Source organism: Petromyzon marinus, chromosome 73, assembly GCF_048934315.1.
Source record: "Petromyzon marinus isolate PM22_M1 ecotype Great Lakes invasive population chromosome 73, UKy_Petmar_22M1.pri1.0, whole genome shotgun sequence".
NCBI lineage: Eukaryota > Metazoa > Chordata > Hyperoartia > Petromyzontiformes > Petromyzontidae > Petromyzon > Petromyzon marinus.
The window spans coordinates 8637647-8865388 of record NC_133739.1 but is presented as its reverse complement, the minus strand read 5'-3'; the positions used below and the strand labels follow the sequence as shown (position 1 = coordinate 8865388).

General features: G+C 46.5%; 8 protein-coding genes and 3 pseudogenes across 11 annotated transcripts; all 11 read left to right on the top strand.

Annotated features, from left to right (window-relative positions):
- Positions 1 to 847: 847 nt before the first annotated feature.
- On the top strand, positions 848 to 15751 carry LOC142907030 (uncharacterized; annotated as a pseudogene).
- A 5219-nt stretch (positions 15752 to 20970) lies between these two features.
- Positions 20971 to 204097, top strand: LOC142907024 (uncharacterized; annotated as a pseudogene).
- On the top strand, positions 49892 to 69834 carry LOC142907021 (uncharacterized). The gene is made up of 3 exons (XM_076055952.1): positions 49892 to 50602; positions 60041 to 60796; positions 68436 to 69834. Exons 1-3 carry the CDS (start codon positions 49941 to 49943, stop codon positions 69337 to 69339), a joined length of 2322 nt encoding a protein of 773 aa, XP_075912067.1. The 5' UTR covers positions 49892 to 49940; the 3' UTR covers positions 69340 to 69834.
- On the top strand, positions 79601 to 93038 carry LOC142907002 (uncharacterized). Its single transcript, XM_076055898.1, has 2 exons — positions 79601 to 82072; positions 90375 to 93038. Exons 1-2 carry the CDS (start codon positions 80615 to 80617, stop codon positions 91836 to 91838), a joined length of 2922 nt encoding a protein of 973 aa, XP_075912013.1. The 5' UTR covers positions 79601 to 80614; the 3' UTR covers positions 91839 to 93038.
- LOC116958166 (uncharacterized) lies at positions 95467 to 224464 on the top strand. Of its 2 annotated transcripts, none has more exons than XM_076055940.1 (3): positions 95467 to 95517; positions 218583 to 218650; positions 221637 to 224464. In XM_076055940.1, the coding sequence occupies exon 3, from the start codon at positions 221665 to 221667 to the stop codon at positions 222742 to 222744; it is 1080 nt and encodes a 359-aa protein (XP_075912055.1). In that variant the 5' UTR covers positions 95467 to 95517; positions 218583 to 218650; positions 221637 to 221664; the 3' UTR covers positions 222745 to 224464. The 2 variants fall into 2 exon arrangements, with proteins under 2 accessions (XP_075912055.1, XP_075912054.1); XM_076055939.1 differs by lacking the exon at positions 95467 to 95517 and adding an exon at positions 194881 to 195043.
- Positions 95855 to 101617, top strand: LOC142906986 (uncharacterized). Its single transcript, XM_076055882.1, has 2 exons — positions 95855 to 95935; positions 98714 to 101617. The coding sequence occupies exon 2, from the start codon at positions 98742 to 98744 to the stop codon at positions 100407 to 100409; it is 1668 nt and encodes a 555-aa protein (XP_075911997.1). The 5' UTR covers positions 95855 to 95935; positions 98714 to 98741; the 3' UTR covers positions 100410 to 101617.
- LOC142906987 (uncharacterized) lies at positions 111446 to 114157 on the top strand. Its single transcript, XM_076055883.1, has one exon. The coding sequence runs from the start codon at positions 111461 to 111463 to the stop codon at positions 112286 to 112288; it is 828 nt and encodes a 275-aa protein (XP_075911998.1). The 5' UTR covers positions 111446 to 111460; the 3' UTR covers positions 112289 to 114157.
- Positions 122194 to 136798, top strand: LOC142907009 (uncharacterized). 2 transcript variants are annotated; one of them, XM_076055924.1, is made up of 3 exons: positions 122194 to 123234; positions 126464 to 126469; positions 134161 to 136798. In XM_076055924.1, the coding sequence occupies exons 1-3, from the start codon at positions 122350 to 122352 to the stop codon at positions 135079 to 135081; spliced, it is 1812 nt and encodes a 603-aa protein (XP_075912039.1). In that variant the 5' UTR covers positions 122194 to 122349; the 3' UTR covers positions 135082 to 136798. The 2 variants fall into 2 exon arrangements, with proteins under 2 accessions (XP_075912039.1, XP_075912038.1); XM_076055923.1 differs by lacking the exons at positions 122194 to 123234; positions 126464 to 126469 and adding exons at positions 129330 to 129535; positions 130613 to 130680 and having other exon boundaries at positions 133572 to 136798.
- On the top strand, positions 140904 to 213214 carry LOC142907017 (uncharacterized). Of its 2 annotated transcripts, XM_076055948.1 has the most exons (4): positions 140904 to 141103; positions 195380 to 199362; positions 202479 to 202480; positions 210635 to 213214. In XM_076055948.1, the coding sequence occupies exons 2-4, from the start codon at positions 198571 to 198573 to the stop codon at positions 212010 to 212012; spliced, it is 2172 nt and encodes a 723-aa protein (XP_075912063.1). In that variant the 5' UTR covers positions 140904 to 141103; positions 195380 to 198570; the 3' UTR covers positions 212013 to 213214. The 2 variants fall into 2 exon arrangements, with proteins under 2 accessions (XP_075912063.1, XP_075912061.1); XM_076055946.1 differs by lacking the exons at positions 140904 to 141103; positions 202479 to 202480 and adding an exon at positions 165609 to 165675 and having other exon boundaries at positions 195380 to 195407; positions 210569 to 213214.
- Positions 143967 to 170334, top strand: LOC142907020 (uncharacterized). The gene is made up of 3 exons (XM_076055951.1): positions 143967 to 145943; positions 160877 to 161613; positions 167442 to 170334. The coding sequence occupies exons 1-3, from the start codon at positions 145157 to 145159 to the stop codon at positions 168456 to 168458; spliced, it is 2541 nt and encodes an 846-aa protein (XP_075912066.1). The 5' UTR covers positions 143967 to 145156; the 3' UTR covers positions 168459 to 170334.
- Positions 176205 to 191917, top strand: LOC142907026 (uncharacterized; annotated as a pseudogene).
- Positions 224465 to 227742: the final 3278 nt, after the last annotated feature.

The following is a 227742-nucleotide window of genomic DNA, read 5'->3' as shown; positions in this document are numbered from 1 at the left end:
CAAACAGACACACATTCACAAATTTCCCTTTAATAATTATAGATAAATCAGCATTGTGCGACCCACACTGCCACCGCGTGACATATTATTACGTGCCAGGGACTCTATGAGAGGACAACAGTCCGTGTTCATAATTGGCAATAAGTAACGGCAAAGCTGTTACAAGCGACTCACAGAATTGTGCGCAGTTGCGTATACAGTACACGACTTCCCTGAAGGCAAACACCTTCAGCGAGCGCGATGCCTTTCACACGCGTCGAATTAAAAGCATAGGACAACTCCTTACTTAGTAACAACTCCTGACTAACAACTCCTTACTTACTAACAACTCCTGACTAACAACTCCTTACTTACTAACAACTCCTGACTAACAACTCCTTACTTAGTAACAACTCCTTACTAACAACTCCTTACTTACTAACAACTCCTGACTAACAACTCCTTACTTCATAACAACTCCTTACTAATAACTCCTTACCAACAACTCCTTACTAATATCTCCTTACTAACAACTTCTTACTTACTAACAACTCCTATCAATTTCATTGCTGAAAGGGGCTACCCCCCCCCCCCCTACCTGAATATCCTGGCTCTACCTCTGAGTGTGTGAAAGGGTCAAGTTTGTATTTGCAGTCAAGTCTATTAACTCTATTGAGCACGGAGGTTATATCAAAACAGTAGTTTATTTTTGTTTTCCTCTGCAACTCTTTGTAAGAATGTAGTCAGGAAGTTATCACAGCACACGTGCAGCTGAAGTCGGAACTGTTCATCCCAGCATTCAAGGACATCTGTGCCTGGCTTTCACACCTCTACGTTGCGATTGAACATTACTTTATGCATTTCTGCATAACACAAATAGTATTATTTTCAACACCCTTTGCTACGCCAGCTGAATTTAGCTTTCATAAATATTCCTTTTGAAGCAAGACATTCAAAATCATGTGCTCGGAGTTTTGGGTTAACGTTTATTTTGAAGATACGAGGGCTTCCAGGCACGTTTATGACCATTTGCCCTCTCATTGTGTGCCATAACAGCCCGTGTGATGAATTTGGGACACGTTTTCACTATATCATGAATATATGAATAAGTATAGACGTGTAAGTCACGTGTGACTGTATAAATGGATTCCTCTGTGCATCGATACTGACGTGTAGATGGTGTGGATATTCTTTTTGTCTGTCTGCAGCTGTCGCTTCCTCTGCAGAATTGGTCTGATGGAGCAAAGGCACTCGGCGCAGCTCGGTGCAAAAAGGCATCAATGCGACCGGTGTGCATACAGCACGGATAGTACTGCACATTTCACGTGGCACCAGAGAACCCACACGGGAGAGAAACCCTTCAAGTGCAATGTGTGTGGGAAGGCGTTTGCACAGTCACCAAATCTTTATGTACACCAGAGAACACACACGGGAGAGAAACCCTTCAAGTGCAGTGTGTGTGGGAAGGCGTTTGCACTGTCACCACATCTTCATGTACACCAGAGAACACACACGGGAGAGAAACCCTTCAAGTGCAGTGTGTGTGGGAAGGCGTTTTCACAGTCACCAAGTCTTCATGTACACCAGAGAACACACACGGGAGAGAAACCCTTCAAGTGCAGTGTGTGTGGGAAGGCGTTTGCACGTTCACAAAATCTTCATGGACACCAGAGAACACACACGGGAGAGAAACCCTTCAAGTGCAGTGTGTGTGGGAAGGCGTTTTCACATTCATCACATCTTCATGTACACCAGAGAACACACACGGGAGAGAAACCCTTCAAGTGCAGTGTGTGTGGGAAGGCGTTTTCACAGTCACCAAGTCTTCATGCACACCAGAGAACACACACGGGAGAGAAACCCTTCAAGTGCAGTGTGTGTGGGAAGGCGTTTTCACAGTCACAAAATCTTCATCTACACCAGAGAGCACACACGGGTGAGAAACCCTTCAAGTGCAGTATGTGTGGGAAGGCGTTTTCACAGTCACCAAGTCTTCAAGTACACCTGAGAACACACACGGGAGAGAAACCCTTCAAGTGCAGTGTGTGTGGGAAGGCGTTTTCAAAGTCACCACATCTTCATGTACACCAGAGAACACACACGGGAGAGAAACCCTTCAAGTGCAGTGTGTGTGGGAAGGCGTTTTCACATTCACCACATCTTAATGTACACCAGAGAACACACACAGGAGAGAAACCCTTCAAGTGCAGTGTGTGTGGGAAGGCGTTTGCACAGTCATCACATCTTAATGTACACAAGAGAACACAGGAGCATCAGAAGATCCACAAGGAGTGGAGTCTGAAATCCGCTTGTGAAAGTCAAAGTGCCGCAATGAGCCCATCCCTCATGAAACAAGAACTGGAAGAAAATCCCAGCTTGGACACTTTTAAAGGTATCGAGGTGAAATTTGAAGAGGTGAAGGTGAAATGTGAAGAAGTTATGGTGAAGAGCGAAGAGGTGAGGGTAAAATGTGAAGATGAAGATTCAACTCCAAAATCGGACCTTCACATCGATGGAGGCAACGTGAAGCAGGAGGAGAATTCTGACTGCGAGGCAGAGCGAGGCAACTCCCAGCAGTTTGTGGAAGTGGAGGTGTGGGTGGACTTCCTCCGAGACAATACAAAGTCAAATGGAGACCCGGTAGATGTGTAAGCTTGAGACGATGTCGCTCCAATAGATGCACCTTTGTCACAGGCCTTTAATGACAAGAATGTGAAGTTGAACACTCAATTCCTAGGTTCAACCTGCAGGGTCAGAGCGGCCAGTCTTTGTGAACCTGTGGGTTGCGTAGATCTCTAACCATGAGCGAGAGCCAATAAGCTCCCAAGCAATCACAAGGTTCTAATAATTCCATTTATATGGTGCTTGCTTAATCGCCTCTGGCAATTCAGAGTTTTGTATCGTATCTCGTCTCAAACACTCGAAGAGCACCCCCAAGTAGCAGCTGCCCCTGTGTGGTACAAGGTGGTGGCCCTGCACCGGCCTGCATGTGGACAAGAGCCTGTCAGTAGGGGGCGATGGTTGATGTGGCATCTCAGTTGTGGAGTTTGTAGGTAATGTTTAGAACTTGATAAATTTTGACCCAGACGCCAGCATGCAATGGCCTACTCGTTTTTGAATGGCGCAATAGTATGTTGTACATACACTGTTAAGCGTATTTGTAAAAAAATAGCTTCTTGTTAGTACGATGTAACCTGATGCAGTATATTTCACTGCAGTAATTCAATTTTGTTAATATGCCTGTCAATAATTTAGAATGAATACTCGTCCGATTGTGTGCGTACATGTAACATTGTCTATAAGGGTCAAACATTGAATAAGTGATGTTAGGACAAAGTGTGTGTTTTGGAAGTAACCTGTACACATAACTCAGGAGAGACTCATTGTTCTTGTGATACAGGTCCAAGGATATTTTTGTGTTTTCAGGAAGCATCTCCATCTGGAGCAACTCATTGTCTTTGAAATAGGGAGCACACTCGGATCATTCATCAGTTACAAGGCATACCACTCAAAAGTTACACGTAGAGGAGATACATTCTCTACAACACGAATTATAATTTTGTATTACGTGTTGACGTAGATTTTGTCGAACTAGGAAGTGAAATGCTCCTCGCTGATTAACGTCTGGATGTTCACAACCAAGGGCTTGAAGCAAGCCTGACTGCCTGCGGTGCCCCTCGCAACCATTTATGGCGTTGGGCCAGGAAAGTCACGGACAAAATTGCACATGAACGACGTCTCCACGCAAGCTCCCGATGCTCCGTTTTGAAGTTTGAAAATGAAACAACTTTGAATTGTGTTATGTTTTGAAATAGATAATTGTATTTCTTCATTAAAAGCTTATTCATTGAAAACGATATTTTGTGTGAATTTTCTCTCGTCGTAAAGTAGATGGCCTTGCCGGGGGTTCGGTTCGATGCGGACTTTCACCTGGTTGGGATCGAGAGGAGGCGACACAGAGCTGCTGGCCGTGCGAGAAGACCGCCGTCTGCAGATCGATTCCAACGTGATCGAACGTCTGTCCCTGCGCCTCCGTCGTTCATGCAGGGGGCGCGTAGAGGTCTGCAGCGCCCCCTGCATGAAAACGACGGAACGTGCAGCGTGAGTCACGTGAAGTTGTGCGTAAGCGCCATAACAGGGCGCTGTCAGCTGACCTGCCGCTACGTTCACGGGTCAGCAGGGGGCAGCCGAGAGAGAGCGCGAGGTGCGTAGGGGTCGACCAAAGTAAACCCCTGCCCCCCCCCCCCCCCCCGTGACCGGAGACTCACACCCCTGACCCCCCACCCATCCCTAAGGCCCCTTAAGATAAGACCTTCCAGAAGGTTCTGGGAGGGGGGGGGAGGTCAGGAGTGGAGGGGTGACCCCGACCTGGGGATAAAAGGCCGGCCCTCTGGACGGGCCGAGGCAGTGTTCACCAACTCAAGCCTGAAGACATCCGAAGACCTGAAGACTGGACCAGCACCCGGGAACCCTCAACCGAGGCTCTTTTTAGAGGTGGGTTGTAGCGGACCAGAGGTGAGCTCCCGTACCCGGGCTGGGACGGGTTGTCCAGTCTTCCCTTAACGCCGGGCTAAAGGATCCCGTGGGTAGCAGAGCCCGGATTGTGCAGGCTGCAATAGAAGGGAGGCTGTCGCTCCCGGAGGCTATTGGATGGAAGGGGCCGTACCCCTGTCGTGTTACGGTAGTGTGTAGAGCCGGGGTCGAAAGAGTTGTTATAATAAACGCGTTGCCTCAACCAGACGTCTCCGTGTGATTAGTTAAGGACACAACACTTGTATAACAGAGAATAGCCAGTGGGTTTTCAAAGTACCTTCGTCTTACAGAAATCAATTTCGCGGGAGCCCACCGCATTAAAACGATGCTCAGCTGAACAGGGCGAGCCACGTTGGGGGGTAAGGGGGGGGGGTCACCTTATCTTTGTCACGTGCCGTAGCTCACGTGACTTCTGTCGCGACAATGTCTGGATGTTTTCGCCTGAGGACGACCGCTGGTGTTGCGATCGAAACGTCGCAATTTATTTTTTTCGTTTATTTCTACCTGCGTGAATTTACCGAAAGAACCAAAGGATATGAAAGACGTCTTGTCTGCTGAGCTTGTTCATATCCGTGTACATCGATGTCCCAAATTGCTTACACGGACACACCACACACAATGAAATAAATAGAAACTAGGACGACTTAATTTCGGGGATGGGCAAATATTGAGGAATCTCTTTCAATGGAGCGAGTTAAGTTTGTGCTCGATTCAACATCTCTCTGTACGTCTGTGTCTCTGTTCCCCTCTGTGTCTCTCTCTCGCTGACTGTGTCTCTATCGTCTATATCTTTGTTTCTGTCTTCCTCTTGTCTCTGTCCACCTCTCTCTCTTGTCAGTCTCTGTGTGTGTCTCTATCAGCGTCTTTCCAACCGTATTCAACTACCGCCACTAGCAACATGCGCCCGTTCAACTTTCACGGCCCACGACTGCACGCGACTCAAACTTGCTCCGAGTCTCTGTGTGTACGTTGAACTTCTTTCGTGCCGTACAAAGCCCACCATGCTAATCTGTGGGTCTCTCTGTGTGTGAGTCTCTGTGTGCATCTGGAACTTCTTTCGCACCGTACGTAGCCAACCATGCTAATCTGTGGGTCTCTCTGTGTGCGAGTCTCTGTGTGTATCTGGAACTTCTTTCGCACTGTACGTAGCCGACCATGCTAATCTGTGGGTCTCTCTGTGTGTGAGTCTCTGTGTGTGCGTTGAACTTCTTTCGCACCGTACGTAGCCAACCATGCTAATCTGAGGGTCTCTCTGTGTGTGAGTCTCTGTGTGTATCTGGAACTTATTTCGCACCGTACGTAGCCGAACCTGCACAGGAGGAGCGGCTGTTATCTGTGGAGCTGTTGGCTGGGTACGATCTGTCAGCGGGAGCGAGAGATGATGAAGCTCCCAAGCATTTCACTACGTTACCAACATCATATTTGCACGCATAAGTCGCTTGCCTATTTGTGTGTTTCGTATCGAATCTCATCTCAAACAATCAAAGGACGCCTCCCCCTAAGTGGCAGCTGCCCCTGTGTGGCACAAGGTGGCCCTGCACCGGCCTGCACGTGGACATGAGTCTGTCGGTAGGGGGCGATCATTGACGCGCCATCTCCGTTGTGTGGTTTCTGGATAATGTTTGGAATTGCCACAATTTTGACCGTGACACCGACATGCAATGACCTGTGCGTCGTGAATGACACAACGCTATGTTTTTACATCTGCCGTGAAGCAGACTGCGCATATTGTGGTGAATGTTGCTGGGGTAGCCAGGTGTGCCTGTCGGATTTGAACCTTGAACCTCTGCAATAAATAGAGAATGCACTACCATATTATTGGTTCTTTCGGTAAATTCACGTAGATAGAAAACAAAAATAAAGAAAACAACGCGTTTATTTTCATTATTTAAATTGTCATTTAATTTTTTTGTTTAATGTAACATGTTTTTTTAATTTACGCGACTTTACCGAAAGAACCCAAGAATATGAATTCCTGCCAGTCACGAAAGTTTCAAGGCAAAATAGAATGCACCACCAACTCGGCTCGCGTCAATCTGCGTGGAGGCGTGGGGGGGCCTGAGAGAGTTTCTCACCGGCGCAGAACTTCCATGCAGAGGGCTCCACGCAGCTTCGTGCGGAGCGACAGGCCAGGCAGCTCCCACACAGCGTGGCGCAGCTGATTAACATTTATATTGTTGGTTCTTTCGGTAAAGTCACGTAGATAGAAAATAACAAAAAAATTGGAAAATAATAAATTGATGAAAAGATGCCATTTGTCGACTGACTGAGATGACTGTGCCCACCACAGTGTACACACACACAGTGTACACACACACAGTGCACACACACAGTGTACACACACACAGTGTACACACACACAGTGTACACACACAGTGTACACACACACACACGGTGTACACACACACACAGTGTACACACACACAGTGTACACACACACACAGTGTACAAACACACAGTGTACACACAGTGTACAGACACACAGTGTACACACACACACAGGCAGTGTGCATACACAGTGTACACACACAGTGTACAAACAAACACACAGTGTACACACAGTGTACACACACACATAGTGTACAAAACACTGTACACACACACACAGTGTACACACAGTATGTGTACACACACACAGTGTACACAGACACACAGTGTGTACACACAAAGTGCACACACACAGTGTAAACACACACACAGTGTGTACACACACACAGTGTACACACAGTGTACACACACACAGTGTACAAACACACAGTGTACAAACACACACAGTGTACACACACAGTGTACAAACACACACAAAGTGTACAAACACACACGCAGTGTGCACACACAGTGTACACACACAGTGTACACAGTGTGTACACACACACATAGTGTACACAAACACACACAGTGTACAAACACACAGTGTACACACAGTGTACACACACACAGTGTACACAAACACACACAGTGTACACACACACACACTGTGTACACACACACAGTGTACACACACACTGTGTACACATACACAGTGTACACACACGTTGTGTACACACACAGTGTACACAAACACACACAGTGTACACACACACACAGTGTACACACAAACACACACAGTGTACACACACACAGTGTATACACAAAGTGTACACACACAGTGTACACACACACAGTGTACACACACACACAAGTGGTCTCTGTTCAAGGGAGGAAGCAATGGAAAATGAATCTAAATCAACTTAAACTTCAACCCCTCTCTGTGACGTCCACTCACCATAACCTCATCGGCGTGAAATGCCAGAGGGATATGTACCTCGCTAGTGACGTCATGTCACCAAGGTGTTCACCCCACCCCGTCCAAGGCGCCCTTGAACGTGACGTCACCTCTGCCAGGGTCGCTGCCGTTTTCTGATCAATTAGAATCATATTTGGGCAAGGCCACGCCCAGTGACTGGCGGCTCATTAACATAATCTATTCACGTACGGAGGCGCTCATTGTGGGAGGGGAGTATTATCGTTCTCCACAAGTGACGTCATGTCACCTCTTGCTGCCGCGTGACATCACGAGATAACAGGGAGCTGCTGCTCCGCCCGTGCACTGAAATCCGAGGTGAGAAATTCTCATCGCGGTTGTTGTGGTTGTTGTGGTGGTGGTGGTTGTTGTTGTGGTTGTTGTGGTGTTGGTTGTTGTTTACCGAGGTAGAGCCTCGCTCACTCTCTCGTAGGGATGTCAATTGAGTAGCAGCGAGCATGGAAGCGATGTCCAGGTTGCAACTTTACAGCGCGGGGCCTAGCCACGTGGGGCCTAGCCTCCTGCCCTCGCCTGATCGCGTTTGCTTCAATTATCTCGCTTAAGTTTAATTTGTCTTCAGGCGGCTCGCCACTTTGTCACTTTGTTTTACTTTTAAATATTCACGCGGTTTTTATTTATTTTTATTTTTTACACCAGGCCAAGCCCGCTTGAGCTGCTGTACCGCTTTTTGTTTTCAGAAGCGACCTGCCCACAACACAACACAAGGTGAGGCTCCTCAACAGCGTGGCGGTGTTCACTCTGGACACGTGGCGGTGTTCACTCTGGACGCGTGGCGGTGTTCACTCTGGACGCGTGGCGGTGTTCACTCTGGACGCGTGGCGGTGTTCACTCTACTTGGTGGAGTGAGGAAGCATGAATTCTGTGCAGGTGAAGGTGGCCAGGCCTTGGTCTGGACACACCACCACCTGTGAACCATGCCAGTGTGTGACAGTGGTGGAGCCAGTGGGGGTGGGGTAGGCACGTGCCCCCCAACGATCCGATCGAAATCCCTAATTTCGATAGGATCATTGGGGCTTATTAGTAACTAGCTTCACTACCCGGCTTCGCCCAGGACTTGGATTCTTGTCTTGGATAAATTTCATATCCCTTATATTTCACTGAAAAACCCTTAAAAATGTTGATGCTTGCGAGAAAGAAAAAAGGCGAAACAAATCAAGTTACCTAAATCGGATGTTTTCACTCAAGGAAATTTAACCTTAATCCACGCAAGGTCGATTTTGGCCACTCGGGAAGGGAATAATGACGTGGCGAGCTGAAAATAGTCGCGTTCACTTAGAAATTCCAAACGGCATAAGCTGTGAAAATTTCACGACGCCAGAGCTCAGTGTTGGGAGAGGTTTTTGCTGCTTCACACAAACAAACAGATGTAATGTTCTGCTTCATATTTAAGATAGCAGTTCTACCCGTTCTTCGCACGGAGGATATTTATTAAAACTCCGAGAAACCAATGGCTTCATCGGCCAGGAGCGAAGCGCCACCTAAAATCTCCCGGCACGCTGTTAACAGCCCTATCTGTGCTGCCAAATACATCTTTCCCTGGGTGTTCTTCCCTGTGTATGTATCTCTGCTGCCTTGTACCTCGTATCTGTTCACTCTGTCTATGCTGGTTTGTTCAACCCGGAGGATGAACACGAAATTTAGCAGTCTTCTGAAATTCGTGGTCTACCATGGAAGTGTCTAACTGTGTTGTTGTCCTACTGGTTTTGCATCACGTAATTTTTCTTAGGTTTTGTTGAGTTCTCGTCTCTCATCTTCTTGTTGTATTTGCCTCTTTGCAGTTTAACGCTCTCTATGTGTTGCGTTGATGTCACCCTATGTGCTCCCTCACTATTTGTTTTTTACACCTGATGATGATCGCTTGTGTTGCGTTCGAAACGTCGTGATTTATTTCAATATAATATTGTTATATTTCTACATTCGTGACTTTACCGAAAAAAACAATGAGTAATTTATGCAGTCACGAAAGCTTCAATTCTATATTCATTGCAGAGCGCTTAACTCAGGTGTGTTGCGGGTTGACGCCACAATCTTCATGGTCATACAAAATACAAAAGTCTATTTTTATACTTGTTTCATTGTGCACGGTATGGAACCTACCCACATGCCAAATTTCAAGTGTGTAGCATGTTGGGAAGTATGCTAAACATTTCTAACAGACACACACACACGTATCCACACATTTCCCTTTTATATATAGACTGGCTTTACTACCCGGCTTTGCCCGGGACTTTGATTCTTGTCTTGGATTAAAACACGGCCTTCGCGGAGTGTTGGTTGGGGGGTATGCGTGACGTCAGCAGGCACACTGCGTAACGATGCCGCATAGGGTGACATCTCAGATATGACGGCTATTGTAATACTTTGTGCATTATGTCCAGTCTGGAAGCTACTCACGTGCCAAATTTCCAGTTTGTGTTGCATGTTGGCAAGTATGCTGAACATTTCAAACAGACACACATTCACAAATTTCCCTTTTATAATTATAGATAAATCAGCATTGTGCGACCCCCACTGCCACCGCGTGGCATATTATTACGTGCCAGGGACTCTATGAGAGGACAACAGTCCGTGTTCATATTTGGCAATAAGTAATGTCAAAGCAGTTACAAGCGACTCTTAGAATTGTGCGCAGTTGCGTATACAGTACACGACTTCCCTGAAGGCAAACACCTTCAGCGAGCGTGATGGGTTGAATAAAAAGCATAGGACAAGTCCTTACTTACAAATCCTGACTAACAACTCCTTACTAACAACTCCTTACTAACAACTGCATACTTACTAACAACTCCTTACTAACAACTCCTTACTAACAAATCCTTACTCACAACTCCTTACTTACTAATATCTCCTTACTAACAACTCCTTACTTACTAACAACTCCTATCATTTTTCATTGCTGAAAGGGGTTGACCCCCTACCTGAACATCCTGGCTCCACCTCTGAGTGTGTGAAAGGGTCAAGTTTGTATTTGCAGTAAAGTCTATTAACTCTATTGAGCGCGGAGGTTATATCAAAACAGTAGTTTATTTTTGTTTTCCTCTGCAACTCTTTGTAAGAAATTAGTCAGGAAGTTATCACAGCACACGTGCAGCTGAAGACGGAACTGTTCATCCCAGCATTCAAGGACATCTGTGCCTGGCTTTCACACCTCTACGTTGCGATTGAACATTAATTTATGCATTTCTGCATAACACAAATAGTATTATTTTCAACACCCTTTGCTACGTCAGCTGAATTTAGCTTTCATAAATTGTCCTTTTGAAGCCAGACAGCCGAAATTGTATGCTCGGAGTTTTGGGTTAACATTCATTTTGAAGATACGAGGGCTTCCAGGCACGTTTATGACCATTTGCCCTCTCATTGTGTGCCATAACAGCCCGTGTGATGAATTTGGGACACGTTTTCACTATATCATGAATATATGAATAAGTATAGACGTGTAAGTCACGTGTGACTGTATAAATGTATTCCTCTGTGGGTGTGGATATTCTCTTTTTTCTGTCTGCAGCTGTCGCTTCCTCTGCAGAATTGTTCTGATGGAGCAAAGGCACTCGGGGCAGCTCGGTGCAAAAAGGCAACAATGCGACCGGTGTGCATACAGCACGGATCGTCCTGCACATTTGACACGGCACCAGAGAACCCACACGGGAGAGAAACCCTTCAAGTGCAGTGTGTGTGGGAAGGCGTTTGCACAGTCACCAAATCTTCATGTACACCAGAGAACACACACGGGAGAGAAACCCTTCAAGTGCAGTGTGTGTGGGAAGGCGTTTTAACATTCACCACATCTTCATGTACACCAGAGAACACACACGGGAGAGAAACCCTTCAAGTGCAGTGTGTGTGGGAAGGCGTTTTCACATTCACCACATCTTCATGTACACCAGAGAACATACACGGGAGAGAAACCCTTCAAGTGCAATGTGTGTGGGAAGGCGTTTGCACAGTCACCAAATCTTCATGTACACCAGAGAACACACACGGGAGAGAAACCCTTCAAGTGCAGTGTGTGTGGGAAGGCGTTTTCACATTCACCACATCTTCATGTACACCAGAGAACACACACGGGAGAGAAACCCTTCAAGTGCAGTGTGTGTGGGAAGGCGTTTGCACAGTCACCAAGTCTTAATGTACACCAGAGAACACACACAGGAGAGAAACCCTTCAAGTGCAGTGTATGTGGGAAGGCGTTTGCACATTCATCAAGTCTTCATGTACACCAGAGAACACACAAGCATCAGAAGGTCCACAAGGAGTGGAATCTGAAATCAGCTTGTGAAAGTCATAGTGCCGCAATGAGCCCATCCCTCATGAAACAAGAACCGGAAGAAAATCCCAGCTTGGACACTTTTAAAGGTATCGAGGTGAAATATGAAGAGGTGAAGGTGAAATGTGAAGAAGTGATGGTGAAGAGCGAAGAAGTGAGGGTAAAATGTGAAGATGAAGATTCAACTCCAAAATCAGACCTTCACATCGATGGAGGCAACGTGAAGCAGGAGGAGAATTCTGACTGAGGCAGAGCGAGGCAACTCCCAGCAGTTTGTGGAAGTGGAGGTGTGGGTGGACTTCCTCCGAGACATTACAAAGTCAAATGGGGACCCGGTAGATATGTAAGCTTGAGACGATGTCGCTCCAATAGATGCACCTTTGTCACAGGCCTTTAATGACAAGAATCAGAAGTTGAACACTCAATTCCTAGGTTCAACCTGCAGGGTCAGAGCGGCCAGTCTTTGTGAACCTGTGGGTTGCGTAGATCTCTAACCATGAGCGAGAGCCAATAAGCTTCCAAGCAATCACAAGGTTCTAATAATTCAATTTATATGGTGCTTGCTTAATCGCCTCTGGCAATTCGGAGTGTTGTGTTATATCTAGTCTCAAACACTCGAAGAGCATCCCCAAGTAGCAGCTGCCCCTGTGTGGTACAAAGTGGTGGCCCTGCACCGGCCTGCATGTGGACAAGAACCTGTCAGTAGGGGGCGATGGTTGATGTGGCATCTCAGTTGTGGAGTTTGTAGGTAACGTTTAGAATTTGATACATTTTGACCCAGACGCCAGCATGCAATGGCCTACTCGTTTTTGAATGGCGCAATAGTATGTTGTACATACACTGTTAAGCGTATTTGTAAAAAAATAGCTTGTTAGTACGATATAACCTGATGCAGTATATTTCACTGCAGCAATTCAATTTTGTTAATATGCCTGTCAATAATTGAGAATTGTTGTATATGAGCCTTTTCCAAAATTGATATTAACAATAATATTTGCCGTTATATATCATATTTTTTTTAAACAAACGAAAAAAATTAATCAATAAAACCCGTAAGCCAGGCACACGAAAAACCAGATGTCAATCATAAACAGGCCATTAATAAATAAAGAAATAATAAAACTCTCGAGGCGAGGATGTTAGTGCTATCTGCGAAGATCTCCAGATGAACAAGAGTTTGATGTGCCCTAAGGGAGGTCACGCAGAGGGAGCCCTCCGCAAGCCAGAAACGAGGACGCCCACGGGTTAAACCATTTATATTTTTTTCCTTTGTCATTAAAACAACGGTTAAAATTAAAAATGCAATAACAAGAATAAGCTAAAGTTAGCGGTCCTCGCGCTCACTCCAATTAATACCAGGCCACCAGATACATCAGTGAATTATTATCCAATGATTAATTCGCTATCAAATGATTTTCACCTTTAATACTTTTACTGTTAAAACAAAGCTTGGAGACAAAACACAGAGTCACATCAAAGGTTTTCGAGAAGGAATGAGACAACGGGCAAACTTGCGAAAGAGTTTAAACAATATCCCAAGCAACCCCGACCACCTTTGTCTCTCGCAGCGCGGAGAAGCAGGAACCACACGTTATCACAAGGGGCCATCTGGAGCTAGCCAGACGGGTTAATGATAAAACACACAACAGCCAGCGAACACGTTTTTCAGTTAAAGAAGTGGCTACACATCAGTCACACATATAATTAAGAATAACGTGTTCACCTTACACGACATTCCATTATAGAACCTTACAGAACCAAGGGATATGGCTTCCAACAATCAAGAAACGGACCTCTTAAACTCAGGAAGAAAATTATTTTTCTTTTTAATAATTCCATCGTAACAATGCGAACCTCGGTAAACCGAGAGGGGTGTCGGGAGGACGTAGTTACAAGCACGAGTCTTGGCGAACATGGGACCAAATGGTATTTGAGAAATATAAAGTCGAAAGTATAAAGAGATAGGTACTCCCGACCACCTTTGTCTCTCCCGCAGAGCGCGAGAGAGGAATTTCACGCCAGGGCAAACATCGTTATCGCAGGTGCCATCTGTACACACACACGAACTCACACACACACAGACCACGCCCCCCCCCCTTCACTGCAAAGAGAGAAGAATGTCTTTGAATATAACGGTCAGCGCATTTTCAAAAAGTTAAGTCAGTCAAGACAGATCAGCGATTCAAGACGTCCACAAGACGAGCAGTCGCATGGAGCGGCTGGCTCCGAGCCTCGCTGAGTACCGAGGATCGCTGAGTCGCGATGTATCAACGAGATTGAGTCATACAGCAGTGGAGAGAAACTGCTGTCAGCGAACCAGCGCGGGCGCGTTAGCGCACTTCAACAGAGAGAGCACGTGCGACTGAACTCACTCAACAGAAGAAAACTCCTGGCCAGCCGCCAACAAAGTATCAGCGAATCAGCGCTGAGAGCGCTCGAGCATCTCCACAGAGGAAGCGCGTGCAACGTGGCTCAACCAGCAGCGGAAAAGCTTGGGCAGCCGCCAACAACTTCAGCAAACCAGTGACCAAGCGCGTGCGACTTGAGTCATACAGCAGTGGAGGAAACCTGCTGTCAGAGAGCCGCCATCAACCTCAACAAAGAGAGCGCGTGCGACTCGGCTCACTCAGCAGAAGAAAAACTTGACCTGTCGCCCGCGAGCGCAGCGTCAGATACTACAGCAGCGGAAAGAGCGCGGCCAGCAAAGCCAAGCAAGAGCGTGCAGCAGCTCAGCCAGCAGTGGAGAGAAACTGCTGTCAGCGAACCAGCACGGGCGCGTTCGCGCATCTTCAAGGAGAGGGAGCGCGCGCCACCAGCGTGCCATCAGCACCAGCATCAGCACCAGCGCGTGCCAACAGCGTGCCACCAGCGTGCCACCAGCACCAGCGCGTGCCAACAGCATGCCATCAGCACCAGCATCGGCACCAGCGCGTGCCAACAGCGTGCCACCAGCGTGCCACCAGCGTGCTACAGCGCGCAACTTCGCGTCACCAGCGCTGAGAGGGCAGCGGCCCCGCACTCAACACCCATCGGCGCGACGACGGCGAGCGTCGTGCTGACTCATCCAGCCAGCGGTGGACAGAAACTGTGACGAGCCGTTCGTATTCAACCCCTCCCCCACACTCTCCCCCTCACTCCCCCACCGTGCCGCAACACACAGGAAACACATTTTGGACACCAGAGATGCTAACCTCGGCGTCTGCTTTACGCAAATAATTGAACCGGTGATAAAGAAGACACACGATACGCATATCGGGATAATCAAGAAGGGTCGCCACTCCAAGGTGGTGCATTAAAAATCAATTCACAACGAAAAATACTGCTGTCATTCGGTTGCATACTAACCAATCGTCCTACTGTTAACAGCGTGATAAGAATTGACATGAAGGTCTATGAATGGATGTGGTACTGTGTGGGCGATGTTTAAATACGAATTTACATTATAAGGTTAAGGTTTTGATAGAATAGTTTGCATGTATTAATCTCGTCCTCAACAACCGATCGATTGCGTTACGCGTCGGGAATTAACCACAGGTGCCGTTATCAAAGTGAAACGACGCAATCGTGATGGTATCATGTTAACGCTGTGTTGAAATTCCAAGATCGAGAGTTTTCATATTATTCAAAAATTAAAGTTAGCTAGAAAATAAAATTTATTAAAGCGTAAAGGTTGCGTGTGATTCTTCCTGAAATTCTGCGTAATATTGTTCTGCGTATGAGATCTGAATCCTGGGGACCTATCATAAGCACACTATCACCACACATAATCCATAACACACATAATTCATAATGTTCAATCGAGAGTAATCGTATCCTTATCGATAATACGGAATTAAATAGCAGAGTCGAATCGAATCTCTCTCATTCATGCTCACAAGACCTACAGAACTGCATACGATCAATTGCGTTATTCCAATTCATAACACAATCCTCGTCACCAAGGCTCGACCTGCACACCCACTCGCATAAATTAATACAATTATCTCTCGAATCGGCATAATTTATGCACATAATTACAACAATTAACATAATTTAGGATAAATTATGCAAATTTCATTTAATTTTTATTATTTTCGTCAATTTTCATAACACCTATATATACAACAGAATGAGTACTTGTCTGTGTGTGTACATGTAACATTTTGTCTATAAGGGTCAAACATTGAATAAGTGATGTTAGGACAAAGTGTGTGTTTTGGAAGTAACCTGTACAGATAACTCAGGAGAGACTCATTGTTCTTGTGATACAGGTCAAAGGGTATTTTTGTGTTTTCAGGAAGCATCTCTCTCTGGAGCAACTCATTGTCTTTGAAATAGGGAGCACACTCGGATCATTAATCAGTTACAAGGCATACCACTCAAAGTTTACACGTAAAGGAGATACATTCTCTACAACACGAATTATAATTTCGTATTACGTGTTGACGTTTATTTTGTCGAACTAGGACATGAAATGGTCCTTGCTGATTAACGTCTGGATGTTCACAACGAAAAAAAATACACACGAACGACGTCTCCACACAAGCACCCGATGCTCCGTTTTGAAGTTTGAAAATGAAACAACTTTGAATTGTGTTATGTTTTGAATTGGATAATTGCATTTCTTCATTAAAAGCTTCATTGAAAATAATATTTCGTCTTGGTTCTTTCGGTAAAGTCACGTAGAATGGAAACAAAGTAATAAAACAAGATAACATTCTCACGACGTTTTGGCCACAACACAAGTAGCCTTCATCAGGTGAAGAAACAGGTCTGTCCAGAGGACAGCGCTTGAGTGAACGCTGCCAAGCAAAGACCGCGTCTTTATTAAAGGTGTGTGGGCGGAGTTAATTAGCATGTTACCCAGCCCCCACCTCCTCAGGAGTGGAGGAGGGTGGCGGCTGGGCACAGGAAAACACCAAAGCAGAGCAACCAAGGTGCGTTGCTCTGTCCTGTTCTGCACCATAAGCATGTTATAAACTAGACTAATATACAATACAATATACCTTCCAAGCTAAGAAACATGGCATAATATATCCATAGACAAATTCCACCTTTGAATTATACAATTCGTTACTTTACACTATATTTCGTGTGAAGTTTCTCTAGTTAAGTGGATGGCCTTGCCGGGGGTTCGGTTCGATGCGGACTTTCACCTGGTTGGGATCGCGGGATCGAGACGAGGCGACACAGAGCTGCTGGCCGTGCGAGAAGACCGCCATCTGCAGATCGATTCCAACGCGATCCAACGTCTGTCCCTGTGCCTCTGTCGTTCATGCAGGGGGCGCGTAGAGGTCTGCAGCGCCCCCTGCATGAAAACGACGGAACGTGCAGCGTTAGTCACAAAGTTGTGCGTAAGCGCCATAACAAGGCGCTGTCAGCTGACCTGCCACCACGTTCACGGGTCAGCAGGGGGCAGCCGAGAGAGCGAGGTGCGTAGGGGTCGACCAAAGTAAACCCCTGGCCCTCCCCCGTGAGCGGAGACTAACACCCCTGACCCCCACCCGTCCTTAAGGCCCCTTAAGATAAGACTTTCCAGAAGGTTCTGGGAGGGGGGGGGGGTCAGGAGTGTAGGGGTGACCCCGACCTGGGGATAAAAGGCCGGCCCTCTGGACGGGCCGAGGCAGTGTTCACCAACTCAAGCCTGAAGACATCCGAAGACCTGAAGACTGGACCAGCACCCGGGAACCCTCAACCGAGGCTCTTTTTAGAGCCGGGTTGTAGCGGACCAGAGGTGGCTCGGACACCCTGGGACCCTCCCCGAGCTCTAGCCAGAGCTGGGTTGTAGCGGACCAGAGGTGAGCTCCCGTACCCGGGCTGGGACGGGTCATCCAGTCCTCCCTTAACGCCGGGCTAAGGGATCCCGTGGGTAACAGAGCCCGGATTGTGCAGGCTGCGGTAGAAGGGAGGCTGTCGCTCCCGGAGGCTATCGGGTGGAAGGGGCCGTACCCCTGTCGTGTTACGGTAGTGTGTAGAGCCGGGTTCGAAAGAGTTGTTATAATAAACGCGTTGCCTCAACCAGACGTCTCCGTGTGATTAGTTAAGGACACAACACTTGTATAAAAGAGAATAGCCAGTGGGTTTTCAAAGTACCTTCGTCTTACAGAAATCAATTTCGCGTGAGCCCACCGCATTAAAACGATGCTCAGCTGAGCAGGGCGAGCCACGTTGGGGGGTGGGGGGGGGTCACCTTATCTTTGTCACGTGCCGTAGCTCACGTGACTTCTGCCGCGACAATGTCTGGATGTTTTCGCCTGAGGACGACCGCTGGTGTTGCAATCGAAACGTCGCGATTTATATTTTCACTTCGTTTTTTTTCTACCTGCGTGAATTTACCGAAAGAACCAAAGGAAATGAAAGACGTCTTGTCTGCTGAGCTTGTTCATATCCGTGTACATCGATGTCCCACATTGCTTACACGGACACACCACACACAATGAAATAAATAGAAACTAGGACGACTTAATTTCGGGGATGGGCAAACATTGAGGAATCTCTTTCAATGGAGCGAGTTAAGTTTGTTCGATTCAACATCCCTCTGTCCGTCTGTGTCTCTGTTCCCCTCTGTGTCTCTCTCTCTCGCTGACTGTGTCTCTGTCGTCTCTGTATCTTTCATTCTGTCTTCTTCTTGTCTGTGTCTGTCCACCTCTCTCTCTCTCTCTTGTCAGTCTCTGTGTGTGTCTCTATCAGCGTCTTTCCAACTGTATTCAACTACCGACAGTAGCAACATGCGCCCGTTCAACTTTCACGGGCCCACGACTGCACGCGACTCAAACTTGCTCCGAGTCTCTGTGTGTATCTGGAACTTCTTTCGCACCGTACGTAGCCAACCATGCTAATATGTGGGTCTCTCTGTGTGTGAGTCTCTGTGTGTATCTGGAACTTCTTTCGCACCGTACGTAGGAAACCATGCTAATCTGCGGGTCTCTCTGTTTGTGAGTCTCTGTGTGTCTCTGGAACTTCTTTCGCACCGTACGTAGCCGAACCTGCACAGGAGGAGCTGCTGGTATCTGTGGAGCTGTGGGCTGGGTACCATCTGTCGGCGTCAGCGAGAGACGATGAAGCTCCCAAGCATTTCACTACGTTACCAACATCATATTTGCACGCATAAGTCGCTTGCCTAATTGTGTCTTTCTTATCGAATCTCATCTCAAACAATCGAAGGACGCCTCTCCCAAAGTGGCAGCTGCCCCTGTGTGGCACAAGGTGGCCCTGCACCGGCCTGCACGTGGACATGAGTCTGTCAGTAGGGGGCGATCATTGACGCGCCATCTCCGTTGTGTAGTTTCTGGATAATGTTTGGAATTGCCACAATTTTGACCGTGACACCGACATGCAATGACCTGTGCGTCGTGAATGACAACGCTATGTTTTTACATCTGCCGTGAAGACTGCGCATATTGTGGTGAATGTTGCTGGGGTAGCCAGGTGTGCCTGTCGGATTTGAACCTTGAACCTCTGCAATAAATAGAGAATGCGCTACCATATTCTTGGTCCTTTCGGTAAAGTCACGTAAATAGAAAACAAAAATGAAGATAGAAAAAGCGTTTATTTTTATTTAAATTGCCATTATTATTTTTTTCTTTAATATAACATTTTTTTTATTTACGTGCCTTTACCGAAAGAACCCAAGAATATGAATTCCTGCCAGTCACGAAAGTTTTAAGTCAAAATAGAATGCACCACCAACTCGGCTCGAGTCAATCTGCGTGGAGGCGTGGGGGGGCCTGAGAGAGTTTCTCACCGGCACAGAACTTCCATGCAGAGGGCTCCACGCAGCTTCGTGCGGAGCGACAGGCCAGGTAGCTCCCACACAGCGTGGCGCAGCTGATTAACATTTATATTGTTGGTTCTTTCGGTAAAGTCACGTAGATAGAAAACAAAAATTGGAAAATAATAAATTGATGAAAAGATGCCATTTGTCGACTGACTGAGATGACTGTGCCCACCTATGTGCACACGCACACACAGTGTACACACACACACAGTGTACACACACAGTGTACACACACACACACTGTGTACTAACACAGTGTACACACACACAGTGTACACACACACACACTGTGTACTAACACAGTGTACACACACACAGTGTACAAACACACACAGTGTACAAACACACACACAGTGTACAAACACACACACACACTGTACAAACACACACACAGTGTACACACACACAGTGTACACACACACAGTGTACACACACACTGTGTACACACACACAGTGTACACACACACACTGTGTATCCACACATTGTACAAACGCACAGTGTGTACACACACACACACTGTGTACACACACACACTGTGTACACACACACATTGTGTACACACACACAGTGTGTACACACACACAGTGTACACAAACACACACAGTGTACACACACACAGTGTGTACGTACACACACAGTGTGTACACACACACAGTGTGTACACACACCCAAGTGGTCTCTGTTCAAGGGAGGGAGCAATGGAAAATGAATCTAAATCAACTTAAACTTCAACCCCTATCTGTGACGTCACCACTCACCATAACCTCATCGGCAGGGGGATGTGTACCTCGCTAGTGACGTCATGTCACCAAGGTGTTCACCCCACCCCGTCCAAGGCGCCCTTGAACGTGACGTCACCTCTGCCTGGGTCGCTGCCGTTTTCTATTCAATTAGAATCCATATTTGGGCAAGGTCACGCCCAGTCACTGGCGGCTCATTAACATAATCTATTCACGTACGGAAGCGCTCATTGTGGGAGGGGAGTGTTATCGTTCCCCACAAGTGACGTCATGTCACCTCTTTCTGTCGCGTGACATCACGAGATAACAGGAAGCTGCTGCTCCGCCCGTGCACTGAAATCCGAGGTGAGAAATTCTCATCGCGGTTGTGGTGGTTTTTGTGGTTGTTATGGTAGTGGTTGTGGTGGTGGTGGTTGTTGTTTACCGAGGTAGAGCCTCGCTCTCTCTCTCATAGGGATGTCAATTGAGTAGCAGCGAGCATGGAAGCGATGGCCAGGTTGCAACTTTACAGCGCGGGGCCTAGCCTGATCGCGGGGCCTAGCCCGATCGCGAGGCCTGGCCTGATCGCGTTTAAGTTTAATTTGTCTTCATGCGGCTCGCCACTTTGTCACTTTGTTTTAGTTGTAAATATTCACGCGGTTTTTATTTCTTTTTTTTTTTTACACCAGGCCAACCCCGCTTGAGCTGCTGTGCCGCTTTTGTTTTCAGAAGCGACCTGCCCACAACACAACACAAGGTGAGGCTCCTCAACAGCGTGGCGGTGTTCACTCTGGACGCGTGGCGGTGTTCACTCTGGACGCGTGGCGGTGTTCACTCTACTTGACTTGGTGGAGTGAGGAAGCATGAATTCTGTGCAGGTGAAGGTGGCCAGGCGTTGGTCTTGACACACCACCACCTTTTGAACCGTGCCAGTGTGTGACAGTGGTGGAGCCAGTGGGGATGGGGTAGACACGTGCCCCCCAACGATCCGATCGAAATCCCTAATTTCGATAGGATCATTGGGGCTTATTAGTGACTAGCTTCACTACCCGGCTTCGCCCGGGACTTGGATTCTTGTCTTGGATACATTTCATATCCCTTATATTTCACTGAAAAACCCTTTAAAATGTTGATGCTTGCAAGAAAGAAAAAAGCCGAATCAAATCAAGTTACCTAAATCGGATGTTTTCACTCAAGGAAATTTAACCTTAATCCACTACTACGCAAGGTCGATTTTGGCCACTCGGGAAGGGAATGACGTGGCGAGCTGAAAATAGTCGCGTTCACTTAGAAATTCCAAACAGCATAAGCTGTGAAAATTTCACGACGCCAGAGCTCAGCGTTGTGGAGGTTTTGCTGCTTCACACAAACAAACAGATGTAATGTTCTGCTTCATATTTAAGATAGCAGTTCTACCCGTTCTTCGCACGGAGGATATGTATTGAAACTCCGAGAAACCAATGGCTTCATTTGACCAGGAGCGAAGCGCCACCTAAAATCTCCCGGCACGCTGTTAACAGCTCTAAGCATTGCAGAGCGCTTAACACAGGTGTGTTGCGGGTTGACGCCACAAATTTCATGGTCATACAAAATACAAAAGTCTATTTTTATATTTCGATTTAAAGCTTTCGTGACTGCAATGATTCATCTTCTTTGGTTCTTTCTTTCATCTTCTTTGGTTCTTTCGGTAAAGTCACGTGCACGGTATGGAACCTACCCACATGACAAATTTCAAGTGTGTAGCATGTTGGGAAGTATGCTAAACATTTCGACCAGACACACACAAGTATACACACATTTCCCTTTTATATATAGGCTAGCTTTACTACCCGGCTTTGCCCGCGACTTTGATTCTTGTCTTGGATTAAAACACGGTCTTCGCGGAGTGTTGGGTGGGGGGGTGTGCGTGACGTCAGCAGGCACACTGCGTAACGCTGCCGCATAGGGTGACATCTCAGATATGACGGCTATTTTAATACTTTGTGCATTGTGTCCAGTCTGGAAGCTACCCACGTGCCAAATTTCAAGTTTGTGTTGCATGTCGGGAAGTATGCTGAACATTTCAAACAGACACACATTCACAAATTTCCCTTTTATAAATATAGATGAATCAGCATTGTGCAACCCCCACTGCCATCGTGTGGCATATTATTACGTGCCAGGGACTCTATGAGAGGACAACAGTCCGTGTTCATAATTGGCAATAAGTAACGGCAAAGCTGTTACAAGCGACTCACAGAATTGTGCGCAGTTGCTGATGCAGTACACGACTTCCCTGAAGGCAAACATCTTCAGCGATCGCGATGCGTCGAATAAAAAGCATAGGACAAGTCCTAACTTACAACTCCTGACTAACAACTCCTTACTAACAACTCCTTACTTACTAACAACTATCATTTTTCATTGCTGAAAGGGGTTGCCTCCCCTACCTGAACATCCTGGCTCCACCTCTGAGTGTGTGAAAGGGTCAAGTTTGTATTTGCAGTAAAGTCTGAACTCTATTGAGCATGGAGGTTATATCAAAACAGTAGTTTGTTTTTGTTTTCCTCTGCAACTCTTTGTAAGAATGTAGTCAGGAAGTTATCACAGCACACGTGCAGCTGAAGTCGGAACTGTTCATCCCAGCATTCAAGGACATCTGTGCCTGGCTTTCACACCTCTACGTTGTGATTGAACATTAATTTATGCATTTCTGCATAACACAAATAGTATTATTTTCAACACCCTTTGCTACGTCAGCTGAATTTAGCTTTCATAAATATTCCTTTTGAAGCCAGACAGCTGAAATTGTGTGCTCGGAGTTTTGGGTTAACATTTATTTTGAAGATACGAGGGCTTCCAGGCACGTTTATGACCATTTGTGTGCCATAACAGCCCGTGTGATTAATTTGGGACACGTTTTCACTATATCATGAATATATGAATAAGTATAGAGAGTGTAAGTCACGTGTGACTGTATAATGCATTCCTCTGTGCATCGATACTGACGTGTAGATGGTGTGGATATTCTTTTTTTCTGTCTGCAGCTGTCGCTTCCTCTGCAGAATTGTTCTGATGGAGCAAAGGCACTCGGCGCAGCTCGGTGCAAAAAGGCAACAATGCGACCGGTGTGCATACAGCACGGATAGTACTGCACATTTGACACGGCACCAGAGAACCAACACCAGAGAGAAACCCTTCAAGTGCAGTGTGTGTGGGAAGGCGTTTTCAGATTCATATCCTCTTGTAGCACTCCAGAGAACACACACGGGAGAGAAACCCTTCAAGTGCAGTGTGTGTGGGAAGGCGTTTGCACATTCACCAAGTCTTCATGTACACCAGAGAACACACACGGGAGAGAAACCCTTCAAGTGCAGTGTGTGTGGGAAGGCGTTTACACGTTCACCAAATCTTCATGTACACCAGAGAACACACACGGGAGAGAAACCCTTCAAGTGCAGTGTGTGTGGGAAGGCGTTTTCACATTCACCACATCTTCATGTACACCAGAGAACACACACGGGAGAGAAGCCCTTCAAGTGCAGTGTGTGTGGGAAGGCGTTTGCACATTCACCAAATCTTCATGTACACCAGAGAACACACACGAGAGAGACACCCTTCAAGTGCAGTGTGTGTGGGAAGGCGTTTGCACAGTCACCAAATCTTCATGTACACCAGAGAACACACACGGGAGAGAAACCCTTCAAGTGCAGTGTGTGTGGGAAGGCGTTTTCACAGTCACCAAGTCTTCATGCACACCAGAGAACACACACGGGAGAGAAACCCTTCAAGTGTAGTGTGTGTGGGAAGGCGTTTGCACGTTCACAACATCTTCATGTACACCAGAGAACACACATGAGAGAGAAACCCTTCAAGTGCAGTGTGTGTGGGAAGGTGTTTTCACATTCACCTAGTCTTCATCTACACCAGAGAGCACACACGGGAGAGAAACCCTTCAAGTGCAGTGTGTGTGGGAAGGCGTTTTCACAGTCACCAAGTCTTCATGTACACCAGAGAACACACACGGGAGAGAAACCCTTCAAGTGCAGTGTGTGTGGGAAGGCATTTGCACGTTCACAAACTCTTCATGTACACCAGAGAACACACACGGGAGAGAAACCTTTCAAGTGCAGTGTGTGTGGGAAGGCGTTTGCACATTCACCACGTCTTCATGGACACCAGAGAACTCACACGGGAGATAAACCCTTCAAGTGCAGTGTGTGTGGGAAGGCGTTTGCACGTTCACAAACTCTTCATGTACACCAGAGAACACACACGGGAGAGAAACCCTTCCAGTGCAGTGTGTGTGGGAAGGCGTTTTCACAGTCAACAAATCTTCAAGTACACCAGAGAACACACAAGCATCAGAAGATCCACAAGGAGGGGAATCTGAAATCAGCTTGTGAAAGTCAAAGTGCCGCAATGAGCCCATCCCTCATGAATCAAGAACCGGTAGAAAATCCCAGCTTGGACACTTTTAAAGGTATCGAGGTGAAATATGAAGAGGTGAAGGTGAAATGTGAAGAAGTGATGGTGAAGAGCGAAGAAGTGAGGGTAAAATGTGAAGATGAAGATTCAACTCCAAAATCGGACCTTCACATCGATGGAGGCAACGTGAAGCAGGAGGAGAATTCTGACTGTGAGGCAGAGCGAGGCAACTCCCAGCAGTTTGTGGAAGTGGAGGTGTGGGTGGACTTCCTCCGAGACAATACAAAGTCAAATGGAGACGCAGTAGATATGTAAGCTTGAGACGATGTCACTCCAATAGATGCACCTTTGTCACAGGCCTTTAATGACAAGAATGTGAAGTTGAACACTCAATTCCTAGGTTCAACCTGCAGGGTTAGAGCGGCCAGTCTTTGTGGACCTGTGGGTTGCGTAGATCTCTAACCATGAGCGAGAGCCAATAAACTCCCAAGCTTTCACAAGGTTCAAATAATTCCATTTATATGATGTTTGCTTAATCACCTCTGGCAATTCGGAGTTTTGTGTGGTATTTCGGCTCAAACACTCGAAGAGCACCCCCAAGTAGCAGCTGCCCCTGTGTGGTACAAGGTGGTGGCCCTGCACCGGCCTGCATGTAGACGAGCCTGTCAGTAGGGGGCGATGGTTGATATGGCATCTCAGTTGTGGAGTTTGTAGGTAATATTTAGAATTTGATAAATTTTGACCCAGACGCCAGCATGCAATGGCCTACTCGTTTTTGAATGGCGCAATAGTATGTTGTACATTGTTAAGCGTTTTTTTAAAAATAGCTTCTTGTTAGTACGATGTAACCTGATGCAGTATATTTCACTGCAGTAATTCAATTTTGTTAATATGCCTGTCAATAATTTAGAATTAATGCTTGTCTGATTGTGTGCGTACATGTAACATTGTCTATAAGGGTCAAACATTGAATAAGTGATGTTAGGACAAAGTGTGCGTTTTGGAAGTAACCTGTACACACAACTCAGGAGAGACTCATTGTTCTTGTGATACAGGTCAAAGGATATTTTTTGTGTTTTCAGGAAGCATCTCCCTCTGGAGCAACTCATTGTCTTTGAAATAGGGAGCACACTCGGATCATTAATCAGTTACAAGGCATACCACTCAAAAGTTACACGTAGAGGAGATACATTCTCTACAACACGAATTATAATTTTGTATTACGTGTTGACGTAGATTTTGTCGAACTAGGACATGAAATGGTCCTTGCTGATTAACGTCTGGATGTTCACAACCAAGGGCTTGAAGCAAACCTGACTGCCTGCGGTGCCCCTCACAACCATTTAGGGCCTTGGGCCAGGAAAGTCACGGAAGAAATTGCACACGAAGGACGTCTCCACGCAAGCACCTGAAGCTCCGTTTTGAAGTTTGAAAATGAAACAACTTTGAATTGTGTTATGTTTTGAATTGGATAATTGCATTTCTTCATTAAAAGCTTCTTCATTGAAAACCATATTTCGTCTTCTTGGTTCTTTCGGTAAAGTCACGTAGGATGGAAACAAAGTAATAAAACAAAATAACATTCTCACGACGTTTCGGCCACAACACAAGTAGCCTTCATCAGGTGAAGAAACAGGTCTTTCCAGAGGACAGCGCTTGAGTGAACGCTGCCAAGCAAAGACCGCGTCTTTATTAAAGGTGTGTGGGCGGAGTTAATTAGCATGTTACCCAGCCGCCACCTTGGTTGCAGAGCAACCAAGGTGCGTTGCTCTGTCCTGTGCTGCACCATAACCATGTTATAAACTAGACTAATATACAATGCAATATTATACCTTCCAATTTTTAAGCTACATGGCATAATATCATATCAGAAAAAATCCACCTTTGAATTATGCAATGCGTTACTTTACGCTATATTTCACTATATTTCATGTGAAGTGTCTCTAGTCGTTAAGTGGATGGCCTTGCCGGGGGTTCGGTTCGATGCGGACTTTCACCTGGTTGGGATCGCGGGATCGAGACGAGGCGACACAGAGCTGCTGGCCGTGCGAGAAGACCGCCGTCTGCAGATCGATTCCAACGTGATCGAACGTCTGTCCCTGCGTCTCCGTCGTTCATGCAGGGGGCGCGTAGAGGTCTGCAGCGCCCCCTGCATGAAAACGACGGAACGTGCAGCGTGAGTCACGTAAAGTTGTGCGTAAGCGCCATAACAAGGCGCTGTCAGCTGACCTGCCACCACGTTCACGGGTCAGCAGGGGGCAGCCGAGAGAGAGCGAGGTGTGTAGGGGTCGACCAAAGTAAACCCCTGCCCCCCCCCCCCCCCGTGACCGGAGACTCACACCCCTGACCCCCCACCCGTCCCTAAGTCCCCTTAAGATAAGACCTTCCAGAAGCTTCTGGGAGGGGGGGGGGGGGGAGGTCAGGAGTGGAGGGGTGACCCCGACCTGGGGATAAAAGGCCGGCCCTCTGGACGGGCCGAGGCAGTGTTCACCAACTCAAGCCTGAAGACATCCAAAGACCTGAAGACTGGACCAGCACCCGGGAACCCTCAACCGAGGCTCTTGTTAGAGCCGGGTTGTAGCGGACCAAAGGTGGCTCGGACACGCTGGGACCCTCCCCGAGCTCTAGCCAGAGCCGGGTTGTAGCGGACCAGAGGTGAGCTCCCGTACCCGGGCTGGGACGGGTCGTCCAGTCTTCCCTTAACGCCGGGCTAAGGGATCCCGTGGGTAGCAGAGCCCAGAGTGTGCAGGCTGCAATAGAAGGGAGGCTGTCGCTCCCGGAGGCTATCGGGTGGAAGGGGCCATACCCCTGTCGTGTTACGGTATTGTGTAGAGCCGAGTTTGAAAGAGTTGTTATAATAAACGCGTTGCCTCAACCAGACGTCTCCGTGTGATTAGTTAAGGACACAACACTTGCATAAAAAAGAATAGCCAGTGGGTTTTCAAAGTACCTTCGTCTTACAAAAATCAATTTCGCGTGAGCCCACCGCATTAAAACGATGCTCAGCTGAGCAGGGCGAGCCACGTTGGGGGGGGAGTCACCTTATCTTTGTCACGTGCCGTAGCTCACGTGACTTCTGCCGCGACAATGTCTGGATGTTTTCGCCTGAGGACGACCTCTGGTGTTGCGATCGAAACGTCGCGATTGATTTTTTTCGTTTATTTCTACCTGCGTGAATTTACCGAAAGAACCAAAGGATATGAAAGACGTCTTGTCTGCTGAGCTTGTTCATATCCGTGTACATCGATGTCCCACATTGCTTACACGGACACACCACACACAATGAAATAAATAGAAACTAGAACGACTTAATTCCGGGGATGGGCAAAGATTGAGGAATCTCTTTCAATGGAGCGAGTTAAGTTTGTGCTCGATTCAACATCTCTCTGTCCGTCTGTGTCTCTGTTCCCCTCTGTGTCTCTCTCTCGCTGACTGTGTCTCTGTGGTCTCTGTATCTTTCATTCTGTCTTCCTCTTGTCTGTGTCTGTCCACCTCTCTCTCTTGTCAGTCTCTGTGTGTGTCTCTATCAGCGTCTTTCCAACTGTATTCAACTACCGACAGTAGCAACATGCGCCCATTCAACTTTCATGGGCCCACGACTGCACGCGACTCAAACTTGCTCCGAGTCTGTGTTTATCTGGAACTTCTTTCGCACCGTACGTAGCAGAACCTGCACAGGAGGAGCGGCTGGTATTTGTGGAGCTGTTGGCTGGGTACCATCTGTCGGCGGGAGCGAGAGACGATGAAGCTCCCAAGCATTTCACTACGTTACCAACATCATATTTGCACGCATAAGTCGCTTGCCTAATTGTGTCTTTCTTATCGAATCTCATCTCAAACAATCGAAGGACGCCTCTCCCTAAGTGGCAGCTGCCCCTGTGTGGCACAAGGTGGCCCTGCACCGGCCTGCACGTGGACATGAGTCTGTCGGTAGGGGGCGATCATTGACGCGCCATCTCCGTTGTGTAGTTTCTGGATAATGTTTGGAATTGCCACAATTTTGACCATGACACCGACATGCAATGACCTGTGCGTTGTGAATGACACAACGCTATGTTTTTACATCTGCCGTGAAGCAGACTGCGCACATTGTGGTGAATGTTACTGGGGTAGCCAGGTGTGCCTGTCGGATTTGAACCTTGAACCTCTGCAATAAATAGAGAATGCGCTACCATATTCTTGGTTCTTTCGGTAAAGTCACGTAGATAAGAAAACAAAAATAAAGAAAAAAAACGCGTTTATTTTTATTATTTAAATTATCATTATTTAATTTTTCTTTAATGAAACATGTTTTTTTAATTTTCGCGACTTTACCGAAAGAACCCAAGAATATGAATTCCTGCCAGTCACGAAAGTTTTAAGTCAAAATAGAATGCACCACCAACTCGGCTCGCGTCAATCTGCGTGGAGGCGTGGGGGGGCCTGAGAGAGTTTCTCACCGACGCAGAACTTCCATGCAGAGGGCTCCACGCAGCTTCGTGCGGAGCGACAGGCCAGGTAGCTCCCACACAGCGTGGCGCAGCTGATTAACATTTATATTGTTGGTTCTTTCGGTAATTTCACGTAGATAGAAAATAACAAAAACATTGGAAAATGATAAATTGATGAAAAGATGCCATTTGTCGACTGAGATGACTGTGCACACCTATGTGCACACGCACACACAGTGTACACACACACAGTGTGTACACACAAAGTGCACACACACAGTGTAAACACACACAGTGTTTACACACACACAGTGTACACACAGTGTACACACACAGTGTACACACACAGTGTACAAACACACAAAGTGTACAAACACACACACAGTGTACACACATAGTGTACAAACACACACAAAGTGTACAAACACACACGCAGTGTGCACACACACAGTGTACACACACACACAGTGTAAAAACACACAGTGTACACACACACACAGTGTACACACACACACTGTGTATACAAACACACACACACTGTACGCACACACACAGTGTACGCGCACACACAGTGCGCGCGCGCGCACACACACACATACACACAGTGTACACACACCAAAGGGGTCTCTGTTCAAGGGAGGGAGCAATGGAAAATGAATCTAAATCAACTCAAACTTCAACCCCTCTCTGTGACGTCACCACTCATCATAACCTCATCGGCGTGAAACGCCAGGGGGAGGTGTACCTCGCTAGTGACGTCATGTCACCAAGGTGTTCACCCCACCCCGTTCAAGGCGCCCTTGAACGTGACGTCACCTCTGCCTGGGTCGCTGCCGTTTTCTGTTCATGTAGAATCATATTTGGGCAAGGCCACGCCCAGTGACTGGCGGTTCATTAACATAATCTATTCACGTACGGAGCCGCTCATTGTGGGAGGGGAGTGTTATCGTTCCCCACAAGTGACGTCATGTCACCTCTTGCTGCCGCGTGACATCACGAGATAACAGGAAGCTGCTGCTCCGCCCGTGCACTGAAATCCGAGGTGAGAAATTCTCATCACGGTTGTTGTGGTGGTTGTTGTGGTGGTGGTTGTTGTTGTGGTGGTTGTGGTGGTGGTGGTGGTTGTGGTGGTTGTTGTTTACCGAGGTAGAGCCTCGCTCTCTCTCGTAGGGATGTCAATTGAGTAGCAGCGAGCATGGAAGCGATGTCCAGGTTGTAACTTTACAGCACGGGGTCTAGCCACGCGGGGCCTTGCCTCCTGCCATCGCCTGATCGCTGTTGCTTCAATTATCTCGCCTAAGTTTAATTTGTCTTCAGGCGGCTCGCCACTTTGTCACTTTGTTTTACTTTTAAATATTCACGCGGTTTTTATTTCATTTTTTACACCAGGCCAAGCCCACTTGAGCTGCTGTACCGCTTTTAGTTTTCAGAAGCGACCTGCCCACAACACAACACAAGGTGAGGCTCCTCAACAGCGTGGCGGTGTTCACTCTGGACGCGTGGCGGTGTTCACTCTGGACACGTGGCGGTGTTCACTCTGGACGCGTGGCGGTGTTCACTCTGGACGCGTGGCGGTGTTCACTCTGGACGCGTGGCGGTGTTCACTCTGGACGCGTGGCGGTGTTCACTCTGGACGCGTGGCGGTGTTCACTCTGGACGCGTGGCGGTGTTCACTCTACTTGGTGGAGTGAGGAAGCATGAATTCTGTGCAGGTGAAGGTGGCCAGGCGTGGGTCTGGACACACCACCACCTTTGAACCGTGCCAGTGTGTGACAGTGGTGGAGCCAGTGGGGGTGGGGTAGGCACGTGCCCCCCAACGATCCGATCGAAATCCCTAATTTCGATAGGATCATTGGGGTTTATTAGTGACTAGCTTCACGACCCGGCTTCGCCCGGTACTTAGATTCTTGTCCTGGATAAATTTCATATCCCTTATATTTCACTGAAAAACCCTTAAAAATGTTGATGCTTGCGAGAAAGAAAAAAGGCGAAACAAATCAAGTTACCTAAATAGGATGTTTTCACTCAAGGAAATTTTACCTTAATCCACTTCTACGCAAGGTCGATTTTGGCCACTCGGGAAGGGATTAATGACGTGGCGAGCTGAAAATAGTCGCGTTCACTTAGAAATTCCAAACGGCATAAGCTGTGAAAATTTCACGACGTCAGAGCTCAGTGTTGGAGAGGTTTTGCTGCTTCACACAAACAAACAGATGTAATGTTCTGCTTCATATTTAAGATAGCAGTTCTACCCGTTCTTCGCACGGAGGATATGTATTAAAACTCCGAGAAACCAATGGCTTCATCAGCCAGGAGCGAAGCGCCACCTAAAATCTCCCGGCACGCTGTTAACAGCTCTAAGCATTGCAGAGCGCTTAACTCAGGTGTGTTGCGGGTTGACGCCACAAACTTCATGGTCATACAAAATACAAAAGTCTATTTTTATACTTTTTTCATTGTGCACAGTATGGAACCACCCCACATGCCAAATTTCAAGTGTGTAGTATGTCGGGAAGTATGCTAAACATTTAGAACAGACACACACACACGTATCCACACATTTCCATTTTATATATAGACTGGCTTTACTACCCGGCTTTGCCCGGGACTTTGATTCTTGTCTTGGATTAAAACACGGCCTTCGCGGAGTGTTGGTGGGGGGGTATGCGTGACGTCAGCAGGCACACTGCGTAACGATGCCGCATAGGGTGACATCTCAGATATGATGGCTATTTTAATACTTTGTGCATTGTGTCCAGTCTGGAAGCTACCCACGTGCCAAATTTCCAGTTTGTGTTGCATGTCGGGAAGTATGCTGAACATTTCAAACAGACACACATTCACAAATTTCCCTTTAATAATTATAGATAAATCAGCATTGTGCAACCCCCACTGCCACCGCGTCGCATATTATTACGTGCCAGGGACTCTATGAGAGGACAACAGTCCGTGTTCATAATTGGCAATAAGTAACGGCAAAGCAGTTACAAGCGACTCTTAGAATTGTGCGCAGTTGCGTATACCGTACACGACTTCCCTGAAGGCAAACACCTTAAGCGAGCGCGATGCCTTTCACACGCGTCGAATTAAAAGCTTAGGACAAGTCCTTACTTAGTAACAACTCCTGACTAACAACTCCTTATTTACTAACAACTCCTGACGAACAACTCCTTACTTACTAACAACTCCTCACTAACTCCTTACTTACTAGCAACTCGTTACTTTCTAACAACTCCGTACTAACAACTCCTTAATTACTGACAACTCCTTACTTACTAACAACTCCTTACTAACAACTCCTTACTTACTAACAACTCCTGACTAACAACTCCTTACTTCCTAACAACTCCTTGCTAATAACTCCTTACCAACAACTCCTTACCAACAACTCCTTATCCTATCATTTTTCATTGCTGAAAGGGGCTACCCCCCCCCCTACCTGATTATCCTGGCTCTACCTCTGAGTGTGTGAAAGAGTCAAGTTTGTATTTGCAGTAAAGTCTATGAACTCTATTGGGCACGGAGGTTATATTAAAATAGTAGTTTATTTTTGTTTTCATCTGCAACTCTTTGTAAGAATGTAGTCAGGAAGTTATCACAGCACACGTGCAGCTGAAGTCGGAACTGTTCATCCCAGCATTTAAGGACATCTGTGCCTGGCTTTCACACCTCTAAGTTGCGATTGAACATTCATTTATGCATGTCTGCATAACACAAGTAGTATTATTTTCAACACCCTTTGCTATGTCAGCTGAATTTAGCTTTCATAAATATTCCTTTGGAAGCCAGACAGCCGAAATTGTGTGCTCGGGAGTTTTGGGTTAACATTCATTTTGAAGATACGAGGGCTTCCAGGCACGTTTATGACCATTTGCCCTCTAATTGTGTGCCATAACAGCCCGTGTGATGAATTTGGGACACGTTTTCACTATAACATGAATATATGAATAAGTATAGACGTGTGAGTCACGTGTGACTGTATGAATGCATTCCTCTGTGCATCGATACTGACGTGTAGATGGTGTGGATATTCTTTTTTTCTGTCTGCAGCTGTCGCTTCCTCTGCAGGATTGGTCTGATGGAGCAAAGGCACTCGGCGCGGCTCGGTGCATATGGCACGGATCGTCCTGCACATTTGAAATGGCACCAGAGAACCCACACGGGAGAGAAATCCTTCAAGTGCAGTGTGTGTGGGAAGGCGTTTGCACAGTCATCAAATCTTAATGTACACCAGAGAACCCACACGGGAGAGAAACCATTCAAGTGCAGTGTGTGTGGGAAGGCGTTTGCACAGTCACCAAATCTTCATGTACACCAGAGAACCCACACGGGAGAGAAACCCTTCAAGTGCAGTGTGTGTGGGAAGGCGTTTTCAGATTCATCTCCTCTTGTAGCACACCGGAGAACACACACAGGAGAGAAACCCTTCAAGTGCAGTGTGTGTGGGAAGGCGTTTGCACAGTCACCAAGTCTTCATGTTCACCAGAGAACACACACAGGAGAGAAACCCTTCAAGTGCAGTGTGTGTGGGAAGGCGTTTGCACATTCAGCAAGTCTTCATATACACCAGAGATCACACACGGGAGATAAACCCTTCAAGTGCAGTGTGTGTGGGAAGGCGTTTGCACAGTCACCAAGTCTTAATGTACACCAGAGAACACACACAGGAGAGAAACCCTTCAAGTGCAGTGTATGTGGGAAGGCGTTTGCACATTCATCAAGTCTTCATGTACACCAGAGAACACACACAGGAGATAAACCCTTCAAATGAGGTGTGTGTGGGAAGGCGTTTGCACAGTCACCACATCTTCATGTGCACCAGAGAACACACAAGCATCAGAAGGTCCACAAGGAGTGTAATCTGAAATCAGCTTGTGAAAGTCAAAGTTCCGCAATGAGCCCATCCCTCATGAAACAAGAACCGGAAGAAAATCCCAGCTTGGACACTTTTAAAGGTATCGAGGTGAAATATGAAGAGGTGAAGGTGAAATGTGAAGAAGTGATGGTGAAGAGCGAAGAAGTGAGGGTAAAATGTGAAGATGAAGATTCAACTCCAAAATCAGACCTTCACATCGATGGAGGCAACGTGAAGCAGGAGGAGAATTCTGACTGTGAGGCAGAGCGAGGCAACTCCCAGCAGTTTGTGGAAGTGGAGGTGTGGTTGGACTTCCTCCGAGACATTACAAAGTCAAATGGAGACCCGGTAGATATGTAAGCTTGAGACGATGTCGCTCCAATAGATGCACCTTTGTCACAGGCCTTTAATGACAAGAATGAGAAGTTGAACACTCAATTCCTAGGTTCAACCTGCAGGGTCAGAGCGGCCAGTCTTTGTGAACCTGTGGGTTGCGTAGATCTCTAACCATGAGCGAGAGCCAATAAGCTTCCATGCAAACACAAGGTTCTAATAATTCAATTTATATGGTGCTTGCTTAATCGCCTCTGGCAATTCGGAGTGTTGTGTTATATCTCGTCTCAAACACTCGAAGAGCACCCCCAAGTAGCAGCTGCCCCTGTGTGGTACAAAGTGGTGGCCCTGCACCGGCCTGCATGTGGACAAGAGCCTGTCAGTAGGGGGCGATGGTTGATGTGGCATCTCAGTTGTGGAGTTTGTAGGTAATGTTTAGAATTTGATACATTTTGACCCAGACGCCAGCATGCAATGGCCTCGTTTTTGAATGGCGCAATAGTATGTTGTACATACACTGTTAAGCGTATTTGTAAAAAAAAATAGCTTGTTAGTACGATATAACCTGATGCAGTATATTTCACTGCAGTAATTCAATTTTGTTAATATGCCTGTCAATAATTGAGAATTGTTGTATATGAGCCTTTTTCAAAATTGATATTAATAATATTTGCCGTTATATATATCATATATTTTTAAAACAAACGAAAAAAAATAATCAATAAAACCCGTAAGCCAGGCACACGAAAAACCAGATGTCGATCATAAACAGGCCATTAATAAATTAAGAAATAATAAAACTCTCGAGGCGAGGATGTTAGCAGCTATCTGCGAAGATCTCCAGATGAACAAGAGTTTGATGTGCCCTAAGGGAGGTCACGCAGAGGGAGCCCTCCGCAAGCCAGAAACGAGGACGCCCACGGGTTAAACCATATATTTTTTTTCCTTTGTCATTAAAACAACGGTTAAAATTTAAAATGCAATAACAAGAATACGCTAAAGTTAGCGGTCCTCGTGCTCACTCCAATTAAGACCAGATACATCAGTGAATTATTATCCAATGATTAATTCGCTATCAAATGATTTTCACCTTTAATACTTTTACTGTTAAAACAAAGCTTGGAGACAAAATACAGAGTCACATCAAAGGTTTTCGAGAAGGAATGAGACAACGGGCAAACTTGCGAAAGAGTTTAAACAATATCCCAAGCAACCCCGACCACCTTTGTCTCTCTCGCAGCACGGAGAAGCAGGAACCACACCTTATCACAAGGGGCCATCTGGAGCTAGCCAGACGGATTAATGAGAAAACACAACAGCCAGCGAACACGTTTTTAAGTTAAAGAAGTGGCTACACATCAGTCACACGTAAAATTAATAATAACGTGTTCACCTTACACGACATTCCATTATAGAACCTTAAAGAACCAAGAGATATAGATTCCAACAATCAAGAAACGGACCTCTTAAACTCAGGATGAAAATTATTTTTCTTTTTAATAATTCCATCGTAACAATGCGAACCTCAGTAAACCGAGAGGGGAGTCGGGAGGACGTAGTTACAAGCACGAGTCTTGGCGAACATGGGACCAAATGGTATTTGAGAAATAAAAAGTCGAAAGTATAAAGAGATAGGTACTCCCGACCACCTTTGTCTCCCGCAGAGCGCGAGAGAGGAATTTCACGCCAGGGCAAACAGATCGTTATCGCAGGAGCCATCTGTACACACACACGAACTCACAGACACACAGACCACGCCCCCCCCCCTTCACTGCAAAGAGAGAAGAATGTCTTTGAATATAACGGTCAGCGCATTTTCAAAAAGTTATGTTAAGTCAGTCAAGACAGATCAGCGATTCAAGACGTCCACAAGACGAGCAGTCGCATGGAGCGGCTGGCTCCGAGCCTCGCTGAGTACCGAGGATTGCCGAGTCGCGATGTATCAACGAGATTGAGTCATACAGCAGTGGAGAGAAACCTGCTGTCAGTGAACCAGCGCGGGCGCGTTAGCGCCCTTCAACAGAGAGAGCACGTGCGACTCAACTCACTCAACAGAAGAAAACGCTTGGCCAGCCGCCAACAAAGTATCAGCGAATCAGCGCTGAGAGCGCTCGAGCATCTCCACAGAGGAAGCACGTGCAACGTGGCTCAACCAGCAGCGGAAAAGCACGAGCAGCCGCCAACAACTTCAGCAAACCAGTGACCAAGCGCATGCGACTTGAGTCATACAGCAGTGGAGGAAACCTGCTGTCAGAGAGCCGCCAACAACCTCAACAAAGAGAGCGCGTGCGACTCGGCTCACTCAGCAGAAGAAAAACTTGACCTGTCGCCCGCGAGCGCAGCGTCGGATACTACAGCAGCGGGAAGAGCGCGGCCAGCAACGCCAAGCAAGAGCGTGCAGCAGCTCAGCCAGCAGTGGAGAGAAACTGCTGTCGGCGAACCAGCACGGGCGCGTTCGCGCATCTTCAAGGAGAGGGAGCGCGCGCCACCAGCGTGCCATCAGCATCAGCACCAGCGCGTGCCATCAGCATCAGCACCAGCGCGTGCCAACAGCGTGCCACCAGAGTGCCACCAGCACCAGCGCGTGCCAACAGCGTGCCAACAGCGTGCCACCAGCGTGCTACAGCGCGCAACTTCGCGTCACCAGCGCTGAGAGGGCAGCGGCCCCGCACTCAACACCCATCGGCGCGACGACGGCGAGCGTCGTGCTGACTCATCCAGCCAGCGGTGGACAGAAACTGTGACGAGCCGTTCGTATTCAACCCCTCCCCCACACTCTCCCCCTCACTCCCCCACCGCGCCGCAACACACAGGAAACACATTTTGGACACCAGAGATGCTAAACTCGGCGTCTGCTTTACGCAAAGAATTGAACCAGTGATAAAGAAGACGCACGATACGCATATCGAAGCGTTGCCACTCCAAGGTGGTGCATTAAAAATCAATTCACAACGAAAAATACTGCTGTCATTGAGTTGCATAATAACCAATCGTCCTACTGTTAACAGCGTGATAAGAATTGACTTGAAGGTCTATGAATGGATGTGGTACTGTGTGGGCGATGTTTAAATACGAATTTACATTATAAGGTTAAGGTTTTGATAGAATAGTTTGCATGTATTAAGCTCGTCCTCAACAACCGATCGATTGCGTTACGCGTCGGGAATTAACCACAGGTGCCGTTATCAAAGTGAAACGACGCAATCGTGATGGTATCATGTTAACGCTGTGTTGAAATTCCAAGATCGAGAGTTTTCATATTATTCAAAAATTAAAGTTAGCTAGAAAATAAAATGTATTAAAGCATAAAGGTTGTGTGTGATTCTTGTGAAATTCGGCATAATATTGTTCTGCGTATGAGATCTGAATCCTGGGGACCTATCATAAGCACACTATCACCACACAATCCATAACACGCATAGTTCATAATGTTCAATCGAGAGTAATCGTATCCTTATCGATAATACGGAATTAAATAGCAGAGTCGAATCGACTCTCTCTCATTCATGCTCACAAGACCTACAGAACTGCATACGATCAATTGCGTTATTCCAATTCATAATACATAAAGTAGATACACCCCTTCGTCCCATCGTCTCTACTATCAACTCCCCCACCTACAAACTAGCTCGTTTTTTGTCTGAAATCCTGCGTCCTTTCACTGGAAAAACCACCTCTGCGGTACAAAATTCTACTCACCTGGTATCGACAATCAAGGGTATTTCCCTGTCCCCAGACGACCTGCTTGTCAGTTTTGATGTAGTTTCCTTATTCACCAAGGTTCCTGTACCTGACACCATTGCAATCATTGAAGACTTGGTTCATCATGGACTAAACACTGAGGTACCCCCCCCTGGTGAGACACTGTTTAACCAATACATATTTCACTTGGAATGGAACTTTCTACAAACAAACTGAGGGCACCCCAATGGGCTCCCCCCTTTCTCCGGTTATAGCTAACATTTTCATGGAGAAATTTGAGACTGACGCCATCCAGACTGCCACTCTGTGCCCAACCTTATGGAAGAGGTACGTGGATGACACTTTTGTCATCTGGCCACATGGCCGGCCTGCTCTAGACCAATTCTTCGACCACATCAATTCCATACACCCAGCCATCAGATTTACCATGAAAGTCGAAATAGATGGCAAACTACCTTTTTTGGATGTCCTAATTAAAAAGAAACCTGATGGTTCAATGAGCCACTCTGTCTACAGGAAAGCTACCCATACGGATGCTTATCTGAAACCGGATTCCCACCACCACCCATCACAGAAGAATTCTCTCATCAAGACTGTATCATAGAGCCCAATGCATATCCGACCAGGAACACATAGGCAGTGAACTCAAGCACGTACACCAAGCTCTTAAGGCTAATGGTTACTCCGACTATACAATCCGCAAAGCTATCACTCAAACCATGAAGAAGGACCCTCTTGAGGAGCCTTTCAAAACCATCACTTTACCCTACATTGCGGGGATCACAAAAAAGATCTCCAAAATCTTGAACAAACACAAGATCCAGGTCCGTTTTAACACATTACATAAAATCCGTGATCTGGTTCCGTCTGTAAAATATGTGATTCCGGACATACAATACCCTGGTGTCTACAAACTAAGTTGCCTCTGTGGTAGTAGTTACATTGGAGAAACCAAACGCCATGTCTCGGGCCGCATTCGTGAACACAAAGCAGACCTTAAACACGGTAGGACCAACACCTCGGCCGTGGCAGATCATTGTTATAATTCAGTAGGCTCACATGCCATTGACTTTTCCAAGACAGAGGTTCTTTGTAAGCCATCTGGCTACCATGAGAGATTCGTTCATGAGGCTATCCACATATACAAGCACAGACAATTTCAACCGAGAAAATGGATTCTATCTTAGCAATCATTGGAAAGATTTGATAAACCATTTCAGGTCTTAATTGATTGTTCACGCTTATAGTGGCTTTCAGACAGCATACATTAATAAAATAAAAAAATTTCGTCTCCCCCCTCCTCTTGTCAGAATATAGATGGACTAGTCCTAAATAAACTGCCAAATCGCTGCGTGTGGCGCTAACGGTTTTTTATAAATAAATAAATGCACCGTTTAAAAATACATTTATGCAAACCAACACACCTGAAGATGACCGTTTGTGTTATGGTCGAAACGTCGTGAGAATTTTTATTGTTTTATATATATTATTATTTTGTTGTTTCCCTTCAACGTGACTTTACCGAAAGAACTAAGCATATGAATTACTGCAGTCACGAAAGCTTTAAATCAAAATTTAACCGCCTCTATGGGGAGGGTTTTCACATAACTTTAAGATCCTTCAACAAACTCCGGGATAAGAAAGCTCAGCTGATCGAGTATCTCACCTTCCTGAAGAGATGCCGCGACTCTGGGGTAATACCAATCGCATTTACACTGACCTCTGCTGCTGTAACTTCTTCTAATGCGAAACGAATTCTTTTCAAAACTAGCTTAGCTCTTATCTCAGAAAAAATCAGACTTATACGCACCGAACTAGATCAGTTAGACAAGACACTCTACAAATCACACTTATCATTGACGGCAACAATGTCCACATCGGATTGGGAACATGTAGACAATATGACTGCCTCTTCAGCTGCTACTATGTCGACCAAATGTAAGGAAAACCTGATTTCCAAATGTAACCTCCTCTTCAACAAAAGACCGGACCCACACACCAAAAGGTTAGACGTTAACAAAGTCGTAATTAATCGCAGTAACAGTTCTATTTCCGATGGTCTGAAATCCGTTTTAGCTAAAGGTCTAAACTTTGCAGTCACACCTAAACACATACCAGTTAATGATATAATTGCCCAAGTAGACGTTGCTCTCAGGGGCCTGGGTCACATTGCTGCAGACGTAGCAAGATCTGAAATCGCTGCAACCCTCAAAAACGCTAAGATGCCAGCTAGCAACCTCAGCAAAGATGAGCGTTTTGAATTATATAAATTAAAAAAAGAGGGATGATATTGTAGTCCTCTCAGCTGACAAAGGCAATGCTACTGTCATCATGGATAAAATAGAATACAACAACAAAATTAAAGAATTACTCGACGATGGTAGTTATACAAAAATAAAAAGAGATCCCACCAACAGCCTCGTCACACAAACCAACAAAATAATTTCTGATTCAACCGCATTAATTGATCAATCTAAACAGTTTTCGTTGAAACCTTCTGCTGCCAGGCCACCAAGATTATACGGCTTACCAAAAATACATAAAGTAGATACACCCCTTCGTCCCATCGTCTCTACTATCAACTCCCCCACCTACAAACTAGCTCGTTTTTTGTCTGAAATCCTGCGTCCTTTCACTGGAAAAAACCACCTCTGCGGTACAAAATTCTACTCACCTGGTATCGACAATCAAGGGTATTTCCCTGTCCCCAGACGACCTGCTTGTCAGTTTTGATGTAGTTTCCTTATTCACCAAGGTTCCTGTACCTGACACCATTGCAATCATTGAAGACTTGGTTCATCAAGGACTAAACACTGAGGTACCCCCCCTGGTGAGACACTGTTTAACCAATACATATTTCACTTGGAATGGAACTTTCTACAAACAAACTGAGGGCACCCCAATGGGCTCCCCCCTTTCTCCGGTTATAGCTAACATTTTCATGGAGAAATTTGAGACTGACGCCATCCAGACTGCCACTCTGCGCCCAACCTTATGGAAGAGGTACGTGGATGACACTTTTGTCATCTGGCCACATGGCCGGCCTGCTCTAGACCAATTCTTCGACCACATCAATTCCATACACCCAGCCATCAGATTTACCATGAAAGTCGAAATAGATGGCAAACTACCTTTTTTGGATGTCCTAATTAAAAAGAAACCTGATGGTTCAATGAGTCACTCTGTCTACAGGAAAGCTACCCATACGGATGCTTATCTGAAACCGGACTCCCACCACCATCCATCACAGAAAAATTATCTCATCAAGACTCTGTATCATAGAGCCCAATGCATATCAGACCAGGAACACATAGGCAGTGAACTCAAGCACGTACACCAAGCTCTTAAGGCTAATGGTTACTCCGACTATACAATCCGCAAAGCTATCATTCAAACCATGAAGAAGGACCCTCTTGAGGAGCCTTTCAAAACCATCACTTTGCCCTACATTGCGGGGATCACAAAAAAGATCTCCAAATCTTGAATAAACACAAGATCCAGGTCCGTTAATAACACATTACATAAAATCCGTGATCTGGTTCCATCTGTAAAAGATGTGATTCCGGACATACAATACCCTGGTGTCTACAAACTAAGTTGCCTCTGTGGTAGTAGTTACATTGGAGAAACCAAACGCCATGTCTCGGACCGCATTCGTGAACACAAAGCAGACCATAAACATGGTAGGACCAACACCTCGGCCGTGGCAGATCATTGTTATAATTCAGTAGGCTCACATGCCATTGACTTTTCCAAGACAAAGGTTCTTTATAAGCCATCTGGCTACCATGAGAGATTCGTTCATGAGGCTATCCACATATACAAGCACAGACAATTTCAACCGAGAAAATGGATTCTATCTTAGCAATCATTGGAAAGATTTGATAAACCATTTCAGGTCTTAATTGATTGTTCACGCTTATAGTGGCTTTCAGACAGCATACATTAATAAAATAAAATAAAAATTCGTCTCCCCCCTCCTCTTTTCAGAAAATAGATGGACTAGTCCTAAATAAACTGGCAAATCGCTGCGCGTGGCGCTAACGTTTTTTTATAAATAAATAAATGCACCGTTTAAAAATACATTTATGCAAATCAACACACCTGAAGACGACCGTTTGTGTTATGGTCGAAACGTCGTGAGAATTTTTATGTTTTATATATATTTTATTATTTTGTTGTTTCCCTTCAACGTGACTTTACCGAAAGAACTAAGAATACAATCCTCGTCACCAAGGCTCGACCCGCATTATCATAACCATGCCCAATCGCATAAATTAATACAATTATCTCTCGAATCAGCATAATTTATGCACATAATTACACCAATTAACATAATTTAGGATAAATTATGCGAATTTCATATTTCATTTAATTTGTATTATTTTCATCAATTTTCATAACACCTATATAAACAACAGAATGAATACTTGTCTGTGTGTGTACATGTAACATTTTGTCTATAAGGTTCAAACATTGAATAAGTGATGTTAGGACAAAGTGTGTGTTTTGGAAGTAACCTGTACAGATAACTCAGGTGAGACTCATTGCTCTTGTGATACAGGTCAAAGGGTATTTTTGTGTTTTCAGGAAGCATCTCCATCTGGAGCAACTCATTGTCTTTGAAATAGGGAGCACACTCGGATCATTAATCAGTTACAAGGCATACCACTCAAAGGTTACACGTAAAGGAGATACATTCTCTACAACACGAATTATAATTTTGTATTACGTGTTGATGTAGATTTTGTCGAACTTGGACATGAAATGCTCCTTGCTGATTAACGTCTGGATGTTCACAACCAAGGGCTTGAAGCAAGCCTGACTGCCTGCGGTGCCCCTCGCAACCATTTACGGCCTTGGGCCAGGAAAGTCACGAAAAAAATTGCACACGAACGACGTCTCCACGCAAGCTCCCGATGCTCCGTTTTGAAGTTTGAAAATGAAACAACTTTGAATTGTGTTATGTTTTAAATTAGATAATTGTATTTCTTCATTAAAAGCTTCTTAATTGAAACAGATATTTCGCGTGAATGTTCTCTCGTTAAGTAGATGGCCTTGCCGGGGGTTTGGTTCGATGCGGACTTTCACCTGGTTGGGATGGCGGGATCGAGACGAGGCTGAGCTTGTTCATATCCGTGTACATCGATGTCCCACATTGCTTACACGGACACACCACACACAATGAAATAAATAGAAACTAGAACGACTTAATTCCGGGGATGGCCAAAAATTGAAGAATCTCTTTCAATGGAGCGAGTTAATTTTGTGTTCGATTCAACATCTCTCTGACCGTCTGTGTCTCTGTTCCCCTCTGTGTCTGTCTCTCGCTGACTGTCTCTGTCTCTTTATCTTACTTTCTGTATTCCTTTTGTTTGTGTCTGTCCACCTCTCTCTCTTGTCAGTCTCTGTGTGTGTCTCTATCAGCGTCTTTCCAACCGTATTCAACTACCGCCACTAGCAACATGCGCCCATTCAACTTTCATGGGCCCACGACTGCACGCGACTCAAACTTGCTCTGAGTCTCTGTGTGTACATGGAACTTCTTTCGCACCGTACGTAGCCCACCATGCTAATCTGTGGGTCTCTCTGTGTGTGAGTCTCTCTGTGTGTATCTGGAACTTCTTTCGCACCGTACGTAGCCAACCATGCTAATCTGTGGGTCTCTCTGTGTGTGAGTCTCTGTGTGTATCTGGAACTTCTTTCGCACCGTACGTAGCCGAACCTGCACAGGAGGAGCTGCTGGTATCTGTGGAGCTGTGGGCTGGGTACCATCTGTCGGCGGGAGCGAGAGACGATGAAGCTCCCAAGCATTTCACTACGTTACCAACATCATATTTGCACTCATAAATCGCTTGCCTAATTGTATGTTTCGTATCGAATCTCATCTCAAACAATCGAAGGACGCCTCCCCCTAAGTGGCAGCTGCCCCTGTGTGGCACAAGGTGGCCCTGCACCGGCCTGCACGTGGACATGAGTCTGTCGGTAGGGGGCGATCATTGACGCGCCGTCTCCGTTGTGTAGTTTCTGGATAATGTTTGGAATTGCCACAATTTTGACCGTGACACCGACATGCAATGACCTGTGCGTTGTGAATGACACAACGCTATGTTTTACATCTGCCGTGAAGCAGACTGCGAATATTGTGGTGAATGTTACTGGGGTAGCCAGGTGTGCCTGTTCGATTTGATCCTTGAACCTCTGCAATAAATAATGCACTACCATATTCTTGGTTCTTTTGGTAAAGTCACGTAAATAGAAAATAACAAAAAAATGGAAAAATGTGTTTATTTTTTTATTTAAAATGTCATTTTATTTTTTTCTTTAACGTAACATGTTTTTTTAATTTTCGCGACTTTACCGAAAGAACCCAAGAATTTGAATTCCTGCCAGTCACGAAAGTTTTAAGTCAAAATAGAATGCACCACCAACTCGGCTCGCGTCAATCTGCGTGGAGGCGTGGGGGGGCCTGAGAGAGTTTCTCACCGGCGCAGAACTTCCATGCAGAGGGCTCCACGCAGCTTCGTGCGGAGCGACAGGCCAGGTAGCTCCCACACAGCGTGGCGCAGCTGATTAACATTTATATTCTTGGTTCTTTCGGTAATGTCACGTAGATAGAAAATTGAAAATATTAAATTGATGAAAAGTTACCATTTGTCGACTGAGATGACCGTGCCCACCACAGTGTACACACATACATAGTGTACACACACACATAGTGTACACACACACACAGTGTACACACACACACAGTGTACACACAGTGCACACAGTGCACACACAGTGTACACACAGTGTAAACACACACAGTGTACACACAGTGTACACAAACACACAGTGTACACACACACACAGTGTACACACACACACAGTGTACACACAGTGCACACAGTGCACACACAGTGTACACACAGTGTAAACACACACAGTGTACACACAGTGTACACAAACACACACAGTGTATACAAACAGTATACACACAGTGTACACAAACACACAGTGTACACACACATAGTGTGCACACTCACAGTGTACACAAACACACAGTGTGTACACATACACAGTGTACGCACACACATACACACAGTGTACATACACACCTAAGGGGTCTCTGTTCAAGGGAGGGAACAATAGAAAATGAATCTAAATCAACTTAAACTCCAACTCCTCTCTGTGACGTCACCACTCAGCATAACCTCATCGGCGTGAAACGCCAGGGGGAGGTCTACCTCGCTCGTGACGTCATGTCACCAAGGTGTTCACCCCACCCCGTCCAAGGCGCCCTTGAACGTGACGTCACCTCTGCCTGGGTCGCTGCCGTTTTCTGTTCAATTAGAATCCATATTTGGGCAAGGCCACGCCCAGTGACTGGCGGTTCATTAACATAATTATTTCGTGAAAGCCATCGCGACGGGTTGAGCACCCACGCCCCATCCCTCTTCATATGGGCCGGGCTCATTAACATAATCTATTCATAATCTTAGTTTTTTCGGTAAAGTCACGTTGAAGAGAAACAACAAAATAATAAAATATATATAAAACAATAAAAATTTATATATATTTTATTATTTTGTTGTTTCTCTTCAACGTGACTTTACCGAAAAAACTAAGAATATGAATTACTGCAGTCACGAAAGCTTTAAATCAAAATATAATCTATTCACGTACGGAGCCGCTCATTGTGGTAGGGGAGTGTTATCGTTCCCCACAAGTGATGTCATGTCACCTCCTGCTGCTGCGTGACGTCACGAGATTATAGGAAGCTGCTGCTCCGCCCTTACACTGAAATCCGAGGTGAGAAATTCTCATCGCGGTTGTTGTTGTGGTTGTTGTTGTGGTTGTTGTGGTGGTGGTTGTTGTTTACCGAGGTAGAGCCTCGCATGGAAGCAATGTCCAGGTTGGAACTTTACAGCGCGGGGCCTAGCCTGATCGCGGGGCCTAGTCTGATCGCGGGACCTAGCCTGATCGCGGGGCCTAGCCTGATCGCGGGGCCTAGACTGATCGCGGGGCCTAGCTTGATCGCGGGGCCTAGCCTGATCGCGGGGCCTAGCCTGATCGCGGGACCTAGCCTGATCGCGGGGCCTAGCCTGATCGCGGGGCCTAGACTGATCGCGGGGCCTAGCTTGATCGCGGGGCCTAGCCTGATCGCGGGGCCTAGCCTGATCGCGGGACCTAGCCTGATCGCGGGGCCTAGCCTGATAGCGGGGCCTAGCTTGATCGCGGGGCCTAGCTTGATCGCGGGTCCTAGTCTGATCGCCGGGCCTAGACTGATCGCGGGGCCTAGCTTGATCGCGGGGCCTAGCCTGATAGCGGGGCCTAGCCTGATCGCGGGACCTAGCCTGATCGCGGGGCCTAGCCTGATAGCGGGGCCTAGCTTAATCGCGGGGCCTAGCTTGATCGCGGGTCCTAGTCTGATCGCGGGGCCTAGCCTGATCGATGGGCCTAGCCTGATAGCGGGGCCTAGCCTGATAGCGGGGCCTAGCCTGATCGCGAGGCCTAGCCTGATCGCGTTTAAGTTTAATTTGTCTTCATGCGGCTCGCCACTTTGTCGCGTTGTTTTAGTTGTAAATATTCACGCGTCTTCTTTGGTTATTTCGGTAAAGTCACGTAGAATGAGAATAAAATAATAAATTGATAAAATAAAATAACACAATCATATTCTCACGACGTTTCGGCCACAACACAAGCGGCCTTCATCAGGTGAAGGGACGAGACTGTCTGGTAGGACAGCCCTGGACAATCTCGTCCCTTCACCTGATGAAGGCCGCTTGTGTTGTGGCCGAAACGTCGTGAGAATATTATTGTGCTATTTTATTTTATCAATTTATTATTTTATTCTCATTCTACGTGACTTTACCGAAAAAAACAGAGAAGATGAATCCTTGCAGACACGAAAGCTTTAAATCGAAATATTCACGCGGTTTTTTATTTATTTTTATTTTTTACACCAGGCCAAGCCCACTTGAGCTGCTGTGCCGCTTTTTGTTTTCAGAAGCGACCTGCCCACAACACAACACAAGGTGAGGCTCCTCAACAGCGTGGCGGTGTTCACTCTGGATGTGTGGCGGTGTTCACTCTGGACGCGTGGCGGTGTTCACTCTGGACGCGTGGCGGTGTTCACTCTAGACGCGTGGCGGTGTTCACTCTGGACGCGTGGCGGTGTTCAATCTGGACGCGTGGCGGTGTTCACTCTGGACGCGTGGCGGTGTTCACTCTGGACGCGTGGCGGTGTTCAATCTGGACGCGTGGCGGTGTTCACTCTACTTGGTGGAGTGAGGAAGCATGAATTCTGTGCAGGTGAAGGTGGCCAGGCGTGGGTCTGGACACACCACCACCTGTGAACCATGCCAGTGCGTGACAGTGGTGGAGCCAGTGGGGGTGGGGTAGGCACGTGCCCCCCAACGATCCGATCGAAATCCCTAATTTCGATAGGATCATTGGGGTTTATTAGTGACTAGCTTCACTACCCGGCTTCGCCCGGGACTTGGATTCTTGTCTTGGATAAATTTTATATCACTTATATTTCACTGAAAAACCCTTTAAAATGTTGATGCTTGCGAGAAAGAAAAAAGGCGAAACAAATCAAGTTACCTAAATCGGATGTTTTCACTCAAGGAAATTTAACCTTAATCCACTACTACGCAAGGTCGATTTTGGCCACTCGGGAAGGGAATAATGACGTGGCGAGCTGAAAATAGTCGCGTTCACTTAGAAATTCCAAACGGCATAAGCTGTGAAAATTTCACGACGCCAGAGCTCAGTGTTGGGAGAGGTTTTTGCTGCTTCACACAAACAAACAGATGTAATGTTCTGCTTCATATTTAAGATAGCAGTTCTACCCATTCTTCGCACGGAGGATATGTATTAAAACTCCGAGAAACCAATGGCTTCATCGGCCAGGAGCGAAGCGCCACCTAAAATCTCCCGGCACGCTGTTAACAGCCCTATCTGTGCTGCCAAATACATCTTTCCCTGGATGTTCTTCCCTGTGTATGTATCTCTGCTGCCTTGTACCTCGTATCTGTTCACTCTGTCTATGCTGGTTTGTTCAACCCGGAGGATGAACACGAAATTTAGCAGTCTTCTGAAATTCGTGGTCTACCAGCAAAGTGTCTAACTGTGTTGTTGGCCTACTGGTTTTGCATCACTTAATTTTTTTTGTTGAGTTCTCGTCTCTCATCTTCTTGTTGTATTTGCCTCCTTGCAGTTTAACGCTCTCTATGTGTTGCGTTGATGTCACCCTATGTGCTCCCTCGCTACTTGTTTTTTACACCTGATGATGATCGCTTGTGTTGCGTTCGAAACGTCGTGATTTATTTTAATATAATTTTATTATATTTCTACATACGGGACTTTACCGAAAAAAACAATGAGTAATTTATGCATTCACGAAAGCTTCAATTCTATATTCATTGCAGAGCGCTTAACTCAGGTGTGTTGCGGGTTGACGCCACAAACTCATTATCATACAAAATACAAAAGTCTATTTTTATACTTTTTTCATTGTGCACAGTATGGAACCTACCCACATGACAAATTTCAAGTGTGTAGTATGTCGGGAAGTATGCTAAACATTTCGACCAGACACACATTCACAAATTTCCCTTTTATAATTATAGATGAATCAGCATTTTGCAACCCCCACTGCCACCGTGTGGCATATTATTACGTGCCAGGGACTCTATGAGAGGACAACAGTCCGTGTTCATAATTGGCAATAAGTAACGGCAAAGCAGTTACAAGCGACTCACAGAATTGTGCGCAGTTGCGTATGCAGTACACGACTTCCCTGAAGGCAAACACCTTCAGCGAGCACGATGCCTTTCACACGCGTCGAATTAAAAGCATAGGACAACTCCTTACTTAGTAAAAACTCGTGACTAACAACTCCTTATTTACTAAAAACTCCTGACTAACAACTCCTTACTTACTAACAACTCCTAACAACTCCTTACTTCCTAACAACTCCTTACTAATAACTTCTTACTTACTAACAACTATCATTTTTCATTGCTGAAAGGGGTTGCCCCCCCCCCTACCTGAAAATCCTGGCTCCACCTCTGAGTGTGTGACAGGGTCAAGTTTGTATTTGCAGTAAAGTCTATTAACTCTATTGAGCACGGAGGTTATATCAAAACAGTAGTTTATTTTTGTTTTCCTCTGCAACTCTTTGTAAGAAATTAGTGCAGCTGAAGTCGGAACTGTTCATCCCAGCATTCAAGGACATCTGTGCCTGGCTTTCACACCTCTACGTTGTGATTGAACATTAATTTATGCGTTTCTGCATAACACAAATAGTTTTATTTTCAACACCCTTTGCTACGTCAGCGGAATTTAGCTTTCATAAATATTCCTTTTGAAGCCAGACAGCCGAAATTATGTGCTCGGAGTTTTGGGTTAACATTCATTTTGAAGATACGAGGACTTCCAGGCACGTTTATGACCATTTACCCTCTCATTGTGTGCCATAACAGCCCGTGTGATGAATTTGGGATACATTTTCACTATAACATGAATATATGAATAAGTATAGACGTGTGAGTCACGTGTGACTGTATGTATGCATTCCTCTGTGCATAGATACTGACGTGTAGATGGTGTGGATATTCTTTTTTTCTGCCTGCAGCTGTCGCTTCCTCTGCAGAATTGGTCTGATGGAGCAAAGGCACTCGGCGCAGCTCGGTGCAAAAAGGCATCAATGCGACCGGTGTGCATACAGCACGGATAGTACTACACATTTCACGTGGCACCAGAGAACCCACACGGGAGAGAAACCCTTCAAGTGCAATGTGTGTGGGAAGGCGTTTGCACAGTCACCAAATCTTTATGTACACCAGAGAACACACACGGGAGAGAAACCCTTCAAGTGCAGTGTGTGTGGGAAGGCGTTTGCACTGTCACCACATCTTCATGTACACCAGAGAACACACACGGGAGAGAAACCCTTCAAGTGCAGTGTGTGTGGGAAGGCGTTTTCACAGTCACCAAGTCTTCATGTACACCAGAGAACACACACGGGAGAGAAACCCTTCAAGTGCAGTGTGTGTGGGAAGGCGTTTTCACGGTCACCAAGTCTTCATGTACACCAGAGAACACACACGGGAGAGAAACCCTTCAAGTGCAGTGTGTGTGGGAAGGCGTTTGCACGTTCACAAAATCTTCATGTACACCAGAGAACACACACGGGAGAGAAACCCTTCAAGTGCAGTGTGTGTGGGAAGGCGTTTTCACAGTCACCAAGTCTTCATGTACACCAGAGAACACACACGGGAGAGAAACCCTTCAAGTGCAGTGTGTGTGGGAAGGCGTTTGCACAGTCATCACATCTTAATGTACACAAGAGAACACACAAGCATCAGAAGATCCACAAGGAGTGGAGTCTGAAATCAGCTTGTGAAAGTCAAAGTGCCGCAATGAGCCCATCCCTCATGAAACAAGAACTGGAAGAAAATCCCAGCTTGGACACTTTTAAAGGTATCGAGGTGAAATTTGAAGAGGTGAAGGTGAAATGTGAAGAAGTGATGGTGAAGAGCGAAGAAGTGAGGGTAAAATGTGAAGATGAAGATTCAACTCCAAAATCGGACCTTCACATCGATGGAGGCAACGTGAAGCAGGAGGAGAATTCTGACTGCGAGGCAGAGCGAGGCAACTCCCATCAGTTTGTGGAAGTGGAGGTGTGGGTGGACTTCCTCCGAGACATTACAAAGTCAAATGGAGACCCGTTAGATGTGTAAGCTTGAGACGATGTCGCTCCAATAGATGCACCTTTGTCACAGCCTTTAATGACAAGAATGTGAAGTTGAACACTCAATTCCTAGGTTCAACCTGCAGGGTCAGAGCGGCCAGTCTTTGTGGACCTGTGGGTTGCGTAGATCTCTAACCATGAGCGAGAGCCAATAAGTTCCCAAGCATTCGCAAGGTTCTAATAATTCCATTTATATGGTGCTTGCTTAATCGCCTCTGGCAATTCGGAGCATTGTGTCGTATCTTGCCTCAAACACTCGAAGAGCACCCCCAAGTAGCAGCTTCCCCTGTGTGGTACAAGGTGGTGGCCCTGCACTGGCCTGCATGTGGACAAGAGCCTGTCAGTAGGGGGCAATGGTTGATGTGGCATCTCAGTTGTGGAGTTTGTAGGTAATTTTTCGATTTAAAGCTTTCGTGACTGCAATGATTCATCTTCTTTGGTTCTTTCAGTAAAGTCACGTAGAATGAGAATAAAATAATAAATTGATAAAATAAAATAACACAATAATATTCTCACGACGTTTCGGCCACAACACAAGCGGCCTTCATCAGGTGAAGGGACGAGACTGTCTGGTAGGACAGCGCTGGAGTGAAAGAGCCACGTTCAGATCACGGCCTTTAAGAACATGGATTCTGGCTTAGTAACCACTGGAAAGATGTTTTAAATCATTTCTGTTCTTAATTAATTGTAGTTTTACGATGACCTTCAGACCGCAGCTCTTTCGCCAGCATTGCCTCTTAATACCTCTCACACCACGGTTAATGGTATGGTTTTACAACATGGAGTATACTAGGGCCTCGCAGCTGTCTCTCTCCCCCTCCTCTGTTCCGACCATGGACGAACTCGTCCGTCTGAACGGGGCCCGTAGCTATCCGTGGTTCTAAAGTTGAGGCTTAAAGGCCGTGATCTGAACGTGGCTCTCACTCCAGCGCTGTCCTACCAGACAGTCTCGTCCCTTCACCTGATGAAGGCCGCTTGTGTTGTGGCCGAAACGTCGTGAGAATATTATTGTGTTATTTTATTTTATCAATTTATTATTTTATTCTCATTCTACGTGATTTGTAGGTAATGTTTAGAATTTGATCAATTTTGACCGAGACGCCAGCATGCAATGGCCTACTCGTTTTGAATGGCGCAATAGTATGTTGTACATACACTGTTAAGCGTATTTTTTTAAAAATAGCTTCTTGTTAGTACGATGTAACCTGATGCAGCATATTTCACTGCAGTAATTCAATTTTGGTAATATGCCTGTCAATAATTTAGAATGAATACTTGTCTGATTGTGTGCGTACATGTAACATTGTCTATAAGAGTCAAACATTGATTAAGTGATCTTAGGACAAATTGTGTTTTGGAAGTAACCTGTAAAGATAACTCAGGTGAGACTCATTGTTCTTGTGATACAGGTCAAAGGGTATTTTTGTGTTTTCAGGAAGCATCTCCATCTGGAGCAACTCATTGTCTTTGAAATAGGGAGCACACTCGGATCATTAATCAGTTAAAAGGCATACCACTCAAAAGTTACACATAGAGGAGATACATTCTCTACAACACGAATTGTAATTTTGTATTACCTGTTGATGTAGATTTTGTCGAATTAGGACGTGAAATGCTCCTTGCTGATTAACGTCTGGATGTTCACAACCAAGGGCTTGAAGCAAGCCTGACTGCCTGCGGTGCCCCTCACAACCATTTACGGCCTTGGGCCAGGAAAGTCACGAAAAAAATTGCACACGAACGACGTCTCCACGCAAGCTCCCGATGCTCCGTTTTGAAGTTTGAAAATGAAACAACTTTGAATTGTGTTATGTTTTTAATTAGATAATTGTATTTCTTCATTAAAAGCTTCTTAATTGAAACAGATATTTCGCGTGAATGTTCTCTCGTTAAGTAGATGGCCTTGCCGGGGGTTTGGTTCGATGCGGACTTTCACCTGGTTGGGATGGCAGGATCGAGACGAGGCTGAGCTTGTTCATATCCGTGTACATCGATGTCCCACATTGCTTACACGGACACACCACACACAATGAAATAAATAGAAACTAGAACGACTTAATTCCGGGGATGGCCAAAGATTGAGGAATCTCTTTCAATGGAGCGAGTCAATTTTGTGTTCGATTCAACATCTCTCTGACCGTCTGTGTCTCTGTTCCCCTCTGTGTCTCTCTCTTGCTGACTGTGTTTCTGTGGTCTCTGTATCTTACTTTCTGTCTTCCTTTTGTTTGTGTCTGTCCACCTCTCTCTCCTGTCAGTCTCTGTGTGTGTCTCTATCAGCGTCTTTCCAACTGTATTCAACTACCGACAGTAGCAACATGCGCCCGTTCAACTTTCACGGGCCCACGACTGCACGCGACTCAAACTTGCTCCGAGTCTCTGTGTGTACGTTTAACTTCTTTCGCACCGTACGTAGCCAACCATGCTAATCTGTGGGTCTCTGTGTGTGAGTCTGTGTGTGTATCTGGAACTTCTTTCGCACCGTACGTAGCCAACCATGCTAATCTGTGGGTCTCTCTGTGTGTGAGTCTCTGTGTGTATCTGGAACTTCTTTCGCACCGTACGTAGCCAACCATGCTAATCTGTGGGTCTCTCTGTGTGTGAGTTTCTGTGTGTATCTGGAACTTCTTTCGCACCGTACGTAGCCCACCATGCTAATCTGCGGGTCTCTCTGTGTGTGAGTCGCTGTGTGTATCTGGAACTTCTTTCGCACCGTACGTAGCCAACCATGCTAATCTGCGGGTCTCTCTGTGTGTGAGTCTCTGTGTGCATCTGGAACTTCTTTCGCACCGTATGTAGCCGAACCCGCACAGGAGGAGCGGCTGGTATCTGTGGAGCTTTGGGCTGGGTACCATCTGTCGGCGGGAGCGAGAGACGATGAAGCTCCCAAGCATTTCACTACGTTACCAACATCATATTTGCACTCATAAGTCGCTTGCCTAATTGTGTGTTTTGTATTGAATCTCATCTCAAACAATCGAAGGACGCCTCCCCCTAAGTGGCAGCTGCCCCTGTGTGGCACAAGGTGGCCTTGCACCGGCCTGCACGTGGACATGAGTCTGTCGGTAGGGGGCGATCATTGACGCGCCGTCTCCGTTGTATAGTTTCTGGATAATGTTTGGAATTGCCACAATTTTGACCGTGACACCGACATGCAATGACCTGTGCGTCGTGAATGACACAACGCTATGTTTTACATCTGCCGTGAAGCAGACTGCGCACATTGTGGTGAATGTTACTGGGGTAGCCAGGTGTGCCTGTCTGATTTGAACCTTGAACCTCTGCAATAAATAGAGAATGCGCTACCATATTCTTGGTTCTTTCGGTAAAGTCACGTAAATAGAAAACAAAAATGAAGATAGAAAAAGCGTTTATTTTTATTTAAATTGCCATTATTATTTTTTTCTTTAATATAACATTTTTTTTATTTACGTGCCTTTACCGAAAGAACCCAATAATATGAATTCCTGCCAGTCACGAAAGTTTTAAGTCAAAATAGAATGCACCACCAACTCGGCTCGCGTCAATCTGCGTGGAGGCGTGGGGGGGCCTGAGAGAGTTTCTCACCGGCGCAGAACTTCCATGCAGAGGGCTCCACGCAGCTTCGTGCGGAGCGACAGGCCAGGTAGCTCCCACACAGCGTGGCGCAGCTGATTAACATTTATATTGTTGGTTCTGTCGGTAAAGTCACGTAGATAGAAAACAAAAATTGGAAAATAATAAATTGATGTAAAGATGCCATTTGTCGACTGCTTGAGATAACTGTGCCCACCTATGTGCGCACGCACACACAGTGTACACACACACAGTGTACACACACACAGTGCACACACACACAGTTTACACACACACACTGTGTACACACACACACACTGTGTACACACACACACTGTGTACACACACACACAGTGTACAAACACACAGTGTGTACACACACACAGTGTACACAGACACACAGTGTGTACACACAAAGTGCACACACACAGTGTAAACACACACAGTGTGTACACACACACAGTGTACACACACACAGTGTACACACACACAGTGTACAAACACACAATGTACAAACACACACAGTGTACAGACACAGTGTATAAACACACACAAAGTGTACAAACACACACGCAGTATGCACACACATTGTACACACACAGTGTACACACACACAGTGCACACACAGTGTGTGTACACACACACACAGTGTACACACAGAGTGTACACACACACACACATAGTGTACAGAAACACACGCAGTGTACACACACAGTGTACACACACACACAGTGTACACAAACACAGACACAGTGTACACACACACAGTGTACACACACAGTGTACACACAGTGTACACAAACACACACACACAGCGTACACACACACACACAGTGTACACACACACACACACAGTGTGTACACATACACACAGTGTACACACACACAGTGTACAAACACAGTGTACACACACACAGTGCACACACAGTGTGTACACAAACACACAGTGTGTACACACACACACAGTGTACACACACACACAGTGTACACACACACAGTGTGTACACACACACAGTGTACACAAACACACACACAGTGTACACAAACACACACACACAGTGTACACACACACACAGTGTGTACACATACACACAGTGTACACACACACACAGTGTACACACACACAGTGTACAAACACAGTGTACAAACACAGTGTACACACACACACACAGTGTGTACACAAACACACAGTGTGTACACACACACACAGTGTACACACACACACAGTGTACACACACCCAAGGGGTCTCTGTTCAAGGGAGGGAGCAATGGAAAATGAATCTAAATCAACTTAAACTTCAAACCCTCTCTGTGACGTCACCACTCACCATAACCTCATCGGCGTGAAACGCCAGAGGGATGTGTACCTCGCTAGTGACGTCATGTCCCCAAGGTGTTCACCCCACCCCGTCCAAGGCGCCCTTGAACGTGACGTCACCTCTGGCTGGGTCGCTGCCGTTTTCTGTTCAAGTAGAATCATATTTGGGCAAGGTCACGCCCAGTGACTGGCGGCTCATTAACATAATCTATTCACGTACTGAGGCGCTCATTGTGGGAGGGGAGTGTTATCGTTCCCCACAACTGACGTCATGTCACCTCTTGCTGCCGCGTGACATCACGAGATGACAGGAAGCTGCTGCTCCGCCAGTGCACTAAATTCCGAGGTGAGAAATGCTCATCGCGGTTGTGGTGGTTTTTGTGGTTGTGGTGGTGGTGGTTGTGGTGGTGGTTGTTGTGGTTGTGGTGGTTGTTGTTGTTGTTTACCGAGGTAGAGCCTCGCTCTCTCTCTCGTAGGGATGTCAATTGAGTAGCAGCGAGCATGGAAGCGATGTCCAGGTTGCAACTTTGCAGCGCGGGGCCTAGCCACGCGGGGCCTTGCCTCCTGCCCTCGCCTGATCGCGTTTGCTTCAATTATCTCGCTTAAGTTTAATTTGTCTTCAGGCGGCTCGCCACTTTGTCACTTTGTTTTACTTTTAAATATTCACGCGGTTTGTATTTATTTCTTTTTTTTACACCAGGCCAAGCCCGCTTGAGCTGCTGTACCGCTTTTTGTTTTCAGAAGCGACCTGCCCACAACACAACACAAGGTGAGGCTCCTCAACAGCGTGGCGGTGTTCACTCTGGACGCGTGGCGGTGTTCACTCTGGACGCGTGGCGGTGTTCACTCTGGACGCGTGGCGGTGTTCACTCTGGACGCGTGGCGGTGTTCACTCTGGACGCGTGGCGGTGTTCACTCTGGACGCGTGGCGGTGTTCACTCTACTTGGTGGAGTGAGGAAGCATGAATTCTGAGCAGGTGAAGGTGGCCAGGCGTTGGTCTGGACACACCACCACCTTTTGAACCGTGCCAGTGTGTGACAGTGGTGGAGCCAGTGGGGGTGGGGTAGGCACGTGCCCCCCAAAGATCCGATCGAAATCCTTAATTTCGATAGGATCATTGGGGCTTATTAGTGACTAGCTTCACTACCCGGCTTTGCCCGGGACTTGGATTCTTGTCTTGGATAAATTTCATATCCCTTATATTTAACTGAAAAACCCTTAAAAATGTTGATGCTTGCGAGAAAGAAAAAAGGCGAAACAAATCAAGTTACCTAAATCGGATGTTTTCACTCAAGGAAATTTAACCTTAATCCACTTCTACGCAAGGTCGATTTTGGCCACTCGGGAAGGGAATAATGACGTGGCGAGCTGAAAATAGTCGCGTTCACTTAGAAATTCCAAACGGCATAAGCTGTGAAAATTTCACGACGCCAGAGCTCAGCGTTGGGAGAGGTTTTTTGCTGCTTCACACAAACAAACAGATGTAATGTTCCGCTTCATATTTAAGATAGCAGTTCTACCCGTTCTTCGCACGGAGGATATGTATTGAAACTCCGAGAAACCAATGGCTTCATCGGCCAGGAGCGAAGCGCCACCTAAAATCTCCCGGCACGCTGTTAACAGCCCTATCTGTGCTGCCAAATACATCTTTCCCTGGATGTTCTTCCCTGTGTATGTATCTCTGCTGCCTTGTACCTCGTATCTGTTCACTCTGTCTATGCTGGTTTGTTCAACCCGGAGGATGACCACGAAATTTAGCAGTCTTCTGAAATTCGTGGTTTACCATGGAAGTGTCTAACTGTGTTGTTGGCCTACTGGTTTTGCATCACGTAATTTTTCTTAGGTTTTGTTGAGTTCTCGTCTCTCATCTTCTTGTTGTATTTGCCTCCGTGCAGTTTAACGCTCTCTATGTGTTGCGTTGATGTCACCCTATGTGCTCCCTCGCTATTTGTTTTTTTACACCTGATGATGATCGCTTGTGTTGCGTTCGAAACGTCGTGATTTATTTTAATATAATTTTATTATATTTCTACATACGGGACTTTACCGAAAAAACCAATGAGTAATTTATGCATTCACGAAAGCTTCAATTCTATATTCATTGCAGAGCGCTTAACTCAGGTGTGTTGCGGGTTGACGCCACAAACTTCATGGTCATACAAAATCCAAAAGTCTATTTTTATACTTTTTTCATTGTGCACGGTATGGAACCTACCCACATGCCAAATTTCAAGTGTGTAGTATGTCGGGAAGTATGCTAAACATTTCGAACAGACACACACACACACGTATCCATACATTTCCCTTTTATATATAGACTAGCTTTACTACCCGGCTTTGCCCGGGACTTTGATTCTTGTCTTGGATTAAAACACGGCCTTCGCGGAGTGTTGGTGGGGGGGTATACGTGACGTCAGCAGGCACACTGCGTAACGATGCCGCATAGGGTGACATCTCAGATATGACGGCTATTTTAATACTTTGTGCATTGTGTCCAGTCTGGAAGCTACCCACATGCCAAATTTCAAGTTTGTGTTGCATGTCGGCAAGTATGCTGAACATTTCAAACAGACACACATTCACAAATTTCCCTTTTATGAATATAGATCAATCAGCATTGTGCGACTCCCCCCATTGCCACCGCGTGGCATATTATTACGTGCCAGGGACTCTGAGAGGACAACAGTCCGTGTTCATAATTGGCAATAAGTAACGGCAAAGCTGTTACAAGCGACTCTTAGAATTGTGCCCAGTTGCGTATACAGTACACGACTTCCCTGAAGGCAAACACCTTCAGCGAGCGCGATGCCTTTCACACGCGTCGAATTAAAAGCATAGGACAACTCCTTACTTAGTAACAACTCCTGACTAACAACTCCTTATTTACTAACAACTCCTGACTAACAACTCCTTACTAACAACTCCTGACTAACAACTCCTTACTTAGTAACAACTCCTTACTAACAACTCCTTACTTAGTAACAACTCCTTACTAACAACTCCTTGCTTGCTAATACTCCTTACTAACAACTCCTTACTTCCTAACAACTCCTTACTAATAACTCCTTACTAACAACTCCTTACTTAATAACAACTATCATTTTTCATTGCTGAAAGGGGTTGCCCCCCCTATCTGAAAATCCTGGCTCCACCTCTGAGTGTGTGACAGGGTCAAGTTTGTATTTGAATATACTTAGCTCTTTCGGTAAAGTCACGTTGAAGGGAAACTAAAATAATAAAATATATATAAAACACCTTCAGCGAGCACGATGCCTTTCACACGCGTTGAATAAAAACCATAGGACAAGTCCTTACTTAGTAACAACTCCTGACTAACAACTCCTTACTAATAACTCCTTACCAACAACTCCTTACTAACACCTATCATTTTATTGTTTCCCTTCAACGTGACTTTACCGAAAGAGCTAAGAATATGAATTACTGCAGTCACGAAAGCTTTAAATCAAAATTTGTATTTGCAGTCAAGTCTATTAACTCTATTGAGCACGGAGGTTATATCAAAACAGTAGTTTATTTTTGTTTTCCTCTGCAACTCTTTGTAAGAATGTAGTCAGGAAGTTATCACAGCACACGTGCAGCTGAAGTCGGAACTGTTCATCCCAGCATTCAAGGACATCTGTGCCTGGCTTTCACACCTCTACGTTGCGATTGAACATTAATTTATGCATTTCTGCATAACACAAATAGTATTATTTTCAACACCCTTTGCTACGTCAGCTGAATTTAGCTTTCATAAATATTCCTTTTGAATCCAGACAGCCGAAATTATGTGCTCGGAGTTTTGGGTTAACATTCATTTTGAAGATACAAGGGCTTCGAGGCACGTTTATGACCATTTGCCCTCTCATTGTGTGCCATAACAGCCCGTGTGATGAATTTGGGACACGTTTTCACTATATCATGAATATATGAATAAGTATAGACGTGTAAGTCACATGTGACTGTATGAATGCATTCCGCTGTGCATCGATACTGACGTGTAGATGGTGTGGATATTCTTTTTTTCTGCCTTCAGCTGTCGCTTCCTCTGCAGAATTGTTCTGATGGAGCAAAGGCACTCGGCACAGCTCGGTGCAAAAAGGCAACAATGCGACCGGTGTGCATACAGCACGGATAGTACTGCACATTTCACATGGCACCAGAGAACCCACACGGGGGAGAAACCCTTCAAGTGCAGTGTGTGTGGGAAGGCGTTTGCACAGTCACCAAATCTTCATGTACACCAGAGAACACACACGGGAGAGAAACCCTTCAAGTGCAGTGTGTGTGGGAAGGCGTTTGCATGTTCACAAAATCTTCATGTACACCAGAGAACACACACGGGAGAGAAACCCTTCAAGTGCAGTGTGTGTGGGAAGGCGTTTTCACATTCACCACATCTTCATGTACACCAGAGAACACACACGGGAGAGAAACCCTTCAAGTGCAGTGTGTGTGGGAAGGCGTTTTCACAGTCACCAAGTCTTCAAGTACACCTGAGAACACACACGGGAGAGAAACCCTTCAAGTGCAGTGTGTGTGGGAAGGCGTTTTCACAGTCACCACATCTTCATGTACACCAAATAACACACACGGGAGAGAAACCCTTCAAGTGCAGTATGTGTGGGAAGGCGTTTTCACAGTCACCAAGTCTTCAAGTACACCTGAGAACACACACGGGAGAGAAACCCTTCAAGTGCAGTGTGTGTGGGAAGGCGTTTTCAAAGTCACCACATCTTCATGTACACCAGAGAACACACACGGGAGAGAAACCCTTCAAGTGCAGCGTGTGTGGGAAGGCGTTTTCACAGTCACCACATCTTCATGTACACCAGAGAACACACACAGGAGATAAACCCTTCAAATGCGGTGTGTGTGGGAAGGCGTTTGCACAGTCACCACATCTTCATGTACACCAGAGAACACACAAGCATCAGAAGATCCACAAGGAGTGGAATCTGAAATCAGCTTGTGAAAGTCAAAGTGCCGCAATGAGCCCATCCCTCATGAAACAAGAACCGGAAGAAAATCCCAGCTTGGACACTTTTAAAGGTATCGAGGTGAAATATGAAGAGGTGAAGGTGAAATGTGAAGAAGTGATGGTGAAGAGCGAAGAAGTGAGGGTAAAATGTGAAGATGAAGATTCAACTCCAAAATCGGACCTTCACATCGATGGAGGCAACGTGAAGCAGGAGGAGAATTCTGACTGTGAGGCAGAGCGAGGCAACTCCCAGCAGTTTGTGGAGGTGTGGGTGGACTTCCTCCGAGACATTACAAAGTCAAATGGAGACCCGGTAGATATGTAAGCTTGAGACGATGTCGCTCCAATAGATGCACCTTTGTCACAGGCCTTTAATGACAAGAATGAGAAGTTGAACACTCAATTCCTAGGTTCAACCTGCAGGGTCAGAGCGGCCAGTCTTTGTGAACCTGTGGGTTGCGTAGATCTCTAACCATGAGCGAGAGCCAATAAGCTCCCAAGCAATCACAAGGTTCTAATAATTCCATTTATATGATGTTTGCTTAATCGCCTATGGCAATTCGGAGTTTTGAGTGGTATCTCGGCTCAAACACTCGAAGAGCACCCCCAAGTAGCAGCTTCCCCTGTGTGGTACAAGGTGGTGGCCCTGCACCGGCCTGCATGTGGACAAGAGCCTGTCAGTAGGGGGCGATGGTTGATATGGCATCTCAGTTGTGGAGTTTGTAGGTAATATTTAGAATTTGATAAATTTTGACCCAGACGCCAGCATGCAATGGCCTACTCGTTTTTGAATGGCGCAATAGTATGTTGTACATACACTGTTAAGCGTATTAAAAAAAAAATAGCTTGTTAGTACGATATAACCTGATGCAGTATATTTCACTGAAGTAATTCAATTTTGTTAATATGCCTGTCAATAATTTAGAATTAATACTTGTCTGATTGTGTGCGTACTTGAAACATTGTCTCTAAGGGTCAAACATTGAATAAGTGATGTTAGGACAAAGTGTGTTTTGGAAGTAACCTGTACAGATAACTCAGGTGAGACTCATTGTTCTTGTGATACAGGTCAAAGGGTATTTTTGTGTTTTCAGGAAGCATCTCCATCTGGAGCAACTCATTGTCTTTGAAATAGGGAGCACACTCGGATCATTAATCAGTTAAAAGGCATACCACTCAAAAGTTACACATAGAGGAGATACATTCTCTACAACACGAATTGTAATTTTGTATTACCTGTTGATGTAGATTTTGTCGAATTAGGACGTGAAATGCTCCTTGCTGATTAACGTCTGGATGTTCACAACCAAGGGCTTGAAGCAAGCCTGACTGCCTGCGGTGCCCCTCACAACCATTTACGGCCTTGGGCCAGGAAAGTCACGAAAAAAATTGCACACGAACGACGTCTCCACGCAAGCTCCCGATGCTCCGTTTTGAAGTTTGAAAATGAAACAACTTTGAATTGTGTTATGTTTTTAATTAGATAATTGTATTTCTTCATTAAAAGCTTCTTAATTGAAACAGATATTTCGCGTGAATGTTCTCTCGTTAAGTAGATGGCCTTGCCGGGGGTTTGGTTCGATGCGGACTTTCACCTGGTTGGGATGGCGGGATCGAGACGAGGCTGAGCTTGTTCATATCCGTGTACATCGATGTCCCACATTGCTTACACGGACACACCACACACAATGAAATAAATAGAAACTAGAACGACTTAATTCCGGGGATGGCCAAAGATTGAGGAATCTCTTTCAATGGAGCGAGTTAATTTTGTGTTCGATTCAACATCTCTCTGACCGTCTGTGTCTCTGTTCCCCTCTGTGTCTCTCTCTTGCTGACTGTGTTTCTGTGGTCTCTGTATCTTACTTTCTGTCTTCCTTTTGTTTGTGTCTGTCCACCTCTCTCTCTTGTCAGTCTCTGTGTGTGTCTCTATCAGCGTCTTTCCAACTGTATTCAACTACCGACAGTAGCAACATGCGCCCGTTCAACTTTCACGGGCCCACGACTGCACGCGACTCAAACTTGCTCCGAGTCTCTGTGTGTACGTTGAACTTCTTTCGCACCGTACGTAGCCCACCATGCTAATCTGTGGGTCTCTCTGTGTGTGAGTCTCTGTGTGTATCTGGAAATTCTTTCGCACCGTACGTAGCCAACCATGCTAATCTGTGGGTCTCTCTGTGTGTGAGTCTCTGTGTGTACGTTTAACTTCTTTCGCACCGTACGTAGCCAACCATGCTAATCTGTGGGTCTCTGTGTGTGAGTCTGTGTGTGTATCTGGAACTTCTTTCGCACCGTACGTAGCCAACCATGCTAATCTGTGGGTCTCTCTGTGTGCGAGTCTCTGTGTTTATCTGGAACTTCTTTCGCACCGTACCTAGCTGAACCTGCACAGGAGGAGCGGCTGGTATCTGTGGAGCTGTGTGCTGGGTACCATCTGTCGGCGGGAGCGAGAGACGATGAAGCTCCCAAGCATTTCACTACGTTACCAACATCATATTTGCACTCATAAGTCGCTTGCCTATTTGTGTGTTTCTTATCGAATCTCATCTCAAACAATCGAAGGACGCCTCCCCCTAAGTGGCAGCTGCCCCTGTGTGGCACAAGGTGGCCCTGCACCGGCCTGCACGTGGACATGAGTCTGTCGGTAGGGGGCGATCATTGACGCGCCGTCTCCGTTGTGTAGTTTCTGGATAATGTTTGGAATTGCCACAATTTTGACCGTGACACCGACATGCAATGACCTGTGCGTCGTGAATGACACAACGCTATGTTTTTACGTCTGCCGTGAAGCAGACTGCGCACATTGTGGTGCATGTTACTGGAGTAGCCAGGTGTGCCTGTCTGATTTGAACCTTGAACCTCTGCAATAAATAGAGAATGCGCGTCCATATTATTGGTTCTTTCAGTAAAGTCACGTAGATAGAAAACAAAAATAAAGAAAAAAACGCGTTTATTTTTATTATTTAAATTGTCATTTCATTTTTTTGTTTAATGTAACATGTTTTTTTAATTTACGCGACTTTACCGAAAGAACCCAAGAATATGAATTCCTGCCAGTCACGAAAGTTTTAAGTCAAAATAGAATGCACCACCAACTCGGCTCGCGTCAATCTGCGTGGGGGGGCCTGAGAGAGTTTCTCACCGACGCAGAACTTCCATGCAGAGGGCTCCACGCAGCTTCGTGCGGAGCGACAGGCCAGGTAGCTCCCACACAGCGTGGTGCAGCTGATTAACATTTATATTGTTGGTTCTTTCGGTAAAGTCACGTAGATAGAAAACAAAAATTGGAAAATAATAAATTGATGAAAAGATGCCATTTGTCGACTGACTGAGATGACTGTGCCCACCTATGTGCACACGCACACACAGTGTACACACACACAGTGTACACACACACAGTGTACACACACACAGTGTACACACACACACTGTGTACTAACAGTGTACACAAACACACACACAGTGTATACACACACACTGTGTACACACACACAGTGTACACACACTGTACACACACACTGTGTACACACACCCAAGTGGTCTCTGTTCAAGGGAGGGAGCAATGGAAAATGAATCTAAATCAACTTAAACGTCAACCCCTATCTGTGACGTCACCACTCACCATAACCTCATCGGCAGGGGGATGTGTACCTCGCTAGTGACGTCATGTCACCAAGGTGTTCACCCCCCCCCCCGTCCAAGGCGCCCTTGAACGTGACGTCACCTCTGCCTGTGTCGCTGCCGTTTTCTGTTCACGTTGAATCATATTTGGGCAAGGCCACGCCCAGTGACTGGCGGATCATTAACATAATCTATTCACGTACGGAGCCGCTCATTGTGGGAGCGGAGTGTTATCGTTCCCCACAAGTGACGTCATGTCACCTCTTGCTGCCGCGTGACGTCACGAGATAACAGGAAGCTGCTGCTCTGCCCGTGCACTGAAATCCGAGGTGAGAAATTCTCATCGCGGTTGTGGTGGTTGTTGTGGTGGTGGTTGTTGTGGTGGTGGTTGTGGTTGTTGTGGTGGTGGTGGTTGTTGTTTACCGAGGTAGAGCCTCGCTCTCTCTCGTAGGGATGTCAATTGAGTAGCAGCGAGCATGGAAGCGATGTCCAGGTTGGAACTTTACAGCACAGGGCCTAGCCACGCGGAGCCTTGCCTCCTGCCCTCGCCTGATCGCGTTTGCTTCAATTATCTCGCTTAAGTTTAATTTGTCTTCAGGCGGCTCGCCACTTTGTCACTTTGTTTTACTTTTAAATATTCACGCGGTTTTTATTTATTTTTATTTTTTACACCAGGCCAAGCCCGCTTGAGCTGCTGTACCGCTTTTTGTTTTCAGAAGCGACCTGCCCACAACACAACACAAGGTGAGGCTCCTCAACAGCGTGGCGGTGTTCACTCTGGACGCGTGGCGGTGTTCACTCTAGACGTGTGGCGGTGTTCACTCTGGACGCGTGGCGGTGTTCACTCTGGACGCGTGGCGATGTTCACTCTGGACACGTGGCGGTGTTCACTCTGGACGCGTGGCGGTGTTCACTCTGGACGCGTGGCGGTGTTCACTCTGGACACGTGGCGGTGTTCACTCTAAACGTGTGGCGGTGTTCACTCTACTTGGTGGAGTGAGGAAGCATGAATTCTGAGCAGGTGAAGGTGGCCAGGCGTGGGTCTGGACACACCACCACCTGTGAACCGTGCCAGTGTGTGACAGTGGTGGAGCCAGTGGGGGTGGGGTAGGCACGTGCCCCCCAACGATCCGATCGAAATCCCTAACTTCGATAGGATCATTGGGGCTTATTAGTAACTAGCTTCACTACCCGGCTTCGCCCGGGACTTGGATTCTTGTCTTGGATAAATTTCGTATTCCCTTTTATTTCACTGAAAAACCCTTAAAAATGTTGATGCTTGCAAGAAAGAAAAAAGCCAAAGCAAATCAAGTTACCTAAATCGGATGTTTTCACTCAAGGAAATTTAACCTTAATCCACTTCTACGCAAGGTCGATTTTGGCCACTCGGGAAGGGAATAATGACGTGGCGAGCTGAAAATAGTCGCGTTCACTTAGAAATTCCAAACGGCATAAGCTGTGAAAATATCACGACGCCAGAGCTCAGTGTAAGGGAGAGGTTTTTGCTGCTTCACACAAACAAACAGATGTAATGTTCTGCTTCATATTTAAGATAGCAGTTCTACCCGTTCTTCGCACGGAGGATATTTATTAAAACTCCGAGAAACCAATGGCTTCATCGGCCAGGAGCGAAGCGCCACCTAAAATCTCCCGGCACGCTGTTAACAGCCCTATCTGTGCTGCCAAATACATCTTTCCCTGGATGTTCTTCCCTGTGTATGTATCTCTGCTGCCTTGTACCTCGTATCTGTTCACTCTGTCTATGCTGGTTTGTTCAACCCGGAGGATGAACACGAAATTTAGCAGTCTTCTGAAATTCGTGGTCTACCAGGCAAGTGTCTAACTGTGTTGCTGTCCTACTGGTTTTGCATCACGTAATTTTTCTTAGGTTTTGTTGAGTTCTCGTCTCTCATCTTCTTGTTGTATTTGCCTCCGTGCAGTTTAACGCTCTCTATGTGTTGCGTTGATGTCACCCTATGTGCTCCCTCGCTATTTGTTTTTAACACCTGATGATGATCGCTTGTGTTGCGTTCGAAACGTCGTGATTTATTTTAATGTAATTTTATTATATTTCTACATATGGGACTTTACCGAAAAAAACCAATGAGTAATTTATGCATTCACGAAAGCTTCAATTCTATATTCATTGCAGAGCGCTTAACTCAGGTGTGTTGCGGGTTGACGCCACAAACTTCATGGTCATACAAAATACAAAAGTCTATTTTTATACTTGTTTCATTGTGCACGGTATGGAACCTACCCACATGCCAAATTTCAAGTGTGTAGTATGTCGGGAAGTATGCTAAACATTTCTAACAGACACACACACACGTATCCACACATTTCCCTTTTATATATAGGCTAGCTTTACTACCCGGCTTTGCCCGGGACTTTGATTCTTGGATTAAAACACGGTCTTCGCGGAGTGTTGGTGGGGGGGTGTGCGTGACGTCAGCAGGCACACTGCGTAACGATGCCGCATAGGGTGACATCTCAGATATGACGGCTATTTTAATACTTTGTGCATTGTGTCCAGTCTGGAAGCTACCCACGTGCCAAATTTCAAGTTTGTGTTGCATGTCGGCAAGTATGCTGAACATTTCAAACAGACACACATTCACAAATTTCCCTTTTATAAATATAGATCAATCAGCATTGTGCGACCCCCCCCACTGCCACCGCGTGGCATATTATTACGTGCCAGGGACTCTATGAGAGGACAACAGTCCGTGTTCATAATTGGCAATAAGTAACGGCAAAGCTGTTACAAGCGACTCTTAGAATTGTGCCCAGTTGCGTATACAGTACACGACTTCCCTGAAGGCAAACACCTTCAGCGAGCGCGATGCCTTTCACACGCGTCGAATTAAAAGCATAGGACAAGTCCTTACTTAGTAACAACTCCTGACTAACAACTCCTTACTTACTAACAACTCCTTACTAACAACTCCTGACTAACAACTCCTTACTTAGTAACAACTCCTTACTAACAACTCCTTACTTACTAACAACTCCTGACTAACAACTCCTTACTTCCTAACAACTCCTTACTAATAACTCCTTACTTACTAACAACTCCTGACTAACAACTCCTTACTTCCTAACAACTCCTTACTAATAACTCCTTACCAACAACTCCTTACTAACAACTCCTTACTAATATCTCCTTACTAACAACTTCTTACTTACTAACAACTCCTATCAATTTCATTGCTGAAAGGGGCTACCCCCCCCCCTACCTGAATATCCTGGCTCTACCTCTGAGTGTGTGAAAGGGTCAAGTTTGTATTTGCAGTCAAGTCTATTAACTCTATTGAGCACGGAGGTTATATCAAAACAGTAGTTTATTTTTGTTTTCATCTGCAACTCTTTGTAAGAATGTAGTCAGGAAGTTATCACAGCACACGTGCAGCTGAAGTCGGAACTGTTCATCCCAGCATTCAAGGACATCTGTGCCTGGCTTTCACACCTCTAAGTTGTGATTGAACATTAATTTATGCATTTCTGCATAACACAAATAGTATTATTTTCAACACCCTTTGCTACGTCAGCTGAATTTAGCTTTCATAAATAGTCCTTTTGAAGCCAGACAGCCGAAATTGTATGCTCGGAGTTTTGGGTTAACATTCATTTTGAAGATACGAGGGCTTCCAGGCACGTTTATGACCATTTGCCCTCTCATTGTGTGCGATAACAGCCCGTGTGATGAATTTGGGACACGTTTTCACTATATCATGAATATATGAATAAGTATAGACGTGTAAGTCACGTGTGACTGCATAAATGCATTCCTCTGTGGGTGTGGATATTCTCTTTTTTCTGTCTGCAGCTGTCGCTTCCTCTGCAGAATTGTTCTGATGGAGCAAAGGCACTCGGGGCAGCTCGGTGCAAAAAGGCAACAATGCGACCGGTGTGCATACAGCACGGATAGTACTGCACATTTGACACGGCACCAGAGAACCCACACGGGAGAGAAACCCTTCAAGTGCAGTGTGTGTGGGAAGGCGTTTGCACAGTCACCAAATCTTCATGTACACCAGAGAACACACACGGGAGAGAAACCCTTCAAGTGCAATGTGTGTGGGAAGGCGTTTGCACAGTCACCAAATCTTCATGTACACCAGAGAACACACACGGGAGAGAAACCCTTCAAGTGCAGTGTGTGTGGGAAGGCGTTTTCACATTCACCACATCTTCATGTACACCAGAGAACACACACGGGAGAGAAACCCTTCAAGTGCAATGTGTGTGGGAAGGCGTTTGCACAGTCACCAAATCTTCATGTACACCAGAGAACACACACGGGAGAGAAACCCTTCAAGTGCAGTGTGTGTGGGAAGGCGTTTTCACATTCACCACATCTTCATGTACACCAGAGAACACACACGGGAGAGAAACCCTTCAAGTGCAGTGTGTGTGGGAAGGCGTTTGCACAGTCACCAAGTCTTAATGTACACCAGAGAACACACACAGGAGAGAAACCCTTCAAGTGCAGTGTATGTGGGAAGGCGTTTGCACATTCATCAAGTCTTCATGTACACCAGAGAACACACAAGCATCAGAAGGTCCACAAGGAGTGGAATCTGAAATCAGCTTGTGAAAGTCATAGTGCCGCAATGAGCCCATCCCTCATGAAACAAGAACCGGAAGAAAATCCCAGCTTGGACACTTTTAAAGGTATCGAGGTGAAATATGAAGAGGTGAAGGTGAAATGTGAAGAAGTGATGGTGAAGAGCGAAGAAGTGAGGGTAAAATGTGAAGATGAAGATTCAACTCCAAAATCAGACCTTCACATCGATGGAGGCAACGTGAAGCAGGAGGAGAATTCTGACTGAGGCAGAGCGAGGCAACTCCCAGCAGTTTGTGGAAGTGGAGGTGTGGGTGGACTTCCTCCGAGACATTACAAAGTCAAATGGGGACCCGGTAGATATGTAAGCTTGAGACGATGTCGCTCCAATAGATGCACCTTTGTCACAGGCCTTTAATGACAAGAATCAGAAGTTGAACACTCAATTCCTAGGTTCAACCTGCAGGGTCAGAGCGGCCAGTCTTTGTGAACCTGTGGGTTGCGTAGATCTCTAACCATGAGCGAGAGCCAATAAGCTCCCAAGCAATCACAAGGTTCTAATAATTCAATTTATATGGTGCTTGCTTAATCGCCTCTGGCAATTCGGAGTGTTGTGTTATATCTAGTCTCAAACACTCGAAGAGCATCCCCAAGTAGCAGCTGCCCCTGTGTGGTACAAAGTGGTGGCCCTGCACCGGCCTGCATGTGGACAAGAACCTGTCAGTAGGGGGCGATGGTTGATGTGGCATCTCAGTTGTGGAGTTGGTAGGTAACGTTTAGAATTTGATAAATTTTGACCCAGACGCCAGCATGCAATGGCCTACTCGTTTTTGAATGGCGCAATAGTATGTTGTACATACACTGTTAAGCGTATTTGTAAAAAAATAGCTTGTTAGTACGATATAACCTGATGCAGTATATTTCACTGCAGTAATTCAATTTTGTTAATATGCCTGTCAATAATTGAGAATTGTTGTATATGAGCCTTTTCCAAAATTGATATTAACAATAATATTTGCCGTTATATATCATAGTTTTTTAAACAAACGAAAAAAATGAATCAATAAAACCCGTAAGCCAGGCACACGAAAAACCAGATGTCAATCATAAACGGGCCATTAATAAATAAAGAAATAATAAAACTCTCGAGGCGAGGGTCTCCAGATGAACAAGAGTTTGATGTGCCCTAAGGGAGGTCTCGCAGAGGGAGCCCTCCGCAAGCCAGAAACGAGGACGCCCACGGGTTAAACCATATATTTTTTTTCCTTTGTCATTAAAACAACGGTTAAAATTTAAAATGCAATAACAAGAATAAGCTAAAGTTAGCGGTCCTCGCGTTCACTCCAATTAAGACCAATGATTAATTCGCTATCAAATGATTTTCACCTTTAATACTTTTACTGTTAAAACAAAGCTTGGAGACAAAATACAGAGTCACATCAAAGGTTTTCGAGAAGGAATGAGACAACGGGCAAACTTGCGAAAGAGTTTAAACAATATCCCAAGCAACCCCGACCACCTTTGTCTCTCGCAGCGCGGAGAAGCAGGAACCACACCTTATCACAAGGGGCCATCTGGAGCTAGCCAGACGGATTAATGAGAAAACACAACAGCCAGCGAACACGTTTTTAAGTTAAAGAAGTGGCTACACATCAGTCACACGTAAAATTAAGAACAACGTGTTCACCTTACACGACATTCCATTATAGAACCTTACAGAACCAAGGGATATGGATTCCAACAATCAAGAAACGGACCTCTTAAACTCAAGATGAAAATTATTTTTCTTTTTAATAATTCCATCGTAACAATGCGAACCTCGGTAAACCGATAGGGGTGTCGGGAGGACGTAGTTACAAGCACGAGTCTTGGCGAACATGGGACCAAATGGTATTTGAGAAATATAAAGTCGAAAGTATAAAGAGATAGGTACTCCCGACCACCTTTGTCTCTCCCGCAGAGCGCGAGAGAGGAATTTCACGCCAGGGCAAACAGATCGTTATCGCAGGAGCCATCTGTACACACACACGAACTCACACACACACACAGACCACGCCCCCTCCCCCCCTTCACTGCACAGAGAGAAGAATGTCTTTGAATATAACGGTCAGCGCATTTTCAAAAAGTTAAGTTAAGTCAGTCAAGACAGATCAGCGATTCAAGACGTCCACAAGACGAGCAGTCGCATGGAGCGGCTGGCTCCGAGCCTCGCTGAGTAGCGAGGATCGCTGAGTCGCGATGTATCAACGAGATTGAGTCATACAGCAGTGGAGAGAAACTGCTGTCAGCGAACCAGCGCGGGCGCGTTCGCGCACTTCAACAGAGAGAGCACGTGCGACTCAACTCACTCAACAGAAGAAAACGCTTGGCCAGCCGCCAACAAAGTATCAGCGAATCAGCGCTGAGAGCGCTCGAGCATCTCCACAGAGGAAGCACGTGCAACGTGGCTCAACCAGCAGCGGAAAAGCACGAGCAGCCTCCAACAACTTCAGCAAACCAGTGACCAAGCGCGTGCGACTTGAGTCATACAGCAGTGGAGGAAACCTGCTGTCAGAGAGCCGCCATCAACCTCAACAAAGGGAGCGCGTGCGACTCGGCTCACTCAGCAGAAGAAAAACTTGACCTGTCGCCCGTGAGCGCAGCGTCAGATACTACAGCAGCGGGAAGAGCGCGGCCAGCAACGCCAAGCAAGAGCGTGCAGCAGCTCAGCCAGCAGTGGAGAGAAACTGCTGTCAGCGAACCAGCACGGGCGCGTTCGCGCATCTTCAAGGAGAGGGAGCGCGTGCCACCAGCGTGCCATCAGCACCAGCGTGCCACCAGCACCAGCGCGTGCCAACAGCGTGCCTCCAGAGTGCTACAGCGCACAACTTCACGTCACCAGCGCTGAGAGGGCAGCGGCCCCGCACTCAACACCCATCGGCGCGACGACGGCGAGCGTCGTGCTGACTCATCCAGCCAGCGGTGGACAGAAACTGTGACGAGCCGTTCGTATTCAACCCCTCCCCCACACTCTCCCCCTCACTCCCCCACCGCGCCGCAACACGCAGGAAACACATTTTGGACACCAGAGATGCTAACCTCGGCGTCTGCTTTACGCAAAGAATTGAACCGGTGATAAAGAAGACACACGATACGCATATCGGGATAATCAAGAAGGGTTGCCACTCCAAGGTGGTGCATTAAAAATCAATTCATAGCGAAAAATACAGCTGTCATTGAGTTGCATAATAACCAATCGTCCTACTGTTAACAGCGTGATAAGAATTGACTTGAAGGTCTATGAATGGATGTGGTACTGTGTGGGCGATGTTCAAATACGAATTTACATTATAAGGTTTTGATAGACTAGTTTGCATGTATTAATCTCTCCCTCAACAACCGATCGATTGCGTTACGCGTCGGGAATTAACCACAGGTGCCGTTATCAAAGTGAAACGACGCAATCGTGATGGTATCATGTTAACGCTGTGTTGAAATTCCAAGATCGAGAGTTTTCATATTATTCAAAAATTAAAGTTAGCTAGAAAATAAAATTTATTAAAGCATAAAGGTTGCGTGTGATTCTTCCTGAAATTCTGCGTAATATTGTTCTGTGTATGAGATCTGAATCCTGGGGACCTATCATAAGCACACTATCACCACACATAATCCATAACACACATAATTCATAATGTTCAATCGAGAGTAATCGTATCCTTATCGATAATACGGAATTAAATAGCAGAGTCGAATCGACTCTCTCATTCATGCTCACAAGACCTACAGAACTGCATACGATCAATTGCGTTATTCCAATTCGTAACACAATCCTAGTCACCAAGGCTCGACCTGCATTATCATAACCACGCCCACTCGCATAAATTAATACAATTATCTCTCGAATCAGCATAATTTATGCACATAATTACACCAATTAACATAATTTAGGATAAATTATGCAAATTGCAAATTTCATTTAATTTTTATTATTTTGATCAATTTTCATAAAACCTATATATACAACAGAATGAATACTTGTCTGTGTGTGTACATGTAACATTTTGTCTATAAGGGTCAAACATTGAATAAGTGATGTTAGGACAAAGTGTGTGTTTTGGAAGTAACCTGTACAGATAACTCAGGTGAGACTCATTGCTCTTGTGATACAGGTCAAAGGGTATTTTTGTGTTTTCAGGAAGCATCTCCATCTGGAGCAACTCATTGTCTTTGAAATACGGAGCACACTCGGTTCATTAATCAGTTACAAGGCATACCACTCAAAGGTTACACGTAGAGGAGATCCATTCTCTACAACACGAATTATAATTTTGTATTACGTGTTGATGTAGATTTTGTCGAACTAGGACATGAAGTGCTCCTTGCTGATTAACGTCTGGATGTTCACAACCAAGGGCTTGAAGCAAGCCTGACTGCCTGCGGTGCCCCTCATTTACGGCCTTGGGCCAGGAAAGTCACGAAAAAAATTGCACACGAACGACGTCTCCACGCAAGCACCCGATGCTCCGTTTTGAAGTTTGAAAATGAAACAACTTTGAATTGTGTTATGTTTTGAATTAGATAATTGTATTTCTTCATTAAAAGCTTATTCATTGAAAACGATATTTCGCGTGAATTTTCTCTCATCGTTAAGTAGATGGCCTTGCCGGGGGTTTGGTTCGATGCGGACTTTCACCTGGTTGGGATCGCGGGATCGAGACGAGGCTGAGCTTGTTCATATCCGTGTACATCGATGTCCCACATTGCTTACACGGACACACCACACACAATGAAATAAATAGAAACTAGAACGACTTAATTCCGGGGATGGGCAAAGATTGAGTTATCTCTTTCAATGGAGCGAGTTAAGTTTGTGTTCGATTCAACAACTCTCTGTCCGTCTGTGTCTCTGTTCCCCTCTGTGTCTGTCTCTCGCTGACTGTGTCTCTGTCGTCTCTGTATCTTTATTTCTGTTTTCTTCTTGTCTGTGTCTGTCCACCTCTCTCTCTCTTGTCAGTCTCTGTGTGTGTCTCTATCAGCGTCTTTCCAACCGTATTCAACTACCGCCAGTAGCAACATGCGCCCATTCAACTTTCACGGGCCCACGACTGCACGCGACTCAAACGTGCTCCGAGTCTCTGTGTGTACGTTGAACTTAATTCGCACCGTACGTAGCCAACCATGCTAATCTGTGGGTCTCTCTGTGTGTGAGTCTCTGTGTGTATCTGGAACTTCTTTCGCACCGTACGTAGCCAACCATGCTAATCTGTGGGTCTCTCTGTGTGCGAGTCTCTGTGTGTATCTGGAACTTCTTTCGCACCGTACGTAGCCGACCATGCTAATCTGTGGGTCTCTCTGTGTGTGAGTCTCTGTGTGTGCGTTGAACTTCTTTCGCACCGTACGTAGCCAACCATGCTAATCTGAGGGTCTCTCTGTGTGTGAGTCTCTGTGTGTATCTGGAACTTATTTCGCACCGTACGTAGCCGAACCTGCACAGGAGGAGCGGCTGTTATCTGTGGAGCTGTTGGCTGGGTACGATCTGTCAGCGGGAGCGAGAGATGATGAAGCTCCCAAGCATTTCACTACGTTACCAACATCATATTTGCACGCATAAGTCGCTTGCCTATTTGTGTGTTTCGTATCGAATCTCATCTCAAACAATCAAAGGACGCCTCCCCCTAAGTGGCAGCTGCCCCTGTGTGGCACAAGGTGTCCCTGCACCGGCCTGTGGACATGAGTCTGTCAGTAGGGGGCGATCATTGACGCGCCATCTCCGTTGTGTAGTTTCTGGATAATATTTGAAATTGCCACAATTTTGACCGTGACACCGACATGCAATGACCTGTGCGTCGTGAATGACACAACGCTATGTTTTTACATCTGCCGTGAAGCAGACTGCGCATATTGTGGTGCATGTTACTGGGGTAGCCAGGTGTGCCTGTTCGATTTGATCCTTGAACCTCTGCAATAAATAGAGAATGCGCATCCATATTCTTGGTTCTTTCGGTAAAGTCACGTAGATAGAAAACAAAAATGAAGATAAAAACAGCGTTATTTTTATTTAAATTGCCATTATTTGTTTTCTTTAATATAACATTTTTTTTTATTTACGCGACTTTACCGAAAGAACCCAAGAATATGAATTCCTGCCAGTCACGAAAGTTTCAAGTCAAAATAGAATGCACCACCAACTCGGCTCGCGTCAATCTGCGTGGAGGCGTGGGGGGGCCTGAGAGAGTTTCTCACCGGCGCAGAACTTCCATGCAGAGGGCTCCACGCAGCTTCGTGCGGAGCGACAGGCCAGGTAGCTCCCACACAGCGTGGCGCAGCTGATTAACATTTATATTCTTGGTTCTGTCGGTAATGTCACGTAGATAGAAAACAAAAATTGGAAAATAATAAATTGATGAAAAGATGCCATTTGTCGACTGACTGAGATGACTGTGCCCACTTATGTCCACACACACACACAGTGTACACACACACACAGTGTACACACACAGTGTACACACACAGTGTACACACACACAGTGTACACACACACACAGTGTACACACACAGTGTACACACACAGTGTACATACACACAGTGTACACACATACACACAGTGTGTGTGTGTACACTGTGTGTGTGTGTGTACACACACACACACACAGTGTACACACACACACTGTGTACACACACAGTGTACACACACACAGTGTACACACACACTGTACACACACACACAGTGCACGCACACACACACAGTGTACACACACTGTACACACACACAGTGTACACACACTGTACACACACACACAGTGCACGCACACACACACAGTGTACACACACAGTATGTACGTACACACACAGTGTACAAACACACACACAATGTACAAACACACACACACACAGTGTACACACACACAATTTGAACACACACACAGTGTGTACACACACAGTGTACACACACACAGTGTACACACACACAGTGTACACACACACACAGTGTACACACACACAGTGTACACACACACACAGTGTACACATACACACACAGTGTACACACACACAGTGTACACACACACACAGTGTACACACACACACTGTGTACCAACACACACACGGTGTACACACACAGTGTACAGACACACAGTGTGTACACACACACACTGTGTACACACACAGTGTACAAACACACAGTGTACAAACACACAGTGTACAAACACACAGTGTACACACACAGTGTACAAACACACACAAAGTGTACAAACACACACGCAGTGTGCACACACAGTGTACACACACACAGTGTACACACACACAGTGTACACACACACAGTGTGTACACACACACATAGTGTGTACACACACACATAGTGTACACAAACACACACAGTGTACACAAACACACAGTGTGCACACACAGTGTACACACACACAGTGTACACACACACACAGTGTACACACACACAGTGTACACACACACAGTGTGTGTGTACACACACAGTGTACACACACACAGTGTGTACACACACACACACATAGTGTGTGTGTGTACACACACACATAGTGTACACAAACACACACAGTGTACAAACACACAGTGTACACACACAGTGTACACACACACTGTGTACACACACACATTGTGTACACACACAGTGTACACACACACAGTGTACACAAACACACATAGTGTACACACACAGTGTACACACACCCAAGTGGTCTCTGTTCAAGGGAGGAAGCAATGGAAAATGAATCTAAATCAACTTAAACTTCAACCCCTCTCTGTGACGACACAACTCACCATAACCTCATCGGCGTGAAACGCCAGGGGGATGTGTACCTTGCTAGTGACGTCATGTCACCAAGGTGTTCACCCCACCCCGTCCAAGGCGCCCTTGAACGTGACGTCACCTCTGCCAGGGTCCCTGCCGTTTTCTGTTCAAGTAGAATCCATATTTGGGCAAGGCCACGCCCAGTGACTGGCGGATCATTAACATAATTATTTCGTGAAAGCCTTTGCGACGGGTTCAGCACCCACGCCCCAGCCCTCTACATATGGGCCGTGCTCATTAACATAATATTTTCACATACAGAGCCGCTCATTGTGGGAGGGGTGTTGTACGTCACGCGGCAGTAGAACATTTTTAAGGGTGAGGTGACGTGACATGACGTCACGTCACCTCCTGCTGCCTCGTGACGTCACGAGATAACAGGAAGTTGCTGCTCTGCCCGTGCACTAAATTCCGAGGTGAGAAATTCTCATCGCGGTTGTGGTGGTTGTTGTGGTGGTTGTTGTGGTGGTGGTTGTGGTTGTTGTTGTGGTGGTTGTTGTTGTGGTGGTGGTTGTTGTTTATCGAGGTAGAGCCTCGCTCTCTCTCGTAGGGATGTCAATTGAGTAGCAGCGAGCATGGAAGCGATGTCCAGGTTGCAACTTTACAGCGCGGGGCCTAGCCACGCGGGGCCTTGCCTCCTGCCCTCGCCTGATCGCTGTTGCTTCAATTATCTCGCTTAAGTTTAATTTGTCTTCACGCGGCTCGCCATTTTGTCACTTTGTTTTACTTTTAAATATTCACGCGGTTTTTTTTTCATTTTTTTTACACCAGGCCAAGCCCGCTTGAGCTGCTGTACCGCTTTTTGTTTTCAGAAGCGACCTGCCCACAACACAACACAAGGTGAGGCTCCTCAACAGCGTGGCGGTGTTCACTCTGGACGCGTGGCGGTGTTCACTCTGGACGCGTGGCGGTGTTCACTCTGGACGCGTGGCGGTGTTCACTCTGGACGCGTGGCGGTGTTCACTCTGGACGCGTGGCGGTGTTCACTCTGGACGCGTGGCGGTGTTCACTCTGGACGCGTGGCGGTGTTCACTCTACTTGGTGGAGTGAGGAAACATGAATTCTGAGCAGGTGAAGGTGGCCAGGCGTTGCTCTGGACACACCACCACCTGTGAACCGTGCCAGTGTGTGACAGTGGTGGAGCCAGTGGGGGTGGGGTAGGCACGTGCCCCCCAACGATCCGATCGAAATCTCTAATTTCGATAGGATCATTGGGGTTTATTAGTAACTAGCTTCACTACCCGGCTTCGCCCGGGACTTGGATTCTTGTCTTGGATACATTTCATATTCCCTTATATTTCACTGAAAAACCCTTAAAAATGTTGATGCTTGCGAGAAAGAAAAAAGGCGAAACAAATCAAGTTACCTAAATCGGATGTTTTCACTCAAGGAAATTTAACCTTAATCCACTTCTACGCAAGGTCGCTTTTGGCCACTCGGGAAGGGAATAATGACGTGGCGAGCTGAAAATAGTCGCGTTCACTTAGAAATTCCAAACGGCATAAGCTGTTAAAATTTTCACGACGCCAGAAGTCAGCGTTGGAGAGGTTTTGCTGCTTCACACAAACAAACAGATGTAATGTTCCGCTTCATATTTAAGATAGCAGTTCTACCCGTTCTTCGCACGGAGGATATGTATTGAAACTCCGAGAAACCAATGGCTTCATCGGCCAGGAGCGAAGCGCCACCTAAAATCTCCCGGCACGCTGTTAACAGCCCTCTCTGTGCTGCCAAATACATCTTTCCCTGGATGTTCTTCCCTGAGTATGTATCTCTGCTACCTTGTACCTCGTATCTGTTCACTCTGTCTATGCTGGTTTGTTCAACCCGGAGGATGAACACGAAATTTAGCAGTCTTCTGAAATTCGTGGTCTACCATGGAAGTGTCTAACTGTGTTGTTGTCCTACTGGTTTTGCATCACGTAATTTTTCTTAGGTTTTGTTGAGTTCTCGTCTCTCATCTTCTTGTTGTATTTGCCTCCGTGCAGTTTAACGCTCTCTATGTGTTGCGTTGATGTCACCCTATGTGCTCCCTCGCTATTTGTTTTTTTACACCTGATGATGATCGCTTGTGTTGCGTTCGAAACGTCGTGATTTATTTTAATATAAATTTATTATATTTCTACATCCGTGACTTTACCGAAAAAAACAATGAATCATTTATGCAGTCACGAAAGCTTCAATTCTATATTCATTGCAGAGCGCTTAACTCAGGTGTGTTGCGGGTTGACGCCACAAACTTCATGGTCATACAAAATACAAAAGTCTATTTTTATACTTTTTTCATTGTGCACGGTATGGAACCTCTACCCACATGCCAAATTTCAGGTGTGTAGTATGTCGGGAAGTATGCTAAACATTTCTAACAGACACACACACACGTATCCACACATTTCCCTTTTATATATACGCTAGCTTTACTACCCGGCTTTGCCCGGGACTTTGATTCTTGTCTTGGATTAAAACACGGTCTTCGCGGAGTGTTGGTGGGGGGGTGTGCATGACGTCAGCAGGCACACTGCGTAACGATGCCGCATAGGGTGACATCTCAGATATGACGGCTATTTTAATACTTTGTGCATTGTGTCCAGTCTGGAAGCTACCCACATGCCAAATTTCCAGTTTGTGTTGCATGTCGGCAAGTATGCTGAACATGTCAAACAGACACACATTCACAAATTTCCCTTTTATAAATATAGATCAATCAGCATTGTGCGACCCCCCCACTGCCACCGGGTGGCATATTATTACGTGCCAGGGACTCTGAGAGGACCACAGTCCGTGTTCATAATTGGCAATAAGTAACGGCAAAGCAGTTACAAGCGTCTCTTAGAATTGTGCCCAGTTGCGTATACAGTACACGACTTCCCTGAAGGCAAACACCTTCAGCGAGCGCGATGCCTTTCACACGCGTCGAATTAAAAGCATAGGACAAGTCCTTACTTAGTAACAACTCCTGACTAACAACTCCTTATTTACTAACAACTCCTGACTAACAACTCCTTACTTACTAACAACTCCTGACTAACAACTCCTTACTAATAACTCCTTACCAACAACTCCTTACTAACAACTCCTTACTAATATCTCCTTACTAACAACTTCTTACTTACTAACAACTCCTATCAATTTCATTGCTGAAAGGGGCTACCCCCCCCCCTACCTGAATATCCTGGCTCTACCTCTGAGTGTGTGAAAGGGTCAAGTTTGTATTTGCAGTCAAGTCTATTAACTCTATTGAGCACGGAGGTTATATCAAAACAGTAGTTTATTTTTGTTTTCCTCTGCAACTCTTTGTAAGAATGTAGTCAGGAAGTTATCACAGCACACGTGCAGCTGAAGTCGGAACTGTTCATCCCAGCATTCAAGGACATCTGTGCCTGGCTTTCACACCTCTACGTTGCGATTGAACATTAATTTATGCATTTCTGCATAACACAAATAGTATTATTTTCAACACCCTTTGCTACGTCAGCTGAATTTAGCTTTCATAAATATTCCTTTTGAAGCAAGACATTCAAAATCATGTGCTCGGAGTTTTGGGTTAACGTTTATTTTGAAGATACGAGGGCTTCCAGGCACGTTTATGACCATTTGCCCTCTCATTGTGTGCCATAACAGCCCGTGTGATGAATTTGGGACACGTTTTCACTATATCATGAATATATGAATAAGTATAGACGTGTAAGTCACGTGTGACTGTATAAATGGATTCCTCTGTGCATCGATACTGACGTGTAGATGGTGTGGATATTCTTTTTGTCTGTCTGCAGCTGTCGCTTCCTCTGCAGAATTGGTCTGATGGAGCAAAGGCACTCGGCGCAGCTCGGTGCAAAAAGGCATCAATGCGACCGGTGTGCATACAGCACGGATAGTACTGCACATTTCACGTGGCACCAGAGAACCCACACGGGAGAGAAACCCTTCAAGTGCAATGTGTGTGGGAAGGCGTTTGCACAGTCACCAAATCTTTATGTACACCAGAGAACACACACGGGAGAGAAACCCTTCAAGTGCAGTGTGTGTGGGAAGGCGTTTGCACTGTCACCACATCTTCATGTACACCAGAGAACACACACGGGAGAGAAACCCTTCAAGTGCAGTGTGTGTGGGAAGGCGTTTTCACAGTCACCAAGTCTTCATGTACACCAGAGAACACACACGGGAGAGAAACCCTTCAAGTGCAGTGTGTGTGGGAAGGCGTTTGCACGTTCACAAAATCTTCATGGACACCAGAGAACACACACGGGAGAGAAACCCTTCAAGTGCAGTGTGTGTGGGAAGGCGTTTTCACATTCATCACATCTTCATGTACACCAGAGAACACACACGGGAGAGAAACCCTTCAAGTGCAGTGTGTGTGGGAAGGCGTTTTCACAGTCACCAAGTCTTCATGCACACCAGAGAACACACACGGGAGAGAAACCCTTCAAGTGCAGTGTGTGTGGGAAGGCGTTTTCACAGTCACAAAATCTTCATCTACACCAGAGAGCACACACGGGTGAGAAACCCTTCAAGTGCAGTATGTGTGGGAAGGCGTTTTCACAGTCACCAAGTCTTCAAGTACACCTGAGAACACACACGGGAGAGAAACCCTTCAAGTGCAGTGTGTGTGGGAAGGCGTTTTCAAAGTCACCACATCTTCATGTACACCAGAGAACACACACGGGAGAGAAACCCTTCAAGTGCAGTGTGTGTGGGAAGGCGTTTTCACATTCACCACATCTTAATGTACACCAGAGAACACACACAGGAGAGAAACCCTTCAAGTGCAGTGTGTGTGGGAAGGCGTTTGCACAGTCATCACATCTTAATGTACACAAGAGAACACGCGAGCATCAGAAGATCCACAAGGAGTGGAGTCTGAAATCCGCTTGTGAAAGTCAAAGTGCCGCAATGAGCCCATCCCTCATGAAACAAGAACTGGAAGAAAATCCCAGCTTGGACACTTTTAAAGGTATCGAGGTGAAATTTGAAGAGGTGAAGGTGAAATGTGAAGAAGTGATGGTGAAGAGCGAAGAGGTGAGGGTAAAATGTGAAGATGAAGATTCAACTCCAAAATCGGACCTTCACATCGATGGAGGCAACGTGAAGCAGGAGGAGAATTCTGACTGCGAGGCAGAGCGAGGCAACTCCCAGCAGTTTGTGGAAGTGGAGGTGTGGGTGGACTTCCTCCGAGACAAAACAAAGTCAAATGGAGACCCGGTAGATGTGTAAGCTTGAGACGATGTCGCTCCAATAGATGCACCTTTGTCACAGGCCTTTAATGACAAGAATGTGAAGTTGAACACTCGATTCCTAGGTTCAACCTGCAGGGTCAGAGCGGCCAGTCTTTGTGAACCTGTGGGTTGCGTAGATCTCTAACCATGAGCGAGAGCCAATAAGCTTCCAAGCAGTCACAAGGTTCTAATAATTCAATTTATATGGTGCTTGCTTAATTGCCTCTGGCAATTCGGAGTGTTGTGTTATAGCTAGTCTCAAACACTCGAAGAGCATCCCCAAGTAGCAGCTGCCCCTGTGTGGTACAAGGTGGTGGCCCTGCACCGGCCTGCATGTGGACAAGAACCTGTCAGTAGGGGGCGATGGTTGATGTGGCATCTCAGTTGTGGAGATTGTAGGTAATGTTTAGAACTTGATAAATTTTGACCCAGACGCCAGCATGCAATGGCCTACTCGTTTTTGAATGGCGCAATAGTATGTTGTACATACACTGTTAAGCGTATTTGTAAAAAAATAGCTTCTTGTTAGTACGATGTAACCTGATGCAGTATATTTCACTGCAGTAATTCAATTTTGTTAATATGCCTGTCAATAATTTAGAATGAATACTCGTCCGATTGTGTGCGTACTTGTAACATTGTCTATAAGGGTCAAACATTGAATAAGTGATGTTAGGACAAAGTGTGTGTTTTGGAAGTAACCTGTACACAACTCAGGAGAGACTCATTGTTCTTGTGATACAGGTCCAAGGATATTTTTGTGTTTTCAGGAAGCATCTCCATCTGGAGCAACTCATTGTCTTTGAAATAGGGAGCACACTCGGATCATTAATCAGTTACAAGGAATACCACTCAAAGGTTACACGTAGAGGAGATACATTCTCTACAACACAAATTATAATTTTGTATTACGTGTTGACGTAGATTTTGTCGAATTAGGACGTAAAATGCTCCTTGCTGATTAACGTCTGGATGTTCACAACCAAGGGCTTGAAGCAAACCTGACTGCCTGCGGTGCCCCTCACAACCATTTACGGCCTTGGGCCAGGAAAGTCACGGAAAAAATTGCACACGAACGACGTCTCCACGCAAGCATCCGATGCTCCGTTTTGAAGTTTGAAAATGAAACAACTTTGAATTGTGTTATGTTTTCAATTAGATAATTGTATTTCTTCATTAAAAGCTTCTTAATTGAAATCGATATTTCGCATGAATTTTCTCTCATCGTTAAGTAGATGGCCTTGCCGGGGGTTCGGTTCGATGCGGACTTTCACCTGGTTGGGATCGCGGGATCGAGACGAGGCGACACAGAGCTGCTGGCCGTGCGAGAAGACCGCCGTCTGCAGATCGATTCCAACGTGATCGAACGTCTGTCCCTGCGCCTCCGTCGTTCATGCAGGGGGCGCGTAGAGGTCTGCAGCGCCCCCTGCATGAAAACGACGGAACGTGCAGCGTGAGTCACGTGAAGTTGTGCGTAAGCGCCATAACAGGGCGCTGTCAGCTGACCTGCCACCACGTTCACGGGTCAGCAGGGGGCAGCCGAGAGAGAGAGCGAGGTGTGTAGGGGTCGACCAAAGTAAACCCCTGCCCCCCCCCCCCCCGTGACCGGAGACTCACACCCCTGACCCCCCACCCGTCCCCTTAGGCCCCTTAAGATAAGACTTTCCAGAAGGTTCTGGGAGGGGGGGGGGGTGACCCCGACCTGGGGATAAAAGGCCGGCCCTCTGGACGGGCCGAGGCAGTGTTCACCAACTCAAGCCTGAAGACATCCGAAGACCTGAAGACTGGACCAGCACCCGGGAACCCTCAACCGAGGCTCTTTTTAGAGCCGGCTTGTAGCGGACCAGAGGTGGCTCGGACACGCTGGGACCCTCCCCGAGCTCTAGCCAGAGCTGGGTTGTAGCGGACCAGAGGTGAGCTCCCGTACCCGGGCTGGCACGGGTCATCCAGTCCTCCCTTAACGCCGGGCTAAGGGATCCCGTGGGTAGCAGAGCCCGGATTGTGCAGGCTGCGGTAAAAGGGAGGCTGTCGCTCCCAGAGGCTATCGGGTGGAAGGGGCCGTACCCCTGTCGTGTTACAGCAGTGTGTAGAGCCGGGTTCGAAAGAGTTGTTATAATAAACGCGTTGCCTCAACCAGACGTCTCCGTGTGATTAGTTAAGGACACAACACTTGTATAACAGAGAATAGCCAGTGGGTTTTCAAAGTACCTTCGTCTTACAGAAATCAATTTCGCGGGAGCCCACCGCATTAAAACGATGCTCAGCTGAACAGGGCGAGCCACGTTGGGGGGTAAGGGGGGGGGGTCACCTTATCTTTGTCACGTGCCGTAGCTCACGTGACTTCTGCCGCGACAATGTCTGGATGTTTTCGCCTGAGGACGACCGCTGGTGTTGCGATCGAAACGTCGCGATTCCTGTTTTTTCTTCGTTTTTTTTCTACCTGCGTGAATTTACCGAAAGAACCAAAGGATATGAAAGACGTCTTGTCTGCTGAGCTTGTTCATATCCGTGTACATCGATGTCCCACATTGCTTACACGGACACACCACACACAATGAAATAAATAGAAACTAGGACGACTTAATTCCGGGGATGGGCAAAGATTGAGGAATCTCTTTCAATGGAGCGAGTTAAGTTTGTGTTCGATTCAACATCTCTCTGTCCGTCTGTGTCTCTGTTCCCCTCTGTGTCTCTCTCTCGCTGACTGTGTCTCTGTATCTTTCATTCTGTTTTCCTCTTGTCTGTGTCTGTCCACCTCTCTCTTGTCAGTCTCTGTGTGTGTCTCTATCAGCGTCTTTCCACCTGTATTCAACTACCGCCAGTAGCAACATGCGCCCGTTCAACTTTCACGGGCCCACGACTGCACGCGACTCAAACTTGCTCCGAGTCTCTGTGTGTACGTTGAACTTCTTTCGCACCGTACGTAGCCGACCATGCTAATCTGTGGGTCTCTCTGTGTGTGAGTCTCTGTGTGTGCGTTGAACTTCTTTCACACCGTACGTAGCCAACCATGCTAATCTGAGGGTCTCTCTGTGTGTGAGTCTCTGTGTGTATCTGGAACTTATTTCGCACCGTACGTAGCCGAACCTGCACAGGAGGAGCGGCTGTTATCTGTGGAGCTGTTGGCTGGGTACGATCTGTCAGCGGGAGCGAGAGATGATGAAGCTCCCAAGCATTTCACTACGTTACCAACATCATATTTGCACGCATAAGTCGCTTGCCTATTTGTGTGTTTCGTATCGAATCTCATCTCAAACAATCAAAGGACGCCTCCCCCTAAGTGGCAGCTGCCCCTGTGTGGCACAAGGTGTCCCTGCACCGCCCTGCACGTGGACATGAGTCTGTCAGTAGGGGGCGATCATTGATGCGCCATCTCCGTTGTGTAGTTTCTGGATAATGTTTGGAATTGCCACAATTTTGACCGTGACACCGACATGCAATGACCTGTGCGTCGTGAATGACACAACGCTATGTTTTTACATCTGCCGTGAAGCAGACTGCGCATATTGTGGTGAATATTACTGGGGTAGCCGAGTGTGCCTGTCTGATTTGAACCTTGAACCTCTGCAATAAATAAAGAATGCGCTACCATATTCTTGGTTCTTTCGGTAAAGTCACGTAAATAGAAAACAAAAATGAAGATAAAAACAGCGTTATTTTTATTTAAATTGTCATTTAATCTTTTTCTTTAACGTAACAGGTTTTTTTAATTTACGCGACTTTACCGAAAGAACCCAAGAATATGAATTCCTGCCAGTCACGAAAGTTTTAAGTCAAAATAGAATGCACCACCAACTCGGCTCGCGTCAATCTGTGTGGAGGCGTGGAGGGGCCTGAGAGAGTTTCTCACCGGCGCAGAACTTCCATGCAGAGGGCTCCACGCAGCTTCGTGCGGAGCGACAGGCCAGGTAGCTCCCACACAGCGTGGCGCAGCTGATTAACATTTATATTGTTGGTTCTTTTGGTAAAGTCACGTAGATAGAAAATAACAAAAAAATTGGAAAATAATGAATTGAAGAAAAGATGTCATTTGTCGACTGACTGAGATGACTGTGCACACCACAGTGTACACACACACAGTGTACACACACCCAAGTGGTCTCTGTTCACGGGAGGGAGCAATGGAAAATGAATCTAAATCAACATAAAATCCAACCCCTCTCTGTGACGTCACCACTCAGCGTTACCTCATCAGCGTGAAACGCCAGGGGGAGGTGTACCTCTCTAGTGATGTCATGTCACCAAAGTGTTCACCCCACCCTGTCCAAGGCGCCCTTGAACGTGACGTCACCTCTGCCTGGGTCGCCGTTTACTGTTCAAGTAGAATCCATATATGGGCATGGCCACGCACAGTGACTTGGCGCTTCATTAACATAATCTATTCACGTACGGAGGCGCTCATTGTGGGAGGGGAGTGTTATCGTTCCCACAAGTGACGTCATGTCACCTCTTGCAGCCGCGTGACATCACGAGATAACAGGAAGCTGCTGCTCCGCCCGTGCACTGAAATTCGAGGTGAGAAATTCTCATCGCGTTGTGGTGGTTTTTGTGGTTGTTGTGGTGGTGGTTGTGGTGGTGGTGGTGGTTGTTGTGGTGGTGGTTGTTGTGGTGGTGGTTGTGGTGGTTGTTGTTGTGGTGGTTGTGGTGGTGGTGGTTGTTGTGGTGGTTGTTGTGGTGGTTGTTGTTGTTTACTGAGGTAGAGCCTCGCTCTCTCTCTCGTAGGGATGTCAATTGAGTAGCAGCGAGCATGGAAGCGATGTCCAGGTTGAAACTTTACAGCGCGGGGCCTAGCAACGCGGGGCCTTGCCTCCTGCCCTCGCCTGGTCGCGTTTGCTTCAATTATCTCGCTTAAGTTTAATTTGTCTTCAGGCGGGTCGCCACTTTGTCACTTTGTTTTACTTTTAAATATTCACGCGGTTTTTATTTATTTTTTACACCAGGCCAAGCCCGCTTGAGCTGCTGTACCGCTTTTTGTTTTCAGAAGCGACCTGCCCACAACACAACACAAGGTGAGGCTCCTCAACAGCGTGGCGGTGTTCACTCTGGACACTTGGCGGTGTTCACTCTGGACGCGTGGCGGTGTTCACTCTGGACGCGTGGCGGTGTTCACTCTGGACGCGTGGCGGTGTTCACTCTGGACGCGTGGCGGTGTTCACTCTAGACGCGTGGCGGTGTTCACTCTGGACGCGTGGCGGTGTTCACTCTACTTGGTGGAGTGAGGAAGCATGAATTCTGTGCAGGTGAAGGTGGCCAGGCATGGGTCTGGACACACCACCACCTTTTGAACCGTGCCAGTGCGTGACAGTGGTGGAGCCAGTGGGGGTGGGGTAGGCACGTGCCCCCCCCAACGATCCGATCGAAATCCCTAATTTCGATAGGATCATTGGGGTTTATTAGTGACTAGCTTCACTACCCGGCTTCGCCCGGGACTTGGATTCTTGTCTTGGATAAATTTCATATCCCTTATATTTCACTGAAAAACCCTTAAAAATGTTGATGCTTGCGAGAAAGAAAAAAGGCGAAACAAATCAAGTTACCTAAATCGGATGTTTTCACTCAAGGAAATTTAACCTTAATCCACTACTACGCAAGGTCGATTTTGGTCACTCGGGAAGGGAATAATGACGTGGCGAGCTGAAAATAGTCGCGTTCACTTAGAAATTCCAAACGGCATAAGCTGTGAAAATTTCACGACGCCAGAGCTCAGCGTTGGGAGAGGTTTTTTGCTGCTTCACACAAACAAACAGATGTAATGTTCTGCTTCATATTTAAGATAGCAGTTCTACCCGTTCTTCGCACGGAGGATATGTATTGAAACTCCGAGAAACCAATGGCTTCATCGGCCAGGAGCGAAGCGCCACCTAAAATCTCCCGGCACGCTGTTAACAGCCCTATCTGTGCTGCCAAATACATCTTTCCCTGGATGTTCTTCCCTGTGTATGTATCTCTGCTGCCTTGTACCTCGTATCTGTTCACTCTGTCTATGCTGGTTTGTTCAACCCGGAGGATGACCACGAAATTTAGCAGTCTTCTGAAATTCGTGGTTTACCATGGAAGTGTCTAACTGTGTTGTTGGCCTACTGGTTTTGCATCACGTAATTTTTCTTAGGTTTTGTTGAGTTCTCGTCTCTCATCTTCTTGTTGTATTTGCCTCCGTGCAGTTTAACGCTCTCTATGTGTTGCGTTGATGTCACCCTATGTGCTCCCTCGCTATTTGTTTTTTTACACCTGATGATGATCGCTTGTGTTGCGTTCGAAACGTCGTGATTTATTTTAATATAATTTTATTATATTTCTACATACGGGACTTTACCGAAAAAACCAATGAGTAATTTATGCATTCACGAAAGCTTCAATTCTATATTCATTGCAGAGCGCTTAACTCAGGTGTGTTGCGGGTTGACGCCACAAACTTCATGGTCATACAAAATCCAAAAGTCTATTTTTATACTTTTTTCATTGTGCACGGTATGGAACCTACCCACATGCCAAATTTCAAGTGTGTAGTATGTCGGGAAGTATGCTAAACATTTCGAACAGACACACACACACACACACGTATCCATACATTTCCCTTTTATATATAGACTAGCTTTACTACCCGGCTTTGCCCGGGACTTTGATTCTTGTCTTGGATTAAAACACGGCCTTCGCGGAGTGTTGGTGGGGGGGTATACGTGACGTCAGCAGGCACACTGCGTAACGATGCCGCATAGGGTGACATCTCAGATATGACGGCTATTTTAATACTTTGTGCATTGTGTCCAGTCTGGAAGCTACCCACATGCCAAATTTCAAGTTTGTGTTGCATGTCGGCAAGTATGCTGAACATTTCAAACAGACACACATTCACAAATTTCCCTTTTATGAATATAGATCAATCAGCATTGTGCGACTCCCCCCATTGCCACCGCGTGGCATATTATTACGTGCCAGGGACTCTATGAGAGGACAACAGTCCGTGTTCATAATTGGCAATAAGTAACGGCAAAGCTGTTACAAGCGACTCTTAGAATTGTGCCCAGTTGCGTATACAGTACACGACTTCCCTGAAGGCAAACACCTTCAGCGAGCGCGATGCCTTTCACACGCGTCGAATTAAAAGCATAGGACAACTCCTTACTTAGTAACAACTCCTGACTAACAACTCCTTATTTACTAACAACTCCTGACTAACAACTCCTTACTAACAACTCCTGACTAACAACTCCTTACTTAGTAACAACTCCTTACTAACAACTCCTTACTTAGTAACAACTCCTTACTAACAACTCCTTGCTTGCTAATACTCCTTACTAACAACTCCTTACTTCCTAACAACTCCTTACTAATAACTCCTTACTAACAACTCCTTACTTAATAACAACTATCATTTTTCATTGCTGAAAGGGGTTGCCCCCCCTATCTGAAAATCCTGGCTCCACCTCTGAGTGTGTGACAGGGTCAAGTTTGTATTTGAATATACTTAGCTCTTTCGGTAAAGTCACGTTGAAGGGAAACTAAAATAATAAAATATATATAAAACACCTTCAGCGAGCACGATGCCTTTCACACGCGTTGAATAAAAACCATAGGACAAGTCCTTACTTAGTAACAACTCCTGACTAACAACTCCTTACTAATAACTCCTTACCAACAACTCCTTACTAACACCTATCATTTTATTGTTTCCCTTCAACGTGACTTTACCGAAAGAGCTAAGAATATGAATTACTGCAGTCACGAAAGCTTTAAATCAAAATTTGTATTTGCAGTCAAGTCTATTAACTCTATTGAGCACGGAGGTTATATCAAAACAGTAGTTTATTTTTGTTTTCCTCTGCAACTCTTTGTAAGAATGTAGTCAGGAAGTTATCACAGCACACGTGCAGCTGAAGTCGGAACTGTTCATCCCAGCATTCAAGGACATCTGTGCCTGGCTTTCACACCTCTACGTTGCGATTGAACATTAATTTATGCATTTCTGCATAACACAAATAGTATTATTTTCAACACCCTTTGCTACGTCAGCTGAATTTAGCTTTCATAAATATTCCTTTTGAATCCAGACAGCCGAAATTATGTGCTCGGAGTTTTGGGTTAACATTCATTTTGAAGATACAAGGGCTTCGAGGCACGTTTATGACCATTTGCCCTCTCATTGTGTGCCATAACAGCCCGTGTGATGAATTTGGGACACGTTTTCACTATATCATGAATATATGAATAAGTATAGACGTGTAAGTCACATGTGACTGTATGAATGCATTCCGCTGTGCATCGATACTGACGTGTAGATGGTGTGGATATTCTTTTTTTCTGCCTTCAGCTGTCGCTTCCTCTGCAGAATTGTTCTGATGGAGCAAAGGCACTCGGCACAGCTCGGTGCAAAAAGGCAACAATGCGACCGGTGTGCATACAGCACGGATAGTACTGCACATTTCACATGGCACCAGAGAACCCACACGGGGGAGAAACCCTTGAAGTGCAGTGTGTGTGGGAAGGCGTTTGCACAGTCACCAAATCTTCATGTACACCAGAGAACACACACGGGAGAGAAACCCTTCAAGTGCAGTGTGTGTGGGAAGGCGTTTGCATGTTCACAAAATCTTCATGTACACCAGAGAACACACACGGGAGAGAAACCCTTCAAGTGCAGTGTGTGTGGGAAGGCGTTTTCACATTCACCATATCTTCATGTACACCAGAGAACACACACGGGAGAGAAACCCTTCAAGTGCAGTGTGTGTGGGAAGGCGTTTTCACAGTCACCAAGTCTTCATGCACACCAGAGAACACACACGGGAGAGAAACCCTTCAAGTGCAGTATGTGTGGGAAGGCGTTTTCACAGTCACCACATCTTCATGTACACCAGAGAACACACACGGGAGAGAAACCCTTCAAGTGCAGTATGTGTGGGAAGGCGTTTTCACAGTCACCAAGTCTTCAAGTACACCTGAGAACACACACGGGAGAGAAACCCTTCAAGTGCAGTGTGTGTGGGAAGGCGTTTTCACAGTCACCACATCTTCATGTACACCAAATAACACACACGGGAGAGAAACCCTTCAAGTGCAGTATGTGTGGGAAGGCGTTTTCACAGTCACCAAGTCTTCAAGTACACCTGAGAACACACACGGGAGAGAAACCCTTCAAGTGCAGTGTGTGTGGGAAGGCGTTTTCAAAGTCACCACATCTTCATGTACACCAGAGAACACACACGGGAGAGAAACCCTTCAAGTGCAGCGTGTGTGGGAAGGCGTTTTCACAGTCACCACATCTTCATGTACACCAGAGAACACACACAGGAGATAAACCCTTCAAATGCGGTGTGTGTGGGAAGGCGTTTGCACAGTCACCACATCTTCATGTACACCAGAGAACACACAAGCATCAGAAGATCCACAAGGAGTGGAATCTGAAATCAGCTTGTGAAAGTCAAAGTGCCGCAATGAGCCCATCCCTCATGAAACAAGAACCGGAAGAAAATCCCAGCTTGGACACTTTTAAAGGTATCGAGGTGAAATATGAAGAGGTGAAGGTGAAATGTGAAGAAGTGATGGTGAAGAGCGAAGAAGTGAGGGTAAAATGTGAAGATGAAGATTCAACTCCAAAATCGGACCTTCACATCGATGGAGGCAACGTGAAGCAGGAGGAGAATTCTGACTGTGAGGCAGAGCGAGGCAACTCCCAGCAGTTTGTGGAGGTGTGGGTGGACTTCCTCCGAGACATTACAAAGTCAAATGGAGACCCGGTAGATATGTAAGCTTGAGACGATGTCGCTCCAATAGATGCACCTTTGTCACAGGCCTTTAATGACAAGAATGAGAAGTTGAACACTCAATTCCTAGGTTCAACCTGCAGGGTCAGAGCGGCCAGTCTTTGTGAACCTGTGGGTTGCGTAGATCTCTAACCATGAGCGAGAGCCAATAAGCTCCCAAGCAATCACAAGGTTCTAATAATTCCATTTATATGATGTTTGCTTAATCGCCTATGGCAATTCGGAGTTTTGAGTGGTATCTCGGCTCAAACACTCGAAGAGCACCCCCAAGTAGCAGCTTCCCCTGTGTGGTACAAGGTGGTGGCCCTGCACCAGCCTGCATGTGGACAAGAGCCTGTCAGTAGGGGGCGATGGTTGATATGGCATCTCAGTTGTGGAGTTTGTAGGTAATATTTAGAATTTGATAAATTTTGACCCAGACGCCAGCATGCAATGGCCTACTCGTTTTTGAATGGCGCAATAGTATGTTGTACATACACTGTTAAGCGTATTAAAAAAAAAATAGCTTGTTAGTACGATATAACCTGATGCAGTATATTTCACTGAAGTAATTCAATTTTGTTAATATGCCTGTCAATAATTTAGAATTAATACTTGTCTGATTGTGTGCGTACTTGAAACATTGTCTCTAAGGGTCAAACATTGAATAAGTGATGTTAGGACAAAGTGTGTTTTGGAAGTAACCTGTACAGATAACTCAGGTGAGACTCATTGTTCTTGTGATACAGGTCAAAGGGTATTTTTGTGTTTTCAGGAAGCATCTCCATCTGGAGCAACTCATTGTCTTTGAAATAGGGAGCACACTCGGATCATTAATCAGTTAAAAGGCATACCACTCAAAAGTTACACATAGAGGAGATACATTCTCTACAACACGAATTGTAATTTTGTATTACCTGTTGATGTAGATTTTGTCGAATTAGGACGTGAAATGCTCCTTGCTGATTAACGTCTGGATGTTCACAACCAAGGGCTTGAAGCAAGCCTGACTGCCTGCGGTGCCCCTCGCAACCATTTACGGCCTTGGGCCAGGAAAGTCACGAAAAAAATTGCACACGAACGACGTCTCCACGCAAGCTCCCGATGCTCCGTTTTGAAGTTTGAAAATGAAACAACTTTGAATTGTGTTATGTTTTTAATTAGATAATTGTATTTCTTCATTAAAAGCTTCTTAATTGAAACAGATATTTCGCGTGAATGTTCTCTCGTTAAGTAGATGGCCTTGCCGGGGGTTTGGTTCGATGCGGACTTTCACCTGGTTGGGATGGCGGGATCGAGACGAGGCTGAGCTTGTTCATATCCGTGTACATCGATGTCCCACATTGCTTACACGGACACACCACACACAATGAAATAAATAGAAACTAGAACGACTTAATTCCGGGGATGGCCAAAGATTGAGGAATCTCTTTCAATGGAGCGAGTTAATTTTGTGTTCGATTCAACATCTCTCTGACCGTCTGTGTCTCTGTTCCCCTCTGTGTCTCTCTCTTGCTGACTGTGTTTCTGTGGTCTCTGTATCTTACTTTCTGTCTTCCTTTTGTTTGTGTCTGTCCACCTCTCTCTCTTGTCAGTCTCTGTGTGTGTCTCTATCAGCGTCTTTCCAACTGTATTCAACTACCGACAGTAGCAACATGCGCCCGTTCAACTTTCACGGGCCCACGACTGCACGCGACTCAAACTTGCTCCGAGTCTCTGTGTGTACGTTGAACTTCTTTCGCACCGTACGTAGCCCACCATGCTAATCTGTGGGTCTCTCTGTGTGTGAGTCTCTGTGTGTATCTGGAAATTCTTTCGCACCGTACGTAGCCAACCATGCTAATCTGTGGGTCTCTCTGTGTGTGAGTCTCTGTGTGTACGTTTAACTTCTTTCGCACCGTACGTAGCCAACCATGCTAATCTGTGGGTCTCTGTGTGTGAGTCTGTGTGTGTATCTGGAACTTCTTTCGCACCGTACGTAGCCAACCATGCTAATCTGTGGGTCTCTCTGTGTGCGAGTCTCTGTGTTTATCTGGAACTTCTTTCGCACCGTACCTAGCTGAACCTGCACAGGAGGAGCGGCTGGTATCTGTGGAGCTGTGTGCTGGGTACCATCTGTCGGCGGGAGCGAGAGACGATGAAGCTCCCAAGCATTTCACTACGTTACCAACATCATATTTGCACTCATAAGTCGCTTGCCTATTTGTGTGTTTCTTATCGAATCTCATCTCAAACAATCGAAGGACGCCTCCCCCTAAGTGGCAGCTGCCCCTGTGTGGCACAAGGTGGCCCTGCACCGGCCTGCACGTGGACATGAGTCTGTCGGTAGGGGGCGATCATTGACGCGCCGTCTCCGTTGTGTAGTTTCTGGATAATGTTTGGAATTGCCACAATTTTGACCGTGACACCGACATGCAATGACCTGTGCGTCGTGAATGACACAACGCTATGTTTTTACGTCTGCCGTGAAGCAGACTGCGCACATTGTGGTGCATGTTACTGGAGTAGCCAGGTGTGCCTGTCTGATTTGAACCTTGAACCTCTGCAATAAATAGAGAATGCGCTACCATATTCTTGGTTCTTTCGGTAAAGTCACGTAAATAGAAAACAAAAATGAAGATAAAAACAGCGTTATTTTTATTTAAATTGTCATTTAATCTTTTTCTTTAACGTAACAGGTTTTTTTAATTTACGCGACTTTACCGAAAGAACCCAAGAATATGAATTCCTGCCAGTCACGAAAGTTTTAAGTCAAAATAGAATGCACCACCAACTCGGCTCGCGTCAATCTGCGTGGGGGGGCCTGAGAGAGTTTCTCACCGACGCAGAACTTCCATGCAGAGGGCTCCACGCAGCTTCGTGCGGAGCGACAGGCCAGGTAGCTCCCACACAGCGTGGCGCAGCTGATTAACATTTATATTGTTGGTTCTTTCGGTAAAGTCACGTAGATAGAAAACAAAAATTGGAAAATAATAAATTGATGAAAAGATGCCATTTGTCGACTGACTGAGATGACTGTGCCCACCTATGTGCACACGCACACAGTGTACACACACAGTGTACACACACAGTGTACACACACACAGTGTGTACACACACAGAGTGTACACAGTGTACACACACACAGTGTACACACACACACAGTGTACACACACACACTGTGTACTAACAGTGTACACAAACACACACACAGTGTATACACACACACTGTGTACACACACACAGTGTACACACACAGTGTACACACACACAGTGTGTACACACACCCAAGTGGTCTCTGTTCAAGGGAGGGAGCAATGGAAAATGAATCTAAATCAACTTAAACGTCAACCCCTATCTGTGACGTCACCACTCACCATAACCTCATCGGCAGGGGGATGTGTACCTCGCTAGTGACGTCATGTCACCAAGGTGTTCACCCCCCCCCCCCGTCCAAGGCGCCCTTGAACGTGACGTCACCTCTGCCTGTGTCGCTGCCGTTTTCTGTTCACGTTGAATCATATTTGGGCAAGGCCACGCCCAGTGACTGGCGGATCATTAACATAATCTATTCACGTACGGAGCCGCTCATTGTGGGAGCGGAGTGTTATCGTTCCCCACAAGTGACGTCATGTCACCTCTTGCTGCCGCGTGACGTCACGAGATAACAGGAAGCTGCTGCTCTGCCCGTGCACTGAAATCCGAGGTGAGAAATTCTCATCACGGTTGTGGTGGTGGTGGTTGTTGTTGTGGTGGTTGTTGTGGTGGTGGTTGTGGTGGTGGTAGTGGTGGTGGTTGTTTACCGAGGTAGAGCCTCGCTCTCTCTCGTAGGGATGTCAATTGAGTAGCAGCGAGCATGGAAGCGATGTCCAGGTTGCAACTTTACAGCGCGGGGCCTAGCCACGCGGGGCCTTGCCTCCTACCCTCGCCTGATCGCGTTTGCTTCAATTATCTCGCTTAAGTTTAATTTGGCTTCAGGCGGCTCGCCACTTTGTCACTTTGTTTTACTTTTAAATATTCACGCGGTTTGTATTTATTTTTCTTTTTTACACCAGGCCAAGCCCGCTTGAGCTGCTGTACCGCTTTTTGTTTTCAGAAGCGACCTGCCCACAACACAACACAAGGTGAGGCTCCTCAACAGCGTGGCGGTGTTCACTCTGGACGCGTGGCGGTGTTCACTCTGGACGCGTGGCGGTGTTCACTCTGGACGCGTGGCGGTGTTCACTCTGGACACGTGGCGGTGTTCACTCTAGACGCGTGGCGGTGTTCACTCTAGACGTGTGGCGGTGTTCACTCTGGACGCGTGGCGGTGTTCACTCTACTTGGTGGAGTGAGGAAGCATGAATTCTGAGCAGGTGAAGGTGGCCAGGCGTGGGTCTGGACACACCACCACCTGTGAACCATGCCAGTGTGTGACAGTGGTGGAGCCAGTGGGGGTGGGGTAGGCACGTGCCCCCCAACGATCCGATCGAAATCCCTAATTTCGATAGGATCATTTGGGGCTTATTAGTAACTAGCTTCACTACCCGGCTTCGCCCGGGACTTAGATTCTTGTCTTGGATAAATTTCATATCCCTTATAGTTCACTGAAAAACCCTTAAAAATGTTGATGCTTGCGAGAAAGAAAAAAGGCGAAACAAATCAAGTTACCTAAATCGGATGTTTTCACTCAAGGAAATTTAACCTTAATCCACTTCTACGCAAGGTCGCTTTTGGCCACTCGGGAAGGGAATAATGACGTGGCGAGCTGAAAATAGTCGCGTTCACTTAGAAATTCCAAACGGCATAAGCTGTTAAAATTTTCACGACGCCAGAAGTCAGCGTTGGAGAGGTTTTGCTGCTTCACACAAACAAACATGTAATGTTCCGCTTCATATTTAAGATAGCAGTTCTACCCGTTCTTCGCACGGAGGATATGTATTGAAACTCCGAGAAACCAATGGCTTCATCGGCCAGGAGCGAAGCGCCACCTAAAATCTCCCGGCACGCTGTTAACAGCCCTCTCTGTGCTGCCAAATACATCTTTCCCTGGATGTTCTTCCCTGAGTATGTATCTCTGCTACCTTGTACCTCGTATCTGTTCACTCTGTCTATGCTGGTTTGTTCAACCCGGAGGATGAACACGAAATTTAGCAGTCTTCTGAAATTCGTGGTCTACCATGAAAGTGTCTAACTGTGTTGTTGTCCTACTGGTTTTGCATCACGTAATTTTTCTTAGGTTTTGTTGAGTTCTCGTCTCTCATCTTCTTGTTGTATTTGCCTCCGTGCAGTTTAACGCTCTCTATGTGTTGCGTTGATGTCACCCTATGTGCTCCATCGCTATTTGTTTTTTTACACCTGATGATGATCGCTTGTGTTGCGTTCGAAACGTCGTGATTTATTTTAATATAATTTTATTATATTTCTACATACGGGACTTTACCGAAAAAAAACAATGAGTAATTTATGCATTCACGAAAGCTTCAATTCTATATTCATTGCAGAGCGCTTAACTCAGGTGTGTTGCGGGTTGACGCCACAAACTTCATGGTCATACAAAATACAAAAGTCTATTTTTATACTTTTTTCATTGTGCACGGTATGGAACCTACCGACATGCCAAATTTTAAGTGTGTAGTATGTCGGGAAGTATGCTAAACATTTCTAACAGACACACACACACGTATCCACACATTTCCATTTTATATATAGGCTAGCTTTACTACCCGGCTTTGCCCGGGACTTTGATTCTTGTCTTGGATTAAAACACGGTCTTCGCGGAGTGTTGGGTGGGGGGGTGTGCGTGACGTCAGCAGGCACACTGCGTAACGATGCCGCATAGGGTGACATCTCAGATATGATGGCTATTTTAATACTTTGTGCATTGTGTCCAGTCTGGAAGCTACCCACGTGCCAAATTTCCAGTTTGTGTTGCATGTCGGGAAGTATGCTGAACATTTCAAACAGACACACATTCCCAAATTTCTCTTTTAGAAATATAGATGAATCAGCATTGTGCAACCCCCACTGCCATCGTGTGGCATATTATTACGTGCCAGGGACTCTATGAGAGGACAACAGTCCGTGTTCATAATTGTCAATAAGTTACGGCAAAGCAGTTACAAGCGACTCACAGAATTGTGCGCAGTTGCGTATACAGTACACGACTTCCCTGAAGGCAAACACCGTCAGCGATCGCGATGCGTCGAATAAAAAGCATAGGACAAGTCCTTACTTACAACTCCTGACTAACAACTCCTTACTAACAACTGCTTACTTACTAACAACTATCATTTTTCATTGCTGAAAGGGGTTGCCTCCCCTACCTGAACATCCTGGCTCCACCTCTGAGTGTGTGAAAGGGTCAAGTTTGTATTTGCAGTAAAGTCTGAACTCTATTGAGCATGGAGGTTATATCAAAACAGTAGTTTGTTTTTGTTTTCCTCTGCAACTCTTAGTAAGAATGTAGTCAGGAAGTCATCACAGCACACGTGCAGCTGAAGTCGGAACTGTTCATCCCAGCATCCAAGGACATCTGTGCCTGGCTTTCACACCTCTACGTTGTGATTGAACATTAATTTATGCATTTCTGCATAACACAAATAGTATTATTTTCAACACCCTTTGCTACGTCAGCTGAATTTAGCTTTCATAAATATTCCTTTTGAAGCCAGACAGCCGAAATTGTGTGCTCGGAGTTTTGGGTTAACATTTATTTTGAAGATACGAGGGCTTCCAGGCACGTTTATGACCATTTGTGTGCCATAACAGCCCGTGTGATTAATTTGGGACACGTTTTCACTATATCATGAATATATGAATAAGTATAGAGAGTGTAAGTCACGTGTGACTGTGTAATGCATTCCTCTGTGCATCGATACTGACGTGTAGATGGTGTGGATATTCTTTTTTTCTGTCTACAGCTGTCGCTTCCTCTGCAGAATTGATCTGATGGAGCAAAGGCACTCGGCGCAGCTCGGTGCAAAAAGGCAACAATGCGACCGGTGTGCATACAGCACGGATAGTACTGCACATTTGACACGGCACCAGAGAACCAACACCGGAGAGAAACCCTTCAAGTGCAGTGTGTGTGGGAAGGCGTTTTCAGATTCATATCCTCTTGTAGCACTCCAGAGAATGCACACGGGAGATAAACCCTTCAAGTGCAGTGTGTGTGGGAAGGCGTTTGCACATTCACCAAGTCTTCATGTACACCAGAGAACACACACGGGAGAGAAACCCTTCAAGTGCAGTGTGTGTGGGAAGGCGTTTACACGTTCACCAAATCTTCATGTACACCAGAGAACACACACGGGAGAGAAACCCTTCAAGTGCAGTGTGTGTGGGAAGGCGTTTTCACATTCACCACATCTTCATGTACACCAGAGAACACACACGGGAGAGAAGCCCTTCAAGTGCAGTGTGTGTGGGAAGGCGTTTGCACATTCACCAAATCTTCATGTACACCAGAGAACACACACGAGAGAGACACCCTTCAAGTGCAGTGTGTGTGGGAAGGCGTTTGCACAGTCACCAAATCTTCATGTACACCAGAGAACACACACGGGAGAGAAACCCTTCAAGTGCAGTGTGTGTGGGAAGGCGTTTTCACAGTCACCAAGTCTTCATGCACACCAGAGAACACACACGGGAGAGAAACCCTTCAAGTGCAGTGTGTGTGGGAAGGCGTTTGCACGTTCACAACATCTTCATGTACACCAGAGAACACACATGAGAGAGAAACCCTTCAAGTGCAGTGTGTGTGGGAAGGCGTTTTCAAATTCACCTAGTCTTCATCTACACCAGAGAGCACACACGGGAGAGAAACCCTTCAAGTGCAGTGTGTGTGGGAAGGCGTTTTCACAGTCACCAAGTCTTCATGTACACCAGAGAACACACACGGGAGAGAAACCCTTCAAGTGCAGTGTGTGTGGGAAGGCGTTTGCACGTTCACAAACTCTTCATGTACACCAGAGAACACACACGGGAGAGAAATCCTTCAAGTGCAGTGTGTGTGGGAAGGCGTTTGCACATTCACCATGTCTTCATGTACACCAGAGAACTCACACGGGAGATAAACCCTTCAAGTGCAGTGTGTGTGGGAAGGCGTTTGCCCAGTCACCACATCTTCTTGTACACCAGAGAACACACACAGGAGAGAAACCCTTCCAGTGCAGTGTGTGTGGGAAGGCGTTTGCACAGTCAACAAATCTTCAAGTACACCAGAGAACACACAAGCATCAGAAGATCCACAAGGAGGGGAATCTGAAATCAGCTTGTGAAAGTCAAAGTGCCACAATGAGCCCATCCCTCATGAATCAAGAACCGGAAGAAAATCCCAGCTTGGACACTTTTAAAGGTATCGAGGTGAAATATGAAGAGGTGAAGGTGAAATGTGAAGAAGTGATGGTGAAAAGCGAAGAAGTGAGGGTAAAATGTGAAGATGAAGATTCAACTCCAAAATCGGACCTTCACATCGATGGAGGCAACGTGAAGCAGGAGGAGAATTCTGACTGTGAGGCAGAGCGAGGCAACTCCCAGCAGTTTGTGGAAGTGGAGGTGTGGGTGGACTTCCTCCGAGACAATACAAAGTCAAATGGAGACGCGGTAGATATGTAAGCTTGAGACGATGTCGCTCCAATAGATGCACCTTTGTCACAGGCCTTTAATGACAAGAATGTGAAGTTGAACACTCAATTCCTAGGTTCAACCTGCAGGGTTAGAGCGGCCAGTCTTTGTGGACCTGTGGTTTGCGTAGATCTCTAACCATGAGCGAGAGCCAATAAGCTCCCAAGCTTTCACAAGGTTCAAATAATTCCATTTATATGGTGTTTGCTTAATCGCCTCTGGCAATTCGGAGTTTTGAGTGGTATTTCGGCTCAAACACTCGAAGAGCACCCCCAAGTAGCAGCTGCCCCTGTGTGGTACAAGGTGGTGGCCCTGCACCGGCCTGCATGTAGACAAGAGCCTGTCAGTAGGGGGCGATGGTTGATATGGCATCTCAGTTGTGGAGTTTGTAGGTAATATTTAGAATTTGATAAATTTTGACCCAGACGCCAGCATGCAATGGCCTACTCGTTTTTGAATGGTGCAATAGTATGTTGTACATACACTGTTAAGCGTATTTTTAAAAAAAAATAGCTTCTTGTTAGTACGATGCAACCTGATGCAGTATATTTCACTGCAGTAATTCAATTTTGTTAATATGCCTGTCAATAATTTAGAATTAATACTTGTCTGATTGTGTGCGTACATGTAACATTGTCTATAAGGGTCAAACATTGAATAAGTGATGTTAGGACAAAGTGTGGGTTTTGGAAGTAACCTGTACACATAACTCAGGAGAGACTCATTGTTCTTGTGATACAGGTCAAAGGATATTTTTTGTGTTTTCAGGAAGCATCTCCCTCTGGAGCAACTCATTGTCTTTGAAATAGGGAGCACACTCGGATCATTCATCACTTACAAGGCATACCACTCAAAAGTTACACGTAGAGGAGATCCATTCTCTACAACACGAATTATAATTTTGTATTACGTGTTGACGTTTATTTTGTCGAACTAGGACATGAAATGGTCCTTGCTGATTAAGATCTGGATGTTCACAACCGAGGGCTTGAAGCAAACCTGACTGCCTGCGGTGCCCCTCACAAACATTTACGGCCTTGGGCCAGGAAAGTCACGAAAAAAATTGCACACGAACGACGTCTCCACGCAAGCACCTGATGCTCCGTTTTGAAGTTTGAAAATGAAACAACTTTGAATTGTGTTATGTTTTGAATTGGATAATTGCATTTCTTCATTAAAAGCTTCTTCATTGAAAACAATATTTCGTCTTCTTGGTTCTTTCGGTAAAGTCACGTAGGATGGAAACAAAGTAATAAAACAAAATAACATTCTCACGACGTTTCGGCCACAACACAAGTAGCCTTAATCAGGTGAAGAAACAGGTCTGTCCAGAGGACAGCGCTTGAGTGAACGCTGCCAAGCAAAGACCGCGTCTTTATTAAAGGTGCGTGGGCGGAGTTAATTAGCATGTTACCCAGCCCCCACCTCCTCAGGAGCGGAGGAGGGTGGCGGCTGGGCACAGGAAAACACCAAAGCAGAGCAACTAAGGTGCGTTGCTCTGTCCTGTGCTGCACCATAACCATGTTATAAACTAGACTAATATACAATGCAATATTATACCTTCCAATTTTTAAGCTACTTGGCATAATATCATATCAGAAAAATTCCACCTTTGAATTATGCAATGCGTTACTTTACGCTATATTTCACTATATTTCATGTGAAGTGTCTCTAGTCGTTAAGTGGATGGCCTTGCCGGGGGTTCGGTTCGATGCAGACTTTCACCTGGTCGGGATCGCGGGATCGAGACGAGGCGACACAGAGCTGCTGGCCGTGCGAGAAGACCGCCGTCTGCAGATCGATTCCAACGTGATCGAACGTCTGTCCCTGCGTCTCCGTCGTTCATGCAGGGGGCGCGTAGAGGTCTGCAGCGCCCCCTGCATGAAAACGACGGAACGTACAGCGTGAGTCACGTGAAGTTGTGCGTAAGCGCCATAACAAGGCGCTGTCAGCTGACCTGCCACCACGTTCACGGGTCAGCAGGGAGCAGCCGAGAGAGAGCGAGGTGTGTAGGGGTCGACCAAAGTAAACCCCTGCCCCCCCCCCCCCCGTGACCGGAGACTCACACCCCTGACCCCCCCACCCGTCCCTAAGGCCCCTTAAGATAAGACCTTCCAGAAGCTTCTGGGAGGGGGGGGTGGAGGTCAGGAGTGGAGGGGTGACCCCGACCTGGGGATAAAGGGCCGGCCCTCTGGACGGGCCGAGGCAGTGTTCACCAACTCAAGCCTGAAGACATCCGAAGACCTGAAGACTGGACCAGCACCCGGGAACCCTCAACCGAGGCTCTTGTTAGAGCCGGGTTGTAGCGGACCAGAGGTGACTCGGACACCCTGGGACCCTCCCCGAGCTCTAGCCAGAGCCGGGTTGTAGCGGACCAGAGGTGAGCTCCCGTACCCGGGCTGGGACGGGTCGTCCAGTCTTCCCTTAACGCCGGGCTAAGGGATCCCGTGGGTAGCAGAGACCGGATTGTGCAGGCTGTGATAGAAGGGAGGCTGTCGCTCCCGGAGGCTATCGGGTGGAAGGGGTCGTACCCCTGTCGTGTTACGGTAGTGTGTAGAGCCGAGTTCAAAAGAGTTATATTTCGATTTAAAGCTGTCGTGACTGCAAGGGTTCATCTTCTTTGGTTCTTTCGGTAAAGTCATGTAGAATGAGAATAAAATAATAAAATAACAATAAAATTCTCACGACGTTTCGGCCACAACGCAAGTGGCCATCTTCAGGTCAAATTAGCAGACCTGTTGGGACAACAGAGCTGCAATGAACGCTGTTAAGATTCGTAGCGACTTTTAAGCTGGTTGGGCGAAGTGAGGCACCTTGACAAAAGGGGTTTACATATCAAATAGCTGAGGGATTAGCTTGTGATTGGTCACAGAAATCGCTATGTTAAAGTCAACACCTACACATCCACAGAGGCAACTAGTAATTTAGCATTGAAATAGCTAAGGGATTAGCTTGTGACAGGTCACAGAAATAGATGTTAAAGTAAAGGCCTACACATCCACAGAGCTTTAATGAACGCTGTTAAAATTCGTAGCGACTTTAAGCTGGTTGGGAGAAGTGAGGCCCTTGACAAAAGGGGGTTTACATATCAAATAGCTGAGGGATTAGCTTGTGACTGGTCACGGAAATGGCTATGTTAAAGTCAAAACCTACACATCCACAGAGGCACCTCGTACATGGACGCCAAAGGGGGCTGCAACAACTCAACTGTCATACAGTAAACCGATGTGAAAAAAAAATCGTTCATGAGGCCATCCACATATACAAACACAGAGACAATTTCAACCGAGAAGATGGATTCTGGGGGGGTTTACATATCAAATAGCTGAGGGATTAGCTTGTGACTGGTCACGGAAATGGCTATGTTAAAGTCAAAACCTACACATCCACAGAGGCACCTCGTACATGGACGCCAAAGGGGGCTGCAACAACTCAACTGTCATACAGTAAACCGATGTGAAAAAAAAAATCGTTCATGAGGCCATCCACATATACAAACACAGAGACAATTTCAACCGAGAAGATGGATTCTGGCTTAGTAACCATTGGAAAGATGTTTTAAACCATTTCGGTTCTTAATTAATTGTATTTTACGAGGACCTTCAGACCGCAGCTCTTTCGCTGGCACTGACTCTTAATACCTCTCACACCACGGTTAATGGTATGGTTTATAACATGGAGTATAACAGCGCCTCGCACCTGTTTCTCCCCTCCTCCGCTCCGACCATGGATGGACTCGTCCGTCTGAACGGGGCTCGTAGCTGTCCGTGGTTCCGAAGTGGAAGGTAAGAATCCACCTGTTTTTTAAACCATATAACATTGTGATATAACATTGAGGTAGTTTATATTTTCGTTTTTTATTGGTTTACTATATGGTATTCATTATATAGTGTAGTGTATACCCAGTTAATGTTAATAGCTCAGCTTATTGAAGAATATATTGAGTACATTTAATATAGTGATGTAATTTAGAATTAGGTTGTTCACATCGGTTTACTGTATGGCAGTTGAGTTGTTGCAGCCCCCTTTGGCGTCCATGTACGAGGTGCCTCTGTGGATGTGTAGGCTTTGACTTTAACATCTATTTCTGTGACCAGTCACAAGCTAATCCCTTAGCTATTTCAATGCTAAATTACTAGTTGCCTCTGTGGATGTGTAGGTTTTGACTTTAACATAGCCATTTCTGTGACCAGTCACAAGCTAATCCCTCAGCTATTTGCACAAGCTAATCCCTTAGCTATTTCAATGCTAAATTACTAGTTGCCTCTGTGGATGTGTAGGTTTTGACTTTAGCATAGCCATTTCTACGACCAGTCACAAGCTAATCCCTCAGCTATTTGATATGTAAACCCCCTTTGTCAAGGTGCCTCACTTCTCTCAACCAGCTTAAAAGTCGCTACGAATCTTAACAGCGTTCATTGAAGCTCTGTCGTCCCGACAGGTCTGTTCATTTCACCTGAAGACGGCCGCTTGCGTTGTGGCCGAAACGTGGTGAGAATTTTATTGTGTTATTTTATTATTTTATTCTCATTCTACGTGACTTTCCCGAAAGAACCAAAGAAGAAGAGTTGTTATAATAAACGCGTTGCCTCAACCAGACGTCTCCGTGTGATTAGTTAAGGACACAACACTTGTATAAAAGAGAATAGCCAGTGGGTTTTCAAAGTACCTTCGTCTTACAGAAATCAATTTCGCGTGAGGCCACCGCATTAAAACGATGCTCAGCTGAGGAGGGCGAGCCACGTTGGGGAGGGGGTGATCACCTTATCTTTGTCACGTGACGTAGCTCACGTGACTTCTGCCGCGACAATGTCTGGATGTTTTCGCCTGAGGACGACCGCTGGTGCTGCGATCGAAACGTCGCGATTTCTGTTTTTTTACTTCGTTTTTTTTCTACCTGCGTGAATTTACCGAAAGAACCAAAGGATATGAAAGACGTCTTGTCTGCTGAGCTTGTTCATATCCGTGTACATCGATGTCCCACATTGCTTAAATGGACACACCACACACAATGAAATAATTAGAAACTAGGACGACTTAATTTCGGGGATGGGCAAATATTGAGGAATCTCTTTAAATGGAGCGAGTTAAGTTTTTGTTCGATTCAACATCTCTCTGTCCGTCTGTGTCTCTGTTCCCCTCTGTGTCTCTCTCTCGCTGACTGTGTCTCTGTGGTCTCTGTATCTTTCATTCTGTCTTCCTCTTGTCCGTGTCTGTCCACCTCTCTCTCTTGTCAGTCTCTGTGTGTCTCTCTATCAGCGTCTTTCCAACCGTATTCAACTACCGCCACTAGCAACATGCGCCCGTTCAACTTTCACGGGCCCACGACTGCACGCGACTCAAACTTGCTCCGAGTCTCTCTGTGTACGTTGAACTTCTTTCGCGCCGTACAAAGCCCACCATGCTAATCTGTGGGTCTCTCTGTGTGTGAGTCTCTGTGGATCTGGAACTTCTTTCGCACCGTACGTAGCCGAACCTGCACAGGAGGAGCGGCTGGTATCTGTGGAGCTGTGGGCTGGGTACCATCTGTCGGCGGGAGCGAGAGACGATGAAGCTCTCAAGCATTTCACTACGTTACCAACATCATATTTGCACGCATAAGTCGCTTGCCTAATTGTGTGTTTCGTATCGAATCTCATCTCAAACAATCGAAGGACGCCTCCCCCTAAGTGGTAGCTGCCCCTGTGTGGCACAAGGTGGCCCTGCACCGGCCTGCACGTGGACATGAGTCTGTCGGTAGGGGGCGATCATTGACGCGCCATCTCCGTTGTGTGGTTTCTGGATAATGTTTGGAATTGCCACAATTTTGACCGTGACACCGACATGCAATGACCTGTGCGTTGTGAATGACACAACGCTATGTTTTACATCTGCGGTGAAGCAGACTGCGCATATTGTGGTGAATGTTACTGGGGTAGCCAGGTGTGCCTGTCGGATTTGAACCTTGAACCTCTGCAATAAATAGAGAATGCGCTACCATATTCTTGGTTCTTTCGGTAAAGTCACGTAGATAGAAAACAAAAATAAAGAAAAAAACTCGTTTATTTTTATTGCTTAAATTGTCCTTTAATTTTTTTATTTAATGTAACATGTTTTTTTTAATTTACGCGACTTTACCGAAAGAACCCAAGACTTTTAATTCCTGCCAGTCACGAAAGTTTCAAGTCAAAATAGAATGCACCACCAACTCGGCTCGCGTCAATCTGCGTGGAGGCGTGGGGGGGCCTGAGAGAGTTTCTCACCGGCGCAGAACTTCCATGCAGAGGGCTCCACGCAGCTTCGTGCGGAGCGACAGGCCAGGTAGCTCCCACACAGCGTGGCGCAGCTGATTAACATTTATATTGTTGGTTCTTTCGGTAAAGTCACGTAGATAGAAAATAACAAAAACATTGGAAAAGAATAAATTGATGAAAAGTTGCCATTTGTCGACTGAGATGACTGTGCCCACCACAGTGTACACACACACAGTGTACACACACACAGTGTACACACACACACAGTGTACACACACACAGTGTACACGCACACACAGTGTACACACACACAGTGTACACACACACACAGTGTACACACACAGTGTACACACAGTGTACACACACACACACACAGTGTACACACACAGTGTACACACACAGTGTACACACACACACAGTGTACACACACAGTGTACAAACACGCACACAGTGTACAAACACACACGCAGTATGCACACACAGTGTACACACACAGTGTACACACACACAGTGTACACACACATAGTGTGTGTACACACACACACAGTGTACACACACATAGTGTGTGTACACACACACACAGTGTACACACACAGTGTACACACACAGTGTACACACACAGTGTGTGTGTACACACACAGTGTGTACACACACATAGTGTACAGAAACACACAGTGTACACACACAGTGTACACACACACTGTGTACACACACACACAGTGTACACACACAGTGTGTACACACACACAGTGTACACACACAGTGTACACACTCAGTGTACACACACCGTGTACACACACACACACAGTGTACACACACACACAGTGTACACACACACACAGTGTACACACACAGTGTACACACACACACAGTGTACACACACACACAGTGTACACACACTGTGTACACACACAAACACAGTGTACACACACACAGTGTACACACACTGTGTACACACACAAACACAGTGTACACACACACAGTGTACACACACACAGTGTACACACACACACAGTGTACACACAGTGTACACAAACACACAGTGTACACACACACAGTGTACACACACACACAGTGTACACACAGTGTACACACACACAGTGTACACACACACAGTGTACACACACACAGTGTACACACACACAGTGTACACACACACAGTGTACACACACACAGTGTACACACACACACACACAGTGTACACACACACAGTGTACACACACTCAAGGGGTCTCTGTTCAAGGGAGGGAGCAATGAAAAATGAATCTAAATCAACTTCAACTTCAACCCCTCTCTCTGACGTCACCAATCACCATAACCTCATTGGCGTGAAACGCCAGGGGGATGTGTAACTCGCTAGTGACGTCATGTCACCAAGGTGTTCACCCCACCCCGTCCAAGGCGCCCTTGAACGTGACGTCCCCTCTGCATGGGTCGCCGCCGTTTTCTGTGCAATTAGAATCATATTTGGGCAAGGCCACGCCCAATGACTGACGCCTCATTAACATAATCTTCACGTACGGAGGCGCTCATTGTGGGAGGGGAGTGTAATCGTTCCCCACAAGTGACGTCATGTCACCTCTTGCTGCCGCGTGACATCACGAGATAACAGGAAGCTGCTGCTCCGCCCGTGCACTGAAATCCGAGGTGAGAAATTCTCATCGCGGTTGTGGTGGTGGTTGTTGTGGTGGTTGTGGTGGTTGTTGTGGTGGTGGTGGTTGTTGTGGTGGTGGTTGTTGTGGTGGTGGTTGTTGTGGTTGTTGTGGTGGTGGTTGTTGTTTACCGAGGTAGAGCCTCGCTCTCTCTCATAGGGATGTCAATTGAGTAGCAGCGAGCATGGAAGCGATGTCCAGGTTGGAACTTTACAGCGCGGGGCCTAGCCACGCGGGGCCTTGCCTCCTGCCCTCGCCTGATCGCGTTTGCTTCAATTATCTCGCTTAAGTTTAATTTGTCTTCATGCGGCTCGCCACTTTGTCACTTTGTTTTACTTTTAAATATTCACGCGGTTTTTATTTATTTTTATTTTTTACACCAGGCCAAGCCCACTTGAGCTGCTGTACCGCTTTTTATTTTCAGAAGCGACCTGCCCACAACACAACACAAGGTGAGGCTCCTCAACAGCGTGGCGGTGTTCACTCTGGACGCGTGGCGGTGTTCACTCTGGACACTTGGCGGTGTTCACTCTGGACGCGTGGCGGTGTTCACTCTGGACGCGTGGCGGTGTTCACTCTGGACTCGTGGCGCTGTTCACTCTGGACGCGTGGCGGTGTTCACTCTGGACGCGTGGCGCTGTTCACTCTGGACGCGTGGCGGTGTTCACTCTGGACACGTGGCGGTGTTCACTCTGGACGCGTGGCGGTGTTCACTCTGGACGCGTGGCGGTGTTCACTCTAGACGCGTGGCGGTGTTCACTCTACTTGGTGGAGTGAGGAAACATGAATTCTGTACAGGTGAAGGTGGCCAGGCGTGGGTCTGGACACACCACCACCTGTGAACCATGCCAGTGCGTGACAGTGGTGGAGCCAGTAGGGGTGGGGTAGGCACGTGCCCCCCAACGATCCGATCGAAATCCCTAATTTCGATAGGATCATTGGGGCTTATTAGTGACTAGCTTCACTACCCGGCTTCGCCCGGGACTTGGATTCTTGTCTTGGATAAATTTCATATCCCTTATATTTCACTGAAAAACCCTTAAAAATGTTGATGCTTGCGAGAAAGAAAAAAGGCGAAACAAATCAAGTTACCTAAATCGGATGTTTTCACTCAAGGAAATTTTACCTTAATCCACTTATACGCAAGGTCGATTTTGGCCACTCAGGAAGGGAATAATGACGTGGCGAGCTGAAAATAGTCGCGTTCACTTAGAAATTCCAAACGGCATGAGCTGTGAAAATTTCACGACGCCATAGCTCAGTGTTGGAGAGGTTTTTTGCTGCTTCACACAAACAAACAGATGTAATATTCTGCTTCATATTTAAGATAGCAGTTCTACCCATTCTTCGCACAGAGGATATGTATTAAAACTCAGAGAAACCAATGGCTTCATCGGCCAGGAGCGAAGCGCCACCTAAAATCTCCCGGCACGCTGTTAACAGCTCTATCTGTGCTGCCAAATACATCTTTCCCTGGATGTTCTTCCCTGAGTATGTATCTCTGCTACCTTGTACCTCGTATCTGTTCACTCTGTCTATGCTGGTATGTTCAACCCGGAGGATGAACACGAAATTTAGCAGTCTTCTGAAATTCGTGGCAAGTGTCTGTGTTGTTGTCCTACTGGTTTTGCATCACGTATTTTTCTTAGGTTTGTTGAGTTCTCGTCTCTCATCTTCTTGTTGTATTTGCCTCCGTGCAGTTTAACGCTCTCTATGTGTTGCGTTGATGTCACTCTATGTGCTCCCTCGCTATTTGTTTTTTACACCTGATGATGATCGCTTGTGTTGCGTTTGAAACGTCGTGATTTATTTTTATATAATTTTATTATATTTCTACATACGGGACTTTACCGAAAAAACCAATGAGTAATTTACGCAGTCACGAAAGCTTCAATTCTATATTCATGGCAGAGCGCTTAACTCAGGTGTGTTGCGGGTTGACGCCACAAACTTCATGGTCATACAAAATACAAAAGTCTATTTTTATACTTTTTCATTGTGCACGGTATGGAACCTCTACCCACATGCCAAATTTCCAGTTTGTGTTGCATGTTGGCAAGTATACTGAACATTTCAAACAGACACACATTCACAAATTTCCCTTTTATAAATATAGATCAATCAGCATTGTGCGACCCCCCCCCCCCCACTGCCACCGCGTGGCATATTATTACGTGCCAGGGACTCTATGAGAGGACAACAGTCCATGTTCATAATTGGCAATAAGTAACGGCAAAGCAGTTACAAGCGACTCTTAGAATTGTGCCCAGTTGTGTATACAGTACACGACTTCCCTGAAGGCAAACACCTTCAGCGAGCGCGATGCCTTTCACACGCGTCGAATTAAAAGCATAGGACAAGTCCTTACTTAGTAACAACTCCTGACTAACAACTCCTTATTTACTAACAACTCCTGACTAACAAATCCTTGCTTACTAACAACTCCTGACTAACAACTCCTTACTTCCTAACGACTCCTATCATTTTTCATTGCTGAAAGGGGCTACCCCCCCCCCCTACCTGAATATCCTGGCTCTACCTCTGAGTGTGTGAAAGGGTCAAGTTTGTATTTGCAGTAAAGTCTATTAACTCTATTGGGCACGGAGGTTATATTAAAATATTAGTTTATTTTTGTTTTCATCTGCAACTCTTTGTAAGAATGTAGTCAGGAAGTTATCACAGCACACGTGCAGCTGAAGTCGGAACTGTTCATCCCAGCATTCAAGGACATCTGTGCCTGGCTTTCACACCTCTACGTTGCGATTGAACATTAATTTATGCATTTCTGCATAACACAAATAGTATTATTTTCAACACCCTTTGCTACATCAGTTGAATTTAGCTTTCAGAAATATTCCTTTTGAAGCCAGACAGCCGAAATTGTGTGCTCGGAGTTATGGGTTAACATTCATTTTGAAGATACGAGGACTTCCAGGCACGTTTATGACCATTTGCCCTCTCATTGTGTGCCATAACAGCCCGTGTGATGAATTTGGGACACGTTTTCACTATATCATGAATATATGAATAAGTATAGACGTGTAAGTCAAGTGTGACTGTATAATGCATTCCTCTGTGCATCGATACTGACGTGTAGATGGTGTGGATATTCTTTTTTTCTGTCTGCAGCTGTCGCTTCCTCTGCAGAATTGGTCTGATGAAGCAAAGGCACTCGGCGCAGCTCGGTGCAAAAAGGCATCAATGCGACCGGTGTGCATACAGCACGGATAGTACTGCACATTTCACGTGGCACCAGAGAACCCACACGGGAGAGAAACCCTTCAAGTGCAATGTGTGTGGGAAGGCGTTTGCACAGTCACCAAATCTTCATGTACACCAGAGAACACACACGGGAGAGAAACCCTTCAAGTGCAGTGTGTGTGGGAAGGCGTTTTCACATTCACCACATCTTCATGTACACCAGAGAACACACACGGGAGAGAAACCCTTCAAGTGCAGTGTGTGTGGGAAGGCGTTTGCCCAGTCACCACATCTTCTTGTACACCAGAGAACACACACGGGAGAGAAACCCTTCCAGTGCAGTGTGTGTGGGAAGGCGTTTACACAGTCAACAAATCTTCAAGTACACAAGAGAACACACGAGCATCAGAAGATCCACAAGGAGTGGAGTCTGAAATCAGCTTGTGAAAGTCAAAGTGCCGCAATGAGCCCATCCCTCATGAAACAAGAACCGGAAGAAAATCCCAGCTTGGACACTTTTAAAGGTATCGAGGTGAAATTTGAAGAGGTGAAGGTGAAATGTGAAGAAGTGATGGTGAAGAGCGAAGAAGTGAGGGTAAAATGTGAAGATGAAGATTCAACTCCAAAATCAGACCTTCACATCGATGGAGGCAACATGAAGCAGGAGGAGAATTCTGACTGTGAGGCAGAGCGAGGCAACTCCCAGCAGTTTGTGGAAGTGGAGGTGTGGGTGGACTTCCTCCGAGACAATACAAAGTCAAATGGAGACCTGGTAGATATGTAAGCTTGAGACGATGTCGCTCCAATAGATGCACCTTTGTCACAGGCCTTTAATGACAAGAATGTAAAGTTGAACACTCAATTCCTAGGTTCAACCTGCAGAGTAAGAGCGGCCAGTCTTTGTGGACCTGTGGGTTGCGTAGATCTCTAACCATGAGCGAGAGCCAATAAGCCCCCAAGCATTCACAAGGTTCTGATAATTCCATTTATACGGTGCTTGCTTAATCGCCTCTGGCAATTCGGAGTTTTGTGTTATTTCTCGTCTCAAACACGCGAAGAGCACCCCCAAGTAGCAGCTGCCCCTGTGTGCTACAAGATGGTGGCCCTGCACCGGCCTGCATGTGGACAAGAGCTTGTCAGTAGGGGGCGATGGTTGATGTGGCATCTCAGTTGTGGAGTTTGTAGGTGTAGGGTGTTATGGGAAAGAAACACTCGGTGTGGGAAGGTGAGGCACAACCACACCTTGGTGGCTACAACCACGTCCGCTATGGCTCCACCCTCAGTGGGTTATGGGTATAAAGGGCGGGAAGCCAGAGAGCTCGGGGCAGTGTGTTGGGGCCAAGACTGAAGAGCCAGTGAAGAAGGAAGGCCTGCTAGGATAGACCCTGGGACTCCTGTGACCGCTGTCCTTTTCAGGGCCGGCACAGCAAGCCAGTGGTGCGGCCCCTGAGCCCCAGAGCCAGAGTCCTTTTAAGGGCCGGTCTGGTTGGTGGAGTGCCGAGATCTGTGTCTGACCAGGCCCAGATCAGATAGCCTCCTCTAGTGCCTATAGCTGGAGGAATCGGGAGCCTAGGCCTTAGGCTAGATAGCCTGGTGTTATCCCTGAGTGTATATGGGTGAAGGGGCCGCTGCCCCTTCCAGTGTGACCCCTTGTTCAATAAATAGTGCTGCCTCTACTCAACCGTCTCCGTGTCCTGGGAACCCACTACAGGAATGTTTAGAATTGGCTCAATTTTGACCGAGACGCCAGCATGCAATGGCCTACTCGTTTTGAATGGCGCAATAGTATGTTGTACATACACTGTTAAGCGTATTTTTAAAAAATAGCTTCTTGTTAGTACGATGTAACCTGATGCAGTATATTTCACTGCAGTAATTCAATTTTGTTAATATGCCTGTCAATAATTTAGAATTAATACTTGTCTGATTGTGTGCGTACATGTAACTATGTCTATGGGTCAAACATTGAATAAGTGATGTTAGGACAAAGTCTGTTTTGGAAATAACCTGTACAGATAACTCAGGTGAGACTCATTGTTCTTGTGATACAGGTCAAAGGGTATTTTTGTATTTTCAGGAAGCATCTCCCTCTGGAGCAACTCATTGTCTTTAAAATAGGGAGCACACTCGGATCATTCATCAGTTACAAGGCATACCACTCAAAAGTTACACGTAGAGGAGATACATTCTCTACAACACAAATTATAATTTTGTATTACGTGTTGACGTAGATTTTGTCGAACTAGGACGTGAAATGGTCCTTGCTGATTAACGTCTGGATGTTCACAACCAAGGGCTTGAAGCAAGCCTGACTGCCTGCGGTGCCCCTCGCAACCATTTATGGCGTTGGGCCAGGAAAGTCATGAAAAAAATTGCACACGAACGACATCTCCACGCAAGCTCCCGATGCTCCGTTTTGAAGTTTGAAAATGAAACAACTTTGAATTGTGTTATGTTTTGAATTAGATAATTGTATTTCTTCATTAAAAGCTTCTTAATTGAAATCGATATTTCGCATGAATTTTCTCTCATCGTTAAGTAGATGGCCTTGCCGGGGGTTCGGTTCGATGCGGACTTTCACCTGGTTGGGATCGCGGGATCGAGATGCGGCGACACAGAGCTGCTGGCCGTGCGAGAAGACCGCCGTCTGCAGATCGATTCCAACGCGATCGAACGTCTGTCCCTGCGTCTCCGTCGTTCATGCAGGGGGCGCGTGGAGGTTTGCAGCGCCCCCTGCATGAAAACGACGGAACGTGCAGCGTGAGTCACGTAAAGTTGTGCGTAAGCGCCATAACAGGGCGCTGTCAGCTGACCTGCCGCTACGTTCACGGGTCAGCAGGGGGCAGCCGAGAGAGAGCGCGAGGTGCGTAGGGGTCGACCAAAGTAAACCCCTGCCCCCCCCCCCCCCCCCGTGACCGGAGACTCACACCCCTGACCCCCCACCCATCCCTAAGGCCCCTTAAGATAAGACCTTCCAGAAGCTTCTGGGAGGGGGGGTGGGGAGGTCAGGAGTGGAGGGGTGACCCTGACCTGGGGATAAAAGGCCGGCCCTCTGGACGGGCCGAGGCAGTGTTCACCAACTCAAGCCTGAAGACATCCGAAGACCTGAAGACGGGACCAGCACCCGGGAACCCTCAACCGAGGCTCTTGTTAGAGCCGGGTTGTAGCGGACCAGAGGTGTCTCGGACACGCTGGGACCCTCCCCGAGCTCTAGCCAGAGCCGGGTTGTAGCGGACCAGAGGTGAGCTCCCGTACCCGGGCTGGGACGGGTCGTCCAGTCCTCCCTTAACGCCGGGCTAAGGGATCCCGTGGGTTAGCAGGGCCCGGATTGTGCAGGCTGCGATAGAAGGGAGGCTGTCGCTCCCGGAGGCTATCGGGTGGAAGGGGCCGTACCCCTGTCGTGTTACAGTAGTGTGTAGAGCCGAGTTTGAAAGAGTTGTTATAATAAACGCGTTGCCTCAATCAGACGTCTCCGTGTGATTAGTTAAGGACACAACACTTGCATAAAAGAGAATAGCCAGTGGGTTTTCAAAGTACCTTCGACTTACAGAAATCAATTTCGCGGGAGCCCACCGCATTAAAACGATGCTCAGCTGAGCAGGGCGAGCCACGTTGGGGGGTAAGGGGGGGGGGGTCACCTTATCTTTGTCACGTGCCGTAGCTTACGTGACTTCTGCCGCGACAATGTCTGGATGTTTTCGCCTGAGGACGACCGCTGGTGCTGCGATCGAAACGTCGCGATTGATTTTTTGACTTCGTTTTTTTTCTACCTGCGCGAATTTACGGAAAGAACCAAAGGATATGAAAGACGTCTTGTCTGCTGAGCTTGTTCATATCCGTGTACATCGATGCCCCACATTGCTTACACGGACACACCACACACAATGAAATAAATAGAAACTAGAACGACTTAATTCGGCCTTAAGCTTAGAGTCGCGATCTGAACGTGGCTCTTTCACTCCAGCGCTGTCCTACCAGACAGTCTCGTCCCTTCACCTGATGAAGGCCGCTTGTGTCGTGGCCGAAACGTCGTGAGAATATTATTGTGTTATTTTATTTGATCAATTTATTATTTTATTCTCATTCTACGTGACTTTACCGAAAGAACCAAAGAAGATGAATCATTGCAGTCACGAAAGCTTTAAATCGAAATTTGAGGCTGAGCTTGTTCATATCCGTGTACACCGATGTCCCACATTGCTTACACGGACACACCACACACAATGAAATAAATAGAAACTAGGACGACTTAATTCCGGGGATGGGCAACGATTGAGGAATCTCTTTCAATGGAGCGAGTTAAGTTTGTGTTCGATTCAACATCTCTCTGCCCGTCTGTGTCTCTGTTCCCCTCTGTGTCTCTCTCTCGCTGACTGTGTCTCTGTGGTCTCTGTATCTTTCATTCTGTTTTCTTCTTGTCTGTGTCTGTCCACCTCTCTCTCTTGTCAGTCTCTGTGTGTGTCTCTATCAGCGTATTTCCAACTGTATTCAACTACCGCCAGTAGCAACATGCGCCCGTTCAACTTTCACGGGCCCACGACTGCACGCGACTCAAACTTTCGTCGAGTCTCTGTGTGTACGTTGAACTTCTTTCGCACCATACGTAGCCAACCATGCTAATCTGTGGGTCTCTCTGTGTCTGAGGCTCTGTGTGTACATTGAACTTCTTTCGCACCGTACGTAGCCAACCATGCTAATCTGTGGGTCTCTCTGTATGTGAGTCTCTGTGTGTATCTGGAACTTCTTTCGCACCGTACGTAGCCAACCATGCTAATCTGTGGGTCTCTCTGTGTGCGAGTCTCTGTGTGTATCTGGAACTTCTTTCGCACCGTACGTAGCCGACCATGCTAATCTGTGGGTCTCTCTGTGTGTGAGTCTCTGTGTGTGCGTTGAACTTCTTTCGCACCGTACGTAGCCAACCATGCTAATCTGAGGGTCTCTCTGTGTGTGAGTCTCTGTGTGTATCTGGAACTTATTTCGCACCGTACGTAGCCGAACCTGCACAGGAGGAGCGGCTGTTATCTGTGGAGCTGTTGGCTGGGTACGATCTGTCAGCGGGAGCGAGAGACGATGAAGCTCTCAAGCATTTCACTACGTTACCAACATCATATTTGCACGCATAAGTCGCTTGCCTATTTGTGTGTTTCGTATCGAATCTCATCTCAAACAATCAAAGGACGCCTCCCCCTAAGTGGCAGCTGCCCCTGTGTGGCACAAGGTGTCCCTGCACCGGCCTGTGGACATGAGTCTGTCAGTAGGGGGCGATCATTGACGCGCCATCTCCGTTGTGTAGTTTCTGGATAATATTTGGAATTGCCACAATTTTGACCGTGACACCGACATGCAATGACCTGTGCGTCGTGAATGACACAACGCTATGTTTTTACATCTGCCGTGAAGCAGACTGCGCATATTGTGGTGCATGTTACTGGGGTAGCCAGGTGTGCCTGTTCGATTTGATCCTTGAACCTCTGCAATAAATAGAGAATGCGCATCCATATTCTTGGTTCTTTCGGTAAAGTCACGTAGATAGAAAACAAAAATGAAGATAAAAACAGCGTTTATTTTTATTTAAATTGCCATTATTTGTTTTCTTTAATATAACATTTTTTTTATTTACGCGACTTTACCGAAAGAACCCAAGAATATGAATTCCTGCCAGTCACGAAAGTTTCAAGTCAAAATAGAATGCACCACCAACTCGGCTCGCGTCAATCTGCGTGGAGGCGTGGGGGGGCCTGAGAGAGTTTCTCACCGGCGCAGAACTTCCATGCAGAGGGCTCCACGCAGCTTCGTGCGGAGCGACAGGCCAGGTAGCTCCCACACAGCGTGGCGCAGCTGATTAACATTTATATTCTTGGTTCTTTCGGTAATGTCACGTAGATAGAAAATAACAAAAAAATTTGAAAATATTAAATTGATGAAAAGTTACCATTTGTCGACTGAGATGACCGTGCCCACCACAGTGTACACACACAGTGTACACACACAGTGTACACACACAGTGTACACACACAGTGTACACACACAGTGTACACACACAGTGTACACACACACACAGTGTACACACAGTGCACACAGTGCACACACAGTGTACACACAGTGTAAACACACACAGTGTACACAAACACACACAGTGTATACAAACAGTATACACACAGTGTACACAAACACACAGTGTACACACACATAGTGTGCACACTCACAGTGTACACAAACACACAGTGTGTACACACACACAGTGTACGCACACACATACACACAGTGTACATACACACCTAAGGGGTCTCTGTTCAAGGGAGGGAACAATAGAAAATGAATCTAAATCAACTTAAACTCCAACTCCTCTCTGTGACGTCACCACTCAGCATAACCTCATCGGCGTGAAACGCCAGGGGGAGGTCTACCTCGCTCGTGACGTCATGTCACCAAGGTGTTCACCCCACCCCGTCCAAGGCGCCCTTGAACGTGACGTCACCTCTGCCTGGGTCGCTGCCGTTTTCTGTTCAATTAGAATCCATATTTGGGCAAGGCCACGCCCAGTGACTGGCGGTTCATTAACATAATTATTTCGTGAAAGCCGTCGCGACGGGTTGAGCACCCACGCACATCCCTCTTCATATGGGCCGGGCTCATTAACATAATCTATTCATAATCTTAGTTTTTTCGGTAAAGTCACGTTGAAGAGAAACAACAAAATAATAAAATATATATAAAACAAAATTTATATATATATTTTATTACTTTGTTGTTTCTCTTCAACGTGATTTTACCGAAAAAACTAAGAATATGAATTACTGCAGTCACGAAAGCTTTAAATCAAAATATAATCTATTCACGTACGGAGCCGCTCATTGTGGTAGGGGAGTGTTATCGTTCCCCACAAGTGATGTCATGTCACCTCCTGCTGCTGCGTGACGTCACGAGAGTATAGGAAGCTGCTGCTCCTTACACTGAAATCCGAGGTGAGAAATTCTCATCGCGGTTGTTGTTGTGGTTGTTGTGGTGGTGGTTGTGGTGGTGGTTGTTGTTTACCGAGGTAGAGCCTCGCATGGAAGCAATGTCCAGGTTGGAACTTTACAGCGCGGGGCCTAGCCTGATCGCGGGGCCTAGCCTGATCGCGGGACCTAGCCTGATCGCGGGGCCTAGCCTGATCGCGGGGCCTAGACTGATCGCGGGGCCTAGCTTGATCGCGGGGCCTAGCCTGATCGCGGGGCCTAGCCTGATCGCGGGACCTAGCCTGATCGCGGGGCCTAGCCTGATAGCGGGGCCTAGTTTGATCGCGGGGCCTAGCTTGATCGCGGGTCCTAGTCTGATCGCCGGGCCTAGACTGATCGCGGGGCCTAGCTTGATCGCGGGGCCTAGCCTGATAGCGGGGCCTAGCCTGATCGCGGGACCTAGCCTGATCGCGGGGCCTAGCCTGATAGCGGGGCCTAGCTTGATCGCGGGGCCTAGCTTGATCGCGGGGCCTAGCTTGATCGCGGGTCCTAGTCTGATCGCGGGGCCTAGCCTGATCGCGGGGCCTAGCCTGATCGATGGGCCTAGCTTGATCGCGGGGCCTAGCCTGATAGCGGGGCCTAGCCTGATAGCGGGGCCTAGCCTGATCGCGAGGCCTAGCCTGATCGCGTTTAAGTTTAATTTGTCTTCATGCGGCTCGCCACTTTGTCACGTTGTTTTAGTTGTAAATATTCACGCGTCTTGTGGTTCTTTCGGTAAAGTCACGTAGAATGAGAATAAAATAATAAATTGATAAAATAAAACAATCATATTCTCACGACGTTTCGGCCACAACACAAGCGGCCTTCATCAGGTGAAGGGACGAGACTGTCTGGTAGGACAGCCCTGGACAATCTCGTCCCTTCACCTGATGAAGGCCGCTTGTGTTGTGGCCGAAACGTCGTGAGAATATTATTGTGCTATTTTACTTTATCAATTTATTATTTTATTCTCATTCTACGTGACTTTACCGAAAAAAACAAAGAAGATGAATCCTTGCAGACACGAAAGCTTTAAATCGAAATATTCACGCGGGTTATTTATTTATTTTTATTTTTTACACCAGGCCAAGCCCGCTTGAGCTGCTGTACCGCTTTTTGTTTTCAGAAGCGACCTGCCCACAACACAACACAAGGTGAGGCTCCTCAACAGCGTGGCGGTGTTCACTCTGGACGCGTGGCGGTGTTCACTCTGGACGCGTGGCGGTGTTCACTCTACTTGGTGGAGTGAGGGAGCATGAATTCTGAGCAGGTGAAGGTGGCCAGGCGTGGGTCTGGACACACCACCACCTGTGAACCGTGCCAGTGTGTGACAGTGGTGGTGCCAGTGGTGGTGGGGTAGGCACGTGCCCCCCAACGATCCGATCGAAATCCCTAATTTCGATAGGATCTTTGGGGCTTATTAGTAACTAGCTTCACTACCCGGCTTCGCCCGGGACTTGGATTCTTGTCTTGGATACATTTCATATCCCTTATATTTCACTGAAAAACCCCTTAAAAATGTTGATGCTTGCAAGAAAGAAAACAGCCGAAACAAATCAAGTTACCTAAATCGGATGTTTTCACTCAAGGAAATTTTACCTTTATCCACTTCTACGCAAGGTCGATTTTGGCTACTCGGGAAGGGAATAATGACGTGGTGAGCTGAAAATAGTCGCGTTCACTTAGAAATTCCAAACGGCATAAGCTGTGAAAATTTCACGACGCCAGAGCTCAGTGTTGGAGAGGTTTTGCTGCTTCACACAAACAAACAGATGTAATGTTCTGCTTCATATTTAAGATAGCAGTTCTACCCGTTCTTCGCACAGAGGATATGTATTAAAACTCCGAGAAACCAATGGCTTCATCGGCCAGGAGCGAAGCGCCACCTAAAATCTCCCGGCACGCTGTTAACAGCCCTATCTGTGCTGCCAAATACATCTTTCCCTGGATGTTCTTCCCTGTGTATGTATCTCTGCTACCATGTACTTCGTATCTGTTCACTCTGTCTATGCTGGTTTGTTCAACCCGGAGGATGAACACGAAATTTAGCTGTCTTCTGAAATTCGTGGTCTACCAGGAAAGTGTCTAACTGTGTTGTTGTCCTACTGGTTTTGCATCACGTAATTTTTCTTAGGTTTTGTTGAGTTCTCGTCTCTCATCTTCTTGTTGTATTTGCCTCCGTGCAGTTTAACGCTCTCTATGTGTTGCGTTGATGTCACCCTATGTGCTCCCTCGCTATTTGTTTTTAACACCTGATGATGATCGCTTGTGTTGCGTTCGAAACGTCGTGATTTATTTTAATATAATTTTATTATATTTCTACATACGGGACTTTACCGAAAAACCAATGGGTAATTTACGCAGTCACGAAAGCTTCAATTCTATATTCATTGCAGAGCGCTTAACTCAGGTGTGTTGCGGGTTGACGCCACAAACTTCATGCTCATACAAAATACAAAAGTCTATTTTTATACTTTTTTCATTGTGCACAGTATGGAACCTACCGACATGCCAAATTTCAAGCGTGTAATTTGTCGGGAAGTATGCTAAACATTTTGAACAGACACGCACACACACGTATCCACACATTTCCATTTTATATATAGGCTAGCTTTACTACCCGGCTTTGCCCGGGACTTTGATTCTTGTCTTGGATTAAAACACGGTCTTCGCGGAGTGTTGGGTGGGGGGGTGTGCGTGACGTCAGCAGGCACACTGCGTAACGCTGCCGCATAGGGTGACATCTCAGATATGACGGCTATTTTAATACTGTGTGCATTGTGTCCAGTCTGGAAGCTACCCACGTGCCAAATTTCAAGTTTGTGTTGCATGTCGGGAAGTATGCTGAACATTTCAAACAGACACACATTCACAAATTTCCCTTTTATAAACAGATAAATCAGCATTGTGCGACCCCCATTGCCACCGCGTGGCATATTATTACGTGCCAGGGACTCTATGAGAGGACAACAGTCCGTGTTCATAATTGGCAATAAGTAACGGCAAAGCTGTTACAAGCGACTCACAAAATTGTGCGCAGTTGCGTATACAGTACACGACTTCCCTGAAGGCAAACACCTTCAGCGAGCGCGATGTCTTTCACACGCGTCGAATAAAAAGCATAGGACAACTCCTTACTTAGTAACAACTCCTGACTAACAACTCCTTACTTCCTAACAACTACTTACTAATAACTCCTTACCAACAACTCCTTACCAACAACTCCTTACCAACAACTCCTTATCCTATCATTTTTCATTGCTGAAAGGGGCTACCCCCCCCCCCCCTACCTGATTATCCTGGCTCTACCTCTGAGTGTGTGAAAGGGTCAAGTTTTTATTTGCAGTAAAGTCTATTAACTCTATTGGGCACGGAGGTTATATTAAAATAGTAGTTTATTTTTGTTTTCATCTGCAACTCTTTGTAAGAATGTAGTCAGGAAGTTATCACAGCACACGTGCAGCTGAAGTCGGAACTATTCATCCCAGCATTCAATGACATCTGTGCCTGGCTTTCACACCTCTACGTTGCGATTGAACATTAATTTATGCATTTCTGCATAACACAAATAGTATTATTTTCAACACCCTTTGCTACGTCAGCTGAATTTAGCTTTCATAAATATTCCTTTTGAAGCAAGACATTCAAAATCATGTGCTCGGAGTTTTGGGTTAACATTTATTTTGAAGATACGAGGGCTTCCAGGCACGTTTATGACCATTTGCCCTCTCATTGTGTGCCATAACAGCCCGTGTGATGAATTTGGGACACGTTTTCACTATATCATGAATATATGAATAAGTATAGACGTGTAAGTCACGTGTGACTGTATAAATGGATTCCTCTGTGCATCGATACTGACGTGTAGATGGTGTGGATATTCTTTTTGTCTGTCTGCAGCTGTCGCTTCCTCTGCAGAATTGGTCTGATGGAGCAAAGGCACTCGGCGCAGCTCGGTGCAAAAAGGCAACAATGCGACCGGTGTGCATACAGCACGGATAGTACTGCACATTTCACGTGGCACCAGAGAACCCACACGGGAGAGAAACCCTTCAAGTGCAATGTGTGTGGGAAGGCGTTTGCACAGTCACCAAATCTTTATGTACACCAGAGAACACACACGGGAGAGAAACCCTTCAAGTGCAGTGTGTGTGGGAAGGCGTTTGCACTGTCACCACATCTTCATGTACACCAGAGAACACACACGGGAGAGAAACCCTTCAAGTGCAGTGTGTGTGGGAAGGCGTTTTCACAGTCACCAAGTCTTCATGTACACCAGAGAACACACACGGGAGAGAAACCCTTCAAGTGCAGTGTGTGTGGGAAGGCGTTTGCACGTTCACAAAATCTTCATGGACACCAGAGAACACACACGGGAGAGAAACCCTTCAAGTGCAGTGTGTGTGGGAAGGCGTTTTCACATTCATCACATCTTCATGTACACCAGAGAACACACACGGGAGAGAAACCCTTCAAGTGCAGTGTGTGTGGGAAGGCGTTTTCACAGTCACAAAATCTTCATCTACACCAGAGAGCACACACGGGTGAGAAACCCTTCAAGTGCAGTATGTGTGGGAAGGCGTTTTCACAGTCACCAAGTCTTCAAGTACACCTGAGAACACACACGGGAGAGAAACCCTTCAAGTGCAGTATGTGTGGGAAGGCGTTTTCACAGTCACCAAGTCTTCAAGTACACCTGAGAACACACACGGGAGAGAAACCCTTCAAGTGCAGTGTGTGTGGGAAGGCGTTTGCACAGTCATCACATCTTAATGTACACAAGAGAACACACGAGCATCAGAAGATCCACAAGGAGTGGAGTCTGAAATCAGCTTGTGAAAGTCAAAGTGCCGGAATGAGCCCATCCCTCATGAAACAAGAACCGGAAGAAAATCCCAGCTTGGACACTTTTAAAGGTATAGAGGTGAAATATGAAGAGGTGAAGGTGAAATGTGAAGAAGTGATGGTGAAGAGCGAAGAAGTGAGGGTAAAATGTGAAGATGAAGATTCAACTCCAAAATCAGACCTTCACATCGATGGAGGCAACGTGAAGCAGGAGGAGAATTCTGACTGTGAGGCAGAGCGAGGCAACTCCCAGCAGTTTGTGGAAGTGGAGGTGTGGGTGGACTTCCTCCGAGACAATACAAAGTCAAATGGAGACCTGGTAGATATGTAAGCTTGAGACGATGTCGCTCCAATAGATGCACCTTTGTCACAGGCCTTTAATGACAAGAATGTGAAGTTGAACACTCAATTCCTAGGTTCAACCTGCAGGGTCAGAGCGGCCAGTCTTTGTGGACCTGTGGGTTGCGTAGATCTCTAACCATGAGCGAGAGCCAATAAGCTTCCAAGCAATCACAAGGTTCTAATAATTCCATTTATATGGTGCTTGCTTAATCGCCTCTGGCAATTTGGAGTGTTGTGTTATATCTCGTCTCAAACACTCGAAGAGCACCCCCAAGTAGCAGCTGCCCCTGTGTGCTACAAGATGGTGGCCCTGCACCGGCCTGCATGTGGACAAGAGCCTGTCAGTAGAGGGCGATGGTTGATGTGGCATCTCAGTTGTGGAGTTTGTAGGTGTAGGGGTGTTATGGGAAAGAAACACTCGGTGTGGGAAGGTGAGGCACAACCACACCTTGGTGGCTACAACCACGTCCGCTATGGCTCCACCCTCAGTGGGTTATGGGTATAAAGGGCGGGGAGCCAGAGAGCTCGGGGCAGTGTGTTGGGGCCAAGACTGAAGAGCCAGTGAAGAAGGAAGGCCTGCTAGGATAGACCCTGGGACTCCTGTGACCGCTGTCCTTTTCAGGGCCGGCACAGCAAGCCAGTGGTGCGGCCCCAGAGCCAGAGTCCTTTTAAGGGCCGGTCTGGTTGGTGGGGTGCCGAGATCTGTGTCTGACCAGGGCCAGATCAGATAGCCTCCTCTAGCGCCTATAGCGGGAGGAATCGGGAGCCTAGGCTTTAGGCTAGATAGCCTGGTGTTATCCCTGAGTGTATACGGGTGAAGGGGCCACTGCCCCTTCCAGTGTGACCCCTTGTTCAATAAATAGTGCTGCCTCTACTCAACTGTCTCCGTGTCCTGGGAACCCACTACAGGAATGATTAGAATTGGCTCAATTTTGACCGAGACGCCAGCATGCAATGGCCAACTCGTTTTTGAATGGCGCAATAGTATGTTGTACATACACTGTTAAGCGTATCTTTTTTAAATAGCTTCTTGTTAGTGCAATGTAACCTGATGCAGTATATTTCAGTGCAGTAATTCAATTTTGTTAATATGCCTGTCAATAATTTAGAATGAATACTTGTCTGATTGTGTGCGTACATGTAACATTGTCTATAAATGTCAAACAGTGAATAAGTGATGTTAGGACAAAGTGTGTTTTAGAAGTAACCTGTACAGATAACTCAGGTGAGACTCCTTGTTCTTGTGATACAGGTCAAAGGGTATTTTCGTATTTTCAGGAAGCATCTCCCACTGGAGCAAATCATTGTCTTTGAAATAGGGAGCACACTCGGATCATTAATCAGTTACAAGGCATACCACTCAAAGGTTACACGTAAAGGAGATACATTCTCTACAACACGAATGATAATTTCGTATTACGTGTTGACGTTTATTTTGTCGAACTAGGACATGAAATGGTCCTTGCTGATTAACGTCTGGATGTTCACAACCAAGGGCTTGAAGCAAACCTGACTGCCTGCGGTGCCCCTCACAACCATTTAGGGCCTTGGGCCAGGAAAGTCACGGAAGAAATTGCACACGAACGACGTCTCCACGCAAGCACCTGAAGCTCCGTTTTGAAGTTTGAAAATGAAACAACTTTGAATTGTGTTATGTTTTGAATTGGATAATTGCATTTCTTCATTAAAAGCTTCTTCATTGAAAACCATATTTCGTCTTCTTGGTTCTTTCCGTAAAGTCACGTAGGATGGAAACAAAGTAATAAAACAATAACATTCTCACGACGTTTCGGCCACAACACAAGTAGCCTTCATCAGGTGAAGAAACAGGTCTGTCCAGAGGACAGCGCTTGAGTGAACGCTGCCAAGCAAAGACCGCGTCTTTATTAAAGGTGTGTGGGCGGAGTTAATTAGCATGTTACCCAGCCCCCACCTCCTCAGGAGCGGAGGAGGGTGGTGGCTGGGCACAGGAAAACACCAAAGCAGAGCAACCAAGGTGCGTTGCTCTGTCCTGTGCTGCACCATAACCATGTTATAAACTAGACTAATATACAATGCAATATTATACCTTCCAATTTTTAAGCTACATGGCATAATATCATATCAGAAAAATTCCACCTTTGAATTATGCAATGTGTTACTTTACGCTATATTTCACTATATTTCATGTGAAGTGTCTCTAGTCGTTAAGTGGATGGCCTTGCCGGGGGTTCGGGTCGATGCGGACTTTCACCTGGTTGGGATCGCGGGATCGAGACGAGGCGACACAGAGCTGCTGGCCGTGCGAGAAGACCGCCGTCTGCAGATCGATTCCAACGTGATCGAACGTCTGTCCCTGCGCCTCCGTCGTTCATGCAGGGGGCGCGTAGAGGTCTGCAGCGCCCCCTGCATGAAAACGACGGAACGTGCAGCGTGAGTCACGTGAAGTTGTGCGTAAGCGCCATAACAAGGCGCTGTCAGCTGACCTGCCACCACGTTCACGGGTCAGCAGGGGGCAGCCGAGAGAGAGAGAGCGAGGTGTGTAGGGGTCGACCAAAGTAACCCCCCCCCCCCCGTGACCGAAGACTCACACCCCTGACCCCCCACCTGTCCCTAAGGCCCCTTAAGATAAGACCTTCCAGAAGCTTCTGGGAGGGGGGGGGGAGGTCAGAAGTGGAGGGGTGACCCCGACCTGGGGATAAAAGGCCGGCCCTCTGGACGGGCCGAGGCAGTGTTCACCAACTCAAGCCTGAAGACATCCGAAGACCTGAAGACTGGACCAGCACCCGGGAACCCTCAACCGAGGCTCTTTTTAGAGCTGGGTTGTAGCGGACCAGAGGTGAGCTCCCGTACCCGGGCTGGGACGGGTCGTCCAGTCTTCCCTTAACGCCGGGCTAAGGGATCCCGTGGGTAGCAGAGCCCGGATTGTGCAGGCTGCGGTAGAAGGGAGGCTGTCGCTTCCGGAGGCTATCGGGTGGAAGGGGCCATACCCCTGTCGTGTTACAGCAGTGTGTAGAGCCGGGTTCGAAAGAGTTGTTATAATAAACGCGTTGCCACAACCAGACGTCTCCGTGTGATTAGTTAAGGACACAACACTTGTATAACAGAGAATAGCCAGTGGGTTTTCAAAGTACCTTCGTCTTACAGAAATCAATTTCGCGGGAGCCCACCGCATTAAAACGATGCTCAGCTGAACAGGGCGAGCCACGTTGGGGGGTAAGGGGGGGGGTCACCTTATCTTTGTCACGTGCCGTAGCTCACGTGACTTCTGCCGCGACAATGTCTGGATGTTTTCGCCTGAGGACGACCGCTGGTGTTGCGATCGAAACGTCGCGATTTATTTTTTTCGTTTATTTCTACCTGCGTGAATTTACCGAAAGAACCAAAGGATATGAAAGACGTCTTGTCTGCTGAGCTTGTTCATATCCGTGTACATCGATGTCCCACATTGCTTACACGGACACACCACACACAATGAAATAAATAGAAACTAGAACGACATAATTCTGGGGATGGGCAAAGATTGAGGAATCTCTTTCAATGGAGCGAGTTAAGTTTGTGCTCGATTCAACATCTCTCTGTCCGTCTGTGTCTCTGTTCCCCTCTGTGTCTCTCTCTCACTGACTGTGTCTCTGTCGTCTCTATATCTTTGTTTCTGTCTTCCTCTTGTCTGTGTCTGTCCACCTCTCTCTCTTGTCAGTCTCTGTGTGTGTCTCTATCAGCGTCTTTCCAACTGTATTCAACTACCGACAGTAGCAACATGCGCCCGTTCAACTTTCACGGGCCCACGACTGCACGCGACTCAAAATTGCTCCGAGTCTGTGTGTATCTGGAACTTCTTTCTCACCGTACGTAGCCAACCATGCTAATCTGTGGGTCTCTCTGTGTGTGAGTCTCTGTGTGTATCTGGAACTTCTTTCGCACCGTACGTAGCCGAACCTGCACAGGAGGAGCGGCTGGTATCTGTGGAGTTGTTGGCTGGGTACCATCTGTCGGCGGGAGCGAAAGACGATGAAGCTCCCAAGCATTTCACTACGTTACCAACATCATATTTGCACGCATAAGTCGCTTGCCTATTTGTGTGTTTCTTATCGAATCTCATCTCAAACAATCGAAGGACGCCTCCCCCTAAGTGGCAGCTGCCCCTGTGTGGCACAAGGTGGCCCTGCACCGGCTTGCACGTGGACATGAGTCTGTCGGTAGGGGGCGATCATTGACGCGCCGTCTCCGTTGTGTAGTTTCTGGATAATGTTTGGAATTGCCACAATTTTGACCATGACACCGACATGCAATGACCTGTGCGTCGTGAATGACACAACGCTATGTTTTTACATCTGCCGTGAAGCAGACTGCGCATATTGTGGTGCATGTTACTGGGGTTGCCAGGTGTGCCTGTCGGATTTGAACCTTGAACCTCTGCAATAAATAGAGAATGCGCTACCATATTCTTGGTTCTTTTGGTAAAGTCACGTAGATAGAAAACAAAAATAAAGAAAAAACGCGTTTTTGTATTATTTAAATTGTCATTATTTTATTTTTCTTTAATTGTAACATGTTTTTTAATTTACGCGACTTTACCGAAAGAACCCAAGAATTTTAATTCCTGCCAGTCACGAAAGTTTTAAGTCAAAATAGAATGCACCACCAACTCGGCTCGCGTCAATCTGCGTGGAGGCGTGGGGGGGCCTGAGAGAGTTTCTCACCGACGCAGAACTTCCATGCAGAGGGCTCCACGCAGCTTCGTGCGGAGCGACAGGCCAGGTAGCTCCCACACAGCGTGGCGCAGCTGATTAACATTTATATTCTTGGTTCTTTCGGTAATGTCACGTAGATAGAAAATAACAAAAAAAAATTAAAATATTAAATTGATGAAAAGTTACCATTTGTCGACTGAGATGACCGTGCCCACCACAGTGTACACACACACACAGTGTACACACACAGTGTTCACACACACACACACAGTGTACACACAGTGCACACAGTGCACACACAGTGTACACACAGTGTAAACACACACAGTGTACACACAGTGTACACAAACACACACAGTGTATACAAACAGTATACACACAGTGTACACAAACACACAGTATACACACACATAGTGTGCACACTCACAGTGTACACAAACACACAGTGTGTACACACACACAGTGTACGCACACACATACACACAGTGTACATACACACCTAAGGGGTCTCTGTTCAAGGGAGGGAACAATAGAAAATGAATCTAAATCAACTTAAACTCCAACTCCTCTCTGTGACGTCACCACTCAGCATAACCTCATCGGCGTGAAACGCCAGGGGGAGGTCTACCTCGCTCGTGACGTCATGTCACCAAGGTGTTCACCCCACCCCGTCCAAGGCGCCCTTGAACGTGACGTCACCTCTGCCTGGGTCGCTGCCGTTTTCTGTTCAATTAGAATCCATATTTGGGCAAGGCCACGCCCAGTGACTGGCGGTTTAATTAACATAATTATTTCGTGAAAGCCGTCGCGACGGGTTGAGCACCCACGCCCCATCCCTCTTCATATGGGCCGGGCTCATTAACATAATCTATTCATAATCTTAGTTTTTTCGGTAAAGTCACGTTGAAGAGAAACAACAAAATAATAAAATATATACAAAACAATAAAAAATTATATATATTTTATTATTTTGTTGTTTCTCTTCAACGTGACTTTACCGAAAAAACTAAGAATATGAATTACTGCAGTCACGAAAGCTTTAAATCAAAATATAATCTATTCACGTACGGAGCCGCTCATTGTGGTAGGGGAGTGTTATCGTTCCCCACAAGTGATGTCATGTCACCTCCTGCTGCTGCGTGACGTCACGAGATTATAGGAAGCTGCTGCTCCGCCCTTACACTGAAATCCGAGGTGAGAAATTCTCATCGCGGTTGTTGTTGTGGTTGTTGTGGTGGTGGTTGTTGTGGTTGTTGTGGTGGTGGTTGTTGTTTACCGAGGTAGAGCCTCGCATGGAAGCAATGTCCAGGTTGGAACTTTCCAGCGCGGGGCCTAGCCTGATCGCGGGGCCTAGTCTGATCGCGGGGCCTAGCCTGATCGCGGGGCCTAGCCTGATCGCGGGGCCTAGACTGATCGCGGGGCCTAGCTTGATCGCGGGGCCTAGCCTGATCGCGGGGCCTAGCCTGATCGCGGGACCTAGCCTGATCGCGGGGCCTAGCCTGATAGCGGGGCCTAGCTTGATCGCGGGGCCTAGCTTGATCGCGGGTCCTAGTCTGATCGCCGGGCCTAGACTGATCGCGGGGCCTAGCTTGATCGCGGGGCCTAGCCTGATAGCGGGGCCTAGCCTGATCGCGGGACCTAGCCTGATCGCGGGGCCTAGCCTGATAGCGGGGCCTAGCTTGATCGCGGGGCCTAGCTTGATCGCGGGGCCTAGTCTGATCGCGGGGCCTAGCCTGATCGCGGGGCCTAGCCTGATCGATGGGCCTAGCCTGATAGCGGGGCCTAGCCTGATAGCGGGGCCTAGCCTGATCGCGAGGCCTAGCCTGATCGCGTTTAAGTTTAATTTGTCTTCATGCGGCTCGCCACTTTGTCACGTTGTTTTAGTTGTAAATATTCACGCGTCTTCTTTGGTTATTTCGGTAAAGTCACGTAGAATGAGAATAAAATAATAAATTGATAAAATAAAATAACACAATCATATTCTCACGACGTTTCGGCCACAACACAAGCGGCCTTCATCATGTGAAGGGACGAGACTGTCTGGTAGGACAGCCCTGGACAATCTCGTCCCTTCACCTGATGAAGGCCGCTTGTGTTGTGGCCGAAACGTCGTGAGAATATTATTGTGCTATTTTATTTTATCAATTTATTTTATTCTCATTCTACGTGACTTTACGGAAAGAACCAAAGAAGATGAATCCTTGCAGACACGAAAGCTTTAAATCGAAATATTCACGCGGTTTATTTATTTATTTTTATTTTTTACACCAGGCCAAGCCCGCTTGAGCTGCTGTGCCGCTTTTGTTTTCAGAAGCGACCTGCCCACAACACAACACAAGGTGAGGCTCCTCAACAGCGTGGCGGTGTTCACTCTGGATGTGTGGCGGTGTTCACTCTGGACGCGTGGCGGTGTTCAATCTGGACGCGTGGCGGTGTTCACTCTGGACGCGTGGCGGTGTTCACTCTACTTGGTGGAGTGAGGAAACATGAATTCTGTGCAGGTGAAGGTGGCCAGGCGTGGGTCTGGACACACCACCACCTGTGAACCGTGCCAGTGTGTGACAGTGGTGGAGCCAGTGGGGGTGGGGTGGGCACGTGCCCCCCAACGATCCGATCGAAATCCCTAATTTCGATAGGATCATTGGGGTTTATTAGTAACTAGCTTCACTACCCGGCTTCGCCCGGGACTTGGATTCTTGTCTTGGATAAATTTCATATTCCCTTATATTTCACTGAAAAACCCTTAAAAATGTTGATGCTTGCGAGAAAGAAAAAAGGCGAAACAAATCAAGTTACCTAAATCGGATGTTTTCACTCAAGTCAATTTAACCTTAATCCACTTCTACGCAAGGTCGATTTTGGCCACTCGGGAAGGGAATAATGACGTGGCGAGCTGAAAATAGTCGCGTTCACTTAGAAATTCCAAACGGCATAAGCTGTGAAAATTTCACGACGCCACAGCTCAGCGTTGGAGAGGTTTTTTGCTGCTTCACACAAACAAACAGATGTAATGTTCTGCTTCATATTTAAGATAGCAGTTCTACCCGTTCTTCGCACGGAGGATATGTATTGAAACTCCGAGAAACCAATGGCTTCATCGGCCAGGAGCGAAGCGCCACCTAAAATCTCCCGGCACGCTGTTAACAGCCCTATCTGTGCTGCCAAATACATCTTTCCCTGGATGTTCTTCCCTGTGTATGTATCTCTGCTACCTTGTACCTCGTATCTGTTCACTCTGTGTATGCTGGTGTGTTCAACCCGGAGGATGAACACGACATTTAGCAGTCTTCTGAAATTCGTGGTCTACCAGGAAAGTGTCTAACTGTGTTGTTGTCCTACTGGTTTTGCATCACGTAATTTTTCTTAGGTTTTGTTGAGTTCTCATCTCTCATCTTCTTGTTGTATTTGCCTCCGTGCAGTTTAACGCTCTCTATGTGTTGCGTTGATGTCATCTCATGTGCTCCCTCACTATTTGTTTTTTACACCTGATGATGATCGCTTGTGTTGCGTTCGAAACGTCGTCATTTATTTCTATATAATTTTATTATATTTCTACATACGGGACTTTACCGAAAATACCAATGAGTAATTTATGCAGTCACGAAAGCTTCAATTCTATATTCATTGCAGAGCGCTTAACTCAGGTGTGTTGCGGGTTGACGCCACAAACTTCATGGGCATACAAAATACAAAAGTCTATTTTTATACTTTTTTCATTGTGCCCTGTATGGAACCTACCCACATGACAAATTTCAAGTGTGTAATTTGTCGGCAAGTATGCTTAACATTTCGAACAGACACGCACACACACGTATCCACACATTTCCATTTTATATATAGACTAGCTTTACTACCCGGCTTTGCCCGGGACTTTGATTCTTGTCTTGGATTAAAACACGGCCTTCGCGGAGTGTTGGTGGGGCGGTATGCGTGACGTCAGCAGGCACACTGCGTAACGCTGCCGCATAGGGTGACATCTCAGATATGACGGCTATTTTAATACTTTGTGCATTGTGTCCAGTCTGGAAGCTACCCACGTGCCAAATTTCAAGTTTGTGTTGCATGTCGGGAAGTATGCTGAACATTTCAAACAGACACACATTCACAAATTTCCCTTTTATAATTAAAGATGAATCAGCATTGTGCGACCCCCCCCCCCACTGCCACCGCGTGACATATTATTACGTGCCAGGGACTCTATGAGAGGACAACAGTCCGTGTTCATAATTGGCAATAAGTAACGGCAAAGCTGTTACAAGCGACTCACAGAATTGTGCGCAGTTGCGTATACAGTACACGACTTCCCTGAAGGCAAACACCTTCAGCGAGCGCGATGCCTTTCACACGCGTCGAATTAAAAGCATAGGACAACTCCTTAGTAACAACTCCTGACTAACAACTCCTTACTTACTAACAACTCCTGACTAACAACTCCTTACTTACTAACAACTCCTGACTAACAACTCCTTACGTCCTAACAACTCCTTACTAATAACTCCTTACCAACAACTCCTTACTAACAACTCCTTGCTTACTAATATCTCCTTACTAACAACTCCTTACTTACTAACAACTCCTATAATTTTTCATTGCTGAAAGGGGCTACCCCCCCCCCCTACCTGAATATCCTGGCTCTACCTCTGAGTGTGTGACAGGGTCAAGTTTGTATTTGCAGTAAAGTCTATTAACTCTATTGAGTGCGGAGATTATATCAAAACGGTAGTTTATTTTTGTTTTCCTCTGCAACTCTTTGTAAGAATGTAGTCAGGAAGTTATCACAGCACACGTGCAGCTGAAGACGGAACTGTTCATCCCAGCATTCAAGGACATCTGTGCCTGGCTTTCACACCTCTACGTTGCGATTGAACATCAATTTATGCATTTCTGCATAACACAAATAGTATTATTTTCAACACCCTTTGCTACGTCCGCTGAATTTAGCTTTCATAAATATTCCTTTTGAAGCCAGACAGCCGAAATTATGTGCTCGGAGTTTTGGGTTAACATTCATTTTGAAGATACGAGGACTTCCAGGCACGTTTTTGACCATTTGTCCTCTCATTGTGTGCCATAACAGCCCGTTTGATTAATTTGGGACACGTTTTCACTATATCATGAATATATGAATAAGTATAGACGTGTAAGTCACGTGTGACTGTATAAATGTATTCCTCTGTGCATCAATACTGACGTGTAGATGGTGTGGATATTCTCTTTTTTCTGTCTGCAGCTGTCGCTTCCTCTGCAGAATTGTTCTGATGGAGCAAAGGCACTCGGGGCAGCTCGGTGCAAAAAGGCAACAATGCGACCGGTGTGCATACAGCACGGATCGTCCTGCACATTTGACACGGCACCAGAGAACCCACACGGGAGAGAAACCCTTCAAGTGCAGTGTGTGTGGGAAGGCGTTTTCAGATTCATATCCTCTTGTAGCACTCCAGAGAACAGACACAGAGAAACACTTCAAGTGCAGTGTGTGTGGGAAGGTGTTTTCACAGTCACGACATCTTCATGTACACCAGAGAACACACACGGGAGAGAAACCCTTCAAGTGCAGTGTGTGTGGGAAGGCGTTTTCACATTCACCAAATCTTCATGTACACCAGAGACCACACACGAGAGAGACACCCTTCAAGTGCAGTGTGTGTGGGAAGGCGTTTGCACAGTCACCAAATCTTCATGTACACCAGAGAACACACACGGGAGAGAAACCCTTCAAGTGCAGTGTGTGTGGGAAGCCGTTTTCACAGTCACCAAGTCTTCATGCACACCGAGAGAAACCCTTCAAGTGCAGTGTGTGTGGGAAGGCGTTTGCACAGTCACCAAATCTTCATGTACACCAGAGAACACACACGGGAGAGAAACCCTTCAAGTGCAGTGTGTGTGGGAAGGCGTTTTCACATTCACCTAGTCTTCATCTACACCAGAGAACTCACACGGGAGATAAACCCTTCAAGTGCAGTGTGTGTGGGAAGGCGTTTTCACAGTCACCACATCTTCTTGTACACCAGAGAACACACACGGGAGAGAAACCCTTCCAGTGCAGTGTGTGTGGGAAGGCGTTTGCACAGTCAACAAATCTTCAAGTACACCAGAGAACACACACGGGAGAGAAACCCTTCAAGTGCAGTATGTGTGGGAAGGCGTTTTCACAGTCACCAAGTCTTCAAGTACACCTGAGAACACACACGGGAGAGAAACCCTTCAAGTGCAGTGTGTGTGGGAAGGCGTTTTCAAAGTCACCACATCTTCATGTACACCAGAGAACACACACGGGAGAGAAACCCTTCAAGTGCAGTGTGTGTGGGAAGGCGTTTGCACAGTCATCACATCTTAATGTACACAAGAGAACACACGAGCATCAGAAGATCCACAAGGAGTGGAGTCTGAAATCAGCTTGTGAAAGTCAAAGTGCCGCAATGAGCCCATCCCTCATGAAACAAGAACCGGAAGAAAATCCCAGCTTGGACACTTTTAAAGGTATCGAGGTGAAATATGAAGAGGTGAAGGTGAAATGTGAAGAAGTGATGGTGAAGAGCGAAGAAGTGAGGGTAAAATGTGAAGATGAAGATTCAACTCCAAAATCGGACCTTCACATCGATGGAGGCAACGTGAAGCAGGAGGAGAATTCTGACTGTGAGGCAGAGCGAGGCAACTCCCAGCAGTTTGTGGAAGTGGAGGTGTGGGTGGACTTCCTCCGAGACATTACAAAGTCAAATGGAGACCCGGTAGATATGTAAGCTTGAGACGATGTCGCTCCAATAGATGCACCTTTGTCACAGGCCTTTAATGACAAGAATGAGAAGTTGAACACTCAATTCCTAGGTTCAACCTGCAGGGTAAGAGAGGCCAGTCTTTGTGGACCTGTGGGTTGCGTAGATCTATAGTCATGAGCAAATGCCAATAAGCCCCCAAGCATTCACAAGGTTCTAATAATTCCATTTACACGGTGCTTGCTTAATCGCCTCTGGCAATTCGGAGTTTTGTGTTATTTCTCGTCTCAAACACACGAGCACCCCCATGTAGCAGCTGCCCCTGTGTGCTACAAGATGGTGGCCCTGCACCGGCCTGCATGTGGACAAGAGCCTGTCAGTAGGGGGCGATGGTTGATGTGGCATCTCAGTTGTGGAGTTTGTAGGTGTAGGGGTGTTATGGGAAAGAAACACTCGGTGTGGGAAGGTGAGGCACAACCACACCTTGGTGGCTACAACCACGTCCGCTATGGCTCCACCCTCAGTGGGTTATGGGTATAAAGGGCGGGGAGCCAGAGAGCTCGGGGCAGTGTGTTGGGGCCAAGACTGAAGAGCCAGTGAAGAAGGAAGGCCTGCTAGGATAGACCCTGGGACTCCTGTGACCGCTGTCCTTTTCAGGGCCGGCACAGCAAGCCAGTGGTGCGGCCCCAGAGCCAGAGTCCTTTTAAGGGCCGGTCTGGTTGGTGGGGTGCCGAGATCTGTGTCTGACCAGGGCCAGATCAGATAGCCTCCTCTAGCGCCTATAGCGGGAGGAATCGGGAGCCTAGGCTTTAGGCTAGATAGCCTGGTGTTATCCCTGAGTGTATACGGGTGAAGGGGCCACTGCCCCTTCCAGTGTGACCCCTTGTTCAATAAATAGTGCTGCCTCTACTCAACTGTCTCCGTGTCCTGGGAACCCACTACAGGAATGATTAGAATTGGCTCAATTTTGACCGAGACGCCAGCATGCAATGGCCAACTCGTTTTTGAATGGCGCAATAGTATGTTGTACATACACTGTTAAGCGTATCTTTTTTAAATAGCTTCTTGTTAGTGCAATGTAACCTGATGCAGTATATTTCACTGCAGTAATTCAATTTTGTTAATATGCCTGTCAATAATTTAGAATGAATACTTGTCTGATTGTGTGCGTACATGTAACATTGTCTATAAATGTCAAACAGTGAATAAGTGATGTTAGGACAAAGTGTGTTTTAGAAGTAACCTGTACAGATAACTCAGGTGAGACTCCTTGTTCTTGTGATACAGGTCAAAGGGTATTTTCGTATTTTCAGGAAGCATCTCCCACTGGAGCAAATCATTGTCTTTGAAATAGGGAGCACACTCGGATCATTAATCAGTTACAAGGCATACCACTCAAAGGTTACACGTAAAGGAGATACATTCTCTACAACACGAATGATAATTTCGTATTACGTGTTGACGTTTATTTTGTCGAACTAGGACATGAAATGGTCCTTGCTGATTAACGTCTGGATGTTCACAACCAAGGGCTTGAAGCAAACCTGACTGCCTGCGGTGCCCCTCACAACCATTTAGGGCCTTGGGCCAGGAAAGTCACGGAAGAAATTGCACACGAACGACGTCTCCACGCAAGCACCTGAAGCTCCGTTTTGAAGTTTGAAAATGAAACAACTTTGAATTGTGTTATGTTTTGAATTGGATAATTGCATTTCTTCATTAAAAGCTTCTTCATTGAAAACCATATTTCGTCTTCTTGGTTCTTTCCGTAAAGTCACGTAGGATGGAAACAAAGTAATAAAACAATAACATTCTCACGACGTTTCGGCCACAACACAAGTAGCCTTCATCAGGTGAAGAAACAGGTCTGTCCAGAGGACAGCGCTTGAGTGAACGCTGCCAAGCAAAGACCGCGTCTTTATTAAAGGTGTGTGGGCGGAGTTAATTAGCATGTTACCCAGCCCCCACCTCCTCAGGAGCGGAGGAGGGTGGCGGCTGGGCACAGGAAAACACCAAAGCAGAGCAACCAAGGTGCGTTGCTCTGTCCTGTGCTGCACCATAACCATGTTATAAACTAGACTAATATACAATGCAATATTATACCTTCCAATTTTTAAGCTACATGGCATAATATCATATCAGAAAAATTCCACCTTTGAATTATGCAATGCGTTACTTTACGCTATATTTCACTATATTTCATGTGAAGTGTCTCTAGTCGTTAAGTGGATGGCCTTGCCGGGGGTTCGGGTCGATGCGGACTTTCACCTGGTTGGGATCGCGGGATCGAGACGAGGCGACACAGAGCTGCTGGCCGTGCGAGAAGACCGCCGTCTGCAGATCGATTCCAACGTGATCGAACGTCTGTCCCTGCGCCTCCGTCGTTCATGCAGGGGGCGCGTAGAGGTCTGCAGCGCCCCCTGCATGAAAACGACGGAACGTGCAGCGTGAGTCACGTGAAGTTGTGCGTAAGCGCCATAACAAGGCGCTGTCAGCTGACCTGCCACCACGTTCACGGGTCAGCAGGGGGCAGCCGAGAGAGAGAGAGCGAGGTGTGTAGGGGTCGACCAAAGTAACCCCCCCCCCCCCGTGACCGAAGACTCACACCCCTGACCCCCCACCTGTCCCTAAGGCCCCTTAAGATAAGACCTTCCAGAAGCTTCTGGGAGGGGGGGGGGAGGTCAGAAGTGGAGGGGTGACCCCGACCTGGGGATAAAAGGCCGGCCCTCTGGACGGGCCGAGGCAGTGTTCACCAACTCAAGCCTGAAGACATCCGAAGACCTGAAGACTGGACCAGCACCCGGGAACCCTCAACCGAGGCTCTTTTTAGAGCTGGGTTGTAGCGGACCAGAGGTGAGCTCCCGTACCCGGGCTGGGACGGGTCGTCCAGTCTTCCCTTAACGCCGGGCTAAGGGATCCCGTGGGTAGCAGAGCCCGGATTGTGCAGGCTGCGGTAGAAGGGAGGCTGTCGCTTCCGGAGGCTATCGGGTGGAAGGGGCCATACCCCTGTCGTGTTACAGCAGTGTGTAGAGCCGGGTTCGAAAGAGTTGTTATAATAAACGCGTTGCCACAACCAGACGTCTCCGTGTGATTAGTTAAGGACACAACACTTGTATAACAGAGAATAGCCAGTGGGTTTTCAAAGTACCTTCGTCTTACAGAAATCAATTTCGCGGGAGCCCACCGCATTAAAACGATGCTCAGCTGAACAGGGCGAGCCACGTTGGGGGGTAAGGGGGGGGGTCACCTTATCTTTGTCACGTGCCGTAGCTCACGTGACTTCTGCCGCGACAATGTCTGGATGTTTTCGCCTGAGGACGACCGCTGGTGTTGCGATCGAAACGTCGCGATTTATTTTTTTCGTTTATTTCTACCTGCGTGAATTTACCGAAAGAACCAAAGGATATGAAAGACGTCTTGTCTGCTGAACTTGTTCATATCCGTGTACATCGATGTCCCACATTGCTTACACGGACACACCACACACAATGAAATAAATAGAAACTAGAACGACATAATTCTGGGGATGGGCAAAGATTGAGGAATCTCTTTCAATGGAGCGAGTTAAGTTTGTGCTCGATTCAACATCTCTCTGTCCGTCTGTGTCTCTGTTCCCCTCTGTGTCTCTCTCTCACTGACTGTGTCTCTGTCGTCTCTATATCTTTGTTTCTGTCTTCCTCTTGTCTGTGTCTGTCCACCTCTCTCTCTTGTCAGTCTCTGTGTGTGTCTCTATCAGCGTCTTTCCAACTGTATTCAACTACCGACAGTAGCAACATGCGCCCGTTCAACTTTCACGGGCCCACGACTGCACGCGACTCAAAATTGCTCCGAGTCTGTGTGTATCTGGAACTTCTTTCTCACCGTACGTAGCCAACCATGCTAATCTGTGGGTCTCTCTGTGTGTGAGTCTCTGTGTGTATCTGGAACTTCTTTCGCACCGTACGTAGCCGAACCTGCACAGGAGGAGCGGCTGGTATCTGTGGAGTTGTTGGCTGGGTACCATCTGTCGGCGGGAGCGAAAGACGATGAAGCTCCCAAGCATTTCACTACGTTACCAACATCATATTTGCACGCATAAGTCGCTTGCCTAATTGTGTCTTTCTTATCGAATCTCATCTCAAACAATCGAAGGACGCCTCCCCCTAAGTGGCAGCTGCCCCTGTGTGGCACAAGGTGGCCCTGCACCGGCTTGCACGTGGACATGAGTCTGTCGGTAGGGGGCGATCATTGACGCGCCGTCTCCGTTGTGTAGTTTCTGGATAATGTTTGGAATTGCCACAATTTTGACCATGACACCGACATGCAATGACCTGTGCGTCGTGAATGACACAACGCTATGTTTTTACATCTGCCGTGAAGCAGACTGCGCATATTGTGGTGCATGTTACTGGGGTTGCCAGGTGTGCCTGTCGGATTTGAACCTTGAACCTCTGCAATAAATAGAGAATGCGCTACCATATTCTTGGTTCTTTTGGTAAAGTCACGTAGATAGAAAACAAAAATAAAGAAAAAACGCGTTTTTGTATTATTTAAATTGTCATTATTTTATTTTTCTTTAATTGTAACATGTTTTTTAATTTACGCGACTTTACCGAAAGAACCCAAGAATTTTAATTCCTGCCAGTCACGAAAGTTTTAAGTCAAAATAGAATGCACCACCAACTCGGCTCGCGTCAATCTGCGTGGAGGCGTGGGGGGGCCTGAGAGAGTTTCTCACCGGCGCAGAACTTCCATGCAGAGGGCTCCACGCAGCTTCGTGCGGAGCGACAGGCCAGGTAGCTCCCACACAGCGTGGCGCAGCTGATTAACATTTATATTCTTGGTTCTTTCGGTAATGTCACGTAGATAGAAAATAACAAAAAAATTAAAATATTAAATTGATGAAAAGTTACCATTTGTCGACTGAGATGACCGTGCCCACCACAGTGTACACACACACATAGTGTACACACACACATAGTGTACACACACACATAGTGTACACACACACATAGTGTACACACACACATAGTGTACACACACACATAGTGTACACACACACATAGTGTACACACACACATAGTGTACACACACACATAGTGTACACACACACACAGTGTACACACACAGTGTACACACACACACAGTGTACACACAGTGCACACAGTGCACACACAGTGTACACACAGTGTAAACACACACAGTGTACACACAGTGTACACAAACACACACAGTGTATACAAACAGTATACACACAGTGTACACAAACACACAGTATACACACACATAGTGTGCACACTCACAGTGTACACAAACACACAGTGTGTACACACACACAGTGTACGCACACACATACACACAGTGTACATACACACCTAAGGGGTCTCTGTTCAAGGGAGGGAACAATAGAAAATGAATCTAAATCAACTTAAACTCCAACTCCTCTCTGTGACGTCACCACTCAGCATAACCTCATCGGCGTGAAACGCCAGGGGGAGGTCTACCTCGCTCGTGACGTCATGTCACCAAGGTGTTCACCCCACCCCGTCCAAGGCGCCCTTGAACGTGACGTCACCTCTGCCTGGGTCGCTGCCGTTTTCTGTTCAATTAGAATCCATATTTGGGCAAGGCCACGCCCAGTGACTGGCGGTTTCATTAACATAATTATTTCGTGAAAGCCGTCGCGACGGGTTGAGCACCCACGCCCCATCCCTCTTCATATGGGCCGGGCTCATTAACATAATCTATTCATAATCTTAGTTTTTTCGGTAAAGTCACGTTGAAGAGAAACAACAAAATAATAAAATATATACAAAACAATAAAAAATTATATATATTTTATTATTTTGTTGTTTCTCTTCAACGTGACTTTACCGAAAAAACTAAGAATATGAATTACTGCAGTCACGAAAGCTTTAAATCAAAATATAATCTATTCACGTACGGAGCCGCTCATTGTGGTAGGGGAGTGTTATCGTTCCCCACAAGTGATGTCATGTCACCTCCTGCTGCTGCGTGACGTCACGAGATTATAGGAAGCTGCTGCTCCGCCCTTACACTGAAATCCGAGGTGAGAAATTCTCATCGCGGTTGTTGTTGTGGTTGTTGTGGTGGTGGTTGTTGTGGTTGTTGTGGTGGTGGTTGTTGTTTACCGAGGTAGAGCCTCGCATGGAAGCAATGTCCAGGTTGGAACTTTCCAGCGCGGGGCCTAGCCTGATCGCGGGGCCTAGTCTGATCGCGGGGCCTAGCCTGATCGCGGGGCCTAGCCTGATCGCGGGGCCTAGACTGATCGCGGGGCCTAGCTTGATCGCGGGGCCTAGCCTGATAGCGGGTCCTAGTCTGATCGCGGGGCCTAGCTTGATCGCGGGGCCTAGCTTGATCGCGGGGCCTAGCCTGATCGCGGGGCCTAGCCTGATAGCGGGGCCTAGCTTGATCGCGGGGCCTAGCTTGATCGCGGGTCCTAGTCTGATCGCCGGGCCTAGACTGATCGCGGGGCCTAGCTTGATCGCGGGGCCTAGCCTGATAGCGGGGCCTAGCCTGATCGCGGGACCTAGCCTGATCGCGGGGCCTAGCCTGATAGCGGGGCCTAGCTTGATCGCGGGGCCTAGCTTGATCGCGGGGCCTAGTCTGATCGCGGGGCCTAGCCTGATCGCGGGGCCTAGCCTGATCGATGGGCCTAGCCTGATAGCGGGGCCTAGCCTGATAGCGGGGCCTAGCCTGATCGCGAGGCCTAGCCTGATCGCGTTTAAGTTTAATTTGTCTTCATGCGGCTCGCCACTTTGTCACGTTGTTTTAGTTGTAAATATTCACGCGTCTTCTTTGGTTATTTCGGTAAAGTCACGTAGAATGAGAATAAAATTATAAATTGATAAAATAAAATAACACAATCATATTCTCACGACGTTTCGGCCACAACACAAGCGGCCTTCATCATGTGAAGGGACGAGACTGTCTGGTAGGACAGCCCTGGACAATCTCGTCCCTTCACCTGATGAAGGCCGCTTGTGTTGTGGCCGAAACGTCGTGAGAATATTATTGTGCTATTTTATTTTATCAATTTATTTTATTCTCATTCTACGTGACTTTACGGAAAGAACCAAAGAAGATGAATCCTTGCAGACACGAAAGCTTTAAATCGAAATATTCACGCGGTTTATTTATTTATTTTTATTTTTTACACCAGGCCAAGCCCGCTTGAGCTGCTGTGCCGCTTTTGTTTTCAGAAGCGACCTGCCCACAACACAACACAAGGTGAGGCTCCTCAACAGCGTGGCGGTGTTCACTCTGGACGCGTGGCGGTGTTCACTCTGGACGCGTGGCGGTGTTCACTCTGGACGCGTGGCGGTGTTCACTCTGGACGCGTGGCGGTGTTCACTCTAGACGCGTGGCGGTGTTCACTCTGGACGCGTGGCGGTGTTCACTCTGGACGCGTGGCGGTGTTCAATCTGGACGCGTGGCGGTGTTCACTCTGGACGCGTGGCGGTGTTCACTCTACTTGGTGGAGTGAGGAAGCATGAATTCTGTGCAGGTGAAGGTGGCCAGGCGTGGGTCTGGACACACCACCACCTTTTGAACCATGCCAGTGCGTGACAGTGGTGGAGCCAGTGGGGGTGGGGTAGGCACGTGCCCCCCAACGATCCGATCGAAATCCCTAATTTCGATAGGATCATTGGGGTTTATTAGTAACAAGCTTCACTACCCGGCTTCGCCCGGGACTTGGATTCTTGTCTTGGATACATTTCATATCCCTTATATTTCACTGAAAAACCCTTAAAAATGTTGATGCTTGTGAGAAAGAAAAAAGGCGAAACAAATCAAGTTACCTAAATCGGATGTTTTCACTCGAGGAAATTTTACCTTAATCCACTTCTACGCAAGGTCGATTTTGGCCACTCGGGAAGGGAATAATGACGTGGCGAGCTGAAAATAGTCGCGTTCACTTAGAAATTCCAAACGGCATAAGCTGTGAAAATATCACGACGCCAGAGCTCAGCGTTGGGAGAGGTTTTTGCTGCTTCACACAAACAAACAGATGTAATGTTCTGCTTCATATTTAAGATAGCAGTTCTACCCGTTCTTCGCACGGAGGATATGTATTGAAACTCCGAGAAACCAATGGCTTCATCGGCCAGGAGCGAAGCGCCACCTAAAATCTCCCGGCACGCTGTTAACAGCCCTATCTGTGCTGCCAAATACATCTTTCCCTGGATGTTCTTCCCTGTGTATGTATCTCTGCTACCATGTACTTCGTATCTGTTCACTCTGTCTATGCTGGTTTGTTCAACCCGGAGGATGAACACGAAATTTAGCAGTTTTCTGAAATTCTTGGTCTACCAGGCAAGTGTCTAACTGTGTTGTTGTCCTACTGGTTTTGCATCACGTAATTTTTCTTAGGTTTGTTGAGTTCTCGTCTCTCATCTTCTTGTTGTATTTGCCTCCGTGCAGTTTAACGCTCTCTATGTGTTGCGTTGATGTCACCCTATGTGCTCCCTCGCTATTTGTTTTTAACACCTGATGATGATCGCTTGTGTTGCGTTCGAAACGTCGTGATTTATTTTAACGTAATTTTATTATATTTCTACATACGTGACTTTACCGAAAAAACCAATGAGTAATTTATGCAATCACGAAAGCTTCAATTCTATATTCATTGCAGAGCGTTTAACTCAGGTGTGTTGCGGGTTGACGCCACAAACTTCATGGTCATACAAAATACAAATGTCTATTTTTATACTTTTTTCATTGTGCACGGTATGGAACCTCTACCCACATGCCAAATTTCAGGTGTGTAGTATGTCGGGAAGTATGCTAAACATTTCGACCAGACACACACACACATGTATCCACACATTTCCATTTTATATATAGGCTAGCTTTACTACCTGGCTTTGCCCGGGACTTTGATTCTTGTCTTGGATTAAAACACTGTCTTCGCGGAGTGTTGGGTGGGGGGGTGTGCGTGACGTCAGCAGGCACACTGCGTAACGCTGCCGCATAGGGTGACATCTCAGATATGACGGCTATTTTAATACTTTGTGCATTGTGTCCAGTCTGGAAGCTACCCACGTGCCAAATTTCCAGTTTGTGTTGCATGTTGGCAAGTATGGTGGACATTTCAAACAGACACACATTCACAAATTTCCCTTTTATAATTAAAGATGAATCACCATTTTGCAACCTCCACTGCCACCGCGTGGCATATTATTACGTGCCAGGGACTCTATGAGAGGACAACAGTCCGTGTTCATAATTGGCAATAAGTAACGGCAAAGCAGTTACAAGCGACTCTTAGAATTGTGCGCAGTTGCGTATACAGTACACGACTTCCCTGAAGGCAAACACCTTCAGCGAGCGCGATGGGTTGAATAAAAAGCATTGGACAAGTCCTTGCTTAGTAACAACTCCTGACTTACAACTCCTTACTTACTAACAACTCCTTACTAACAACTCCTTGCTTACTAACAACTCCTTACTTACTAATAACTCCTTACATACTAACAACTATAATTTTTCATTGCTGAAAGGGGTTGCCCCCTCCCCCTACCTGAAAATCCTGGCTCCACCCCTGAGTGTGTGAAAGGGTCAAGTTTGTATTTGCAGTAAAGTCTATTAACTCTATTGGGCACGGAGGTTATATTAAAATAGTAGTTTATTTTTGTTTTCCTCTGCAACTCTTAGTAAGAATGTAGTCAGGAAGTTATCACAGCACACGTGCAGCTGAAGTCGGAACTGTTCATCCCAGCATTCAAGGACATCTGTGCCTGACTTTCACACCTCTAAGTTGCGATTGAACATTCATTTATGCATGTCTGCATAACACAAGTAGTATTATTTTCAACACCCTTTGCTATGTCAGCTGAATTTAGCTTTCATAAATATTCCTTTGGAAGCCAGACAGCCGAAATTGTGTGTTCGGGAGTTTTGGGTTAACATTCATTTTGAAGACACGAGGGCTTCCAGGCACGTTTATGACCATTTGCCCTCTAATTGTGTGCCATAACAGCCCGTGTGATGAATTTGGGACACGTTTTCACTATAACATGAATATATGAATAAGTATAGACGTGTGAGTCACGTGTGACTGTATGAATGCATTCCTCTGTGCATCGATACTGACGTGTAGATGGTGTGGATATTCTTTTTTTCTGTCTGCAGCTGTCGCTTCCTCTGCAGAATTGGTCTGATGGAGCAAAGGCACTCGGCGCGGCTCGGTGCATATAGCACGGATCGTCCTGCACATTTGAAATGGCACCAGAGAACCCACACGGGAGAGAAACCCTTCAAGTGCAGTGTGTGTGGGAAGGCGTTTGCACAGTCATCAAATCTTAATGTACACCAGAGAACCCACACGGGAGAGAAACCCTTCAAGTGCAGTGTGTGTGGGAAGGCGTTTGCACAGTCACCAAATCTTCAAGTACACCAGAGAACCCACACGGGAGAGAAACCCTTCAAGTGCAGTGTGTGTGGGAAGGCGTTTTCAGATTCATCTCCTCTTGTAGCACACCGGAGAACACACACAGGAGAGAAACCCTTCAAGTGCAGTGTGTGTGGGAAGGCGTTTGCACAGTCACCAAGTCTTCATGTACACCAGAGAACACACACAGGAGAGAAACCCTTCAAGTGCAGTGTGTGTGGGAAGGCGTTTGCACATTCAGCAAGTCTTCATATACACCAGAGATCACACACGGGAGATAAACCCTTCAAGTGCAGTGTGTGTGGGAAGGCGTTTGCACAGTCACCAAGTCTTAATGTACACCAGAGAACACACACAGGAGAGAAACCCTTCAAGTGCAGTGTATGTGGGAAGGCGTTTGCACATTCATCAAGTCTTCATGTACACCAGAGAACACACACAGGAGATAAACCCTTCAAATGCGGTGTGTGTGGGAAGGCGTTTGCACAGTCACCACATCTTCATGTACACCAGAGAACACACAAGCATCAGAAGATCCACAAGGAGTGGAGTCTGAAATCGGCTTGTGAAAGTCAAAGTGCCGCAATGAGCCCATCCCTCATGAAACAAGAACCGGAAGAAAATCCCAGCTTGGACACTTTTAAAGGTATCGAGGTGAAATATGAAGAGGTGAAGGTGAAATGTGAAGAAGTGATGGTGAAGAGCGAAGAAGTGAGGGTAAAATGTGAAGATGAAGATTCAACTCCAAAATCAGACCTTCACATCGATGGAGGCAACGTGAAGCAGGAGGAGAATTCTGACTTTGAGGCAGAGCGAGGCAACTCCCAGCAGTTTGTGGAAGTGGAGGTGTGGGTGGACTTCCTCCGAGACATTACAAAGTCAAATGGAGACCCGGTAGATATGTAAGCTTGAGACGATGTCGCTCCAATAGATGCACCTTTGTCACAGGCCTTTAATGACAAGAATGAGAAGTTGAACACTCAATTCCTAGGTTCAACCTGCAGGGTAAAAGCGGCCAGTCTTTGTGAACCTGTGGGTTGCGTAGATCTCTAACCATGAGCGAGAGCCAATAAGCTTCCAAGCAATCACAAGGTTCTAATAATTCCATTTATATGGTGCTTGCTTAATCGCCTCTGGCAATTCGGAGTGTTGTGTTATATCTCGTCTCAAACACTCGAAGAGCACCCCCAAGTAGCAGCTGCCCCTGTGTGGTACAAAGTGGTGGCCCTGCACCGGCCTGCATGTGGACAAGAACCTGTCAGTAGGGGGCGATGGTTGATGTGGCATCTCAGTTGTGGAGTTTGTAGGTAACGTTTAGAATTTGATAAATTTTGACCCAGACGCCAGCATGCAATGGCCTACTCGTTTTTGAATGGCGCAATAGTATGTTGTACATACACTGTTAAGCGTATTTGTAAAAAAAAATAGCTTGTTAGTACGATATAACCTGATGCAGTATATTTCACTGCAGTAATTCGATTTTGTTAATATGCCTGTCAATAATTGAGAATTGTTGCATATGAGCCTTTTCCAAAATTGATATTAACAATAATATTTGCCGTTATATATATTTTTTTAAACGATAAAAATTAATCAATAAAACCCGTAAGCCAGGCACACGAAAAACCAGATGTCGATCATAAACAGGCCATTAATAAATAAATAATAAAACTCTCGAGGCGAGGATGTTAGCAGCTATCTGCGAAGATCTCCAGATGAACAAGAGTTTGATGGGCCCTAAGGGAGGTCACCCAGAGGGAGCCCTCCGCAAGCCAGAAACGAGGACGCCCACGGGTTAAACCATATATATTTTTTCCTTTGTCATTAAAACAACGGTTAAAATTTAAAATGCAATAACAAGAATAAGCTAAAGTTAGCGGTCCTCGCGCTCACTCCAATTAATACCAGGCCACCAGATACATCAGTGAATTATTATCCAATGATTAATTTGCTATCAAATGATTTTCACCTTTAATACTTTTACTGTTAAAACAAAGCTTGGAGACAAAATACAGAGTCACATTCAAGGTTTTTGAGAAGGAATGAGACAACGGGCAAACTTGCGAAAGAGTTTAAACAATATCCCAAGCAACCCCGACCACCTTTGTCTCTCGCAGCGCGGAGAAGCAGGAACCACACCTTATCACAAGGGGCCATCTGGAGCTAGCCAGACGGGTTAATGAGAAAACACACAACAGCCAGCGAACACGTTTTTCAGTTAAAGAAGTGGCTACACATCAGTCACACATAAAAGTAAGAATAACGAGTTCACCTTACACGACATTCCATTATAGAACCTTACAGAACCAAGGGATATACATTCCAACAATCAAGAAACGGACCTCTTAAACTCGGGATGAAAATTATTTTTCTTTTTAATAATTCCATCGTAACAATGCGAACCTCGGTAAACCGAGAGTGGTGTCGGGAGGACGTAGTTACAAGCACGAGTCTTGGCGAACATGGGACCAAATGGTATTTGAGAAATATAAAGTCGAAAGTATAAAGAGATAGGTACTCCCGACCACCTTTGTCTCTCCCGCAGAGCGCGAGAGAGGAATTTCATGCCAGGGCAAACAGATCGTTATCGCAGGAGCCATCTGTACACAAACACGAACTCACACACACAGACCACGCCCACCCCCCCTTCACTGCAAAGAGAGAAGAATGTCTTTGAATATAACGATATAACGATTCAAGACGTCCACAAGACGAGCAGTTGCATGGAGCGGCTGGCTCCGAGCCTCGCTGAGTAGCGAGGATCGCTGAGTCGCGATGTATCAACGAGATTGAGTCATACAGCAGTGGAGGAAACCTGCTGTCAGAGAGCCGCCAACAACCTCAACAAAGAGAGCGCGTGCGACTCGGCTCACTCAGCAGAAGAAAAACTTGACCTGTCGCCCGCGAGCGCAGCGTCGGATACTACAGCAGCGGAAAGAGCGCGGCCAGCAAAGCCAAGCAAGAGCGTGCAGCAGCTCATCCAGCAGTGGAGAGAAACTGCTGTCAGCGAACCAGCACGGGCGCGTTCGCGCATCTTCAAGGAGAGTGAGCGCGCTCCACCAGTGTGCCATCAGCATCAGCACCAGCGCGTGCCAACAGCGTGCCACCAGCGTGCCACCAGCACCAGCGCGTGCCAACAGCGTGCCACCAGCACCAGCATCGGCACCAGCGCGTGCCATCAGCACCAGCATCAGCACCAGCGCGTGCCACCAGCGTGCCAACAGCGTGCCACAGCGCGCAACTTCGCGTCACCAGGGCTGAGAGGGCAGCGGCCCCGCACTCAACACCCATCGGCGCGACGACGGCGAGCGTCGTGCTGACTCATCCAGCCAGCGGTGGACAGAAACTGTGACGAGCCGTTCGTATTCAACCCCTCCCCCACACTCTCCCCCTCACTCCCCCACCGCGCCGCAACACACAGGAAACACATTTTGGACACCAGAGATGCTAAACCTCGGCGTCTGCTTTACGCAAAGAATTGAACCGGTGATAAAGAAGACGCACGATACGCATATCGGGATAATCAAGAAGGGTTGCCACTCCAAGGTGTTGCATTAAAAATCAATTCATAACGAAAAATACTGCTGTCATTGAGTTGCATAATAACCAATCTTCCTACACTGTTAACAACGTGATAAGAATTGACTTGAAGGTCTATGAATGGATGTGGTACTGTGTGGGCGATGGTTAAATACGAATTTTCATCATTATAAGGTTAAGGTTTTTATAGAATAGTTTGCATGTATTAATCTCTCCCTCAACAACCGATCGATTGCGTTACGTGTCGGGAATTAACCACAGGTGCCGTTATCAAAGTGAAACAACGCAATCGTGATGGTATAATGTTAACGCTGTGTTGAAATTCCAAGATCGAGAGTTTTCATATTATTCAAAAATTAAAGTTAGCTAGAAAATAAAATTTATTAAAGCATAAAGGTTGCATGTGATTCTTCCTGAAATTCTGCATAATATTGTTCTGCGCATGAGATCTGAATCCTGGGGACCTATCATAAGCACACTATCACCACACATAATCCATAACACACATAATTCATAATGTTCAATCGAGAGTAATCGTATCCTTATCGATAATACGGAATTAAATAGGAGAGTCGAATCGACTCTCTCTCATTCATGCTCACAAGACCTACAGAACTGCATACGATCAATTGCGTTATTCCAATTCATAACACAATCCTCGTCACCGAGGCTCGACCTGCATTATCATAACCACGCCCACTCTCATAAATTAATACAAGTATCTCTCGAGTCAGCATAATTTATGTGCATAATTACACCAATTAACATAATTTTGGATAAATTATGCAAATTTTAAATTTCATTTAATTTTTATCATTTTCATCAATTTTCATAACACCTATATGTACAACAGAATGAATACTTGTCTGTGTGTGTACATGTAACATTTTGTCTATAAGGGGCAAACATTGAATAAGTGATGTTAGGACAAAGTGTGTGTTTTGGAAGTAACCTGTACAGATAACTCAGGTGAGACTCATTGCTCTTGTGATACAGGTCAAAGGGTATTTTTGTGTTTTCAGGAAGCATCTCTCTCTGGAGCAACTCATTGTCTTTGAAATAGGGAGCACACTCGGATCATTAATCAGTTACAAGGCATACCACTCAAAGGTTACACGTAAAGGAGATACATTCTCTACAACACGAATTATAATTTCGTATTACGTGTTGACGTTTATTTTGTCGAACTAGGACATGAAATGCTCCTTGCTGATTAACGTCTGGATGTTCACAACCAAGGGCTTGAAGCAAGCCTGACTGCCTGCGGTGCCCCTCGCAACCATTTACGGCCTTGGGCCAGGAAAGTCACGGAAAAAATTGCAGACGAACGACGTCTCCACGCAAGCACCCGCTGCTCCGTTTTGAAGTTTGAAAATGAAACAACTTTGTATTGTGTTATGTTTAGAATTAGATAATTGTATTTCTTCATTAAAAGCTTATTCATTGAAAACGATATTTCGTGTGAATTTTCTCTCGTCGTAAAGTAGATGGCCTTGTCGGGGGTTCGGTTCGATGCGGACTTTCACCTGGTTGGGATCGCGGGATCGAGATGAGGCGACACAGAGCTGCTGGCCGTGCGAGAAGACCGCCGTCTGCAGATCGATTCCAACGCGATCGAACGTCTGTCCCTGCGCCTCCGTCGTTCATGCAGGGGGCGCGTGGAGGTTTGCAGCGCCCCCTGCATGAAAACGACGGAACGTGCAGCATTAGTCACGAAGTTGTGCGTAAGCGCCATAACAAGGCGCTGTCAGCTGACCTGCCACCACGTTCACGGGTCAGCAGGGGGCAGCAGAGAGAGAGAGCGAGGTGTGTAGGGGTCGACCAAAGTAAACCCCTGCCCCCCCCCCCGTGACCGGGCACTCACACCCCTGACCCCCCACCCATCCCTAAGGCCCCTTAAGACAAGACCTTCCAGAAGGTTCTGGGAGGGGGGGGGAGGTCAGGAGTGGAGGGGTGACCCCGACCTGGGGATAAAAGGCCGGCCCTCTGGACGGGCCGAGGCAGTGTTCACCAACTCAAGCCTGAAGACATCCGAAGACCTGAAGACTGGACCAGCACCCGGGAACCCTCAATCGAGGCTCTTGTTAGAGCCGGGTTGTAGCGGACCAGAGGTGGCTCGGACACGCTGGGACCCTCCCCGAGCTCTAGCCAGAGCCGGGTTGTTGCAGACCAGAGGTGAGCTCCCGTACCCGGGCTGGGATGGGTCGTCCAGTCCTCCCTTAACACCGGGCTAAGGGATCCCGTGGGTAGCAGAGCCCGGATTGTGCAGGCTGCGATAGAAGGGAGGCTGTCACTCCCGGAGGCTATCGGGTGGAAGGGGCCGTACCCCTGTCGTGTTACGGTAGTGTGTAGAGCCGAGTTCGAAAGAGTTGTTACATTTCGATTTAAAGCTTTCGTGACTGCAAGGGTTCATCTTCTTTGGTTCTTTCGGTAAAGTCACGTAGAATGAGAATAAAATAATAAAATAACAATAAAATTCTCATGACGTTTCGGCCACAACGCAAGTGGCCGTTTTCAGGTGAAATGAACAGACCTGTTGGGACGACAGAGCTTCAATGAACGCTGTCAAGATTCGTAGCGACTTTTAAGCTGGTTGGGCGAAGTGAGGCACCTTGACAAAGGGGGTTTACATATCAAATAATTGAGGGATTAGCTTGTGACTGGTCACAGAAATCGCTATGTTAAAGTCAAAACCTACACATCCACAGAGGCAACTAGTAATTTAGCATTGAAATAGCTAAGGGATTAGCTTGTGCAAATAGCTGAGAGATTAGCTTGTGACTGGTCACAGAAATGGCTATGTTAAAGTCAAAACCTACACATCCACAGAGGCAACTAGTAATTTAGCATTGAAATAGCTAAGGGATTAGCTTGTGACTGGTCACAGAAATAGATGTTAAAGTAAAGGCCTACACATCCACAGAGCCTCAATGAACGCTGTTAAGATTCGTAGCGACTTTACGCTGGTTGGGAGAAGTGAGGCCCTTGACAAAAGGGGTGTTTACATATCAAATAGCTGAGGGATTAGCTTGTGACTGGTCACGGAAATGGCTATGTTAAAGTCAAAGTCTACACATCCACAGAGGCACCTCGTACATGGACGCCAAAGGGGGCTGCAACAACTCAACTGTCATACAGTAAACCGATGTGAAAAAAAATCGTTCATGAGGCCATCCACATATACAAACACAGAGACAATTTCAACCGAGAAGATGAATCCTGGCTTAGTAACCATTGGAGAGATGTTTTAAACCATTTCGGTTCTTAATTAATTGTATTTTACGAGGACCTTCAGACCGCAGCTCTTTCGCTGGCATTGACTCTTAATACCACTCACACCACGGTTAATGGTATGGTTTATAACATGGACTATAACTGCGCCTCGCAGCTCTTTCTCCCCTCCTTCCTCCTCCGCTCCGACCATGGATGGACTCGTCCGTCTGAACGGGGCTCGTAGTTGTCCGTGGTGCTGACGTGGAAGGTAAGAATCCACCTGTTTTTTAAACCATTTAACATTGTGATATAACATTGAGGTAATTTATATTTTAGTTTTTTATTGGTTTACTATATGGTATTCATTATATAGTGTAGTGTATACCCAGTTACTGTTAATAGCTCAGCTTATTGAAGAATATATTGAGTACATTTATTATATTGATGTAAATTAGAAATAGGTTGTTCACATCGGTTTACTGTATGACAGTTGAGTTGTTGCAGTCCCCTTTGGCGTCCATGTACGAGGTGCCTCTGTGGATGTGTAGGCTTTGACTTTAACATAGCCATTTCCGTCACCAGTCACAAGCTAATCCCTCAGCTATTTGATATGTAAACCGCCCTTTTGTCAAGAGCCTCACTTCTCCCAACCAGCTTAAAGTCGCTACGAATCTTAACAGCGTTCATTGAAGCTCTGTGGATGTGTAGGCCTTTACTTTAACATAGCCATTTCTGTGACCAGTCACAAGCTAATCCCTCAGCTATTTGCACAAGCTAATCCCTTAGCTATTTCAATGCTAAATTACTAGTTGCCTCTGTGGATGTGTAGGTTTTGACTTTAACATAGCCATTTCTACGACCAGTCACAAGCTAATCCCTCAGCTATTTGATATGTAAACCCCCTTCGTCAAGGTGCCTCACTTCTCCCAACCAGCTTAAAAGTCGCTACGAATCTTAAGAGCGTTCATTGAAGCTCTGTGGATGTGTAGGCCTTTACTTTAACATAGCCATTTCTGTGACCAGTCACAAGCTAATACCTCAGCTATTTGCACAAGCTAATCCCTTAGCTATTTCAATGCTAAATTACTAGTTGCCTCTGTGTATGTGTAGGTTTTGACTTCAACATAGCCATTTCTACGACCAGTCACAAGCTAATCCCTCAGCTATTTGATATGTAAACCCCCTTTGTCAAGGTGCCTCACTTCTCCCAACCAGCTTAAAAGTCGCTACGAATCTTAACAGCGTTCATTGAAGCTCTGTCGTCCCGACAGGTCTGTTCATTTCACCTGAAGACGGCCGCTTGCGTTGTGGCCGAAACGTCGTGAGAATTTTATTGTTATTTTATTATTTTATTCTCATTCTACGTGACTTTACCGAAAGAACCAAAGAATAAGAGTTGTTATAATAAACGCGTTGCCTCAACCAGACGTCTCCGTGTGATTAGTTAAGGACACAACACTTGTATAAAAGAGAATAGCCAGTGGGTTTTCAAAGTACCTTCGTCTTACAGAAATCAATTTCGCGTGAGCCCACCGCATTAAAACGATGCTCAGCTGAACAGGGCGAGCCACGTTGGGGGGTAAGGGGGGGGGGTCACCTTATCTTTGTCACGTGCCGTGGCTCACGTGACTTCTGCCGCGACAATGTCTGGATGTTTTCGCCTGAGGACGACCGCTGGTGTTGCGATCGAAATGTCGCGATTGATTTTTTTACTTCGTTTTTTTGTTCTACCTGTGTGAATTTACCGAAAGAACCAAAGGATTTGAAAGACGTCTTGTCTGCTGAGCTTGTTCATATCCGTGTACATCGATGTCCCACATTGCTTACACGGACACACCACACACAATGAAATAAATAGAAACTAGAACGACTTAATTCCGGGGATGGGCAAACATTGAGGAATCTCTTTCAATGGAGCGAGTTAAGTTTGTGTTCGATTCAAAATCTCTCTGCCCGTCTGTGTCTCTGTTCCCCTCTGTGTCTCTCTCTCGCTGACTGTGTCTCTGTGGTCTCTGTATCTTTCATTATGTTTTCTTCTTGTCTGTGTCTGTCCACCTCTCTCTCTCTTGTCAGTCTCTGTGTGTGTCTCTATCAGCGTCTTTCCAACTGTATTCAACTACCGCCAGTAGCAGCATGCGCCCGTTCAACTTTCAGGGGCCCACGACTGCACGCAACTCAAACTTGCTCCGAGTCTCTGGGTGTATCTGGAATTTCTTTCGCACCGTACGTAGCCAACCATGCTAATCTGTGGGTCTCTCTGTGTGTGAGTCTCTGTGTGTATCTGGAACTTCTTTCACACCATACGTAGCCAACCATGCTAATCTGTTGGTCTCTCTGTGTGTGAGTCTCTGTGTGTATCTGGAACTTCTTTCGCACCGTACGTAGCCGAACCTGCACAGGAGGAGCAGCTGGTATCTGTGGAGCTGTTGGCTGGGTACCATCTGTCGGCGGGAGCGAGAGACGATGAAGCTCCCAAGCATTTCACTACGTTACCAACATCATTTTTGCACGCATAAGTCGCTTGCCTATTTGTGTGTTTCGTATCGAATCTCATCTCAAACAATCAAAGGACGCCTCCCCCTAAGTGGCAGCTGCCCCTGTGTGGCACAAGGTGGCCCTGCACCACCCTGCACGTGGACATGAGTCTGTCGGTAGGGGGCGATCATTGACACGCCATCTCCGTTGTGTGGTTTCTGGATAATATTTGGAATTGCCACAATTTTGACCGTGACACCGACATGCAATGACCTGTACATCGTGAATGACACAACGCTATGTTTTTACATCTGCCGTGAAGCAGACTGCGCATATTGTGGTGCATGTTACTGGGGTAGCCAGGTGTGCCTGTCGGATTTGAACCTTGAACCTCTGCAATAAATAGAGAATGCGCTACCATATTGTTGGTTCTTTCGGTAAAGTCACGTAAATAGAAAACAACGAAAGTTTTAAGTCAAAATAGAATGCACCACCAGCTCGGCTCGCGTCAATCTGCGTGGAGGCGTGGGGGGGCCTGAGAGAGTTTCTCACCGGCGCAGAACTTCCATGCAGAGGGCTCCACGCAGCTTCGTGCAGAGCGACAGGCCAGGTAGATAGAAAATAACAAAAACATTGGAAAATAATAAATTGATGAAAAGATGCCATTGGTCGACTGACTGAGATGACTGTGCCCACCTATGTGCACACGCACACACAGTGTACACACACACAGTGTACACACACACAGTGTACACACACACACACAGTGTACACACACTATGTACACACGCACACACAGTGTACACACACAGTGTACACACACAGTGTACACACACACACTGTGTACACACACTATGTACACACGCACACTGTGTACACACACAGTGTACAAACACACAGTGTGTACACACACAAACACAGTGTACAAACACACACAGTGTACAAAGACACACACAGTGTACACACAGTGTACCCACACACACACAGTGTACACACACACACAGTGTGTACGTACACACACAGTGTGTACACACACACAGTGTACAAACACACAGTGTACAAACACACACAGTGCACACACACAGTGTACACACACACAGTGTACACACACACACAGTGTACAAACACACACACACAGTGTGTACACACATACAGTATACACACACAGTGTACACACACACACAAAGTGTGTGTACGTACACACACAGTGTGTGTACGTACACACACAGTGTGTACACACACACAGTGTACACACACCCAAGTGGTCTCTGTTCAAGGGAGGGAGCAATGCAAAATTAATCTAAATCAACTTAAACTCCAACCCTTCTCTGTGACGTCACCACTCACCATAACCTCATCGGCGTGAAACGCCAGAGGGAGGTGTACCTCGCTTGTGACGTCATGTCACCAAGGTGTTTACCCGACCCCGTCCAATGCGCCCTTGAATGAGACGTCACCCCTGCCTGGGTTGCCGATTTCTGTTCAAGTAGAATCCATATTTGGGCAAGGCCACGCCCAGTGACTGGCGGCTCATTAACATAATCTATTCACGTACGGAGCCGCTCATTGTGGGAGGGGAGTGTTATCGTTCCCCACAAGTGACGTCATGTCGCCGCTTGTTGACGCGTGACGTCACGAGATAATAGGAAGCTGCTGCCCCGCCCGTGCACTGAAATCCGAGGTGAGAAATTCTCATCGCGGTTGTGGTAGTGGTTGTTGTGGTGGTGGTGGTGGTTGTTTACCGAGGTAGAGCCTCGCTCTCTCTCTCATAGGGATGTCAATTGAGTAGCAGCGAGCATGGAAGCGATGGCCAAGTTGCAACTTTACAGCGCGGGGCCTAGCCTGATCGCGGGGCCTAGTCTGATCGCGGGGCCTAGTCTGGTCGCGGGGCCTAGTCTGGTCGCGGGGCCTAGTCTGATCGCGGGGCCTAGCCTGATCGCGGGGCCTAGCCTGATCGCGGGGCCTAGCCTGATCGCGGGGCCAAGACTGATCGCGGGGCCTAGACTGATCGCGGGTCCTAGCCTGATCGCGGGGCCTAGCCTGATCGCGGGGCCTAGCCTGATAGCGGGGCCTAGCCTGATAGCGGGGCCTAGCCTGATCGCGAGGCCTAGCCTGATCGCGTTTAAGTTTAATTTGTCTTCATGCGGCGCGCCACTTTGTCACGTTGTTTTAGTTGTAAATATTCACGCGTCTTCTTTGGTTCTTTCGGTAAAGTCACGTAGAATGAGAATAAAATAATAAATTGATAAAATAAAATAACAAAATCATATTCTCACGACGTTTCGGCCACAACACAAGCGGCCTTCATCAGGTGAAGGGACGAGACTGTCTGGTAGGACAGCGCTGGACAGTCTCGTCCCTTCACCTGATGAAGGCCGCTTGTGTTGTGGCCGAAACGTCGTGAGAATATTATTGTGCTATTTTATTTTATCAATTTATTATTTTATTCTCATTCTACGTGGTGACTTTACCGAAGGAACCAAAGAAGATGAATCCTTGTAGTCACGAAAGCTTTAAATCGAAATATTCACGCGGTTTTTTATTTCATTTAATTTTTTACACCAGGCCAAGCCCGCTTGAGCTGCTGTGCCGCTTTTGTTTTCAGAAGCGACCTGCCCACAACACAACACAAGGTGAGGCTCCTCAACAGCGTGGCGGTGTTCACTCTGGACGCGTGGCGGTGTTCACTCTGGACGCGTGGCGGTGTTCACTCTGGACGCATGGCGGTGTTCACTCTGGACGCGTGGCGGTGTTCACTCTGGACGTGTGGCGGTGTTCACTTTGGACGTGTGGCGGTGTTCACTCTGGACGCGTGGCGGTGTTCACTCTAGACGCGTGGCGGTGTTCACTCTGGACGCGTGGCGGTGTTCACTCTGGACGCGTGGCGGTGTTCACTCTGGACGCGTGGCGGTGTTCACTCTGGACGCGTGGCGGTGTTCACTCTGGACGCGTGGCGGTGTTCACTCTACTTGGTGGAGTGAGGAAGCATGAATTCTGTGCAGGTGAAGGTGGCCAGGCATGGGTCTGGACACACCACCACCTTTTGAACCGTGCCAGTGCGTGACAGTGGTGGAGCCAGTGGGGGTGGGGTAGGCATGTGCCCCCCAACGATCCGATCGAAATCCCTAATTTCGATAGGATCATTGGGGCTTATTAGTGACTAGCTTCACTACCCGGCTTCGCCCGGGACTTGGATTCTTGTCTTGGATACATTTCATATTCCCTTATATTTCACTGAAAAATCCTTAAAAATGTTGATGCTTGCGAGAAAGAAAAAAGGCGAAACAAATCAAGTTACCTAAATCGGATGTTTTCACTCAAGTCAATTTAACCTTAATCCACTTCTACGCAAGGTCGATTTTGGCCACTCGGGAAGGGAATAATGACGTGGCGAGCTGAAAATAGTCGCGTTCACTTAGAAATTCCAAACGGCATAAGCTGTGAAAATTTCACGACGCCAGAGCTCAGTGTTGGGAGAGGTTTTTGCTGCTTCACACAAACAAACAGATGTAATGTTCTGCTTCATATTTAAGATAGCAGTTCTACCCGTTCTTCGCACGGAGGATATGTATTTAAACTCCGAGAAACCAATGGCTTCATCGGCCAGGAGCGAAGCGCCACCTAAAATCTCCCGGCACGCTGTTAACAGCTCTATCTTTGCTGCCAAATACATCTTTCCCTGGATGTTCTTCCCTGTGTATGTATCTCTGCTACCTTGTACTTCGTATCCGTTCACTCTGTCTATGCTGGTATGTTCAACCCGGAGGATGAACACGAAATTTAGCAGTCTTCTGAAATTCGTGGTCTACCAGGCAAGTGTCTAACTGTGTTGTTGTCCTACTGGTTTTGCATCACGTAATTTTTCTTGGGTTTTGTTGAGTTCTCGTCTCTCATCTTCTTGTTGTATTTGCCTCCGTGCAGTTTAACGCTCTCTATGTGTTGCGTTGATGTCACCCTATGTGCTCCCTCGCTATTTGTTTTTTTACACCTGATGATGATCGCTTGTGTTGCGTTCGAAACGTCGTGATTTATTTTAATATAATTTTATTATATTTCTACATCCGTGACTTTACCGAAAAAACCAATGAGTAATTTATGCATTCACGAAAGCTTCAATTCTATATTCATTGCAGAGCGCTTAACTCAGGTGTGTTGCGGGTTGACGTCACAAACTTCATGGTCATACAAAATACAAATGTCTATTTTTATACTTTTTTCATTGTGCACGGTATGGAACCTACCCACATGACAAATTTCAAGTGTGTAGCATGTTGGGAAGTATGCTAAACATTTCGACCAGACACACACGTATCCACACATTTCCCTTTTATATGTAGACTAGCTTTACTACCCGGCTTTGCCCGGGACTTTGATTCTTGTCTTGGATTAAAACACGGCCTTCGCGGAGTGTTGGTGGGGGGGTATACATGACGTCAGCAGGCACACTGCGTAACGCTGCCGCATAGGGTGACATCTCAGATATGACGGCTATTTTAATACTTTGTGCATTGTGTCCAGTCTGGAAGCTACCCACGTGCCAAATTTCAAGTTTGTGTTGCATGTCGGGAAGTATGCTGAACATTTCAAACAGACACACATTCCCAAATTTCCCTTTTATAAATATAGATAAATCAGCATTGTGCGACCTCCACTGCCACCGCGTGGCATATTATTACATGCCAGGGACTCTATGAGAGGACAACAGTCCGTGTTCATAATTGGCAATAAGTAACGGCAAAGCAGTTACAAGCGACTCACAGAATTGTGCGCAGTTGCTTATACAGTACACGACTTCCCTGAAGGCAAACACCTTCAGCGAGCGCGATGCCTTTCACACGCGTCGAATTAAAAGCATAGGACAACTCCTTACTTAGTAACAACTCCTGACTAACAACTCCTTCTTCTTTGGTTCTTTCGGTAAAGTCACGTAGAATGAGAATAAAATAATAAATTGATAACATAAAATAACAATAATATTCTCACGACGTTTCGGCCACAACACAAGCGGCCTTCATCAGGTGAAGGGGGCGAGACTGTCTGGTAGGACAGCGCTGGAGTGAGAGAGCCACGTTCAGATCACGGCTTTTAAGCCTTTTAAGCCTCAAAGCCGTGATCTGAACGTGGCTCTCTCACTCCAGCGCTGTCCTACCAGACAGTCTCGCCCCCTTCACCTGATGAAGGCCGCTTGTGTTGTGGCCGAAACGTCGTGAGAATATTATTGTGTTATTTTATTTTATCAATTTATTATTTTATTCTCATTCTACGTGACTTTACCGAAAGAACCAAAGAAGATGAATCATTGCAGTCACGAAAGCTTTAAATCGAAATTTAACAACTCCTTATTTACTAACAACTCCTGACTAACAACTCCTTACTAACAACTCCTGACTAACAACTCCTTACTTCCTAACAACTCCTTACTAATAACTCCTTACCAACAACTCCTTACCAACAACTCCTTATACTATCATTTTTCATTGCTGAAAGGGGCTACCCCCCCCCCCTACCTGAATATCCTGGTTCTACCTCTGAGTGTGTGAAAGGGTCAAGTTTGTATTTGCAGTAAAGTCTATTAACTCTATTGGGCACGGAGGTTATATTAAAATAGTAGTTTATTTTTGTTTTCCTCTGCAACTCTTTGTAAGAATGTAGTCAGGAAGTTATCACAGCACACGTGCAGCTGAAGTCGGAACTGTTCATCCCAGCATTCAAGGACATCTGTGCCTGGCTTTCACACCTCTAAGTTGCGATTGAACATTCATTTATGCATGTCTGCATAACACAAGTAGTATTATTTTCAACACCCTTTGCTATGTCAGCTGAATTTAGCGTTCATAAATATTCCTTTTGAAGCCAGACAGCCGAAATTGTGTGCTCGGGAGTTTTGGGTTAACATTCATTTTGAAGATACGAGGGCTTCCAGGCACGTTTATGACCATTTGCCCTCTAATTGTGTGCCATAACAGCCCGTGTGATGAATTTGGGACACGTTTTCACTATAACATGAATATATGAATAAGTATAGACGTGTGAGTCACGTGTGACTGTATGAATGCATTCCTCTGTGCATCGATACTGACGTGTAGATGGTGTGGATATTCTTTTTTTCTGTCTGCAGCTGTCGCTTCCTCTGCAGGATTGGTCTGATGGAGCAAAGGCACTCGGCGCGGCTCGGTGCATATGGCACGGATCGTCCTGCACATTTGAAATGGCACCAGAGAACCCACACGGGAGAGAAATCCTTCAAGTGCAGTGTGTGTGGGAAGGCGTTTGCACAGTCATCAAATCTTAATGTACACCAGAGAACCCACACGGGAGAGAAACCCTTCAAGTGCAGTGTGTGTGGGAAGGCGTTTTCAGATTCATCTCCTCTTGTAGCACACCGGAGAACACACACAGGAGAGAAACCCTTCAAGTGCAGTGTGTGTGGGAAGGCGTTTGCACAGTCATCACATCTTAATGTACACAAGAGAACACACACAGGAGAGAAACCCTTCAAGTGCAGTGTGTGTGGGAAGGCGTTTTCAGATTCATCTCCTCTTGTAGCACACCGGAGAACACACACAGGAGAGAAACCCTTCAAGTGCAGTATGTGTGGGAAGGCGTTTGCACAGTCACCAAGTCTTCATGTACACCAGAGAACACACACAGGAGAGAAACCCTTCAAGTGCAGTGTGTGTGGGAAGGCGTTTGCACATTCAGCAAGTCTTCATATACACCAGAGATCACACACGGGAGATAAACCCTTCAAGTGCAGTGTGTGTGGGAAGGCGTTTGCACAGTCACCAAGTCTTAATGTACACCAGAGAACACACACAGGAGAGAAACCCTTCAAGTGCAGTGTATGTGGGAAGGCGTTTGCACATTCATCAAGTCTTCATGTACACCAGAGAACACACACAGGAGATAAACCCTTCAAGTGCAGTGTGTGTGGGAAGGCATTTGCACAGTCACCACATCTTAATGTACACCAGAGAACACACGAGCATCAGAAGGTCCACAAGGAGTGGAATCTGAAATCAGCTTGTGAAAGTCAAAGTTCCGCAATGAGCCCATCCCTCATGAAACAAGAACCGGAAGAAAATCCCAGCTTGGACACTTTTAAAGGTATCGAGGTGAAATATGAAGAGGTGAAGGTGAAATGTGAAGAAGTGATGGTGAAGAGCAAAGAAGTGAGGATAAAATGTGAAGATGAAGATTCAACTCCAAAATCAGACCTTCACATCGATGGAGGCAACGTGAAGCAGGAGGAGAATTCTGACTGCGAGGCAGAGCGAGGCAACTCCCAGCAGTTTGTGGAAGTGGAGGTGTGGGTGGACTTCCTCCGAGACATTACAAAGTCAAATGGAGACCCGGTAGATATGTAAGCTTGAGACGATGTCGCTCCAATAGATGCACCTTTGTCACAGGCCTTTAATGACAAGAATGTGAAGTTGAACACTCAATTCCTAGGTTCAACCTGCAGGGTCAGAGCAGCCAGTCTTTGTGGACCTGTGGGTTGCGTAGATCTCTAACCATGAGCGAGAGCCAATAAGCTTCCAAGCAATCAAAAGGTTTTAATCATTCCATTTATATGGTGCTTGCTTAATCGCCTCTGGCAATTCGGAGTGTTGTGTTATATCTCGTCTCAAACACTCGAAGAGCACCCCCAAGTAGCAGCTGCCCCTGTGTGGTACAAAGTGGTGGCCCTGCACCGGCCTGCATGTGGACAAGAACCTGTCAGTAGGGGGCGATGGTTGATGTGGCATCTCAGTTGTGGAGTTTGTAGGTAATATTTAGAATTTGATCAATTTTGACCCAGACGCCAGCATGCAATGGCCTACTCGTTTTTGAATGGCGCAATAGTATGTTGTACATACACTGTTAAGCGTATTAAAAAAAATAGCTTCTTGTTAGTACGATGTAACCTGATGCAGTATATTTCACTGCAGTAATTCAATTTTGTTAATATGCCTGTCAATAATTTAGAATTAATACTTGTCTGATTGTGTGCGTACATGTAACATTGTCTATAAGGGTCAAACATTGAATAAGTGATGTTAGGACAAAGTGTGTGTTTTGGAAGTAACCTGTACACATAACTCAGGAGAGACTCATTGTTCTTGTGATACAGGTCAAAGGGTATTTTTGTGTTTTCAGGAAGCATCTCCATCTGGAGCAACTCATTGTCTTTGAAATAGGGAGCACACTCGGATCATTCATCAGTTACAAGGCATACCACTCAAAAGTTACACGTAGAGGAGATACATTCTCTACAACACGAATTATAATTTTGTATTACGTGTTGACGTAGATTTTGTCGAACTAGGAAGTGAAATGCTCCTCGCTGATTAACGTCTGGATGTTCACAACCAAGGGCTTGAAGCAAGCCTGACTGCCTGCGTTGCCCCTCACAACCATTTACGGCCTTGGGCCAGGAAAGTCACGAAAAAAATTGCACACGAACGACGTCTCCACGCAAGCTCCCGATGCTCCGTTTTGAAGTTTGAAAATGAAACAACTTTGAATTGTGTTATGTTTTTAATTAGATAATTGTATTTCTTCATTAAAAGCTTCTTAATTGAAACAGATATTTCGCGTGAATGTTCTCTCGTTAAGTAGATGGCCTTGCCGGGGGTTTGGTTCGATGCGGACTTTCACCTGGTTGGGATGGCGGGATCGAGACGAGGCTGAGCTTGTTCATATCCGTGTACATCGATGTCCCACATTGCTTACACGGACACACCACACACAATGAAATAAATAGAAACTAGAACGACTTAATTCCGGGGATGGCCAAAAATTGAAGAATCTCTTTCAATGGAGCGAGTTAATTTTGTGTTCGATTCAACATCTCTCTGACCGTCTGTGTCTCTGTTCCCATCTGTCTCTCTTTCTCGCTGACTGTCTCTGTCTCTTTATCTTACTTTCTGTCTTCCTTTTGTTTGTGTCTGTCCACCTCTCTCTCTTGTCAGTCTCTGTGTGTGTCTCTATCAGCGTCTTTCCCACCGTATTCAACTACCGCCAGTAGCAACATGCGCCCATTCAACTTTCACGGGCCCATGACTGCACGCGACTCAAACGTGCTCCGAGTCTCTGTGTGTACGTTGAACTTAATTCGCACCGTACGTAGCCAACCATGCTAATCTGTGGGTCTCTCTGTGTGTGAGTCTCTGTGTGTACGTTGAACTTAATTCGCACCGTACGTAGCCAACCATGCTAATCTGTGGGTCTCTCTGTGTGTGAGTCTCTGTGTGTATCTGAAACTTCTTTCGCACCGTACGTAGCCGAACCTGCACAGGAGGAGCGGCTGGTATTTGTGGAGCTGTTGGCTGGGTACCATCTGTCGGTGGGAGCAAGAGATGATGAAGCTCCCAAGCATTTCACTACGTTACCAACATCATATTTGCACTCGTAAGTTGCTTGCCTAATTGTGTGTTTCGTATCGAATCTCATCTCAACCAATCGAAGGACGCCTCCCCCTAAGTGGCAGCTGCCCCTGTGTGGCACAAGGTGGCCCTGCACCGGCCTCCACGTGGACATGAGTCTGTCGGTAGGGGGCGATCATTGACGCGCCGTCTCCGTTGTGTGGTTTCTGGATAATGTTTGGAATTGCCACAATTTTGACCGTGACACCGACATGCAATGACCTGTGTGTCGTGAATGACACAACGCTATGTTTTTACATCTGCCGTGAAGCAGACTGCGCATATTGTGGTGAATGTTTCTGGGGTAGCCAGGTGTGCTTGTCTGATTTGAACCTTGAACCTCTGCAATAAATAGAGAATGCGCTACCATATTGTTGGTCCTTTCGGTAAAGTCACGTAGATAGAAAACAAAAATTGGAAAATAATAAATTGATGAAAAGATGCCATTTGTCGACTGACTGAGATGACTGTGCCCACCTATGTGCACACGCACACACAGTGTACACACACACAGTGTACACACACAGTGTACATACACACACTGTGTACACACACAGTGTACACACACACAGTATACACACAGTGTACACACACACACTGCGTACACACACACAGTGTACACACAGTGTACAAACACACTGTGTACACACACACACAGTGTACACAAACACACAGTGTTTACACACAAAGTGCACACACACACAGTGTGAACACACACACAGTGTGTACACACACACAGTGTACACAAAGTGTACACAAAGTGTACACACACAGTGTACAAACACACAGTGTACAAACACACACAAAGTGTAAAAACACACACAGTGTACACACTGTGTGTACAAACACACACAAAGTGTACAAACACACACAGTGTACACACACAGTGTACACACACACACAGTGTGTACACACACACAGTGTACACAAACACAGTGTACAAACACACAGTGTACACACACTGTGTACACACACACAGTGTACACACACACAGTGTACACACACACACATAGTGTACACACACACACAGTGTACACACATAGTGTACACACAGTGTATACACACACACTGTACACAAACACACACACAGTGTACACACACACACAGTGGACACACACACAGTGTACACACACACACACTGTGTACACACACACAGTGTACACACACCCAAGTGGTCTCTGTTCAAGGGAGGGAGCAATGGAAAATGAATCTAAAGCAACTTAAACTTCAACTCCTCTCTGTGACGTCACCACTCACCATAACCTCATCGGCGTGAAACGCCAGGGGGAGGTATACGTCGCTAGTGACGTCATGTCACCAAGGTGTTCACCCCACCCCGTCCAAGGCGCCCTTGAACGTGACGTCACCTCTGCCTGGGTGGCTGTCGTTTTCTGTTCAATTAGAATCATATTTGGGCAAGGCCACGCCCAGTGAATGGCGGCTCATTAACATAATCTATTCACGTACGGAGGTGCTCATTGTGGGCGGGGAGTGTTATCGTTCCCCACAAGTGACGTCATGTCACCTCTTGCTGCCGCGTGACATCACGAGATAACAGGAAGCTGCTGCTCCGCCCGTGCACTGAAATCCGAGGTGAGAAATTCTCATCGCGATTGTGGTGGTGGTTGTTGTGCTGGTGGTGGTGGTTGTTGTGGATGTTGTGGTGGTTGTTGTTGTTGTTGTTTACCGAGGTAGAGCCTCGCTCTCTCTCGTAGAGATGTCAATTGAGTAGCAGCGAGCATGGAAGCGATGGCCAGGTTGGAACTTTACAGCGCGGGGCCTAGCCACGCGGGGCCTTGCCTCGTGCCCTCGCCTGATCGCGTTTGCTTCAATTATCTCGCTTAAGTTTAATTTGTCTTCATGCGGCTCGCCACTTTGTCACTTTGTTTTACTTTTAAATATTCACCCAGTTTTTATTTATTTTTATTTTTTACACCAGGCCAAGCCCGCTTGAGCTGCTGTACCGCTTTTTGTTTTCAGAAGCGACCTGCCCACAACACAAGGTGAGGCTCCTCAACAGCGTGGCGGTGTTCACTCTGGACGCGTGGCGGTGTTCAATCTGGACGCGTGGCGGTGTTCACTCTGGACGCGTGGCTGTGTTCACTCTGGACGCGTGGCGGTGTTCACTCTGGACGCGTGGCGGTGTTCACTCTGGACGCGTGGCGGTGTTCACTCTGGACGCGTGGCGGTGTTCACTCTGGAAGCATAGGACAAGTCCTTACTTAGTAACAACTCCTGACTAACAACTCCTTATTTAGTAACAACTCCTGACTAACAACTCCTTACTTACTAACAACTCATTACTAACAACTCCTTGCTTACTAACAACTCCTTACTTACCAACAACTCCTTACTAACAACTCCTTACTTACTGATAACTCCTTACTTACTAACAACTCATTACTAACAACTCCTTACTAACAACTCCTTACTTACTAACAACTATCATTTTTCTTATTTGGTTCTTTCGGTAAAGTCACGTAGAATGAGAATAAAATAATAAATTGATAAAATGAAATAACACAATAATATTCTCTAATATTCTCACGACATTGCTGGAGGGGATGCGCCCCCTACCTGAAAATCCTGGCTCCACCTCTGAGTGTGTGAAAGGGTCAAGTTTGTATTTGCAGTAAAGTCTGAACTCTATTGAGCATGGAGGTTATTTCAAAACAGTAGTTTGTTTTTGTTTTCCTCTGCAACTCTTTGTAAGAATGTAGTCAGGAAGTTATCACAGCACATGTGCAGCTGAAGTCGGAACTGTTCATCCCAGCATTCAAGGACATCTGTGCCTGGCTTTCACACCTCTAAGTTGCGATTGAACATTAATTTATGCATGTCTGCATAACACAAATAGTATTATTTTCAACACCCTTTGCTACGTCAGCTGAATTTAGCTTTCATAAATATTCCTTTTGAAGCCAGACAGCCGAAATTGTGTGCTCGGAGTTTTGGGTTAACATTCATTTTGAAGATACGAGGACTTCCAGGCACGTTTATGACCATTTGCCCTCTCATTGTGTGCCATAACAGCCCGTGTGATGAATTTGGGACACGTTTTCACTATATCATGAATATATGAATAAGTATAGACGTGTAAGTCACATTTGACTGTATAAATGCATTCCGCTGTGCATCGATACTGACGTGTAGATGGTGTGGATATCCTTTTTTTTGTCTGCAGCTGTCGCTTCCTCTGCAGAATTGGTCTGATGGAGCAAAGGCACTCGGCGCAGCTCGGTGCAAAAAGGCATCAATGCGACCGGTGTGCATACAGCACGGATAGTACTGCACATTTCACGTGGCACCAGAGAACCCACACGGGAGAGAAACCCTTCAAGTGCAATGTGTGTGGGAAGGCGTTTGCACAGTCACCAAATCTTCGTGTACACCAGAGAACACACACGGGAGAGAAACCCTTCAAGTGCAGTGTGTGTGGGAAGGCGTTTTCACGGTCACCACATCTTCAAGTACACCAGAGAACACACACGGGAGAGAAACCCTTCAAGTGCAGTGTGTGTGGGAAGGCGTTTGCACAGTCACCAAATCTTCATGTACACCAGAGAACACACACGGGAGAGAAACCCTTCAAGTGCAGTGTGTGCGGGAAGGCGTTTTCACATTCACCACATCTTCATGTACACCAGAGAACACACACGGGAGAGAAACCCTTCAAGTGCAGTGTGTGTGGGAAGGCGTTTTCACAGTCACCAAGTCTTCATGCACACCAGAGAACACACACGGGAGAGAAACCCTTCAAGTGCAGTGTGTGTGGGAAGGCGTTTTCACAGTCACAAAATCTTCATCTACACCAGAGAACACACACGGGAGAGAAACCCTTCAAGTGCAGTGTGTGTGGGAAGGCGTTTTCACATTCACCAAGTCTTCATGTACACCAGAGAACACACACAGGAGAGAAACCCTTCAAGTGCAGTGTGTGTGGGAAGGCGTTTGCACAGTCATCACATCTTAATGTACACAAGAGAACACACAAGCATCAGAAGATCCACAAGGAGTGGAGTCTGAAATCAGCTTGTGAAAGTCAAAGTGCCGCAATGAGCCCATCCCTCATGAAACAAGAACTGGAAGAAAATCCCAGCTTGGACACTTTTAAAGGTATCGAGGTGAAATTTGAAGAGGTGAAGGTGAAATGTGAAGAAGTGATGGTGAAGAGCAAAGAAGTGAGGGTAAAATGTGAAGATGAAGATTCAACTCCAAAATCGGACCTTCACATCGATGGAGGCAACGTGAAGCAGGAGGAGAATTCTGACTGCGAGGCAGAGCGAGGCAACTCCCATCAGTTTGTGGAAGTGGAGGTGTGGGTGGACTTCCTCCGAGACATTACAAAGTCAAATGGAGACCCGTTAGATGTGTAAGCTTGAGACGATGTCGCTCCAATAGATGCACCTTTGTCACAGCCTTTAATGACAAGAATGTGAAGTTGAACACTCAATTCCTAGGTTCAACCTGCAGGGTCAGAGCGGCCAGTCTTTGTGGACCTGTGGGTTGCGTAGATCTCTAACCATGAGCGAGAGCCAATAAGTTCCCAAGCATTCGCAAGGTTCTAATAATTCCATTTATATGGTGCTTGCTTAATCGCCTCTGGCAATTCGGAGCATTGTGTCGTATCTTGCCTCAAACACTCGAAGAGCACCCCCAAGTAGCAGCTTCCCCTGTGTGGTACAAGGTGGTGGCCCTGCACCGGCCTGCATGTGGACAAGAGCCTGTCAGTAGGGGGCAATGGTTGATGTGGCATCTCAGTTGTGGAGTTTGTAGGTAATTTTTCGATTTAAAGCTTTCGTGACTGCAATGATTCATCTTCTTTGGTTCTTTCAGTAAAGTCACGTAGAATGAGAATAAAATAATAAATTGATAAAATAAAATAACACAATAATATTCTCACGACGTTTCGGCCACAACACAAGCGGCCTTCATCAGGTGAAGGGACGAGACTGTCTGGTAGGACAGCGCTGGAGTGAAAGAGCCACGTTCAGATCACGGCCTTTAAGAACATGGATTCTGGCTTAGTAACCACTGGAAAGATGTTTTAAATCATTTCTGTTCTTAATTAATTGTAGTTTTACGATGACCTTCAGACCGCAGCTCTTTCGCCAGCATGCCTCTTAATACCTCTCACACCACGGTTAATGGTATGGTTTTACAACATGGAGTATACTAGGGCCTCGCAGCTGTCTCTCTCCCCCTCCTCTGTTCCGACCATGGACGAACTCGTCCGTCTGAACGGGGCCCGTAGCTATCCGTGGTTCTAAAGTTGAGGCTTAAAGGCCGTGATCTGAACGTGGCTCTCACTCCAGCGCTGTCCTACCAGACAGTCTCGTCCCTTCACCTGATGAAGGCCGCTTGTGTTGTGGCCGAAACGTCGTGAGAATATTATTGTGTTATTTTATTTTATCAATTTATTATTTTATTCTCATTCTACGTGATTTGTAGGTAATGTTTAGAATTTGATCAATTTTGACCGAGATGCCAGCATGCAATGGCCTACTCGTTTTGAATGGCGCAATAGTATGTTGTACATACACTGTTAAGCGTATTTTTTTAAAAATAGCTTCTTGTTAGTACGATGTAACCTGATGCAGCATATTTCACTGCAGTAATTCAATTTTGGTAATATGCCTGTCAATAATTTAGAATGAATACTTGTCTGATTGTGTGCGTACATGTAACATTGTCTATAAGAGTCAAACATTGATTAAGTGATCTTAGGACAAATTGTGTTTTGGAAGTAACCTGTAAAGATAACTCAGGTGAGACTCATTGTTCTTGTGATACAGGTCAAAGGGTATTTTTGTGTTTTCAGGAAGCATCTCCATCTGGAGCAACTCATTGTCTTTGAAATAGGGAGCACACTCGGATCATTAATCAGTTAAAAGGCATACCACTCAAAAGTTACACATAGAGGAGATACATTCTCTACAACACGAATTGTAATTTTGTATTACCTGTTGATGTAGATTTTGTCGAATTAGGACGTGAAATGCTCCTTGCTGATTAACGTCTGGATGTTCACAACCAAGGGCTTGAAGCAAGCCTGACTGCCTGCGGTGCCCCTCACAACCATTTACGGCCTTGGGCCAGGAAAGTCACGAAAAAAATTGCACACGAACGACGTCTCCACGCAAGCTCCCGATGCTCCGTTTTGAAGTTTGAAAATGAAACAACTTTGAATTGTGTTATGTTTTTAATTAGATAATTGTATTTCTTCATTAAAAGCTTCTTAATTGAAACAGATATTTCGCGTGAATGTTCTCTCGTTAAGTAGATGGCCTTGCCGGGGGTTTGGTTCGATGCGGACTTTCACCTGGTTGGGATGGCGGGATCGAGACGAGGCTGAGCTTGTTCATATCCGTGTACATCGATGTCCCACATTGCTTACACGGACACACCACACACAATGAAATAAATAGAAACTAGAACGACTTAATTCCGGGGATGGCCAAAGATTGAGGAATCTCTTTCAATGGAGCGAGTTAATTTTGTGTTCGATTCAACATCTCTCTGACCGTCTGTGTCTCTGTTCCCCTCTGTGTCTCTCTCTTGCTGACTGTGTTTCTGTGGTCTCTGTATCTTACTTTCTGTCTTCCTTTTGTTTGTGTCTGTCCACCTCTCTCTCCTGTCAGTCTCTGTGTGTGTCTCTATCAGCGTCTTTCCAACTGTATTCAACTACCGACAGTAGCAACATGCGCCCGTTCAACTTTCACGGGCCCACGACTGCACGCGACTCAAACTTGCTCCGAGTCTCTGTGTGTACGTTGAACTTCTTTCGCACCGTACGTAGCCCACCATGCTAATCTGTGGGTCTCTCTGTGTGTGAGTCTCTGTGTGTATCTGGAAATTCTTTCGCACCGTACGTAGCCAACCATGCTAATCTGTGGGTCTCTCTGTGTGTGAGTCTCTGTGTGTACGTTTAACTTCTTTCGCACCGTACGTAGCCAACCATGCTAATCTGTGGGTCTCTGTGTGTGAGTCTGTGTGTGTATCTGGAACTTCTTTCGCACCGTACGTAGCCAACCATGCTAATCTGTGGGTCTCTCTGTGTGTGAGTCTCTGTGTGTATCTGGAACTTCTTTCGCACCGTACGTAGCCAACCATGCTAATCTGTGGGTCTCTGTGTGTGAGTCTGTGTGTGTATCTGGAACTTCTTTCGCACCGTACGTAGCCAACCATGCTAATCTGTGGGTCTCTCTGTGTGTGAGTCTCTGTGTGTATCTGGAACTTCTTTCGCACCGTACGTAGCCAACCATGCTAATCTGTGGGTCTCTCTGTGTGTGAGTTTCTGTGTGTATCTGGAACTTCTTTCGCACCGTACGTAGCCCACCATGCTAATCTGCGGGTCTCTCTGTGTGTGAGTCGCTGTGTGTATCTGGAACTTCTTTCGCACCGTACGTAGCCAACCATGCTAATCTGCGGGTCTCTCTGTGTGTGAGTCTCTGTGTGCATCTGGAACTTCTTTCGCACCGTATGTAGCCGAACCCGCACAGGAGGAGCGGCTGGTATCTGTGGAGCTTTGGGCTGGGTACCATCTGTCGGCGGGAGCGAGAGACGATGAAGCTCCCAAGCATTTCACTACGTTACCAACATCATATTTGCACTCATAAGTCGCTTGCCTAATTGTGTGTTTTGTATTGAATCTCATCTCAAACAATCGAAGGACGCCTCCCCCTAAGTGGCAGCTGCCCCTGTGTGGCACAAGGTGGCCTTGCACCGGCCTGCACGTGGACATGAGTCTGTCGGTAGGGGGCGATCATTGACGCGCCGTCTCCGTTGTATAGTTTCTGGATAATGTTTGGAATTGCCACAATTTTGACCGTGACACCGACATGCAATGACCTGTGCGTCGTGAATGACACAACGCTATGTTTTTACATCTGCCGTGAAGCAGACTGCGCACATTGTGGTGAATGTTACTGGGGTAGCCAGGTGTGCCTGTCTGATTTGAACCTTGAACCTCTGCAATAAATAGAGAATGCGCTACCATATTCTTGGTTCTTTCGGTAAAGTCACGTAAATAGAAAACAAAAATGAAGATAGAAAAAGCGTTTATTTTTATTTAAATTGCCATTATTATTTTTTTCTTTAATATAACATTTTTTTTATTTACGTGCCTTTACCGAAAGAACCCAATAATATGAATTCCTGCCAGTCACGAAAGTTTTAAGTCAAAATAGAATGCACCACCAACTCGGCTCGCGTCAATCTGCGTGGAGGCGTGGGGGGGCCTGAGAGAGTTTCTCACCGGCGCAGAACTTCCATGCAGAGGGCTCCACGCAGCTTCGTGCGGAGCGACAGGCCAGGTAGCTCCCACACAGCGTGGCGCAGCTGATTAACATTTATATTGTTGGTTCTGTCGGTAAAGTCACGTAGATAGAAAACAAAAATTGGAAAATAATAAATTGATGTAAAGATGCCATTTGTCGACTGCTTGAGATAACTGTGCCCACCTATGTGCGCACGCACACACAGTGTACACACACACAGTGTACACACACACAGTGCACACACACACAGTTTACACACACACACTGTGTACACACACACACACTGTGTACACACACACACTGTGTACACACACACACAGTGTACAAACACACAGTGTGTACACACACACAGTGTACACAGACACACAGTGTGTACACACAAAGTGCACACACACAGTGTAAACACACACAGTGTGTACACACACACAGTGTACACACACACAGTGTACACACACACAGTGTACAAACACACAATGTACAAACACACACAGTGTACAGACACAGTGTATAAACACACACAAAGTGTACAAACACACACGCAGTATGCACACACATTGTACACACACAGTGTACACACACACAGTGCACACACAGTGTGTGTACACACACACACAGTGTACACACAGAGTGTACACACACACACACATAGTGTACAGAAACACACGCAGTGTACACACACAGTGTACACACACACACAGTGTACACAAACACAGACACAGTGTACACACACACAGTGTACACACACAGTGTACACACAGTGTACACAAACACACACACACAGCGTACACACACACACACAGTGTACACACACACACACACAGTGTGTACACATACACACAGTGTACACACACACAGTGTACAAACACAGTGTACAAACACACAGTGCACACACAGTGTGTACACAAACACACAGTGTGTACACACACACACAGTGTACACACACACACAGTGTACACACACACAGTGTGTACACACACACAGTGTGTACACACACACAGTGTACACAAACACACAGTGTACACAAACACACACACAGTGTACACAAACACACACACACAGTGTACACACACACACAGTGTGTACACATACACACAGTGTACACACACACACAGTGTACACACACACAGTGTACAAACACAGTGTACACACACACACAGTGTGTACACAAACACACAGTGTGTACACACACACACAGTGTACACACACACACAGTGTACACACACCCAAGGGGTCTCTGTTCAAGGGAGGGAGCAATGGAAAATGAATCTAAATCAACTTAAACTTCAAACCCTCTCTGTGACGTCACCACTCACCATAACCTCATCGGCGTGAAACGCCAGAGGGATGTGTACCTCGCTAGTGACGTCATGTCCCCAAGGTGTTCACCCCACCCCGTCCAAGGCGCCCTTGAACGTGACGTCACCTCTGCCTGGGTCGCTGCCGTTTTCTGTTCAAGTAGAATCATATTTGGGCAAGGTCACGCCCAGTGACTGGCGGCTCATTAACATAATCTATTCACGTACGGAGCCGCTCATTGTGGGAGGGGAGTGTTATCGTCCCCCACAAGTGACGTCATGTCACCTCTTGCTGCCGCGTGACGTCACGGGATAACAGGAAGCTGCTGCTCCGCCCGTGCACTGAATTTCGAGGTGAGAAATTCTCATCGCGGTTGTGGTGGTGGTTGTTGTGGTGGTGGTTGTGGTTTACCGAGGTAGAGCCTCGCTCTCTCTCGTAGGGATGTCAATTGAGTAGCAGCGAGCATGGAAGCGATGTCCAGGTTGCAACTTTACAGCGCGGGGCCTAACCACGCGGGGCCTTGCCTCCTGCCCTCGCCTGATCGCGTTTGCTTCAATTATCTCGCTTAAGTTTAATTTGTCTTCAGGCGGGTCGCCACTTTGTCACTTTGTTTTACTTTTAAATATTCACGCGGTTTTTATTTCATTTTTATTTTTTACACCAGGCCAAGCCCGCTTGAGCTGCTGTACCGCTTTTTGTTTTCAGAAGCGACCTGCCCACAACACAACACAAGGTGAGGCTCCTCAACAGCGTGGCGGTGTTCACTCTGGACGCGTGGCGGTGTTCACTCTAGACGCGTGGCGGTGTTCACTCTACACGCGTGGCGGTGTTCACTCTGGACGCGTGGCGGTGTTCACTCTAGACGCGTGGCGGTGTTCACTCTGGACGCGTGGCGGTGTTCACTCTGGACGCGTGGCGGTGTTCACTCTACTTGGTGGAGTGAGGAAGCATGAATTCTGTGCAGGTGAAGGTGGCCAGGCATGGGTCTGGACACACCACCACCTTTTGAACCGTGCCAGTGCGTGACAGTGGTGGAGCCAGTGGGGGTGGGGTAGGCACGTGCCCCCCCCAACGATCCGATCGAAATCCCTAATTTCGATAGGATCATTGGGGTTTATTAGTGACTAGCTTCACTACCCGGCTTCGCCCGGGACTTGGATTCTTGTCTTGGATAAATTTCATATCCCTTATATTTCACTGAAAAACCCTTAAAAATGTTGATGCTTGCGAGAAAGAAAAAAGGCGAAACAAATCAAGTTACCTAAATCGGATGTTTTCACTCAAGGAAATTTAACCTTAATCCACTACTACGCAAGGTCGATTTTGGTCACTCGGGAAGGGAATAATGACGTGGCGAGCTGAAAATAGTCGCGTTCACTTAGAAATTCCAAACGGCATAAGCTGTGAAAATTTCACGACGCCAGAGCTCAGCGTTGGGAGAGGTTTTTTGCTGCTTCACACAAACAAACAGATGTAATGTTCTGCTTCATATTTAAGATAGCAGTTCTACCCGTTCTTCGCACGGAGGATATGTATTGAAACTCCGAGAAACCAATGGCTTCATCGGCCAGGAGCGAAGCGCCACCTAAAATCTCCCGGCACGCTGTTAACAGCCCTATCTGTGCTGCCAAATACATCTTTCCCTGGATGTTCTTCCCTGTGTATGTATCTCTGCTGCCTTGTACCTCGTATCTGTTCACTCTGTCAATGCTGGTTTGTTCAACCCGGAGGATGAACACGAAATTTAGCAGTCTTCTGAAATTCGTGGTCTACCAGGCAAGTGTCTAACTGTGTTGTTGGCCTACTGGTTTTGCATCACGTAATTTTTCTTAGGTTTGTTGAGTTCTCGTCTCTCATCTTCTTGTTGTATTTGCCTCCGTGCAGTTTAACGCTCTCTATGTGTTGCGTTGATGTCACCCTATGTGCTCCCTCGCTATTTGTTTTTTTTACACCTGATGATGATCGCTTGTGTTGCGTTCGAAACGTCGTGATTTATTTTAATATAATTTTATTATATTTCTACATACGGGACTTTACCGAAAAAACCAATGGGTAATTTACGCAGTCACGAAAGCTTCAATTCTATAATCATTGCAGAGCGCTTAACTCAGGTGTGTTGCGGGTTGACGCCACAAACTTCATGGTCATACAAAATACAAAAGTCTATTTTTATACTTTTTTCATTGTGCACAGTATGGAACCTACCAACATGCCAAATTTCAGGTGTGTAGTATGTCGGGAAGTATGCTAAACATTTCGAACAGACACGCACACACACGTATCCACACATTTCCATTTTATATATAGACTAGCTTTACTACCCGGCTTTGCCTGGGACTTTGATTCTTGGATTTAAACACGGCCTTTGTGGAGTGTTGGGGGGGGGGGTGTGCGTGACGTCAGCAGGCACACTGCGTAACGATGCCGCATAGGGTGACATCTCAGATATGATGGCTATTTTAATACTTTGTGCATTGTGTCCAGTCTGGAAGCTACCCACATGCCAAATTTCCAGTTTGTGTTGCATGTTGGCAAGTCTGCTGAACATTTCAAACAGACACACATTCACAAATTTCCCTTTCATAGTTATAGATGAATCAGCATTGTGCGACTCCCCCCACTGCCACCGCGTGGCATATTATTACGTGCCAGGGACTCTATGAGAGGACAACAGTCCGTGTTCATAATTGGCAATAAGTAACGGCAAAGCTGTTACAAGTGACTCACAGAATTGTGCGCAGTTGCGTATGCAGTACACGACTTCCCTGAAGGCAAACACCTTCAGCGAGCGCGATGCCTTTCACACGCGTCGAATTAAAAGCATAGGACAAGTCCTTAGTAACAACTCCTTACTAATAACTCCTTACTTACAACTCCTTACTAACAACTCTTTACTTACTAACAACTCCTTACTAACAACTCCTATCATTTTTCATTGCTGAAAGGGGTTGCCCCCCCCCTACCTGAAAATCCTGGCTCCGCCTCTGAGTGTGTGAAAGGGTCAAGTTTGTATTTGCAGTAAAGTCTATTAACTCTATTGAGCACGGAGGTTATATCAAAACAGTAGTTTATTTTTGTTTTCCTCTGCAACTCTTCATAAGAATGTAGTCAGGAAGTTATCACAGCACACGTGCAGCTGAAGTCAGAACTCTTCATCCCAGCATTCAAGAACATCTGTGCCTGGCTTTCACACCTCTGTTGCGATTGAACATCAATTTATGCATTTCTGCATAACACAAATAGTATTATTTTCAACACCCTTTGCTACGTCCGCTGAATTTAGCTTTCGTAAATATTCCTTTTGAATCCAGACAGCCGAAATTGTGTGCTCGGAGTTTTGGGTTAACATTCATTTTGAAGATACAAGGGCTTCGAGGCACGTTTATGACCATTTGCCCTCTCATTGTGTGCCATAACAGCCCGTGTGATGAATTTGGGACACGTTTTCACTATAACATGAATATATGAATAAGTATAGACGTGTGAGTCACGTGTGACTGTATGAATGCATTCCTCTGTGCATCGATACTGACGTGTAGATGGTGTGGATATTCTTTTTTTCTGTCTGCAGCTGTCGCTTCCTCTGCAGGATTGGTCTGATGGAGCAAAGGCACTCGGCGCGGCTCGGTGCATATGGCATGGATCGTCCTGCACATTTGAAATGGCACCAGAGAACCCACACGGGAGAGAAATCCTTCAAGTGCAGTGTGTGTGGGAAGGCGTTTGCACAGTCATCAAATCTTAATGTACACCAGAGAACCCACACGGGAGAGAAACCCTTCAAGTGCAGTGTGTGTGGGAAGGCGTTTGCACAGTCACCAAATCTTCATGTACACCAGAGAACCCACACGGGAGAGAAACCCTTCAAGTGCAGTGTGTGTGGGAAGGCGTTTTCAGATTCATCTCCTCTTGTAGCACACCGGAGAACACACACAGGAGAGAAACCCTTCAAGTGCAGTGTGTGTGGGAAGGCGTTTGCACAGTCACCAAGTCTTCATGTACACCAGAGAACACACACAGGAGAGAAACCCTTCAAGTGCAGTGTGTGTGGGAAGGCGTTTGCACATTCAGCAAGTCTTCATATACACCAGAGATCACACACGGGAGATAAACCCTTCAAGTGCAGTGTGTGTGGGAAGGCGTTTGCACAGTCACCAAGTCTTAATGTACACCAGAGAACACACACAGGAGAGAAACCCTTCAAGTGCAGTGTATGTGGGAAGGCGTTTGCACATTCATCAAGTCTTCATGTACACCAGAGAACACACACAGGAGATAAACCCTTCAAATGCGGTGTGTGTGGGAAGGCGTTTGCACAGTCACCACATCTTCATGTACACCAGAGAACACACAAGCATCAGAAGGTCCACAAGGAGTGGAATCTGAAATCAGCTTGTGAAAGTCAAAGTGCCGCAATTAGCCCATCCCTCATGAAACAAGAACCGGAAGAAAATCCCAGCTTGGACACTTTTAAAGGTATCGAGGTGAAATATGAAGAGGTGAAGGTGAAATGTGAAGAAGTGACGGTGAAGAGCGAAGAAGTGAGGGTAAAATGTGAAGATGAAGATTCAACTCCAAAATCAGACCTTCACATCGATGGAGGCAACGTGAAGCAGGAGGAGAATTCTGACTGTGAGGCAGAGCGAGGCAACTCCCAGCAGTTTGTGGAAGTGGAGGTGTGGGTGGACTTCCTCCGAGACATTACAAAGTCAAATGGAGACCCGGTAGATATGTAAGCTTGAGACGATGTCGCTCCAATAGATGCACCTTTGTCACAGGCCTTTAATGACAAGAATGAGAAGTTGAACACTCAATTCCTAGGTTCAACCTGCAGGGTCAGAGCGGCCAGTCTTTGTGGACCTGTGGGTTGCGTAGATCTCTAACCATGAGCGAGAGCCAATAAGCTCTCAAGCATTCACAAGCTTCTAATAATTCCATTTATATGGTTCTTGCTTAATCGCCTCTGGCAATTCGGAGTTTTGTGGCGTATCTTGTCTCAAACACTCGAAGAGCACCCCCAAGTAGCAGCTGCCCCTGTGTGGTACAAGGTGGTGGCCCTGCACCGGCCTGCATGTGGACAAGAACCTGTCAGTAGGGGGCGATGGTTGATGTGGCATCTCAGTTGTGGAGTTTGTAGGTAATGTTTAGAATTTGATAAATTTTGACCCAGACGCCAGCATGCAATGGCCTACTCGTTTTTGAATGGCACAATAGTATGTTGTACATACACTGTTAAGCGTATTTGTAAAAAAATTGCTTGTTAGTACGATATAACCTGATGCAGTATATTTCACTGCAGTAATTCAATTTTGTTAATATGCCTGTCAAAAATTGAGAATTGTTGTATATGAGCCTTTTCCAAAATTGATATTAACAATAATATTTGCCGTTATATATCATTTTTTTTAAACAAACGCAAAAAATTAATCAATAAAACCCGTAAGCCAGTCACACGAAAAACCAGATGTCGATCATAAACAGGCCATTAATAAATTAAGAAATAATAAAACTCTCGAGGCAAGGATGTTAGCAGCTATCTGCGAAGATCTCCAGATGAACAAGAGTTTGATGTGCCCTAAGGGAGGTCACGCAGAGGGAGCCCTCCGCAAGCCAGAAACGAGGACGCCCACGGGTTAAACCATATATTTTTTTTCCTTTGTCATTAAAACAACGGTTAAAATTTAAAATGCAATAACAAGAATACGCTAAAGTTAGCGGTCCTCGCGCTCACTCCAGTTAAGACCAGATACATCAGTGAATTATTATCCAATGATTAATTCGCTATCAAATGATTTTCACCTTTAATACTTTTACTGTTAAAACAAAGCTTGGAGACAAAATACAGAGTCACATCAAAGGTTTTCGAGAAGGAATGAGACAACGGGCAAACTTGCGAAAGAGTTTAAACAATATCCCAAGCAACCCCGACCACCTTTGTCTCTCGCAGCGCGGAGAAGCAGGAACCACACCTTATCACAAGGGGCCATCTGGAGCTAGCCAGACGGGTTAATGAGAAAACACAACAGCCAGCGAACACGTTTTTAAGTTAAAGAAGTGGCTACACATCAGTCACACATAAAATTAATAATAACGTGTTCATCTTACACGACATTCCATTATAGAACCTTACAGAACCAAGGGATATAGATTCCAACAATCAAGAAACGGACCTCTTAAACTCAGGATGAAAATTATTTTTCTTTTTAATAATTCCATCGTAACAATGCGAACCTCGGTAAACCGATAGGGGTGTCGGGAGGACGTAGTTACAAGCACGAGTCTTGGCGAACATGGGACCAAATGGTATTTGAGAAATATAAAGTCGAAAGTATAAAGAGATAGGTACTTCCGACCACCTTTGTCTCTCCCGCAGAGCGCGAGAGAGGAATTTCACGCCAGGGCAAACAGATCGTTATCGCAAGAGCCATCTGTACACACACACGAACTCACACACACAGACCACGCCACCCCCCCCCCCTTCACTGCAAAGAGATGAGAATGTCTTTGAATATAACGGTCAGCGCATTTTCAAAAAGTTAAGTCAGTCAAGACAGATCAGCGATTCAAAACGTCCACAAGACGAGCAGTCGCATGGAGCGGCTGGCTCCGAGCCTCGCTGAGTAGCGAGGATCGCCGAGTCGCGATGTATCAACGAGATTGAGTCATACAGCAGTGGAGAGAAACTGCTGTCAGCGAACCAGTGCGGGCGCGTTAGCGCCCTTCAACAGAGAGAGCACGTGCCACTCAACTCACTCAACAGAAGAAAACGCTTGGCCAGCCGCCAACAAAGTATCAGCGAATCAGCGCTGAGAGCGCTCGAGCATCTCCACAGAGGAAGCACGTGCAACGTGGCTCAACCAGCAGCGGAAAAGCACGAGCAGCCTCCAACAACTTCAGCAAACCAGTGACCAAGCGCGTGCGACTTGAGTCATACAGCAGTGGAGGAAACCTGCTGTCAGAGAGCCGCCAACAACCTCAACAAAGAGAGCGCGTGCGACTCGGCTCACTCAGCAGAATGAAAAACTTGACCTGTCGCCCGCGAGCGCAGCGTCAGATACTACAGCAGCGGAAAGAGCGCGGCCAGCAAAGCCAAGCAAGAGCGTGCAGCAGCTCAGCCAGCAGTGGAGAGAAACTGCTGTCAGCGAACCAGCACGGGCGCGTTCGCGCATCTTCAAGGAGAGGGAGCGCGCGCCACCAGCGTGCCATCAGCACCAGCATCAGCACCAGCGCGTGCCAACAGCGTGCCACCAGCATCAGCACCAGCGCGTGCCAACAGCGTGCCACCAGCGTGCCATCAGCACCAGCATCAGCACCAGCGCGTGCCAACAGCGTGCCACCAGCACCAGCGCGTGCCAACAGCGTGCCACCAGCGTGCTACAGCGCGCAACTTCGCGTCACCAGCCGCTAAGAGGGCAGCGGCCCCGCACTCAACACCCATCGGCGCGACGACGGCGAGCGTCGTGCTGACTCATCCAGCCAGCGGTGGACAGAAACTGTGACGAGCCGTTCGTATTCAACCCCTCCCCCACACCCTCCCCCTCACTCTCCCCACCGCGCCGCAACACACAGGAAACACATTTTGGACACCATAGATGCTAAACTCGGCGTCTGCTTTACGCAAATAATTGAACCAGTGATAAAGAAGACACACGATACGCATATCGGGATAATCAAGAAGGGTTGCCACTCCAAGGTGGTGCATTAAAAATCAATAACGAAACATTCTGCTGTCATTGAGTTGCATAATAACCAATCGTCCTACTGTTAACAGCGTGATAAGAATTGACTTGAAGGTCTATGAATGGATGTGGTACTGTGTGGGCGATGTTTAAATGCGAATTTACATTATAAGGTTAAGGTTTTGATAGAATAGTTTGCATGTATTAATCTCTCCCTCAACAACCAATCGATTGCGTTACGCGTCGGGAATTAACCACAGGTGCCGTTATCAAAGTGAAACAACGCAATCGTGATGGTATCATGTTAACGCTGTGTTGAAATTCCAAGATCGAGAGTTTTCATATTATTCAAAAATTAAAGTTAGCTAGAAAATAAAATTTATTAAAGCATAAAGGTTATGTGTGATTCTTCCTGAAATTCTGCATAATATTGTTCTGCGTATGAGATCTGAATCCTGGGGACCTATCATAAGCACACTCTCACCACACATAATCCATAACACACATAATTCATAATGTTCAATCGAGAGTAATCGTATCCTTATCGATAATACGGAATTAAATAGCAGAGTCGAATCAACTCTCTCTCATTCATGCTCACAAGACCTACAGAACTGCATAGGATCAATTGCGTTATTCCAATTCATAACACAATCCTCGTCACCAAGGCTCGAACTGCATTATCATAACCACGCCCACTCGCATAAATTAATACAATTATCTCTCGAATCAGCACAATTTATGCACATAATTACACCAATTAACATAATTTAGGATAAATTATGCAAATTTAAAATTTCATTTAATTTTTATTATTTTCATCAATTTTCATAACACCTATATATACAACAGAATGAATACTTGTCTGTGTGTGTACATGTAACATTTTGTCTATAAGGGTCAAACATTAAATAAGTGATGTTAGGACAAAGTGTCTGTTTTGGAAGTAACCTGTACAGATAACTCAGGTGAGACTCATTGTTCTTGTGATACAGGTCAAAGGGTATTTTTGTGTTTTCAGGAAGCATCTCCATCTGGAGCAACTCATTGTCTTTGAAATAGGGAGCACACTCGGATCATTAATCAGTTACAAGGCATACCACTCAAAGGTTACACGTAAAGGAGATACATTCTCTACAACACAAATTATAATTTTGTATTACGTGTTGACGTAGATTTTGTCGAACTAGGACATGAAGTGCTCCTTGCTGATTCACGTCTGGATGTTCACAAACAGGGCTTGAAGCAAGCCTGACTGCCTGCGGTGCCCCTCACAACCATATAGGGCCTTGGGCCAGGAAAGTCACGGACAAAATTGCACACGAACGACGCCTCCACGCAAGCACCCGATGCTCCGTTTTGAAGTTTGAAAATGAAACAACTTTGAATTGTGTTATGTTTTGAATTGGAGAATTGCATTTCTTCATTAATAGCTTCTTAATTGAAACAGATATTTCGCGTGAATTTTCTCTCGTCGAAAAGTAGATGGCCTTGCCGGGGGTTCGGTTCGATGTGGACTTTAACCTGGTTGGGATCGCGGGATCGAGACGAGGCTGAGCTTGTTCATATCCGTGTACATCGATGTCCCACATTGCTTACACGGACACACCACACACAATGAAATTAAAAGAAACTAGAACAACTTAATTCCGGGGATGGGCAAAGATTGAGGAATCTCTTTCAATGGATCGAGTTAAGTTTGTGTTCGATTCAACATCTCTCTGTTCGTCTGTGTCTCTGTTTTTCTCTGTGTCTCTCTCTCGCTCGCTGACTGTGTCTCTGTCGTCTCTGTATCTTTGTTTCTGTCTTCCTCTTGTCTGTGTCTGTCCACCTCTCTCCTGCCAGTCTCTGTGTGTGTCTCTATCGCACCGTACGTAGCCGACCATGCTAATCTGTGGGTCTCTGTGTGTGAGTCTCTGTGTGTATCTGGAACTTATTTCGCACCGTACGTAGCCAACCATGCTAATCTGTGGGTCTCTCTGTGCGAGTCTCTGTGTGTATCTGGAACTTCTTTCGCACCGTGCGTAGCCGAACCTGCACAGGAGGAGCGGCTGGTATCTGTGGAGCTGTGGGCTGGGTACCATCTGTCGGCGGGAGCGAGAGACGATGAAGCTCCCAAGCATTTCACTACGTTACCAACATCATGTTTGCACTCATAAGTCGCTTGCCTATTTGTGTGTTTCGTATCGAATCTCATCTCAAACAATCGAAGGACGCCTCCCCCTAAGTGGCAGCTGCCCCTGTGTGGCACAAGGTGGCCCTGCACCACCCTGCACGTGGACATGAGTCTGTCGGTAGGGGGCGATCATTGACACGCCATCTCCGTTGTGTAGTTTCTGGATAATATTTGGAATTGCCACAATTTTGACCGTGACACCGACATGCAATGACCTGTGCGTCGTGAATGACACAACGCTATGTTTTTACATCTGCCGTGAAGCAGACTGCGCATATTGTGGTGCATGTTACTGGGGTAGCCAGGTGTGCCTGTCGGATTTGAACCTTGAACCTCTGCAATAAATAGAGAATGCGCTACCATATTGTTGGTCCTTTCGGTAAAGTCACGTAAATAGAAAACAAAAATGAAGATAGAAAAAGTTTTTATTTTTATTTAAATTGCCATTATTTTTTTCTTTAATATAACATTTTTTTTATTTACGTGCCTTTACCGAAAGAACCCAAGAATATGAATTCCTGCCAGTCACGAAAGTTTCAAGGCAAAATAGAATGCACCACCAACTCGGCTCGCGTCAATCTGCGTGGAGGCGTGGGGGAGCCTGAGAGAGTTTCTCACCGGCGCAGAACTTCCATGCAGAGGGCTCCACGCAGCTTCGTGCGGAGCGACAGGCCAGGTAGCTCCCACACAGCGTGGCGCAGCTGATTAACATTTATATTGTTGGTTCTTTCGGTAATGTCACGTAGATAGAAAACAAAAATTGGAAAATAATAAATTGATGAAAAGTTGCCATTTGTCGACTGACTGAGATGACTGTGCCCACCACAGTGTACACACACACACAGTGTACACACACACACAGTGTACACACACACACAGTGTACACACACACACACACAGTGTACACACAGTGTACACACACACAGTGTACACACACACAGTGTACACACACACAGTGTACACAAACACAGTGCACACACACACACACACAGTGTACTAACACAGTGTACACACACTGTACACACACAGTGTACACACACACACAGTGTACTAACACAGTGTACACACACACAGTGTACACACACAGTGTACAAACACACACACAGTGTACAAACACACACACAGTGTACACACACAGTGTACAAACACACACACAGTGTACACACACACAGTGTACACACACTGTACACACAGTGTACACACAGTGTATACACACACTGTGTACCCACACATTGTACAAACGCACAGTGTGTACACACACACACACTGTGTACACACACACATTGTGTACACACACAGTGTGTACACACACACAGTGTACACAAACACACACAGTGTACACACACACAGTGTACACAAACACACACACAGTATACAGACAGTGTACACACACAGTGTACACACACAGTGTACAAACACACACACAGTGTACAAACACACACACAGTGTACACACACAGTGTACAAACACACACACAGTGTACACACACACACAGTGTACACACACTGTACACACACAGTGTACACACACACACAGTGTACACACACAGTGTACACACACACAGTGTACACACACACACAGTGTACACACACACAGTGTACACACACACACAGTGTACACACACACACTGTGTATCCACAAATTGTACAAACGCACAGTGTGTACACACACACACTGTGTACACACACACACACTGTGTACACACACACATTGTGTACACACACAGTGTGTACACACACACAGTGTACACAAACACACACAGTGTACACACACACAGTGTGTACACACACACAGTGTACACACACCCAAGTGGTCTCTGTTCAAGGGAGGGAACAATGGAAAATGAATCTGAATCAACTTAAACTTCAACCCCTATCTGTGACGTCACCACTCACCATAACCTCATCGGCAGGGGGATGTGTACCTCGCTAGTGACGTCATGTCACCAAGGTGTTCACCCCACCCCGTCCAAGGTGCCCTAGAACGTGACGTCACCTCTGCCTGGGTCGCTGCCGTTTTCTGTTCAATTAGAATCCATATTTGGGCAAGGTCACGCCCAGTCACTGGCGGCTCATTAACATAATCTATTCATGTACGGAAGCGCTCATTGTGGGAGGGGAGTGTTATCGTTCCCCACAACTGACGTCATGTCACCTCTTGCTGTCGCGTGACATCACGAGATAACAGGAAGCTGCTGCTACGCCCGTGCACTGAAATCCGAGGTGAGAAATTCTCATCACGGTTGTGGTGATTTTTGTGGTTGTTATGGTGGTGGTTGTTATGGTGGTGGTTGTTGTGGTGGTGGTTGTGGTGGTTGTTGTGGTGGTTGTTGTTTACCGAGGTAGAGCCTCGCTCTCTCTCTCGTAGGGATGTCAATTGAGTAGCAGCGAGCATGGAAGCGATGTCCAGGTTGCAACTTTACAGCGCGGGGCCTAGCCACGCGGGGCCTTGCCTCCTGCCCTCGCCTGATCGCGTTTGCTTCAATTATCTCGCTTAAGTTTAATTTGTCTTCAGGCGGCTCGCCACTTTGTCACTTTGTTTTACTTTTAAATATTCACGCGGTTTTTATTTCTTTTTATTTTTTACACCAGGCCAAGCCCATTTGAGCTGCTGTACCGCTTTTAGTTTTCAGAAGCGGCCTGCCCACAACACAACACAAGGTGAGGCTCCTCAACAGCGTGGCGGTGTTCACTCTAGACGTGTGGCGGAGTTCACTCTAGACGCGTGGCGGTGTTCACTCTGGACGCGTGGCGGTGTTCACTCTGGACGCGTGGCGATGTTCACTCTGGACGCGTGGCGGTGTTCACTCTGGACGCGTGGCGGTGTTCACTCTGGACGCGTGGCGGTGTTCACTCTGGACGTGTGGCGGTGTTCACTCTGGACACGTGGCGGTGTTCACTCTGGACGCGTGGCGGTGTTCACTCTGGACGCGTGGCGGTGTTCACTCTGGACGCGTGGCGGTGTTCACTCTGGACGCGTGGCGGTGTTCACTCTGGACGCGTGGCGGTGTTCACTCTAGACGCGTGGCGGTGTTCACTCTACTTGGTGGAGTGAGGGAGCATGAATTCTGAGCAGGTGAAGGTGGCCAGGCGTTGGTCTGGACACACCACCACCTTTTGAACCGTGCCAGTGTGTGACAGTGGTGGAGCCAGTGGGGGTGGGGTAGGCACGTGCCCCCCCAACGATCCGATCGAAATCCCTAATTTCGATAGGATCATTGGGGCTTATTAGTAACTAGCTTCACTACCCGGCTTCGCCCGGGACTTAGATTCTTGTCTTGGATAAATTTCATATTCCCTTATATTTCACTGAAAAACCCTTAAAAATGTTGATGCTTGCGAGAAAGAAAAAAGGCGAAACAAATCAAGTTACCTAAATCGGATGTTTTCACTCAAGGAAATTTTACCTTTATCCACTTCTACGCAAGGTCGATTTTGACCACTCGGGAAGGGAATAATGACGTGGCGAGCTGAAAATAGTCGTGTTCACTTAGAAATTCCAAACGGCATAAGCTGTGAAAATTTCACGACGCCAGAGCTCAGCGTTGGAGAGGTTTTGCTGCTTCACACAAACAAACAGATGTAATATTCCGCTTCATATTTAAGATAGCAGTTCTACCCATTCTTCGCACGGAGGATATGAATTGAAACTCCGAGAAACCAATGGCTTCATCGGCCAGGAGCGAAGCGCCACCTAAAATCTCCCGGCACGCTGTTAACAGCCCTATCTGTGCTGCCAAATACATCTTTCCCTGGATGTTATTCCCTGTGTATGTATCTCTGCTACCATGTACTTCGTATCTCTTCACTCTGTCTATGCTGGTTTGTTCAACCCCGAGGATGAACACGAAATTTAGCAGTCTTCTGAAATTCGTGGTCTACCAGGAAAGTGTCTAACTGTGTTGTTGGCCTACTGGTTTTGCATCACGTAATTTTTCTTAGGTTTTGTTGAGTTCTCGTCTCTCATCTTCTTGTTGTATTTGCCTCCGTGCAGTTTAACGCTCTCTATGTGTTGCGTTGATGTCACCCTATGTGCTCCCTCGCTATTTGTTTTTTACACCTGATGATGATCGCTTGTGTTGCGTTCGAAACGTCGTGATTTATTTCTATATAATTTTATTATATTTCTACATACGGGACTTTACCGAAAAAACCAATGAGTAATTTACGCAGTCACGAAAGCTTCAATTCTATATTCATTGCAGAGCGCTTAACACAGGTGTGTTGCGGGTTAACGCCACAAACTTCATGGTCATACAAAATACAAAAGTCTATTTTTATACTTGTTTCATTGTGCACAGTATGGAACCTACCCACATGACAAATTTCAAGTGTGTAGCATGTTGGGAAGTATGCTAAACATTTCGACCAGACACACACAAGTATACACACATTTCCCTTTTATATATAGGCTAGCTTTACTACCCGGCTTTGCCCGCGACTTTGATTCTTGGATTAAAACACGGTCTTCGCGGAGTGTTGGGTGGGGGGGTGTGCGTGACGTCAGCAGGCACACTGCGTAACGATGCCGCATAGGGTGACATCTCAGATATGACGGCTATTTTAATACTTTGTGCATTGTGTCCAGTCTGGAAGCTACCCACGTGCCAAATTTCCAGTTTGTGTTGCATGTCGGGAAGTATGCTGAACATTTCAAACAGACACACATTCCCAAATTTCTCTTTTATAAATATAGATGAATCAGCATTGTGCAACCCCACTGCCATCGTGTGGCATATTATTACGTGCCAGGGACTCTATGAGAGGACAACAGTCCGTGTTCATAATTGTCAATAAGTTACGGCAAAGCAGTTACAAGCGACTCACAGAATTGTGCGCAGTTGCGTATACAGTACACGACTTCCCTGAAGGCAAACACCTTCAGCGATCGCGATGCGTCGAATAAAAAGCATAGGACAAGTCCTTACTTACAACTCCTGACTAACAACTCCTTACTAACAACTGCTTACTTACTAACAACTATCATTTTTCATTGCTGAAAGGGGTTGCCTCCCCTACCTGAACATCCTGGCTCCACCTCTGAGTGTGTGAAAGGGTCAAGTTTGTATTTGCAGTAAAGTCTGAACTCTATTGAGCATGGAGGTTATATCAAAACAGTAGTTTGTTTTTGTTTTCCTCTGCAACTCTTTGTAAGAATGTAGTCAGGAAGTTATCACAGCACACGTGCAGCTGAAGTCGGAACTGTTCATCCCAGCATTCAAGGACATCTGTGCCTGGCTTTCACACCTCTACGTTGTGATTGAACATTAATTTATGCATTTCTGCATAACACAAATAGTATTATTTTCAACACCCTTTGCTACGTCAGCTGAATTTAGCTTTCATAAATATTCCTTTTGAAGCCAGACAGCCGAAATTGTGTGCTCGGAGTTTTGGGTTAACATTTATTTTGAAGATACGAGGGCTTCCAGGCACGTTTATGACCATTTGTGTGCCATAACAGCCCGTGTGATTAATTTGGGACACGTTTTCACTATATCATGAATATATGAATAAGTATAGAGAGTGTAAGTCACGTGTGACTGTGTAATGCATTCCTCTGTGCATCGATACTGACGTGTAGATGGTGTGGATATTCTTTTTTTCTGTCTACAGCTGTCGCTTCCTCTGCAGAATTGATCTGATGGAGCAAAGGCACTCGGCGCAGCTCGGTGCAAAAAGGCAACAATGCGACCGGTGTGCATACAGCACGGATAGTACTGCACATTTGACACGGCACCAGAGAACCAACACCTGAGAGAAACCCTTCAAGTGCAGTGTGTGTGGGAAGGCGTTTTCAGATTCATATCCTCTTGTAGCACTCCAGAGAATGCACACGGGAGATAAACCCTTCAAGTGCAGTGTGTGTGGGAAGGCGTTTGCACATTCACCAAGTCTTCATGTACACCAGAGAACACACACGGGAGAGAAACCCTTCAAGTGCAGTGTGTGTGGGAAGGCGTTTACACGTTCACCAAATCTTCATGTACACCAGAGAACACACACGGGAGAGAAACCCTTCAAGTGCAGTGTGTGTGGGAAGGCGTTTTCACATTCACCACATCTTCATGTACACCAGAGAATACACACGGGAGAGAAGCCCTTCAAGTGCAGTGTGTGTGGGAAGGCGTTTGCACATTCACCAAATCTTCATGTACACCAGAGAACACACACGAGAGAGACACCCTTCAAGTGCAGTGTGTGTGGGAAGGCGTTTGCACAGTCACCAAATCTTCATGTACACCAGAGAACACACACGGGAGAGAAACCCTTCAAGTGCAGTGTGTGTGGGAAGGCGTTTGCACGTTCACAACATCTTCATGTACACCAGAGAACACACATGAGAGAGAAACCCTTCAAGTGCAGTGTGTGTGGGAAGGCGTTTTCAAATTCACCTAGTCTTCATCTACACCAGAGAGCACACACGGGAGAGAAACCCTTCAAGTGCAGTGTGTGTGGGAAGGCGTTTTCACAGTCACCAAGTCTTCATGTACACCAGAGAACACACACGGGAGAGAAACCCTTCAAGTGCAGTGTGTGTGGGAAGGCGTTTGCACGTTCACCATATCTTCATGTACACCAGAGAACACACACGGGAGAGAAACCCTTCAAGTGCAGTGTGTGTGGGAAGGCGTTTTCAAATTCATCTGCTCTTGTAGCACACCGGAGAACACACACGGGAGAGAAACTCTTCAAGTGCAGTGTGTGTGGGAAGGCGTTTGCACAGTCACCAAATCTTCAGGTCCACCAGAGAACACACACGGGAGAGAAACCCTTCAAGTGCAGTGTGTGTGGGAAGGCGTTTGCACAGTCACCACATCTTAATGTACACCAGAGAACACACGAGCATCAGAAGATCCACAAGGAGTGGAGTCTGAAATCAGCTTGTGAAAGTCAAAGTGCCGGAATGAGCCCATCCCTCATGAAACAAGAACCGGAAGAAAGTCCCAGCTTGGACACTGTTAAAGGTATAGAGGTGAAATATGAAGAGGTGAAGGTGAAATGTGAAGAAGTGATGGTGAAGAGCGATGAAGTGAAGGTAAAATGTGAAGATGAAGATTCAACTCCAAAATCAGACCTTCACATCGATGGAGGCAACGTGAAGCAGAAGAATTCTGACTGCGAGGCAGAGCGAGGCAACTCCCAGCAGTTTGTGGCGGTGGAGGTATGGGTGGACTTCCTCCGAGACAATACAAAGTCAAATGGAGACGCGGTAGATATGTAAGCTTGAGACGATGTCGCTCCAATAGATGCACCTTTGTCACAGGCCTTTTATGACAAGAATGTGAAGTTGAACACTCAATTCCTAGGTTCAACCTGCAGGGTCAGAGCAGCCAGTCTTTGTGAACCTGTGGGTTGCGTAGATCTCTAACCATGAGCGAGAGCCAATACACTCCCAAGCTTTCACAATGTTCAAATAATTCCATTTATATGGTGCTTGCTTAATCGCCTCTGGCAATTCGGAGTTTTGTGTCGTATCTCGGCTCAAACACTCGAAGAGCATCCCCAAGTAGCAGCTGCCCCTGTGTGGTACAAGGTGGTGGCCCTGCACTGGCCTGCATGTAGACAAGAGCCTGTCAGTAGGGGGCAATGGTTGATATGGCATCTCAGTTGTGGAGTTTGTACGTAATATTTAGAATTTGATAAATTTTGACCCAGACGCCAGCATGCAATGGCCTCGTTTTTGAATGGCGCAATAGTATGTTGTACATACACTGTTAAGCGTATTTTTAAAAAAAATAGCTTCTTGTTAGTACGATGTAACCTGATGCAGTATATTTCACTGCAGTAATTCAATTTTGTTAATATGCCTGTCAATAATTTAGAATGAATACTCGTCCGATTGTGTGCGTACTTGTAACATTGTCTATAAGGGTCAAACCTTGAATAAGTGATGTTAGGACAAAGTGTGTTTTGGAAGTAACCTGTACACATAACTCAGGAGAGACTCATTGTTCTTGTGATACAGGTCAAAGGGTATTTTTGTGTTTTCAGGAAGCATCTCCATCTGGAGCAACTCATTGTCTTTGAAATAGGGAGCACACTCGGATCATTCATCTGTTACAAGGCATACCACTCAAAAGTTACACGTAGAGGAGATACATTCTCTACAACACGAATGATAATTTTGCATTACGTGTTGACGTAAATTTTGTCGAACTAGGACGTGAAATGCTCCTTGCTGATTAACGTCTGGATGTTCACAACCAAGGGCTTGAAGCAAGCCTGACTGCCTGCGGTGCCCCTTACAACCATTTAGGGCCTTGGGCCAGGAAAGTCACGGAAAAAATTGCACACGAACGATGCCTCCACGCAAGCTCCCGATGCTCCGTTTTGAAGTTTGAAAATGAAATAACTTTGAATTGTGTTATGTTTTCAATTAGATAATTGTATTTCTTCATTAAAAGTTTCTTAATTGAAATCGATATTTCGCGTGAATTTTCTCTCGTCGTAAAGTAGATGGCCTTGCCAGGGGTTCTGTTCGATGCGGACTTTAACCTGGTTGGGATCGCGGGATCGAGACGAGGCTGAGCTTGTTCATATCCGTGTACATCGATGTCCCACATTGCTTACACGGACACACCACACACAATGAAATAAATAGAAACTAGAACGACTTAATTCCGGGGATGGCCAAAGATTGAGGAATCTCTTTCAATGGAGCGAGTTAAGTTTGTGTTCGATTCAACATCTCTCTGTCCGTCTGTGTCTCTGTTCCCCTCTGTCTCTCTCTCTCGCTGACTGTGTCTCTGTGGTCTCTGTATCTTTCATTCTGTCTTCCTCTTGTCTCTGTCCACCTCTCTCTCTTGTCAGTCTCTGTGTGTGTCTCTATCAGCGTCTTTCCAACCGTATTCAACTACCGCCACTAGCAACATGCGCCCATTCAACTTTCATGGGCCCACGACTGCACGCGACTCAAACTTGCTCCGAGTCTGTGTGTACATGGAACTTCTTTCGCACCGTACGTAGCCCACCATGCTAATCTGTGGGTCTCTCTGTGTGTGAGTCTCTGTGTGTGAGTCTCTGTGTGTGTATCTGGAACTTCTTTCGCACCGTACGTAGCCAACCATGCTAATCTGTGGGGCTCTCTGTGTGTGAGTCTCTGTATCTGGAACGTCTTTCGCACCGTACGTAGCCGACCATGCTAATCTGTGGGTCTCTCTGTGTGTGAGTCTCTGTGTGTATCTGAAACTTCTTTCGCACCGTACGTAGCCAAACATGCTATTCTGTGGGTTTCTCTGTGTGTGAGTCTCTGTGTGTATCTGGAACTTCTTTCGCACCGTACGTAGCTGAACCTGCACAGGAGGAGCGGCTGGTATCTGTGGAGCTGTGGGCTGGGTACCATCTGTCGGCGGGAGCGAGAGACGATGAAGCTCCCAAGCATTTCACTACGTTACCAACATCATTTTTGCACTCATAAGTCGCTTGCCTAATTGTGTGTTTCGTATCGAATCTCATCTCAACCAATCGAAGGACACCTCCCCCTAAGTGGCAGCTGCCCCTGTGTGGCACAAGGTGGCCCTGCACCGGCCTGCACGTGGACATGAGTCTGTCGGTAGGGGGCGATCATTGACACGCCGTCTCCGTTGTGTAGTTTCTGGATAATGTTTGGAATTGCCACAATTTTGACCGTGACACCGACATGCAATGACCTGTGCGTCGTGAATGACACAACGCTATGTTTTTACATCTGCCGTGAAGCAGACTGCGCATATTGTGGTGAATGTTCCTGGGGTAGCCAGGTGTGCCTGTTCGATTTGATCCTTGAACCTCTGCAATAAATAGAGAATGCGCATCCATATTCTTGGTTCTTTCGGTAAAGTCACGTAGATAGAAAACAAAAATGAAGATAAAAACAGCGTTTATTTTTATTTAAATTGCCATTATTTTTTTTCTTTAATATAACATTTTTTTAATTTACGCGACTTTACCGAAAGAACCCAAGAATATGAATTCCTGCCAGTCACGAAAGTTTCAAGTCAAAATAGAATGCACCACCAACTCGGCTCGCGTCAATCTGCGTGGAGGCGTGGGGGGGCCTGAGAGAGTTTCTCACCGGCGCAGAACTTCCATGCAGAGGGCTCCACGCAGCTTCGTGCGGAGCGACAGGCCAGGCAGCTCCCACACAGCGTGGCGCAGCTGATTAACATTTATATTGTTGGTTCTTTCGGTAAAGTCACGTAGATAGAAAATAACAAAAAAATTGGAAAATATTAAATTGATGAAAAGTTGCCATTTGTCGACTGACTGAGATGACTGTGCCCACCACAGTGTACACACACACAGTGTACCAACACAGTGTACACACACACACAGTGTACCAACACAGTGTACACACACAGTGTACACACACACACAGTGTACACACACACACAGTGTACACACACACAGTGTACTAACACAGTGTACACACACAGTGTACACACACACACAGTGTACACACACACATAGTGTACACACACACAGTGTACACACACACACAGTGTACACACACACAGTGTACACACACACACAGTGTACACACACACACAGTGTACACACACACACTGTGTACACACACACACTGTGTACACACACAGTGTACAAACACACACTGTGTACACACACAGTGTACAAACACACAATGTACAAACACACACAGTGTACAGACAGTGTATAAACACACACAAAGTGTACAAACACACACGCAGTATGCACACACATTGTACACACACAGTGTACACACACACACAGTGCACACACAGTGTGTGTACACACACACACAGTGTACACACACAGTGTACACAAACACACAGTGTACACAAACACACGCAGTGTACACACACAGTGTACACACACACACTGTGTACACACACACACACAGTGTGTACACACACACAGTGTACACAAACACACACAGTGTACACAAACACACAGTGTACACACACACAGTGTACACACACACAGTGTACACACACAGTGTACACAAACACACACACAGCGTACACACACACACACACAGTGTACACACACACAGTGTGTACACATACACACAGTGTACACACACACAGTGTACAAACACAGTGTGCACACACAGTATGTACACACACACACAGTGTACACACACCCAAGGGGTCTCTGTTCAAGGGAGGGAGCAATGGAAAATGAATCTAAATCAACTTAAACTTCAACCCCTCTCTGTGACGTCACCACTCACCATAACCTCATCGGCGTGAAACGCCAGGGGGATGTGTACCTCGCTAGTGACGTCATGTCACCAAGGTGTTCACCCCACCCCGTCCAAGGCCCCTTGAACGTGACGTCACCTCTGCCTGGGTCGCTGCCGTTTTCTGTTCAAGTAGAATCATATTTGGGCAAGGTCACGCCCAGTGACTGGCGGCTCATTAACATAATCTATTCATGTACTGAGGCGCTTATTGTGGGAGGGGAGTGTTATCGTTCCCCACAAGTGACGTCATGTCACCTCTTGCTGCCGCGTGACATCACGAGATAACAGAAAGCTGCTGCTCCACCCGTGCACTGAAATCCGAGGTGTGAAATTCTCATCGCGGTTGTGGTTGTAGTGGTGGTGGTGGTTGTGGTGGTGGTTGTTGTTTACCGAGGTAGAGCCTCGCTCTCTCTCGTAGGGATGTCAATTGAGTAGCAGCGAGCGTGGAAGCGATGTCCAGGTTGCAACTTTACAGCGCGGGGCCTAGCCTCCTGCCCTCGCCTGGTCGCGTTTGCTTCAATTATCTCGCTTAAGTTTAATTTGGCTTCAGGCGGCTCGCCACTTTGTCACTTTGTTTTACTTTTAAATATTCACGCGGTTTTTATTTATTTTTTACAGGCCAAGCCCGCTTGAGCTGCTGTACCGCTTTTTGTTTTGAGAAGCGACCTGCCCACAACACAACACAAGGTGAGGCTCCTCAACAGCGTGGCGGTGTTCACTCTGGACGCGTGGCGGTGTTCACTCTGGACGCGTGGCGGTGTTCACTCTGGACGCGTGGCGGTGTTCACTCTAGACGCGTGGCGGTGTTCACTCTGGACGCGTGGCGGTGTTCACTCTGGACGCGTGGCGGTGTTCACTCTGGACACGTGGCGGTGTTCACTCTGGACGCGTGGCGGTGTTCACTCTGGACGCGTGGCGGTGTTCACTCTGGACGCGTGGCGGTGTTCACTCTAGACGCGTGGCGGTGTTCACTCTGGACGCGTGGCGGTGTTCACTCTGGACGCGTGGCGGTGTTCACTCTGGACACGTGGCGGTGTTCACTCTGGACGCGTGGCGGTGTTCACTCTGGACGCGTGGCGGTGTTCACTCTGGACGCGTGGCGGTGTTCACTCTGGACGCGTGGCGGTGTTCACTCTGGACGCGTGGCGGTGTTCACTCTACTTGGTGGAGTGAGGAAGCATGAATTCTGTGCAGGTGAAGGTGGCCAGGCGTTGCTCTGGACACACCACCACCTGTGAACCGTGCCAGTGTGTGACAGTGGTGGAGCCAGTGGGGGTGGGGTGGGCACGTGCCCCCCAACGATCCGATCGAAATCCCTAATTTCGATAGGATCATTGGGGTTTATTAGTAACTAGCTTCACTACCCGGCTTCGCCCGGGACTTAGATTCTTGTCTTGGATACATTTCATATCCCTTATATTTCACTGACAAACCCTTAAAAATGTTGATGCTTGCGAGAAAGAAAAAAGGCGAATCAAATCAAGTTACCTAAATCGGATGTTTTCACTCAAGGAAATTTTACCTTAATCCACTTCTACGCAAGGTCGATTTTGGCCACTCGGGAAGGGAATAATGACGTGGTGAGCTGAAAATAGTCGCGTTCACTTAGAAATTCCAAACGGCATAAGCTGTGAAAATTTCACGACGCCAGAGCTCAGTGTTGGAGAGGTTTTGCTGCTTCACACAAACAAACAGATGTAATGTTCTGCTTCATATTTAAGATAGCAGTTCTACCCGTTCTTCACACGGAGGATATGTATTGAAACTCCGAGAAACCAATGGCTTCATCGGCCAGGAGCGAAGCGCCACCTAAAATCTCCCGGCACGCTGTTAACAGCCCTATCTGTGCTGCCAAATACATCTTTCCCTGGATGTTCTTCCCTGTGTATGTATCTCTGCTGCCTTGTACTTCGTATCTCTTCACTCTGTCTATGCTGGTTTGTTCAACCCGGAGGATGAACACGAAATTTAGCAGTCTTCTGAAATTCGTGGTCTACCATGGAAGTGTCTAACTGTGTTGTTGGCCTACTGGTTTTGCATCACGTAATTTTTCTTGGGTTTTGTTGAGTTCTCGTCTCTCATCTTCTTGTTGTATTTGCCTCCGTGCAGTTTAACGCTCTCTATGTGTTGCGTTGATGTCACCCTATGTGCTCCCTCACTATTTGTTTTTACACCTGATGATGATCGCTTGTGTTGCGTTCGAAACGTCGTGATTTATTTCAATATAATATTGTCATATTTCTACATTCGTGACTTTACCGAAAAAAACAATGAGTAATTTATGCAGTCACGAAAGCTTCAATTCTATATTCATTGCAGAGCGCTTAACTCAGGTGTGTTGCGGGTTGACGCCACAATCTTCATGGTCATACAAAATACAAAAGTCTATTTTTATACTTGTTTCATTGTGCACGGTATGGAACCTACCCACATGCCAAATTTCAAGTGTGTAGCATGTTGGGAAGTATGCTAAACATTTCTAACAGACACACACACACGTATCCACACATTTCCCTTTTATATATAGACTGGCTTTACTACCCGGCTTTGCCCGGGACTTTGATTCTTGTCTTGGATTAAAACGCGGCCTTCGCGGAGTGTTGGTGGGGGGGTATGCGTGACGTCAGCAGGCACACTGCGTAACGATGCCGCATAGGGTGACATCTCAGATATGATGGCTATTTTAATACTTTGTGCATTGTGTCCAGTCTGGAAGCTACCCACATGCCAAATTTCAAGTTTGTGTTGCATGTCGGCAAGTATGCTGAACATTTCAAACAGACACACATTCACAAATTTCCCTTTTATAAATATAGATCAATCAGCATTGTGCGACCCCCCCCCCCCCACTGCCACCGCGTGGCATATTATTACCTGCCAGGGACTCTATGAGAGGACAACAGTCCGTGTTCATAATTGGCAATAAGTAACGGCAAAGCAGTTACAAGCGACTCTTAGAATTGTGCCCAGTTGCGTATACAGTACATGACTTCCCTGAAGGCAAACACCTTCAGCGAGCGCGATGCCTTTCACACGCGTCGAATTAAAAGCATAGGACAACTCCTTACTTACTAACAACTCCTGACTAACAACTCCTTACTTACTAACAACTAACTAACAACTCCTTACTTCCTAACAACTCCTTACTAATAACTCCTTACCAACAACTCCTTACCAACAACTCCTTATCCTATCATTTTTCATTGCTGAAAGGGGCTACCCCCCCCCCTACCTGATTATCCTGGCTCTACCTCTGAGTGTGTGAAAGAGTCAAGTTTGTATTTGCAGTAAAGTCTATTAACTCTATTGGGCACGGAGGTTATATTAAAATAGTAGTTTATTTTTGTTTTCATCTGCAACTCTTTGTAAGAATGTAGTCAGGAAGTTATCACAGCACACGTGCAGCTGAAGTCGGAACTGTTCATCCCAGCATTCAAGGACATCTGTGCCTGGCTTTCACACCTCTAAGTTGCGATTGAACATTAATTTATGCATTTCTGCATAACACAAATAGTATTATTTTCAACACCCTTTGCTACGTCAGCTGAATTTAGCTTTCATAAATAGTCCTTTTGAAGCCAGACAGCCGAAATTGTATGCTCGGAGTTTTGGGTTAACATTCATTTTGAAGATACGAGGGCTTCCAGGCACGTTTATGACCATTTGCCCTCTCATTGTGTGCGATAACAGCCCGTGTGATGAATTTGGGACACGTTTTCACTATATCATGAATATATGAATAAGTATAGACGTGTAAGTCACGTGTGACTGCATAAATGCATTCCTCTGTGGGTGTGGATATTCTCTTTTTTCTGTCTGCAGCTGTCGCTTCCTCTGCAGAATTGTTCTGATGGAGCAAAGGCACTCGGGGCAGCTCGGTGCAAAAAGGCAACAATGCGACCGGTGTGCATACAGCACGGATCGTCCTGCACATTTGACACGGCACCAGAGAACCCACACGGGAGAGAAACCCTTCAAGTGCAGTGTGTGTGGGAAGGCGTTTGCACATTCAACACATCTTCATGTACACCAGAGAACACACACGGGAGAGAAACCCTTCAAGTGCAATGTGTGTGGGAAGGCGTTTGCACAGTCACCAAATCTTCATGTACACCAGAGAACACACACGGGAGAGAAACCCTTCAAGTGCAGTGTGTGTGGGAAGGCGTTTTCACATTCACCACATCTTTATGTACACCAGAGAACACACACGGGAGAGAAACCCTTCAAGTGCAGTGTGTGTGGGAAGGCGTTTGCACAGTCACCAAATCTTCATGTACACCAGAGAACACACACGGGAGAGAAACCCTTCAAGTGCAGTGTGTGTGGGAAGGCGTTTTCACATTCACCACATCTTTATGTACACCAGAGAACACACACGGGAGAGAAACCCTTCAAGTGCAGTGTGTGTGGGAAGGCGTTTGCACAGTCACCAAGTCTTCATGCACACCAGAGAACACACACGGGAGAGAAACCCTTCAAGTGCAGTGTGTGTGGGAAGGCGTTTGCACAGTCACCAAGTCTTAATGTACACCAGAGAACACACACAGGAGAGAAACCCTTCAAGTGCAGTGTATGTGGGAAGGCGTTTGCACATTCATCAAGTCTTCATGTACACCAGAGAACACACAAGCATCAGAAGGTCCACAAGGAGTGGAATCTGAAATCAGCTTGTGAAAGTCATAGTGCCGCAATGAGCCCATCCCTCATGAAACAAGAACCGGAAGAAAATCCCAGCTTGGACACTTTTAAAGGTATCGAGGTGAAATATGAAGAGGTGAAGGTGAAATGTGAAGAAGTGATGTGAAGAGCGAAGAAGTGAGGGTAAAATGTGAAGATGAAGATTCAACTCCAAAATCAGACCTTCACATCGATGGAGGCAACGTGAAGCAGGAGGAGAATTCTGACTGAGGCAGAGCGAGGCAACTCCCAGCAGTTTGTGGAAGTGGAGGTGTGGGTGGACTTCCTCCGAGACATTACAAAGTCAAATGGGGACCCGGTAGATATGTAAGCTTGAGACGATGTCGCTCCAATAGATGCACCTTTGTCACAGGCCTTTAATGACAAGAATCAGAAGTTGAACACTCAATTCCTAGGTTCAACCTGCAGGGTCAGAGCGGCCAGTCTTTGTGAACCTGTGGGTTGCGTAGATCTCTAACCATGAGCGAGAGCCAATAAGCTTCCAAGCAATCACAAGGTTCTAATAATTCAATTTATATGGTGCTTGCTTAATCGCCTCTGGCAATTCGGAGTGTTGTGTTATATCTAGTCTCAAACACTCGAAGAGCATCCCCAAGTAGCAGCTGCCCCTGTGTGGTACAAAGTGGTGGCCCTGCACCGGCCTGCATGTGGACAAGAACCTGTCAGTAGGGGGCGATGGTTGATGTGGCATCTCAGTTGTGGAGTTTGTAGGTAACGTTTAGAATTTGATACATTTTGACCCAGACGCCAGCATGCAATGGCCTACTCGTTTTTGAATGGCGCAATAGTATGTTGTACATACACTGTTAAGCGTATTTGTAAAAAAATAGCTTGTTAGTACGATATAACCTGATGCAGTATATTTCACTGCAGCAATTCAATTTTGTTAATATGCCTGTCAATAATTGAGAATTGTTGTATATGAGCCTTTTCCAAAATTGATATTAACAATAATATTTGCCGTTATATATCATATTTTTTTTAAACAAACGAAAAAAATTAATCAATAAAACCCGTAAGCCAGGCACACGAAAAACCAGATGTCAATCATAAACAGGCCATTAATAAATAAAGAAATAATAAAACTCTCGAGGCGAGGATGTTAGTGCTATCTGCGAAGATCTCCAGATGAACAAGAGTTTGATGTGCCCTAAGGGAGGTCACGCAGAGGGAGCCCTCCGCAAGCCAGAAACGAGGACGCCCACGGGTTAAACCATTTATATTTTTTTCCTTTGTCATTAAAACAACGGTTAAAATTAAAAATGCAATAACAAGAATAAGCTAAAGTTAGCGGTCCTCGCGCTCACTCCAATTAATACCAGGCCACCAGATACATCAGTGAATTATTATCCAATGATTAATTCGCTATCAAATGATTTTCACCTTTAATACTTTTACTGTTAAAACAAAGCTTGGAGACAAAACACAGAGTCACATCAAAGGTTTTCGAGAAGGAATGAGACAACGGGCAAACTTGCGAAAGAGTTTAAACAATATCCCAAGCAACCCCGACCACCTTTGTCTCTCGCAGCGCGGAGAAGCAGGAACCACACGTTATCACAAGGGGCCATCTGGAGCTAGCCAGACGGGTTAATGATAAAACACACAACAGCCAGCGAACACGTTTTTCAGTTAAAGAAGTGGCTACACATCAGTCACACATAAATTTATAATAACGTGTTCACCTTACACGACATTCCATTATAGAACCTTACAGAACCAAGGGATATGGATTCCAACAATCAAGAAACGGACCTCTTAAACTCAGGAAGAAAATTATTTTTCTTTTTAATAATTCCATCGTAACAATGCGAACCTCGGTAAACCGAGAGGGGTGTCGGGAGGACGTAGTTACAAGCACGAGTCTTGGCGAACATGGGACCAAATGGTATTTGAGAAATATAAAGTCGAAAGTATAAAGAGATAGGTACTCCCGACCACCTTTGTGTCTCCCGCAGAGCGCGAGAGAGGAATTTCACGCCAGGGCAAACAGATCGTTATCGCAAGAGCCATCTGTACACACACACGAACTCACACACACACAGACCACGCCCCCCCCCCCCCTTCACTGCAAAGAGAGAAGAATGTCTTTGAATATAACGGTCAGCGCATTTTCAAAAAGTTATGTTAAGTCAGTCAAGACAGATCAGCGATTCAAGACGTCCACAAGACGAGCAGTCGCATGGAGCGGCTGGCTCCGAGCCTCGCTGAGTACCGAGGATCGCCGAGTCGCGATGTATCAACGAGATTGAGTCATACAGCAGTGGAGAGAAACTGCTGTCAGCGAACCAGCACGGGCGCGTTCGCGCACTTCAACAGAGAAAGCACGTGCGACTCAACTCACTCAACAGAAGAAAACGCTTGGCCAGCCGCCAACAAAGTATCAGCGAATCAGCGCTGAGAGCGCTCGAGCATCTCCACAGAGGAAGCACGTGCAACGTGGCTCAACCAGCAGCGGAAAAGCACGAGCAGCCGCCAACAACTTCAGCAAACCAGTGACCAAGCGCATGCGACTTGAGTCATACAGCAGTGGAGGAAACCTGCTGTCGGAGAGCCGCCAACAACCTCAACAAAGAGAGCGCCTGCGACTCGGCTCACTCAGCAGAATAAAAACTTGACCTGTCGCCCGCGAGCGCAGCGTCAGATACTACAGCAGCGGAAAGAGCGCGGCCAGCAAAGCCAAGCAAGAGCGTGCAGCAGCTCAGCCAGCAGTGGAGAGAAACTGCTGTCAGCGAACCAGCACGGGCGCGTTCGCGCATCTTCAAGGAGAGGGAGCGCGCGCCACCAGCGTGCCATCGGCACCAGCATCAGCACCAGCACGTGCCAACAGCGTGCCATCAGCACCAGCATCAGCACCAGCGCGTACCCAACAGCGTGCCACCAGCACCAGCGCGTGCCAACAGCGTGCCAACAGCGTGCCACCAGCGTGCTACAGCGCGCAACTTCGCGTCACCAGCGCTGAGAGGGCAGCGGCCCCGCACTCAACACCCATCGGCGCGACGACGGCGAGCGTCGTGCTGACTCATCCAGCCAGCGGTGGACAGAAACTGTGACGAGCCGTTCGTATTCAACCCCTCCCCCACACCCTCCCCCTCACTCCCCCACCGCGCCGCAACACACAGGAAACACATTTTGGACACCAGAGATGCTAACCTCGGCATCTGCTTTACGCAAAGAATTGAACCGGTGATAAAGAAGACGCACGATACGCGTATCGGGATAATCAAGAAGGGTTGCCACTCCAAGGTGGTGCATTAAAAATCAATTCATAACGAAAAATACTGCTGTCATTGAGTTGCATAATAACCAATCGTCCTACACTGTTAACAACGTGATACGAATTGACTTGAAGGTCTATGAATGGATGTGGTACTGTGTGGGCGATGTTCAAATACGAATTTACATTATAAGGTTTTGATAGAATAGTTTGCATGTATTAATCTCTCCCTCAACAACCGATCGATTGCGTTACGCGTCGGGAATTAACCACAGGTGCCGTTATCAAAGTGAAACGACGCAATCGTGATGGTATCATGTTAACGCTGTGTTGAAATTCCAAGATCGAGAGTTTTCATATTATTCAAAAATTAAAGTTAGCTAGAAAATAAAATTTATTAAAGCATAAAGGTTGCGTGTGATTCTTCCTGAAATTCTGCATAATATTGTTCTGTGTATGAGATCTGAATCCTGGGGACCTATCATAAGCACACTATCACCACACATAATCCATAACACGCATAATTCATAATGTTCAATCGAGAGTAATCGTATCCTTATCGATAATACGGAATTAAATAGCAGAGTTGAATCGACTCTCTCATTCATGCTCACAAGACCTACAGAACTGCATACGATCAATTGCGTTATTCCAATTCGTAACACAATCCTAGTCACCAAGGCTCGACCTGCATTATCATAACCACGCCCACTCGCATAAATTAATACAATTATCTCTTGAATCAGCATAATTTATGCACATAATTGCACCAATTAACATAATTTAGGATAAATTATGCAAATTGCAAATTTCATTTAATTTTTATTATTTTGATCAATTTTCATAAAACCTATATATACAACAGAATGAATACTTGTCTGTGTGTGTACATGTAACATTTTGTCTATAAGGGTCAAACATTGAATAAGTGATGTTAGGACAAAGTGTGTGTTTTGGACGTAACCTGTACAGATAACTCAGGTGAGACTCATTGCTCTTGTGATACAGGTCAAGGGGTATTTTTGTGTTTTCAGGAAGCATCTCCCTGTGGAGCAACTCATTGTCTTTGAAATAGGGAGCACACTCGGATCATTAATCAGTTACAAGGCATACCACTCAAAGGTTACACGTAGAGGAGATACATTCTCTACAACACGAATTATAATTTAGCATTACGTGTTGACGTAAATTTTGTCGAACTAGGACATGAAATGCTCCTTGCTGATTAACGTCTGGATGTTCACAACCAAGGGCTTGAAGCAAGCCTGACTGCCTGCGGTGCCCCTCATTTACGGCCTTGGGCCAGGAAAGTCACGAAAAAAATTGCACACGAACGACGTCTCCACGCAAGCACCCGATGCTCCGTTTTGAAGTTTGAAAATGAAACAACTTTGAATTGTGTTATGTTTTGAATTAGATAATTGTATTTCTTCATTAAAAGCTTATTCATTGAAAACGATATTTCGCGTGAATTTTCTCTCATCGTTAAGTAGATGGCCTTGCCGGGGGTTTGGTTCGATGCGGACTTTCACCTGGTTGGGATCGCGGGATCGAGACGAGGCTGAGCTTGTTCATATCCGTGTACATCGATGTCCCACATTGCTTACACGGACACACCACACACAATGAAATAAATAGAAACTAGAACGACTTAATTCCGGGGATGGGCAAAGATTGAGGAATCTCTTTCAATGGAGCGAGTTAAGTTTGTGTTCGATTCAACATCTCTCTGTCCGTCTGTGTCTCTGTTCCCCTCTGTGTCTGTCTCTCGCTGACTGTGTCTCTGTCGTCTCTGTATCTTTATTTCTGTTTTCTTCTTGTCTGTGTCTGTCCACCTCTCTCTCTTGTCAGTCTCTGTGTGTGTCTCTATCAGCGTCTTTCCAACCGTATTCAACTACCGCCAGTAGCAACATGCGCCCATTCAACTTTCACGGGCCCACGACTGCACGCGACTCAAACGTGCTCCGAGTATCTGTGTGTACGTTGAACTTAATTCGCACCGTACGTAGCCAACCATGCTAATCTGTGGGTCTCTCTGTGTGTGAGTCTCTGTGTGTATCTGGAACTTCTTTCGCACCGTACGTAGCCAACCATGCTAATCTGTGGGTCTCTCTGTGTGCGAGTCTCTGTGTGTATCTGGAACTTCTTTCGCACCGTACGTAGCCGACCATGCTAATCTGTGGGTCTCTCTGTGTGTGAGTCTCTGTGTGTGCGTTGAACTTCTTTCGCACCGTACGTAGCCAACCATGCTAATCTGAGGGTCTCTCTGTGTGTGAGTCTCTGTGTGTGTCTGGAATTTCTTTCGCGCCGTACGTAGCTGAACCTGCACAGGAGGAACGGCCGGTATCTGTGGAGCTGTGGGCTGGGTACCATCTGTCGGCGGGAGCGAAAGACGATGAAGCTCCCAAGCATTTCACTACGTTACCAACATCATATTTGCACTCATAAGTCGCTTGCCTAATTGTGTCTTTCTCATCGAATCTCATCTCAAACAATCGAAGGACGCCTCTCCCAAAGTGGCAGCTGCCCCTGTGTGGCACAAGGTGGCCCTGCACCGGCCTGCACGTGGACATGAGTCTGTCAGTAGGGGGCGATCATTGACGCGCCATCTCCGTTGTGTAGTTTCTGGATAATATTTGGAATTGCCACAATTTTGACCGTGACACCGACATGCAATGACCTGTGCGTCGTGAATGACACAACGCTATGTTTTTACATCTGCCGTGAAGCAGACTGCGCATATTGTGGTGAATGTTACTGGGGTAGCCAGGTGTGCCTGTTCGATTTGATCCTTGAACCTCTGCAATAAATAGAGAATGCGCTACCATATTATTGGTTCTTTCGGTAAAGTCGCGTAGATAGAAAACAAAAATGAAGATAAAAACAGCGTTATTTTTATTTAAATTGTCATTGTTAAATTTTTCTTTAATGTAACATGTTTTTTTTAATTTACGCGACTTTACCGAAAGAACCCAAGAATATTAATTCCTGCCAGTCACGAAAGTTTTAAGTCAAAATAGAATGCACCACCAACTCGGCTCGCGTCAATCTGCGTGGAGGCGTGGGGGAGCCTGAGAGAGTTTCTCACCGGCGCAGAACTTCCATGCAGAGGGCTCCACGCAGCTTCGTGTGGAGCGACAGGCCAGGTAGCTCCCACACAGCGTGGCGCAGCTGATTAACATTTATATTGTTGGTTCTTTCGGTAAAGTCACGTAGATAGAAAATAACAAAAAAATTGGAAAATAATAAATTGATGAAAAGATGCCATTTGTCGACTGACTGAGATGACTGTGCACACCACAGTGTACACACACACAGTGTACACACACACAGTGTACACACACACAGTGTACACACACACAGTGTACACACACAGTGTACACACACACAGTGTACACACACACAGTGTACACACACACAGTGTACACACACACACAGTGTACACACACACACTGTGTACACAAACACACAGTGTACACACACACAGTATGTACACACACACAGTGTACACAGACACACAGTGTGTACAAACAAAGTGCACACACACAGTGTAAACACACACACAGTGTGTACACACACACACAGTGTACACACACACAGTGTACAAACACACAGTGTACAAACACGCACACAGTGTACAAACACACACGCAGTATGCACACACAGTGTACACACACAGTGTACACACACACAGTGTACACACACATAGTGTGTGTACACACACACAGTGTACACACACATAGTGTGTGTACACACACACACACAGTGTACACACACAGTGTACACACACAGTGTACACACACAGTGTACACACACAGTGTGTACACACACATAGTGTACAGAAACACACACAGTGTACACACACAGTGTACACACACACACAGTGTACACACACAGTGTGTACACACACACAGTGTACACAAACACAGTGTACACACACACTGTACACACACACACTGTACACACACACAGTGTACACACACACACAGTGTACACACACACACAGTGTACACACACACACAGTGTACACACACACACTCAAGGGGTCTCTGTTCAAGGGAGGGAGCTATGAAAAATGAATCTAAATCAACTTCAACTTCAACCCCTCTCTCTGACGTCACCAATCACCATAACCTCATTGGCGTGAAAAGCCAGGGGGATGTGTAACTCGCTAGTGACGTCATGTCACCAAGGTGTTCACCCCACCCCGTCCAAGGCGCCCTTGAACGTGACGTCCCCTCTGCATGGGTCGCCGCCGTTTTCTGTGCAATTAGAATCATATTTGGGCAAGGCCACGCCCAATGACTGACGCCTCATTAACATAATCTTCACGTACGGAGGCGCTCATTGTGGGAGGTGAGTGTTATCGTTCCCCACAAGTGACGTCATGGCACCTCTTGCTGCCGCGTGACGTCACGAGATAACAGGAAGCTGCTGCTCCGCCCGTGCACTGAAATCCGAGGTGAGAAATTCTCATCGCGGTTGTGGTGATTTTTGTGGTTGTTGTTGTGGTGGTGGTTGTTGTGGTGGTGGTGGTTGTTGTGGTGGGTGTTGTGGTGGTGGTTGTTGTTTACCGAGGTAGAGCCTCGCTCTCTCTCGTAGGGATGTCAATTGAGTAGCAGCGAGCATGGAAGCGATGTCCAGGTTGAAACTTTACAGCACGGGGCCTTGCCACGTGGGGCCTTGCCTCCTGCCCTCGCCTGATCGCGTTTGCTTCAATTATCTCGCTTAAGTTTAATTTGTCTTCAGGCGGCTCGCCACTTTGTCACTTTGTTTTACTTTTAAATATTCACAAGGTTTTTATTTATTTTTATTTTTTACACCAGGCCAAGCCCGCTTGAGCTGCTGTACCGCTTTTTGTTTTCAGAAGCGACCTGCCCACAACACAACACAAGGTGAGGCTCCTCAACAGCGTGGCGGTGTTCACTCTGGACGCGTGGCGGTGTTCACTCTGGACGCGTGGCGGTGTTCACTCTGGACGCGTGGCGGTGTTCACTCTGGACGCGTGGCGGTGTTCACTCTGGACGCGTGGCGGTGTTCGCTCTAGAAGCGTGGCGGTGTTCACTCTGGACGCGTGGCGGTGTTCACTCTGGACGCGTGGCGGTGTTCACTCTGGACGCGTGGCGGTGTTCACTCTACTTGGTGGAGTGAGGAAGCATGAATTCTGTGCAGGTGAAGGTGGCCAGGCGTGGGTCTGGACACACCACCACCTGTGAACCATGCCAGTGTGTGACAGTGGTGGAGCCAGTGGGGGTGGGGTAGGCACGTGCCCCCCCAACGATCCGATCGAAATCCCTAATTTCAATAGGATCATTGGGGTTTATTAGTAACTAGCTTCACTACCCGGCTTCGCCCGGGACTTGGATTCTTGTCTTGGATACATTTCATATTCCCTTATATTTCACTGAAAAACCCTTAAAAATGTTGATGCTTGCGAGAAAGAAAAAAGGCGAAACAAATCAAGTTACCTAAATCGGATGTTTTCACTCAAGGAAATTTTACCTTAATCCACTTCTACGCAAGGTCGATTTTGGCCACTCGGGAAGGGAATAATGACGTGGCGAGCTGAAAATAGTCGCGTTCACTTAGAAATTCCAAACGGCATAAGCTGTGAAAATATCACGACGCCAGAGCTCAGTGTTGGGAGAGGTTTTTGCTGCTTCACACAAACAAACAGATGTAATGTTCTGCTTCATATTTAAGATAGCAGTTCTACCCGTTCTTCGCACGGAGGATATGTATTGAAACTCCGAGAAACCAATGGCTTCATCGGCCAGGAGCGAAGCGCCACCTAAAATCTCCCGGCACGCTGTTAACAGCCCTATCTGTGCTGCCAAATACATCTTTCCCTGGATGTTCTTCCCTGTGTATGTATCTCTGCTGCCTTGTACCTCGTATCTCTTCACTCTGTCTATGCTGGTTTGTTCAACCCGGAGGATGAACACGAAATTTAGCAGTCTTCTGAAATTCGTGGTCTACCATGGAAGTGTCTAACTGTGTTGTTGGCCTACTGGTTTTGCATCACGTAATTTTTCTTGGGTTTTGTTGAGTTCTCGTCTCTCATCTTCTTGTTGTATTTGCCTCCGTGCAGTTTAACGCTCTCTATGTGTTGCGTTGATGTCACCCTATGTGCTCCCTCACTATTTGTTTTTTAACACCTGATGATGATCGCTTGTGTTGCGTTCGAAACGTCGTGATTTATTTTAATATAATTTTATTATATTTCTACATCCGTGACTTTACCGAAAAAAACAATGAGTCATTTATGCAGTCACGAAAGCTTCAATTCTATATTCATTGCAGAGCGCTTAACTCAGGTGTGTTGCGGGTTGACGCCACAAACTTCATGGTCATACAAAATACAAAAGTCTATTTTTATACTTTTTTCATTGTGCACAGTATGGAACCTACCCACATGACAAATTTCAAGTGTGTAATATGTCGGGAAGTATGCTAAACATTTCGAACAGACACGCACACACACGTATCCACACATTTCCCTTCTATATATACGCTAGCTTTACTACCCGGCTTTGCCCGGGACTTTGATTCTTGTCTTGGATTAAAACACGGTCTTCGCGGAGTGTTGGGGGGGGGGGTGTGCGTGACGTCAGCAGGCACACTGCGTAACGATGCCGCATAGGGTGACATCTCAGATATGACGGCTATTTTAATACTTTGTGCATTGTGTCCAGTCTGGAAGCTACCCACATGCCAAATTTCAAGTTTGTGTTGCATGTCGGCAAGTATGCTGAACATGTCAAACAGACACACATTCACAAATTTCCCTTTTATAAATATAGATCAATCAGCATTGTGCGACCCCCCCCCCCCACTGCCACCGCGTGGCATATTATTACGTGCCAGGGACTCTGAGAGGACAACAGTCCATGTTCATAATTGGCAATAAGTAACGGCAAAGCAGTTACAAGCGACTCTTAGAATTGTGCCCAGTTGCGTATACAGTACACGACTTCCCTGAAGGCAAACACCTTCAGCGAGCACGATGCCTTTCACACGCGTCAAATTAAAAGCATAGGACAACTCCTTACTTAGTAACAACTCCTGACTAACAACTCCTTATTTACTAACAACTCCTGACTAACAACTCCTTACTTACTAACAACTCCTGACTAACAACTCCTTACTTAGTAACAACTCCTGACTAACAACTCCTTACTTCCTAACAACTCCTTACTAATAACTCCTTACCAACAACTCCTTACTAACAACTCCTTACTAATATCTCCTTACTAACAACTCCTTACTTACTAACAACTCCTATCAATTTCATTGCTGAAAGGGGCTACCCCCCCCTACCTGAATATCCTGGCTCTACCTCTGAGTGTGTGAAAGGTTCAAGTTTGTATTTGCAGTAAAGTCTATTAACTCCATTGGGCACGGAGGTTATATCAAAACAGTAGTTTATTTTTGTTTTCCTCTGCAACTCTTTGTAAGAATGTAGTCAGGAAGTTATCACAGCACACGTGCAGCTGAAGTCGGAACTGTTCATCCCAGCATTCAAGGACATCTGTGCCTGGCTTTCACACCTCTACGTTGCGATTGAACATTAATTTATGCATTTCTGCATAACACAAATAGTATTATTTTCAACACCCTTTGCTACGTCAGCTGAATTTAGCTTTCATAAATATTCCTTTTGAAGCAAGACATTCAAAATCATGTGCTCGGAGTTTTGGGTTAACGTTTATTTTTAAGATACGAGGGCTTCCAGGCACGTTTATGACCATTTGCCCTCTCATTGTGTGCCATAACAGCCCGTGTGATGAATTTGGGACACGTTTTCACTATATCATGAATATATGAATAAGTATAGACGTGTAAGTCACGTGTGACTGTATAAATGGATTCCTCTGTGCATCGATACTGACGTGTAGATGGTGTGGATATTCTTTTTGTCTGTCTGCAGCTGTCGCTTCCTCTGCAGAATTGGTCTGATGGAGCAAAGGCACTCGGCGCAGCTCGGTGCAAAAAGGCATCAATGCGACCGGTGTGCATACAGCACGGATAGTACTGCACATTTCACGTGGCACCAGAGAACCCACACGGGAGAGAAACCCTTCAAGTGCAATGTGTGTGGGAAGGCGTTTGCACAGTCACCAAATCTTTATGTACACCAGAGAACACACACGGGAGAGAAACCCTTCAAGTGCAGTGTGTGTGGGAAGGCGTTTGCACTGTCACCACATCTTCATGTACACCAGAGAACACACACGGGAGAGAAACCCTTCAAGTGCAGTGTGTGTGGGAAGGCGTTTTCACAGTCACCAAGTCTTCATGTACAGCAGAGAACACACACGGGAGAGAAACCCTTCAAGTGCAGTGTGTGTGGGAAGGCGTTTGCACGTTCACAAAATCTTCATGTACACCAGAGAACACACACGGGAGAGAAACCCTTCAAGTGCAGTGTGTGTGGGAAGGCGTTTTCACATTCATCACATCTTCATGTACACCAGAGAACACACACGGGAGAGAAACCCTTCAAGTGCAGTGTGTGTGGGAAGGCGTTTTCACAGTCACCAAATCTTCATGCACACCAGAGAACACACACGGGAGAGAAACCCTTCAAGTGCAGTGTGTGTGGGAAGGCGTTTTCACAGTCACAAAATCTTCATCTACACCAGAGAGCACACACGGGTGAGAAACCCTTCAAGTGCAGTATGTGTGGGAAGGCGTTTTCACAGTCACCAAGTCTTCAAGTACACCTGAGAACACACATGGGAGAGAAACCCTTCAAGTGCAGTGTGTGTGGGAAGGCGTTTTCAAAGTCACCACATCTTCATGTACACCAGAGAACACACACGGGAGAGAAACCCTTCAAGTGCAGTGTGTGTGGGAAGGCGTTTTCACATTCACCACATCTTAATGTACACCAGAGAACACACACAGGAGAGAAACCCTTCAAGTGCAGTGTGTGTGGGAAGGCGTTTGCACAGTCATCACATCTTAATGTACACAAGAGAACACAGGAGCATCAGAAGATCCACAAGGAGTGGAGTCTGAAATCCGCTTGTGAAAGTCAAAGTGCCGCAATGAGCCCATCCCTCATGAAACAAGAACTGGAAGAAAATCCCAGCTTGGACACTTTTAAAGGTATCGAGGTGAAATTTGAAGAGGTGAAGGTGAAATGTGAAGAAGTGATGGTGAAGAGCGAAGAGGTGAGGGTAAAATGTGAAGATGAAGATTCAACTCCAAAATCGGACCTTCACATCGATGGAGGCAACGTGAAGCAGGAGGAGAATTCTGACTTTGAGGCAGAGCGAGGCAACTCCCAGCAGTTTGTGGAAGTGGAGGTGTGGGTGGACTTCCCCCGAGACAATACAAAGTCAAATGGAGACCCGGTAGATGTGTAAGCTTGAGACGATGTCGCTCCAATAGATGCACCTTTGTCACAGGCCTTTAATGACAAGAATGTGAAGTTGAACACTCGATTCCTAGGTTCAACCTGCAGGGTCAGAGCGGCCAGTCTTTGTGAACCTGTGGGTTGCGTAGATCTCTAACCATGAGCGAGAGCCAATAAGCTCCCAAGCAATCACAAGGTTCTAATAATTCCATTTATATGGTGCTTGCTTAATCGCCTCTGGCAATTCAGAGTTTTGTATCGTATCTCGTCTCAAACACTCGAAGAGCACCCCCAAGTAGCAGCTGCCCCTGTGTGGTACAAGGTGGTGGCCCTGCACCGGCCTGCATGTGGACAAGAGCCTGTCAGTAGGGGGCGATGGTTGATGTGGCATCTCAGTTGTGGAGTTTGTAGGTAATGTTTAGAACTTGATAAATTTTGACCCAGACGCCAGCATGCAATGGCCTACTCGTTTTTGAATGGCGCAATAGTATGTTGTACATACACTGTTAAGCGTATCTTTTTTAAATAGCTTCTTGTTAGTGCAATGTAACCTGATGCAGTATATTTCACTGCAGTAATTCAATTTTGTTAATATGCCTGTCAATAATTTAGAATTAATACTTGTCTGATTGTGTGCGTACATGTAACATTGTCTATAAGGGTCAAACATTGAATAAGTGATGTTAGGACAAAGTGTGTGTTTTGGAAGTAACCTGTACAGATAACTCAGGTGAGACTCATTGTTCTTGTGATACAGGTCAAAGGATAGTTTTGTGTTTTCAGGAACCATCTCCCTCTGGAGCAACTCAGTCTTTAAAATAGGGAGCACACTCGGATCATTCATCAGTTACAAGGCATACCACTCAAAAGTTACACATAGAGGAGATACATTCTCTACAACACGAATTGTAATTTTGTATTACGTGTTGACGTAGATTTTGTCGAACTAGGACATGAAATGGTCCTTGCTGATTAACGTCTGGATGTTCACAACCAAGGGCTTGAAGCAAGCCTGACTGCCTGCGGTGCCCCTCACAACCATTTAGGGCCTTGGGCCAGGAAAGTCACGGAAGAAATTGCACACGAAGGACGTCTCCACGCAAGCACCTGAAGCTCCGTTTTGAAGTTTGAAAATGAAACAACTTTGAATTGTGTTATGTTTTGAATTGGATAATTGCATTTCTTCATTAAAAGCTTCTCCATTGAAAACAATATTTCGTCTTCTTGGTTCTTTCGGTAAAGTCAAGTAGGATGGAAACAAAGTAATAAAACAAAATAACATTCTCACCACGTTTCGGCCACAACACAAGTAGCCTTCATCAGGTGAAGAAACAGGTCTGTCCAGAGGACAGCGCTTGAGTGAACGCTGCCAAGCAAAGACCGCGTCTTTATTAAAGGTGTGTGGGCGGAGTTAATTAGCATGTTACCCAGCCCCCACCTCCTCAGGAGCGGAGGAGGGTGGCGGCTGGGCACAGGAAAACACCAAAGCAGAGCAACCAAGGTGCGTTGCTCTGTCCTGTGCTGCGCCAGAAACATGGCATAATATATCCATAGACGAATTCCACCTTTGAATTATACAATGCGTTTCTTTACACTATATTTCGTGTGAAGTCTCTCTAGTTAAGTGGATGGCCTTGCCGGGGGTTCGGTTCGATGCGGACTTTCACCTGGTTGGGATCGCGGGATCGAGACGAGGCGACACAGAGCTGCTGGCCGTGCGAGAAGACCGCCGTCTGCAGATCGATTCCAACGCGATCGAACGTCTGTCCCTGCGTCTCCGTCGTTCATGCAGGGGGCGCGTAGAGGTCTGCAGCGCCCCCTGCATGAAAACGACGGAACGTGCAGCGTGAGTCACGTAAAGTTGTGCGTAAGCGCCATAACAGGGCGCTGTCAGCTGACCTGCCGCTACGTTCACGGGTCAGCAGGGGGCAGCCGAGAGAGAGCGCGAGGTGCGTAGGGGTCGACCAAAGTAAACCCCTGCCCCCCCCCCCCCCCCCCCGTGACCGGAGACTCACACCCCTGACCCCCCACCCATCCCTAAGGCCCCTTAAGATAAGACCTTCCAGAAGGTTCTGGGAGGGGGGGGGGGGGAGGTCAGGAGTGGAGGGGTGACCCCGACCTGGGGATAAAAGGCCGGCCCTCTGGACGGGCCGAGGCAGTGTTCACCAACTCAAGCCTGAAGACATCCGAAGACCTGAAGACTGGACCAGCACCCGGGAACCCTCAACCGAGGCTCTTTTTAGAGCTGGGTTGTAGCGGACCAGAGGTGAGCTCCCGTACCCGGGCTGGGACGGGTTGTCCAGTCTTCCCTTAACGCCGGGCTAAAGGATCCCGTGGGTAGCAGAGCCCGGATTGTGCAGGCTGCAATAGAAGGGAGGCTGTCGCTCCCGGAGGCTATTGGATGGAAGGGGCCGTACCCCTGTCGTGTTACGGTAGTGTGTAGAGCCGAGGTCGAAAGAGTTGTTATAATAAACGCGTTGCCTCAACCAGACGTCTCCGTGTGATTAGTTAAGGACACAACACTTGTATAACAGAGAATAGCCAGTGGGTTTTCAAAGTACCTTCGTCTTACAGAAATCAATTTCGCGGGAGCCCACCGCATTAAAACGATGCTCAGCTGAACAGGGCGAGCCACGTTGGGGGGTAAGGGGGGGGGGTCACCTTATCTTTGTCACGTGCCGTAACTCACGTGACTTCTGTCGCGACAATGTCTGGATGTTTTCGCCTGAGGACGACCGCTGGTGTTGCGATCGAAACGTCGCAATTTATTTTTTTCGTTTATTTCTACCTGCGTGAATTTACCGAAAGAACCAAAGGATATGAAAGACGTCTTGTCTGCTGAGCTTGTTCATATCCGTGTACATCGATGTCCCACATTGCTTACACGGACACACCACACACAATGAAATAAATAGAAACTAGGACGACTTAATTTCGGGGATGGACAAATATTGAGGAATCTCTTTCAATGGAGCGAGTTAAGTTTGTGCTCGATTCAACATCTCTCTGTACGTCTGTGTCTCTGTTCCCCTCTGTGTCTCTCTCTCGCTGACTGTGTCTCTATCGTCTATATCTTTGTTTCTGTCTTCCTCTTGTCTCTGTCTGTCCACCTCTCTCTCTTTTCAGTCTCTGTGTGTGTCTCTATCAGCGTCTTTCCAACCGTATTCAACTACCGCCACTAGCAACATGCGCCCGTTCAACTTTCACGGCCCACGACTGCACGCGACTCAAACTTGCTCCGAGTCTCTGTGTGTACGTTGAACTTCTTTCGTGCCGTACAAAGCCCACCATGCTAATCTGTGGGTCTCTCTGTGTGTGAGTCTCTCTGTGCATCTGGAACTTCTTTCGCACCGTACGTAGCCAACCATGCTAATCTGTGGGTCTCTCTGTGTGCGAGTCTCTGTGTGTATCTGGAACTTCTTTTGCACTGTACGTAGCCGACCATGCTAATCTGTGGGTCTCTCTGTGTGTGAGTCTCTGTGTGTGCGTTGAACTTCTTTCGCACCGTACGTAGCCAACCATGCTAATCTGAGGGTCTCTCTGTGTGTGAGTCTCTGTGTGTATCTGGAACTTATTTCGCACCGTACGTAGCCGAACCTGCACAGGAGGAGCGGCTGTTATCTGTGGAGCTGTTGGCTGGGTACGATCTGTCAGCGGGAGCGAGAGATGATGAAGCTCCCAAGCATTTCACTACGTTACCAACATCATATTTGCACGCATAAGTCGCTTGCCTATTTGTGTGTTTCGTATCGAATCTCATCTCAAACAATCAAAGGACACCTCCCCCTAAGTGGCAGCTGCCCCTGTGTGGCACAAGGTGGCCCTGCACCGGCCTGCACGTGGACATGAGTCTGTCGGTAGGGGGCGATCATTGACGCGCCGTCTCCGTTGTGTAGTTTCTGGATAATGTTTGGAATTGCCACAATTTTGACCGTGACACCGACATGCAATGACCTGTGCGTCGTGAATGACACAACGCTATGTTTTTACATCTGCCGTGAAGCAGACTGCGCATATTGTGGTGAATGTTGCTGGGGTAGCCAGGTGTGCCTGTCGGATTTGAACCTTGAACCTCTGCAATAAATAGAGAATGCACTACCATATTCTTGGTTCTTTCGGTAAATTCACGTAGATAGAAAACAAAAATAAAGAAAACAACGCGTTTATTTTCATTATTTAAATTGTCATTTAATTTTTTTGTTTAATGTAACATGTTTTTTTAATTTACGCGACTTTACCGAAAGAACCCAATAATATGAATTCCTGCCAGTCACGAAAGTTTCAAGGCAAAATAGAATGCACCACCAACTCGGCTCGCGTCAATCTGCGTGGAGGCGTGGGGGGGGGGCTGAGAGAGTTTCTCACCGGCGCAGAACTTCCATGCAGAGGGCTCCACGCAGCTTCGTGCGGAGCGACAGGCCAGGCAGCTCCCACACAGCGTGGCGCAGCTGATTAACATTTATATTGTTGGTTCTTTCGGTAAAGTCACGTAGATAGAAAATAACAAAAAAATTGGAAAATGATAAATTGATGAAAAGTTGCCATTTGTCGACTGACTGAGATGACTGTGCCCACCACAGTGTACACACACACACAGTGTACACACACAGTGTACACACACACACAGTGTACACACACACAGTGTACACACACACAGTGTACACACACAGTGTACAAACACACACAGTGTACACACACACACACAGTGTACACACACACACACAGTGTACACACACAGTGTACACACACACAGTGTACACACACACACTGTACACACACAGTGTACACACACACAGTGTACAAACACACACAGTGTACACACACACACAGTGTACACACACACACACAGTGTACACACACACAGTGTACACACACAGTGTACACACACACAGTGTACAAACACACACAGTGTACAAACACACACACAGTGTACACACACAGTGTACACACACACAGTGTACACACACAGTGTACACACACACACACAGTGTACACACACACACAGTGTACACACACACACAGTGTACACACAGTGTACACACACACACTGTGTACACACACTATGTACACACGCACACTGTGTACACACACAGTGTACAAACACACAGTGTGTACACACACAAACACAGTGTACAAACACACACAGTGTACAAAGACACACAGTGTACACACAGTGTACCCACACACACACAGTGTACACACACACAGTGTGTACACACACACAGTGTACACACAGTGTACAAACACAGTGTACAAACACACACAGTGCACACACACAGTGTACACACACTGTGTACACACACAAAGTATACAAACACAGTGTGTACACACACACAGTGTACACAAACACACAGCGTACACACACACAGTGTAGACACACACACAGTGTACACACAGTGTACCCACACACACAGTGTACACAAACACACAGTGTGTACACACAAAGTGCACACACACAGTGTAAACACACACACAGTGTACACACACACAGTGTACACACACACACACAGTGTACAAACACACAGTGTACACACACACACAGTGTACACACACAGTGTACACAAACACACACAGTGTACAGACACAGTTTACACACACAGTGTACACACACACTGTGTACACACACACAAAGTGTACAAACACAGTGTGTACACACACACAGTGTACACAAACACACACAGTGTACACACACACAGTGTAGACACACACACAGTGTACACACACAGTGTACACACACACACTGTACACACACACACAGTGTGTACACACACACAGTATACCCACACAGTGTACACACACAGTGTACACACACACAGTGTACACACACACGTGGTCTCTGTTCAAGGGAAAGAGCAATGGAAAATGAATCTAAATCAACTTAAACTCCAACCCCTCTCTGTGACGTCACCACTCAGCGTGACCTCATCGGCGTGAAACGCCAGGGGGGGTTACCTCTCTAGTGACGTCATGTCACCAAGGTGTTCACCCCATCCCGTCCAATGCGCCCTTGAATGAGACGTCACCCCTGCCTGGGTTGCCGATTTCTGTTCAAGTAGAATCCATATTTGGGCAAGGCCACGCCCAGTGACTGGCGGCTCATTAACATAATATATTCACGTACTGAGCCGCTCATTGTGGGAGGGGAGTGTTATCGTTCCCCACAAGTGACGTCATGTCACCTCTTGCAGCCGCGTGACGTCACGAGATAACAGGAAGCTGCTGCTCCGCCCGTGCACTGAAATCCGAGGTGAGAAATTCTCATCGCGGTTGTGGTGGTTTTTGTGGTTGTTGTGGTGGTGGTTGTTGTGGTGGTGGTTGTTGTTTACCGAGGTAGAGCCTCGCTCTCTCTCTCGTAGGGATGTCAATTGAGTAGCAGCGAGCATGGAAGCGATGTCCAGGTTGGAACTTTACAGCGCGGGGCCTAGCCACGTGGGGCCTTGCCTCCTGCCCTCGCCTGATCGCGTTTGCTTCAATTGTCTCGCTTAAGTTTAATTTGTCTTCAGGCGGCTCGCCGCTTTGTCACTTTGTTTTACTTTTAAATATTCACAAGGTTTTTATTTATTTTTATTTTTTACACCAGGCCAAGCCCGCTTGAGCTGCTGTACCGCTTTTGTTTTCAGAAGCGACCTGCCCACAACACAACACAAGGTGAGGCTCCTCAACAGCGTGGCGGTGTTCACTCTGGACGCGTGGCGGTGTTCACTCTGGACGCGTGGCGGTGTTCACTCTAGACGCGTGGCGGTGTTCACTCTGGACACGTGGCGGTGTTCACTCTGGACGCGTGGCGGTGTTCACTCTGGACGCGTGGCGGTGTTCACTCTTGACGCGTGGCGGTGTTCACTCTGGACGCGTGGCGGTGTTCACTCTGGACGCGTGGCGGTGTTCACTCTACTTGGTGGAGTGAGGGAGCATGAATTCTGTACAGGTGAAGGTGGCCAGGCGTGGGTCTGGACACACCACCACCTGTGAACCGTGCCAGTGTGTGACAGTGGTGGAGCCAGTGGGGGTGGGGTAGGCACGTGCCCCCCAACGATCCGATCGAAATCCCTAATTTCGATAGGATCATTGGGGCTTATTAGTAACTAGCTTCACTACCCGGCTTCGCCCGGGACTTGGATTCTTGTCTTGGATACATTTCATATTCCCTTATATTTCACTGAAAAACCCTTAAAAATGTTGATGCTTGCGAGAAAGAAAAAAGGCGAAACAAATCAAGTTACCTAAATCGGATGTTTTCACTCAAGGAAATTTTACCTTAATCCACTTCTACGCAAGGTCGATTTTGGCCACTCGGGAAGGGAATAATGACGTGGCGAGCTGAAAATAGTCGCGTTCACTTAGAAATTCCAAACGGCATAAGCTGTGAAAATATCACGACGCCAGAGCTCAGTGTTGGGAGATGTTTTTGCTGCTTCACACAAACAAACAGATGTAATGTTCTGCTTCATATTTAAGATAGCAGTTCTACCCGTTCTTCGCACGGAGGATATGTATTGAAACTCCGAGAAACCAATGGCTTCATCGGCCAGGAGCGAAGCGCCACCTAAAATCTCCCGGCACGCTGTTAACAGCCCTATCTGTGCTGCCAAATACATCTTTCCCTGGATGTTCTTCCCTGTGTATGTATCTCTGCTACCTTGTACCTCGTATCTGTTCACTCTGTCTATGCTGGTATGTTCAACCCGGAGGATGAACACGAAATTTAGCAGTCTTCTGAAATTCGTGGCAAGTGTCTGTGTTGTTGTCCTACTGGTTTTGCATCACGTATTTTTCTTAGGTTTGTTGAGTACTCGTCTCTCATCTTCTTGTTGTATTTGCCTCCGTGCAGTTTAACGCTCTCTATGTGTTGCGTTGATGTCACTCTATGTGCTCCCTCGCTATTTGTTTTTTACACCTGATGATGATCGCTTGTGTTGCGTTCGAAACGTCGTGATTTATTTTAATATAATTTTATTATATTTCTACATACGGGACTTTACCGAAAAAACCAATGGGTAATTTACGCAGTCACGAAAGCTTCAATTCTATATTCATTGCAGAGCGCTTAACTCAGGTGTGTTGCGGGTTGACGCCACAAACTTCATGGTCATACAAAATACAAAAGTCTATTTTTATACTTTTTTCATTGTGCACAGTATGGAACCTACCAACATGCCAAATTTCAGGTGTGTAGTATGTCGGGAAGTATGCTAAATATTTCGAACAGACACGCACACACACGTATCCACACATTTCCATTTTATATATAGGCTAGCTTTACTACCCGGCTTTGCCCGGGACTTTGATTCTTGTCTTGGATTAAAACACGGTCTTCGCGGAGTGTTGGTGGGGGGGTGTGCGTGACGTCAGCAGGCACACTGCGTAACGATGCCGCATAGGGTGACATCTCAGATATGATGGCTATTTTAATACTTTGTGCATTGTGTCCAGTCTGGAAGCTACCCACATGCCAAATTTCGAGTTTGTGTTGCATGTCGGCAAGTATGCTGAACATTTCAAACAGACACACATTCACAAATTTCCCTTTTATAAATATAGATCAATCAGCATTGTGCGACCCCCCCCCCCACTGCCACCGCGTGGCATATTATTACCTGCCAGGGACTCTATGAGAGGACAACAGTCCGTGTTCATAATTGGCAATAAGTAACGGCAAAGCAGTTACAAGCGACTCTTAGAATTGTGCCCAGTTGCGTATACAGTACACGACTTCCCTGAAGGCAAACACCTTCAGCGAGCGCGATGCCTTTCACACGCGTCGAATTAAAAGCATAGGACAAGTCCTTACTTAGTAACAACTCCTGACTAACAACTCCTTATTTACTAACAACTCCTGACTAACAACTCCTTACTTACTAACAACTCCTGACTAACAACTCCTTACTTCCTAACAACTCCTTACTAATAACTCCTTACCAACAACTCCTTACTAACAACTCCTTACTAATATCTCCTTACTAACAACTCCTTACTTACTAACAACTCCTATCAATTTCATTGCTGAAAGGGGCTACCCCCCCCCTACCTGAATATCCTGGCTCTACCTCTGAGTGTGTGAAAGGGTCAAGTTTGTATTTGCAGTAAAGTCTATTAACTCCATTGGGCACGGAGGTTATATCAAAACAGTAGTTTATTTTTGTTTTCATCTGCAACTCTTTGTAAGAATGTAGTCAGGAAGTTATCACAGCACACGTGCAGCTGAAGTCGGAACTGTTCATCCCAGCATTCAAGGACATCTGTGCCTGGCTTTCACACCTCTACGTTGCGATTGAACATTAATTTATGCATTTCTGCTTAACACAAATAGTATTATTTTCAACACCCTTTGCTACGTCAGCTGAATTTAGCTTTCATAAATATTCCTTTTGAAGCCAGACAGCCGAAATTGTGTGCTCGGAGTTTTGGGTTAACATTCATTTTGAAGATACGAGGACCTCCAGGCACGTTTATGACCATTTGCCCTCTCATTGTGTGCCATAACAGCCCGTGTGATGAATTTGGGACACGTTTTCACTATATCATGAATATATGAATAAGTATAGACGTGTAAGTCACGTGTGACTGTATAAATGCATTCCGCTGTGCATCGATACTGACGTGTAGATGGTGTGGATATCCTTTTTTTTGTCTGCAGCTGTCGCTTCCTCTGCAGAATTGGTCTGATGGAGCAAAGGCACTCGGCGCAGCTCGGTGCAAAAAGGCATCAATGCGACCGGTGTGCATACAGCACGGATAGTACTGCACATTTCACGTGGCACCAGAGAACCCACACGGGAGAGAAACCCTTCAAGTGCAATGTGTGTGGGAAGGCGTTTGCACAGTCACCAAATCTTCATGTACACCAGAGAACACACACGGGAGAGAAACCCTTCAAGTGCAGTGTGTGTGGGAAGGCGTTTTCACATTCACCACATCTTCATGTACACCAGAGAACACACACGGGAGAGAAACCCTTCAAGTGCAGTGTGTGTGGGAAGGCGTTTGCACAGTCACCAAATCTTCATGTACACCAGAGAACACACACGGGAGAGAAACCCTTCAAGTGCAGTGTGTGTGGGAAGGCGTTTTCACATTCACCACATCTTCATGTACACCAGAGAACACACACGGGAGAGAAACCCTTCAAGTGCAGTGTGTGTGGGAAGGCGTTTTCACATTCACCAAGTCTTCATGTACACCAGAGAACACACACAGGAGAGAAACCCTTCAAGTGCAGTGTGTGTGGGAAGGCGTTTTCAAAGTCACCACATCTTCTTGTACACCAGAGAACACACACGGGAGAGAAACCCTTCAAGTGCAGTGTGTGTGGGAAGGCGTTTGCACAGTCATCACATCTTAATGTACACAAGAGAACACACGAGCATCAGAAGATCCACAAGGAGTGGAGTCTGAAATCAGCTTGTGAAAGTCAAAGTGCCGCAATGAGCCCATCCCTCATGAAACAAGAACCGGAAGAAAATCCCAGCTTGGACACTTTTAAAGGTATCGAGGTGAAATATGAAGAGGTGAAGGTGAAATGTGAAGAAGTGATGGTGAAGAGCGAAGAAGTGAGGGTAAAATGTGAAGATGAAGATTCAACTCCAAAATCAGACCTTCACATCGATGGAGGCAACGTGAAGCAGGAGGAGAATTCCGACTGTGAGGCAGAGCGAGGCAACTCCCAGCAGTTTGTGGAAGTGGAGGTGTGGGTGGACTTCCTCCGAGACAATACAAAGTCAAATGGAGACCTGGTAAATATGTAAGCTTGAGACGATGTCGCTCCAATAGATGCACCTTTGTCACAGGCCTTTAATGACAAGAATGTAAAGTTGAACACTCAATTCCTAGGTTCAACCTGCAGAGTAAGAGCGGCCAGTCTTTGTGGACCTGTGGGTTGCGTAGATCTCTAACCATGAGCGAGAGCCAATAAGCCCCCAAGCATTCACAAGGTTCTGATAATTCCATTTATACGGTGCTTGCTTAATCGCCTCTGGCAATTCGGAGTTTTGTGTTATTTCTCGTCTCAAACACGCGAAGAGCACCCCCAAGTAGCAGCTGCCCCTGTGTGCTACAAGATGGTGGCCCTGCACCGGCCTGCATGTGGACAAGAGCTTGTCAGTAGGGGGCGATGGTTGATGTGGCATCTCAGTTGTGGAGTTTGTAGGTGTAGGGTGTTATGGGAAAGAAACACTCGGTGTGGGAAGGTGAGGCACAACCACACCTTGGTGGCTACAACCACGTCCGCTATGGCTCCACCCTCAGTGGGTTATGGGTATAAAGGGCGGGGAGCCAGAGAGCTCGGGGCAGTGTGTTGGGGCCAAGACTGAAGAGCCAGTGAAGAAGGAAGGCCTGCTAGGATAGACCCTGGGACTCCTGTGACCGCTGTCCTTTTCAGGGCCGGCACAGCAAGCCAGTGGTGCGGCCCCTGAGCCCCAGAGCCAGAGTCCTTTTAAGGGCTGGTCTGGTTGGTGGAGTGCCGAGATCTGTGTCTGACCAGGCCCAGATCAGATAGCCTCCTCTAGTGCCTATAGCTGGAGGAATCGGGAGCCTAGGCCTTAGGGTAGATAGCCTGGTGTTATCCCTGAGTGTATATGGGTGAAGGGGCCGCTGCCCCTTCAGGTGTGACCCCTTGTTCAATAAATAGTGCTGCCTCTACTCAACCGTCTCCGTGTCCTGGGAACCCACTACAGGAATGTTTAGAATTGGCTCAATTTTGACCGAGACGCCAGCATGCAATGGCCTACTCGTTTTGAATGGCGCAATAGTATGTTGTACATACACTGTTAAGCGTATTTTTAAAAAATAGCTTCTTGTTAGTACGATGTAACCTGATGCAGTATATTTCACTGCAGTAATTCAATTTTGTTAATATGCCTGTCAATAATTTAGAATTAATACTTGTCTGATTGTGTGCGTACATGTAACTATGTCTATGGGTCAAACATTGAATAAGTGATGTTAGGACAAAGTCTGTTTTGGAAATAACCTGTACAGATAACTCAGGTGAGACTCATTGTTCTTGTGATACAGGTCAAAGGGTATTTTTGTATTTTCAGGAAGCATCTCCCTCTGGAGCAACTCATTGTCTTTGAAATAGGGAGCACACTCGGATCATTAATCAGTTACAAGGAATACCACTCAAAGGTTACACGTAGAGGAGATACATTCTCTACAACACAAATTATAATTTTGTATTACGTGTTGACGTAGATTTTGTCGAATTAGGACGTAAAATGCTCCTTGCTGATTAACGTCTGGATGTTCACAACCAAGGGCTTGAAGCAAGCCTGACTGCCTGCGGTGCCCCTCACAACCATTTACGGCCTTGGGCCAGGAAAGTCACGGAAAAAATTGCAGACGAACGACGTCTCCACGCAAGCATCCGATGCTCCGTTTTGAAGTTTGAAAATGAAACAACTTTGAATTGTGTTATGTTTTCAATTAGATAATTGTATTTCTTCATTAAAAGCTTCTTAATTGAAATCGATATTTCGCATGAATTTTCTCTCATCGTTAAGTAGATGGCCTTGCCGGGGGTTCGGTTCGATGCGGACTTTCACCTGGTTGGGATCGCGGGATTGAGACGAGGCGACACAGAGCTGCTGGCCGTGCGAGAAGACCGCCGTCTGCAGATCGATTCCAACGTGATCGAACGTCTGTCCCTGCGCCTCCGTCGTTCATGCAGGGGGCGCGTAGAGGTCTGCAGCGCCCCCTGCATGAAAACGACGGAACGTACAGCGTGAGTCACGTGAAGTTGTGCGTAAGCGCCATAACAAGGCGCTGTCAGCTGACCTGCCACCACGTTCACGGGTCAGCAGGGGGCAGCCGAGAGAGAGCGAGGTGTGTAGGGGTCGACCAAAGTAAACCCCTGCCCCCCCCCCCCCCGTGACCGGAGACTCACACCCCTGACCCCCCCACCCGTCCCTAAGGCCCCTTAAGATAAGACCTTCCAGAAGCTTCTGGGAGGGGGGGGTGGAGGTCAGGAGTGTAGGGGTGACCCCGACCTGGGGATAAAAGGCCGGCCCTCTGGACGGGCCGAGGCAGTGTTCACCAACTCAAGCCTGAAGACATCCGAAGACCTGAAGACTGGACCAGCACCCGGGAACCCTCAACCGAGGCTCTTGTTAGAGCCGGGTTGTAGCGGACCAGAGGTGGCTCGGACACCCTGGGACCCTCCCCGAGCTCTAGCCAGAGCCGGGTTGTAGCGGACCAGAGGTGAGCTCCCGTACCCGGGCTGGGACGGGTCGTCCAGTCTTCCCTTAACGCCGGGCTAAGGGATCCCGTGGGTAGCAGAGACCGGATTGTGCAGGCTGCGATAGAAGGGAGGCTGTCGCTCCCGGAGGCTATCGGGTGGAAGGGGTCGTACCCCTGTCGTGTTACGGTAGTGTGTAGAGCCGAGTTCAAAAGAGTTATATTTCGATTTAAAGCTTTCGTGACTGCAAGGGTTCATCTTCTTTGGTTCTTTCGGTAAAGTCATGTAGAATGAGAATAAAATAATAAAATAACAATGAAATTCTCACGACGTTTCGGCCACAACGCAAGTGGCCGTCTTCAGGTCAAATTAGCAGACCTGTTGGGACAACAGAGCTGCAATGAACGCTGTTAAGATTCGTAGCGACTTTTAAGCTGGTTGGGCGAAGTGAGGCACCTTGACAAAAGGGGTTTACATATCAAATAGCTGAGGGATTAGCTTGTGATTGGTCACAGAAATCGCTATGTTAAAGTCAACACCTACACATCCACAGAGGCAACTAGTAATTTAGCATTGAAATAGCTAAGGGATTAGCTTGTGCAAATAGTTGAGGGATTAGCTTGTGACTGGTCACGGAAATGGCTATGTTAAAGTCAAAACCTACACATCCACAGAGGCACCTCGTACATGGACGCCAAAGGGGGCTGCAACAACTCAACTGTCATACAGTAAACCGATGTGAAAAAAAAAATCGTTCATGAGGCCATCCACATATACAAACACAGAGACAATTTCAACCGAGAAGATGGATTCTGGCTTAGTAACCATTGGAAAGATGTTTTAAACCATTTCGGTTCTTAATTAATTGTATTTTACGAGGACCTTCAGACCGCAGCTCTTTCGCTGGCACTGACTCTTAATACCTCTCACACCACGGTTAATGGTATGGTTTATAACATGGAGTATAACAGCGCCTCGCACCTGTTTCTCCCCTCCTCCGCTCCGACCATGGATGGACTCGTCCGTCTGAACGGGGCTCGTAGCTGTCCGTGGTTCTGAAGTGGAAGGTAAGAATCCACCTGTTTTTTAAACCATATAACATTGTGATATAACATTGAGGTAGTTTATATTTTCGTTTTTTATTGGTTTACTATATGGTATTCATTATATAGTGTAGTGTATACCCAGTTAATGTTAATAGCTCAGCTTATTGAAGAATATATTGAGTACATTTAATATAGTGATGTAATTTAGAATTAGGTTGTTCACATCGGTTTACTGTATGGCAGTTGAGTTGTTGCAGCCCCCTTTGGCGTCCATGTACGAGGTGCCTCTGTGGATGTGTAGGCTTTGACTTTAACATCTATTTCTGTGACCAGTCACAAGCTAATCCCTTAGCTATTTCAATGCTAAATTACTAGTTGCCTCTGTGGATGTGTAGGTTTTGACTTTAGCATAGCCATTTCTACGACCAGTCACAAGCTAATCCCTCAGCTATTTGATATGTAAACCCCCTTTGTCAAGGTGCCTCACTTCTCTCAACCAGCTTAAAAGTCGCTACGAATCTTAACAGCGTTCATTGAAGCTCTGTCGTCCCGACAGGTCTGTTCATTTCACCTGAAGACGGCCGCTTGCGTTGTGGCCGAAACGTGGTGAGAATTTTATTGTGTTATTTTATTATTTTATTCTCATTCTACGTGACTTTCCCGAAAGAACCAAAGAAGAAGAGTTGTTATAATAAACGCGTTGCCTCAACCAGACGTCTCCGTGTGATTAGTTAAGGACACAACACTTGTATAAAAGAGAATAGCCAGTGGGTTTTCAAAGTACCTTCATCTTACAGAAATCAATTTCGCGTGAGGCCACCGCATTAAAACGATGCTCAGCTGAGGAGGGCGAGCCACGTTGGGGAGGGGGTGGTCACCTTATCTTTGTCACGTGACGTAGCTCACGTGACTTCTGCCGCGACAATGTCTGGATGTTTTCGCCTGAGGACGACCCCTGGTGCTGCGATCGAAACGTCGCGATTTCTGTTTTTTTACTTCGTTTTTTTTCTACCTGCGTGAATTTACCGAAAGAACCAAAGGATATGAAAGACGTCTTGTCTGCTGAGCTTGTTCATATCCGTGTACATCGATGTCCCACATTGCTTAAATGGACACACCACACACAATGAAATAATTAGAAACTAGGACGACTTAATTTCGGGGATGGGCAAATATTGAGGAATCTCTTTCAATGGAGCGAGTTAAGTTTTTGTTCGATTCAACATCTCTCTGTCCGTCTGTGTCTCTGTTCCCCTCTGTGTCTCTCTCTCGCTGACTGTGTCTCTGTGGTCTCTGTATCTTTCATTCTGTCTTCCTCTTGTCCGTGTCTGTCCACCTCTCTCTCTTGTCAGTCTCTGTGTGTCTCTCTATCAGCGTCTTTCCAACTGTATTCAACTACCGACAGTAGCAACATGCGCCCGTTCAACTTTCACGGGCCCACGACTGCACGCGACTCAAAATTGCTCCGAGTCTGTGTGTATCTGGAACTTCTTTCTCACCGTACGTAGCCAACCATGCTAATC

Bases quoted from the DNA above. Each gene is read 5' to 3' on its own strand.
- LOC142906987 (XM_076055883.1), top strand. From the start codon at position 111,461: ATGAAGCAAAGGCACTCGGCGCAGCTCGGTGCAAAAAGGCATCAATGC.
- LOC142906986 (XM_076055882.1), top strand. From the start codon at position 98,742: ATGGAGCAAAGGCACTCGGCGCAGCTCGGTGCAAAAAGGCAACAATGC.
- LOC142907009 (XM_076055924.1), top strand. From the start codon at position 122,350: ATGGTGTGGATATTCTTTTTGTCTGTCTGCAGCTGTCGCTTCCTCTGC.
- LOC142907020 (XM_076055951.1), top strand. From the start codon at position 145,157: ATGGTGTGGATATTCTTTTTTTCTGTCTGCAGCTGTCGCTTCCTCTGC. The intron at 145,944-160,876 runs ATCTTCATGTAC...ATCGTCCTGCAC, and splicing joins GGCGTTTGCACAGTCACCAC to ATTTGAAATGGCACCAGAGA. The intron at 161,614-167,441 runs GCATTTGCACAG...GTGTGTGGGAAG, and splicing joins AGTGCAGTGTGTGTGGGAAG to GCGTTTGCACAGTCACCAAA.
- LOC116958166 (XM_076055940.1), top strand. From the start codon at position 221,665: ATGGAGCAAAGGCACTCGGCGCAGCTCGGTGCAAAAAGGCATCAATGC.
- LOC142907021 (XM_076055952.1), top strand. From the start codon at position 49,941: ATGGAGCAAAGGCACTCGGCGCAGCTCGGTGCAAAAAGGCATCAATGC. The intron at 50,603-60,040 runs GTCATCACATCT...CAGCACGGATAG, and splicing joins TGTGGGAAGGCGTTTGCACA to TACTGCACATTTCACATGGC. The intron at 60,797-68,435 runs GTCACCACATCT...CAGCACGGATAG, and splicing joins TGTGGGAAGGCGTTTGCACA to TACTGCACATTTGACACGGC.
- LOC142907002 (XM_076055898.1), top strand. From the start codon at position 80,615: ATGGTGTGGATATTCTTTTTGTCTGTCTGCAGCTGTCGCTTCCTCTGC. The intron at 82,073-90,374 runs GACCCGGTAGAT...GTGTAGATGGTG, and splicing joins ACAAAACAAAGTCAAATGGA to TGGATATTCTTTTTTTCTGC.
- LOC142907017 (XM_076055948.1), top strand. From the start codon at position 198,571: ATGGAGCAAAGGCACTCGGGGCAGCTCGGTGCAAAAAGGCAACAATGC.